Source organism: Mustelus asterias, chromosome 5, assembly GCF_964213995.1.
Source record: "Mustelus asterias chromosome 5, sMusAst1.hap1.1, whole genome shotgun sequence".
NCBI lineage: Eukaryota > Metazoa > Chordata > Chondrichthyes > Carcharhiniformes > Triakidae > Mustelus > Mustelus asterias.
In genome coordinates this window covers 116271905-116560262 of record NC_135805.1, presented here as the reverse complement: position 1 = coordinate 116560262, position 288358 = coordinate 116271905, and the positions used below count along the sequence as shown (strand labels likewise).

Sequence of the window (288358 nt, the reverse complement as noted above, 5' to 3'; positions counted from 1 at the left end):
TTTTTTTCATTTGGGCTAAGAATAAGACGGGAGTATTTTGTTTTGTGGTTTAAAGTATAAATTGCATACAGGGATAATGTCTAGTGTCTAGTCAATCTTTTTTTTTAGTCATTACCAATGATAAATTTTATAAAACATGAAGTTTTGATGTATCATTCTTTGAGCTATTAATGGGGAGTTTGAATTTCTTTTTTAAAGTTATCGGTCTCTGCAGCGATCATAACAACACCATTACATGTCAGTGAGGAGGAGTAGGAATGTTTTCTGCACATGCACGAAATGCAACAATCTTGCCAGACAAACAGACAGATAAAAAAATTAGAAGAATTCCTGCAGGACACACCAACATATGAATTAGAAGCATGAGTAGGCCATTCGGCCACTCAAGCCTGTTCCGCCATTTAACAAGATGGTGGCTGATCTATTGTAACTTTAATCCACGTTCCTGCCTATTCCCAATAACCTTTCACTCCCTTGTTAAACAGGAATCTATCTGGCCCTGCCTTAAAAATATTCAAAGACTCTGCATTCACTTCCTTTTGAAGTAGAGAGTTCTAAATACTCATAGCCTTCTGAGAGAAAGAATTTCTCTTAATCTTCATTTTAAATGAGCAACCCCTTATTTTTAAAAAGTGACCGCTAGTTCGAGATTATCTGACAAGGGGAAACACTCTCTCCACATCCACCTTGTCAATATCCCTCAGGATCTTAAATGTGTTGATCAAATCACCTCTTCTAAACTCTAGTGGATACAAAATTAATCTCTCCAAACTTTTCTCGTAAGACAATTCACTTGTTCCTGGTTTTAGTCTTGCAATCCTTCTCGGAACTGTTTCTAACACATTTACATCTTTCCTGAAAAAGGAGACCAACACTGTTCCGAATACTCGAGACGTTAACTCATCAATTCCATATACATAACCTTCCTACTTTTGTAATCAATTCGCCTCACAATAAACAATAACAATCTATTAGCTTTCCTAATTACTTTCTGTGATTCATGCACTAGGACACCCAGATCCTTTTGCAGCTCTGAGCTTGGCAATCTCTCACCATTTAGATAATAAGCTTCGTTTTTACTCTTCCTGCCAAATGACAAATTTCATATTTGCCCTCATTATATTACATTTAACAGATTTTTGCCCACTCCACTTACCTATGTTCCTTTATAGCCTCCTTATGTCCTCTTCACAATTTATTTCCTACCTATCTTTATAAAATAGCTGGGGCCAATATGGCCAAAACTAATGTCTCCTACATTACAACAATGTCCATAACTCAAAAGTACTTTATTGGTTGTCCTGAGTTGTGGAAAACGTTATATGCATAGATTTTTTGTCTTTACTGCCCATCTTTGCTACCGTATAAAATAATCAGTTCCATCATGGTTTATGGTGAGAAAAATTAACACATTGAAAACATATTGGTCTAGAAATTCAATTGTGCAGTGCCTGTTTTTTTGTGGTGAGATACAGATGCTGAATTGTTCTACATCATTGTGTGCAGTGTGTGTGTGTGTGTGCATTCCATAATGGTTAGGGTTCCTGGAGTCCTCTGGAGCACCCATTTGGAGCTTGTGTTAATCCCATTACCTGTACAAATTGCGGGGGGGGGGGTAGCCCTTGTTTCATGCCCCTTTCCCAAATGTGATTGTGACAGAGAGAAGTACGCACTGTGCAAGCCGTGATCGATTTTCTCAAATTGGCCATCCTTAAAGGGGTCGGGAAGGTTGCCAGCAAAAAGGTAAGAACAAAATGCCCCACTCACTGAATGTGAAGCCAGGAAGAGTAGCAGACTGCCACCAATCCACACTTGCCCCTTTTCCCAATTCCCACAGAGCACTATTCCCTGACTTACTTACTTTCCTTGGCTGATATCCCAGCCAGCAATATTGTTATCCCACTCTCCCTTGCCACTGGTGAGTTGTCTCTGGGGCCATGATTTGTAATGTTCAAATGTAGCCAATATACCAATTTTCTATGGTCCCGTCACCAGGCTCTTTAGGTGAGGACACAATCCAATTTCTAGGCCTATACTTTGTTATTATTCACCCAGCAATGTGCAACATCCCCAGACCCATAAAACCCTAAGACCATAAGGAATAGGAGCAGAATTAGGCCACTCAGCCTTGCTCCACCATTCAATCATGGCTGATATTTTTCTCATCCCCATTCTCCTGCTTTTTCCCCATAACCCTGGATCCCCTTATTAATCAAGAACCTATCTATCTCTGTCTTAAAGATACTCAATGACCTGGCCTCCACAGCCTTCTGCAGCAAAGAGTTCCACAGATTCACCACTCTCTGGCTGAAGAAATTCCTCCTCATCTCTGTTTTAAAGGATCATCCTTTAGCCTAAGGTTGTGCCCTCTGGTTCTAGTTTCTCCTACTAGTGGAAACATCCTTTACATGTCCATTCTATCCAAGCCTTGCAGTATCCTGTAAGTTTCAATAAGATCCCCCCTCATCCTTCTAAACTTAATGAGTACAGACCCAGAGTCCTCAACCGTTCCTCATACGACAAGCTCTTCATTCCAGGGATCATTCTTGTGAACCTTCTCTGGACCTTTTCCAAGGCCAGCACATCTTTCCTTAGATATGGGGCCCAAAACTGCTCACAATATTCCAAATGGGGTCTGACCATATACAGCCTCAGAAGCACAGCAATATTGTTATCCCATCTTGTATTCTAGTCCTCTCGACATGAATGCCAACATTGCATTTGCCTTCCTAACTGCCGACTGAACCTGCACGTTAACCTTAAGAGAATCTTGAACAATGACTCCCAAGTCCCTTTGTGTTACTGATTTCCTAAGAAGGCAGAAAATTAATGGGATGATCTCCAAACTGATCATGTTATGTGTGTGCAATGAGGCAAATGAGCCCATTGTGCAGGTGAACAGTGAGGATGACAACCAGATGCATATTTTCTTCAGCTGTTTCATCGAGCATTTTATTCCCCGTTGAGGTGAATTCAAAGCTGCCTTTTCAGTGGATCTGAAATGGTGCAATTCATTGATTGCTCATCCATGCTAATTAGTATGGTCGACAAGCAGTTTTTATTGACTTGGAAATATAACTTGAAGTGAGGGGAAAAAGTTAAAGCTTTAACACATATTGCATTTAGTTCTATTTTTACCTTTAAAAATGCTTTAATTAACAAAATGGCTTAATCAAGAAACACATTCTCTGCTCTTGCCATTCTTTCTATATTGCAAAGTTTTCTTTGTGGGAACAGTCTGAAGGAAATAGACTGAAACTGTACTTATCTTAATTCAGTAGCAGAGAGATTTGGATGGTGCAAATACAGGAATCTCCAGATTAATTCAAATTCGCTCTTTTGCAACTTGTCTGTAGCCAGAGAACATTAATATTGAAAAATAGAACGCTTGTGACATACTGACATCTTTTAGTGCCCTAATCTGGTTGAGAGACTTTCATGTATAGCTCTGTGCATTTAGGTTAAATCATCAGATGCAGCCTCCATATGTTTGCTGATATCCAGTATATTGTATGGAGACTCTGTTTGAATGTATACACGGATGGTTTGATCATGTAACCTCTTACCTTCCTCCAACTGCCTTACCTCCCCCTCAGACACCCACAGTTGACCATCCAGGATAGAGGAAGAATGAAAGATTTGCATTTATATAGCATCTTTCATCTTAGAATCTTAGAATCCCTACAGCACAGAGAGAGGCCATTCGGCCCATCGAGTCTGCACTGACCACAATCCCACCCAGGCCCTACATATCCCTACATATTTACCCACTAATCCCTCTAACCTACGCATCCCAGGACACTAAGGGCAATTTTAGCGTGGCCAATCAACCTAACCCGCACATCTTTGGACTGTGGGAGGAAACCGGAGCACCCGAAGGAAACCCACGCAGATACGAAGAGAATGTGCAAACTCCACACAGACAGTGACCCAAGCCGGGAATCGAACCCAGGTCCCTGGAGCTGTGAAGCAGCAGTGCTAACCACTGTGCTACCGTTCATGACTTCACATCATCACAAAGTGCTTTACAACCAGTAAACTAATTTTGAAATGTAGCCATTGTTGATCAATAGAAAACAAAGCAGCCAATTTGCATGCAGCAAGTTTCAACAAACCAACCATTTCATAATGGCATGATATTGTGTTGTGGTGATGTTGATTGAAGGGTGAGCATTGGCCAGGATACCAGGGATAACTCCCTTACTCTTCTTTGAAAAGGTGGAATTTTTTACATCCACCTGAGAGGGCAAACAGGGCTGTCATTTATCATCATGTCTAAAAGACATGACCTCCAACAGTGCGGTATTCCCCCAATACTGCTTTGATTTTTTGCACTCAAGGTGGGCAGAACTGGATGGTCCCTTGTGAATGGGCAAGCAGGTAGAGGGCCCCTAAGATTCATTGGGTACTTTTCCCATTGCCTACCAAAGACCTGGCCATGATTCAGTGATCAATGGGAAAAACCTCATAATGCCCATCTGCCCTTGTGCCAAGTAAGATCCTTAAATGGATAGTTATTGGCCATTTAATGGCCATTTGCTGTCCTGCCACAATTTTCCAGCTGGTGAGAAGAGGTCGACAATGAACAGGGTCCAGCATGTCAGCCTGCTTTGGCGACAGATGGTAAAGGTAGCTAGGGGGTCTCCTTCATGGTCTCTTTTCCAATCGGAGGACCGCTACAAGGTTTGCCCCCACCTCTTGAATGCCCCCTTCTGGATGCAGTTGCAGCAATGGCCACCACTCCCAGTGACACTGCTGGACCAGAGAGCTATCAGCCAATCAGATTGGTCACCAGCTCTCAGAGGTGATCTCAGATTCACCTCCCCCACGCCCCCCCCCCCCCCCCCCCCCCCCGCCACCCACCCCCCCCCCCACTCCCCCCCGCCCCCCGCCACCACCAGACCTCCTCAGTTAGAGTTAACCAGTTGTGGGGCAGCCTACTGGAGCCAGGGGAGGGGGTTGGGGGGGAGGGGGGGCAGGTTTCACGGCAGCTTTTTCAAGTGGTGGGGTGGTAGACCCCCCGCTTCGTGTAAAATCCTGAAGCCCAGTAATCTGGATTGGAACATAAAGGCCCCAACTTCTGACTCAGAGGTGAGAATGCTATCAACTGAACCACAGCTGAGGGCAAGTTTCCACACAAAATGTAAACAAACTCTTTGCTATTTAATTGGATGAATCCTGACCATCAGTCAAACAGCCATGTTTTGCTCGCCATTACTTTTACAACTAATAAGGAAATAACACTTAAGTCATTTAGACTTTGGAGTTCAGCAGGTGGAGGAAGAATCTGCCATCAGCTCCAGTACTGTGGATATCTTGATTATGGAGCATGTATGCACATTAAGGGTTCAACTTCTGTAAGAGGAAATCCCCCTTCTTTAGGCCAAAATTTCCTCTCCAGACCTGGGGATAACCCACACAGGAACGGCTTTAGAATTGGTGGAGAGGGCCCAGTTCTGCATTTTTTCCCTTAAACTGTTGCTGGTGTTTTGATTGGTGCAGGGTAAGGGTGTGGGACGCAAGCCAGCATCCAGCTGTCCTGACCTTGCTGGCCCCATTGTGGAAGTGGGTATTTCAGATTCCTCATGATTTGGATGGAAGTTGACTTTTGAAGGCAACTTGGTTCACACCAAGTCAGAGGAGCAGTGAACCATGTGGGAACATTAGTTTGAAGTTAGGTATGTTCAAGAACTTCACATATCATAACAAAATGCAGTATGGTAAGTTATCTATGCTTTTAATACAGCAATTGATGATGGGGCTATATTCTTCAAAGATAAATGATCATTAAATTGATGAGCATTTTGAAAGTGGAAAAGTCTTCAGTTGCATTAGATACAATGTCCACTGGACAAAATACTTTTTTGCATTGAAATTCAGATTTAACTGTGTTAATTGTCCTCGTGCTTTAATCATTTCATTGAATATTAGCTCAGCCATTTGGTTCACTGCTTCAAAGGTTGCATAGATGGCTGAGTTCTTTGAATGACATAAAAATAATGTATTGAGCTCTGATAGTTTTATTGACACGATTGTGCAATGGAATGTCATTATATACGTTTGGCTGAACTCCAAACCCACTAATGGATTCAGCTCAGTAGGGATTGCTGATACAGCTATCAAGGGGACTATGGGCTTGGTTATTTTGACAGTTTCATAATCTCTTAATAGAATAATGGATTTCTGAAGCAAACTTTGAATGATAGTTTATCTTGACAGTTTTATGAAGTTCTAATAGGATTCTGTTTTCAAGTGCATTTTGAAGTACTGTTTGCTTATTTTGAGTTTTGTGAGCATCCCAAACATTTCCCAATGTTATTATAGGGCTTAGGAGTTTCCTACATAGTGGATACTAAGTGAGTGGGTACGGGGTGGATATGGATGGTTTGGGGGGCTGAAGGTTCGGGGGCCGATGTATCAGGTAGGCCTTTTAACCTGGCCAACCCCAGCATCTGCCCAGCTCCTCTTCTGCCTTGATCCTGTTTCCAGAGGTGGCGGCCTTGATATCTGCCATCTAACTACGATGATAGTGGGAGCAGGCACTACCTCGCAGGAGGTGGGTTCACATCAGAAAATAGTCTCACATCCGATCCCCCCCTCCAAGATGAAAATCTGGTCCTTTGACTCTTTTGCTAAGTGTAATGACATCTGCTGCTGTGGTGTAACTTGCCTTGCTATCCCCTTTGCCAATCAATGCAGGTACAAAGCTGTGTTGTCAAAACAAATGGCATGATCCCTTTGTATTTAATTGAAGCTTTAAAAGGAGAAAACTGCACTTGATCGCACCCTTTACTTTAAATTCCATCCACTGCTTGGCTGGTCATGGTTAATTAAATCTCTAGTGAGCAGAGAAATATCTATCTGTGTAGGTAAACCCTCTGGCATTGAAGAATTAATTCAGCATATCAGTCAAAGAGTTCAACCTAATCTCTTCTGTAAAAGCTAAATCAGTATAATGATAGGAAGCACGACTTAATATGTAAAATAACAGAACTTAAGATTCTCACATCAGGGTATATATATATCTGTTTCTTCTTCCAGGTCTCTGCTAACAATTTTTCTTTATAAAGAAAATAGCACGAATAAAGGAATTAATTTTACTTAATCCTCCCAATCTAGACCATACATCAAAAGGTCGCCAATGTCAGTGATTGGAGAGAAATAAGCAAATATAATGATGAACTGACAGATCATGAATTAAGGTGCTAACCAAAAATACCCTGAATGAGAGAGGATGGATTGTCATAAACAAGAAGAATCAAAGAGCAGCTTGGAGCAGAAGGTTAGTCGGAGGTTTGAAAAATCAATCAAGACCATGAGGGATATAAACAAAGACCGGTTGCTACTCCTATGAGGCAATTCACAGCGGTCTGCTTTAACACAGGGATTAGTTTTTGAGAAATGGTGATGGGGAATAAAACTTAAGGATGAATAAATAAATTTTTGCCCAAGGGCATTGCAGTGATTTGTGAACGGGTGGAAAAATGGAAATTCACTGTGAAACCTCAAGAAAATTGAAGAGGTTCTTCGAATAGTCGAAGCGTTTGATCACTTTATAAAATACTAAGCATTGAAAAGGCTCTCACACAAGTTGTCAAATTCAAAGGCAGGCAGAATTGGAGGACAGACCACAAGTGGCGGCAACCTATTTGTAATGCATTAGCAGGTCATGCATACACATTAGAGAATGTTACTTTTTTTTGCATTTGTCTGCAAAGAGGAAATGAGTGCCTTCAGATTAATGATTAGTTCAAGTTGGCACAAAGCAGGAAGAAGTGATCTTTGTTGTGGATTTGGAGTGAGCAGGAGCAGCTTTTTGTTTAGGGGGAGCTTTGTTGGGGAGAGAAGATTGAGATATTGCATTGAACCCAGGTGTCAGGTGTCCAGGCAGTCGGGGCAGAGCTGACTGAGGGAAGGAAGGAAGGTCTAATAAGAGTCTTGGGGGACAGAGGGAGAGATGTGAACAACACACGGAAAGTTCATCATTACTGAAACATTAGAGAAGAGAAAGCAAGCGTGATTAATGGTAGGTCACTGGTGTGGTTGAGCAAGTCGAGGTGAAAGCAATTATTTTAGATTTCTCTTAGCTTAGACAGAATATAGACACTGACAGAGCTAACAGTAGGAAGAAGAATGATAACTTACCCACATGTGAATGCAGTAAGAGGATTAAAACAAGTAACTATGATTTTAAGACATATAACTTGGTATTTTAAATGCATTTCAAAGTATTTTACCGTGATTATACTTTTAGCCAATGCAAGGTACTGAAAGGCATATTGGGAAAATTGAATAGTTTAGAGCCAAAGGCCTGGGAACCCATTAGTTAGTAAACTCATATCTGGGAGACTATTATGAGGGAATATATTTTGCACCTTTATGAATAGGTTGATTCACAGCCCAGACATAGTTTAGGCATGACCCTGGATGCAGGAACACATGTCTATTCAGCTTGGCAGTGAGCCGGGGGAACCTCTACTTTGACCCTTACTGTATTGTCTACTGGATCCAGGCAATGAGGACATAACTTTAGTCAAGGTGGGAGTAACATCCGGTTTGTAACGGACAAATGAGAAACCATTATGCTGGAAAGTACTAAGTGATTGGCTGAAGTATCTGACAAATGACATATTGACATGTGGACAGTAAATGAAATTGCTAATGTAAGGCAGAGAATCAGATTAAGAAAATGTATAACTGTCCTGTTTTTTACTGACAACATCAGAACTTATTTGAGCATGCTTTGGACGTAAGACTAGGAAACCAGAGGGGTGCGAGAGTTTCAGTCTAGGCGTCTGTGGTAGAGTTTTAAGTTTTATTTTTTAAGGAGATGGAAGTATCACTGGGAAATCTTAGCGTGGGAGTTAAGGGGTTAATTTTTGTTAGTATTTACCTGGTAGTTATTTTCAGCAGGGGCCGGAGATTTTAATTTAGGAGATCCTGGGAAAAATCTTTAAAAACGGTTGAAATTGGGTTGATTTTCAAAATTGGGAGCTAAACAGTTAATTGCAATCGGATAGAGTGAAGAAATTGACCGCGGGAGAAATTGTATAGACTATAGCGTCATCTGGTGGGAAACAATAAGTATGGCAGCAGAATCAAATACCTTAACATCGGGGCGAGACAGTTCTCTTATTCTCTTATTATCTAAATGGAAAAAAATTACAACATGCTACTGTGCAAAGGGACCTGGGGGTCCTTGTGCATGAGACGCAAAAACCCAGTCTGCAGGTGCAACAGGTGATCAAGAAGGCAAATGGGATGTTGGCCTATATCGCAAGGGGGATAGAATATAAAAGCAGAGATGTCTTGCTGCATCTGTACAGGGCACTGGTGAGGCCGCAGCTGGAATACTGTGTGCAGTGTTGGTCCCCTTATTTGCGGAGGGATATATTGGCCTTGGAGGGAGTGCAGAGAAGGTTCACCAGGTTGATACCAGAGATGAGGGGTGTTGATTATGAGGAGAGACTGAGCAGATTGGGTTTGTACTCGTTGGAATTTAGAAGGCTGAGGGGTGATCTTATAGAGACCTATAAGATAATGAAAGGGCTAGATAGGGTAGAGGTGGAGAGATTCTTTCCACTTAGAAAGGAAGCTAGAACTAGAGGGCACAGCCTCAAAATATAGGGGGGTCAGTTTAGAACAGAGTTGAGGAGGAACTTCTTCTCTCAGAGGGTGGTGAATCTCTGGAATTCTCTGCCCACTGAAGTGGTGGAGGCTACCTCGTTGAATATGTTTAAATCACGGATAGATGGATTCCTGATCGGTAAGGGAATTAGGGGTTATAGGGATCAGGCGGGTAAGTGGAACTGATCCACTTCAGATCAGCCATGATCTTATTGAATGGCGGGGCAGGCTCGAGGGGCTAGATGGCCTACTCCTGCTCCTATTTCTTATGTTCTTATGTTCAAGCGATATTCACAGAAAATGGCAAATTAATTAAAAAGATGGTAGAAAAAGGATACAATCCAGAAGCTTCAGATTGGGTGAAGGAAAAAAGACAACCTACAATCAAATCCCTGGAGTGAGTTTGGGCACAAGTAAGTGTCAACACTCAGTACATGTAACCAGTCATATTTGTCTGAATCCACCCAGTAATGATTGATCTTGCAACATTCCGTGTTGCTTCAGGGGGATAAACACTTACCCGACCCTTAATGGTACTTATTGGATTTGAGGGAATAAGGCATACCCATGATTGCCTTTCAGAGGGAAAGGGTCATGTTACTTTGGGTATGTGGTCCCATATATTTATCATTCCAACCAGCTTTGAACATCCCTGATTGTCAAGCGTCAAGACTTTGGATCAAGAATTGGTGTGGAAATTGTATACGAACTTTTATCTTCTTGATATTCACCAATGACGGGGCGATACTGATGCGCGATTGATTCACACGGGGGGCTAGGACGTACCCGGGAATAAAGGCTTTTATTCACACCAAGAATAGAGCACACTGTTTAACAATACTATCCCAGACTAAGGGCTACTAGGAAGTAGCAGTGACCTTTATACTCCTGTAAGAAGGCGGAGCCAAACGGAGTGTACCACAGAACAATGCTAACAGGTGGAACACCCCAACCCTAACCCCAACAGTAACAAGACTAACATATGTACAAGTACCCATAGTGGTATCCATCTATGGTTCACCACAGATACAAGGGGAGATATTGAAATCATCAATTAAGAACTCTCAAAAGGATTGTAAATTATTCTGCTCTTCTGTTTACTATGTTTAATACAGACAGTCCATCGAGGACTGCATACTAATACTGATCTGTACATGGCATATACTTGCACTAAAGTTTTTAATATACTTAAATGTTGGGTATGTTCACACATTCCTATACATGCTGAGGGAGGAATACCTTTACGCCCAATACCTTTATAGTGGGCAGATTTGATTGTATGGAATCAGTTTACTCAGTCCTTTAGGGATCATAGGGCAAGATCAGTAGGGTTTCCTAGGGAGTGTGATAGAGCAGACTTTTTTAGAAATAGATCCTGTACAGGTGGATCAGGTCACATGAATAGGTACACACCCATCTTTAACACATCCAGTCCAGCGCCCAGTTTTATTCTGAATGAAGTGGAATCGGAGCCGCAGCAAATACTATGTGTCAAGAATCAAGAAGGACCTGGAGAGAATTTGGGCACAACTAAGGTCAACACTCAGTATATGTAACCAGTTATATTTGTCTGAATCCATCCAGTAATGATTGGTCTTGCGACATGCCATATTGCTTCAGGGGGATAAACACTTACCCGACCCTTAATGGTACTTATTGGATTTGTGGGAACAAGACATACCCATGATTGCCTTTCAGAGGGAAAGGGTCATGTTACTTTGGGTATGTGGTCCCATATATTTATCATTCCAACCAGCTTTGAATGGAGAGAAAACAACTTGCTGTTTTGGGTATAATGATGCCCCCATCATTATACCCAAGATTGAAGCCATAACCTCGATTTTAGAACAAGTTGCTAATGATACGGCTACAGCCCTTACAGAGATCAATGACGAGATGGTAGCAATGCGCGCTGTTGTATTACAGAATCGGATGGCATTAGACTTCATCTTGGCAGCTGGAGGTGGAAGATGTGCTTTAGTTGGATCAAAGTGATGCACATACATACCAGGCCTGTGAGTGGAAGAGCAGCTCTATTTTCCCCAGGCTTCTCCTCCTCTAATTACCGAATCTAGGTTTGGTGTGTTGTGGATGTGTTTGAAGGAATTGCCAGGTCTGTCAGAGCTTCTCATGTATACACAGCGCTTGAACATGTTGGAAATGTTGAATGAAGGGAGGGAGGTGGGAGGTTTGTTGTTACATGTTAGCAACTTGGAGGAAGAATAAGACAGAGCCAGAGGGACAAAAGAACCTTTCTAAGGGAAAAACCTCTACTCTGGTGCCTAATAGATGTGGAGATGCCGGCGTTGGACTGGGGTGAACACAGTAAGAAGTCTCACAACACCAGGTTAAAGTCCAACAGGTTTATTTGGTAGCAAATACCATAAGCTTTCAGAGCACTGCTCCTTTGTCAGATGGAGTGGAAATGTGCTCTCAAACAGTGCACAGAGACACAAAAAATCAAGTTACAGAATACTGATTAGAAGGTGAATCCCTACAACCAGCCAGGTCTTAAAGGTACAGATAATGTGGGTGGAGGGAGCATTAAACACAGGTTAAAGAGATGTGTATTGTCTCCAGACAGAACAGTCCACTCCATCTGACGAAGGAGCAGCGCTCCGAAAGCTTATGGTATTTGCTACCAAATAAACCTGTTGCCTAATAAATAGATCAACAGCGATTAGCATACCACACCAGGGAAGTTAGAAAAAGTAGAAGAGGGAATATCAGTTTCTGACAGAACCACAAGCAAAAAAGGACCCTTGACAAGAGTGAGAGACAGACAGACTGACAGACACATAACATACATACAAAGAGAGAAACACAGAGCAAACAGATAGAATGACACGCAAGAGAGACACCCAAAGGGAGAGGCAGAGGGAAAGAGCCACAGAAATAGGGACAGAGACAGGGGGTGGGATTTTCTGGTCGCAACCACCTCAAGTCTGGAAATTCCTACCTGAAATCAATGAATCTTTAAATGATCAGCCAAAAGTTCTGAGCCGTCCGCTACAATTCCCACGATGGGTGGGACTGGAAAATAAACCCCAGAGAGTAAATGAGAGATAGAGGGAAGGAAAGATATAGGAAACCTCCAGAAGAGGAGAACAAGAAATCCCCATGTAAAACAAGGATTTCTGTAAAGGCAGCAGTATTCCTCCATTTATGGATTCTTTTGGAAAGAAAGTTATTGGCCAGAATTTTTCGGCAGTTTGCACCAGCAGGATGCTCCTCCCACAGTCCAAAGATGTGCAGGTTATGTTGATTGGTGATGATAACATTGCCCCTTAGTGTACCAAGATGTGTAGTTTGGGGGAATTAGTGGGATTAATACGTGGGGTTATGGGGATAAGGCCTGGGTAAGAGGCTCTGTCAGACAGTCGGGAAACAGGACCTCCAGCTATTTCTGGTTGGCCTGGAGGAGGAACAGCAGAGTGGCATCACGATACCATGGATCCACTTGTTTTCTGCACTGAGACATTGATTCATTTTGTTTCGGGTGTCTGCAGAGGATCAGTAGGTGGGGAAGGAGAGGTGTGCCAGCAGCCCCAGGGATCAAAGGCTGGCAGGTGGTACAGTGGTTAGCACTGCTGTCCCATAGCGCCAGGGACCTGGGTTCAATTCCGGCCTTGGGTGACTGTCTGTGTGGAGTTTTGGACGTTCTCCCCATGTCTGCATGGCTTTGAAGTGTTAATGTAAGCCTACTTCTGACACTAATAAATAAACTTTAAATAAACTTTCCCCTGGGTGCTCTGGTTTCCTCCCACACTCCAAAGATGTGCGGTTAGATTGACTGGCCATGCTAAATTGTCCCTCAATGTCAGGGGGATTAGTGGGATAAATACATGGGGTTACGGGGATAGGGCCTGGGTGGGATTGTTGTCGGCGCCAGCTCGATGGGCCAAATAGCCTCCTTCTGCACTGTAGGGATTCCATGATTCCATGGTCCCAGGTGGAGAGGGGATGGTTATAGTTGGGGTAGACAAACATCCTCTCAGACATCCACAATAAGTTGCTGTCTTGCAGGGAGTGGGCCTGTCTGGGTGCCATTTAAATATGGTGCCCAGACTTTGGACACCATGAGGGGATGACAAGATTGGTGATTTCCTGTCGACCCTCGCTGCACAATTGGCTATGTCCCTGGATATCTAATTAGCTGCTATTGTGGCTTCTTGCGTTGATAGCCATCCTGTCTCTGAGCATAGATCCTGTGCACTTCCTGTCCCATTGGCAGGACACCCGATGCTCCCACAACATTTTCCCCTAGTTTCTGAATATTTTTGATCTGGTTCTGAAGTCTGGATCTAACTGATTCACTTTGCACTGGTTGATGATGATTCAGAAAAACAGCCTCCGGTTCAAATTTTCATTATTTAGCTGAACCACTGCCTGGAAGAAACTTTTTTCTTTTTTTTTCAAAAGTATACTCTATTCATAAAATTTGTGAAAGTAACAGTTCAAACAGGACATTACATAAAGTGCAATACTGTTCAATTTCATTCCATACAGTACGTGGCACTCTGAGGTGCCTCATTGCAATTAATTATATTGACAATATACTTTACATTTTGCATTAAACATTTCTCGTGCGTACGCCTGAGAGGCTGACCACAGGTACCTATCTCACAGTGAGGTGTGGCAGGAGGACCTTAGACTGCGACCCTTCCCTATTGAGCCTTTGTGGTGGCCACCTGAAGGTGCACGGTGTTACGGGTAATGTATTAGCATGGATACGGGATTGGTTAACTAACAGAAAGCAAAGAGTGGAGGTAAATGGATGTTTTTCTGGTTGGCGATCAGTGACTAATGATGTGCCTCAGGGATCAATGTTGGGACCGCAATTGTTTACAATTTACATAGATGATTTGGAGTTGGGGACCAAGTGTGGTGTGTCTAAATTCGCAGATAACACTAAGATGAGTGGCAGAGCAAAGTGCTCAGAGGATGCTGAAAGTCTGCAAAGGGATATAGATAGTCTAAGTGAGTGGGCAGATCTGGCAGATGGAGTACAATGTTGGTAAATGTGAGGTCATCCATTTTGGTAGGAATAATAGCTAAATGGACTATTATTTAAATGGTAAAAAATTGCAGCATGCTGCTGTGCAAAGGGAGCTGGGCATCCTTGTGCAAGAATCACAAGGAATTGGTTTGCAGGTGCAGCAGGTAATTAAGAAGGCAAATGGAATTTTGTCCTTCATTGCTCGAGGGATGGAGTTTAAAAACAGTGAAGTTATGTTGCAGCTGTATCAGGTGCTGGTGAGACCACACCTGGAGTACTGTGTACAGTTTTCGTCTCCTTACTTGGGAAAGGATATACTGGCACTGGAGGGGGCGCAGAGGAGATTCATTAGGTTGATTCCGGAGTTGAGAGCGTTGGCTTATGAGGAGAGACTGAGTAGACTGGGGCTATACTCCTTGGAATTCAGAAGAATGAGGGGAGATCTTATAGAAACATATAAGATTATGAAGTGAATAGATAAATAGGAGCAGGGAAGTTGTTTCACTGGCAGGTGAAACTAGAACTAGGGGGCATGGCCTCAAAATAAGGGGAAACAGATTTAGGACAGAGTTGAGGAGGAACTTCTTCACACAAAGGGTTGTGAATCTGTGGAATTCCCTGCCCAGTGAAGCAGTTGAGGTTACCTCATTGAATGTTTTTAAGGCAAGGATAGATAAATCTTTGAGCAGTAAAGGAATTAAGGGTTATGGTGAGCGGGTGGGTAAGTGGAGCTGAGTCCACAAAAAGATCAGCCATGATCTTATTGAGTGGTGAAGCGGGTTCGAGGGGCCAGATGGCCTGCTCCTACTCCTAGTTCTTATGTTCTTTCGTGTATCATTCAGTACATAGCCCCAGATCTTGGAATGTGTCAATTTGCAACACTCAGTCATGGACAACTCTTTGCATTGGAAGGGCTTGGCTGGTGGTGAGAAGGGCATAACCCCTCAGATCCTTCATGTACATCCAGAGTCTCAGTACCATTGTAATCTGCCCATGAGACAACTGTGGGGATGGGTGAAGGGGGCGGGGAAGAGACCAGTTTCCACCCCAACCCTGTTTGAAAAGACGGATTGGAAAGATGGTAACCATGATGTGGAAATGCCAGCGTTGGAATGGGGCGGGCACAGTGGTGTTGTGAGACTTCTTACTGGAGCGATGGTAATTAGCGATCGCTCATTGTGGACCATAGGCAGCTCTATCTGTTCAAGAGAGACAGGTGGTTATACAGCTTTAGGGGCACCACTCTGTATCAAGCATGGATTAATGCAAGGAGGAAGCCCACTATGACCTACTATAGCTAGTAAGGGGATTGAACCTGAGCCATTGGCATTATTCTGCATCATCATCTAGCCATCCACCCAACTGAGCTAACTGACCTCACAGGACTGGAGAGAGGTGCAATGGTTTTTGTTGAGGTTAATTCGGAGCAGTTCCACAATGCAGGACTCTGCTCAGAGATGGACCCTGAGACAAATGGGAGGAGCATCGAATCAGTAAAAAATGCTCAATGGTCTGCCTAAAGGAAACAATAAAATTAATCATGCATGAATAAGCTTTGGAACAATTCCATCCATATTTTGTGGCTCCATTCTACTTCAATAATCCCAAAACCTGCATCAAAGTAAGTGGGCCTGCGAATATAGCAGGGATCATAGGGCGGCTGGTGGTGCAGTGGTTAGCACTGCTGTCTCACAACGTCAGGGACCTAGGTTCAATTCCGGCCTTGGGTGACTGGAAGTGTGCATTGTAAAATTACACAGTCAGAAAGCCTATTAAAATTAAATAAATATGAATCATGGTGCAGCGATACACATTGAGGAAAGATTAGATAAACTGGCTTTGTGTTCCCTGGAATGTAGAAGATTAAATGATGATTTGATTCAGGTTTTTATGACTTTGGAAGGAATTAATACGGTAGATTGTGTGAAAGCTTTTTCAATGGTGGGGGCAAGGGAACATACCCTTAAAATCAGAGTTAGGTCCTTCAAGAGAGAAGTTAGAATACATTTCTTCACAGAAAAGGTGGTGGCAGCTTTTTTGCAAAAATGCCACTTCACCTAATAATTTGAAAATCTGACATTGATAGATTTTTGTTAGTTATTCAGCCATCATGACCCCACCCAATGCTCAGCGACTTTCTTTACTGGAGGTTGACTGAGTTCACTTTCCCATTCCTCAGACCTTAATCCAGTGAGCTACAGAGAGAATCATTATGCTCCTATTATTTATTCAGAACGGAGACCAGTGTTATGTTTTTAAAAAAACCTCTATCAAGAGACTAACAAAGGGTCCCAATTTCAATAATGAATTTGCAAAGGACTTGTTCTAATTATTGAAGAAATTTTTCTGATGTTCTGGAACCATCTTCTATCTTTGCACATAGAAGCCAGTAGTCCTACAGGCACCGGGCCGAGGATAAATACTATAACCAAGATAAACAAAAAAAATGGTGACATTTGCAAAGAGTTCCTTGGTATTGTTGCTTTAATTTTCACTCACTTTGATTACCACAAGAGTATTTAATGGTGCATTGTTGAGGCTTTTTTGAAAATTCAGAAGGATAATTAGCAGTAGAAATAATAGCACTCTGACTTTGGTATCAAACATTTAATCCAGTAGAAAAATATTGCTGGTTTATCGTGGGAGTCAGATAAATGTGACAAACATTGCCTGAGAACTGAGGAAAAGGCAAACAACTTTTGAATTCTAAGCAGCATGATGGCTATTTATCAAGGTATGGATACAAAACTATGGATCACATTGTCACTACTCAGAGTCCACAGCAGACATAATTCATCCCAATAAAAATGAATACATGAATTTTCATTATTTAAATATTTAAGGTCAAAGGGCATACACAAAGGGATTCTGGTATGTCAATAATGCAGAGTACTGATTGGACCAAGATGAAAAATCACCTCGATGATATTGGGATAGACGACATGAAGAACTGATTTCGGTGGAGGGGGGAGGTCAATGGAGAGGCGAAGAAGAGTTTTGCAGCTGAAGGCGCCCTGGCCACTGGGAGGGCACTCCATGGGCGACAAGATGCACAATCACAAATGCCACCTCCCTCCCACACCACTTCATTGAGCCTGCTGGCAATCTATCAGAGTACATCTGGTGGCCTCACCACTTGGGGTGTGCCCACCTCCCTCCTACTCATGGCAGGTAAAATACTAGCTATGGTGGGATGTCTTTAGCTATGGAATTATTGGCCACTTAAAGGCTTCCATTGGCCCAAGGACAAACAGGCTGCCTGTTACCTACCCCGCTGCTGGTAAAATGGTGGGAAGGGTGGGGTGATGACACCCACAGCACATTCTGCCATCCCACCTCAATAACACCCAATGTGCCCCCCCCCCCCCCCCCCCCCCCCGCCCACCCCCACCCTAACAATCACCTCACCATCACCTCCCACGCTTCGTCTGGTGTAGGGGATGTAATATTCTGGCCCAAGTGTGGTAGAGGTTAGGAACTCTCTCCTCAATTGTTAGTAGATTGATGGGAGCATAGTGGTAATGTCACTGGACTAGTAACCCAGAGGTCCAAGCCCTAGAGACAATGGTTCAAATCCTCACCATTGCTGACAGGATTAAAATTCAATTAATAGTCTGGAATATAAAGTTAGTCTCAGTAATGGCGACCATGAAACCATTGCCAATTGCTGTAAAAACCCATCTGGTTCACTGATGTCCTTTAGGGAAGGAAATTTGTTGTTGTTGCCTTGGCCTACATATGACTCCTGACAGCAACGTGGTTGACTCTTAACTGCTCTCTGAAATAGTGTGGCATGGACAATTAGGGATTCACAAAAAAATACTGGCCTTGCCAGAAACACCCACATCCCATGAAAGGCTATAAAAGAAAATGATGTTAGGTCAATTGTTAAATTTAGAACTGAGACTGGCAGATTTTCAGTAACTAAAGTTATGAAGCATTATGGGGAAAAGATAGATACATGGAGTTGGGTCACACATCAGGTATCATCCCACTGAATGACAGAACAGGCTCAAGGGGTTAAATAGTCTATTATTAGTTCCTATGCTCTCCTTGGTTTGGACATGAAACAGAATAAATCAGGACAACAAAGCTACCATGAGGGGATGCAAAAATAGTTGTAAAGTCTATCGCACAACTTTCCTATTGGCCATTCTGGAGTGCCATCCATGATTGTCATATAACAAGGAGATATAGACAGGCAAGATCATCTTGCACCATTTTTTGAAACTGGGCATAATAATACTGAAAAGCAACATACTGCATTTTAAAAACAATGGAAAGCTATTTTTTGACAATCAATATCCGTTTTCATAAGGAAAAATGTACATGCAACTTGTTTTTTTCTTTGAACCTTCGGAAATGTAACATTGCAATAGGAGTTTGCATGTCCCACTTCTGCTGTGTAAATGTTGAATTTTACGTGGGCGCTGTGCTTGCCAAAGGGGACATCTGTCACATCTCTGATTCAGCAGTGTTAAGACAGCTGATTGATGCTCGGGGAATCTCTAGAGTGTGACTGAAAGTACCACTGGAAAATCACAAGTATTACAGCTTTCGTAGCCACTGTGATTTTTGATTTATTTATTCACGGGATGTGGACATTGCTGGCAGGGCCAACATTTATTGCCCATCCTTGAGAGCATTTTAAGAATTGACCACATTGCTGTGGATCTGGAGTCACATGTATGCAAGACCAGGTAAGGATGGCAGATTTCATTCTCTAAAGGGCCTTAGTGAACCAGATGAGTTTTTATAACAATCGACAATGATTTCATGGTCATCAATAGACTCTTAATTCAAGATTTCTATTGAACGCAAATTTCACCATCTATTGCGATGAGATTCAAACCCAGATCCCCAGAGCATTACCCCGGGTCTCTGGGTTACTAGTCCAGTGACAACACCACTACATCATTGCCTCCCCCCTGCAAACTGGATGTGAGAATGTATCCCCAGATTTGATTGCAGTGGACGACATGGATCTGGTAGTACCCTATGACTGAGGGGATGACTTCTGAGGCTTGCTGTTCTGTGAGGTCTATGCAACTTTTTCACAAGACCACAGGGAGATCTGCTTCCTTTGACCTCTTATGTCTTGCACTGTCCTCTCCAGCTTCTTTGGATTTATCCCCCTCCCATTTATCCATTAGATGCATTATTTAAAAAAACTGTATGGATGATGCTGACGACAGAAAAAATATAAACACCTCCAACTGTGCTGCCAAACAATGTTCTGTGTATTTGTTTTATGCTTATTTTAAGTGGGTTTGGCAAATGCGACAAACATGTATTATAAAATAAATGGATTTTGCATAAATGGTAACATCAAAATTGTGTGCTACTAATAATAGCTTTGCCTGTAATAAGGGAGACACTTCACATCATGCTGTCAGGTTACATTTAATGCACACATTTGGAATTCTTGTCCAGGACTTCTCATTTTGTCCAAGTTCAAGCTAAGGAATTTCTAGGTATATTTCACTTAAACACCACGGTTATTAAGGAAATACAATTAATTGTGCAAGTATAAGCTCAAGTTCCTGATGGAAGTTGAAATGTTAAAAATCTGAATTGTAACCTGGTTTTAATGGAGTGGGATAGGAGGATGGGTGTTCAGTTCACTCTTGGGAGGTGGGTTGGTTGTTCAGACATTTTAAGGAGGCTGTGTACCTTGATTTTAATAGAGTTTTTATTTTTCACCCCAATCACCAACCCTCCCCATCTTGATCACTGACATCCCCCAATCACTGATTCCTCATGACCATTGAATCCCCCAATCGCTGACCCACTCCCCTGCAACCACTTGTCCAAGGAATATAAATATATTAACGTTTCCTTCATTTCTCCCCTTAAAGCTCATAATTTTTTATCATCTATTTGACTTTCTGCACCTGATTTGATGTCATATTCATTCATCCAATTTATACATCCTGATTCAGATTCAATAATGCGTACTGCGATCATCAACGATCCTTTAATTTGACTTTGTAAATTCCTTTGTGGGATGTGGCTACCACTGGCAAGGTCAGCACTTGCTGCCAATCCTTAACTGAGCGGTTTGCTATCCCATTTGAATTTAAGTGGTCAGGGTTTGGTTTAGCTCAGTTGGCTGGTTCATGATGCAGAGTGACACCAACAACGCAGGTTCAATTCTGATACCAACTGAGGTTATTAATGAAGGTCCCGCCTTCCCAATCTTGCCCCTTGCCTGAGGTGTGGTGATCCTCAGATTAAATCATCACCAGTCAGCACCCCCCCTCAAAGGGGGGAGCAGCCTATGGTCATCTGGGACTTTAAGAGTCAACTATGTTGCTATGGATGCAAAGTCACATGTAGGTCAGACCAGGTAAGAAGATGGCAGATTTCCTTTTAGTGGACCAGATAGGTTTTTATGATTATCAATGATAATTCTATCATTGCCAACACTAAGACTGGCTTTATAATTGCAGCTGAATTTAAATTCTACCAGCAGCCATGGTGGGATTTGAACCCATTATTACTAGTTCAGTGACTTACCACGATACCACCATATTCATACATTTACTTGCTCTGTTCAAACAGAATTACTGTGTTGTTTGGCTGTCCTTCTGGCAGCAGATTACCATTCAAAACCCCATAGAAGGTCTATGGTTAAGTTCAAATATAATGAACCACAGTCACGCTCACAACAAAATCAGACCTGTTAACTTAGGGCTTGTTGAGGATAGTGGAAACCTGGTTTGGTCACAGGAATGATAAAGCAGGAGACAACAATGTAATTTCAAAGTTAAATATAGTCACCAGAGGGCACAAAGCAATCACATAAAAGAAAGCAATATTTTCATTTCGTCAAATGCAGGGACAATAACATCAAAATGCATGCAAAACCTGATGCAAAAGATGCTCTCATCATAAAATCCCTGCATAAAAGCGACCTAATTTCAGTGCAGCACTGAGGGGATGTTGCATTAACATTCAGATCAATGTTTAAACAAAGGTTGGCTCCATCGGGTAGACAGATGGGTGGGACAGAAGGTAGGATGGAAAGTGGCTGGGTGAGGCAGCATCATGGAAAGCGTATGGATGAGAGGGTAGTGTGGGTTGGAGGGTCAAAGGGGTAGTCAGAGATCACTGGGGATGTTGGCTGGTAGGGAGTAGTAAGGTCTTGGGGATAATTAGGGGCTCAGGGCGGTAGTCAGGTTGTCGGGTGGGTAGTTGGGTGGTTGGAGGGGTGGGGGTGAGTAATGGTCAGTCAGTAGACACAAAGGCCCAGAACTTCTGATCTCAAGATGGTCGTACCTCAGAATTAACCCACCCCCCTTATGCCCCCCCTCCCCCCCAACAAGAGGACCTCTTGAAACTTCTCATGCACTGACTCCCCGGGAATTGCCCAGGAAGTTTGGATTTGTGATGGAAACTTCCCTGCATTTGGAACCCTCCGAAACTCTCAGTTAAAGTCAGAGACTTGTGATGGTTCCAGCTCATTGGGTAGAATAGTCACCCAGGAAATATTAGAAGAATTAAAAACAGTTCCACAGCCGATACCACAAGTTTGGATGACACTTCATCAAAGTTAAAGAGAACTGGAAATAGGATGAGAATTATACAGTTGCAGGGTGTGCGGGGGGGGGGGGGGGGGGGGGGGGGGTGATGGGGTTGGGGGGTGGTGGAGCAGTAGAGCAGTAGCGACTGGATTGAGGACAGCGATAGGTGGAGGCTAGGGAAGGAGTAACAAAGATATCATGGTCAAAAAGACAAAGGGAATGTAAATGGTGGTGATCATGGCTAAGAAGAGGGCTGATAGTAGTCTGGATAGCGAGGCAGTGATAAATGGAGCATTTAAGTGGATGCTAGATAAGCACATGAGGGAGAAGGAATTGGAGGATGTGGTGGAGGGGCAAGTTGAAGTAGCAAGAGGGGAGGCTTGTGTGGAGAATAAAACACTAGTTAGCCTGTCTCTGTGCTGCACATTCTAAGCAATTCCATGTCATCCTCATATGCCTCTTGTGTGTTGCCTGTAAATTATGAATGAGGTATTTACTTTACAGGGCAACCCAACTCATATCTTAAAACATGCTGAACCGTGTTGTTGATGAGGCAGCTATTATTTAATTCTAACATCTCGGATGAAAAATGGTGTGTGGAAAATAATTGTAGCTTCCATCTGATTATTTGTATTCTTTTGTCATTCAATGGAAGGTGTCACTAGGTGCAATAACAATGAGAATCAGTGTCTTGATTGACAGTATTCTGATGGGCGCTTGTCTACACATAAAAGACTTGCTGCGGGGGGGGCGGGGGGGTGGTAAATATGGATTGTCAAGAGGCAACTCAGAGATTGTCCACAATCTAATAAGTGCTCTGGCAACATCAACCAGCAATGATGATGAACTACATTTATATTGTTAAGCTGCAGTAGCAGACTATGAAACAGAAGCCAATGTCTGGGGAGAGCTGCAGAGGCAGAAAAATACTGTGGGGGGTTTTGCTGCTTGCACATCTTTGCATTGATAGAGAATGTCAGGCTTAAACTCTAGCAGCTCCTGTAGTCCTTGCTATTGTAAATTGATTGCTGTGTTTGCATACAAAAAACTTGAAGTTAGTTTTATTGCATCTGAAGCGCTTTGAGACATTGTAAGAGACTTAAATGCAAGACTTCCTTTTCTATTCACTAGGAACTCCATTTATTGGTGGGGTCCGAGAAACCCTGATATGAACTTTGGACTTCATTCACATTAGAGTCAGTGCTGATTAGTGATGGAAATTCATTTAAGTACTGGAAGTATGTAATGGAAACAGCCCACAGGCATGTGACTGCTAAGGAGCGATTGTGCATTGGCACCTGGAGGTCAGAGATCTCGGAAATGAGGGAGAACGTGGGGAGAGGGAAGTTGGAGGTTGAGAGTCAGAACTTGGGGAAAGTGAAACTGGAAGAGGAGGGGGGAGGAATGGATGGTGTGCGGCGGTGGTTGGAGGTCAATGATTGGAGGCTGGGAGCCAGTACCTGGAGGCCAGTACCTGAAGATTGAGTGTTGGAGGTCTGGAAGGGCCTGGAAACAGCGGTGAGGATACCTAGCTTTTTCATTCACGTGAATTTTGGGGTTTACATCCCTGAATGTAGCCGGCAATGACCTGAACATCAGGCTCATTATTTGCATAAGCAAATAGGTTCCAAAGGTTGCATTAAGCATGGATAGAGAACAACTCTTGTTTGTCTGCACCCAAAATGACAGTTGGTGGATTTCTGATCAGCAGGATGGATGTGTTTCCTGCCCATCTTGTAGGTAAATATGAAAAATGCAAAGTGTCAGAGAAACAGAAACAATGAAACTCAACTTCATCACAAACAATAGTAATGAACAATTGAAAAGAAAATCACATCTTAACAATTTGAAACATCCCTATCTGTTCTCTTCAAATATTTTACTTTGTTTTTCCTCTGCGAACCCTCTAAGTGCAGTATGAATTGTTAAAGGGCATATTCAAGGTTTCTTATGCATAATAACTGTGATCTATAAAAAGTTGTCATTTAAGCTTGGTTGGTTTTACTTTGAAGTTGTCTTTGTGTATTAAAAATTAATGAACGTTGAAGAACAAATACCACAGGATTCATAGTGATTAGGAGATAATTGCTGCATAGGATGTGAGTAAATATATGATGCATTGAATTTATATTTTTGCCTTACACCGAAAAAATTTGTTTAGTTTATTTATAGTGTCATTAATACTGCAATGAAGTTACTGTGAAAATCCCCTTGTTGCCACACTTTGGCACTTGTTTGGGTACACTGAGCGAGAATTTAGCATGGCCAATGCACTTAACCAGCATATCTTTCGGACTGTGGGAGGAAACCGGAGCACCCAGAGGAATCCCACACAGACAGAGGGAGAAGGTAAGACTCCACACAGACAGTGACCCAAGCCAGGAATCGAACCTGGGTCTCTGGCACTGTGAGGCAGCAGTGCTAACCACTGTGCCACCGTGCCACCCTATACTCATGTAATCTCCTCCAACTCCACAAACCTCCACGACATCTGCATTCATCTAAATCTGGTCTCCTGAGCTTCCCTTTAAGTTGTTCTCAATGGAAGCTGTGCCTTCATTTGCCTAGCGACTAAGCTCTGGAATTGCCTCCCAAAGCTTATTCACTTCTCAAACTTGCTTTCCTCCTTTAAGACATTCCTTAAAACCTGTCTCTTTGCTCAAACTTTCAGTCATCTGACTTAGTGGGCAGAATTTTATGTGACCAAAGTGGGACTGCCATAGTCTCACAGAAGCATTAGATCTGGCACTTTGATGTAGGTAGTCTCCAAAACAGCCTGCCATTTTGAAATTAATATTTAAACCCGATTATGGCACTTTGCAGACCAATTCACTGCCAAAAACCTTTCCCACACTATAATAATGTGGGTGCATGGGGAAATACAGCTGGTGGAAATCACATTTTTTTCAGGGGCTGAAGGAAGGGTTGAATTAGAGGCAGGAGGTGGGTCTATGTCTGACTTTAGCAGAGAGTCATAGAGGTTTGCAGCATGGAAACAAGCCCTTCGGCCCAACTTCTCCATGCAGCCCAGTTTTTTTACCACTAAGTCCCAATTGCCTGCATTTGGCCCATATCCCTCTATATTCATCTTACCCATGTAACTGTCTAAATATTTTTTAAAAGACAAAATTGTACCCGTCTCTACTACTGCCTCTGGCAGCTCATTCCAGACACTCACCACCCTCTGGGGCTCGATTTTAACATCAAGTTGCGCCCGTTTTCCAGCATGAAAATTTGGTAAAGTCAGGCATGAGGCGGGTAGCGCAATCCATGCTTGCCTCCGTGCCTGTTGTCCCTTTACCAAGGCCCAAAAATGGACGCGACCGGGACCATGCCTGAAATTTGCATGCACTTATGTTGACTTAATGGGCTGCACGCTCAACTTTATCAGCACTTCCCCATTTACCACCGCGTTCGCCAATCCAGAATCGGCGCAAAACAGACATGCTCTATTAAAGTACAATTCGAGCGCTCCATCAGTGAGGCTTAGTGAGGAGGTAAGTGCATAGTGTCCGAGCAGTCTTTGCTGCTCATGAGTGTCCTTTCGTTGTGGTCATTTTGTTTCTTGGGTTGGTGGGGGCTCTGTGAGTGTATGGGGGTTGGGGGGGCTGTTGCTCTGCAGGGTCTCCGATATCCAACTTGCAGCACGGACCCGGGTCTCATCACTGACCTTGGGTCTTGTGGTGTTGCTGGGTCATAGTGCACTCAGCACACTACCAGCTGAAGGATGTGCACGAAACCCTTGCAAATTGCACTGCTGCAGTCTCTCAACTGTGCAAGGAGCTGTGATTGTGGGGGGCATGTGGCTGGGGGAATTGGGGGGTATGGACAGTGACTGTTGATGTGCTAGGGGCAAGCAACATGCCTTAACCTTTGCATGTGTTCCTCTCCATCTCCTCCCCACCCCCCACCCCCTTCAGAGTGATGAGATGGTTTTTGCGATGCAACCAATTGATCTTGCTGTTCAGGGAGCTGAGGAGGTGGAGCTGGAGGAAGAATTGTGGGCACAGGAGGTTCAATCAGTGTGTGACCATAACATGAACATTATGCATGTCTGCGCAAGACATCCAGGTAGTGTGCACAACAGCTTCATTGTCAGGAGCTCGGACATCCCGGAAGCATTTGAGGAGAAGCCCAGGCTGCGGGGGTGGCTTGTGGGTGGAATGAGTTACCTGCTTCGGACATGGCTGATGACGCCTGTGCGGAGGCCTGTGTCTGAGACGGAGACCTGCTATAATGAGGCCCATGTAGCCACCTGCGCGATAGTGGAGAGGTGCATTGGACTCCTCAAAATGCGATTCCGGTGCCTGGACCGATCTGACAGGCCCTCCAATACAGCCTGTGATCTCTTCCTGCATTGTCATCGTGTGCTGTGCCTTGCACAACCTGGCTCTACAGAGAGATGGCTTATTGGAGGAGGAGGAGAAGGAGGAGGAGGCTGACCAGCCGGGTGTCGCTGGGGAGGATGACCAGCAGGAGGAAGAGGAAGAGGAGGACGAGGAAGAAGAGGAAGAGTACTCCTTCGAACACCGCCCAGAAGCTGGAGGGCTAGCAGCTCAAATGAGGCATGTGAAGGTGGCTAGGGAGGCCCTGATCACCAGGCGGTTCAGTCGCTAGGGGCTTGTGTCTGTGGGTTCCACCTCCCCACCCCCCCAATTCCTTCTATATCCTGCACATTGTCACACCAGAGTGGTGGGCCTGGGTACTCTGTGTTAGTGAGCTTTTTGGCAGGCGGCAGGAGGGTGATGACGACTCGCTAAGCACCATTATGATGATGCCCTGGTGCAAACTAGTCTGGCTCCCATCTGAGCTCCGCATGCACGCTGGCATGTGGGCCCACGTCTGTGTAGTGGGTAAGGGATCTGGAACCCACATACAGGGCCCTGGGGCGGGTGGGGTGGGGGATGGGAGGAATTTTTCGTGGGACCTGGGGAACCAATGGTTTTCTTTTCTCAGTGACACAGCATGAGGGGCCTCCCCAACTGACATCAACATGAAGCATTCCTCAGGCGATCACCAATGAAGAGGATTCCTATTCAACACAAATCTGAGACAAATTAGTCACAGGTGGATGATGAAAAAAACATTTAATGATTGCAATGAAAATGTTTAAATAATAGGTTCTAACATAAAAACTTGTGAACAGAAAACACTAAGATGCTTAAATATCTTTCTAACTAGTGCAGCCCTTCACCCGTGCCATCTCAGTGCAACTACAACTTCCTAACCTTACACGGCCTACCACTATGTCTCAGTGACTCCCCAGAATGTACATCAGAAGTGGAGGGGGCCAGCTGCTTACCATGCCCCCTGGCTTGTAATGCGCGTGGCGGGCGTCCCCTGGAGGCCCTGGACCTTGAGGGCCCTGACCGACTTCCAGGTGTCTGGGATGTTTCCATGACACCCTCTTTATCCTGCTGCCCCTGAGATGCCCCTGTGCCAGGAGGGAGGGAGTCAGAACGTGTACCCTCAGTCTCCTGGCTGGAAGGCCCCGGCATGGGCTCGAACCCTTCCTCCTCCCTTGGGTTTCCTGTGGGCCCCTGGGTCATTCCATGGGATGGTGGTGCCTCTGCAGTGAGCTCCAGAAGCTCTGGCGTCACCTGGCACTGCCAGTCCTGGAGGACCACCTGCATCCTATCCATGATGGTCGAGCCCTCTGTGATGACCACCTCTCTATGGCCAAAGCAAGTGCACTCTGAGACTGGGCCACGCTCTGTAGCCCCTCAGCCATGACCCTCTGAGATTGGGCTGTGCTCTGCAAGCCCTCAGCCATGACTCTCTGAGACTGGGCCACGTTCTCAAGGGCTGTTGCTCTAGCCCGCTGTGTCTCAGCGCTGTCCCGCTGGGTCTCCTTTAAGCTCTCAAGGCTCTCAGTCATGGGCCGCAGAATCTCGAAAATCCTGTTCAGTCCCTCAGCTGTGGCCTGCTGTGTCTCGGCCATCGCTTGGAGCCTACCACTCATAGTGAGGATCCCCTGCCCCAGGCTTTCTGCTGCAGATGCCACCCTTGCAGTGTTGGCCTGGGAAACACGCAAGACAGTCAATAGCTGGTCCACCTGAAAGCTTTGGGACTCCTCCCAACAGTCTCGTTGGTCCAGTGTGGCCATCAGCCCCTCCTGTATTCTCTGGCTCTGTTGCTGCATCTCCAGCAGCTGAGGGAGAAGTGATCTCAGAGGCCCAGCGTGTAGCCTGGGGCCAGCTGAGTTCTTGCCTCTGGCAGGCCCCACATGCCAGAGGCCTCGGAAGTTCCCTCTTCCACCCGATGTACATCAGTAGATGTGTCGTGCTCACCAGACAGTGACCCAGAAGCCTCACCACTAACTGGGCCCACCGACGTGTCAGTATCTGGGATGGTGAGTTGTGAGGTGGAAGCTGACGCCAAAACGGTGCCACCCTTGGAAGTCCCTTCACCCATATCCCCCGAGGACTCGTCCAAGCTGTCTGGACCAGGATGGGCAGGAGCTGCAGAATGGGCCTGGAGTCCAGGGCATCCGGATTTGTCCCTGCAACACAGGATAGAAGGTTAATTGCAAGGGAGGGAGAGGAATCCAGGATGCAAAACACATGATTCACATTTCTCCATTGAACATAGAACATAGCACCAAGAAAATTACATCACAGGAACACGCCCTTAAGCCCTCCAAGCCTGTAATGACCAGGCTGCCCATCTGATTTGTAACCCTTCCGGGGACAATTTGCCTCTATTCCCATCCCATTCACATAGTTGTAAAGGTGCCCCTTGAAGGTCAGTATCATATCTGTCTCCACAACCTCCTCCGACAGCGAGTTCCAGGCATCCGCTACCTACTCTGTGCAAATAAACATGCCTTATACATCTCCTTTAAACCTTGACCCTCGCATCCAAAATGCATGCCCGCGAGAAGTTGCCTCAAAGTGAGTGAAGAAATGACAGGTGCTGACGTCTTGACGGCAGCCCGACCATGCTGTCGCTGACAGCCCGCATCTCCCCTTCCCTTGAGAGCTCCAACGCCCGCTTCTCAAAAGGGGGTGAGGACCCGGAAGTCTGGCTCACCACCACGTGTCTTCGCCCTCTCACGGGTGTTGTGGTCAGTCTTCTCCTGTGGAGACAGAAGGAGCCATGAAAGAAATGATGATATGACTCCTGCAGAGTATCAAGAGGTAGCCCTGAGAGGGCAAGCGCATGGGGCTCATCGGGGGGGGGGGGGGGGGGGGGGGGGGGGGGGTAGGAAGGAGGTGCTTGGGGGTCAGGAGCTCGAAACATGCAGGATGCTGGGGATGGGATGATCTGGAGAAAATTTGGAGGAAGATGCAAGATGGGGTTCAGCACTCACTCTTGCTGCCCGATTGAGGTCATTGACTTTTTTTCAAGACTGCTTCCCGGTTCAGGGGGCCAGTGCCCTGGCACTGACCAAGGCGGCCTCCCAGGCCGCATTTCCATCAACCCCCCGGGGTTTGCATTCTCCTGGGGGGATGAGGGTGTCCCGCCTCGCCTCTGCTGCATCCAGTAGCCTGCCCAGATCACCCTCAGAAAAAACAGGGGGCTGGTCATGCGTGCATTGTCCTGTACTGCCTGCCTGTCCATTCTTGAGGTTTTAATGGAGCTGCCCCTCATTAGGGCAGATCAACTGTAGGCAGTCTTGGAGGTTTAGCCTAGCAGGGGAGTGTAGCTACATCATATACCACAGACCAGCGGAGCGGTCCTCTTCCAGGGAGTCATCCTCTGTGATCAAGCGCTGAGCGTTGGGAGGGACGCACATGGAGCTGTAAGTTTAAGTTTAAGTATTAGTCACAAGTAAGGCTTACATTAACGTTGCAATGAAGTTACTGTGAAATTCCCCTAGTCGCCACAGTCCGGCACCTGTTCGGGTCAATCCACCTAACCAGCACATCTTTCAGAATGTGGGAGGAAACCGGAGCACCCGGAGGAAACCAACACTTAGTCAAAGAGAAAAAGGAAGTATTTGTCAAAACTAGGAGCTGGGAACACACGAAGCAAGTGTGGAATACAAGGAAAGTCAAAAGAAACTTAAGCAAGGAGTAAGAAGGGCTAAAAGGGGTCATGAAAAAGCATTGGCCAGCAGGATTAAGGAAAATCCCAAGGCTTTTTATACATATATAAAGAGCAAGAGAATAGCCAGGGAGAGGGTTGGCCCACTCAAGGACAAGGGAGGGAATCTACGCGTGGAGCCAGAGGAAATGGGCGAGGTATTAAATGAGTACTTTGCGTCAGTATTCACCAAAGAGAAGGACACCAAAGTGGAGCTTGTTCAAGGAACAAATACTGCGTGTCCTTGATAGGCATGTCCCTGTCAGGCAGGGAGGAAATGGCCGAGTAAGGGAACCATGGTTCACAAAAGAGGCTGAATGTCTTGTCAAGAGGAAAAAGGAAGCGTATCTAAGGATGAGAAAACAAGGTTCAGTTGGGTCGCTTGAGGGTTACAAGGTAGCAAGGAATAAGCCTTAAAAAGGGCTTAGGAGAGCTAGAAGGGGGCATGAGAAGTCCGTGGGGGGTCGGATCAAGGAAAACCCCAAGGCTTTTTACTCTTATGTGAGAAATAAAAGAATGACCAGGGTGAGGTTAGGGCTGGTCAAGGATAGTAGTGGGAACTTGTGCATGGAGTCAGAAGAGATAGGAGAGGCGATGAATGAATACTTTTCTTCAGTGTTCACCAAGGAGAGGGGCCATGTTTTTGAGGATGAGAGTGGGATACAGGCTGATAGGCTGGAGGAGGTAGATGTTCTGAGCGAAGGTGTATTAGCAATTTTGAAAAACCTGAGGGTCGATAAGTCCCCTGGGCCAGATGGGATATATCCTAGGGTTCTTTGGGAGGCAAGGGATGAGATTGCAGAGCCTTTAGCTTTGATCTTTGGGTCTTCACTTTCCACGGGGATTGTGTCAGAGGACTGGAGAGTGGCGAATGTTGTTCCTCTGTTCAAGAAAGGAAATACGAATGACCCTGGTAATTATAGGCCAGTTAGTCTTACTTCGGTGGTCGGTAAGTTAATGGAAAAGGTCCTGAGGGATAGGATTTATGACCATTTGGAAAGATGCAGCTTAATCCGTGATAGTCAGCACGGATTCGTGAAGGGTAGGTCTTGCCTCACAAATTTGATTGAATTCTTTGAGGAGGTAACTAAGTGTGCAGATGAAGGTAGAGCAGTTGATGTCGTATACATGGATTTTAGTAAGGCGTTTGATAAGGTTCCCCATGGTAGGCTCATGAAGAAAGTAAGGAGGTGTGGGATAGAGGGAAATTTGGCCGATTGGATAAGTAACTGGCTATCTCATAGAAGGCAGAGGGTGGTGGTGGATGGAAAATTTTCAGACTGGAGACCAGTTACCAGCGGTGTACCACAGGGATCAGTGCTGGGTCCTCTGCTATTTGTGATTTTTAATCAATGACTTGGCGGAGGGGACTGAAGGGTGGGTCAGTAAATTTGCTGATGACACCAATATTGGTGGAGTAGTGGATGAGGTGGAGGGCTGTTGTAGGCTGCAAGGGGACACTGATAGGATGCAGAGCTGGGCCGAAAAATGGCAGATGGAGTTTAACCCTGATAAGTGCAAGGTGATTCATTTTGGTAGGACAAATTTGAATGCGAATTACAGGGTCAACGGCAGGGTTCTGAGGAATGTGGAGGAACAGAGAGATCTTGGGGTTCATATCCACAGATCTCTGAAGGTTGCCACTCCAGTGGATAGAGCAATGAAGAAGGCCTATAGTGTATTAGCATTCATTAACATGGGGTTTGATTTTAAGAGCCGTGGGGTTATGCTGCAACTGTACAGGACCTTGGTGAGACCACATTTGGAATATTGTGTGCAGTTCTGGTCACCTCACTATAAGAAGGATGTGGAAGCATTGGAGAGAGTGCAGAGGAGATTTACCAGGATGCTGCCTGGTTTGGAGGGTAGGTCTTATGAGGAAAGGTTGAGGGAGCTGGGGCTTTTCTCTTTAGAGTGGAGGAGGATGAGAGGTGACTTAATAGAGCTTTATAAGATGATGAGGGGATAGATAGAGTGGACGTTCAGAGGCTATTTCCTCGGGCGAATGTAGCTGTTACTAGGGGGCATAACTACAAGGTTCATGGTGGGAGATATAGGAGGGATGTCCGAGGCAGGTTCTTTACTCAGAGAGTGGTTGGGGTCTGGAATGGACTGCCTGCTGTGATAGTGGAGTCAGACACTTTAGGAACTTTCAAGCGGTTATTAGATAGGCACATGGAGCACACCAGAATGATAGGGAGTGGGATAGCTTGATCTTGGTTTCGGACAAAGCTTGGCACAACATCGAGGGCCGAAGGGCCTGTACTGTGCTGTACTGTTCTATGTTCTATGTTTATGTTCTAATAATCCAGGTAATTACAGGCTGGTGAGCCTTACATCAGTGGTAGGGAAATTATTGGAGAGGATTCTTTGAGACAGGATTTATTCCCACTTGGAAATAAGTGGAAGTATTAGTGAGAGGCAACATGGTTTTGTGAAGGGGACGTCGCTTCTCACGAACCTGATCGAGTTTTTCGAGGAAGTGACGAAGGTAATTGATGAGGCTAGGGCAGTGGATGTTGTCTACATGGACTTCAATAAGGCCTTTGACAAAGTACCTCATGGTAGACTGGTGCAGAAGGTGAAGTTGCATGGGATCAGAGGTGAGTTGGCAAGGTGGATACAAAACTGGCTCGGTCAAAGAAGACAGAGGGTAGCAGTGGAAAGGTGCATTTCTGAATGGAGGGCTATGACAAGTGGTGTTCCTCAGGGATCAGTGCTGGGACCTTTGCTGTTTGTAATATATATAGATGATTTGGAGGAAAATGTAACTGGATTGATTAGTAAGTTTGCGGACGACACAAAGGTTGGTGGATTTGTGGATAGCGATGAGGACCATCAGAGGATACAGCAGGATATAGATCAGTTGAACACTCGGGCGGAGAGATGGCAGATGGAGTTTAATCCGGGCAAATGTGAGGTAATGCATTTTGGAAGATCTAATACAGATAGGAAATATACTGTAAATGGAAGAACCCTTCAGAATATTGATAGGCAAAGGGATCTGGGTGTACAGGTACCCAGGTCACTGAAAATGGCAATGCAGGTGGAGAAGGTAGTCAAGAAGGCATATGGCATGCTTGCCTTCATCGGCCGAGGTATTGAGTTTAAAAATTGGCAAGTCATGTTGCAGCTTTATAGAACCTTAGTTAGGTCGCACTTGGAATATAGTGTTCAATTCTGGTGCCACACTACCAGAAGGATGTGGAAGCTTTGGAGAGGGTACAGAAAAGATTTACCAGATGTTGCCTGGTATGGAGGGCATTAGCTATGAGGAGAGGTTGGAGAAACTTGGTTTGTTCTCACTGGAGCGGCGGAGGTTGAGGGGAGACCTGATAGAAGTCTACAAGATTATGAGAGGCATGGACAGAGTGGATAGTCAGAAGCTTTTTCCCAGGGTGGAAGAGTCAATTACTAGGGGGCATAGGTTTAAGGTGAGAGGGGCAAGGTTTAAAGGAGATGTACGAGGCAGATTTTTTACACAGAGAGTAGTGGGTGCCTGGAACTCGTTGCCGGGGGAGATAGTGGAAGCGGATACGGTAGTGACTTCCAAAATGCATTACCTCACATTTGCCCGGATTAAACTCCATCTGCCATCTCTCCGCCCAAGTGTTCAACTGATCTATATCCTGCTGTATCCTTTTAAGGGGCGTCTTTTCAAATACATGAATAGGATGGGTATAGAGGGATATTGTCCCCGGAAGGGTAGGGGGTTTTAGTTAAGTCGGGCAGCATGGTCGGTGCAGGCTTGGAGGGCCGAAGGGCCTGTTCCTGTGCTGTAATTTTCTTTGTTCTTTGTTCACACAGACACGGGGGGAACGTGCAAACTCCACACAGACAGTGACCCAAGCTGGGAATCGAACCCGGGTCCCTGGTGCTGTGAAGCAGCAGTGCTAACCACTATGCTACCGTGCCGCCCACACGTGAGGGGAGGGGGACACCTGCTTAGCCAGCCAGATGAACCGAATCAACTCTAGCGATCAATGGGGTGACAGATGTCACAGTCAGATCACCCTCACACCCTGCAGAGAGGCTCCAGAAAGTTTGTTAGTTGGGAAATCTTTGTTGTTCATATACCTCTGATCAGGTTTAGGACTGTTCCTCAGAGGAGGGTTGAAGAGGTTGGTGCTGCGGTCATCTTTGAGCACTGCACCATTTGTTGTGTGAATGTTGTCCCCTATGGGCTTTGTCCATTCTGTGGGAGGCACCTCCAGCAGTAAGGAGGAGAGGAGAAGGAGGAGGTCAGCTGCTGGGGGATGGTGGTAATATGGGGAATCCAATACTTGTCTTTAACACACTGAGGTAAGAAGTCCTCTGGTCACTGCTATGTAGTGCCATCATAAATGTATTTGAAGTGATTGCACTGAATTACAGACGTTTTCTCAAAGATGTTGCTGGGAATGTTGAACAGTGAATGTGACTGCAATAGGGGTGAGCACAGCACTTTTGTGCCCATGGCGAGAGATTGAAGTCTGTGGAATGAAACTCTTCCCAATTTAGGAACCCTGTCGTGAAATCAGTCATCGGTAGAACATTGGTGATCGATAATCGACAGCCTGGGTTATGCCCCAGCTGATTTTGTTTGTCATTAACATGAAGATTCACAATTACCCATTTCACACTACAGTTGAAGACTGATTTTGAGGAGAAAAACTGATGAAGACAGCTTCTGTCCCATTTTCCTATCACAAAGTTCACTTCCCCTGATTAGGCATCAAAGTGTGAAAAGCTGCAAGCTCCTTTTTTTTTAACTCCACAACAGGAATGAGGCATCATCAATGCTCTATTTGCATATTTAAAGTGGACCCCAGCAACTTGAGGTGAGTGTCCTTGTTGCCTGCAATTTAAAATTGCAACTGCCCATTGGTGTGATTAACATCCCCACCATTCACCTGACTTTCAATGGATTGCAGGAGTTAAAATGTAGACATTTTCCCTCCCCAACCCCTCAAATAACCAGTGCCCCCGGCCCCATCATTGGTATTTTTGACTTTATTACAAGCATTTGGAACACTGAAAGGAAGTTCTACAACCTGGGGTGGCCCATTTAGTTCTCCGATGTCCTCATTTGTGTTCAGTGGGAGAACAGTGGTGGAAATGACATACAAGAGCATAAACAGTTATCTCAGCCCATGAATATTGCATTGCGCATTGCAGATGCAATTGGTGTGAATAAAACACACTGCTGTTTTTTTGTTGAAGTTATTGAGTGTGAATATGGTCTGTTCAGCTCCTTGGCAAATGGATTGGAAACCAGGCAGAAATATTCATTTTGCAAACACATCATGCAGCCAAACATAATTTGCATGAGAAAGCCAACACAGTGTTGTTGCAGACACCCAGCAGACATTTAGAAATATAAAACGGGTTGTCACTACCAGAAAATCAGGTGTCAGTATTTGTTACATTGAGGTAATCCCTTATCTTGTCAGCAAATGTGCAGCTGTTCTTTAATTAACATCTCACCAGTCAACAGAATTAAGAATACAGGCACGATTAGAGCAACTACTGAATGATTTGCTTCATCAACACTAAATAGAGTGTCACTGTTCTCCTCATGCAAAGGGAGAGCATCAATCTCCTCTGAGAATCTAATGTCTCATATCTAACATGAAACAGTCCCCTCACCCGTATGCAACAACTCCAACATTGGGCTGATGCTGAACCAGTTGTCATTGTAACCCAACAGGAGTGGAATTGGTCCTGCCACGAGTGCAAATTGGGTGATAACAAGTCTGCAATCCATTGACTTCAATGCAAAAGAATCTCAGGTTGCTGACTCTTGTAGTGAACAGTTTTCGTTAAATTCCTTTGTGCGAGAGCTGGACCTGTTTCTGGTTGGGCAGAGATCGTCTTCAGGAAAAGGTGGGCACAGCATGACACTGGTCATGGTCGCTGTTTTTTTTCCAATACCAATTATGAAGTATGTGTTGTTAATGAAAATAAAATAAATTTATTAAAAGGGGAATGGAGCTAACTTTCTTGCCTTTCCTGAGTGAAAAGCACGTGCTAGTGAAATGCTTACACAGTCAGTATCTTTAAGACCAGGTGAACCTTACACACCCTAAGAGCTTGTACTAGCTGCACTCATTGCCAAACGAACTTTGTAAGCACTCAAGGACTTATATCAGCAGAACTCTGCAGTAAGGCTCAGTTTACTATTGGAAGAACAGGAGTTAAGACAAAGCAGATTAAATATAGTCTCCGGGTAGGATAAGAAGACAAATTGTACCTGGCTAGGAGGAGATAACAAGCTCTGTTCGGTGAAGTATGTACTTGGAACTGGAGACATCTGCTGATATAAAGCTACATGTAGACATGACTGGAATCTATCAACAGCCTGACATAGTTATACTATATTTTATCATACAGTTATACAATACTGTATTCGAAAAGGGTCTGAAAATGGCCACAAGAATATAACCCAGTTGAAATAATCTTTGTTGCCAAAATAAGCTAAAAGAGCTGGACTGTACATTTTAGAGAAGTGTGGACTTTGGAGTGATTTGTTTGAAGTTTAGAAGATAATGAAGGAAGTAAATTGTCTTTGTGTAGAGAGTTGTTGCAACTTAGTAGTTTAGCGTGAACTAGGGGCCACAACTATAAATTATATAAGGCCAGAACTAGGCTAGATTTGAGGAGTCAGTTCTTTCTCCGGAGAATTAAGGCCCAGTGGAACACGTTACAGACTCTTGCAGCGGACAGTTTTCGTTAAATTCCTTTGTGCAAGAGCTGGATCTGTCTCTGGCTGGGCAGAGATCACCCTCAGGAAAAGGTGGGCACAGCATGACATTGGTCATGGTCAGAATAGTCTTCTAGACAAGCTCTGATTGCCTAAAGTGCATCAGAGAGGAATTTCTAGATGCTTTTCCCCGAATTGGTCTGGGGTTTTAACTGTATTCTTGTCTCGTCCAGGTAATGACATGGTCATCAGGTGGGGTAGGAAATGTACAAAATGTGATACAGAAGGCATGACTGTGTGGATGGGGGAAGACCCCAGATGCTTCTGTGGTTAGGGGGAGGAGACCCCAGATATCTCCATAGTGGTGGGGAGGGGGAGTGGGTGCAAATTTATTCTTATTTTGATTGGGGCACCCTTTAAAAATGGCCCCTCAATCTTTGTGGAATCAGTTCTTGGCTTTAAGATTCCCTGCTCTGCCAGAGTGATGGTGCAAACTCTGTCCATCCTTTATTTAAAATGTTCAAGTGTCAAGGTCTGGAGAGAAAACTTTTCTCACTGTAACTGACTCTTTCTAAATTCTAGTAAGGTCACCCCCAGTATATAAAGGTAGTTTGTTGCTGTTATTGTTAGTGTCTTGGCCAATATTGATTCTCCAACCAGCACCACTGAAACAGGTTATCTGATCATTGAACGTTTCTGTGCACTGCTTGGCTCTCTCACTTGCCTATATTACAATGGTGCAATTAAAAAGTATTTCATTGAATGTAAAGCAGTTGGGGCGACTTGAGCTTGTGTAAGGTGCTTTTTAACTGCAACACGTTTTATTCCTTCTTTATATCTGTCCTAAAGGAGCACTGAGAACTGCCACAGGAAAAGCTTTTAATCTTTGCTTGATTTATGATTTGAAGCAGGTTTTGTTGTCTCAGGAGGTGTGTGTGCAGGGTTTTTGGAGATGCACAGAGAATATCATTTTCATTCGGAGGACAGGGCGCAAATTGCTGGAACTATGTTTCATTTTGTTATTTCAGTATGAAGTAATACTGCAACTACATAAACACAAGTGTATAGCTCACAATGTGACACAATGTTTTTAAGTTTATTTATTAATGTCACAAGTAGGCTTACATTAACGCAGCAATGAAGTTACTGTGAAAATCCCCTACTCGCCACACTCCGGCACTTGTTTGGGTGCACTGAGGGAGAATTTAGCATGGCCAATGCACCTCACTGGCACGTTTTTCAGACTGTGAGAGGAAAACGGAGCACCCGCGGAAACCCATACAGACATGGGGATAACATGTAAACTCCACACAGATAGTGACCCAAGGTTGGAATCGAACCCGGGTCCCTGGCATTGTGAGGTAGCAGTGCTAACCACTGTGCCACCGATGGGATAGGTTTGTAACTTTACTCAACTTCTTGTGCATTTATATAACATCCCTACAAAAACATCCCAAGGTGCTTCACAGGTGTGTAATGAGACAAAACAAACCAAAGAAAGAGACACTGGGACAAGGGACCCAAAGTTTGTTCAAGGAACTACATTTTAGATAAATAAATGCAAAATAATGCAGATGCTGGTGGAAATCTGAAATAAAAACAGAAAATGCTGAATAATGCTTGGGCGGCACGGTGGCATAGTGGTTAGCACTGCTGCCTCACAGCGCCAGGGACCCGGGTTCGATTCCAAGCTTGGGTGACTGTCTGTGTGGAGTTTGCACATTCTCCCTCTGTCTGTGTCATCATTGAGGATGGGGATATTTCTGGAGTCTCCTCCTCCAATCAATTATTTAATGATGCACCTTCACTTGCAACTGAATGAGGCAAGACTGCAGATCTTCGATCTGATCCATTGATTGTGGAATCATTCAGCTCTGCCTATCCTTGCTGTGTATGCTGTTAGGCACACAATTAGTCCTGGGCATGTTGCTCCACCATTATTAGTTATGCTGCTGCTGCTCCTGGCATGCCCTCCTGCACTCTTCATTGAACTAGGGCTGATCCCCTGACTTGGTCATAAATGGTAGAGTGGGGAATGTCCAGACATCCCCCTCTCTACCAACCCCCATGATTAAAGATTTATTTTAAAAAATTAATTAGAAAAATTAAAGAGTTTGCTTTTTAGGGCATTCAGCTGCGGTAAAATTGATTTTTTTTGCCAACGTTGAAATTTTCTTATCTTGCACTTTTGGGTTTCACTGGATATTTCTAGATATCACTCAATAAATATAAGAATATTAAAAAAACATGTAGCCCTATTTCCTTTTAAATCAGATATGTAATTGTATATTCTCATTTTTTTTAAAAATCAGTTTCTCCAATTAAAGTTAAATGATTTGGATTAGATGACTTGAAATAATAGTTTATAATAGCCATAGCTCTTAAAAGTGATACTAGTAAATAACACAAACAAATAAATAATGAAACAAAGGTAGCATTTTATTGCGTTCAAAACAGAACTCCCAGTGATAGTTTTAATCTCAGAGAAGAGAACATTTATTTACTTTAGCTAAAGCAGATGTGGGTTTGAACATCAGTTTCATGTCTTGGTGATAGATGGAATGTATGTTTGAAGCTCCGTTTGCTAAGAACAAATTTCTTCAGCCAGAAGGAACAAATCCTATAAAAGAGATAAAAACATTCACGGGAAAGCACTGAAAAAAAACCTGTCAAATTTGATGTAGCTTGAAATCATAGAAGTAAATAATGTAGAGTTCGGGATGGAAGGAAAAACACTTGCGATTTGCTAATGTTTTTCTCTGCCGCTCGATAAAAGCACAAAGTCACTTGTCACTGGCTAATTACCAAGTTGAATATTCTTGAGAGACGATGAAAGCTTAAAGACTGACTGCTAGTTTCAGGATCTCATTAGTTATAGCTGAGAAGTTCTGTCAAGCTTTATAAACTTTTAGAGAAACAACTTTTTCTTCGGAAAAGCCTAGTAGGGAATGTTAAGTTTTTGAAGTTCTCCCTCCTGTTTTTGTTTTCGATATTTTTTAAGAATTCAGAATCTAAAACCACTCTGGTAGGTGAGCCCTACGTCACAAGAAAGTGCTTTCACAAGGCTGGAATTTTGGACAGAGCCTGGATCTACCAGTCATCAGTTAAACCATCCTACCGATTCTGCAAGGAGATGCACCTGCTCTTATAAGAGTACAGCTATGCAAATGATGACTTTTAGGATCAGCTAACATTACCCATCCCAAATTCTGTCATGTCATCATAGATTGGCTGCTGTTAGCAGCAGCTGGAGAAAGCTAATGCTGCATTCATAAAGGTGAATTATTGTGTTCATTGGGGGATTATTTGACAATCATTATTTACAGTGGAGTTTTGTTTTCATGTTTGCAGCTGCTTGCTTCAGCTCCATTCTCCATTCATTTTTACTTATCCATTCAGAGGATGTGGACATCATTGTCAAGGCCAGTGTTTATTGCCCATTCCTTAGTGTCATTGAAAGGTAATGATGACCATCCTTGTCAAACATTGCAGTCCATGTGGTGTAGGTACACTCAGGGTGCTGTTAGGGACAGATTTTCACCACTTCTTTGGTTTTCTCATGCTTTGTGTAGTACTCAGTTTCCATTTGTCAGTTAAACTATCCAAATCATCTCCAAGCGACTCTATGTATTGAATGCAAATGAAAGGGTGAATTACTGAGCAAATAAATTTCTGCAGACAGTCCCAAATGTTAAATGTTGTGTCAAATGGCCTTATTTCTCCCTTTCTACAGGCTATTTCTTGCTTAACATCTGTCATAGGGAAAATGTTCGAAGCTGTTATTAAAGATGTTATAATAGGGCACTTAATTAAATTCAAGATAATCAGGCAGAGTCAACATGGTTTTGTGAAAGGGAAATCATGTTTAACCAACTTATTGGAGTTCTTTGAAGAAGCAGTAGGTGCTCCGAATAAAGGGGAAACTGGTGGATGTTCTGTGCTTAGATTTCCTGAAGGCATTTGATAAAGTGCCACATCAAAAGTTATTATGGAAAACAAAAGCTCATGATGTAGGGGGTAACATATTAGTTGGCATAAATGGCTCATTTTGTGGTTAGCAGGGTGTGATGAGTGCTGTATCACAGTGGTGTGTGAGGGCCACAGCTCTGCAATTTATATAAGTGATTTGAATGAAGGGAGCATGGTTGCTAAATTTGCGATGACACAAAGATAGGTAGGGAAGTAAATTGTGAGGATGACATAAGGAGCCTACAAGAGGGTAAAGATACGTTAGTTGAGTGGCAAAGATCCAGCAAATGGAGTACAATGTGGGAAAATGTGAGGTTGACCATTTCAACAGGACAAGTGAAAAAGAAGCATATTATGTAAATAGTGAGAGATTGCAGAGCTCTGAGGTACAGAGGGATCTGGGTGACCTATTGCATGAATTACAAGAAGTTAGTATGCAGATGCAGCAAGTATTTAGCAAAACTAATTGAATGCTATCATTAATTGCAAGGAGAATTGAATACAAGAGTGGGAAAGTCATATAGAGCATTGGTGAGACCACATCTGAGATATTGTACGCAGTATCGGTCTCCTTATTTAAGAAAAGATGTAAATGCATTCGAAGCAGTTCCGAGAAGGCTTACCAGATTAATACTTGGAATGGGTATGAGGAAAGGCTGGACAGGCTAGGCTTGCAACTGTGGGAGTTTAGAAGAGAAAGAAACAACTTGATTGAAACTTATACAACCCTGAGGGGATTTGACAGGATGGATGTGGAGAAGATGTTTCCTCTTGCAGGAGAATCTCAAACTTGGGGTCACTGTTCAAAAATAAGAAGTTAACTGTTCAAAAATTTAGGACAAAGCTGAGGATATTTTTTGCTTTGAGGGTTGTGAGACTTTAGAATTCTCTCCCCCAAAAGGTGGTTGAATATCCTTGATTATCGTTAAGGCAGAGGGAGAAAGATTCATGAAATGTAGTGGGGTGAAAGGTTATTAGGTTAGGCAGGAATGTGGAGTTGAGGTTAAAGTCAAATCAGCCATGATCTTATTGAATGGCAGGCGGGGCAGGCTTGAGAACTATGCATGCTCCTAATATCCTAATTCATATGTTCATATGTTCCAGCTCCTGCAGAGACAAAAAGAATGAGAAGTGCAATAAGTTTCCTCCTAACCACCGTTGCCTTCCTTTTCTGCTTATACCAGGATCGCTTCAAGAGTATGAGTGTCAGGTTCCAGTGATGTAATTGGGATCCAACTATAATTTTAATTTGTCCTCCAATTAAACATTGAGAAGATCAAAACCATTGGCCGGAATGTTACCATTATTCACAGCGATGGGATTTTCCCATCCTGCTGCAGTGAGTGGAGGTTTGGCTGGGTGGCAAATTCTTCGATTTAAAGGCCAGTAAGATTGCACCCATTATGTTTGTTTCCGGCCACAAACTCTTGTTTCACTGTCACAAATTCTATTCCTCTCCCATCACTGTCCCAAGCTGAACCAGAGTGTGAACAAGCCCAGCATCCTATCTGACCCTAAGGTGAGCTTCTGACACCGTGGCAGGATTTTACGCCCTCGCTCATCCCGAAGCTGTAAAATCCCGCCCGAGGTCAACGGACCGTTTCATGATCTGCCCCTCATCTGCTCCGATTCTCGTGGCGGGCGGGTCTGTTTTCTATATCCTGACTTGCACTAAGGAGCTGCCCTAACATCCCAGAGCTTGCTGACCCATGTTGGCTCCCAATGTGCCAAGCTGTTGCTTTTAAATTTTTCTTGTTGAGTTCAAATCTCTCTATGGCCTCAACTTTCTCTAATTCTCTAACCTCCTCCAGGTCTACAACTCTTCAAGAACTTTGTGTTCTCTTTTGTGCACCCCCATTGCCATCACCCCAATATTGGTGTCCGTGGTTTTAGCCATCTAGAATTCCCTCCCTAAATCTCTCTGGCCAGCCATCTCCTTCCCCTCCTTTGAGTCACCCTAAAGACTGTTTCTGTGACTAATTTGTTCCCTTTGATGTAGTGTCTATTTATGTTTCATAAAGTGTCTTTGGATATTTTACTTTATTAGAGGCACTATGTCAATGCGTCAATGCAACGTTGTTGCTGTCATTGATGTTGTAATTCCAGCTGGAACAGGGCAGTCACTGTGATGTTCCCATCAGTCCAACCTGGGACACTCAAGGATTAAAAATCCCAGAAGAAGGCTGAGAAAGGTAAACATATTTTATTTCTTTTATTCAGTCAAGAGGAACAAAAAGAGAGGAATGTGAAGCCGGTTCAATGGGAGAACGTTCATTATTTTGGTTTGAATTATTCATTTTTATGCTTATAATCATTTATATCATTATGCTCTGAATATTATTTATATGGAGCAAAATTGAGCTATCCAATAAATGAAAATGATGGTGGGGCTCTCAGCTGGTGATAAGTAGCCATCTCCTGCATCTTTAACAAATAGAAATGGTGTTGAGTTTATTTTGTCATTCTTGCCACTTGCTGATTGAAGAGAAAGTTGAATTCACCCGGCCGGCATTGTTCGATTTATAGATTGTTTAGCCATTTACCAGTTTGATACTTAATCAGAAACCTATGATGCTTGTGTCAAATGTTCCACCCTTTTAAAGTAAAACTACCTACAGACACGCGGTGTGTGCAAGTCCTTTTTAACACAGGTAAAATACAGATTGTTGTTCTGGAGATCTGAATTTGGAGTGTTCAACCAGGGTGTGATCTATGAAACCAAAATAGAGAGTTGAAATCAATAAATAAGCTAGAAGAGCTAAAACAAAAATGGAAAACATAAGGCATGTCTAATGGTGTTAAGGAAAAGGACAGATCATTATATATAATGGGAGGATTACATGCAAAATGTTAGTCTGTCTTTTTTCGTTACAAACACGAGTTTGAAGATTTGAAGATTTTTCTATTTTAGCTTTGGATTTCCAGGAATATGCTATGACTTTTCTTCCTATTTCCATGCAGTAAAGTCCAATTTAAAGGTAACCAAATGTTTTTTTTCCACTTGTCACCAAATTAGATTACTTTGCTTCTTATATTGTATTTCTCGGACAGAACTGAGTTAAATAGACGAGATAATAACAAAACTATGAACTCAATAGCCAGGATGGTGGTAATCATTCATCCTGTTTGGACATTTGCAACTGGTTCATTTAGTGGAGGTGATCAGAGTGTTAAAAATTTATCACTCAAGTAGGCTGCTTCTATTTCATTGGGAAACATACCAAAGCTGTAAACTCATTCTATTTGCTGTACTGCTAGAAGCCATCAGAAAAGATATAGGGAAAAGAGCTTAAAGTTCCCTTAAATAGCATTTCTGCCTTATCATCTATCTGTTTTGACAGGACAAAAATGCCCACTATGTGGTGCTGCTAGTGAGAAAACCTTATGCCATAAAATGGAGCTGTGACAGCTGCATGAGAAGTACTCATGATCATGGCCATAATGCCCTCCTGGGCTCTTTTGAGTTCTTCATGAAAGTGTAGTTGTGAGATAATAAGAACAGAAAAAGTGTACCCCTCTATTGCTCAAAACAGCTACCCCTCCAGCAATGTATGTATTATATACATAACAAAAATGTACTTCTTAGTTTTCTTCATCACGACAATAAGGTCATCCCCTTCCAACCATGATGAGCAGTCCAGCTTTTTTTGCACAGCTTCCACTTTGTGTGATTCATGTTGTCATTTTATTGAATTACTGTGAGCCATTTTTTCTACAAATAGCCAAATAGAAGAAATGATTTCTTTCCATGAAAGCACATGCTAAGAATTTATGCATGAGTATTTCCCAAATTTGCTTGGAGGAATAAAAAGTGAGAATCAGTATATTTTTAAGACTGTAATGAATTTGCACTCTGTAAGCTTTTGAAAATGTGACTCTCTCTTGATATTATGCTATTTTTAGATGGGGATTGAGGGTGAGTTCACGGAGAAATAGCATTCTCTGAGGGAAGGCGGGCTGTTTATTGGTATAAACGCTATCATCACACTTCAGAAAGTAATTAATTGTGTAAAATGTTGTGATATTTCAATGTGTTATGTAAATGCAAGTATTGTGTGGTATTATTTAAAAATGTTTTGCAAAGGAGCATCTTATATTAAGGGATGGTGGTTTAAAATAACAATACAACAAATTATGCACTGAGAATAGGGACCAAATTCATGGAATCATTGATTAATACTTTATATGTAGCCCACGAGGCTTCATGATATACAACTCAGTGACCAAAGAAGACAAAGAGTTTGGTTGTAAGCCATGGAAATGGGTTTGACTTTCGCATTGATATTGAGTGAAAAAAACAGTTGTCCTATCCTCTTAGGATCAATTTTATAATATCTATTCTTATAACTTTGCCACAGGATGCCTCATATAGGTATTCTGTCTCACAATGCCAGGGTTTGATCCCCAGCTTGGGTCACTGTGTGGAGTTTGCACGTTCTCCCCATGTCTGCATGGGTTTCCTCTGGGTGCTCCGGTTCCTTCCACAGTCTAAAGATGTGCGGGTTAGGTGGATTGGCCATGTTAAATTGCCCCTTAGTTTCAGGGGCAATATCTAGGGAAAATGCATGGGGTTATGGGGATAGGGTCAGGGTGGGATTGTGACTCGATGAGCCAAATGTTTTCCTTTTGCACTGTAGGATTCTATGATTCTATGTTAAAATAACCCTGCCATCCTGTGCAATATAACTGAAATATGTGTGTATTAAAATCAGCATCTCAATCAAAACTTTCGTGGTAATTTGCTCTATCAGCAAAGTCCATTGTAACTTCATTGCAGTGTCAATGTAAGCCTACTTGTGATGTTAATAAATAAACTTTAAACTTAAAAAAACAACAAAATTGGCCCTAAAGTCAATAACTAAAAAATATTCTTTGTGGAGATAGGGGAGAGAAGAAGTGATTTGTATCTTATATAAATCTTCAAGTTATAGGTGTATTACAGTACAGGCACATGCATGCTTGAGCCTTTAAGTATCAGATTTAGATGTTCGTCCACTGTTTTGGTTCAATTTGCCGTTGTGCATGAGTTTCTTATTCCGTCATGGTATTCCAAATCTGCAACAAATCTTTGTGGGGTCGAGTTTTGTTGTATATAGAGTTGCAGCTACTTTGTTCCAGTATTCATTGTATTTCTGATTTCATGATTAGATATGGAGATCTTAATCCAATTGTTGTGTTGGTTTTGAGGAATTTGCTTTTGTTCAACATTCAGGGTGATTTTTCTGTTTGATTTGTAATTTATTATAAAGATTTGCTTTTGTTTTCCAATTGGTAGCGCCTGTTAATAAAATTTTAATTAGATGCTCACGTTGAGAGTTTTATTTCAGAAATTTATTTGTCTTGGTATGATGTATAAAATTAAGTTATTAAACATTTTTAATGTGTGACCTTGAAATGGTAACTGAACTAAGTTTGCATGCTGTGGTATAATTATCCCTTGCTTTACCTGATGATTACACTAGGTTGTAACTCTGAGGCCTGTTTTAAATGCCCCTATCTGGTGTGGTAGCATTTGGGAAATTGCATTGAGTCACTGGTAACTTGGGAGCTCCAGTTAGTGCCATCTTAGGTAAGCTCCCAAGATGGACAGGCCATTGGCCTGTCTGTTTCAGGAGGGATGCCACTTGTAATTATAAATCAAAGTCCTATGAAAATGTGCACCATACTCTGCTTATTAATATTCTGACTGAAATTGTGAGGTACAAATGGTAAAACTGGAACTGAGTGGCCTAAAGGTAAACCTTAAAAAAAATACCGGAAGCCACTTAGAGGCCAACTAGGAGGAGAAGGAGAGCTCATACTGGAACAAGAAGAAAACATTGGCCAAATGTTTGCCCTTATGAGTTTGAGTTTATTTATTAGTCACCTCTTGCTGAAATTGATCCCTGGCTATGCAGCGCCACATAGGTGGACTAATAGTAATGAATGGCATTTTTCATATTTTGACAACTTTTACCAAGAACATGGACCTCTAGCTTGTAGAACCATTCATATCAGCTTGCTGAACTACAAATTTGGTTTACCATCCACCATGCACTTCACAAAAAAGGAGCTCTGCCCTGTTTGAATACCTGACCCCATCTACACTGTTTCCACTGGAACTTCTGTATTATCGCCTACAAGACTAATTCGCATCTGCATGCTTATCTCATTGTGTGAAGTCAACTCCACCAGAAAAGTGTATTATCCAGCACTGGTTTTCAATCAACCCAGCTCTGTGAAGGGAAAACTCAGTGGACTTTTATTCTAGACTCTAAAATCCTCACGAAACACTTATTTCTTTTCTCTGCAGTATCTGCACTATAAATCTTTCTTTTCTCACTCTTTGAATGCAAAGGAGGCAACATTATGATCCGCCTCCTACATTTTGAGTATGCGGATAAACTAATAGTCTGAGTTCATCCTATCTCAAGTTTGTTGTGAAGTTATTAATAGAAATTGGATTGCACCAGAAGTGAGAGGTAGGGAAATATGCCACACTTTATAAAGGGGAAAGCAAATACAAATCTCTCTCTCTCTGTGCCAGTTAAATTCATGTATCCATATAGAAATGCTGATTAACTACCTTCTAAACCTAAAACTCCATTCTATCTTAAATAGTCATTTTATAAAGCCTGACATTTCTAACATCTTGTAAGGCTTGGAGACAAACAGTCTATCTACGGACAGCACAGTGCTTCTGGTCATCGTTTACACTTGCGAAAATCTTGCACCTTCTTCCCAGTAACTCAATCTGGGCCTCACTTTCCCCATAGCAACCAAACCCACCCAAGGTTTGCTGTGAAGCAGAATTCAGAGCAGGTCACATGACCCTCTCCATTTTAATTTGAATTAAAGAGACAGTACCAAAACATAATTATCTTATAAAATTTTATAACAATTCATTGCAGCCAATCAAGACATGGCAGTTTAGAGCAAGAAAGAGCAATAGAGTAAGGGATAAAAGACCAAGGTGTGAGAGTGAAAGTAGCATAGTCTGAACTTTAGAAGAATGAGGGTGAAAATATAGATTATGTAATTAAATACAATGTATGGAATAGTGCCAAGAGAGGCAGTGGGACTGATGTGTCAGCATATTTAAGAGTGAGGTGGGTAGGGAGTATGTGAAACATTTGATAATGGGAGCTGAGAAAAATTTTGGAATATGATATTTCAAAGGCAGTGAGACAGACTCAATGGACCAAAATTGACTTTTCCAGTGCTGTATGTTCTTATATTCCGTGTGGGAGAAAATGAGGAAACCAAGGAGCGTGAAGTAAAGAAGTAACACCCATTAAAACCTTACACTTCAGTAAATTCTTCCCTTGGCCTCCTTTTCTTCAGTGTGAAATAATAGGTAGCTACTTTGAGTTCCTGCTGGAACTGATTTTTCTTTCTGCAACTTTATGGATGAGATGTTGGGCCTCTGTGCATCTCAGGTGTGAAAGCTCTTTCTCATTGGGCACTTTCACTGTAACCACTTGTTTTTGTACCCGATACAAAACTGTTTCTGAGTTATAATCTTCATTGTGCCAGCTAATCTGAAACTTGGAATCAGCCTTTGCTAGTTTTCTAGAGTGGTTTGTATGTAACTTTTAGTGGTTATTACTCCCAGGTTCCTTGTCAGTACTCTCAGCTCCTCATGGAGTATTCCAGAATTGACATTTCCCATCAGTGCTTTCAAAGTTTTTGAAGTGTATTTATTAGTGTCACAAGTTGGCTTACATCAACACTGCAATGAAAATCCCCTAGTCTCCACACTCCGGCGCCTGTTTGGGTACACCGAGGGAGAATTTAGCATGGTCAATGGACCTAACCAGCACATCCTTGGACTGTGGGAGGAAACCGGAACACCCGGATAAAACCCACGCAGAGGGACACGGGGAGAATTTACAGATTCCACACAGAGAGTGACCCAAGCCGGGAATTGAACCCGGGTCCCTGGTGCTGTGAGGCAGCAGTGCTAACCACTGTGCCACCGTTCAAATCCTCCCTCAGTGATTCCAGCTCTTACCTTCCCTTACTGTGCTTCCTGATTGCCCCTCCCCCACGTCAGCATTTCCAAGCCCAATGTTCTTCCAGTGCACTGTCTCCAGTACTTCCAGACCACGCCCAGTTTACCCCAGTTCATGACCCACTGGCCCGCTTTTTCCAACTACTATCTCCAGGCCCTCTTTTATTTCCCCACAAAGCCCTCCGTGCCAGGGAAAATATGACAGTTTTCCCCCAATTTTTTGCTGTCAGTTGTCAGGGAAAAAGTCGGACCTCTCAGGGACAAAGGAAGGGAATTATGCTTAGAACCCAAGGGAATAGGGGAGATCCTAAATGAATACTTTGCATCGGTATTCACAAAGGAGAGGGACTTGTTGACTGGGAGTGTCTCAGAGGGAGGTGTTGACCCGTTAGAGAGAATCTCCATTACAAGGGAGGACGTGTTAGGTAACATTAAAACTGACAAATCCCCAAGGCCTGATGGCATCTATCCTAGACTGCTCAGGGAGACACAAGAGATGTAATTGCTGGGCCTCTGACGGAAATCTTTGTCTCTTCATTGGACACAGATGAGGTTCCTGAGGATTGGAGGATAGCGAATGTGGTACCGTTATTTAAGAAGGGTAGCAGGGATAACCCGGGTAATTATAGGCCAATTAGCTTGACGTCCGTGGTAGGGAAGTTCTTGGAGAGAATTCTTAGAGACAGGATGTATGCGCATTTAGAACGGAACAATCTCATTAGTGACAGACAGCATGGTTTTGTAAGAGGGAGGTCGTGCCTTACAAATTTGGTGGGGTTTTTTGAGGAAGTGACAAAAACGGTTGACGAAGGAAGGGCCATGGATGTCGTCTATATGGATTTCAGTAAGGCATTTGACAAAGTCCCTCATGGCAGGTTGGTTAAGAAGGTTAAGGCTCATGGGATACAAGGAGAGGTGGCTCGATGGGTAAAATACTGGCTTGGCCACAGGAGACAGAGGGTAGCAGTCGAAGGGTCTTTTTCCAGCTGGAGGTCTGTGACCAGTGGTGTTCCGCAGGGCTCTGTACTGGGACCTCTACTATTTGTGATATATATAAATGATTTGGAAGAAGGTGTAACTGGTGTAATCAGCAAGTTTGCGGATGACACGAAGATGGCTGGACTTGCGGATAGCGATGAACATTGTCGGACAATACAGCAGGATATAGATAGGCTGGAAAATTGGGCAGAGAAATGGCAGATGGAATTTAATCCAGATAAATGTGAAGTGATGCATTTTGGAAGAGCTAATGTAGGGGGGAGTTATACAATAAATGGCAAAGCCATCAAGAGTATAGAAACACAGAGGGACCTAGGTGTGCAAGTCCACAAATCCTTGAAGGTGCAGCACAGGTGGAGAAGGTGGTGAAGAAGGCATATGGTATGCTTGCCTTTATAGGACGGGGTATAGAGTATAAAAGCTGGAGTCTGATGTTGCAGCTGTATAGAACGCTGGTTAGGCCACATTTGGAGTACTGCGTCCAGTTCTGGTCGCCGCACTACCAGAAGGACGTGGAGGCTTTAGAGAGAGTGCTGAGAAGGTTTACCAGGATGTTGCCTGGTATGGAGGGTCTTAGCTATGAGGAGAGATTGGGTAAACTGGGCTTGTTCTCCCTGGAGAGATGGAGAATGAAGGGAGACCTAATAGAGGTGTACAAAATTATGAAGGGTATAGATAGGGTGAACAGTGGGAAGCTTTTTCCCAGGTCGGAGGTGACGATCACGAGGGGTCACGGGCTCAAAGTGAGAGGGGCGAGGTATAACTCAGATATCAGAGGGACGTTTTTTACACAGAGAGTGGTGGGGACCTGGAATGCACTGCCAAGTAGGGTGGTGGAGGCAGACACACTGGCATCATTTAAGACTTACCTGGATAGTCACATGAGCAGTCTGGGAATGGAGGGATACAAACGAATGATCTAGTTGGACCAATGAGCGGCACAGGCTTGGAGGGCTGAAGGGCCTGTTTCCTGTGCTGTACTGTTCTTTGTTCTTTGAATGTCTTCTCTCACTCATCATGAATTTTGCCACAGGAGAACCATTAGCAAGTATATTGAGACCAGTCTTGTGGCTGCCTTCAGTGCTGAACACTAGATGCAAATCTTGCAGAAAAATATTGAAAAGCATCATTGACCCGAAGCCTTAAACAAATAATTTAACTACAATAGCTTTGAGAAATGGGTTTGGAAATGCACTGAGAAAGCCAAGTGAATTGATAGGGGAGGTGTTAGCAATTTGTAAGGAAAACATAGTTTGATCATCGTCATCAAATGAAGGGAAATGAATTGGATTTGGAATCCGCTGGGAGTAAATTGAATGTTAAAAAGGCACTGGAAGAATGGGAGGAAGGAAAAAGACCAAGAGGGAGGAAAAGAAGAATGCATTTGAGCCATCTGAAGAAAGGGAGATTGTACAGAGGATTTAAGAGGGAAGTACAAGACCCAGGACCGGATTCTCTAACCCCTGGTTTGCAGCCGGCATTCTCCTGTCTCGCTGCAGTGAACGGAGATTTGGCTGAGTGCCCTCACTGGCAGCGGTGGCAAGGTGTGAACGGCCGGAGAACTCCAGCCACAGTGAATTAAAGGAGGGAAAATTTAGCCCAAATCTGCCTTAGGGAGATCACTGTAGCTATTGATGAATTTAGCATGTAATACGGCAGTGGACAGAGTTGAGAAGGGGCGTTTCCCTGCTGTGTGTTTCATTTCCTCTCAGTCGGAATTATTGCAGGTCACATGCACAATGTTTCCCAGAAGGCATCACAATGAAACCAGAAGCAGAGGCAGGGTTGGCCTTTCCCCTATCCCCGTAAACCTACACAATAAGTGTGTGGTGTTACAAGGATAGGGGTAGGCCAATCCCTCAAAGGATTATTTGTTCATTAACTTCAAAGGGATAGTGTAATGCAGCAACTGAACTTCTTAATAACTTACTATCTATTAGCAATATCATAGATCTGCTAGTATAAATAAATACAACCATGAATTTCAGCACATCAGTATTGTGAACATAGTCTTGCTGGAGGGGTATATTCCTTCCATTGTTTCGATCAAATATAAATAAAACAGGTTTGAAGTATATTCATTATGTTTGTGATACTTTAATTATTTATCCATGTGTTCCCTTGAATTGAAAGATAGAGTCCATGTAGTAACTAAAACAAGTTAAGCCCCACTTCCAATGATATTGCTGAATAATTGACGGGTTGCTATTTGGATGTTATTTTATCTATTATTTGGACTTGGAATTCCTCTTTTTGCAAAACATTTCTGCAGAGTGCAGGACATATTTTATAGATACTTGACTTAATGCACTTGACAAGCTGAATGATTTTTGAAAAAGAGTTTGGAAGACAGGCCAAGGTGTGCTATTGGTGAAATGTGCCCAGTATAAGTTAGACAGTGTGTCAGTTTTACCCAGGTGTTCTGCTAACGTTTCTGTGCAAACTTGTTAATATAAACATGAATGGAAAATCTCCCGTGCATCACACAATCGAGCAGCATGGTAAAGATGAGCCATTCTTCAAATTTGGTTGCTACAGCAGGGCATGGTCTCTGACTTCACTTCCCTGCTAGCCCCGTGCCTTATGAACCAGGACACATCAATTGACTGAAGTTAAGCTGCTTTAATAGAATCATAGAATCCCTACAGTGCAGAAGGAGGCCATTCGGTCCATTGAGTCTGCACCGACAGGGCATCTTACTCAGGCCCACCCCCGCCCTACCCATTTGTTCCTTTATTTAATTGCTGCAACAGATGATATTGACCTTAGTCAGGTGACTGCTGGTCACCACAGACACAGGTGATCAATGTAACCAATGTAACCATGGGTACCTGTTTGCCCAAGCATCTCGGTACAATGTAATAAACACGTTTCCTGCCCACACCCTCAGTAGGCACAGGCTGTGAAAACATTTTTTATGAAATGAGTATGAGCCACTTTTATGATTGGGTAACTGCTTCAGACAAAGGAACTTTTGAACCCGTGTGAAAGATCTGAGATAGTCCAGAGAAAAGTGAGCGCAACTCACTTATGCTTAAAGTTCCACAATCTGACTCTGCCCAGGTTAAACTTATTAAGGCAGAAACCATACGGAAACTTCAAAGCGTGATGCATTTTTACAATATTTCTCAGTGGGCATGGCTTACATTGTGGAGAATGTTTCTTCAATATTTTTTGGAAACTCATTCAAAAGCACATGTTAATAATGAAGTCTGCTACATTGGTTATACGATTTATGCCTTTCAAGTTCGGTTCTCGGTTCTCCATAATTTTGTCTGACTGAAGTTCCATACACTCACTGGACCCTATTTTACCATTTTGATTCTAAGTGCTGGGCGGCCTTTAATCTGGGAGTGTTTTAGATCTGACCTTTAGACCCGTTCTCCAGCGCCCCCATACGCACTCTGCCTGCAAAAATACCAGTGACTCCGAATCATGCTGCACAAGCTTGTAGGCGGGGCTAAACCTGCCCGAAACCCTGCAGTTCCAATCGCTGCCTCAACTGCACACGCTCACAAAAGAAGTGATAGAATGCTGCTCCGCAACCACTTCGCGTCCGGGCCAGATACTGCCTCTCCCTGGCCCCCCCCCCCACAGACATTGCCCCACCCCCACAACATTACTGACCCCCCCCTTATCCCCCCACCAACCTGCCACACAGACCGATCATGGCCCCCTTCCCCCTCACTCATCACGGGCAGAGTGGCAGCAGAACCCCCTTCCTGTTCACTCATCACAGGCAGAGAGATCCACCCTCCCCCCTCCACCCTACAGATATCAGGCAGGGTGATCCCCCTCACCCCCACCCCGGACCCTCCCACACAAGGCCCCCATCTCCTCCGGACTCCGATGGCTGTGTGACACCTCCCTCTCTCTCCCCTGTCCCCATTCATTGAGGCACTGATCCACCTGCGCCCCCCCCCCCTCCCCATCAGCACACCTGCAAGTGCTCACTTACCTTCCCCTCAATGCTAACAAGCAAACTGCATGGAACTTGCTGGAATGCTCTGCCAAACTGCCTGCAGCTGATCTGCCCTAACGAGGGGCAGCTCCATTAAAATCTCAAGAATGGACAGGCAGGCAGGCATTCCTGCACAAAATGTGCGCACAACCAGCCCCCCGATTCTCTGAGGGCGACCTGGGGAGGCTGCTGGATGCAGCAGAGGTGAGGCGGGACACCCTCTTCCCCCCAGGAGGACACAAACCAAGGGGGGACTGATGGAAATGTGGCCTGGGAGGAAGTCGCCGCCTCGGTCAGTGCCAGGATGCTGGCCCCCCGAACCGGGAAGCAGTGCCGGAAAAAAGTCAATGACCTCATCCGTGCAGCAAGGGTGAGTGCTGAACCCCATCTTGCATCTTCCCCCAAATCTCCCCCAGACCCTCCCATCCCCATCACCCTGCATGTTTCCAGCCCTGATCCCTAAGCACTTTCTTCCTTTCCCCCAAATGTGCCCCACTGCACTTGCCCACGAAGGGCCACCACCTGATACTCTGCAGGAGTCACACCACCATTTCTTTCATGGCTCCTTCTGTCTCGATGTGGAGATGCCGGCGTTGGACTGGGGTAAACACAGTAAGAAGTTTAACAACACCAGGTTAAAGTCCAACAGGTTTATTTGGTAGCAAAAGCCACACAAGCTTTCAGAGCCTTAAGCCCCTTCTTCAGGTGAGTGGGAATTCTGTTCACAAACAGAGATTATAAAGACACAAACTCAATTTACATGAATAATGGTTGGAATGCGAATACTTACAGCTAATCAAGTCTTTAAGTTACAAACAATGTGAGTGGAGAGAGCATCAAGACAGGCTAAAGAGATGTGTATTGTCTCCAGACAGGACAGCCAGTGAGACTCTGCAGGTCCAGGCAAGCTGTGGGGGTTACAAATAGTGTGACATGAACCCAATAGCCTGGTTTAGACCGTGCTCATGTGTGCGGAACTTGGCTATCAGTTTCTGCTCAGCGACTCTGCGCCGTCATGTGTCATGAAGGCCGCCTTGGAGAACGCTTACCCGAATATCAGAGGCCGAATGCCCGTGACTGCTGAAGTGCTCCCCAACAGGAAGAGAACAGTCTTGCCTGGTGATTGTCGACAATCACTGTTCTTCTGTCTCCACAGGAGAAGACCAACCACACCACCCGTGAGAGGGCGAAGACGGGGTGGTGAGCCAGTTCTCCGCGTCCTCACCCCCTTTGAGGAGCGGGCGCTGGAGTTCTCAAGGGAAGGGAGGATGCGGCCTGTCAGTGACAGCATGGTCGGGCTGCCATCAAGGTGTGAGCACCTGTCATTCCTTCACTCACTTTGAGGCAACTTCTCGGGGCACAAGTTTCAGGTGTGAGGGGTAAGGTTTAAAGGAGATGTATGAGGCATGTTTATTTGCACAGAGAGAGTAGTGGGTGTCTGGAACTCGCTGCTGGGGAGAGGTCGCGAATGCAGGTACGATAGTGACCTTTAAGGGGCATCTCTGCAGCTATGTGAATGGGATCAGAATAGAGGCATATGGTCCCCGGAAGGCTTGGGGGTTACAAATCAGATGGGCAGCCTAGTTGCTAGAGGCTTGGAGGGCCAAAGGACCTGTTCCTGTGATGTAATTTGTTAGGCGCTTTGTTTTATGTTCAATGGAGAAACGTGAATCACGTGCTTGGCATCCCAGATTCCTCCCCCTCCCTTGCACTTAACCTTGTGTCCTGTGTTGCAGGGACAAATCCGGACGCCCCGGGGCCTTCTGGACTACAGGCCCCTGCTGCAGCTCCTGCCCATCCTGTTCCAGAAAGCTCAGACGAGTCCTTAGAGGATGTGGGTGAAGGGACCTCCGAGGGTCCCTTTTTGGCGTCAGCTTCCACCTCATAATTCACCATCTCAGATACTGACACGTTGGTGGGTCCAGTTAGTGGTGAGGCTTCTGGGTCACTCTCTGGTGAGCATGACACGTCTGCTGATATATATCGGGCGGAGGAGGGAATGTCCGAGGCCTCTGGCATGCTGGGGCTGGCCGGAGGCAAGGATTCAGCTGGCCCCAGGCTACATGCTGGGCCTCTGAGATCACTTCTCCCTCAGCTGCTGGAGATGCAGCAACAGAGACAGGGAATGTAGGAGAGGCTGACGGCCACACTGGACCGACTGTTAGGCTGTTGGGAGGAGTCCCAAAGCTTTCAGGCGGACCAGCTATTGCCTGTCTTGGTGCTTCCCAGGCCAACACTGCAAGGGTGGCGTCTGCAGTGGGAAGCCTATGGCAGGGGATCCTCACCATGAGTGGTAGGCTCCAAGCGATGGCCGAGTCACAGCAGGCCACAGCTGAGTCTCAGAGGGCCACAGCTGAGTCTCAGAGGGCCACTGCTGAGTCCAAGAGGACCACGGCTGAGTCACAGCGAGCCACAGCTGAGGGACTGAACAGGCGTCTCGAGATTCTGCAGCCCATGGCTGAGAAGCCCGGGAGCTTACAGTGGACCCAGGAGTACACAACAGGCTACAGCAGCAGTCCTTGAGAATTTGGCCAAGTTGCAGAAGGTCATGACTGAGGGGTTGCAGAGCGTGGCCCAGTCTCAGAGGGCCATGGCTGCAGGGTTGCAGAGCGTGGCCCAGTCTCTGAAATCACTTGCTGCGGCCATTGAGAGGTGGCCCCTGACTCAAATGGCCATCACAGAGGGCTGAATCATCATGGGTAGGACACAGGTGTTCCTCCAGGACTGGCAGTGCCAGGTGACACAGTAAGAAGTCTTACAACACCAGGTTAAAGTCCAACAGGTTTATTTGGTAGCAAAAGCCACTAGCTTTCGGAACAGGCTGTTCCTTCATCAGGTGGGTGGGAGTTCTGATCACAAACAGGGCACAAAGACACAAACTCAATTTACATGAATAATGATTGGAATATGATTCTTTACAGTTAATCAAGTCTTAAAGGTACAGACAATGTGAGTGGAGAGAGCATTAAGCACAGGTTAAAGAGATGTGTATTGTCTCCAGACAGGACAGCTAGTGAGATTGTGCACATCCAGGCAGGTTGTGGGGGGTGACAGATAGTGTGACATGAACCCAATATCCTGGTTGAGGCCGTCCTCATGTGCGGAACCTGGCTACCAGTCTCTGCTCAGCGACTCTGCGCTGTCGTGTGGTGTGAAGGCCACCTTGGAGAACGCTTACCCGGAGATCAGAGGCTGAATGCCCGTGACCGCTGAAGTGCTCCCCAACAGGAACAGTCTTGCCTGGTGATTGTCGAGCAGTGTTCATTCATCCATTGTCGTAGCGTCTGCATGGTTTCCCCAACCATGTTTCCGGGTAAGCGTTCTCCAAGGCGGCCTTCACGACACACGACAGTGCAGAGTCGCTGAGCAGAGACTGATAGCCAGGTTCCGCACATATTAGTGTCACAAGTAAGCTTACATTAACACTGCAATGAAGTTACTGTGAAAATCCCTTAGTCGCCGCATCCCGGCACTTGTTCATTGTGAAGTTGTGAACTGCACAGGTAACTGAACATGAAACATGCGGGCTGGAGATGCCTGCCTTAGCCTTGTATGACATGTTTAAACACAGCCCTGTTGACACATCTTATCCACCTGTCAGTCAGATGTCACGATCTTAGTTACGGAAGATGTGGGTGGCAGGGGGAGTCAGTGGAAGGGGGGATGTTGGTATAGTGGAGGGCAGAGGCATTTCTTAAAGGGCGAATCACTGACTGAAGGAATCCAAGTCGTAATTGTGATGATTCTTCTGCTTGAGGTCAATAAAATGTGCAAAACATACTATGATATCTCCGCTTTTAGGATAATAGGATCTTACTGCACAGAAGGAGGTCATTTGGTCTATCATGCCAGTGCCAGCTCTTTGGAGGATCTATCCAATTAAACCCACTCCCCCGCAGTTTTCCAAGTGCCCTGCAAATATTTCCTTTTCAAGCATATCAATATAATCAATTCCCTTTTCAAACTCAACGTGAAACTGTTTCCACCATTTTTTCAGGCAATACATTCTAGGCCATAACTCACTGCATAAAGGAAAATATTGATTCTCATTACTCACCTGTTTCTTTTTCTGAACTATTTTGGCATAGCACCCCAGGATGATTCATTTCGGGTGCGAATCTTTCACATTCCTGTTTACTGTAGCAGTTGTGCTTTCATGCCTTGATCTGCAGAATGACATATAAATACAATACCAGTTCCAAGCTTCTTTGAACTGCTGAAGGACCGTGGAAATTGCAGAAGGCATCTAATGTAGGAGGTGATTCTTGATTATCCTTTTCTGGGCAAATCTTGATTTTCAACGGAGTAAGAGATGCCATTCTGTGTGGGGATGGGCAGGGGTGGGGGGCAGTGGTGGGGTGGTTGGGTCGGGGGAGGGGTGGGAGGGGGGGTGGAATACAAGGAATATTCCTGATTTTTCAAAGCCTAATTGAGCATCCCTAAGTTAGATTAAATTTGTTGCAAGTTATGAGAAATTGCGACATTGCCTCTTTTCCACTTGGAATTAGTCTCATGCACTGGGGTGTTTTATAGGACTTCAATTGAACAGTTTGGGCTGAATTTGTTCGGGCATAAAAGGTGGAATAACAGCTTTCATTCATTAACTTCAGGATACATGTTTAAATGTTTTTTTTAAAACAAATTCTTTTGTTATTTACTCGCTCCTTTATTTTGTAAGGGGCTAGCTTTTGAATAGATTGCACTCTTTGTGTGTTGGAAATGTGATTTAAAAGGAGAGTTACAGATTGATTTAAGCAAAGCTGATGTTAACAACCAAAAGTCTAACCTGGCCCAGCTGCCCAAGCTGATGAGTAATCTTCATGCATTTTCTACTTTACAACAAAATGTTTAGAAAACCATGTCCTTGTATCAATAACCTGCCATTCTCAGTGCTCATTCAATCAACACATGGCATGTAAAAGATCTTACTGGGTGTGTGTAGAAAATAATGCACCGGCTGTTTTTGCTGTTAGACTTTGTTCACTGTTTCATCATAGAATACATCAATTCCATTGAATTAAAGCTGAATAGGGAAACTAATAACAAAGCCCCACAAACTGTACACTTTAACTTTATCCGATATAACAAATATTATCTTTTTACTCTTATGTGAGAAATAAAAGAATGACCAGGGTGAGGTTTGGGCCGGTCAAGGACAGTAGTGGGAACTTGTGCATGGAGTCAGAAGAGATAGGAGAGACGATGAATTAATACTTTTCTTCAGTGTTCACCTGCGAGACAGAGGAGGGGCCAAAAGAGGTGGGGGAGTAGCGGTATTGGTTGGAGAGCATATTACAGCAGTGCAGAGGGAGGACAATTCGGAGGAGTCGTGTAGCGAGTCACTCTGGGTGGAGCTTAGAAACAGGAAAGGCGCAGTCACTATGTTGGGGGTCTACTACAGGCCCCCCAACAGCCCAAGGGAAGTGGAAGAATGGATATGTCAGGAGATACTGGATAGGTGCAGGAAATATAGGGTTGTTGTAGTGGGAGACTTCAATTTCCCTGGTATAGACTGGAAATCGCTGAGGGCAGGGACTCTGGATGGGGAGGAATTTGTAAAATGTGTACAGGAGGGTTCGTTGGAACAATATGTGGACAGCCCAACTAGAGAGGGGGCTATACTGGACCTGGTACTGGGGAATGAGCCCGGTCAGGTCTTCAAAGTTTTGGTTGGGGAACATGTGGCAAATAGTGACCACAATTCTGTTAGCTTTAGGATAGTGATGGAAAAGGATGAGTGGTGTCCCAAGGGTAAGGTGTTGGATTGGGGGAAGGCTAACTTTATTGGGATCAGGCAGAAATTGGCAGCTCTTGATTGGGAGAGGTTGTTTGAGGGTAAATCCACATCTGGTATGTGGCAGTCTTTTAAGGAACGGTTGTTAGGGCTACAGGACAAGCATGTGCCTGTAAAAAAGGATAGGAAGGGTAGGATTAGAGAACCGTGGATAACCAGGGAAATTGAGGGACTGGTCAAAAGGAAAAGAGAGGCGTATGTTAGGTCCAAGCAGCTAAAAACGGAGGGAGCTCTGGAGGAGTACAATGAAAGTAGGAAAATACTCAAACGGGGAATTAGAAGAGCAAAAAGGGGTCACGAAATGTTCTTGGCAGACAGGATTAAGGAGAATCCCAAGGCATTTTATTCATACGTTAGGAACAAAAGGGTTGTTAGGGAAAAAATTGGACCTCTCAGGGACAAAAGTGGGGACTTATGCTTGGAGCCCAAAGAAGTAGGTGAGATCCTAAATGAATACTTTGCGTCGGTATTCACAAAGGAGAGGGATGTGTTGACTGGGAGTGTCTCGGAGGGGAGTGTTGAACCGTTGGAGAAAATCTCCATTACAAAGGAGGAAGTGTTAGGTTTGTTAGAGAATATAAAGACTGACAAATCCCCAGGGCCTGATGGAATCTATCCAAGGCTGCTCAGGGAGACGAGAGGTGAAATCGTTGGGCCTCTGACGCAAATCTTTGTCTCGTCACTGGACGCAGGTGAGGTCCCAGAGGATTGGAGGATAGCCAATGTGGTCCCGTTATTTAAGAAGGGTAGGAAGGATAACCCGGGTAATTATAGGCCGGTGAGCTTGACGTCCGTGGTGGGGAAGTTGTTGGAGAAGGTTCTTAGAGATAGGATGTATGCGCATTTAGAAAGGAATAAACTCATTAACGATAGTCAGCATGGTTTTGTGAGAGGGAGGTCATGCCTCACTAACCTGGTGGTGTTTTTTGAAGAAGTGACCAAAATGGTTGACGAAGGAAGGGCCGTGGATGTTGTCTATATGGACTTTAGTAAAGCGTTTGACAAAGTCCCTCATGGTAGGCTAGTGAAAAAGGTTGGATCCCATGGGATAAAGGGGGAGGTGGCTAGATGGGTGGAGAACTGGCTTGGTCATAGAAGACAGAGGGTGGTAGTGGAAGGGTCTTTTTCCGGCTGGAGGCCTGTGACTAGTGGTATACCGCAGGGCTCTGTATTGGGACCTCTGCTGTTTGTGATTTATATAAATGATCTGGAAGAAGGAGTAACTGGGGTGATCAGTAAGTTTGCGGACGACACAAAACTGGCAGGACTTGCAGATAGTGAGGAACATTGTCAGAGGCTACAGAAGGATATAGATAGGCTGGAAATTTGGGCAAGGAAATGGCAGATGGAGTTCAATCCTGATAAATGCGAAGTGATGCATTTTGGTGGGAATAATGTAGGGAGGAGCTACACGATAAATGGAAGAACCATAAAGGGTGTAGAGACGCAGAGGGACCTGGGTGTGCAAGTCCACAGATCTTTGAAGGTGACGTCACAGGTGGAGAAGGTGGTGAAGAAGGCATATGGCATGCTTGCCTTTATAGGACGGGGCATAGAGTATAAGAGTTGGGGTCTGATGTTGCAGATGTATAGAACGTTGGTTCGGCCGCATTTGGAATACTGCGTCCAGTTCTGGTCGCCACACTACCAGAAAGACGTGGAGGCTTTGGAGAGAGTACAGAGGAGGTTTACCAGGATGTTGCCTGGTATGGAGGGGCTTGGTTATGAGGAGAGATTGGGGAAACTGGGGTTGTTCTCCTTGGAAAGACGGAGGATGAGGGGAGACTTAATAGAGGTGTATAAAATTATGAAAGGCATAGATAGGGTGAACGGTGGGAAGCTTTTCCCCGGGTCGGTGGTGACGTTCACGAGGGGTCATAGGTTCAAGGTGAAGGGGGGGAGGTTTAACACAGATATCAGAAGGACATATTTCACACAGAGGGTCGTGGGGGCCTGGAATGTGTTGCCGGGCAAGGTGGTGGAGGCGGACACACTGGGAACGTTTAAGACTTATCTAGACAGCTATATGAACGGAGTGGGAATGGAGGGATACAAAAGAGTGGTCTAGTCTGGACCAGGGAGCGGCGCGGGCTAATTGTTCCTTGTTTCTCGTTTCAAGGCTTCATTCTATGATCATCTTGCTGGTGCCAGTACAGAGCGAGACTGCGGATAGTTGGGAACCTGTCTCGGGGGCAGGGAATTCATATGGTGTTCGTGGAAGTGGAAATGACTAGGGTTGGGAAGCATTTCCCGATCAGGGCCATTGTGATCTCCTGGACTCGTTTCGATGGCCTCAGGGGGTCGGAGAGGAATTTCCCAGATTTTTTTCCCCATATTGGCCCTGGGGTTTTTCACTCTGGGTTTTCGCCTCTCCCTGGAGATCACATGGTCTGGAATGGGGGGGTGGGGGTGAGTTAATAGGTGTAATGAACAAAGCATCGTAGCTGTGAGGGACAGCTTGGTGGATAGGATTTTGGTATGTAGATAGGCTGGAAAATTGGGCGGGGATCCTGGATTCAGGATTCAATCCTGGACCGGGGAGCGGCGCGGGCTTGGAGGGCCGAAGGGCCTGTTCCTGTGCTGTATTGTTCTTTGTTCTTTGTTGTTCTTGTAGAGGGGCCATGTTTTTGAGATGAGAGTGTGATACAGGCTGATAGGCTAAAGGAGGTAGATGTTCTGAGGGAAGATGTATTAGCGATTTTGAAAAACCTGAGGGTCGATAAGTCCCCTGGGCCAGACGAGAAATATCCTAGGATTCTTTGGGAGGCAAGGGATGAGATTGCAGAGACTTTGGCTTTGATCTTTGGGTCCTCATTGTACACGGGGATAGTGCCAGAGGACTGGAGCGTGGCGAATGTTGTTCCTCTGTTCAAGAAAGGAAATAGGAATGACCCTGATAATTATAGGCCAGTTAGTCTTACTTCGGTGGTCGGTAAGTTAATGGAAAAGGTCCTGAGGGATAGGATTTATGACCATTTAGAAAGATGCAGCTTAATCCGGGATAGTCAACACGGATTTGTGAAGGGCAAGTCTTGCCTCACAAATTTGATTGAATTCTTTGAGGAGGTAACTAAGTGTGTAGATGAAGGTAGAGCAGTTGATGTCATATACATGGATTTTAGTAAGGCATTTGATAAGGTCCCCCATGGTCGGCTCATGAAGAAAGTAAGGAGGTGTGGGATAGAGGGAAAGTTGGCCGATTGGATAAGTAACTGGCTATCTCATAGAAAACAGAGAGTGGTGGTGAATGGAAAATTTTCAGACTGGAGATCAGTTACCAGCGGTGTACCACAGGAATCAGTGCTGGGTCCTCTACTATTTGTGATTTTTATCAATGACTTGGAGGAAGGGGCTGAAGGGTGGATCAGTAAATTTGCTGATGACACCAATATTGGTGGAGTAGTGGATGAGGTGGAGGGCTGTTGTAGGCTGCAATGAGACATTGATAGGATGCAGAGCTGGGCCGAAAAATGGCAGATGGAATGTGGAATGGACTGCCTGCAGTGATAGTGGAGTCAGACACTTTAGAAACATTTAAGCGGTTATTGGATAGGCACATGGAGCACACCAGGATGATAGGGAGTGGGATAGCTTGATCTTGGTTTCAGATAAAGCTCGGCACAACATCGTGGGCCGAAGGGCCTGTTCTGTGCTGTACTGTTCTCTGTTCTATGTTCTATGTTCTATGGAGTTTAACCCTGATAAGTGCGAGGTGATTCATTTTGGTAGGACAAATTTGAATGCAGATTACAGGGTCAACGGTAGGGTTCTGAGGAATGTGGAGGAACAGAGAGATCTTGGGGTTCATATCCACAGATCTCTGAAGGTTGCCACTCAAGTGGATAGAGCCGTGAAAAAGGCCTATAGTGTGTTAGCATTTATTAACAGGGGGTTTGAGTTTAAGAGCCATGGGGTTATGCTGCAACTGTACAGGACCTTGGTGAGACCACATTTGGAATATTGTGTGCAGTTCTGGTCACCTCACTATAAGAAGGATGTGAAAGCATTGGAGAGAGTGCAGAGGAGATTTACCAGGATGCTGCCTGGTTTGGAGGGTAGGTCTTATGAGGAAAGGTTGAGGGAGCTACGGCTTTTCTCTTTAGAGCGGAGGAGGTTGAGGGGAGACTTAATAGAGGTTTATAAGATGAGGGAGAGAGTGCAGTTAAATATGTGGTTGCAGGGATGGTGTAGGAGGGAGGGTTTCAGATACGTGGATAATTGGAACACGTTCTGGGGAAGGTGGGACCTGTACAAACAGGACGGGGTGCACCTGAACCAGAGGGGCACCAATATCCTCGGAGGGAAATTTGTTACGGCTCTTCAGGTGGGTTTAAACTAATTTGTCAGGGGAGTGGGAAAGGGAGTTGTAGTCCAGAAGTCAGTGAGGGTGGTGAGGTATTGGGGAAGGTATCAGGGTCAAGGGTGGGTACTGGTAGACAGGAAGGTGGGTTGAAGTGTGTCTACTTCAATGCAAGGAGCATCCGGAACAAGGTAGATGAACTTGGGGCGTGGATTGGTACTTGGGGCTACGATGTTGTGGCCATTACGGAGACGTGGGTAGAACAAGGACAGGAATGGTTGTTGGACGTTCCGGGGTATAGATGTTTCACTAAGTGTAGGGAAGCTGGTAAAAGAGGTGGAGGAGTGGCATTGTTAATCAAGGATAGTTTAACGGCTGCGGAAAGGCACTTCGTGGGGGATCTGCACACTGAGGTAATATGGGCTGAAGTTAGAAATAGGAAAGGAGCGGTCACGTTGCTAGGAGTTTACTATAGGCCCCCAAATAGTAATAGAGATGTGGAGGAAGAAATTGCTAAGCAGATTATGGATATGTGTGGGGGTCACAGGGTAGTTGTCATGGGGGACTTTAACTTTCCAAATATTGATTGGAACCTTTGTAGGTCAAATAGTTTGGATGGGGCAGTTTTTGTGCAGTGTGTGCGGGAGGGTTTCCTGACACAATATGTGGATGGGCCGACTAGAGGTGAGGCCACATTGGATTTGGTACTGGGAAATGAACCGGGCCAAGTGTTAGATTTGGTTGTGGGAGAGCAATTTGGAGATAGTGACCACAATTCGGTGTCTTTTGTTATTGCAATGGAGAGGGATAGGGCAAGGGCAGGGCAAGGTTTACAATTGGGGGAGGGGTAATTATGATGCGATTAGGCAAGAATTAGGGGGCATAAGTTGGGAACAGAAACTGTCAGAGAAAGGAACTAATGAAAAGTGGAATTTTTTCAAGGAACAAATACTGGATGTCCTTGATAGGTATGTTCCTGTCAGGCAGGGAGGAAATGGCCGAGTGAGGGAACCATGGTTCACAAAAGAGGTGGAATGTCTTGTGAAAAGGAAGAGGGAAGCTTATGTAGGGATGAGGAAACAAGGTTCAGATGGCTTGATTGAGGGTTACAAGTTAGCAAGGAATGAGCTGAAAAAGGGGCTTAGGAGAGCTAGGAGGGGGACATGAGAAGTCCTTGGCGGGTCGGATCAAGGAAAACCCCAAGGCTTTTTACTCTTATGTGAGGAATAAAAGAATGACCAGGGTGAGGTTAGGGCCGGTCAAGGACAGTAGTGGGAACTTGTGTATGGAGTCAGTAGAGATAGGCGAGGTGATGAATGAATACTTTTCTTCAGTGTTCACCAAGGAGAGGGGCCATGTTTTTGAGGAAGAGAAGGTGTTACAGGCTAATAGGCTGGAGGAAATAGATGTTCGGAGGGAGGATGTCTTGGCAGTTTTGAATAAACTGAAGGTCGATAAGTCCCCTGGGCCTGATGAAATGTATCCTAGGATTCTTTGGGAGGCAAGGGATGAGATTGCAGAGCCTTTGGCGTTGATCTTTGGGTCCTCGCTGTCCACGGGGATGGTGCCAGAGGACTGGAGAATGGCGAATGTTGTTCCTCTGTTTAAGAAAGGGAATAGAAATGACCCTGGTAATTATAGACCGGTTAGTCTTACTTCGGTGGTTGGTAAATTGATGGAAAGGGTCCTTAGGGATGGGATTTACGACCATTTAGAAAGATGCGGATTAATCCGAGATAGTCAGCACGGATTCGTGAAGGGCAAGTCGTGCCTCACAAATTTGATAGAATTTTTTGAGGAGGTAACTAAGTGTGTTGATGAAGGTAGGGCAGTTGATGTCATATACATGGATTTTAGTAAGGCGTTTGATAAGGTCCCCCATGGTCGGCTTATGATGAAAGTGAGGAGGTGTGGGATAGAGGGAAAGTTGGCCGATTGGATAGGTAACTGGCTGTCTGACCGAAGACAGAGGGTGGTGGTGGATGGAAAATTTTCGGATTGGAGGCAGGTTGCTAGCGGTGTGCCGCAGGGATCAGTGCTTGGTCCTCTGCTCTTTGTGATTTTTATTAATGACTTAGAGGAGGGGGCTGAAGGGTGGATCAGTAAATTTGCTGATGACACCAAGATTGGTGGAGTAGTGGATGAGGTGGAGGGCTGTTGTAGGCTGCAAAGAGACATAGATAGGATGCAAAGCTGGGCTGAAAAATGGCAAATGGAGTTTAACCCTGATAAATGTGAGGTGATTCATTTTGGTAGGACAAATTTAAATGTGGATTACAGGGTCAAAGGTAGGGTTCTGAAGACTGTGGAGGAACAGAGAGATCTTGGGGTCCATATCCACAGATCTCTAAAGGTTGCCAGTCAAGTGGATAGAGCTGTGAAGAAGGCCTATAGTGTGTTAGCTTTTATTAACAGGGGGTTGGAGTTTAAGAGCCGTGGGGTTATGCTGCAACTGTACAGGACCTTGGTGAGACCACATTTGGAATATTGTGTGCAGTTCTGGTCACCTCACTATAGGAAGGATGTGGAAGCGCTGGAAGGAGTGCAGAGGAGATTTACCAGGATGCTGCCTGGTTTGGAGGGTAGGTCATATGAGGAAAGGTTGAGGGAGCTAGGGCTGTTCTCTCTGGAGCGGAGGAGGCTGAGGGGAGACTTAATAGAGGTGTATAAAATGATGAAGGGGATAGATAGAGTGAACGTTCAAAGACTATTTCCTCGGGTGGATGGAGCTATTACAAGGGGGCATAACTATAGGGTTCATGGTGGGAGATATAGGACGGATATCAGAGGTAGGTTCTTTACGCAGAGAGTGGTTGGGGTGTGGAATGGACTGCCTGCAGTGATAGTGGAGTCAGACACTTTAGAAACATTTAAGCGGTTATTGGATAGGCACATGGAGCACACCAGGATGATAGGGAGTGGGATAGCTTGATCTTGGTTTCAGATAAAGCTCGGCACAACATCGTGGGCGGAAGGGCCTGTTCTGTGCTGTACTGTTCTATGTTCTATGTTCTATGATGAAGGGGATAGATAGAGTGGACGTTCAGAGACTATTTCCTCGGCTGGATGTGGCTGTTACTAGGGGGCACAACTATAAGGTTCATTGTGGGAGATATAATAAGAACCTAAGAACATAAGAAATAGGAGCAGGAGTAGGCCATCTAGCCCCTTGAGCCTGCCCCGCCATTCAATAAGATCATGGCTGATCTGATAGTGGTTTAGTTCCACTTACCCGCCCGCTCCCCATAACCCTTAATTCCCTTATTGATCAGAAATCTATCTATCTGTGACTTAAACATATTTAACGAGGTAGCCTCCACTGCTTCAATGGGCAGAGAATTCCAGAGATTCACTACCCTCTGAGAGAAGAAGTTCCTCCTCAACTCTGTCCTAAACTGACTCCCCCTTATTTTGAGGCTGTGTCCTCTCGTTCTTGTTTCCTTTCTAAGTGGAAAGAATCTCTCCGCCTCTACCCTGTCTAGCCCCTTCATTATCTTATATGTCTCTATAAGATCTCCCCTCAGTCTTCTAAACTCCAACGAGTACAGGCCCAATCTACTCAATCTCTCCTCATAAGCTAACCCCCTCATCTCCGGTATCAACCTGGTGAACATTCTCTGTACTCCCTCCAAGGCCAATACATCCTTCCGCAAATAATGGGACCAAAATTGCACACAGTACTCTAGTTGCGGCCTCACCAGTACCTTGCACAATTGCAGCAAGACCTCCCTGCTTTTATACTCCATCCCCTTTGCGATAAAGGCCAACATTCCATTTGCCTTCTTGATCACCTGCTGCACCTGCAAACTGAGTTTTTGCGATTCATGCACAAGGACCCCCAGGTCCCTCTGCACAGTAGCATGTTGTAATTTTTCACCATTTAAATAATAGTCCATTTTACTATTATTCCTTCCAAAGTGGATAACCTCACACTTGTCAACGTTATACTCCATCTGCCAGATCCTCGCCCACTCACTTAGCCTATCCAAATCCCTCTGCAGACTTTCCGCATCCTCCACGCAATTCGCTTTCCCACTCATCTTTGTATCATCCGCAAACTTTGTTACCCTACACTCGGTCCCCTCCTCCAGATCGTCTATGTATATGGCAAACAGTTGAGGCCCCAGCACCGATCCCTGCGGCACGCCACTAGTCACCAACTGTCAACCAGAAAAGCACCTATTTATTCCAACTTTCTGCTTCCTGTTAGATTGCCAATCCTCAATCCACGCAAACACTTTACCACCAACTCCATGTACCCTAATCTTCTGCAGCAACCTTTTGTGAGGCACCTTATCGAACGCCTTCTGGAAATCCAAAAACACCACATCCACCGGTTCCCCTCTGTCAACCACACTCGTTACATCTTCATAAAAATCCAGTAAATTCGTCAAACACCACTTTCCCTTCATGAATCCATGCTGCGTCTGCTTGATCAAACCATTTTTTTCCAGGTGTCCTGCTATTTCTTCTTTAATGATGGATTCCAGCAATTTCCCAACTACGGACGTTAAGCTAACTGGCCTGTATTTACCTGCCTTTTGTCTACCTCCTTTTTTAAACAGTGGCGTCACATTAGCTGTTTTCCAATCGGCCGGCACTTCCCCAGAGTCCAGCGAATTTTGATAAATTACAACCAACGCATCTGCTATTATTTCTGCCATTTCTTTCCATACCCTGGGATGCATTTCATCCGGGCCCGGGGACTTGTCTACCTTTAGTCCCATTAACCTACCAAGCACTACCTCTTTAGTAATAGTCATCGTTTTAAGGACCTCACCCCCTACAGTCCCACGACCATCAATTTTCGGTAAGCTATTTGTGTCCTCTACCGTGAAGACCGACACAAAAAACTTGTTTAAGGCCTCGGCCATTTCCTCGTTTCCCATGATTAAATCCCCCTTCTCGTCTTCTAAGGGTCCAACATTTACTTTAGCTACTCTTTTCCTTTTTATATATTTGTAAAAACTTTTACTATCAGTTTTTATATTTTGTGCTAGTTTAGTTTCATAATCTATCTTTCCTTTCTTTATCGCTTTCTTAGTAATTCTTTGTTGTTTTTTAAAGCTTACCCAATCTTCTAATTCCCCACTAGTTTTGGCCACTCTGTACGCATTGGTTTTTACTTTAATACTTTCCTTTATTTCCTTAGTTATCCATGGCTGGTTATCTCTTTTCTTACATTCCTTCTTTATCACAGGAATATATTTTTGCTGAGTACTGAGAAAAATCTCCTTAAAAATCCACCACTGTTGCTCAGCTGTCCTACCAACTAGTCTGCGCTCCCAGTCTACATTAGCCAATTCTGCCCTCATCCTATTGTACTCCCCTCTGATCAAGCAGAGGACACTGGTTTTGGGACCCTACTTTCTCTATAGGAGGTCCGAGGTAGGTTCTTTACTCAGAGAGTGTTTGGGGTGTGGAATGGACTGCCTGCTGTGATAGTGGAGTCGGACACTTTAGGAACTTTCAAGCGGTTATTGGATAGGCACATGGAGCCAACCAGAATGATAGGGAGTGGGATAGCTTGATCTTGGTTTCGGACAAAGCTCGGCACAACATCGATGGCCGAAGGGCCTGTACTGTGCTGTACTGTTCTATGTTCTATGTTCTATAACCTTTTTTCTAAAGCAGATTGACAATCATTCACCTGAGCCAGAAGGTAATCAGGTTCCATCTTGTATCCTGAGCATTCTGAGTTCACAAAGGTAGTAAATGTGAGTAAAAATGAGAGATGTCATTCAACTCGGTCCCTCCATCATTTCATCTAACTGTTGGGTTCTTGGAGAGTTTCAGCCTTCACTAGCTATTAATTTTTGTGAAAAGAAATGTTTCCTGACAATTTTGCCAATTGCTCCATTATCCCTAAAGTTTAACTTCCAGGTCTTCAGGTGACCACTCTCCTATCCACGCAATATCTTTTTTACCCGTATAATTCACTGCTATTATTTAGTGCTTTTCACGGATGAAGAATCTGAGACCCAGTAATTGGTTGTGTCCCAAGAGGGACACCTGAGACTGTCCCAAGGGCCCCATTTACTTACAACATTTGGCTCAACTGTCTGCTGTGTCTGCATGGACAACTTATCTGACTTACAGAGTTAATATTGAGTTGCGTGCCTGGCTGGCAGCAGTCTGAAGTTCAGTCTCACTGAGGAAAGGGGTGGTTTGGGGTGTGAACAAGAGTGGGGGGTGGGGGGGCGATTGTGATTACAGCTTCTGAACAGCACGGTGGCGCAGTGGTTAGACTGCTGTCTCATGGTGCCAGGGACCTGGGTTCAATTTCTGTCTTGGGTCACTGTTTGTGTGGAGTCTGCACGTTCTCCTTGTGTCTGCATGGGTTTCCTTCGGAAGCTCCTGTTTCCTCCCATAGTCCAAAAGATGTGTTGGTTAGGTGCATTGGCCATGCTAAATTCTCCCTCAGCATATCTGGACAGGCGCCGGGGTGTGGCAACTAGGGGATTTTCACAGTAACTTCATTGCAGAGTTAATGTAAGCTAACTTGTGACACTAATAAATAAAGGAAGTGTTAAATAAAAGCTGTTCTTTTGATTGCAGCCATGAAGAACCCGCAGGAAAGCAGGGCCCGCTGACTGCTCTGCTTCTCATAGCCTCAGTTGGAAGATGGGTCCTAGGAGAAGTGTGCGGGCCCTCATTTATATAAAGGGCCTAAAGCCTGTTTTAAGAAGCCACCAGGGATCCGTGAAAATGAGCTGACCTGATTTTGGTATTGCTCAGCTTCCAGCCCTCCCTTCGGAACAAGATGTTCTGAAATTGGCTCCCATCGCAAGCTCAAAGAATGTGTGCAACTAGGTCCAAATTTCCACCTCTGAGTTTTCCCAACATTTGCTCAAATCTCTGGCTCCTGACACTAGAGAAAAGTCTCATGTCCTTTTCTATTCCTTCAACATAAAGCCCTGTTCAACCACAGACACTGCCCAATGAGCATTTCTCTTTCAAGCAAGTGACCTGATGCATCAATTAAGATCCAATCTGTGTTTGGGATGTCTCTTTACCTCAGAGATTATTCTGCTGGCTTCAGTCTGTGAAGAAACACAAAGCTCCGCGTCTGTTTAATTTCCAAATCTTTCGACTTTGTGAAGGTTGGATGCGGCACTGAATCAACATATTAGGGGCGATTCTCCCACAAAATTTGAAGTGTCAAATTTGCTTAAAACTGGAGTAAATCACGCTGTTTTTATCAGCGGGAATTTCAAAATGAATCTCCCACATTCTGTGCACTGCAGAGTGCACGAGAGTGAATCCTTTGAACATCAGTGGGTGGGGCCTATTCCCACGGGAGAGGCTGACAGCACACCGCTGAGCGGGCCACAGGGCATGCGCTGATCTGTCAGCGCTGAGATCAGCACATGCGCAGTAGCTCCTGTCTGCCAGCCTCCTGATTGCTGGCCAACACAGCAACGCCCCATTGCTGGCCATGCGACCTCCATGGCCCAATCACTGGCCTCCCGAACATGCCCCCAGCTCACCTCGATGTTTCCCCCCTACCACCCCAGTACTGACGATCCCCCCAGCAGTCCAGACTGCAGCAGGCTGACACCTGCCGCTACACAGCCCTGATCCGCCCCACGCAATCCCGACCTCCCTCCCCTTCCCCCCCCCCCCCTTCCCCCCTCCAGTAGATCCAACTCCCCAGCAGGCTGACCACCTCCCCACTTCTCCCTCCTCCCCCCACCCCGATGGCTAGCCCCAATCACTGGTGTCCCTCCCTCTGTCACTCAGCTCAACTGCAGTGTGGTAGTGGGACCCCACCCTCACCGATCTCCCCCTAGAGGCCCCCCCACATTAGGCCCTGCCCCCATTGGGTTCCATCCCCTTGGCACTGCCTGCTGGCCAATGGGCAGTACCAAGATGCCCCCTGGACATTGGCACTTTGCCCATTGGGCAGTGCCACAGGGCCCGACCCTCTCGGGGCCTCAGCGGCCTGCTCTTTGCTCCAGCGAGGTCGGGCCGACAGTTCCCCGCAAGTGGGGAGCTATATTAAACCACGCTGGAGTGAATCAATCACTCCTGGCGGGGAGGGTGGCAGGGAGGGCGGCGGGGGAGATGCTAGAGGACCCTGAGATTTCAGTCCTGGGCCCGATAATTAGATTCAAATGATATTAAAATTAGGATTAGCATGCATTCCAGTGCGGAGCTGACAGTGCTGGAAATCTGGTGCATGGAGATTTGCGGAGGTCGTGGCGCCCAGCGGGCAGCCTGTGAAATTGTCTGCACTCAAGTCTACCGGCCCACTGCGCTACAAAAGCAACACAGCAGGATGGGAGAATCGCTCCCCATTGTTGTTTTAAACGAAGACTTGTGATCACAGCCACACTATATAGGAAGAGAACACACTCTCACCTGGAAGTATAAATTAATCTAGCCAGCTTCTTTGTGGTTCCTCTATAGCTTTGGTCCCTAGTACCAGCTTATCAGTTATTTATTATCAATTTTCACATGAAATTGTCAACCCAATTAGAAAATGCACAAAAATTGATAATGACAGCAAAATTGCATTTGAGGCTCTCCTAAAAGTGATGTTATATTGTCAGAAAAATACTGACAATTGTTTTTCCATCTGCAGCATTCCTGCAGCTGGGATCTCACAAAAATCAAAGGTAATCAAAGACAGATATTTATTTTGGGATCATATTAGCAGACGTTGATATTTGGAAATGTTTTCAATGCAATGACAGCATATTGAAGACAAGATTAAACCTAGCCTTCAAAATGCACACTAGCCCAGCCTCAGAAAACCATCACCAGCAGCTTCTCCTCCTGCCCTCACTGAGCTCAATGTGACTTTTTCAAAATCACATTCATGCTTGTGACCTCTGGGTAACACTGCCTGTTTAAGCCTAATTATTTCTGAAAATGCTGGAAAACCTCAGCAGGTCTGACAGCATCTGTGGCGATAGAATAAAGCCAATGTTTTGAGTTAGGATGACCCTTCGTCAGAGCATCCACAGTATTTTGCCGTTATCTAATTATTTCTGAATCATGAACAATTTTTAAGATTAAGCTGAGGAGGGAACAAAAGGTTGAGTTGGATCTAAAGGGTTGAGTTGGATCTAAAGGGTTGAGTTGGATCTAAAGGGTTGAGTTGGATCTCAACCTCTGCTGCAAAGTAATAGGATTAAACGCACCACATAATTTCCCTTCACCCTCACACAGGGAGAATTGCCTTTGAATCAGGGTGAGCTCTGTACATCTACATTCTCTATCACTGATTATTGGAGACTCTCGATCCTCGCACCATGTTTAAGGCAAATATGTACCAAACATTCCCTTTTAAATAGTGAGATGTTGTAATTATTAATTGAAACTAATAGAATATCACATTGTTTCATTTTTGTTTCTCAAAATGGTACTGCTGTAAAGTGGACATTTTTTTAAAATATCAGAATTCGGAGATTATGTTTGTTTTAATTTTGCACGTTTGATGTCAGCCGTGCAATGTCGATGGCTCTTGAAGAGGTAATTTAATATTCCTGGCAATGAGCTTTGCCCGCTGAAAGCACCTAGCAAGAAATTGTGTGCAGGCCCTTGGGAGTTTTCTTTCTCTAAAACTGATGGATGGAAAACTATGGGGATTACAAATTTGTAAAGCCACCGCTTTAATGCCACAAATCCAGACAGCACTGAAGTGCCCTCTCACCTTTCCAACGTAGTTATTGTCACACAAAAACAGAAAAAAGACACCTGGAAAAACTGCATCAACATCTGGAACAAGCGAAGGCAGGTTAACATTTCAGTCTTGTGTTTGAAACATTTCCAGCAGTTTCTGGCTTTTAGTTCAGATTTCCAACACCTGTGATTTCTATTCCCCTTTTATTTTGTATTTTAAGTAGGCGGACATACAGATAAGTACATTTTTATTTTTTATATGTTTTTTTCGAGCACTCTCATCCATTCTCTTTCATTTTATTCTGAAACTAGTTCCATTCATATATCACTTCCAACATCTCAGTATTACATACAGCATTGTATTCATTTTTGTCATGATGTTAAACAGGTTTGCAATCCTCAAAGCGATGGTGAACAGATAAAGTCAGAATCTTAGATGTTTTGTTAAATTTCTTGCTAAATACAAATATATTTTCTTGAAGGTGAGCTTGTTATTTAATGTGAACATTACAATTACTCTTGCAGTCAATGCAATGATTGAAAAACTTTGCTAGTTAAAAACTGCTGTGCCAAAAAAACATATGTAATTATCTTCATCATCTCCATGTACTAATCTCCATATAGCAATCACCAAAAAGAGAGCAGGGTATTGCTTAAAAGTTCTCTTCACATTTGCTTTCACTTCATTCGTTCCCTCAGCATGCTTTGTCAGCATGTTAAATATTGAAGAAACACTGCGGGAGAAAAGATAATTATTATCTTTCTGACAGCCAGGTATTACTTCACTGGGATGCTGTGGTAAACATCACAGGCTTAAACGGGTTTGCTAATGACACTTAGAGTATCTCTAAAGTTAATGGGAATTGTTACAGCAAAGCAAAAAAAAAGTATCCATGTTGGGTGTGGGTGAGAAAGGAAAAGGGCACTTACATAACACTACCCACTACCCCAGGAAGTGCTAAAATGCTTCCCAGCTAACTGAGAGCTTTTGAAATGGCGTGAATTTTCACACAGTTGAACAGGCTCTCCACCTTTAGCAAAATTTGCAGAGATCCGGATCTGGAAGTCCTGCCTCCCAGACCCAGATTCCATCATTTCCAAAGGGGGTGGGGAATAGAGTTGCGTTCTAATTTCCCCGTTCATTGTTCATAGAGGCAACTGCACATGTTAAAGTGCTGTCTGTTAAGGCTGAAGACTAACATTACAGATTTAGTGCTGCATGACTGATTTTATAACCTTTTATTATTGCAGTGGGGTACCTATCAATTCACAGTTTGATTGACAGCTCCAATTGGTTATAAGCTCTTTGAAATGAGACTATGAATACAAATGTTTGTTTTTATAAGGGATTAAAGGAATTTAAATGCAAGTGTTTTTTTGAAATAGTAAATTTACCGTTAGACATTCCAGAACTTCTCTGCAGAAGTGCTGACGTCTGCCCATGGTGGATATTGGATGAGTTGGCATGGTAGTTGTATGGGTAAAGGTGATGGGTGGGGGCATAGGTTGTCATGAGTTGGCACAAGTTGGCATAGGGGCCAAAAAGGGTTGTGGGGGTTGGGTGGTTGACATAGATTGGCATGGAGAGTATGAGGGTCAATGAGGGGTGGGTCGGGGCATAAGGTGGCATGGATAAGGCATTGGGAGCATGTAATATGGTGAGTGATGTGAGGGGTAAGGACTGGAGGGCTGTTTTTTGTGGAATTGTTTATTTTCATAGCCTCAACAACATATGAGTGCATCGGAGCTGGCCTTTCGTCCAGATTGTCTCCGCACTTGCAGCCTCTGTCTTCTTCTCAGGGTCAGCTGTCATGGCTTCCGTTTTCACTTGGACCCCATGGACTGAAAATTCAATCGTTCAGGGCAATGTTTCCTGGGTTGTGTTTGTGGAATTATCCTGGCTCTACGCTCCGAACACTAGTGGAAAAATCAGGCCTTTCCATGAAGTAAAGTTACACAAACAGCAATGTGTTCATGACCAGACAATCCGTTTTAGTGATGGAAACCAAGCACAACTCTCCTGCTCTTTTTTGAAATAGTGCCATGGGATCATATGTCCAGCGGAAAGGACGGTTGCGGTCTCGGTTAAAGACAGAAGGGAGAACACATGGGGGGGTGAATTTTCCCTTTCCGCCCACCACGGAAATTATTGCAGGCAAAGGGCGGACCATGTAAAGTTTCTTTGACCATGGGTGGGATTTTCTGGTTTTGGGGTGAGCACATCTGGAAAATCTCGCCTGTATTGTCACAATCATTTCATGAGGTAAGGTAACAGTAAAATTCACATTCTTATCAGTCAGGGACTAATGGATTTATTTGTATCTTGTAGATCTTTAACTTTCTTTTGGCTTAAACACAATTAAAGAAAATATTTTAAGAAGTTAGAATTTTTCATCAGATGTTTCCATTTTTAGCAAAAGTATGTTTTCATAATTTAAAATGATGATCAACAAACCATGGCAAAAAATTATATTAGGATTACAACAATTGGTTAATGGTGAATTTTATGCATAGTTGTTGCATCCATTCTGGTCGACAGTTGTTATTGAAGTTTGAAGTGTTAATTGAGCCTAACCACACCATAGGTTTGCACTGTTGACACATTTGATGCAACATATAATTTAGTATTAAGTTACACATTGCGGAAAGACAAATATGTCCAGTTTCCATAGTGCATTCACCAAAATATCATTGAAGAGGTGGTTATTTTAGTTCTTTTTCAAACAAGAAAAGGGAGTACCCTTTGAACAATGCATGGCTGTTTGCACTGGGGAAAAAATTGAAAGAGAGATTGCTTTGTAATGCCTGAATGGAGCCTTCCTCCTCCCCCTTAATAAGACAACCCTGTAAATGGTACTCTGAGCATCATTTAGTGTGGTCTGCCTCATTGGCATTCATTTTGCATAGTCAATCAATGGTTCAACACCGAGTCTCACACTAAACAATTTTAGTGCAAACAAGATTGAAGTTGTATTTTATTACAACTGGAATGGTAGATTAAACACCAAAATTAAAAATAAAAATAGGGAATGCTGAATATACTGAGTCTAGCTTAGTCAGCACCTGAAGGAGAAAGATAGGTTAATTCTTCAGGTGGAACCTTGTTTCACTTCTGCTACTCCATTGTGGATCTCCAACATTTATAATTTCATTTCAGATTTCATGGGCTATTTTTCCTACAGTTAAAAGTTTTAACAAGGGGAACTCCATCAGTGCATTGATCTGCCCAGCGTTCTATCTACAATGCTGTTGACTAACTTTCTAGAGTAACCATTGCTCATCTGAAGCAGAGAGGATCTCCATCCTGGTCCTCATTTGTTTCATGAGGACCTCCATGATACGATCTCCCCTGGCCACATCATTCAGTCTTTGGCCTGAGTGATGTTCCATTTGTTCGCCACCACTGAATATACCACCACCGCCTCCCCCCCCCACCCCCTTTAAGAGTGGCAGGTTGGCTTTAAGAGATGACAGACCCACAAGATTTACCACCCACTAATATGGTGAGCTGCCCATAAGCAGTATGATTGGCCCAGTCCCTGCTCTTCCCCAGAAAGAAAAGCTGCCTCCCACCATATCAATTGACATTTTGTCATGTAAAGGCTGTTTTGATTTGTGGAAGGTGATTGTGAGCTCTGTTTTGTCCCTTTTTAACTATGTCCCTTGTATTATCACCAAGGAAGAAATTTGGAACATTACACTGAATTGTGTTACCATTGCTTAAACCCTCAGCAGCAACATTCTGGGAGTTACCATTGGCTGGAAACTCAGCTGAACTAGACACACGTGTCGGAATTTTATCAGCTCGCCTGCCTGAGGCTCGTAAGATCCTGCCCAAGGCCAACGGAGAATGCCAATTCTGGGGTGGGCGAGGAAGTAAAATTCCGGCAACAGATTTTGTGGCTACGAGCGTAGGTTAGAAACTGGGAATTCTGTGCCCACTAACTGTCTCCCCAAAGATTCTCCACCATTTATGTGGCACAAGTCAGGGGTGTGCTGGGATACCCTTAACTTGCCTGGATGAGTGCAGCTCTAACAATATTCTAGGAGCTTGATAACATTCAGCAAAAAAGTAGCAATTGATTGGCTTCCCATCCACTGCCATCATTAATGTTCACTCACTCCAGCCCAGATGCTCAGTGGTGGCAGAGTGTACCATCCACAATATGCACTGCAGCAACTTACCAAGGCTCCTTTGACAGCACCTGCCAAATCCAGAAACTCAACTACTAAGAAGGGCAAGGCCAGCAGATACATCACCCCCAAGTCACACACCATCACGATTTGTAAATGTATTTGCTTTCATTCACTGTCTCTGGGTCAGCACCCTGAAACTCCCTCTCTATTGTGGGAATACCTCCACCGCAAAGATTGCAGCAGGTCAAGGTGCTTCATTGTCATCTTCTCAAGGGCAACTATGTGCACAGCAAAATGCTGGCCTTGCGAGTGATGCCTATATCCTCAGAATAACTATAAAAGAATCACATAAACTTGCATTGAAAAAAATACTACATAGATAAAATAAAGTGCATTAAATCTACATTTTCCTTGGAGCTATGGATAGACATGTTTAATATTGTATAACATTGAGATCATATTGTAAGTGATGCCACATTCTGGAACTGAAATTGTGCTGTACCACATATCATCAGCATGTCAACATTATTTAAATGGCAACATTATAGACGAAACCCATTGAAATATGTTAATAGCACATAGTTTAAGTTTACGATCTTTGACAGTTTCACATTCCCACAGATTGTATACACGTAAACCATCCAATATTGACTTTTTTAAAAAAACTATTAAGAATCAGACGTTTTCCATCTTCTTTTAATGGGACAAAATCCAGTGAAAATTGCGACATTTGAGAATAAATTGAAGGGTATACGGTTCATAGCTGAGCTAGAATGCACTGGAAAGAAAATGAAAAATTCAAATCTGTTTCCATTTTCAGACAAAATCAAGAAGCACTGCTAGTGGCTGCAGCAAAAAATGTTGAATCAAACGTTCATAAGTGATTTAAGACCATCATGCCATTGTACTATGAGCCAGCCTGACCTCATGACTCTCAAACAATGCCATCTCAAAAATGTAATTCAGATATGCATCATTAGATTAAAAGCTGTATACTGGCCCTGCATAATGTTGCTCAGGGTAGTTGGAAGTTACAATTTTAAAAAATATTCATTCAAGCGACATTGGCTTCACTGGTTAGGTCAACATTCATCATTGCCCTTGAGAAGGAGTTGGTGAACTGCCTTCTTGAATGGCTGAAGTCCATGTGGTGTAGGCACATCTATGGTGCAGTTAGGGAGGGAGTTTGTAGAAAAGGAAATTGTAGATTGGGGAAAGAAGCACGTGACAACATTAAATATAGACAAATTCATGAATGTAGGTAGTTGTAGCCACATTTCATAATCATAGAACTCTTGCTGTGCAGAAGGAGGCCATTCAGCCCATCGAGTCTGCACCAACCCTCCTACAGATCATCTCACCCAGGCCCTATCCCTGTAACCCCACATATTTACCCTGCTAAACTACACATCTTGGGACACCAAAGGTCATTTTAGCATGGCCAATCCACCTAACATGCACATCTTTGGACAGTGGGAGGAAGCTGGAGCACCTGCAAGAAATACATGTAGTCACAGGGAAAACATGCAAACTCCACACAGACATTCAAGCAAGGGTGGAATTGAACTCAGGTCCCTGGCGTTGCAGGGACTGATCACTGTGCTGCCATGCCACCCATTTCCTGCGAAAAGTATCTTAGGGAAAGATTAATACAGTAAAATCTGGCTTCAGAGCTCCAATAATTTTGGTGCTGTGGGGACTGGTGTAGGAGAAAAATGGCCCACCTACATGCATGTAAGCAAAATCCAGCAATGATTTGATTATTTTGGGTGCTCTTGGAGGTGCTGATCAAAAGATAAATGTTAGACAGTGCATTCTCCTACTTCTCTTCAAAAACTGTAGAACATTGGAATCTTTCAGAACCAGCTGAACACGCAGACAAAGAATACTTTGATTTAACATTTCATCTGCTGGGTAGCACATCTGACAAATCCAGCAAGGGAGGTACTCCCACAAGCTGTCAGCATGGATTTTGTGATCGAGTTCTGGAATACAGCTTGATTCCACCAAGTGGGAGAAAACAAGGAAACTGTAGGAAAATAAAACTCAGCAAAAGTCCAGCACAATAATTGAAGTTCCATGCAGGCAAATGCTTCAACTGAAGCAAAGCCTATGGACCCGTCTGCTGCAAGTAAACTTTCTCTGGGGATTTAGAAACAGTTGCATAAGCAACTTTAGTGAGCTGGCTCTGTGCTTCCATGGAAAGTGGCACTCCCTGAGAATACATTGTATAAAATTGTAGATGCAGCTCATGGCCTCTGCCTATTAAATTGAACAAGCAGGAAGTTAAGGGCTGTGCACCAACATTTTGCTGCAATGGATTCCTTGATGAGCATTGCCCTCACTTGAAGCATGGGTTCCACTCTAATGCATAAGTATTTTACTCTGAATTGTTCAATTTAGTTTTCAAGATTGATACAGTGCAGAAGGTGATCATTCGGCCCATTGTGTCATTGCTGGCTCTTTGATAGGACTATCCAATTAGAACCACTCCCTTGCTCTTTCTATATCGCCGTGCATATTTCTCCTTTCCAAGTATTTATCCAATTCCCCTTTTGAAAATTATTATTGAACCCACTTGCTTCATGCTTTCAAACATCATAACTCGCTGCATAAAAAATGGTAAGTAGCTTCCTTGATATCAACACTCAGAATTGTCAATTCTGCTGGCCACTTGTGTTGTATGATGATCAAATCTAACAAGATGTCAATTGCTCTGGAAGTGCCCAATGATTCTTTTCTCAATGCAGATGCAACATGCAGAAATAAGTTTAATGACTATTCAGTTTTCTTTCAGGAAAGCTCATTAACATTCCCAGCCACCTATTGTCCAGTAATGATAAACTTTTAAATGTTAAAAAGGAAAAGTTCAACCTTGGGAATTAGCCTTAATCAATTGACTCTAACGTCCTATTAATATCATAACAGGAATGAGAATGAAATCCATTTGCTAAAGTGCCACACAACAGATTGTTGGAGCTCATGGAATAAAAGGGACAGTAGCAACACGGATATGAAATCAGCTGATGACAGGAAACAGCGAGCAATGGTGAAAGTTTGTTTTTTGATCTGGAGGGAGGTTTCGAGCGGAGTTTGCCAGGGATCGGTGTTAGGATGCCTTCTCTTCCCGATATATGTTAAGGATCCAGACCTTGGGTGCACAGGACGCAATTTCAAAATTTGCAGATGATATAAAACTTGGAAGTATGGTGGAACATGTGGAGGGCAGTGTAGACCCAAAGGACATAGACAGGTTGGTGTAAAGGGCAGGCACGTGGCAGATAAAATTTAATGCAGAAGGGGGCAGCGTGGTGGCACAGTGATTAGCACTGCTGCCTCACAGCACTAGGGATCTGGCCTCAGGTCATTGTCTGTGTGGAATTTGCACATTCTCCCCATGTCTGCGTGGGAAGTTCTGGTTTCCTCCCATAGTCCAAAGATGTGTGGGTTAGGTTTATTGGCCATGCTAAATTGACCCTAGTGTCAGCGGATTAGCAGGATAAATATGTGGGGTTACAGGAATAGGGCCTAGGTGGGATTGTGGTCAGTGCAGACTCGATGGGCTGAATGGCCTCCTTCTGCACTGTAGGGATCCTATTCTATTCTATTCTAAGTATGAAGTGGTTCATTTTGGTCAGAACACAGAGAGAAAATGTAAACTAGAAGGTTTAATTCTAAAGGGTTTTGCAGGAGCAGAGGGTCCTGGGTACTTATGTGCAGAAATCAATGAAGGTGGCAGTTAAGTTGAGAACACAGTAAATAAAACATATGGGGGTTTTATCAATAGGGGCATGGAATTATAAAGCAAGGAAGCAATGCTTAATCTGTATAACACAACAGATTAATCTGTACAACACAACAGATCCAACGCCGGCATCTCCACATCATGACTTTCCAACGCCGGCATCTCCACATCAAAATCTGTATAAACAGTAGATTGGCCTCAACTCGAGTATTGTGCCCAGTTCTGGGCACCACATTTTGGGAAAGTGTCAGAGAGGATGCAAAAAAGATTCATGAGAATGGTTCCAGGGATGCAGAACTTCGGTTATGTAGAAAGATTGGAGAAGCTGGAACTGTTCTCCTTTGGAGAAGAGAAAATTGAAAGGAGACTTGATGGAAGTGCTCGAGATCATGAGAGGCCTACACAGAGTGAATATGGAAGACATTGGTGGAAGGATTGAGAATCAGAGGGGACAGATTTAAGATAATTGGGACAAACAACAATGGCAACCAGAGGGAAAACCTTTTCACACACTGAGTGGTTAAGCTCTGGAATGAACTGCTTGAGTGTGTGGTGGAGGCAAGTTCAATTGAGGCTTTCAAAAAGGGAATAAGATCGTTATCTGTATAAGCAAAACATAAAGGACCAAGAAGACAAAGCAGAGATACTATGTAAATTGATTCAACGATTCAATGGAAACCGCTGCAGTACAATTCACATTGAAGAGACGATTCGGCAACCAGGTCAAAGACTCCATTGTTAAATTGTATGTAGCTGAGTGGATAAGGTGATTCTAATTTGATGATTTCTATTTCATCCTGTGGAAGACCAAGTTAATCTCTAAAAGATTAACTTGATTTTCCACAAGATGAAATAGAAAACCTCATTTAAAAGACTTTATTAAGCCTTAGCAGGTAAAAACTACTTTCTAACCATACCAATTTTAACCCTCTTTGGCAAAGAGGATCATGCAATTTACGTTTAATAATCTGGGTTGTACCCTCCACTGACAGAACCAGAAGGTGCAATTTTGAAGTGATTAAATAGTGAGTATGATGTCAGGTTCTCCCCTTGAATCTAGGCACACCCTAGACTTTGCAACTTCTTTCGGGACACTGTCATAAAACATTTGTTTAAATTCCAGTTTTGATCATCGGGGTCCGAGGCCATGATCCCACATCTGCCATGGCAAACGCCGTGACCACCTCTTTCCCCGAGTGCTCCCCTACTAAAGACACATATTCCCTTTGAAAAGTAACTGCCTTCTGAAGCTTCTGGGAGGTCCCCGCCCCCAAAACCTGTATCCTTTACCTCAAAGAGGATTAGGAAAAGGCTTACCCTCATAAGGCCATCCAGATGATACAGTGCAGGTCCGGTCCAGAAGTCAGTGTATCAAGTTTTCAGCCCCATTTCCTTCCTTTCCACGATGGGCACTCCGGAGTCACAGATTTTCAACCCCATTGTCTTTACCTGCCATTTAACCCTAACGAAAATATAATTGCCAATTGCAAGATCCTGAGCTCCCTCCATAAGCTATGCATTCAAGCAGTGTCTCATCTCCATTTGTGATTGAGGAATTAGCCCTAATGCTTTTGGAACACTCACTCTATTCGTCAGGAATAAACAGTATTGACAACATAAAATCATCACTTTATAAATGGCTTTTATATAACAGGAAGTACTGGTTTCCAGTTGGGAAATCTTGAACCACGAAAGCTGCAAATAATTAGCAGCTGCTGTTAGAAAAAAATAATCCAACCTAAATGAGAGGAAACTGGTGTAAAGCCTTTACCAACTGTGCCCTGTAGCCCCATGTTTTTCTGTTTGATCATTGAATTGAAATTGATTGGTTATAGGTCCTTGACTTCCTAATGTATTCACTCCTGTCGGGGGAGGCTGCACACTGGGAACATGCAAGTGGTCCATCTTTCCATATATCTTGGTTGTTTGAATGGACATGTTTTGTTGTTTGATTTACTATTCAATAAAACTTTTGAGGCTTTGCATTTATAAATTTAGACTAAACGAAAGAGGTGGCATCTTGGCACAATCATTAGCACTGCTGTTTCACCGCAGCAGGCACCCCAGTTCAATTCAGGCCTTGGGTGACTGTCCATGTGGAGTTTGCACCTTCTCCCCATGTCTGTATGGGTTTGCTCCGGTTTCTTCCCACAGTCCAAAAATGTGCAGGTTAGGTAAATTGGGCATGCTAAATTGCCCCTTAGTGTCCAAAGATTTGTAGGTTAAATGGATTAGCCATGGTAAATGCATGGGATTACGGGGATATGGTGGAGGGGAGGGCCTAGGGTGCTCTTTTGAAAAGTCGGTGCAAACTCAATGGGCCGGATGGCCTCTTTCTGCACTGCGGGGATTCTTTGGTATGTTCTATTGCAGATTATGGCTATTGTGAGCTTTGGGTATTAAAAAGTAATAAACCATCGATTTTTGTGAATAAACAATGAAAACCTGCTGACACTAAAGCATCGATACCAAGTGCCCTGGTATTTAAGGCTATCATATTTTGCAATGTGTTCAGCATCATGGCAGTTCTTGCACCATGGAAAATGCTCAGAAGATGAAATATTGCAATATATCACAATTCTGTAGATTGCTATTCATTAAGACAAATTAAAGCTGGCAAGCAGCTGCCAGGAAGGATTGAGTATGGGGTTGTAAAGTGTGACTGTGACTACAGTACACTCCCTGCAATATTTTTGGGGGGAGTTCTTAACCCATCTATTATGAGAAGTCCCAACTGGGTCTAAGTATTTCCCAATGGTGAGTTTTTCTTGAGGACCTCCAAAGAGACAAATGGCGCACAGCACTGACATTAGTTAATGCCTGTGAGTTAAAATCCTGAGCACAAATGCATTTGTGTCATAGAATCCATAGAATACGTACAGTATAGAAAGAGGTCATTCAGCCCATCAAGTCTGTACCGACTACAATCCCACCCAGGCCCTACTCCTGTAACCCCATGCGTTTACCCTGCTAATCCCGCTGACACTAGGGTCAATTTAGCATGGCCAATTAACCTAACTCACACATCTTTGGACTGTGGGAGGAAACTGGAGCACCCGGAAGAAATCCACGCAGACATGCGGAGAAAGTGCAAATTCCACACAGACAGTGACCTGAGGCCAGAATTGAACATGGGACCCTGACACTGTGAGGCAGCAGTGCTAACCACTGTGCCACCGTGCCGCCCAAATGTCAAATCCTTTTGTTCACAAAAAGCTAAATGAGGATTTTATTTTAATGGGTGAATGACTTTGTTAAAGTAGCAGGAACTAGGGTTTTACTTAAATTCATTAACACCTTCATAACTAATATTGCACTGTAATTCCTAATTACAATCCCAGAGTACGCTGAACATTTATCGTAAAGATAATATTTGTTCAAGTGTGTCTGCAGTGCAATACTCAGATTTTAAGGACTTACCTCCTAACAGAAGTCTTTTGTCTGTGCTGTTGTGCTGTCTGTGGCCCTTAGTATTTCTAAGTCAGCAGTTGAAGCAATCTTATGCACAGTAACGCAAAATTTGGCAAGTTTTCTTGTAACGATAACCTGTTAACAAAAAATAAAATTACCGAAAGTACTGTCTGGTATATTCTGTACTGCGGTGAAAAGATTGAAAAATTATTTCAAACAGTTCAATCTGATTAACCTAAAAGAGGGGAAAAATAAAGAATTACCCTGGACAGTATGAGTGTGACCCTGTAGTATTATTGGTTTCTGTGCTAGCCCCGGAAAAGACTTTGCAGTGGAGTGGAGATTTCAAATTGAGCCTGTGTACATCTCGCCGGTGTCCTGTAAACTATCCTTGTCTATATTTAACTCCAGATTTCAGGGTATTTAGGTTTTAAGATGTGCATGCTGTGTACTGCATATGGACCCTGACATATTTGAGGCATGCTGAATAATTGAAAAAGGTAGGTTAAGCACAATATCACATAAATATGATATTGCTTTAAAAAAAGCCTGAACAAGCTAAGTAACTCAATGCCACCATTTTCACATTATAACATCCAAGCGTTTTTCTGGTAAGTTTTGATTGAACATGATTTCTATGGTCAGTGTTCGGTTTCCACAGTGATGCATTAAAAAAACACTGAATAAACTATTGAGTCTGACCATTCAGAATCTATTTAGTGGACCAACAAAAGATTCTCTGAACAGGCACAGTTCTACTTTTACCTTTGGCAGCAGCTATTCTGCAACGACTTATAAATGCATTCTTTTCATAATATATTATAAATGTATGTAAATTTGATCCTCGAAACCAAGGAGCCCACCACCCCCCTCCTCCACCCACTGAATGTACACTCCGTGAACAGTTTCGTGGAAGACACCAGTGCCACATAGAGTCATGAATAATATTCATGGCTGTAAATTGACAGTTTCATGGTTTAATTCCTCATGCATGGAAAAATTGGAAAGCCCTGTTTACATTACAGCTTTAGATTTGCATTTATTTGCAGCTTATCTATAGGAACATGTCATGTGGAAACATGGCCAATTCTGAGGTGAGGCAAGTGAGGCCAAACAGCAGTGAAATTGTACCCAGCATAAGTCAGGATCCTTCCAGAAGGAACAGTCAATGAGAAAAAGATCTTTTTTAAAAAATCTAAGACGAGAATGTTATTAATATTTGATCCACATTGAAAAAAATGATTTTTTTTTTGTCCAAATGTACACCCAAATACAGCTGGCAGCTTTTTTCTTAATTTGACAAGAGAAGATGTTTCTTTTCCACAGAGATTTTTAATAAACTGCTCAGGGTTTAATGTACTCGTTACGTAGTTGTTGTCTTTATTTAGCAATTAAACATTCTTTTAATAAAAAGCCACAGCTGTAAGTTGTTAGCTACATCCTTTAGTTGAAAAGAATAAGCTTTACATATGTGTGACTTGAGTTAGAAAATCAATAAAGAACTCCACAGTTCTGCCAGCAGAGAGTCACTGGTCTGATATGGAAGGGATACAAAAGGATTGAATTGTATTAGAACCATGATCTAAAGGAGATAGAAAAATAGAGAGCACTGGAATAGTACTTGTTTGTATGTCAGAAAAACACTAACAATGTAAGTAACTATTCATTGTGATTGTAATAATGGAAATGTGTGGCTGTAATGTGTAATAAGCAAGTTGGGGTTGAATTAGATTGTGTACTCCTTGTAGCACCTTCCAATGGGAGGTGTGCAGGTAGCCATCTTGGTAAAGGAGTTTGCTTGTTTGCCCAAACCTAACTTGCAGAGCAGACAGATTATGATTACAATCCCAGAGTATGCTGAACATTATGATGCCAGAGCTATCTTTTTTAAAATGCACATCCCAGATAACCCGCTGTCTTAGCCTCACACTGCTAATGTTAAATGGAATGATGGACACCCCCTATAATGACCTCAACAAGGCCCATGAAGTTGGCCTTTTGGAGTATGAGCTCCCTGATTGAGGTAATGATTGCCTGCCCGGTCAGGGAGTCTCAACTGCATATATATTGAGGTCTACTGGCACTCTGGAGTCTGACTTTGTACATTAAGCACCCTTAAGGGTGGAGATAAGTTTGTAAGTAAAGGGAATCAGGTGAAGGGACACCAGCCTCTGAGGAGTTATTTCACCCCCATCAGTGGACACATGCTAAATGGAATGACGGACACATTATCAGTGTGATTAAAAGGATTATGGACAACTTCAAATTTGTTGCTGGATTATTTCTTCCGGCTGTTGGTGTACTTTTACATGCTTTTGGTGTTTTCCTATACTTATCTAAAGTTTGAATAGTCTATAAGGAGTATTCTGGCTGGTGCTGGAGTACTATTCATTTAAAAGTTTATACTGAAAGAAGTTTCTTGAGACATGATAGCCAGATAAGACTTCCAGTGAGAACTGAACATGACTGGGAAAATTAAGAGAGATCATGCAGAGCACGAACTCATTGACACAACTAAGATTTTGAGAATAAATGCTGCAAAACTGGCACCGTTTCAGGATAAGGATTGAGCCATTTAGGAATGGGATGAGGAGAAATTTCTTCACTCCAAATGTTGTGAATCTTTGGAATGTTCTATGACAGAGGACAGAGGATACTTTGTTATTGATTATATTTAAGGCTGAGATCGATAGATTTTTGGACTCTAAGAGAATCAAGGCCGATGGGGGATCAGGTGGGAAAGTGAAGTTGAGGTCAAAAATCAACATATAGGCCAAAATTTTATCTTCCCACCCGCCATGGGAATCGGATCAGGCGAGGGGCGAACCATAGAAAGGCCCGTTGACCTCGGGTGGGATTTTACGGTTTCAGGACCAGCAAGGCCGTAAAATCTCCTCAATGATCTTAGTGAATGGTGGTGCAAGCTTGACAGGCCACACGGCTACTTCTGCTCCTAGTTCTTGTGCTCACATCTTAATCTATTGTAGTGATATTTGTTGGGGAGAGCATATTGGCCAAGGCACCAGGCACCTGCTGCTCTTTGACATTGTGTTATGGGAATTTTTATGTTCACTGAGAGGCCAGATGGGGTCTCAGTGTGATATTGCTGAAAGATGGCACCTCTGACAGTGCAGCATTCCTTCAGTGCTCGCATTCCAACAGCCTGGATTATGGTCTCAAGTCATTGGAGTGAGTGGAGTGAGACTTGAACCCCAAACTTCTGACTCGGAGGTGAGAGTGCCGCCACCAACTGATGGCTTGTAACTCAGGAACAAGAAAGTCTCAAAGCATTGAAATTGCCTCCAGAATGATGATCTCTAACATCAGATCATATATTATGATGTTTGCTGGAGGCAAACGTCCGATAGCAGAATAAAATTAGTATCTTTCCCACTTTTTTAGCTCAGAAAGAATACTTTGAAAATATCTGTGGGAATATATTATTTCTTTCCAGTTCACTCAGAAATCTTGGCCGCAATTCTCCCAAAAGCACTGAAATGGCAGGAAAACTGTTCTAGATCCCGACTGTTTTGTCAGTTCAGCTTCTCACCTGAATCTCCACACTCTGTGCACTGCAGAGGTCCCAATCGTGAATCTCATTAAAAGCCCAGGAGGGTGGAACCTATTCGGCCTGAGTTTGACAGTTCTGGAACTCTGCGCATGCACAGTGGTCTCGATCTGTCAGTCTCTCCATTTGCTGGCCAGCCCGATCACTGGCCAGTCCAGGACCCCTGCAGTGCTGCACCTCCAGCATCCCCCCCACAGTCCTATCATGACCCCCACAACAATTCCTGGGCCAGCCCACCCCCCCCCGCTGACACCCCCCCCCCCCAAACCGGGGTCAGACCCACCCCCGGCAGACCATCCCCCCAGCCCGCCCCAATCGCTGCCCTCCCTCCATCCCAGACCAATTGCCATGCAGTGTGACAGTGGGACCCCCTCATCCCCACCGATCACCCCTAGGCCCTGCCCACAATAGGCCCTAGGCTCTTGGCACTGCCTGATGCCTGGTGGGCAATGCCAAGGTTCTCCCTGGACATGGGCACTTTGCCCCTTGGGCAGTGCCAGGGGCACAGGCTGGCACTGCCAGGGTGCCCATGCCCAGGGAGCACCACCGACCCATCGCCTGGCCCCCTGGGGGGCCCCAATTTCCTCCCTTTCATTTAGAGTGGGGAGCTACTCTAAACCCTGCCGGAATGAAGCACTCCTGGCGGGGTGGGAGATTCAATCGGGACCGGTAAGTTCTCGATAATGAAATGTAAAAGTCTTTTAAAACAGATTCAAATTATTCACCTGCCTTCCCGCCGGTTTCCAGCGTGGTCTGGCCTGCGACTGTTGGCCGGCACTGGGAGATGCACATGCATTCCCAGTGCATGCGCAAATCCCGGAACAAGGCCGGCGACGCGCATCTCCCACCCTGACCTGCCAGAAAAGCTGTGGGTCGCGATGGGAGAATCGCGGCCCTTATTGTAAATCAAATACGTGTTTTCATTTACTGAAATGTTCTATTTCAAACACTCACCTAATTTCTTTTAATGCAAATTAAGTATTTTTTGTTGCATTCATATCCAACACACAAATTGATGCCATACTTGCTGCCAGAAGCAATGTAATATTGATCACTGCTGGTGTTTTCCCACACAGATGCAATATAAAAGGTGGGACAAATGACTAACTGCTGGAGATCTTCTCCAGAGACTGGGAATGAACATGTATGAAGTTACCAACAGGGATTGCATCATTGCAACACTGTTTAAAGTTTAAGTTTAAAGTTTATTTATTAGTGTCACAAGTAAGCTTACATTAACACTGCGATGAGGTTACTGTGAAAATCCCCCAACGCCTGTTCAGGTATCCTGAGGGAGAATTTAGCATGGCCAATGCACCAAACCAGCACATCTTTCAGACTGTGAGAGGAAAGTGGAGCACCCGGAGGAAACCCACACAGACATGGGGAGAACATGCAATCTTCACACAGACAGTGACCCAAGCCTCACAGGGACTCATCCAGGCAAGTGGAAAGTATTCCATCACTCTTCTGACTTGAGCCTTATCGTTGGTGGACAGGCTTTGGAGAGTCAGGAGGTGAGTTAAATCGTGAGTTGAATTGAACCTGGGAGCCTGGCACTGTGAGGCAACAGTGCAAACCATTGTGCCGCTGTATCGCCAGAGTAAATGAGGAACATTTGACAAAACAATTAAGATAATGAGCTGCAGTGATTTCTTCCATGGCAGGGTGTTTTAGTCTTGCTGGGATGGAGAAACTGTCAGTTGCTGATCTAAACTGGGGAAGTTTTCATATAATGTCCAGCCTCCCAAATATTAGCTTTTAATACCCATCTCAAACATCACCTGAAAACTTATTGTTCAAGACATTGAAAATGGATTCTATCTGATTACTCATTAACTGTGAGTTTTTTTATTTATTAGTGTCACAAGTAGGCTTACATTAACACTGCAATGAAGTTACTGTGAAAATCCCCTAGTCGCCACACTCCAGCGCCTGTTCAGGTACACTGAGGAAGAATTTAGCCTGGCCAATGCACCTAATCAACACGTCTTTAGGACTGTGGGAGGAAACCGGAGCACCCTGGGGAAATCCACATAGACACGGGGAGAACATGCAGACTCTGCACAGAGTGACCCAAGCTGGGAATTGAACCCGGGTTCCTGGCACTGTGAGGCAGTAATACTAACCACTGCGCCACCGTGCTGCCCCATTTTCTCTGGTGATTCCTGCTCTTTGCTGCTTTGGGTTGGAACAGACTGTGTCATAATCAATATTATTCTATTGTATAAAGGATATAACTGAAGATGCAACATTATAAATGTACTGCTGACTCATTTACATAACATTTTTGTCTGGCTAAAAAATTGTGTATTTGACAAAATAGTCTCTAAGTCTTGCCCTCCATGATTAATTCATGGTATTAGAAGATTTGATGTGTTTGTGAATTTATTTCTGGTATTTGCTGCATTGCATTATGATGATGAAATATCAGGAACAATACAACAGGTACAAATAGTGCACATATGCAGCTAGACCTGGACAATATTCAGGCTTGGGCTGCTAAGTGACACGTAACATTCACACCACACAAACGCCAGGCAATGACCATCTCCAACAAGACTAGATATAATCAGCTCCCCTTGACATTCAATGGTATTACCATTGCTGAATCCCTCATTATCAACATCCTGGGATACCATTGACCACATAGTGAGCTGGACTAACCATATAAATACGGTGGCTACAAGAGCAGATCAGAGGCTGGGAATTCTGAGGTGAGTAACTCACCTCCTGACTCCCCAAAGCCTGTCCACCAACCATAAGGCTCAAGTCAGGAGAGTGATGGAATACTCTCCATTTGCCTGGATGAGTGCAGCTCCAACACCTTCTCCAGAAGCTTGACACCATCCAGGACAAAGTAGTCCATTTGACTGCCCCGCGCCTCCCCATCCATCACCTTCAGCATTTATTCCCTCCACCATTGACGAACAATGGCAGCAAGGTGTACCATCTACAAGATACATTGCAGCAACTCACTGGAGCTCTGTTGCCAGCACCTTCCAAACCCACAACCTCTAACAGCTCGACTGACGAGGACAGCAAATACCTGCGAAAACCATAGTCTACAAGTTCCCCTCCAAACCACACACCATCCTGACTTGGAACTATATCATTGTTCCTTCACCATTGCTGGGTCAAAGTCTGGAAAATCCCTTCCTAACAGCTCTGTGGGTGTACCTACACCACATACAGTGGTTCAAGAAGGCGGCTCACCAGCATTTTTCCAACACAATTAGAGATTGGCAACAAATGGTGGCCGAGCCAACAACACCCACATCCTGTGAAAGAATTAAATAAAAATAGGCTCCATTCCATTGTCTCTCTTGTTCTGTATAAAATGTTCCTCAGTTCCTGTTGTATTCTTCTTCCAGTGCTTTTCTTCTCCTTATCTGAAGGTGTTACCATGCTATGGAATGGCACAAACATCAGCCTGGCATTTCCCTAAATGACTATTTTTCATGTATGAAGCTAGCCACTGAATATTGGGCCGCTCCTTGACTCCCATGTGTTACTTTCAGCAGAGATTACTGGATATTGATGAGGGGGATGAAGCTGGTCTTATCTTTCTCCTTCTTGGTTCATGAATACTGAGAGTGTCACCACTCAACTGCTGCCCTTGTCTGAATTCAGATAACTCAGCGTGGACTAGACCAAACACTGGGTGGGCCAGCTTCTCACTGCTTTTAACAATTCAGGCTTCAGAAGACATAAAATGTCTGTACCAAAACTTGACAATTAATTAGAGCCTCCTACAAAATATTTAGCCTCGATGTTCTGTTTTCAGATTGGAATAACTGTTGCGACAGGCCCAACCGGAACCAGGCCCAGCCTTTCATAGTCAGTTCATCAGCATAACGTCAAGTACAGATTGGGACAGCACAAGGGAGCACAGTGGTAGAGGGAATGGAAATTCTATTCCCTTGGTGACAGATCATTGTCAGCGCTGGGATTCCAGTTGTGCTTCTGTCCATAGCCTAATTCCTACCTCTGGGGTTACTTAAATAATTAGGAGATATGTTGGGGCCTGTTAGTAGTCAAAGTGGTCCCTTGTCAACTGCTTTACAATGAGGAAATGCACAATTATTGACAATCAATTGGCTGGTTCATGGGCATAACTGAAGAGGAAAATCTAACCACACATCTTTTAAAATAGTAATAAATTCCACTCTCTTACTGAACAGATCAGATCAAGTAAGTCTAAAAGACCATAAGACATAGGAGCAGAATTAGGCCATTTGGCCCATCAAGTCTGCTCCGCCATTCAATCATGGCTATTGTTTTTCTCATCCACATTCTCCTGCCTTTTCCCCATAACCTCTGATCCCCTTATTAATCAAGAACCTATCTATCTCTGTCTTAAAGACACTCAACGACCTGGCCTCCACAGCCTTCAGCGGCAAAGAGTTCCACAGATTCACCACTCTCTGGCTGAAGAAATTCCTCCTCATCTCTGTTTTAAAGGATCATCCCTTTAGCCTGAGGTTGTGCCCTCTGGTTCTAGTTTTTCCTACTAGTGGAAACATCCTCTCCACGTCCACTCTATCCAGGCCTCGCAGTATCCTGTAAGTTTCAATAAGATCCCCCCCTCACCCTTCTAAATTCCAGACCCAGAGTCCTCAACCGTTCCTCATACGACAAGCTCTTCATTCCAGGGATCATTCTTGTGAACCTCCTCTAGACCCTTTCCAAGGCCAGCATATCCTTCTTTAGATATGGGGCCCAAAACTGCTCACAATACTCCAAATGGGGTCTGACCAGAGCCTTATACAGCCTCAGAAGTACATCCCTGCTCTTGTATTCTAGCCCTCTAGACACGAACGCTAACATTGAATTTGCCTTCCTAATTGCCGACTGAACATGCACGTTAACCTTAAGAAAATCTTGAACGCGTACTCCCAAGTCCCTTTGTGTTTCTGATTTCCTAAGTGTTTTCCCATTTAGAAAATAGTCTATGCCTCCATTCCTCCTTCCAAAGTGCATAACCTCACACTTTTCCACATTGTATTCCATCTGCCACTTCTTTGCCCACTCTCCTAATCTGTCCAAGTCCTTCAGCAGCTCCCCTGCTTCTTCAATACTACCTGTCTCTCTACGTATCTTAGCTGGATATCTACATCAGTGGCAAATAGACTCAGTGATCATTGATTGACATGGAATGGAATGAATAGGTCTCCAAAGTGCAGCACAGTTCCAATGTGTTAATCTACACTGCCACCTATACACACTGAAGGAGTACATCAGTGCTGCAGCACATTTATTAATATTTGCTGAACTGCGTGGTTCAAAGCACAATATAACTGGCATGCGTGTGCCAACATAATGTGTCAGCTATACACAGTGGGTAGTTGAAACGTCAGAATGAATGGAATAAATGAATGTAGTGTGAACAGCTGTTTGAAGCTACCCGAGGTCTCCACTGTCCCATGGCACGGTTAATAACTATGGGAGCCATTGGAAAGTGAAGAGTTTGGACAGCTCCAATCAGGTATGTACTGAAATCCACAAGATAGTCGCATGTGGAACTTTTGTAATTGACGACAAAGATGATGTTGAATGGTCAGTGCGGGTTGTCCAATGCCGCTGACAAGAATAAGCTCAGATGGTGTGAGTGCTTGGATAAAATAATGTAGCAGGAAGTAGATAATTTGTTCGAGACACAAGCTTAGATTTTGCACCAAACATATCTACAATGAGTAATAAATGACAATATAACTGTAAAGTTGAACAAAAGATGCTGCTTCAAACTTGGTTGCTGAATCTCCAATAATCACCTTGGTTTCTGCTGGGCAATAAGGCCATCTAAACATGCACAGAAACTTGGAAATGCCCGGTGAAGTGTTCCAAGAGAGAGAATCTTTACAATTCAATGGAAGTTTAAATAAGGATATAATTAGTTTCATTCAGTGCCTTTGCTCACAGAAAAATGTACTTTAAAAAATCACTCCAGCCAATAATGGCTCTGAGGATCGCACTGTACTGGGGAGCACTGTGCATCAAAGAATGCTGTGTACCGGGATCACGGCTTCGACACTACAACAGTGACTATTTTTGAGAGTACTCGATTGACTGTAAAACATGCTGGGACATCATTGTGCACTTGGATTGTAATATATTGGGACTCACTGAACACTGGAATTGCAGAGCATTGAGGATCACTGTGCTCTCGGACTGTAGTGTGTTGAGGATCACTGTGCCCTCGGACTGTAGTGTATTGAGGATCACTGTGCTTTCAGACTGTAGTGTATTGAGGATCACTGTCCCTCGGACTGTAGTGTATTGCGGCTCAATGTGCTCTCGGACTGTAGTGTATTGAGAATCACTGTGCTCTCGGACTGTAGTGTACTGAGGATCACTGTGCTCTCGGACTGTAGTGCAGTGAAAATCACTGTGCTTTCAGACTGTAGTGTACTAAGGATCACTGTACTCTCAGACTGTAGTGTATTGAGGATCACTGTGCTCTCGGACTGCAGTGTATTGAGGATCACTATGGTCTGAGACTGTAGTGTATTGAGGATCACTGTACTCTCAGACTGTAGCGTATTGAGGATCACTGTGCTCTCGGACTGCAGTGTATTGAGGATCACTGTGCTCTCAGACTGTAGTGTATTGAGAATCAATGTGCCCTCGGACAGCCATGTCTTGAAAATCACTGTGCTCTCGGATTGTAGTGTATTCAGGATCACTGTGCTCTCAGACAGTAGTGTATTGATGATCACTATGCTTTTGGACTGTAGTGTATTGACAATCACTGTGCTCTCGGACTGTAGTGTATTGAGGATCACTGTGCTCTCGGACTGTAGCGTATTCAGGATCACTGTGCTCTCGGACTGTAGTGTATTGAGGATCACTGTGTTCTCGGACTGTAGTGTATTGAGGATCACTGTGCTCTCGGACTGTAGTGTATTGAGGATCACTGTGCTCAATGACTGTAGTGTATTGAGAATCACTGTGCTTTCAGACTGTAGTGTATTGAGGATCACTGTGCTCTCGGACTGCAGTGTATTGAGAATCACTGTGCTTTCAGACTGTAGTGTATTGAGGATCACTGTGCTTTTGGACTGTAGTGTATTGAGAATAACTGTGCTTTCAGACTGTAGTGTATTGAGAATCACTGTGCGTTCAGACTGTAGTGTATTGAGGATCACTGTGCTTTCGGACTGTAGTGTATTGAGAATCACTGTGCTTTCAGACTGTAGTGTATTGAGGATCACTGTGCTCTCGGACTGTAGTGTATTGAGGATCACTGAGCTCTCAGACTGTAGTGTATTGAGGATCACTGTGCTCTCGGACTGTAGTGTATTGATGATCACTGTGGTCTCGGACCGTAGTGTATTGAGGATCACTGTGCGCTCGGACTGTAGTGTATTGAGGATCACTGTGCTCTCGGACTGTAGTTTATTGAAGATCACTGTGCTCTCGGACTGTAGTGTATTGAGGATCACTGTGCTCTCGGACTGTAGTGTGTTGAGGATCACTGTGCTTTCTGACTGTAGTGTATTGAGGATCACTGTGCTCAATGACTGTAGTGTATTGAGAATCACTGTGCTTTCAGACTGTAGTGTATTGAGGATCACTGTGCTCTCGGACTGCAGTGTATTGAGAATCACTGTGCTTTCAGACTGTAGTGTATTGAGGATCACTGTGCTTTTGGACTGTAGTGTATTGAGAATAACTGTGCTTTCAGACTGTAGTGTATTGAGAATCACTGTGCGTTCAGACTGTAGTGTATTGAGGATCACTGTGCTTTCGGACTGTAGTGTATTGAGAATCACTGTGCTTTCAGACTGTAGTGTATTGAGGATCACTGTGCTCTCGGACTGTAGTGTATTGAGGATCACTGAGCTCTCAGACTGTAGTGTATTGAGGATCACTGTGCTCTCGGACTGTAGTGTATTGATGATCACTGTGGTCTCGGACCGTAGTGTATTGAGGATCACTGTGCGCTCGGACTGTAGTGTATTGAGGATCACTGTGCTCTCGGACTGTAGTTTATTGAAGATCACTGTGCTCTCGGACTGTAGTGTATTGAGGATCACTGTGCTCTCGGACTGTAGTGTGTTGAGGATCACTGTGCTTTCTGACTGTAGTGTATTGAAGATCACTGTGCTTTCTGACTAGTGTATTGAAAATCACTGTGCTCTCAGACTGTAGTGTATTGAGGATCACTGTGCTTTCTGACTGTAGTGTATTGAAGATCACTGTGCTTTCTGACTAGTGTATTGAAAATCACTGTGCTCTCAGACTATAGTGTATTGAGGATCACTGTGCTCTCGGACTGTAGTGTATTGAGGATCACTGTGCTCTCGGACTGTAGTGTATTGAGGATCACTGTGCTTTTGGACTGTAATGTATTGAGGATCACTATGCTCTCAGACTGTAGTGTATTGAGGATCACTGTGCTCTCGGACTGTAGTGTGTTGAGGATCACTGTGCTTTCTGACTGTAGTGTATTGAGGATCACTGAGAGTGAGGACTGTAGTGTATTGAGGATCACTGTGCTTTTGGACTGTTGTATATTGAGGATGACTGTGCTCTCGGACTGTAGTTTGTTGAGGATCGCTGTGCTTTCTGACTGTAGTGTATTGAGGATCACTGTGCTTTCTGACTGTAGTGTATTGAAGATCACTGTGCTTTCTGACTAGTGTATTGAAAATCACTGTGCTCTCGGACTGTAGTGTATTGAGGATCACTGAGCTCTCAGACTGTAGTGTATTGAGGATCACTGTGCTCTCGGACTGTAGTGTATTGATGATCACTGTGGTCTCGGACCGTAGTGTATTGAGGATCACTGTGCTCTCGGACTGTAGTGTATTGAGTATCACTGTGCTCTGGGACTACAGTGTATTGAGGATCACTGTGCTCTCGGACTGTTGTATATTGAGTATCACTGCTCTCAGACTGTAGTGTATTGAGGATCACTGTGCTCTCGGACTGCAGTGTATTGAGTATCACTGTGCTCTGGGACTACAGTGTATTGAGGATCACTGTGCTCTCGGACTGTAGTGTATTGAGGATCACTGTGCTCTGGGACTACAGTGTATTGAGGATCACTGTGCTCTTGGACTGCAGTGTATTGAGGATCACTGTGCTCTCAGACTGTAGTGTATTGAGCATCACTGTGCTCTCGGACTGTTGTGTATTGAGGAACCCTGTGCTCGTGGACTTTCGTGTATTGCGGATCATGTGCTCTCGGACTGTGGCGTATCGTGGATCACTGTGCTTTCGGACAGCAGTGTATTGAAAATGACTGTGCTCTCGGACTGTAGTGTATTGAGGGTCAGAATGCTTTTGGACTGTGTTATATTGAGGATCACTGTGCTCTCGGACTGTAGTGTATTGAGGGTCACAGTGCTTTTGGACTGTGGTATATTGAGGATCACTGTGCTCTCGGACTGTAGTGTATTAAGGATCACTGTGCTATCGAACAGTAGTGTATTGAGGATCACTGTGCTTTTGGACTGTGGTATAAAGAGGATCACTGTCATCTCGGACTGTAGTGTCTTGAGGATCACTGTGCTTTTGGACTGTAGTATATTCAGGATCACTGTGCTCTCGGACTGTAGTGTGTTGAGGATCACTGTGCTTTCTGACTGTAGTGTATTGAAAATCACTGTGGTCTCGGACTGTAGTGTATTGAGGATCACTGTGCTCTCAGACCGTAGTGTATTGAGGATCACTGTGCTCTCAGACTGTAGTGTATTGAAAATCACTGTGCTCTCGGACAGTAGTGTATTGAGGATCACTGTGCTTTTGGACTGTAGTATATTGAGGGCCACTGTGCTCTTGGACTGTAGTGTGTTGAGGATCACTGTGCTTTCTGACTGTAGTGTATTGAAAATCACAGTCCTCTCGGTCTGTAGTGTATTGAGGATCACTGTGCTCTCAGACCGCAGTGTATTGAGGATCACTGTGCTCTCGTACTGTAGTGTATTGAGGATCACTGTGCTCTCGGACTGTAGTGTATTGAGGATCACTGTGCTCTCAGACTGTAGTGTATTGAGGATCACTGTGCTCTCGGACAGTAGTGTATTGAGGATCACTGTGCTTTTGGACTGTAGTATATTGAGGGCCACTGTGCTCTTGGACTGTAGTGTGTTGAGGATCACTGTGCTTTCTGACTGTAGTGTATTGAAAATCACTGTGCTCTCGGAATGTAGTGTATTGAGGATCACTGTGCTCTCAGACTGCAGTGTATTGAGGATCACTGTGCTCTCACACTGTTGTGTATTGAGTATCACTGTGCTCTCGGACTGTAGTGTATTGAGGACCACTGTGCTCTCGGACTGTAGTGTATTGAGGATCACTGTGCTCTCGGACTGTAGTGTATTGAGTATATCTGTCCTTTCTGACTGTAGTGTCTTGAGGATCACTCTGCTTTCTGACTGTAGTTTATTGAAAATCACTGTTCTCTCAGATTGTAGTGTATTGAGGATCACTGTGCTCTCGGACTGTAGTGTATTGAGGATCACTGTGCTCTCAGACTGTAGTGTATTGAGGATCACTGTGCTTTTGGACTGTAGTATATTGAGGATCACTGTGCTCTCAGACTGTAGTGTATTGAGGATCACTGTGCTCTCGGACTGTAGTATATTGAGGATCACTGTGCCCTCGGACTGTAGTGTATTGAGGATCACTGTGCCCAGACTGTAGTTTATTGAGGATCACTGTGCTCTCGGACTGTAGTGTATTGAGTATCACTGTGCTCTCGGACTGTAGAGTATTGAGGATCACTGTGCTCTCGGACTGTTGTATATTGAGGATCACTGCTCTCAGACTGTAGTGTGTTGAGATTCATTGTGCTCTCGAACTGTAGTGTATTGAGGATCACTGTGCTCTCGGACGGTAGTTTATTGTGGATCACTGTGGTCTAGGATTGCAGTGTATTGAGGATCACTGTGCTGTCGGACAGTAGTGTATTGAGGATCACTGTGCTGTCAGACCGTAGTGTATTGAGGATCACTGTGCTTTCTGACAGTAGTGTATTGAGGACCACTGTGCTCTCGGACTGTAGTGTATTGAGGATCACTGTGCTTTTGGACTGTAGTATATTGAGGATCACTGTGCTCTTGGACTGTAGTGTATTGAGGATCACTGTGCTTTCTGACTGTAGCGTATTGAGGATCACTGTGCTCTCGGACTGTAGTGTGTTAAGGATCACTGAGCGCGAGGACTGCAGTGTATTGAGGATCACTGTGCTTTTGGACTGTAGTATATTGAGGGCCACTGTGCTCTTGGACTGTAGTGTGTTGAGGATCACTGTGCTTTCTGACTGTAGTGTATTGAAAATCACAGTCCTCTCGGTCTGTAGTGTATTGAGGATCACTGTGCTCTCAGACCGTAGTGTATTGAGGATCACTGTGCTCTCGTACTGTAGTGTATTGAGGATCACTGTGCTCTCAGACTGCAGTGTATTGAGGATCACTGTGCTCTCAGACTGTAGTGTATTGAGGATCACTGTGCTCTCGGACTGTAGTGTATTGAGGATCACTGTGCTCTCGGACAGTAGTGTATTGAGGATCACTGTGCTTTTGGACTGTAGTATATTGAGGGCCACTGTGCTCTTGGACTGTAGTGTGTTGAGGATCACTGTGCTTTCTGACTGTAGTGTATTGAAAATCACTGTGCTCTCGGAATGTAGTGTATTGAGGATCACTGTGCTCTCAGACTGCAGTGTATTGAGGATCACTGTGCTCTCACACTTGTGTATTGAGTATCACTGTGCTCTCGTACTGTAGTGTATTGAGGATCACTGTGCTCTCAGACTGTAGTGTATTGAGGATCACTGTGCTCTCGGACTGTAGTGTATTGAGGATCACTGTGCTCTCAGACTGTAGTGTATTGAGGATCACTGTGCTCTCGGACTGTAGTGTATTGAGGATCACTGTGCTCTCGGACTGTAATGTATTGAGGATCACTGTGCTCTCAGACTGTAGTGTATTGAGGATCACTGTGCTCTCAGACTGTAGTGTATTGAGGATCACTGTGCTTTCTGACTAGTGTATTGAAAATCACTGTGCTCTCAGACTATAGTGTATTGAGGATCACTGAGCACGAGGACTGCAGTATATTGAGGATCACTGTGCTCTCAGACAGTTGTGTATTGAGGATAACTGTGCTCTAGGACTGTTGTGTATTGAGGATTACTGTGCTCTCGGACTGTTGTGTATTGAGTATCACTGTGCTCCTGGACTGTAGTGTATTGAGGACCACTGTGCTCTCGGACTGTAGTGTATTGAGGATCACTGTGCTTTCTGACTGTAGTGTATTGAGTATCCCTGTCTTTTCTGACTGTAGTGTATTGAGGATCACTGTGCTTCCTGACTGTAGTGTATTGAAAATCACTGTGCTCTCGGACTGTAGTGTATTGAGGATCACAATGGTCTGAGTCTGCAGTTTATTGAGGATCACTGTGCTCTCGGACTGTTGTGTATCTGGATCACTGTGGTCTCGGACTGTAGTGTATTGAGGATCACTGTGCTCTCGGACTGTAGTGTATTGAGGATCACTGTGCTCTCGGACTGTAGTGTATTGAGGATCACTGTGCTTTTGGACTGGAGTGAATTGAGGATCACTATGCTCTCAGAAATAGTGTATTGAGGATCACTGTGCTCTCGGACTGTAGTGTGTTGAGGATCACTGTGCTTTCTGACTGTAGTGTATTTAGGATCACTGAGCGTGAGGACTGTAGTGTATTGAGGATCACTGTGCTTTTGGACTGTTGTATATTGAGGATGACTGTGCTCTCGGACTGTAGTGTATTGAGGATCACTGTGCTTTCTGACTGTAGTGTATTGAGTATCCCTGTCCTTTCTGACTGTAGTGTATTGAGGATCACTGTGCTTTCTGAATGTAGTGTATTGAAAATCACTATTCTCTCGGACTGTAGTGTATTGAAAATCACTGTGCTCTCGGACTGTAGTGTATTGAGAATCACAAAGGTCTGAGTCTGCAGTTTATTGAGGATCACTGTGCTCTCGGACTCTAGTGTATTGAGGATCACTGTGCTTTCTGACTGTAGTGTATTGAGGATCACTGAGCGTGAGGACTGTAGTGTATTGAGGATCACTGTGCTTTTGGACTGTAGTAAATTGAGGATCACTGTGCTCTCGGACTGTAGTTTGTTGAGGATCACTGTGCTTTCTGACTGTAGTGTATTGAGGATCACTGTGCTTTCTGACTGTCGTGTATTGAAGATCACTGTGCTTTCTGACTAGTGTATTGAAAATCACTGTGCTCTCAGACTGTAGTGTATTGAGGATCACTGTGCTTTCTGAACGTAGTGTATTGAAAATCTCTATTCTCTCGGACTGTAGTGTATTGAAAATCGCTGTGCTCTCGGACTGTAGTGTATTGAGGATCACTGTGCTCTCGGACTGTAGTGTATTAAGGATCACTGTGCTATCGAACAGTAGTGTATTGAGGATCACTGTGCTTTTGGACTGTGGTATAAAGAGGATCACTGTCATCTCGGACTGTAGTGTCTTGAGGATCACTGTGCTTTTGGACTGTAGTATATTCAGGATCACTGTGCTCTCGGACTGTAGTGTGTTGAGGATCACTGTGCTTTCTGACTGTAGTGTATTGAAAATCACTGTGGTCTCGGACTGTAGTGTATTGAGGATCACTGTGCTCTCAGACCGTAGTGTATTGAGGATCACTGTGCTCTCAGACTGTAGTGTATTGAAAATCACTGTGCTCTCGGACAGTAGTGTATTGAGGATCACTGTGCTTTTGGACTGTAGTATATTGAGGGCCACTGTGCTCTTGGACTGTAGTGTGTTGAGGATCACTGTGCTTTCTGACTGTAGTGTATTGAAAATCACAGTCCTCTCGGTCTGTAGTGTATTGAGGATCACTGTGCTCTCAGACCGCAGTGTATTGAGGATCACTGTGCTCTCGTACTGTAGTGTATTGAGGATCACTGTGCTCTCGGACTGTAGTGTATTGAGGATCACTGTGCTCTCAGACTGTAGTGTATTGAGGATCACTGTGCTCTCGGACAGTAGTGTATTGAGGATCACTGTGCTTTTGGACTGTAGTATATTGAGGGCCACTGTGCTCTTGGACTGTAGTGTGTTGAGGATCACTGTGCTTTCTGACTGTAGTGTATTGAAAATCACTGTGCTCTCGGAATGTAGTGTATTGAGGATCACTGTGCTCTCAGACTGCAGTGTATTGAGGATCACTGTGCTCTCACACTGTTGTGTATTGAGTATCACTGTGCTCTCGGACTGTAGTGTATTGAGGACCACTGTGCTCTCGGACTGTAGTGTATTGAGGATCACTGTGCTCTCGGACTGTAGTGTATTGAGTATATCTGTCCTTTCTGACTGTAGTGTCTTGAGGATCACTCTGCTTTCTGACTGTAGTTTATTGAAAATCACTGTTCTCTCAGATTGTAGTGTATTGAGGATCACTGTGCTCTCGGACTGTAGTGTATTGAGGATCACTGTGCTCTCAGACTGTAGTGTATTGAGGATCACTGTGCTTTTGGACTGTAGTATATTGAGGATCACTGTGCTCTCAGACTGTAGTGTATTGAGGATCACTGTGCTCTCGGACTGTAGTATATTGAGGATCACTGTGCCCTCGGACTGTAGTGTATTGAGGATCACTGTGCCCAGACTGTAGTTTATTGAGGATCACTGTGCTCTAGGACTGTAGTGTATTGAGTATCACTGTGCTCTCGGACTGTAGAGTATTGAGGATCACTGTGCTCTCGGACTGTTGTATATTGAGGATCACTGCTCTCAGACTGTAGTGTGTTGAGATTCATTGTGCTCTCGAACTGTAGTGTATTGAGGATCACTGTGCTCTCGGACGGTAGTTTATTGTGGATCACTGTGGTCTAGGATTGCAGTGTATTGAGGATCACTGTGCTGTCGGACAGTAGTGTATTGAGGATCACTGTGCTGTCAGACCGTAGTGTATTGAGGATCACTGTGCTTTCTGACAGTAGTGTATTGAGGACCACTGTGCTCTCGGACTGTAGTGTATTGAGGATCACTGTGCTTTTGGACTGTAGTATATTGAGGATCACTGTGCTCTTGGACTGTAGTGTATTGAGGATCACTGTGCTTTCTGACTGTAGCGTATTGAGGATCACTGTGCTCTCGGACTGTAGTGTGTTAAGGATCACTGAGCGCGAGGACTGCAGTGTATTGAGGATCACTGTGCTTTTGGACTGTAGTATATTGAGGGCCACTGTGCTCTTGGACTGTAGTGTGTTGAGGATCACTGTGCTTTCTGACTGTAGTGTATTGAAAATCACAGTCCTCTCGGTCTGTAGTGTATTGAGGATCACTGTGCTCTCAGACCGTAGTGTATTGAGGATCACTGTGCTCTCGTACTGTAGTGTATTGAGGATCACTGTGCTCTCAGACTGCAGTGTATTGAGGATCACTGTGCTCTCAGACTGTAGTGTATTGAGGATCACTGTGCTCTCGGACTGTAGTGTATTGAGGATCACTGTGCTCTCGGACAGTAGTGTATTGAGGATCACTGTGCTTTTGGACTGTAGTATATTGAGGGCCACTGTGCTCTTGGACTGTAGTGTGTTGAGGATCACTGTGCTTTCTGACTGTAGTGTATTGAAAATCACTGTGCTCTCGGAATGTAGTGTATTGAGGATCACTGTGCTCTCAGACTGCAGTGTATTGAGGATCACTGTGCTCTCACACTTGTGTATTGAGTATCACTGTGCTCTCGTACTGTAGTGTATTGAGGATCACTGTGCTCTCAGACTGTAGTGTATTGAGGATCACTGTGCTCTCGGACTGTAGTGTATTGAGGATCACTGTGCTCTCAGACTGTAGTGTATTGAGGATCACTGTGCTCTCGGACTGTAGTGTATTGAGGATCACTGTGCTTTCTGACTAGTGTATTGACAATCACTGTACTCTCTGACTGTAGTGTATTGAGTATCCCTGTCCTTTCTGACTGTAGTGTATTGAGGATCACTGTTCTCTCGGACTGTAGTGTATTGAAAATCACTGTGCTCTCGGACTGTAGTCTATTGAAAATCACTGTGCTCTCGGACTGTAGTGCATTGAAAATCACTGTGCTCTCGGACTGTAGTGTATTGAGGATCACTGTGCTCTCGGAGTGTAGTGTATTGAGGATCACTTTGCTCTCGGACTGTAGTGTATTGAGGATCACTGTTCTCTCGGACTGTAGTGTATTGAAAATCACTGTGCTCTCGGACTGTAGTGTATTGAGGATAACTGTGCTCTCGGACTGTTGTGTATTGAAAATCACTGTGGTCTCGGACTGTAGTGTATTGAGGATCACTGTGCTCTCGGACTGTAGTGTATTGAGGATCACTGTGCTCTCGGACTGTAGTGTATTGAGGATCACTGTGCTCTCGGACTGTAGTATATTGAGGATCACTGTGCCCTCGTACTGTCGTGTATTGAGGATCACTGTGCCCTCGGACTGTAGTACATTGAGGATCACTGTGCTCTCAGACTGTAGTGTATTGAGGATCACTGTGCTCTCGGACTGTAGTGTATTGAGGATCACTATGGGCCCAGACTGCAGTGTATTGAGGATCACTGTGCTCTTGGACTGTATTGTATTGAGGACCACTGTGCTCTCGGACTGTTGTATATTGAGTATCACTGCTCTCAGACTGTAGTGTATTGAGGATCACTGTGCTCTCGGACTGTAGTGTATTGAGGATCACTGTGCTCTGGGACTACAGTGTATTGAGGATCACTGTGCTCTTGGACTGTAGTGTATTGAGGATCACTGTGCTCTCAGACTGTAGTGTATGGAGCATCACTGTGCTCTCGGACTGTTGTGTATTGAGGAACCCTGTGCTCGCGGACTTTCGTGTATTGCGGATCATGTGCTCTCGGACTGTGGTGTATCGTGGATCACTGTGCTTTCGGACAGCAGTGTATTGAAAATGACTGTGCTCTCGGACTGTAGTGTATTGATGGTCAGAATGCTTTTGGACTGTGGTATATTGAGGATCACTGTGCTCTCGGACTGTAGTGTATTGAGGGTCACAGTGCTTTTGGACTGTGGTATATTGAGGATCACTGTGCTCTCGGACTGTAGTGTATTAAGGATCACTGTGCTATCGGACAGTAGTGTATTGAGGATCACTGTGCTTTTGGACTGTGGTATAAAGAGGATCACTGTGATCTCGGACTGTAGTGTCTTGAGGATCACTCTGCTTTTGGACTGTAGTATATTCAGGATCTCTGTGCTCTCGGACTGTAGTGTGTTGAGGATCACTGTGCTTTCTGACTGTAGTGTATTGAAAATCACTGTGGTCTCGGACTGTAGTGTATTGAGGATCACTGTGCTCTCAGACCGTAGTGTATTGAGGATCACTGTGCTCTCAGACTGTAGTGTATTGAAAATCACTGTGCTCTCGGACAGTAGTGTATTGAGGATCACTGTGCTTTTGGACTGTAGTATATTGAGGGCCACTGTGCTCTTGGACTGTAGTGTGTTGAGGATCACTGTGCTTTCTGACTGTAGTGTATTGAAAATCACAGTCCTCTCGGTCTGTAGTGTATTGAGGATCACTGTGCTCTCAGACCGCAGTGTATTGAGGATCACTGTGCTCTCGTACTGTAGTGTATTGAGGATCACTGTGCTCTCGGACTGTAGTGTATTGAGGATCACTGTGCTCTCAGACTGTAGTGTATTGAGGATCACTGTGCTCTCGGACAGTAGTGTATTGAGGATCACTGTGCTTTTGGACTGTAGTATATTGAGGGCCACTGTGCTCTTGGACTGTAGTGTGTTGAGGATCACTGTGCTTTCTGACTGTAGTGTATTGAAAATCACTGTGCTCTCGGAATGTAGTGTATTGAGGATCACTGTGCTCTCAGACTGCAGTGTATTGAGGATCACTGTGCTCTCACACTGTTGTGTATTGAGTATCACTGTGCTCTCGGACTGTAGTGTATTGAGGACCACTGTGCTCTCGGACTGTAGTGTATTGAGGATCACTGTGCTCTCGGACTGTAGTGTATTGAGTATATCTGTCCTTTCTGACTGTAGTGTCTTGAGGATCACTCTGCTTTCTGACTGTAGTTTATTGAAAATCACTGTTCTCTCAGATTGTAGTGTATTGAGGATCACTGTGCTCTCGGACTGTAGTGTATTGAGGATCACTGTGCTCTCAGACTGTAGTGTATTGAGGATCACTGTGCTTTTGGACTGTAGTATATTGAGGATCACTGTGCTCTCAGACTGTAGTGTATTGAGGATCACTGTGCTCTCGGACTGTAGTATATTGAGGATCACTGTGCCCTCGGACTGTAGTGTATTGAGGATCACTGTGCCCAGACTGTAGTTTATTGAGGATCACTGTGCTCTAGGACTGTAGTGTATTGAGTATCACTGTGCTCTCGGACTGTAGAGTATTGAGGATCACTGTGCTCTCGGACTGTTGTATATTGAGGATCACTGCTCTCAGACTGTAGTGTGTTGAGATTCATTGTGCTCTCGAACTGTAGTGTATTGAGGATCACTGTGCTCTCGGACGGTAGTTTATTGTGGATCACTGTGGTCTAGGATTGCAGTGTATTGAGGATCACTGTGCTGTCGGACAGTAGTGTATTGAGGATCACTGTGCTGTCAGACCGTAGTGTATTGAGGATCACTGTGCTTTCTGACAGTAGTGTATTGAGGACCACTGTGCTCTCGGACTGTAGTGTATTGAGGATCACTGTGCTTTTGGACTGTAGTATATTGAGGATCACTGTGCTCTTGGACTGTAGTGTATTGAGGATCACTGTGCTTTCTGACTGTAGCGTATTGAGGATCACTGTGCTCTCGGACTGTAGTGTGTTAAGGATCACTGAGCGCGAGGACTGCAGTGTATTGAGGATCACTGTGCTTTTGGACTGTAGTATATTGAGGGCCACTGTGCTCTTGGACTGTAGTGTGTTGAGGATCACTGTGCTTTCTGACTGTAGTGTATTGAAAATCACAGTCCTCTCGGTCTGTAGTGTATTGAGGATCACTGTGCTCTCAGACCGTAGTGTATTGAGGATCACTGTGCTCTCGTACTGTAGTGTATTGAGGATCACTGTGCTCTCAGACTGCAGTGTATTGAGGATCACTGTGCTCTCAGACTGTAGTGTATTGAGGATCACTGTGCTCTCGGACTGTAGTGTATTGAGGATCACTGTGCTCTCGGACAGTAGTGTATTGAGGATCACTGTGCTTTTGGACTGTAGTATATTGAGGGCCACTGTGCTCTTGGACTGTAGTGTGTTGAGGATCACTGTGCTTTCTGACTGTAGTGTATTGAAAATCACTGTGCTCTCGGAATGTAGTGTATTGAGGATCACTGTGCTCTCAGACTGCAGTGTATTGAGGATCACTGTGCTCTCACACTTGTGTATTGAGTATCACTGTGCTCTCGTACTGTAGTGTATTGAGGATCACTGTGCTCTCAGACTGTAGTGTATTGAGGATCACTGTGCTCTCGGACTGTAGTGTATTGAGGATCACTGTGCTCTCAGACTGTAGTGTATTGAGGATCACTGTGCTCTCGGACTGTAGTGTATTGAGGATCACTGTGCTCTCGGACTGTAATGTATTGAGGATCACTGTGCTCTCAGACTGTAGTGTATTGAGGATCACTGTGCTCTCAGACTGTAGTGTATTGAGGATCACTGTGCTTTCTGACTAGTGTATTGAAAATCACTGTGCTCTCAGACTATAGTGTATTGAGGATCACTGAGCACGAGGACTGCAGTATATTGAGGATCACTGTGCTCTCAGACAGTTGTGTATTGAGGATAACTGTGCTCTAGGACTGTTGTGTATTGAGGATTACTGTGCTCTCGGACTGTTGTGTATTGAGTATCACTGTGCTCCTGGACTGTAGTGTATTGAGGACCACTGTGCTCTCGGACTGTAGTGTATTGAGGATCACTGTGCTTTCTGACTGTAGTGTATTGAGTATCCCTGTCTTTTCTGACTGTAGTGTATTGAGGATCACTGTGCTTCCTGACTGTAGTGTATTGAAAATCACTGTGCTCTCGGACTGTAGTGTATTGAGGATCACAATGGTCTGAGTCTGCAGTTTATTGAGGATCACTGTGCTCTCGGACTGTTGTGTATCTGGATCACTGTGGTCTCGGACTGTAGTGTATTGAGGATCACTGTGCTCTCGGACTGTAGTGTATTGAGGATCACTGTGCTCTCGGACTGTAGTGTATTGAGGATCACTGTGCTTTTGGACTGGAGTGAATTGAGGATCACTATGCTCTCAGAAATAGTGTATTGAGGATCACTGTGCTCTCGGACTGTAGTGTGTTGAGGATCACTGTGCTTTCTGACTGTAGTGTATTTAGGATCACTGAGCGTGAGGACTGTAGTGTATTGAGGATCACTGTGCTTTTGGACTGTTGTATATTGAGGATGACTGTGCTCTCGGACTGTAGTGTATTGAGGATCACTGTGCTTTCTGACTGTAGTGTATTGAGTATCCCTGTCCTTTCTGACTGTAGTGTATTGAGGATCACTGTGCTTTCTGAATGTAGTGTATTGAAAATCACTATTCTCTCGGACTGTAGTGTATTGAAAATCACTGTGCTCTCGGACTGTAGTGTATTGAGAATCACAAAGGTCTGAGTCTGCAGTTTATTGAGGATCACTGTGCTCTCGGACTCTAGTGTATTGAGGATCACTGTGCTTTCTGACTGTAGTGTATTGAGGATCACTGAGCGTGAGGACTGTAGTGTATTGAGGATCACTGTGCTTTTGGACTGTAGTAAATTGAGGATCACTGTGCTCTCGGACTGTAGTTTGTTGAGGATCACTGTGCTTTCTGACTGTAGTGTATTGAGGATCACTGTGCTTTCTGACTGTCGTGTATTGAAGATCACTGTGCTTTCTGACTAGTGTATTGAAAATCACTGTGCTCTCAGACTGTAGTGTATTGAGGATCACTGTGCTTTCTGAACGTAGTGTATTGAAAATCTCTATTCTCTCGGACTGTAGTGTATTGAAAATCGCTGTGCTCTCGGACTGTAGTGTATTGAGGATCACTGTGCTCTCGGACTGTAGTGTATTGAGGATCACTGTGCTCTCGGACTGTAGTGTATTGAGGATCACTGTGCTCTCGGACTGTAGTGTATTGAGGATCACTGTGCTCTCCTACTGTAGTGTATTGAGGATCACTGTGCTCTCGGACTGTAGTGTATTGAGGATTACTGTGCTCTTGGACCTTCGTGTATTGAGGATCACTGTGCTCTCAGACTGTAGTGTATTGAGGATCACTGTGCCCTCGGACAGTAGTGTATTGAGGATCACTGTGCCCTCGGACAGTAGTGTATTGAGGATCACTGTGGTCTCGGACTGTAGTACATTGAGGATCACTGTGCTCTCGGACTGTAGTGTATTGAGGTTCACTGTGCTTTCTGACTGTAGTGTATTGAGTATCCCTGTCCTTTCTGACTGTAGTGTATTGAGGATCACTGTGCTTTCTGACTGTAGTGTATTGAAGATCACTGTGCTTTTGGACTGTAGTATATTGATGATCACTGTGCTCTCAGACTGTAGCTTCTTGTGGATCACTGTGCTTTCTGACTGTAGTGTATTGAGCATCACTGTGCTTTCTGACTGTAGTGTATTGAAGATCACTGTGCTTTCTGACTAGTATATTGAAAATCACTGTGCTCTCAGACTGTAGTGTATTGAAAATCACTGTGCTCTCAGACTGTAGTGTATTGAAGATCACTGTGCTTTCTGACTAGTGTATTGACAATCACTGTACTCTCTGACTGTAGTGTATTGAGTATCCCTGTCCTTTCTGACTGTAGTGTATTGAGGATCACTGTGCTCTCAGACCGTAGTGTATTGAGGATCACTGTGCTCTCGTACTGTAGTGTATTGAGGATCACTGTGCTCTCGGACTGTAGTGTATTGAGGATCACTGTGCTCTCGGACTGTAGTGTATTGAGGATCACTGTGCTCTCGGACTGTAGTGTATTGAGGATCACTGTGCTCTCGGACAGTAGTGTATCGAGGATCACTGTGCTTTTGGACTGTAGTATATTGAGGGCCACTGTGCTCTTGGACTGTAGTGTGTTGAGGATCACTGTGCTTTCTGACTGTAGTGTATTGAAAATCACTGTGCTCTCGGAATGTAGTGTATTGAGGATCACTGTGCTCTCAGACTGCAGTGTATTGAGGATCACTGTGCTCTCACACTGTTGTGTATTGAGTATCACTGTGCTCTTGGACTGTAGTGTATTGAGGACCACTGTGCTCTCGGACTGTAGTGTATTGAGGATCACTGTGCTTTCTGACTGTAGTGTATTGAGTATCCCTGTCCTTTCTGACTGTAGTGTCTTGAGGATCACTCTGCTTTCTGACTGTAGTTTATTGAAAATCACTGTTCTCTCAGATTGTAGTGTATTGAGGATCACTGTGCTCTCGGACTGTAGTGTATTGAGGATCACTGTGCTCTCAGACTGTAGTGTATTGAGGATCACTGTGCTTTTGGACTGTAGTATATTGAGGATCACTGTGCTCTCAGACTGTAGTGTATTGAGGATCACTGTGCTCTCGGACTGTAGTATATTGAGGATCACTGTGCTCTTGGACTGTAGTGTATTGAGGATCACTGTGCCCAGACTGTAGTTTATTGTGGATCACTGTGCCCAAACTGTAGTGTATTGAGGATCACTGTGCTCTCGGACTGTAGTATATTGAGGATCACTGTGCCCTCGGACTGTAGTGTATTGAGGATCACTGTGCCCAGACTGTAGTTTATTGAGGATCACTGTGCTCTAGGACTGTAGTGTGTTGAGTATCACTGTGCTCTCGGACTGTAGAGTATTGAGGATCACTGTGCTCTCGGACTGTTGTATATTGAGGATCACTGCTCTCAGACTGTAGTGTGTTGAGATTCATTGTGCTCTCGAACTGTAGTGTATTGAGGATCACTGTGCTCTCGGACGGTAGTTTATTGTGGATCACTGTGGTCTAGGAATGCAGTGTATTGAGGATCACTGTGCTGTCGGACAGTAGTGTATTGAGGATCACTGTGCTGTCAGACCGTAGTGTATTGAGGATCACTGTGCTTTCTGACAGTAGTGTATTGAGGACCACTGTGCTCTCAGACTGTAGTGTATTGAGGATCACTGTGCTTTTGGACTGTAGTATATTGAGGATCACTGTGCTCTTGGACTGTAGTGTATTGAGGATCACTGTGCTTTCCGACTGTAGCGTATTGAGGATCACTGTGCTCTCGGACTGTAGTGTGTTAAGGATCACTGAGCGCGAGGACTGCAGTGTATTGAGGATCACTGTGCTTTTGGACTGTAGTATATTGAGGGCCACTGTGCTCTTGGACTGTAGTGTGTTGAGGATCACTGTGCTTTCTGACTGTAGTGTATTGAAAATCACAGTCCTCTCGGTCTGTAGTGTATTGAGGATCACTGTGCTCTCAGACCGTAGTGTATTGAGGATCACTGTGCTCTCGTACTGTAGTGTATTGAGGATCACTGTGCTCTCAGACTGTAGTGTATTGAGGATCACTGTGCTCTCAGACTGTAGTGTATTGAGGATCACTGTGCTCTCGGACTGTAGTGTATTGAGGATCACTGTGCTCTCGGACAGTAGTGTATTGAGGATCACTGTGCTTTTGGACTGTAGTATATTGAGGGCCACTGTGCTCTTGGACTGTAGTGTGTTGAGGATCACTGTGCCCAGACTGTAGTTTATTGTGGATCACTGTGCCCAAACTGTAGTGTATTGAGGATCACTGTGCTCTCGGACTGTAGTATATTGAGGATCACTGTGCCCTCGGACTGTAGTGTATTGAGGATCACTGTGCCCAGACTGTAGTTTATTGAGGATCACTGTGCTCTAGGACTGTAGTGTGTTGAGTATCACTGTGCTCTCGGACTGTAGAGTATTGAGGATCACTGTGCTCTCGGACTGTTGTATATTGAGGATCACTGCTCTCAGACTGTAGTGTGTTGAGATTCATTGTGCTCTCGAACTGTAGTGTATTGAGGATCACTGTGCTCTCGGACGGTAGTTTATTGTGGATCACTGTGGTCTAGGAATGCAGTGTATTGAGGATCACTGTGCTGTCGGACAGTAGTGTATTGAGGATCACTGTGCTGTCAGACCGTAGTGTATTGAGGATCACTGTGCTTTCTGACAGTAGTGTATTGAGGACCACTGTGCTCTCAGACTGTAGTGTATTGAGGATCACTGTGCTTTTGGACTGTAGTATATTGAGGATCACTGTGCTCTTGGACTGTAGTGTATTGAGGATCACTGTGCTTTCTGACTGTAGCGTATTGAGGATCACTGTGCTCTCGGACTGTAGTGTGTTAAGGATCACTGAGCGCGAGGACTGCAGTGTATTGAGGATCACTGTGCTTTTGGACTGTAGTATATTGAGGGCCACTGTGCTCTTGGACTGTAGTGTGTTGAGGATCACTGTGCTTTCTGACTGTAGTGTATTGAAAATCACAGTCCTCTCGGTCTGTAGTGTATTGAGGATCACTGTGCTCTCAGACCGTAGTGTATTGAGGATCACTGTGCTCTCGTACTGTAGTGTATTGAGGATCACTGTGCTCTCAGACTGTAGTGTATTGAGGATCACTGTGCTCTCAGACTGTAGTGTATTGAGGATCACTGTGCTCTCGGACTGTAGTGTATTGAGGATCACTGTGCTCTCGGACAGTAGTGTATTGAGGATCACTGTGCTTTTGGACTGTAGTATATTGAGGGCCACTGTGCTCTTGGACTGTAGTGTGTTGAGGATCACTGTGCTTTCTGACTGTAGTGTATTGAAAATCACTGTGCTCTCGGAATGTAGTGTATTGAGGATCACTGTGCTCTCAGACTGCAGTGTATTGAGGATCACTGTGCTCTCACACTTGTGTATTGAGTATCACTGTGCTCTCGTACTGTAGTGTATTGAGGATCACTGTGCTCTCAGACTGTAGTGTATTGAGGATCACTGTGCTCTCGGACTGTAGTGTATTGAGGATCACTGTGCTCTCAGACTGTAGTGTATTGAGGATCACTGTGCTCTCGGACTGTAGTGTATTGAGGATCACTGTGCTCTCGGACTGTAATGTATTGAGGATCACTGTGCTCTCAGACTGTAGTGTATTGAGGATCACTGTGCTCTCGGACTGTAGTGTATTGAGGATCACTGTGCTCTCAGACTGTAGTGTATTGAGGATCACTGTGCTTTCTGACTAGTGTATTGAAAATCACTGTGCTCTCAGACTATAGTGTATTGAGGATCACTGAGCGCGAGGACTGCAGTATATTGAGGATCACTGTGCTCTCAGACTGTTGTGTATTGAGGATCACTGTGCTCTAGGACTGTTGTGTATTGAGGATTACTGTGCTCTCGGACTGTTGTGTATTGAGTATCACTGTGCTCCTGGACTGTAGTGTATTGAGGACCACTGTGCTCTCGGACTGTAGTGTATTGAGGATCACAGTGCTTTCTGACTGTAGTGTATTGAGTATCCCTGTCTTTTCTGACTGTAGTGTATTGAGGATCACTGTGCTTCCTGACTGTAGTGTATTGAAAATCACTGTGCTCTCGGACTGTAGTGTATTGAGGATCACAATGGTCTGAGTCTGCAGTTTATTGAGGATCACTGTGCTCTCGGACTGTTGTGTATCTGGATCACTGTGGTCTCGGACTGTAGTGTATTGAGGATCACTGTGCTCTCGGACTGTAGTGTATTGAGGATCACTGTGCTCTCGGACTGTAGTGTATTGAGGATCACTGTGCTTTTGGACTGTAGTGTATTGAGGATCACTATGCTCTCAGAAATAGTGTATTGAGGATCACTGTGCTCTCGGACTGTAGTGTGTTGAGGATCACTGTGCTTTCTGACTGTAGTGTATTTAGGATCACTGAGCGTGAGGACTGTAGTGTATTGAGGATCACTGTGCTTTTGGACTGTTGTATATTGAGGAACATAGAACATAGAACATAGAACATAGAGCATTACAGCGCAGAACAGGCCCTTCGGCCCACGATGTTGCACCGACCAGTTAAAAAAAAAAACTGTGACCCTCCAACCTAAACCAATTTCTTTTCGTCCATGAACCTATCTACGGATCTCTTAAACGCCCCCAAACTAGGCGCATTTACTACTGATGCTGGCAGGGCATTCCAATCCCTCACCACCCTCTGGGTAAAGAACCTACCCCTGACATCGGTTCTATAACTACCCCCCCTCAATTTAAAGCCATGCCCCCTCGTGCTGGATTTCTCCATCAGAGGAAAAAGGCTATCACTATCCACCCTATCTAAACCTCTAATCATCTTATATGTTTCAATAAGATCCCCTCTTAGCCGCCGCCTTTCCAGCGAAAACAATCCCAAATCCCTCAGCCTCTCCTCATAGGATCTCCCCTCCATACCAGGCAACATCCTGGTAAACCTCCTCTGCACCCTCTCCAAAGCCTCCACATCCTTCCTGTAATGTGGGGACCAGAACTGCACACAGTACTCCAAGTGCGGCCGCACCAGAGTTGTGTACAGTTGCAACATAACGCTACGACTCCTAAATTCAATCCCCCTACCAATAAACGCCAAGACACCATATGCCTTCTTAACAACCTTATCTACTTGATTCCCAACTTTCAGGGATCTATGCACACATACACCTAGATCCCTCTGCTCCTCCACACTATTCAAAGTCCTCCCGTTAGCCCTATACTCAACACATCTGTTATTCCTACCAAAGTGAATTACCTCACACTTCTCCGCATTAAACTCCATCCGCCACCTCTCGGCCCAACTTTGCAACCTGTCTAAGTCTTCCTGCAAACTACGACACCCTTCCTCACTGTCTACCACACCACCGACTTTGGTGTCATCAGCAAATTTGCTAATCCACCCAACTATATGAGGATGACTGTGCTCTCGGACTGTAGTGTATTGAGGATCACTGTGCTTTCTGACTGTAGTGTATTGAGTATCCCTGTCCTTTCTGACTGTAGTGTATTGAGGATCACTGTGCTTTCTGAATGTAGTGTATTGAAAATCACTATTCTCTCGGACTGTAGTGTATTGAAAATCACTGTGCTCTCGGACTGTAGTGTATTGAGAATCACAAAGGTCTGAGTCTGCAGTTTATTGAGGATCACTGTGCTCTCGGACTCTAGTGTATTGAGGATCACTGTGCTTTCTGACTGTAGTGTATTGAGGATCACTGAGCGTGAGGACTGTAGTGTATTGAGGATCACTGTGCTTTTGGACTGTAGTATATTGAGGATCACTGTGCTCTCGGACTGTAGTTTGTTGAGGATCACTGTGCTTTCTGACTGTAGTGTATTGAGGATCACTGTGCTTTCTGACTGTCGTGTATTGAAGACCACTGTGCTTTCTGACTAGTGTATTGAAAATCACTGTGCTCTCAGACTGTAGTGTATTGAGGATCACTGTGCTTTCTGAACGTAGTGTATTGAAAATCTCTATTCTCTCGGACTGTAGTGTATTGAAAATCGCTGTGCTCTCGGACTGTAGTGTATTGAGGATCACTGTGCTCTCGGACTGTAGTGTATTGAGGATCACTGTGCTCTCGGACTGTAGTGTATTGAGGATCACTGTGCTCTCGGACTGTAGTGTATTGAGGATCACTGTGCTCTCCTACTGTAGTGTATTGAGGATCACTGTGCTCTCGGACTGTAGTGTATTGAGGATTACTGTGCTCTTGGACCTTCGTGTATTGAGGATCACTGTGCTCTCAGACTGTAGTGTATTGAGGATCACTGTGCCCTCGGACAGTAGTGTATTGAGGATCACTGTGCCCTCGGACAGTAGTGTATTGAGGATCACTGTGGTCTCGGACTGTAGTACATTGAGGATCACTGTGCTCTCGGACTGTAGTGTATTGAGGATCACTGTGCTTTCTGACTGTAGTGTATTGAGTATCCCTGTCCTTTCTGACTGTAGTGTATTGAGGATCACTGTGCTTTCTGACTGTAGTGTATTGAAGATCACTGTGCTTTTGGACTGTAGTATATTGATGATCACTGTGCTCTCAGACTGTAGCTTCTTGTGGATCACTGTGCTTTCTGACTGTAGTGTATTGAGCATCACTGTGCTTTCTGACTGTAGTGTATTGAAGATCACTGTGCTTTCTGACTAGTGTATTGAAAATCACTGTGCTCTCAGACTGTAGTGTATTGAAAATCACTGTGCTCTCAGACTGTAGTGTATTGAAGATCACTGTGCTTTCTGACTAGTGTATTGACAATCACTGTACTCTCTGACTGTAGTGTATTGAGTATCCCTGTCCTTTCTGACTGTAGTGTATTGAGGATCACTGTTCTCTCGGACTGTAGTGTATTGAAAATCACTGTGCTCTCGGACTGTAGTCTATTGAAAATCACTGTGCTCTCGGACTGTAGTGCATTGAAAATCACTGTGCTCTCGGACTGTAGTGTATTGAGGATCACTGTGCTCTCGGAGTGTAGTGTATTGAGGATCACTTTGCTCTCGGACTGTAGTGTATTGAGGATCACTGTTCTCTCGGACTGTAGTGTATTGAAAATCACTGTGCTCTCGGACTGTAGTGTATTGAGGATAACTGTGCTCTCGGACTGTTGTGTATTGAAAATCACTGTGGTCTCGGACTGTAGTGTATTGAGGATCACTGTGCTCTCGGACTGTAGTGTATTGAGGATCACTGTGCTCTCGGACTGTAGTGTATTGAGGATCACTGTGCTCTCGGACTGTAGTATATTGAGGATCACTGTGCCCTCGTACTGTCGTGTATTGAGGATCACTGTGCCCTCGGACTGTAGTACATTGAGGATCACTGTGCTCTCAGACTGTAGTGTATTGAGGATCACTGTGCTCTCGGACTGTAGTGTATTGAGGATCACTATGGGCCCAGACTGCAGTGTATTGAGGATCACTGTGCTCTTGGACTGTATTGTATTGAGGACCACTGTGCTCTCGGACTGTTGTATATTGAGTATCACTGCTCTCAGACTGTAGTGTATTGAGGATCACTGTGCTCTCGGACTGTAGTGTATTGAGGATCACTGTGCTCTGGGACTACAGTGTATTGAGGATCACTGTGCTCTTGGACTGTAGTGTATTGAGGATCACTGTGCTCTCAGACTGTAGTGTATGGAGCATCACTGTGCTCTCGGACTGTTGTGTATTGAGGAACCCTGTGCTCGCGGACTTTCGTGTATTGCGGATCATGTGCTCTCGGACTGTGGTGTATCGTGGATCACTGTGCTTTCGGACAGCAGTGTATTGAAAATGACTGTGCTCTCGGACTGTAGTGTATTGATGGTCAGAATGCTTTTGGACTGTGGTATATTGAGGATCACTGTGCTCTCGGACTGTAGTGTATTGAGGGTCACAGTGCTTTTGGACTGTGGTATATTGAGGATCACTGTGCTCTCGGACTGTAGTGTATTAAGGATCACTGTGCTATCGGACAGTAGTGTATTGAGGATCACTGTGCTTTTGGACTGTGGTATAAAGAGGATCACTGTGATCTCGGACTGTAGTGTCTTGAGGATCACTCTGCTTTTGGACTGTAGTATATTCAGGATCTCTGTGCTCTCGGACTGTAGTGTGTTGAGGATCACTGTGCTTTCTGACTGTAGTGTATTGAAAATCACTGTGGTCTCGGACTGTAGTGTATTGAGGATCACTGTGCTCTCAGACCGTAGTGTATTGAGGATCACTGTGCTCTCGGACAGTAGTGTATTGAGGATCACTGTGCTTTTGGACTGTAGTATATTGAGGGCCACTGTGCTCTTGGACTGTAGTGTGTTGAGGATCACTGTGCTTTCTGACTGTAGTGTATTGAAAATCACTGTGCTCTCGGAATGTAGTGTACTGAGGATCACTATGCTCTCAGACTGTTGTGTATTGAGTATCACTGTGCTCTTGGACTGTAGTGTATTGAGGACTACTGTGCTCTCGGACTGTAGTGTATTGAGGACCACTGTGCTCTCGGACTGTAGTGTATTGAGGATCACTGTGCTTTCTGACTGTAGTGTATTGAGTATCCCTGTCCTTTCTGACTGTAGTGTCTTGAGGATCACTCTGCTTTCTGACTGTAGTTTATTGAAAATCACTGTTCTCTCAGACTGTAGTGTATTGAGGATCACTGTGCTCTCGGACTGTAGTGTATTGAGGATCACTGTGCTCTCAGACTGTAGTGTATTGAGGATCACTGTGCTTTTGGACTGTAGTATATTGAGGATCACTGTGCTCTCAGACTGTAGTGTATTGAGGATCACTGTGCTCTCGGACTGTAGTATATTGAGGATCACTGTGCTCTTGGACTGTAGTGTATTGAGGATCACTGTGCCCAGACTGTAGTTTATTGAGGATCACTGTGCCCAAACTGTAGTGTATTGAGGATCACTGTGCTCTCGGACTGTAGTATATTGAGGATCACTGTGCTCTCGGACTGTAGTGTATTGAGGATCACTGTGCCCAGACTGTAGTTTATTGAGGATCACTGTGCTCTTGGACTGTAGTGTATTGAGGATCACTGTGCTCTCGGACTGTAGAGTATTGAGGATCACTGTGCTCTCGGACTGTAGTGTATTGAGGATCACTGTGCTTTTGGACTGTGGTATATTGAAAATCACTGTGCTCTCGGACTGTCGTGTATTGAGGATCACTGTGCTTTCTGACTGTAGTGTTTTGAAATTCACTGTCCTCTCGGACTGTAGTGTATTGAGGATCACTGTGCTCTCGGTCTGTAGTACATTGAGGATAACTTGTGCTCTCAGACTGTAGTGTATTGAGGATCACTGTGCTCTTAGACTGCAGTGTATTGAGGATCACTGTGCTCTCGGACTGTTTTATATTGATGATCACTGTGCTCTCGGACTGTAATGTATTGATGATCACTGTGCTTTCTGACTGTAGTGCATTGAGCATTACTGCTCACTGGGATTATAGTGTACTGATGATCACTGCACACTGGGATTGTAGTCCATTGAACATCACTGCACTGGGATTATGGTGCATCGAGGATCATTTGCACACTGGGATTATAGTGTATTGAGAATCATTTGCACACTGGAATTATAGTGTATGGACGATCATTTGCACGTTGCTTTTATAGCTACATCAAAATGCTGAACATGTCACCCATTAAACGTGACAAGTAGCAAACACTAGGTACAAGATTAGTAATGCTTCATATTCACAATCTCAACACAGCTAATGTCCTGGTGTTTAAAGTGGCACATTGTCTTGCTTCCAATGTATGCCCCTTTAATGTATCTGCTTGCTGGAGAAGGTTGCAGGCAACAAGATGGGTTCACAAAATCCTTAAATGTTCCTCTCCTTGTAAGGAAGAGTGAACAGGGTAAATAGAGCATAAGTAAAGATGAACATAGTAGATGGAATTGCAGGAGACAGAACCTGCTGGGTGGAGGACAAGCTCAAGGACTCCTTCGCTGCTGAGTCAAGAGATTTGGATCTTTCAGCAGTTACTGCAATAGTTGAACATTACCAATTTACTGTATTACTTGAGTGTAATACACAGATTGGAATTTCACTGGAGAAGTCCACAGTTTGCATCTGTGCAATGCTGCATAATCACCTGGTCCAGCTGTGCACCATTACTTTGAATGCAATCTGATCAAAGCTCTTTGCATCAGATCTGGTTTAGATCCTAGGATCTGCTGCCCCTATTGCTATCATCCAAATCCTGTTCACCCATTACCCCTGTGCTCACTGACCTACATTGGGTCCTGGTCTGGCAACGCCTCAATTTTAAAACTCTCAGCGATGTTTTCAAATCCTGTCTTGCTTTCCCCTATCTTTGCCTCCAGCTCCACAAGCCACAATCTTCTGATATCTTGGCTCCTCCAATTCTGGCTGTTGCACAGACTCAGCTTTAATCACTCCACCATTGGTGGTCGTGCGTTCAGCTGCCTCAACCCTATGCTCCAGAATTCCCTGCCTAAATCTTTCTGCCTCTCTAACCCGAACTTCTTTCAAAATGCTGCTTAAAACCTACTTCTTTGTCTAAGATTTTCATCGTCTATTCTAACATTGTCTCATGTGGCTCAGTGTCAAATTCTGTTTCACTCCTCTGATGTCCCTGGGACATTTTACTACGTTAAAAAATACGACATAAATATTGCTGTTCAATGCATTGACATTGAAAGCTAGTTTCTCTATATGTAAGCTGTCAAATCCTATTTTAAACACTTCCATCAGGTCACTCCCTTAATCTCTTACACTCAAAAAGGATCAGGAATGAGAGGGCACAGAATTAAAGTGATTTGTGAAATAATTAAATGTGATGTGAGAAAAAAGGAGTAATTCGGGTCTGGAATGCACTGCCTGGAAGTGTGATGGAAGTAAATTCAATCCAAGCATTCAAGAGGGCATTAGGCAATTACTTGACTAGCAACAAAATATAGGGAAAATGCAGGAGAATGGCACTAAGTCAGAGAGACAATACAGACACAATGGGCCAAATGGCCTCCTCCTGCAACATAACAAATCAATGATTCTGCGATTCAAGAGAATACAAGCCATGTCTGCACAAGATCAACCCACCAGCAGCTCATAGATTCACAACATGGATGGGTATGTGGAAACAAGACCTTGGAAACTTTACTAGAAATATTCGTATTGCTGGTAAGACCTTTCAGGATGTGGAGATGCCGGCGTTGGACTGGGGTAAACACAGTAAGAAGTTTAACAACACCAGGTTAAAGTCCAACAGGTTTATTTGGTAGCAAAAGCCACACAAGCTTTCGGAGCTCTAAGCCCCTTCTTCAGGTGAGTGGGAATTCTGTTCACAAACAGAGCTTATAAAGACACAGACTCAATTTACATGAATAATGGTTGGAATGCGAATACTTACAACTAATCAAGTCTTTAAGAAACAAAACAATGTGAGTGGAGAGAGCATCAAGACTTTTCAGGCCATACAATAAACTGATATTATGTTGAAAGCCAAAAGAAAGCATCAAGGCTGGATCTACATTCTCCCTCACACTTACCTTTCATCCAGCAGCTCTCTTTGCTCTCTATGTGTGAGCACTCACTGCCACCAAGCCGAAGTTGCCTTCCTGAAGAGAGATGTCCACAACATCAGCTGGGAGAATCGGAATGAAACATCAGAAGACAATGCAGTGAGGGGAGGGAGATGGAATATTCAAGGAAAATCACTTTGCAGCAGAGAGATGGCTAAGACAAGGGCATTGTAGTAAAGTGAGTTACTATGTTTCTACAGCTCTTGGAGCTAAAGGGATCAAGGGATATGGGGGAAGGGGGGAATCAGGATATTGAAGTTGATGATCAGCCACGATCATAATGGATGGCGGAGCAGGCTCGAAGGGCCGAATGGCCTATTCCCGCTTTTAGTTTCTATATTTCAATGTTTTTATGAATGCCATTTTTATGCATTCATGTAGTGAATAGATTGAAAGATTAATCCACAATACCAAGGTTTTCAGATTCCAGCTGAGAAAACCATGCAACTTAAAGTCCAAAGTTTAACAGGAGCTCAATATTAAAATTATGCTGGTTAAATACTCACCAAGTTTGTCTACATACCCAAAATGTTATTGCTGCTGTATAATTTTTAAACTCAAGCAGGGATTGCCCAATTGTGGTCTGCCCCCTGCCCACCCCCCTCACCCCATCCCAACTTCTTGACTTTCTGCTATAGTTTATCTAATGGAAACAGACTTCAATATTTGTATGTCAGCCCTGTACTTGGGTTGCCCTCATGTGCCCTTCTGCACAAGGACCACCCTAGCACCCACCAGCTATATCCAGAGTCAGTGCCCCTGAGCTCTGAGCCTGCCCCAGTCTCTGAGATGCCATCCATTCCCCCCACCCCTCCCCCTCTCTACTTTCCCTATGCAAGGGGACTTATATTCAAATTGCCCTCATGCACACAGGCCATTTTCCTAATGGGGTTTACCTCCACTCTGTGAAAGGCTGGTACACCTCACCTCCTTCACCAGCCCCACCTCCTGTCTTACAGTCATGGATTGAGAGAGCAGAATTTCATAGCAAGTGGGTGTTCCTACTCCCTCTGACTTGGCCGACCATCAATGGCCTCCTGTGCCCTAACAATTCAGTCATTCTGAGATTAAAGAGAGTACAAGCCAGGTCTGCAAAAGACCACCCCATCAACAGCTCATAGATTCACAACATGGATGGGTATGTGGAAACAAGACCTTGGAAATATTACTAGAAATATTCGTATTGCTGGTAAGGCCTTTCATTTGCCACCAAACATTTGCTACCAAATAAACCTGTTGGACTTTAACCTGGTGTTGTGAGACTTCTTACTGTGTTCACCCCAGTCCAACGCCGGCATCTCCACATCATGAAGGCCTTTCAGACCATACAATAAACTGATATTGTGTTGAAAGCCAAAATTAAGCCTCAAGGCTGGATCTACATTCTCCTTCACACTCACCTTTCATCCAGCAGTTCCCTTTGCTCCTTTTGCTCTCTATGTGTGAGCACTCACTGCCACCAAGCCTAAGCTGCCTGTTTGAAGAGAGATGTCCACAACATCAGCTGGGGGAGGGGTCAGGGGGTTGGACACTCCATTCCTTACAAAGCCAGACTTCCAACTGTGAATGGTCTACATTTGGACCTCGTCCCTTTTTTTCAAGCTGCTGTACTTTTCCAGTTAAGCCAACCATCCCTGTGGTCTCTTTGCATCAGTTTTAAAAGAGAAATATCATATCTACACAAGCCTATTTACAACGTCACTTTACATAGAGAGTGAAAACCCCTGCTGTTCTTTTCTGTGAGGAATGAATAGCAATTCAGCAGCAGCAGTCCATCAACCAGAGGCTTTAAAGAAAAGAGCAGCCTCAATGACAGTCGGACACTGGGAGAGACAGCATGAGAATTTAGAGGCAGACAATAATCTCTCCTCACCTTTTAGCAAAATAAACACTGCAGCCACATTTCCTTTAGAAACTGCACCATCGTGGTAGCCAAGAGATATGCAGCTTTTTTTGCTATCTTTCCAAGTCCCTTAAATAGAAGTCATTTTAATATTCAGGTTCCGATTTTTGAGAGACATTATAGTCTTACATTCAGCTGTATTGAAATTTTCAGACTGTTAAAATGCCGCTTTAAAGTGGTTTTTATTATGTTCCATGTCTCTTAAGATCAGCAGGCGCTTTCTTCGTACAATGGAAATGGTATATAAATGAGATGCATGTTGCACTTCAGTCATAGATCCATGCTTAGATTTTAACAGCATGAAAGACTAAATTCTATCTCTCAGCTGATGCTATTTTTGAATCTAATACTTGTTTCATAAAATAAATTTAAATTTTCTTGCAGTTTAGAATAATATGTTACGGTGTAGAGGTTCATGAGACTATGGTCTTACACTGCCATCTACTGGTATCGGTGCTATAAAGCATGCTACAGCAAATGTGTGATGGCAGCTGTGGGTTTAAATCTTCATGCCCAAAAATGGGTAGTTTGGGTAGGTTAAAATGTAAACTATCTGGACCAGGAATCAAACCTGCCAATTTCTGGGTTTCATGGAGGTGTTATGAGGAGAGGTTGACTAAGCTGCTGGAGGAGACGAGCACTTTAGAACATGGATCATTTCCTTCAGACCCATCAAATTAACCCAGTAAACCACCCCACTACTTCTTCCACCTCTGCGACCTGTCTGCTTCATTCTCCACTATCAGCACCTCATCACATCCAAGAAGCATTTAGGAGCACTTGAAGCACCATAGCACACAAGGCTTCAGACCAAGTGCTGGAAAATGGAATCAGAATAGATAGATGCTTGATGGCCGATGCAGATACAATGGGCTGAAGTGCCTCTTGCTGTGCTGTAAAACTCTATGACCCCAAGACTCATCAGACCCTCCCAGATCACCATGGGGGTGGAGGTGACTCAGGGAGTGGAGGTGACTGACAAATATCTCTGTTCTGTTACACAAAACAGAATAAAGGGGGGTCGGTTTAAGACAGAGTTGAGGAGGAACTTCTTCTCCCAGAAGGTGGTGAATCTCTGGAATTCTCTGCCCACTGAGGTGGTGGAGGCTACCTCGCTGAATATGTTTAAAGTGCGGATGGATGGATTCCTGATCGGTAAGGGAATTAAGGGTTATGGGGATCAGGCGGGTAAGTGGTACTGATCCACGTCAGATCAGCCATGATTTTATTGAATGGCGGGGCAGGTTCGAGGGGCTAGATGGCCTACTCCTGCTCCTATTTCTTATGTTCTTATGTTCTTATGTGTGGTTGCACCCTCTATTGTCAACTGCCGGCTTTCTGGCAAGTTTAGGCCCCACCCCTTCCCCGACTGGCAAGAAACAGATTTAGAATTTTTGAACAGCGTGGCATAGGATTAGACTTGTGACCAAAAAAAAATGGATCTGAAACTCTCCTGCTTTCATGCTTGTTCGGGAGAGTCTTAATGCTATAAGATGGTGGGCACTCCAAAACCAACTCTTCCAACAATATGAATTAGATATTAGATCAGCAAAGCTTTGTGGCTGAGTTTTGGCACAAGGAGATCTCTCCTGGTTGTTTGTATCCCAACGCCCTGCTCTGCATGTTACGGCAGTATCACACTCAGTACATAGGCAACCTAAAAGTGAAATAAGTTACTTTCTGTTAACTTTAGTTCATGGTGTCATGTTTCAGGATCTTGTTACTCTTTTTTCATAACAACAATTTAGGAATATAATTAGTTTAATGGTGGATTTTTTTTAAAGAGAAATTGTATTCACACAGATCATGTAGCTTATCTCAATGTTCAATATAGAGTTCACTTGGGATGTAATGTCTTTGGAGTGCAAATTCAGCTTTCACTGCATGATGCAATGTGACTCCGCACCCAAAGATATTGGGCATGAAAGGTTCTCGTCTGAAATGTGTTCCCCCGCAACCACCTCCCCCCCCCACCCCCCGCCCACCTCCCCCAGAAACCTAAATTATTCATATAAAATTGACGAAACACTTGAATTAATCCCCACTTAATGTCCGTCTCTCTATAAACAGGGGGAGATAAAACAACAGATGAAGACCTAAATAATCAGTCAAGTTGTACAAGAAAAGGTGACAATGTCAGTTAGGATTTGAAAGAGAAAAATGAGGAGGCTTTCATCGGGATTAAGAGATAATAAAGACTGAAGGATGGTTCGAAGTTATCTTATTTCAAGTAAGAGCATCCACTGATGTGAAAAAAATGTGTAGAGCTCTTAATTTATTATTACATGAAGATAAATTACGCTGATTGTATTAAGTGGGTCTGATCATGCATATATCATGGTGAAGTAGAGCAACTTACAGAATGGCATCTTCTCTTGACTTATCTAATGTTTTCTCGGACACCTTGGGAAAAGATGAGGGAGGCACATGTGGATTTGTGAAAAGTCATCACCCAACTGAAGCAAAAGGAAGGTATAACTGTTATGACCTTGGGTTACACTAATATAAAAGCGGATATATCAGAGTGAGTCAACTCCCTGTAAGATGCACTGACCATTGAGGGGAATATGTATATCATACTCATGTGCTCAAATGGGCTTTTTGGTCTATAGTAATGATCTCAACATTAATGTTTCACAACTAACTCTTCATATCTGTTCGATTAATTATTTCAAGCCGCCTCAATTTTTTATTTTCTGATTAAATTGAATAAATCTCTTAGCCTATCTCAGTCACTTGAAATTTGGAATCATTGTGACTGTGATTTCTAAAATGTTGGCTGTCTTTTCTGTACCTTTTCTTGAATCACTTCATAGCTTGGTCTTCATGTTCCCAGGGAAGCATAAAGCACTTGCAAATGGAGTTGAGCATGTTGGCCGGAATTCTCTGTGGCTGGAATGTTCCAGTCACGCTGCAGTGAATGGGGTTTTGGCTGAGCGCCAAATTCTCCATTCTCTGTTCTCACTGGTAGCAGTAGTGATTCAATGACACCAAAGAATTCCAGCCACTGATGGCAAGAAAAACCATAAGACCAGAAGATATATGGGGGCAGAATTAGGCCATTCAGCCCATCGAGTCTGCTCCACCATTCAATCATGTCTGGTATGATTCTCACTCCCATTCTCCTGCCTTCTCCCCATAACCTTTGATCCCTTTATTGATCAAGAACCTATCTATCTCTGTCTTAAAGACGCTCAATGACCTGACCTCCACAGCCCGCTGTGGCAATGAGTTCCACAGATTCACCACTCTCTGGCTGAAGAAATTCCTTCTCATCTCAGGTTTAAAGAAGTGTCCCTTCACTCTGAGGTTGTGCCCTCGGGTTTTAGTCTCTCCCACTAGTGGAAACATCCTCTCCACATCCACTCTATCTAAGCCTCTCGGTTTTCTGTAAGTTTCAATTTTAAACTCATCCTTCTAAACTCCATTGAGTATAAACCCAGACTCCTCAATCTCTCCTCATATGACAAAACCTTCATTCCTGTGGATTTCCCTCTATAATTCTGCTTAAAATCTGAAAGATTAGCCACAGAAAATGTAGAACTTAGGCTCCATAGCTGATGATTACCACCTCCTCCCTCCCAGACACTACCTAACCCATTTCTGAGAATTGGAACTCTTGCAGGAAAGCCACATTACGTAGAGGTCACTGGTATCTGCGACTAGAGCCATTGTAATAAGGGAGGTTTTACCATATTATCTAGCAATTGGGAATTGGTGCTCGAGCCCCAGTGTTTTGAATCGATTGGCTTTAGTTAGCAAGGTTGATTGGTTCACTACTATGAATATCTTTATTCCAGTCCTTGAAATCTCCATTGCCTCCTGCACTTCATTGCAAAGGAGGTGTGGCTTATGGCTTGGTGCTGAGAGAGATGTTCCATTTCCCGATGAGGTGGATCAGGTCACAGACCTGAGATATTAACAACTCTGTTTCTCTCCCCACAGATAATTCAGACCAGCTGAATATTTCCAGCATTTTCTGTTTTTAATCCCATTTCCTTTCCTGGCCTAGAGCGGTGGTATACATCAATCCCCTGACTGTCAAGAGGCAATTTATAATTCATTAGCTTTTATTGTGATGTCTGCTCAAAATTCCACATGTTCAATATGAGATCAAGTGTAATTCAGGCTATGATCAATGAGGCTTTCTCTGACCCTAGTGTGTATTAACTTGCAGAAGGCTATGACCTTGCTACACAGTGTGAATCATTAATTTAGTTTGTTCTCTGGGTACAAGTTCTGCTGACAGGTCTTGTAAGTTAGCCACCCCCCGCCCCCCCTCCCCCCCCCCCCCCCCGCCCCCGCCTTCCACCCCACACCATCGATTTGAGAAGTTGGTGATGAGCATTTTTATTCCCCCGCTGCTGCAGTTGTGCTAATGCTGCTCGCACAATGCTGTTAGATAGCAGGTTCCAGATGTCTTTCAAAGAACAAAAAGAACAAAGAAAAGTACAGCACAGGAACAGGCCCTTCGGCCCTCCAAGCCCGTGCCAATCATAATGCCTGACCTAAACAAAAAAAGAAACCTTCTGCCCTTACTCAGTTCGTATCCCTCTATTCCTCCCTTTCCATCCAGATGCCTCTTAAATGTTGCTAATTTGCCTGCTTCCACCACCTCCTCTGACAGCGTGTTCCAGGCACCCACCACTCTCTGCGTGAAAAACTTCCCCCGCATGTGTCCCTTAAACTTTCCCCCTCTCACCTTGAACCTGTGCCCCCTTCTACTTGATACTACTTCCACCCTGGGGAAAAAGCCTCTGATTATCCACCCTGTCTTTGCCTCTCATAATTTTGTACACCACTATCAGGTCTCCCCTCAGCCTCTGCCTTTCCAATGAAAACAATCCCATTTTATTCAACCTCTCAAAGTTCTCTCCGATTGCAACGGGATCTTGATCAATTGGGCCAGTGGGCTGACAAATGGCAGATGGTGTTTAATTGAGACAAATGCGAGGTGATACATTTTGGTAGATTGAATCAGGGCAGGACTTACTCAGTTAATGGCAGGGCGTTGGGGAGAGTTACAGAACAAAAAGATCTAGGGGTACATGTTCATAGCTCCTTGAAAGTGGAGACACAGGTGGACAGAGTGGTGAAGAAGGCATTCAGCATGTTTGGTTTCATTGGTCAGAACATTGAATACAGGAGTTGGTACGTCTTGTTGAAGTTGTACAAGACATTGGTAAGGCCACACTTGGAGTACTGTGTACAGTTCTGGTCACCCTATTATAGAAAGGATATTATTAAACTAGAAAGAGTGCAGAAAAGATTTACCAGGATGCTACCAGGACTTGATGGTTTGAGTTATAAGGAAAGGCTGGATAGATTGAGACTTTTTTCTCTGGAACGTAGAAGACTGAGGGGTGATCTTATAGAGGTCTATAAAATAATGAGGGACATAGATCAGCTAGATAGTCAATATCTTTTCCCAAAGGTAGGGGAGTCTAAAACTAGAGGGAAAAGGTTTAAGGTGAGAGGGGAGAGACACAAAAACGTCCAGAGGGGCAATTTTTTCACGCAGAGGGTAGTGAGTGTCTGGAGCAAGCTTCCAGAGGTAGTAGTAGAGGTGGGTACAATTTTGTCTTTTAAAAAGCGTTTAGACAGTTACATGGGTAAGATGGGTATAGAGGGCTATGGGCCAAATGCGGGCAATTGGGATTAGCCTAGTGGTTTAAAACGTTGGGGCTAAGGGCCTGTTTCCATGTTGTAAACCTCTATGACTCTCCTCATAGTCAACACCCTTGAGACCAGGCAACATCCTGGTGAACCTTCTTTGGACTTTCTTCAAAGCTTCCAAGTCCTTCTAGTAGAATGGTGACCAGAACTGCATGCAGTACTCCAAATGCGGACTAACCAAGATTTTATATAGCTGCAACATGATTTCCCAACTCTTTTACTCAATGCTCTGGCTGTTCTAATATCTAACATCAATGAAGGAATGGCTATTATGCCCAGAATTCCACAGGTTTTCTCCAGTTATCCTGATCAGGAGACTAGCAGGAGATTGGAGGGATTTTCCTCACCAAAGTTAAAGCAGATAATCGTGACAACCATCTATCCGGGATTGCTATGCCCAGTCAGTGGGCACATTATTTGTAGAAGGTGTTCCTGCGATATACTTTCTTGTGTTGTTTGCCATGGTAGAGATCGCAGGGATAGAAGAGTGGTGCTGTCTATGTCAAGTTGGCAAGTTGCAACACTGCCTCCTACAAGTTGAATTGAGCCAGAGTACATAGTGGTGGGCATGGAGCCCAGGACACTGATCAATCGAACTTTTGTATCATGTATGCTGTTGAGGCTTTTTGAGTGGAATTGTGGCTGGATCTATCCAAGCAAGTAATCAACATTCCATCATACTCCTCACGAGCCTTGTAGATGGTTAAGAGGATTGAGAGGTCAGAAGGTAAACCACTCAGCACCAAGTACCCAGCAAATGCCCTGTTCTTGTTAATCTGGCTGCTTTCAATGAAGCTTGTTGTGTGAGTGGTGGCTTCAAGATGTAGATGGAGGGGGACTCAGCAATGACGGTGCTATTGAAGGTCAGAAGATAGGAATGGGATTAAGCTATTCAGCTCCTTGATACCATTGGATCCAATCATAATTAATCAAATTAATTCCATTTTGATCAGTATCCTTAGTTGCAGCTGATCCATCACCCATTTGCGAAGGGGAATTTTACAATTTACACTACACTTTGTGTAAAAATGTGCTTTCTGATTTCACCCTTAAACAAAACCTAGCTCTAATTTCAAGCTTGTGACTCCTTGTTCTCACTTGTTCCACCAGCAGAAATAGCTCTTACGTGTATCATTTTAATGTCTAAATTAAATCATCCCGCAATCTGTCATAATTTAATCCTTTAAACTAAGATTGGGATGGGGGTTGGAATTTTGCTTGTTGGAGGCGATCAGCTGCAAGTGCTTGTGAGGTGAAAATGTTACCTTGCACCTATCAGCCCATCCTGAGTGTTGTTCAAGTCCTGCTGGCTGCCCTAAGCACCTTCATTCTAAGCACTGCAGATGAAACTGATTGGTGTAGAATCATCCTCAGTCTCATTCATGTCCTGATGACTGAATGTAAATCATTGATGGTTGGACTGAGCACCAGTCATCCTGTGTTTGTTTGAGTAAAGCAGTTGGCTTGATGAACAGTTCTGTGTTCTGGGTCCCCTAGGAGCTCAGCTGAGTTCACAAAGAACCTTTAGGGTGAATGGCTGGAAGAGATGTTGTGCCTTTTCGTTTGCACTAATTTCTCTCTGATTCCTATGCAAAAATGAAGGTGCACGAAACCACTTCACCATCCAGTCCCTTTTGACTGGGAAACCTTTTATTTACAAATTTGCTTCCACGTGCATGTGATGTTATTGCTGGTGAAAATCATACATCAAATAAAACAAGTGCTGAACCGACACGTCACACATTGAATCAAGAGTGGAAATGTTAACGGCATCTCATAACCGGTCAGTTTTTAAACCATATGACTTTAGATGGGAGAGTTAAGAGAGATGTGACGAGATCAGTGTGAGACAGGAATACGAGTATGCATCAGACATTGCCAATGAGAGGCCAGTTTATTGGTGCAAAGCATGACAAACAAAGCACAGCAACTTAATTGGACATGGTAGATATTAGTCATGTGACACGGTTACAGTAGGAGTGAATTCTAGCCAAGGGTTGATATTAATTTGCTATATTAAAACCCCTGGAAGTAACAAAGTGACAATTAATTCAGAATGGTGTGAGATTCTAGCCGCTGTACATTCCACATGGTGAATCAGGAGAGCCTTTAAATACATATAGGGCACGCTCTTACTGGCCATTCACGGCATTCTCCCGCTGCAGCGAGGTCAGAGAACTTGGCGGCCAGCCAAATCTCGGTTCACTGCGGCAGGATGGGAAAATCCCGCCGGCGCGAACGGTGGTAAGATTCTGGCCATAATGTTACTACTGCAACTAGTTAAAAAGATGCGTTTTGCAAAACCTTCACCGATTTGTCTTCACGCTCACGCAGTTACAACGATGAACTACATTCCTCTGTAAACATCTGGACCTTTTGTGTCCTTTACAAAAAAACTAAAGAAGAGATTCCGTGCTTCAATGTTCCTGTCCCATTGCAGGTGAGAAAGTAATTCACATTACCATAAAATCATGGTCTGGGGATGCGGAGTTTGCTGACAGTTATAATCAGCTTTTACTCGGAGCAGTAAGCAGATTAATCTCCCCTTAAGTGATTTTGAGCGTTAAGATCTTTTCCGGCCCTTCCAGCCGATGGAATTTTCCAGTCACAACGATGAGAACCTCCCACAGAGGGTTCCCCGGTGTCGGGACGGCAAGCCACACAAGAGGCTGTAGACATCAACGAGACTGGAAGATCCCGCTGATGGCTGATGGCGATCAGTGTCCACTGCTGGAAAACACACTGTGGGAGGGCTGGAAAATCCCACCTCTCATCTAATGAATAAATGTTGTACTGAGGAACAGACTAAGATTGACTTCCCCCCACCCCCAACTCAAAATACTATTTACTACATGAAGCTTTGACTTGTAATTTAATTGTTCACTGCAGTTCAACCTAAGTTTACAACAAGTTGCTATCTTGAATCATCTTTGCATTACTTTCTTCTGCCAATCTTTGAACTCTTAGGTGGCTCTGCTGGTTTAGAGGCTTCTGCATGTGGGGAAGTCTTTTGCACTGGGGGTGGCTGAACTCCCCTTTTAATCACTGGTATCTCCTCGCCATGTTTATAGACACTTACAGTGACATCAATTGTCTCGCCGCCATATTTGTTCCTGACATTAATGCCGTATTTTCCTGAATCCTCTGTGGTGACCCCTTTAATAGTCAGGGAAGCATATTTTCCCTGCTCGAGAGTTGCAATGTGGTGGTCATTCAACTCGAGGTCTTTGTCATTCTTGAGCCAGGTCACCTCAGGAGTCGGATCCCCGAACACAGTGGAAGTGAGGCTCAGTGTCTGGAACACAAAGCAAAAAGCAAGTTAACCCTTTCAAAAACGTAATGCTTTTTAAGGTCACATTGGGGGAAAGGCTGAGGCCCTGCTTTCCAAGGGATGAGAGTGAGTCAAAAATAAACTTATCATTGACAACCTACCCTGGCCTCATCTTCTGAAATTAAAGCAGCTCGTGTTTGTGCTGGAATCAAACTGCATGCATTTCAAGGTCCTGTTATGTTGACATTACGACAGGGTCTTTTTGGTTGTCATTAATGTGGCAACCAGTACACAAAGCTGGCAATAATAAGAAAGGACTAGGGCGTGCATCAGTTAAAGAGATTGATGGAAGGTTGTCTAGCAATTTAATGAATAGTTTTGGAAAGTAAGTGCGTTCAGCATCACTCCTCTTGGGCCGTATTCGAAGTCCTCAGGCCCTTTATTACTGCATCATAGAATGATAAGCACAGCAGGTGGCCATTCAACTCAACATTCCTGTACCAGCTCTTTACAAGGACTATTCAATTATTCACATGCACCTAAAAATTATTCCCTCTCAAATATTCATTCAATTTCCTTCTGGAAGATATTATTGACTCTGCATTAACCATCCTGTTAGATCATGCATTTCAGATCCTTATAACTGACTGCATAGAAAGAAAATATGCTATGTTACATTTCGTTTTTGTCAATTACCTTATATGGGTGTGCACTAGTTTTTGAACTTTCTGTCAAACTCTATCAACAGCCTCTATTGTTTTAACATCTCTTTAAATCTCCACTTAACTCCTCTCTGCTCTAAACAGAACTATCCCAGCTCCTCTAGTTGCTCTGTGTAACCAAAATCTTCCATCTCTTGTACCAATCTTGTAAATCTTTTCTGCCCCTTCTCTAAGGCTTTCCTAAACTGTGGCACACAGAACAGGACGTAATGCTTCATTTGATGCCTAACAGTCTTGTTTAAATGTTTAACATAACTTCCTTGTTTGTTTTTATTTATCCCATGTGCTTTTTTAACCAACCATTTCAACTTATCCTTCAACCTTCAAAGATTGATGTACACAGTCTAAGGTCTTTCTGTTCTTATACCCCTTTTACAATTGTGCCATTTAGTATATGTTTCCTCTCCTTATTCTACCTTCCAAAATACGTCATTTGAAATTTTTCTGCATCAAATTGCATCTGCCATGTGTCTTCTCATTTCACCTGTCTATGTCCCCCTGAACACTGTTATGTTCTTCCTCACTGTATTATATTTCCAAGTTTTGTATCATCTGCAAGCTTTGTAATGTTTACCTGTATAGACAAGTGATGAATATATGTCAAAATGACATGTGGTCCTGATATCAATCTCAGAAGAGTACCACAGTATACTGCCCTATAGACTGGAAAACAGCCATTCACCAGTACTTTTGGCATTCCATCCCTCGGAACACTGCCATTGTCCCTTCAGGGTAGCGGTAGAAGTCTGACATTTGGAACCTGCCGGCTGTTTAAGTCTGTTTGAGATCTGAAGGAAGTGTGACTTCCGGAGTGCACAGTAGCATTTTTTAGCAATAACAACTTGCATTTATGTAACATCTTCAACATTTTTGGGAGTGTGATCAGACAAATGTTGACTTCAGCCAAAAAAGAAGTCAGGGCAGGTTACCAGAGGCTTGGCAACAAAGAGAGGTTTTAAGGAGCATCACCGAGAGAGAGAGCTGATGAAGTGAAAAGGCTTACGGAGGGCAATCCTGGCCTTAGCTCCCAGACAGCTGAATGCATGGCCGCCAGTGGTGGAGTGATGGAAACAGTGAGTGCACAAGAGCCCAGAAGTGAAGGAATGCAAAATTTTTAGATTTAAGAGGAGGAGAGATGCCATGGAGGCATGAAGTGTCAAGCAGCTTTTTCAATGACCCTTTGAGTGAAAATAATACTTAATGCTGAAGCAGTGAAAATGGATTTAGATTATGATTTGGTCTTACCTTGCCTTCCATTATAGTTACCACATCCGGCAATCCTCCTAATACTTTGCCACGATCTATAATGGGAAAATCAATGCTAACTTAAGCAAGTCAAATGAATCATAGAAATCAAAATCATTGAAATCCTACAGTGCAGAAGGAGGCCATTCGGCTCATCAAGACCGCACTGACAACAATCCCACCTAGGCCTTATCCCCGTAACCCCACATATTTACCCCCTCTAATCCCTCGAACCTATGCATCCCGGGACACTAAGGGGCAATTTAACATGGCCAATACACCTAACCCGCACATCTTTGGACTCTGGGAGGAAACTGGAGCACCAGGGCAAACCCCCACAGATATGGGGAGAACGTGCAAACTCCATACAGACAGTGACGCAAGCCAGGAATCGAACATCTATCTTTTTAAAAAATGATTTAATGAGAAGCTTGGCACCAATTTGAAATAACGTTTTTGATAAATAGGAAAATCAGACTCAGTACTTACTCTTCTCTGCAAAAGCTGCCGCTCTGAAAATAAGAATTAAAACATTTAATAAAGTTGAATTGTTAAAACTCAAGGACTTATGTAATATTTCTGCCAGAGTACTTTCAGCTAACAAAGACAAATGTTAATGAACAGATTCCATTTGAAAGCATTCCGAAATTGCACGATCTGAAATTGAAATTTACATGCACCACACAGAAACTTACTTCAGTCTTTGGAATTCAGTGTATGCTTCAGCATAAACTGCAGATTAAACCAGAAAGAGGTTTCAAATTAACATACAATAGTGTCTCTGCAAACTCATATCAAAGTTTACACAGGTACATATCTGATATACATTTAGGTGCACTTCTTAACTTTACAAAAAAGTAAACCACTTGAAGCAAATTGCCCTGGATTATGCTGCAATGTGACATGGATCAAGTTACTGTGAAATTTAACCAAACTGGACCAGTTATTGATTTATTTCCGTTTGTTTCACATACAACTATGAATTCTCTGTTATGGCACTGTTCCCCTCACCACAAAAAAAACAACTTTTGACCCCCACCCCCCCATCCTTGCACGTGACCAGGTTGTCTCCATCTTCCCTTTCCTCTCCAAAGTCCCAGAACAGCCTCTTAAATCTGTGCCCATCTTTCCAGGAACTCCCTTCCACTCCATCCCTGCCACAATACTCAAAGCCCACTCTTATTAAAATCTCAAATGTCACCCTGTGTGAATAAGCAATGGAGGTGATTCTCCCCAAAAAAATTAGAAGTGTTGGATTTTGCATAAATTCTGGAGTAAATCCTCTTGTTTTTTCAGTGGGAGTTTCAAAATGAATCTTCCACACTCACGTGAATCACGTTAAAATTCAGTAGGTGGGGCCTATTTCCTGGCAGAGAGGCTGGGCAGCATCACGCTGATTGGGCCACTGTGCATGCGCTGATCTGTCAGCGCCGAGATTGGCGCATGCGTAGTAACCCCGCACTGCTGGCCTCCTGATCCCTGGCCAGCCCCGCAACCCTGCATTACTGCCTCACCGAAACCCCCCCGCCCCACCCACCCCATGGCCCAGTTGCTGGCCCCCGGATAGCTTTCTGTTTTTGTTTCAGATTCCAGCATTCATAATATTTTGCTTTTATCTAAATGAAATTGTAGCTTTGAAAGAGGAATGGAAACATTTTCCAAGGCAGTTAATATCTCACTGATAGGAAATATAAATAGTGCACCACCGTTAATCCATATCTTAAATAACCTTTAATTAAGAAGAATCCATTTATTTGATGTTCATTTTTATTATTTGTGTGACTTTAGCATCACATTCTGAATGAGCAACTTACCCTCTCCAGAAAGGTCAAGGTATCGTTTGTGAGAGGTTTTGCCATCAAATATCTCCATCGTGTATTTGCCTTTATCTTTGTCACTTGGCTCACAGATCTGCATCCAAACTTGCTCACTGCTTCCTCCAATTCTCATCTTTTCAGATGATGCAATCTTTGATTCTCTAAACCGGAACAGAGCACAATATTTCTAAGGCATTCGCACAATGCAAACAGGTAACAGATCATAGCAAGCCTCCGTGTGTAGACAGAAATTGACGTTGTACGCTTAACCATTCATTCAGATTCTACAAAGTAGCATTTCCAGAGAGAATTAGACAGGAAAGGATGGCATTTGTTGCAGCACCAATTAGACATGCTCAATAATATGGCACTTAACTATCCTGTTGAAACAAAATAATCAATGTGCTCATTTAAAAAAAAGTTTACACTTTTATTAATATTATTGATAAATGAGTTACTGTGGAGCTACACATTTATGACAATCTATGGTAATCTGTGGAAAACTGTGGTGCAACTGGATCAACCTACAGTGAGTGTACTAGAGTTGCGGGACCTTTTCTAAAAATCTCTGCCCCAGTTAGACATCAACTCTGCAAAAATCAATCCCATGGACTGTGCAATCTTGAATTCTTGTTTTTCTGTGAAGCAGCTCCTGTGAATTGGAAAGACAGCAGCGACAGAAACCAGGTTCATTGCACAAGTGTCTTCTGGCAGCTCAGACTATTTAGTTTCCTCTAAGCTGTTTGTGACTTTTTTTATTTATTCATGGAATATAGGTGTCGCTGGCTCACCAGCATTTTTGCCCATCCCTAGTTGAGAGTCAATCACATTGCTGTGGCTCTGGAGTCACAGTTAGGCCAGACCGGGTAAGGTCAGCAGATTTCCTTCCCTAAAGGACATTAGTTCCAGATATTTTTTATTGAATTCAAAGTTTCACCATCTGCTGTGGCGGGATTCGAATTTGGGTCCCCAGAACATTAACGGAGTTTCTGGATTAATAGTCTAGCAATAATACCACTAGGCAATCGTCTCCCACTGCTGCAATGCTGGCAGAACTATGGCTTCTCTGATGTCTCCCAGATAGCGTTCTAGTAAATGACCTATGCACCCTCTTCAAAGCATTGAGATCCTTCCAATTGTGCGGTGTCTTGGAATTGGACAACTATTCCAGTTGTAGCCTAACCAATGACTTATAAAGGTTTATACTCACATCTCTGTTGTAAAGCCAAATCTTCTGTGTTCCTTTTAAACAGCCTTACCACCTTCAAAGCTTTGTACATGCCAAGTCTGTCTTTTTCTGCAGTCCATTTAAGATTATACCAAGTATACAAGCAGTCGTTTCATAATACAGAACATGAGCATTGCTGAAAAAACTGACATGTCGAAGCTCTTCTTCATGCACTCATCAGGACATTCATAAGAATACCAAACGTAAAGGGAACAATAATTTATCCTTCATGAGAAGAGAGTGCTGATTGGTTTGGCAAGCGGATGCAGATTGGTAGAGGTGTTGCTATGGAGAATGCACCAGTTAACTGATGATTGACAGTTGACTGCCAAGCTTTGTTTAAATTCAAACCAGGCAGGTTGACTCTGGATGGTCAAGGCATTGCCCTGGGGAATTCACCAGAGAATGACTGTCACCTATTTTGTTAAGTACAAATTGTTGTTCCCTTTATATTTGATATTCTTGTGAATGTCCAAAGATTAGTGGCAAGCTGGAGGATTGGGAAAGTTTTAGAAACAAACAAAAGATGACCAGAAAAATAAAACGGAGGGAGAAGATAAACCATGAGGGTAAACTAGCAAGTAATATTAACATGGACAGTAAGAGCTTCTTTAAATATATCAAAAGGAAGAGAGAGGTCAAAGTGAACATAGGCCCCTTAGAGAACGAGACTAGGGAAATGATAATTGGGAACCTGGAAATGGCAAAGGAGTTAAATAAATACCTTTTGTCAGTTTTCACGGCAGAAGACACTAATAACATTCAAAAAATACTAAATAATCAAGGGGCAAAAGGTGGGGAGGAAATAAATACAATAACTATTACTAGAGAAAAAGTACTAGGAAAACTAATGGGGCTAAAGGTTGATAAATCTCCTGGACCTGATGGGTTGCATCCTAGGATAGTAAAGGAAGTAGCTACAGAGATAATGGATACACTGGTAGTAATCTTCCAAGAATCCTGGAAAAGTCCCAGAGGATTGGAAAACTGCCACTTTAACATCCTTATTCAAAAAGGGAGGAGAAAAAAAACTGTAGGCCAGTTAGCTTAACATCTATCATTGGGAAAATGTTAAAGTCCATTATAATGGATGTAATAGCAGAGCATTTAGAAATACATCATATAATCAAGCAAAGCCACGGCTTCATGAAAGGGAAATCATGCCTGACAAACTTATTAGAATTCTTTGAGGTGGTAACGAGCAGGATAGATAAAGGGGAATCAATAAATGTAATATACTTAGATTTCCAAAAAACATTTAATAAGGTACCACACCAAACACTACTTAATAAGATAAGAGTCTATGGTATTGGGGTAGTATTTCAGCATGGGTAGAAGATTAGCTAACTGACAGAAGACAGAGTGTTTGGATAAGAGAAGCATTTTCAGGATGGCAATCTGTAACTATTGGAGTGCCACAGGGATCATTGCTGAGGCAAATTAATGTATTATTTCCAAGTTTGCAATAGGTAGAAAGGCAAGTCATGTGCATGACATAAAGAGTCTACAGAGGGATATAGACAGGTTAAGTGAATGGGCAAAAACTTGGCAGATGGAATATAATGTAGGAAAATGTGAAGTTATACACTTTGGAAGGAAGGAGCTGAATATTGTTTAAATGGAGAAAGACTGCAGAAAGCTGATGCACAGAGGTGTCCTTATGCATAAAAGACACCCCTTGCCGCTGGGAAACCTGTGCCAGGGATGTGCCATCGGCAGGACCACAAGAACCCACTAGTGTAAAAGCCAGCAAGATATTGGCATGAGTTTTAGTATAATCCATATCTTTATCGACAACTTGGTCTTGTACATTAGGCTACATATAAAAAATCTATAGAAAAGGACGTTTTTTTGTCAAGAAATTCATTTTGGGTTTTCAAATGATTCAACTGATCAAGTGGTTGAGTTGAGGTAAGCACAATAAGTCTACACAGTTACAATATCGTGTTAAGCACTTACTTCCTAAGCACTCCATTAATCTACTTATTCCAATGTAATTACAGTTTTACCTACTTGTGATACCAGAAAACTTTCATATCCTCCATGTAGTACTTCAAGAAGGACTGAAGCCTGATTCCTTCTGGAGTGCATTTTATCTTCAGTTCGGAAGCAGATTGCCCTGAAAGGTAACACAGCTTAAAACTAGTGCATATATCTGGGTTGGTTGTGAAGATTTCTTTGGCTCATGTGAAATACTATACAAAGTAAAATACTATACTAAAATAAACTGGGGCAGTTTTTGTGCAGTGTGTGCAGGAGGGGTTCCTGACACAATATGTGGATAAGCCGACAAGAGGTGGGGCCACATTGGATTTGGTAATGGGAAATGAGCCGGGCCAAGTGTTGGATTTGGTTGTGGGAGAGCACTTTGGAGATAGTGACCACAATTCGGTGTCTTTTGTTATTGCAATGGAGAGGGAGAGGGCCATAAGGCAGGGCATAGTTTACAATTGGGGGAGAGGTAATTACGATGCAATCAGGCGGGAATTAGGAAGCATAGGATGGGAACAAAAATTGTCAGGCAAAGGCACTAATGATAAGTGGAACTTTTTCAAGGAACAAATACTGCGTGTCCTTGATAGGTATGTCCCTGCCAGGCAGAGAGGAAATGGCCAAGTGAGGGAACCATGGTTCACCAAAGAGGTGGAATGTCTCGTCAAGAGGAAGAAGGAAGCGTATGTTAGGTTGAGAAAACAAGATTCAGTTGGCTCGATGGAGGGTTACAAGTTAGCAAAACATGAGCTGAAAAAGGGGCTTAGGAGAGCTAGGAGGGGGCATGAGAAGTCCTTGGCGGGTCGGATCAAGGAAAGCCCCAAGGCTTTTTACTCTTATGTGAGGAATAAAAGAATGACCAGGGTGAGGCTGGGGCCGGTCAAGGACGGCAGTGGGAATTTGTGCATGGAGTCAGAAGAGATAGGAGAGGTGATGAATGAATACTTTTCTTCGGTGTTCACCAAGGAGAGGGGCCATGTTTTTGAGGAAGAGATGGTGTCACAGGCTGATAGGCTGGAGGAAGTAGATGTTCGGAGGGAAGATGTACTAGCAATTTTGAATAAACTGAAAGTTGATAAGTCCCCTGGGCCTGATGAAATATATCCTAGGATTCTTTGGGAGGCAAGGGATGAGATAGCAGAGCCTTTGGCATTGATCTTTGCGTCCTCATTGTCCACGGGGGTGGTGCCAGAGGACTGGAGAGTGGCGAATGTGGTTCCTCTGTTTAAGAAAGGGAATAGAAATGACCCTGGTAATTATAGGCCGGTTAGTCTTACTTCGGTGGTCAGTAAGTTGATGGAAAAGGTCCTTAGGGATAGGATTTACGACCATTTAGAAAGATGCAGCTTAATCCGGGTTAGTCAGCACGGATTTGTGAAGGGCAAGTCTTGCCTCACAAATTTGATAGAATTTTTTGAGGAGGTAACTAAGTGTGTAGATGAAGGTAGTGCAGTTGATGTCATATACATGGATTTTAGTAAGGCGTTTGATAAAGTCCCCCACGGTCGGCTTATGAAGAAAGTAAGGATGTGTGGGATAGAGGGAAGTTTGGCCGATTGGATAGGTAACTGGCTATCTAACAGAAGACAGAGAGTGGTGGTGGATGGAAAATTTTCAGACTGGAAACCGGTTACCAGCGGAGTGCCACAGGGATCAGTGCTTGGTCCTCTGCTATTTGTAATTTTTATAAATGACTTGGAGGAGGGGGCTGAAGGGTGGATCAGTAAATTTGCTGATGACACCAAGATTGGTGGAGTAGTGGATGAGGTGGAGGGCTGTTGTAGGCTGCAAAGAGATATAGATAGGATGCAGAGCTGGGCTGAAAAATGGCAAATGGAGTTTAACCCTGACAAATGCGAGGTGATTCATTTTGGTAGGACAAATTTAAATGTGGATTACAGGGTCAAAGGTAGGGTTCTGAAGAATGTGGAGGAACAGAGAGATCTTGGGGTTCATATCTATAGATCTCTGAAGGTTGCCACTCAAGTGGATAGAGCCGTGAAGAAGGCCTATAGTGTGTTGGCGTTCATTAACAGGGGGTTTGAGTTTAAGAGCCGTGGGGTTATGCTGCAACTGTACAGGACCTTGGTGAGACCACATTTGGAATATTGTGTGCAGTTCTGGTCACCTCACTACAAGAAGGATGTGGAGACACGGGAAAGAGTGCAAAGGAGATTTACCAGGATGCTGCCTGGTTTGGAGGGTAGGTCTTATGAGGAAAGGTTGAGGGAACTTGGGCTTTTCTCTTTGGAGCGGAGGAGGTTGAGAGGAGACTTGATAGAGGTTTATAAGATGATGAGGGGGATAGATAGATAGAGTGAACGTTCAAAGACTATTTCCTCGGGTGAATGGAGCGGTAACTAGGGGGCATAACTATAGGGTTCATGGTGGGAGATATAGGGCGGCACGGTAGCACAGTGGTTAGCACTGCTGCTTCACAGCTCCAGGGACCTGGGTTCGATTCCCGGCATGGGTCACTGTCTGTGTGGAGTTTGCACATTCTCCTCGTGTCTGCGTGGGTTTCCTCCGGGTGCTCCGGTTTCCTCCCACAGTCCAAAGATGTGCGGGTTAGGTTGATTGGCCATGCTAAAATTGTCCTTAGTGTCCTGAGATGCGTAGGTTAGAGGGATTAGTGGGTAAATGTGTAGGGATATGGGGGTAGGGCCTGGGTGGGATTGTGGTCGGTGCAGACTCGATGGGCCGAATGGCCTCTTTCTGTACTGTAGGGATTCTATGATTCTATGATTCCATGATAGGAAGGATGTCCGAGGTAGGTTTTTTACTCAGAGAGTGGTTGGGGTGTGGAATGGACTGCCTGCAGGGATAGTGGAGTCAGAAACTTTAGGAACATTTAAGAAGCTATTGGATAGGCACATGGAGTACTTCGGGGTGATAGGGAGGAAATAGCTTGATCTGGGTTTCAGACAAAGCTCGGCGCAACATCGTGGGCCGAAGGGCCTGTTCTGTGCTGTACTGTTCTATGTTCTATGTAAGTATCAAAAACTTATGATTTACCCGGGGGATTGTCACGATTTGAAATGTTTGGGAACCTGGGATAATATTTCTCTGTTCATAATCAACGTTTAGATTTGTAAATAAATACTGCGATACGCCACACAGTATTCATAAAATGCAATAGCTACCTCTGGTGGCAATAAAAGCAAGCCCACGCAGGCATTTCCATTGACACATAACGGATGTACAACAGGTCAGGGCATATAAATCACTAAAATGGAGTGTCATAAGTCTAACTTGGAAATATAATCACTTACCACTGATTTTGCTCATTTCCTGAACGATTTCTTCATACACTGAAATAGAGAACACATTCCATTTTCTTAGTTTATTATACATCTTGTGAATGCTTAGTACAAATATATGAAATTGATTTCATGTTTACCGAGGCAGTAACCCATTTAATTAATATGTTAACTGTTCATTTGCAAACATTCACTTAGGCATAACTTCCAAGGTCAATGTCCTTACATGATTGAAAAGGAATGTACAGCACATAAAATCATTGAATCATCACCACACTGAAGGATCGCCATGTCAGTGCTGACTCTCTACAAGAGCAATTCACCAATTGCTACTGCCCCACCTTTTCCCTATAGTCCTACAAATCTTTCCACTTCAGATAAAGATCCAATTCTCTTTTGAAAGCCACAATTGAATCCGTCTGCACCAAACCCAAGTGATGCGGTCCAGTTTCTCACCACTTAATACATAAAAAAAGGTTTTCCTTGTTTCTTTTGCCAGTCACCTTAAATCAGTGCCCTCTGGCTCTCGGTCCATCCACCCAAGGGAACAGTTTCTCCCTATCTATTCTGTCCAGACTCATTGGTTTTGAATACCCTAATCAAATTTCCTCTCATTCTTCTCTTCTCCAAGGAAAACAGTCCCAGTTTGTCCAATCTATCTACATAAATGAAGCTCCTCATCCTTGGAACCATTCTTGTGAAACTTTGTTGCACCCTTTTACCTTTGTATCTGTGGTAGCATGGCCCCTTTAAGGGACGAACCTGCCAGGCCAGGTGACTGGGCTGGAGCCAACAGAGCGTGAGCATGCAAACCTGGGCCAATCTGGGTGAGGATGTGCAGTCCCAGGGCTGAAGAAGTTATGTCTGGCGGCCTGGCATTGACTGAAAATTTGAGTGCAAAAGTTGTCAGACTCAGCAAGTGTTTTCTCCACCAGTGAACAAGCACCTTTGGGAATGGCCAGGGTTGTGGCTTCATCTGGATATTGCTAGACATTTTTTGGGGCACGTGTTCCTGATCTTAGTAAATGCTGTTCCAAGTGGCTAGACATCCAGCTTATGAGATCCACCGCAGCCATATCTACTATTGAGAAACTGAGGCTGGTCTTTGCAATCCATGGTCTTCTCAAAGCGATGGTATCGGACAATGGAACAGTATTCACAGCTGACGAATTCCAGATTTTCATTTAGTCGAATGGTATTCATTATGTTAGGTTAGCCTCCTACCAAGCTCCCTCAAATAGGCTGATGAGGCGAACCACTACTGGGGTTACACCTGAAGAGTTGCAAATGGGTTGGCGCCTCTGAGCCCGTTCGGACTTGGTGATCCCAAATTTGTCAGGGAGGGTGGAGATTAGGCAAGACTCTCCGAAAGAGTATCATGACTCTCAGGAAGGGGACTGATGATTTACTCTGGATGACCTCGTGTTGGCGTGGAAGATTGGTGGCAGACCTGCCTAGGTGTCAGGGAGAGTCATAGAGAAGGCAGGCCCAGTCTCATATGTAGTGGAGGCACAGGGCCATCGGGTTAAGAAGCATGTTCACCACTTACGCAGTAAAGTGGAGACACCTCCAAGTGTGACCTGCATCAGGTTCGTATGTACCAGCCTATGAACAAGGTGGAGACAAAGCAGCCTTTAGTTTCAGTGGCTGAGGCAGATGATGGAGCCAGCAGGGCTTAAATTCAAAGGTGGCTATGGATCTTGTGTCATCGGCTGCTAACGAACTCCTGACGGAGTTGTAGCATTCCGCAAGGGTCCGGAAGTCTCCGGGCTGGCTGACATTACAAACTATTTCCCCCCTGGTGTCCCTTCTGTAATATTGTCGTTTTTCTGCCTATGTGTTAATTTTTTTCTTTTTGTTTTATCATAGGTAGTCTAAAAGTTAGGAAGGAGTGTGGTATTGTGACCTCTTTAAGGGTCAATCCTTCACGGGCCACATGACTGGACCGAAGCACACATCCTGGGCCAATCAGAAGCAAGGGGATGAATCTGGGGCTGGAGAGCCTCAGCTGGAGTTCAGGTGATGTTCGGTGTAGATTTGTATTAGTTGTGCTGTTGAACCCTTCATATATATCTCATCGATAAATCTTTTAGTTATTTATTTGCCACATTAAGTTGCCTTGATTTATTACAGTATCCTTCTTAAAGTGTTACCCAAAACTACAACTCCAGTCAAACTTGAACCAGTGCTTTCTACAGGTTCATCACAACTTCCTTGTTTTTGCATTTGGCTTAGATCAAGTGTAGTATGGTCGGCAGCCCATGGTCGGCCGCGCTTGGTTGAGGTCATTGGGTTACACTGAAGCTTCATATGTTTCATATGAAGCAATTTTTTAAAGCGGCATCTCGGCCTTTTGGCTAAGATGCAAATGAGCTCAAGTCTTGGAGGAGGAACCTCCCCCTTCTCCAATCAGCTTGGCTCATGTAGATCAGGCCCAGGACAGGGTGGTTTGGTCGCTCGCCCTGTCTTGTCAGCCTGGATCTGAAATGTCTCAACTTGTTGAGACTCAGAATTGGATTTGATTTGATTGAATTGGAAAAGTATTTTTTTTTAAAATTCCTATTAAAAACCATTCTCTCCACCTGCCACTTTCAATGATTTGTACACATATACACTCACTCCCTTTGCTCCTGCACCCATTTTAGAATTGTACCCTTTATTTTATACTGCCTCTTCCCATTTTTCCTAGCAAATTGAATCAGTTCACACTTTCCTGAATTAAATTTCATCTACCACTGATCCACTCCATCCCACCAGCCTCTCTATGTCTTCTTGAAGTTTAAAACTCTGCTCCTCACAATTCACAGTACCTTGAAGTTTTGTGCCAAGTTTAAAGACTAAAGAGGTTATTTTCTGAGGTTGTACCACTTGGGCCTATTGTAGAATCATAAGCAAAACCTCACTGATTGACATCTTAAGTAAAGTAAATATAGTTATGGTTTATTTTACTTGCTGTTTGAAAATATTTAAATAATAGAGCAGATGTCTGTTCTGTTATATGCAGATAACGGTTCTAAATTGGATGCAGGTCAACTGGAGAAATGGAAGGAGATGCAATTACTCCTATAATAACTCAGGAAGCCAACTGGAAATGATCAGTGTTTTACTTGATAAAGCAAAAGTTGAACTGCAAGCTTGTTGTACATTTACACAAGTCCCATCCGGGATGATAGAATACTGGACCCGCTGAGGAAGCTGTTTTATAAAGCACTCGGGATAGGAGTTCCATCTGTTTAGGTAATTATCTCTTACCACGGGAACTCATATTCTGTGTGTCCTACTGGGAGGTTAATCAGGGATTTCCCATGTAAGTCCGGGGGGGGGGGGGGGGGGGGGGGGGGAAGGCGGGGGCGGTATCACATCTCCCCACCTCCTTGCACTCCTGCTCCAGCATGCTTTTAACATGGGGAGGGAACTATGCAAATGAAGTTTTCCATACAGAATGAAAGGATTCAGTTCACTGATAATTAGACAGCTGTGAATAATACAGCTGCGAATAAGGCTGGGCCAGAATCCCAAAACATCTGCTTGATGAAGATAAGCAAACTGATACATATGTACCTTTGCCAGTCACCTCTAATACTGTGATATCCTGCCCTTTGTCATCTTTCAGTGTCATCTTGTACTCGCCCGTATCCTTTTTAGAGAACTAAATATAAACGAGATTATTTTGTTAGAAACAGCAAACAACTTTACACAATACTGCAGTGTCACTGGGCATTGTAGTTGTAACACATGATACCACACAATTAACAAATAAAACTCCAATCCTCACTCCATCGTTCTCCATAGGAGAGAGAGGCATCACTCTATAAAGGATGTAGGAAAGTGGAGAAGTCATTCTGGAGCACTCTAAGTGCATGAGTGGCATTTCTTGGAATCAGTTCATTTGACCAGTTGATGCCAGGCCTGTGAGATCAGGGCAAACACGTTATGGCCAAGTCTCCTAGTATCCATAATCATCAACCTCTGGACATAAGTTGGGAAATGTGTTTCAAGACCTCACACACATGCATATATACGCTGTATTTGCCTAAGAAATTTAAACTTCTGATGGGCTGATTTCTACTGTCCTGGAATGACACTGAGCTCAGTGTCAAGGACTTGGCCCGAATATGCAGGAATTACCTGGATACTTACCCAGGAAATGTTACACTGGTTAACACCTAGTCTAACTCAGAGTTTCGAGTCCATGGACCTTTCTATTGTTCTGTAGGAGAGTCGAATGACTGGAAACATTAACTGTGTTTCTCTCTCCACAGACGCTGCCAGACCTGCTGAATTTATCCAGCAATTTCTGTTTTATTTCAGATTTCCAGCATCCACAGTGTTTTGTTTTTATCCTCTTTGACCGACTTCTCCTATGTTTTCCTGTCTTCTGCAGTGATGGTGATGCTGATCCATCACAGCTGCAGAGGGGTCCATCTGCTTGGTCCTGGACCTAATTTTGTTTTTTACTTACCTCCATTTTGAAGCACGCTTTCAATTCCCGACCTGGCTTAGCAGTGTCCACCTCACCTGATTGGGTCATCCCATTTGCTTCTTTAAATTGGATGTTAAGCCAATCATTACTGAGCCTATCCTGCTTCCAGTAAGTGCTGGGTCAGGACCTCCATTGGGGCTCCCGATATCAGGGTTCTGAAGCTCACAGGTTAAATCCTGCTCATGGTGTTATGGAAATGCATGGAGACTTTTTTTTTCCACCCAAGCTGCAGTCAATTACACTTTTACTTGGGACGGCATGGTGGCACAGTGATTACCACTGCTGCCTCACAGCACCAGGGACCCGGGTTCAATTCCAGCCTCGGCTGACTGTCTGTGTGGAGTTTGCACATTCACCCCTTCTCTGCGTGGGTTTCCTCCGGGTGATCCAGTTTCCTCCCACAGCCCAAAGATTTGGTTGATTGGCCATGCTAAATTGCCCTTAGTGTCAGGGGGACTAACAGGGTAAATATGTGGGTTACAGCGATAGGGCCTGGGTAGGATTGTGGTTGGTGCAGGCTCGATGGGCCAAATGTCCTCCTTCTGCACTATAGGGATTCTATGATTCTACTTTTATGGAAACTATGACTACAGAGGAAAAATACCTCTGCCAAGTTTTTTTTTGATGGGTAAATGTTTTTTAATGTTATTTTTAGCTGTGGAAAATTGTTTCAGCAATTACAGGTGTTTTTATAACACAAAAAGATATACTTACTATAGGTATGCATGATGTGGAGATGCCAGCGTTGGACTGGGGTAAACACAGTAAGAAGGTCTCACAACACCAGGTTAAAGTCCAACAGGTTTATTTGGTAGCACGAGCTTTCGGAACGCTGCCCCTTCATCAGGTGAGTCCATCACTCACTTAATGAAGGGGCAGCGCTCCGAAAGCTTGCGCTACCAAATAGACATGTTGGACTTTAACCTGGTGTCATGAGATTTCCTACTGTGTACTATAGGTATGGGGCAGAATATTATGGAGGTGGGATGGTCCATTTCCCTCACCCACCCCTGTGGAGCCTGCCGCTCCACACCGGCTCACCTCACAGTCATGAAGCACTATGGGCCGGCTAAACATGGGCAGAATGGAAAGCCCAAACCTCACTGGAGAGGAAGTCCTGCCCTCAGAACCTGCAGCACCAACAGCACATTAGTGGGCACTGCCAGCACAGCAATGGGGAATGGGAAGCAGGTCTGATGGATCCTAGAAACAGGTTAAGTTGGGGGTTTTGGGTCGGGAGAATTTGGACAAAGTAGGGAGGGGGGCAGGGGTTGGAGGTGATGGGTTTAAAGCAGCAGGTGGGTAGGCGATCCACAAATGGCAGCCCTCGAAGATAGAAACGTACCTCCCATTCCATCCCATTCCCTCCCACGTCGTGAAGATTTTTGTTTCAAAGGGCTGCCCACTCCGGCCAACCATTTTGGGCAGTGTATTATTGAAGTCAACTGGCTCGACAGCAAGTCTAATTTACCTTTGATTATCTATCTAAATATGGCAGGCGGGCTGCCGATATCGGTGCTAACCCCACCCCCTCTGTATTATGGGGTTGGTTTGGACACCCGTCATGTTTTACCTATCCACCTCTTCCCCTGCCAAAAACATACATGTGGAGGCACATAAAATGCAGCTCATAATCTTTGCTTTTGAAGGTTTCTATGAATCCTCTCTTTAAGCACACAGGCCTGTAATTGATTTGAATAAAATACATTCGCATAAAACCATTTTCTGTCTGGTAACACATTATTGGCAAAATTACACAGACTTTACACAGCATGCTTTTTTTGCCACACTGACACACTGACTGTACACTTTACCTCAGGAATACGCAGCTTGCAGTCCCCTGTCTGGGGGTTAGGTGGTTCCTCAGGGACAATCGTTACTAAATCTTTATACCAATTGAACACAGTTTCCTTCTTTGTGTTTGCAATCTGTAGCACACAATTGAAATAAAACAGGTGGGACTGTTAGTCAACAAAACTGCAATTGTGGTAAGATAGAACTTTCAAGCTATTTTTCTACATTAGACACTCAACCAACAATGACATGGCCATCAATAAATTTCATGCATTTTGTGTATTGATGTTTCAGTGTGGGTGAGAGGGAAAAGAGTTGGAACATTTCCCAAAAAATGCAATTTTTGGTTCAGTGCTCAGTGTTTCTTTCAGTTAAATTCCATTTCTTTCATACTTTAAAAAAACGATTTTTAAGGAACGTCATCCCTGTTACATCATCCCTGTTCTTCTATATTTATTGATGCCCAGATGAAAAGCTGGCAGAAATCCCCAAAAATCTGTCGAAACCAAAGCAGTTGGTCGCTGTAACCATTAAGACTACCAAAACAACTTGGGTTAATATAGCACGGGGTCGGCAAAATGGTTCACATGCCTAATATGGCTCAGTACAGAACCAAATATGGCTCTTTTGTCATTCCCAAAATACACGAAACATTTTAACTTAAAAACAGGGTTACAGGGGAGAGGTTGGAAGTTCAGAAACTGAGCGAGAGAGGAGAGAGTCAAGAGTTCAAAAACAGAGGAAGAGACGAGAGATCGGAAAGTTCAAATATGGTGAGAAAGGTGACAGTTGAAAGATTACATATGTTTGTGATTCATATTTAGAGAGAGAATCCGAGTAACAGCCTTGAATTGCAGCAGCTTGCCGGGTTTGTATCTGAACTATTGATAGTGTTCAAGTCTCGCAGAAGTCCCATTAAATACAGCCTGTGAGTATAATGTTTGATTGATGCTACTATTAATCATCATGTCCATTGTCAATAATATTAAAATAAAATAAAACTTTAGCTCGGAGGAAGAGTCATATGGACTCGAAACATTAACTCTGTCCCTCTCTCCAAAGATGCTGCCAGGCTGACTGGATTTTTTCATCCTTTTCTGATTTTGTTATCAATAATATTTAGTTATGTATTTTCAGTCATGCAAATGAGCATTCTTATACTGGCACTTTGTTGACCACTTGCTCTGAATTTTGAAGTAGTTTGGCTCTTTGGTTTGAAAAAATTGCCGATACATGCATCATAGTAGTAAGTCATGAGGCACTCCATAGGATTGTATTTAAAGTTTGATACTGAACCACAAAGTGCTATTAGCTAAACTTGGTCAAAGAGGTAAGTTTTAGGAGCATCATAAAGGAGGATAGAGAAGAGAGGTGTACGGTGGAAATTTTAAAGCTGACAGCTTAGGCAGCCAAAGGAATGTTCAACAATAATGGGTTATTGGAAATTGACGATGCATAAGAGACCAAAATTGGAGGAACGAAAATATTTTGGAGGGTTATAGACTGGAGGAGATTACAGAGGTAGGAAACAATGAGGCCATGGAGGGATTATATGTTAGGATGAGAATTGTGAATTGATGGCTTTGCTGGTACAGGAACCAATGTAAAAGTCATAGCTGAATGGTATTTGGCGCAAGTTTGGATACAGGTAGCAGAGTTTGGATGGACTGACGTTTATTGAGGGAGAAGGTAAAACACTGAGAGGGTAATATTTACGAAGTTTAAGAGAGGTGCTTCTGTCAACCTTTGTCAAGCTGTTTAGTTCGGTTTCTCATGAAAGTTTCAGGGAAATCCAAGAAATTGGAATATATTCTTCTGGTAATGTTCTGATTATAAATTCTAAACTGTGGAAATACGTAAGAGTAGATGCAACTGGAGCAGTTGATATGTTAATAAGCCTAGCAACACTGCAAACAGATGTTTATCTGAGGCCATTAATAACAATGGGGACCGAACATGAATAGATTTGAATTAGGTTGTTAAGGATTGAAAAGAAGAGATATGAGGTGTAAGGGAAAGGTGTATTAATTAAGTGTTGTTTTTCTATTTCTCAGTATACATTTACTTTATTAAATTCATCACAAAGTGTCAGGGACATTATTCTCTAGATTTCAAACCTCTCCTCATGCTATACAAATTGCAAAATACAGTTGAGGGTAGTTGTTTCAAATTTCCCTTCTGGGATTGTAACATTTTTTTCTTTTAAAACAATTTGTTTTAAAAATTTTCCTAAGTATAATTAAGGGTAGTAATTTAGTGATGTTTGATTAATAATGAGCTTATCCCAAAAATTGAGCATTGTCATTCCACCCCTTCTGAGTAACATAATTTTTAATTCCTGAAATTACTTTAAAAAAACATCTCCTGCCAACAAGATGGCCATGCAAGATGGCTGCCAATACCCATCTATGCTTGCACACAGGTCCAAGCATGCACGGAAATCCAATTATGTCACTCCATTGTGCCCAACCTGCCATATGGCAATGACGTCGCCACACACGTACATTTCTCTCCATTAAATTTAATCTGTCATGTGTCTACCAATTTCACCAGTATATGTCCTCCTGAAGTCTATTCCTTTCCTTCTTAGATTACTTCATTTCCAAGCTTTATGTCATCTGAAAACTTCAAATTTATGCCCCCTCTACCCAAGGCTTGGAGACACCAACGTATATTTTCCTCCTGTCTGACATACAACTGTTCACAACTCATCTCTGCTCTCTGGTCCTCAGCCAATTTGGTATGCTTGTGGCCATTGATCCTTTAGTTCCATAGACTTCAGTCTTACCAACAAGTCCATTTTCTGATACTTTATTGAATGCCTTCTTCGAGTCCACATGTTCAGCCTCAACCACACCACCTTTATCAACCCTCTCTACATTATTTAATTGAAGAACATGATCAAGCTCATTAGGCACAATTTTCTTTTAACATATCTCTGTTGACTGACATTTATAATTTTTTTCTAAGTGGTATATAATGTTGTCTCTGGATGCTTCCCCTTACCAACATGAGACTGACTTGCCTCTACTTATCAGGTTTATCCCTTTCTCCTTTTCTGAACAGGGATTTAGAAGTTGCAACCCTCCAGTATTCTGACACCACTCTCATATCTAAAGATGATTCGGTGGTTGCAGCCAGAGTTTCTACTTTTTCCCCCTGACTTCCCTCAGTAAATTAGGATGCCAGGAACTCCAGGGATGTTGATACTGGGCAGGACCCAGAACAAATGCAAAACATTTGCACTGCACTGTGAATAATACTAACACAGCTTTAATGGCAGGCTATCTTATTCATTTGGTCACTGCTATCTTGCTCTGTTAGATCTTAGGTAGTTGAGTAAAAGTGTCAGGTGTGTGAAATGTTGTGAAACCTCGCAGTCCTCTGATGATAGCAATGTATAGATTTCTTTTTGACAACATTTTGCCGATCTTGTGCCCAGCCCATACAACCCATTTTGGTCACAACAGTACAGTTCACCCAACATTTGGTGACATTTTCTACCTTGCATATCAGCTCAACTTCGCAATCCTCTGTCACATGCCAGTGCATAAACTCTGCAAAATGAGGCCCTAGAGAGGAAACACAATTGGTTCAGTTAAATGAAAGGGAAACTGTACAACACTGTACAACAACTCAACAGTCTTGGGGTAGTGGTGATGTAGGGGTTGGGGGGTGGGGGCAGTGCATGGCGCAGGGAAGAGGATAGAACAGAGAGACTGAGGAAATGCAAGCAAGAAAAGAAACATTAACATTTAGTGCAGAGTGAGGCAAAGATAAAAACATCTAAATAGAACTGGAAAATGCACTGAGGTGGCCTTCTGCAACATTACAACCAGTTTAATGCATTCACATGAAATTCTTCCTTTTTCTACAGTAACGATATAATAATCTACAATTTCTTGAAAATAGCAGATGGAAGTCTTCTTTGTTGAAATCCAATATTGAAACTCATTAGCATGCAACAGGTGCCAGCCCAGAAGATTTCAAATTAATTTTAAAAACTCTAAAGAGGGATAATCTCACAGAAGCTTCGCCCAAGATAAAGGCCACTTGTATCTTACCTTGCTTTCTCAGGAACTCTTTTCTCTGGAACTCTGCTTCTGCCAGGACAGCCTTAAATGCTACAAAGGACAATCAGAAAAACATTTTCAGCCAATGAAACCTGTCTATCTAGATTGATGTTAGGTGTAAACAAGTTGAATGTATTACTGAGGTGAAAGCACACTTACCATCGCCAATCAGAACCATTGATGACTGGTTTTTGGCCCTACCATCCTCTATTTGGACTGTGTAAGTTCCTTCACTCTTACTTGTGAACTGCTCCATCACCATCTCAATCATACCAGTAGACTTATCAAATGTAATCTTGTGATCCTGTGAGGAAAATCAAGTGAGATTTCTCATAGTATGGTGTCCACTTGAAGTCAAATGTATTATGGACAATTAATTTTTTTTAGCAGCTGAGAAATCTAGCTCCTTCAAGGGCCCAGATATTTACAGAATCATGGAGAGTCCACACCTCAATCAAAATGACAGTGGGATCTGTCCCTACTTCTGACAGGGGTGGGGAAGAGAAGGACGTGGGAGGTGATTCATGCATGGGAGAAACACAAACCCCAGCAGAGCCATTTGAATTCAGTGCTAAGTTTCCATTGGAGCAAGGTTCAAATCTCACAATGTGTGACTTACAAATTTAATAGATGTGAATTAAAATTGGATAAGGTCTCTGGAACTTGTTAAACAGTCAAGTTATTTGAATCCCTTGCTCTTTAAATTTTATAAAAAAGAGTCTGCTGTGTATCTGAGTTGAAAAAAACAATGGTGTTTGCAATTCTAATAGCAGCTTGCTGACATAAATCTGGGGATTATCGTTGTAGCATTATTACTGCTTGACATTGGCAAAACAAATAGACAAATTAAAGCTGCTTATAAAATAGTGCCAGAAATTTGAGAGAATTCACTTAGCTGTCATTGATGTGAGGCTATGAATACAAATATTTGTTTTGTTATTAGGGATTACGTACTTGATGGGATTTAAATGGCTTTTATCAATGAGAGTGTTGTTACATAATGAAGTCTGGAATATACACTTAGAATTTTATTTTGTTTCAGCTCAGCATAGCTCCTGAAGTCTACCTATGCCAGATAGTGGGTATACTGGCACGGAGAGTATAAGGGCAAAGAGTGATTGTTGGAGAGCCAGGGGTTGGCATGGATGGTATGAAAGGTAATAATTGCCATGTAGAATATGTGGGTCCATGGGGTGGGTAGAGAGTTATAGGTTGCATGGGAGTATGAAGGGCCATGGGGAGGTGGATGGGGGCATGGGTTCGCATGGATGGATCATGGGGAGTAGGTGTGAGTGCCAGTCCCAGTGCACTGAGGTGGATCTATAAACAGCCTGTCTCGACATTCGGCAACGCTGCACTGTTTCAGGGGTCAGCAGGCACGCCTTCAGCAAACACCTCCCGCCTCCCCCGTCAGAACAAAAACCTGGTCATTCAACACTGTTTCTCTAGAAGTGGATGCATCAAGCTGGAAAATTTCCAGACTCTGTGCACCCACCTTGTGCAGAGTCATAGATTGTTTTTAGACAAAATTGTCAAGGGATATGTAAATCAGTAAATGAAGTTGAGGTATAGATCATCCCTGAATGGTGGAGCAAGCTCGAGGGTTTGAATGGCCCACTTATATTGTTATGTGCAGGCGCTCTGCTCAACTGGTTGAGACCGCGACTATGAAGTTGATCCTTACACTCCACTCATTGATCCACACGAGGTGAGCCAATGACCTGATACGCTAGAGTATCAATGTGTTGTGGGGTAGTCGGTTGCCTACGCATGATTTTCAGGTTGTAAGGTTTATAAGGTAGGATTAGTAAGTTTGCGGATGACACAAAGATTGAACGGGTGGCTAACAGTGAGGTGGAGGGTCTTGGGCTACAAGAAGATATAGACGGAATGGTAAAATGGGCAGATAAGTGGTAGATGAACTTAACTCTGTAAAGTATGAGGTGATACACTTTGGAAAGAGTAATTTGACAAGAAAGTACTCAGTGAATGGTAGGACATGAGGAAGTTCTGCAGAACAAAGGAACCTTGGCGTGTTTGTCCACAGATATCTGAAGGCGGAAGGGCATGTTAGTAGGGTGGTGAAAAAGGCACTTGCCTTTATCAATTGAGGCATCGATTACAAAAGCAGGGAAGTCATGTTGGAGTTGTATAGAACTCCACAACTGGAGTACTGTGTACAGTTCTGGTTGCCACATTATTGGAAGGATACGATTGCATTGGAGGGGGTGTAGAGGAGATTCACCAGGATGCTGTCTGGGATGGAACATTTAAGTTATGAAGAGAGGTTGGGTAGTTTTTATTGGGGCAGAGAAGACTGAGGGGCGACCTGATCAAGGTATACAAGAATATGAGAGAAATGGACAGAGTGGATAAGGAGCAGCTGTTCCCCTAAGTTGAAGGGTCAGTCACAAGGGGACATAGGTTCAAGGTGAGGGGCAGGAGGTTCAGGAGGGATATGAGGAAAAGCTTTTTTACCCAGATGGTGGTGACCATCTGGAATGCGCTGCCTGGGAGAGTGATGGAGGCTCACATCCTTTGAAAAGTATGTGGATGAGCACATGGCACATCATAATTCAGGGCTATAGGCCAAGTGCTGGCAGATGGGATTACATGGGAGTTCAGGTATTTCTAATGTGTTGGTGCAGACTCGATGGGCCGAAGAGTCTTTCCTGCACTGTTTGGTTCTATGATTCTGAGCTGGGTTTACTGAGAATACAATATATTGAAATGCAAATAGTCAATGCTTTGCTGTGGAACACACTGACGTTCTTTGGAGCTTTCTGCAATAGCCACTTTTCATTCCATCCCTTTTAGATACTTTGTGTTGAAGAGTAATTACCTTGCTGTCTGCCAGTTCTAAGTCATTGACAACGAATCTGCAAGTAGCGTTGGGTGACACACCCTCAACCTGAAGCCAAAAACGAACTTCGCCTTTGTCGAAAACCTCATAGGATAACTCGCTTTTCAATGGGATTGCTAAGAGCGAAGAGAAGTAAGATTTGCTTTGAATTGCACAGTCACTATAATCAACAAAAAAAACAGTGAAATTTAAGAACCTCCACAAGGGTTCTCCAGTTAGCTTGAGATTTCAGTGGAAAATTTGTACAAAATCCAAGGGAATGGTGTAACTAATGATAAATGCACAATGTACAACACTAGCCGACATTCAATACAATCATTCCTGGGAAGGAGCAATTATTCTATGTAAAGCACAATACATTATTCTCCTGATGAAATGGAGTTGTTTATAACCTGTTCTTTTAAGGCATTTGCTGTGAATAGACCCACCCTGAACTTTCATAATATTTGGGTCCTGTCACCGGGTCCTTTTCTTTCGTCCAATGATATAGGGGACCTAATAGTCTCGGGACTACCATCCCTATCCCAGCATTCTTAGGGGTTGAGAGAGGCAGGAAAATGAAGCAGCTTGCCTTGATCCACTGGTTAAAATGTGGTGGTAGGCCTCCCATTCTGAATTTTTCCTACTTGGCACTCTTATCCTACCCAATGCCCCAGGAGGAAATCTGGCACAATGAATGTGTGCTCCACTTTCAAGAGTAAGAGATGGTACTAGGCATATGTTTTTTTATATACACATGCTGGCGAATACTAAGCTGGCTAAATGACTTGCCCTTTCCCCACATACTGATTTCCAGTATATTTTAATGTAGCCACATGGGGGAGGTGATGGCCTAGTATTATCGCTAGACTATTAATCCAGAAACTCGGCTAATGTTCTGTGGAACACGGGTTCGAATCCTCCCACAGCAGGTGGTGGAATTTTCATTCAATAAAAAATATCTGAAATTAAGAATCTACTGGTGACCATGAATCGATTGTCAGAAAAAAACATTTGGTTCACTAATGTCCTTTAGGGAAGGAAATCTACCCTCCTTTCCTGGTCTGGCCTACATGTGACTTCAGAGCCACAGCAATGTGGTTGACTCTCAACTGCCCTCGGACAACTAGGGATGGGCAATAAATACTGACCAGCCAGCAACGCCCATGTCCCACGAATGAATAAAAAAACATCCAGTTTGTGATATTTATGATGCCCCTCATTAATCAATCCAAGACTTTCATTTAGGAAAGCAAATTTATGGTGCACTAAACCCACAGTCTTAAAGAATGAATACTGAACGTAGACATCAAGACACTGTCTTGAGAAAATCTGATGGATAATTGAGAGATTAAATAAAGAAAGCAACGCTGTATCATGTTTCACAGTAAATATGCCAGTGAAAGTTCAGCGATACTCACTCGGATGTCTGATCTCGTGGCTCAAAGCCATCAAGCGTTCCAATTCTGTAAAATAGAAAGCAAATGGTGTTCATTTTGTGACATTTTTGTGAAATTTAATAATAAACTGTTTACATTCTGTAGGATAGATTTCTCAATTTTTTCCATCTGGGCATGAAGTATTGTGTGGATAATAAAGAAACTCTGGTCGGAAGGATTCTGCTAACTGACATGCAAGCTTCCCAACCAGAATTTCCTTTATGAATTCTGACCTGACTTTACTGATTGCCCAGGCGACCAGGACAAAATGGTACTCTAATTATTCAATTCAGTGGTGCAGAAATTCCAGTCAACCTGCTTTACCAGAAAAAGGGAGACAGTAGGCGTTGAGTGTGTCCACGCAGTGTTCAAGATCTCTTTCCTTAAGTTGAGGACCAGGTCATCTGCATCGTCAAGGTAAGCTAGAAGGTGCTAGAAGGTGCTGACCACCCCCTCATGCAACCCCCTCACGCAACCCTCCTCTCCCAACCCCCTCATCCTTCCCACAACCTCTCCTCCCCCTTTATCAGTACACAACTGTTAGAATTCCCAGCAAGTTCAGGAAATCTCTCTCGACACACTGCCTTGAGGTAAGAAAGTTGGGAATGATTGGTCCACTGACATTTCTGCTGGGTATATGGACTATTTGGCTATTTAGAGAAAGACCCTGTGAAACTGAATTTTTTCTCAGCCTGTTGATTGAGAGGCCCAGTAATGAGTCTAACAACACCTGGTTAAAGTCCAACAGGTTTATTTTGTAGCAAACGCCACTAGCTTTCGGAGCGCTGCTCCTTCATCAGGTGAGTGGGAGAGCTCGACAATCACCAGGCAAGACTTCCTGTTGGGGAGCACTTCAGCAGTCAGGGGCATTCGGCCTCTGATATTCGGGTAAGTGTTCTCCAAGGCGGCCTTCACGACACACAACAGCACAGAGTCGCTGAGCAGAGACTGATAGCCAGGTTCCGCACACGTGAGGACGGCCTCAACCGGGATCTTGGGTTCATGTCACACTATCTGTAACCCCCCCACAACTTGCCTGGACTTGCAAAATCTCACTGGCTGTCCTGTCTGGAGACAATACACATCTCTTTAACCTGTGCTTAATGCTCTCTCCACTCACATTGTCTGTACCTTTAAGACTCGATTAGCTGTAAAGACTCGCATTCCAATCATTGTTCATTATTCTTTATATGCCCTGTTTGCTGCTGGTTAGCAGATCTCCCACTCGCCTGACGAAGGAGCAGTGCTCCGAAAGCTAGTGGCTTTTGCTACCAAATAAACCTGTTGGACTTTAACCTGGTGTTGTTAGACTCCTTACTATGTTTACCCCAGTCCAACGCCGGCATCTCCACATCATGTGTGAAAGGATGCATACCTTCTTTTTCTAAAACATAGCTGGAAGAGATGCCGTCAGTATCCGATACTGCCACAGAGTATGTTCCCAAATCTGATATGTCAGGATGCTTAAAGATCAGTTTGGACCTAGGAGAGAAAAAAAAGATTGGATTGTTTTCTGAAAGGGCAGGTTACAGATTAGCCTTTTTCCCCCCAGTACCCTTTTTTGATGTCTGCTTCCATAAGCAGACTGCCCCTCTTACAAGCTGATTCCATTGCCACAGTGAGATCGCATAGCCCAGCTCCAACAACTGATATCAGAACATAAGAGCTAGGAGCAGGACTAGGCCATCTGGCCCCTTGAGCCTGCTTCGCAATTCAATAAGATCATGGCTGATCTTTTCATGGACTCAGCTTCACTTACCCGCCCACTCACCATAACCCTTAATTCCTTTGCTGTTCAAACATCTTTCTATTTTTGCCTTAAAGACATTCAATGAGGTAGCCTAAACTGCTTCACTGGGCAAGGAATTCCACAGATTCACAACTCTTTGGCGAAGAAGCTCCACAAAGAAACTTCACAAAGGAGTTTACCAGGATGTTGCCTGGTATGGTGGGAAGATCGTATGGGGAAAGGCTGAGGGACTTGAGGTTGTTTTCGTTAGAGAGAAAAGAATGTTAAGAGGTGACTTAATAGAGGCATACAAGATGATCAGAGGATTAGATAGGGTGGATAGTGAGAGCCTTTTTCCTCGGATGGTGATGGCTAACACGAGGGGACATAGCTTTAAATTGAGGGGTGAGAGATAAAGGACAGATGTTAGAGGTAGGTTCTTAACTCAGAGAGTAGTAAGGGCGTGGAATGCCCTGCCTGCAGCAGTAGTGGACTCGTCAACATTAAGAGCATTCAAATGGTTATTGGATAAACATATGGATGATATTGGAATAGTGTAGATGAGAGGGGCTTTAGATTGGTTTCACTGGTCGGTGCAACATCGAGGGCCGAAGGGCCTGTACTGCGCTGTAATGTTCTATGTTCTAAGCTGCTCCTCAGATCAGTCCTAAATCTTCTTCCCCTTATGACCTCTTGTCATTGTAAATTGATCTTGGATGCCCAATATGTATTCTTTCAATCCAGATGGTAATAAGGATTACAACATTTTTCTATATGTTAAACCACTGTTGGATTCATTCATAATTTATAATTCATCAAAGCTATAGTTCAGCCAGGTTCTATACAACAGAGCTGCATATTTATAATTCATGTTGTTTGTTTTCCCATTCCTATACCCAGAGCTCCTTGTCTTCCCTGGGCACATCAAAGTGAGTCAGGTGCTGATGACCAAGGGACTAGACCTGATATTCTGTCCATAGATTTAAATTGAATGGAAAATGATGCAATCTGTCATTCTGAAGTGCAATCGTTCTTGACTGATTTTCACCTATGTGCTCCCAGGTAACAATGCATCCAGATACATGAATAGGAAAAACCTATTGGTAAACATGTGAGCACTTCACAAAGAACTCTGTAATCCAGGGCTTAGATAGTCCCCACTTCTTTCTTCCCGCCATTGGTGACTGTGTCTTCAGTCATCTAGACACCATATTCTGGAATTCCCTCATTAAGCCTCTCCTCACTGGTCCTTGAGGATACTCCTTTAACACTTAGCTCTTTGATTAAATTGCCATGTAAATTTTCATGGCAAGCACACTCATTGTTGGCAGCACAAGGGGGGAAGGGATTCCACCACAATCATTTGCCAATATAATGCCCACTGTCTTGTATGGCTCAGAGAGGGAGAGAACTAAAAACTTGAGTTCTTGCTTCCGTCTGTTTCAGCAATGTTGAAAGAGTCAAAAGCAATCTGAGAAGGTTCAAGAACAACCCCAACTCACAGTCCTAATAACACTGGCTGTCCAAGATTCAGAGACAGCCCTGACATCCAATATTACTAACAGCCCAAGCATATTCCTCATGCATATTATTATGGTGTCAATATGTGTCCAATTGCATGCCAATCAATTGCTTTAGTACATCTTACCACAGGAAAGACACTGTATAAATGTCAGCTGGTGTTGAAGTATGAACTAGCAGCCAGCCCCAAGTATTTTATCCAAGTGATTTCTCTTGATATCACCAGTTATTTTTGAAGAAGTCAAGCAACTAAACTGTGAAAAGCCTTCATATCTTGATAAACATTGGCTTGCAATACATTATATTCATGTTTCTTTCCCCAGTATTCACTAGGTTATCTTAAGGTAACAACAAAGAATGATTACCTACTCGTCTGACCCATTGCTATGGCTTAAACACGATTAACAGAAGTCTATAATTTGATATTTGATAGAGGGGTCTCAAAATGTTTGGTGCTAGGGAGAGAATTAATGTGGTCCCTTCTGGTCCATCGCAAATCACAGCATTTTCAGAGGAGTATCCACAATACACTCGGTTGACAATGGGTGGATACGTTATAATAATATGCATGAGGAATATGCTTGGGCTGTTAGTAATATTGGATGTCAGGGCTGTCTCTGAATCTTGGACAGCCAGTGTTGTTAGGACTGTAAGATGGGGTTGTTCTTGAACCTTCTCAGGTTGCTTTTGACTCTTTCAACATTGCTGAAACAGGCGGAAGCAAGAACTCAACTTTTCAGTTCTCTCCCTCTCTGAGCCATACAAGACAGTGGGCCCGATTTTACCAAAAGTTCGCGCCCGAATCGCAGTAAAGTTGGGTGTCGGGCCTAAAACACGATCTGCACCTGACTCATGGCAGATCACATCTTTACCGAGCCCCGATCCGGGCACGGGTCTGGCGTGCGCCCGAATCGGCCGGTGCGACGATTTAAATGCATTTGCATGCATTTAAATCGACTTAATGAAGCTCGCGCCCAACTTTACCGACTAATCCGACTTTACCAGGTTGCGGCCCATTTCGCGTCCGCGCATTGAACGACCTGCTAAATAAAAGTCCGAATGGGACTCCAATTCAGCAGGGGAACCGCCGAAGACAATCCCCCCCCCGAAAACCACCCTGGCAGCCCACCACCACTGCCCCCCCCCCCCCCGATTGGACCCCCTGGGAGGCAGGCCCCGCTGGCAGATCCCCCCCCAGGATCAGACCCCCCTGAGAGGCACACCCCCGACCTAGTTTGATCGCTGGTCTCCCTCGACCATCCTTCCGATCTGCAGTCCGTTGACAGCCTCCTGCACGTTCCTGGCCTTGCTCTGCCTTTCCCTGGGGGGGGGGGGGGGGGGGTGGAGAAGGGGAGTGACGTTCTGCCCCTGGGGGTGGGGGGGGGGGGGGTTGCGCTGCCAGTCTGTGGCCGATCCCTCCTCCCCACCGGAGGAGGGATCCCGCCCCCCCCCCCCCCAGGAGCAGACACGTCACTCCCCTTTTCCATCCCCCCCCCCCCCCCCCCCTGGGGGAGCCACGTCACTCCCCTTCTCCATCGCCCCCCCCCCCACTCCCAGGGAAAGACAAAGCAGCACAGACAGCAGAGAGGATGAAAGGAATTCCCTTTGGAGGGTAATGTCCAAATCACAGGAACTAAAAACCTGACAATCCAAAATCTGGGATAATATTTCAAAATGTATATCCCCCCATCCCTGTCCTGTAATATTATCCCAGATTTTGGACTGTCGGGTTTTTAGTTCCTGTGATTATAACGTGGACATTATCCTCCAAAGAGAATTCCTTTCATCCTCTCTGCTGTCTGTGCTGCTTTGCCTTTCGCGCCCGGGCGCGTTGCCTGCGGTCTGTTCCGAACTGCGCATGCGCAGTTGGAGCTCCAGCCATTCCAACAGCGCGAAGCCCCGCCCAATAGACCAGCGCCAAAAAAAGACGTATGGGCGCGCTGGAGCGTGGCTGCCGGGCGCGGATCCGTTTGACGACCGGACCCGGCATTTAGTCCCGATTTGGTAAAATCGGCCCCAGTGCGTATTATATTGGCAAATGATTGTGGTGGAATCCCTTCTCCCCTTGTGCTGCCAACGATGAGTGTGCTTGCCATGAAAATTTCCATTTGCTTGACCTGAGGACTTCCAACACTGTGTAGGTAGGCGAGGGGTTGCTCCATTCCATCCCACTTCTATCCGCTCCTCCCTAACCTCCCTAGGAAGTATCACATTGAAACAAAAACAGAAAATGCTGAAAACCTCAGCAGATCTGACAGCATCTGTGGAGTGAGAATAGAACCAATGTTTCAAGTCTGGCTCACGCTTCTTCAGAGCTGTTTTCAGATTGAAGTGTCCATGCTCAATCCACTTGTAACAAAAATCTCTTCCATTACAAATAACTATCATAAAGGGAATGCTTAGAGAGTTCAGAGATTCACACCAAGCTAACAAAATATCTAAGATTTAAGCCGATTCAGCCGTTTAAAACTATTTAAAATCAATGATTAAAAAATTGGAGATCCTCTACAATGTAGCAATATCTGCATTATGAGTTTGTTACTCTTAGCTCTTCTCCAAAGAAAGAAGGCCGATTGTTCTGACTTCTGCCCTGGGAACTCCCATTAAACAAAAGCACACACAAAGCAGAACAGAAGCACATTATACCACATCCCCATCTCTTTTCTAATGAGCCAGGGTTCCTGAGCTTTCCTGGGATGTGGACTAAGTCTTGGGCTGCAATAGACATGGACCCATTGATAGGATGGATCGAATTTGCAGCTTTTCTACTCTGTATAGTTTAAGATTGCAACATGTAGGTGCATCATAAGCCCCGAGCAAGCTGAACCCATATCAGGCTCACTCTAGAATAAAATAGAACTGCAATACAATACGAAAACCATTAGTGCTCAGAGTTTATGGAAAACACCCTGGACTTAATGTAACTAAAAATATGCAAAACTACCTACTTGTCACCCTCTGCTTCAATATGGACCTTTGAGAAGTCAGTTATTTCTTCATAGGACTTGCCCCAGGCAAACTGGGAGACATCCGTCATTTCATGGCACTCAAAGTTCAAGTAAATATTTCCTTCCGCATCGACACCAGTAGTGATTTCCTTGGTTCCTTAAAGGTTAAGTCAAGAGTAGGAAACAGATGCGATATTAAGAGCTTTTAAGAACATGTAATTAAAAATTGCTCAGGGGGAGTATTTTATGTTCAAAATGCAATCCCATTTTCTAAAAGACAACGTGTCATGAGACATTTGAATAGGTTCTTCCCCCATTATACAAACACTTTGGGTGATGTCAATAGTCACAATTGTCTCACAACACATGCACTGTAAAGTGAGGGGCATGGCTTCAAACAGATCAGTGCTGTTCTACCTCACAAAGCCATGTTTCAGGCCTGCAGATTTCCCAGTTCGTAGCATAGCTTCCTAGTGTTGGGCAACTCAAGAGCAGACCTTGATTGTTTGCAAAGACCCCTTTCCACTTCCACCACCCTCCCCCCTCCCCCCATCCCCTCCATCCTCCACTCTCCACCCTCATTTACAACAGATCCTCTTTTGCAATAGCATTGAATCAATTTCTGGCAAGACTCTAAACATGGAGAGTATTTTGAACCAAGAACATGCTCTCTAGTTTCTTTCCTTCTTAAAGGAAGACAAACGATTAATTCAATAACACATTTCCTGTAATGTCGCGCTGTGATACCATGATACAAATGACCTTTTACCCAGCCCTTTCAGTTACAAGTAATAGCTCATTGTTTACCTGGCCTAGCTTGAATGAGGACAGGTTCAGAAGGTTCAGAGGGCCTGCCCTGACCAGCTGCATTCACTGCATGGACTCTAAAAATGTAGCTGCGTCCTTCTTCTAATTTAGTAACCTGTAAAGATAATGAAATAAAACCAAGCAATCAAACAGAATGAACAAAACATTTGTTGGTTACTTCTATTAAATGCAGTTAATTCCGTTGGAGTTAATTCCTTCAAGAAATGGATGTGTGTATATGAGTCTTGCAGAGGAGTTTGGTCTCCACTATTAGCTGATCCCAGTTGCAATGCTTAATTTTTAACAAAGAGCAAATCATGCTTGTATTCATGCTTGATGGAAATGTGCTTTTTTTTATTCATTCGTGGGACATGGGTGTCACTGGCTGGCCAGCATTTATTGCCCATCCCTAATTGCCCTTGTTCAGAGGGCAATTGAGAATCAACCACATTGCTGCGGCTCGAGAGTCACATGTAGTCCAGACCAGGTAAGGACGGCAGATTTCCTTCCCTAAAGGACATTAGTAAACCAGATGGGTTTTTCTGACAATTGACAATGATTTCATGGTCATCAGTAGATTCTTAATTCCAGATTTTTAAAAATTGAATTCAAATTCCACCATCTGCTGTGGTGTGATTCGAACCCAGGTCCCCAGAACATTAGCTGAGTTTCTGGATTAATAGTCTAGCGATAATACCACAAAGCCATCGCCTCCCACCTCTGGCAACGTGAATAAAGTATTAATTTTAAAAATAAAAATGAATATTAGATGAAGAGTGCATTTCAAAATTATGAAGAGAGGCTTGTTTATATTGATTTAATCCCTCCAATTTTTTCCCTTTCCTCTCTGAATCTGATTCGTACTAACATACAGTTCCCACGCTGGCAGCCACTGTGATACCCCACCCAAGTGACCATTCTTCAGGTATGAACATGGAGAACACATTTTGCTCACTATATAAATATGCTAACCATCATGGCCAAACCTGATCCAGTTGACATATGACAGTCACACATGGATCAACTGACTAAGGATCAAGAGCAGAAACACTGGCTATTTTGAGTCAGTGGCGCTAAGGTTAATTCTAATATTCCAGATGAAATCTAAATATTTTAACATCAAAGTAAATTGATTTATTTAACATTATAGCACAAATGATTCATCCTAACCTTCAGGTACCGGGTGGATACCGCTTTTTCTGTCACAGTTCTCCATTCCTCGGAACTTGTTTCACAGAGATCCACAGTATAGCCAGTGACAGGACTACTGCCAGTGTAAATTGGCGCCTTCCACAGGATCACCAGAGAGTTGCTTCTTATTTCACAGAATGTCAAGTCATAAGTGGGACCTGGAAAGTTTTAAATTTAGAAGTTTATTTATTAGTGTCACAAGTAGGCTTACATTAACACTGCAATGAATTTACTGTGAAAATCCCCTAGTCGCCACACTCCGACGCCTGTTCAGGTACACTGAGGGAGAATTTAGCATGGTCAATGCACCTAACCAGCACGTCTTTCGGATTGTGGGAGGAAATCCATGCAGACACGGTGGGAATGTGCAGACTCCGCACAGACAGTTACCCAAGCCGGGAATCAAACCTGGGTGCCTGGCACTGTGAGGCACCAGTGCTAACCACTGTGCCAAAATGCTGCTCTGAAAAAACATAGAAAACATAGAAAGTAAGAAAAACATCTTAGTGCTACCCCATGTCGCAAATTCTGGAATTATTCAGAGTTAAAAGAGGTATAGGTTAGAGACAGCTTGACAGTGATATCGATGTTTCTTGCTACAAAAATATCTCAGCTGCTAAATAACTGAGTTTTTAAAAATCACTTTCAATGTCAGTTATCCATTCCTCGGAATTTTTATTTTAAGTGTTTATTTTTTTGCCATAAATTTTGGAAGTGGAAACAAACATTTAAAAAAATTCAGTGGCTGGAACCTATCCTTTTATCGGCCAATTAAAAATATGCAAATCAAGGTTTTGGTTTCAGCACATTGTAAATGTAGCCAGACTGTTCTTTAATGTGTGAAAGCTCATCAAAGTGCCTCTAAATGTGTCTATAAGGCTGGAATGGTTAACAGCAGTCTGTAAAAAATAGTAGCTGCCACCCCTGTTTCAAAACTATACAAATTGGGTATTCATGCAGAATTCCAATGGCTCGATAATTCCAGGAGAATCACCCCACCAATGTAATTGCTGGAGAGTGAAAGCTCCACCCACTCTAGCCCCAAGCCAATACCGTATTCTCAGTCCCCAAGATCATTCGCAATGTGGAGCAAACCACCACTTCCAAGGGCACATCATCAGCCCCAATCCTTGCTTGTAAGGCTAAACAACCCACAGCCATTTTGTCCGAGATCCTCCAAGGGCCCAAGAAAATATTCAACATTGTTTGAAGTGTCAAGTTCCATCTTACGTCCAGGCAAGATAATCAATCTTCTCCAGAATCAATTGTCTCAACCTAGATAAGGTTTTGGGCCTTCAGGAGGCCTAAATCTCAGCTCACATTTATTTCACTGAGACTTCTCAAATGGGTAAAGGCAGAAATCCAAAATTAGCTGAAGCACACATTCCCAACATGCCCTCTTAAACATTAGCCCTTGGCCCTCTACCATTGGAATAAACAAATGATCTGATTGGGGCAAACCCCAGCCTAACTAGCTTTCATCGCCAACTTCCTGCCTTCCCTGTCCCAGATTGAAATTAGGCTTTCCACCTGTCCAAGCCCAGACATCTTGAGGCCTAGGTCATTAAAGATGACACAATCATCTTGCAAAACTGGTTACAAATGGATAGGTACTCCTCCTCTCAGCTCGTCTATGTTATGAGTGAGTTGTGTTAATAATGATATACTGTTGGTAATTCTATTACCTGGTTCTGACATAGTCCATGCTTCGCATTTGAAAGCCCGACTGGATTCTGAAGGGATGCCAACACCACCCAAATTCACAGCACTGACTTTAAACTCATAGAAAGAGCCTTCTTTCAGATTTTCCACCTTTCAAGGGACAGCAAAAGAAAGAATCTATCAACATTGCTATCATCATAGATCGTAGCAGAAAACTTCGAACAATTCAAAAATAAATTTATGCTATCGTGTAAGTATTGAGTTTTTCAAACAAATCAATGATCAATTTTGACAGGGATTTTTGAAACTGTCCGCCATAAAAAGTCAACCCAAGACAACGCTTGAGGGCACATGTCAAGAGCTGGCAAAGGCAAATTTAGAGCAGACATTGCTAAGTTTTTCTTTACACAGAGGGTGTCCAATAATTGCAATGTGTAATTATCAGGAAGAATAATGATTCCAGAATATTGGACTTGGTTGGGTGCTGTAATGAGATAATGCTGTTTGTAATCTGGAAGGATGAGATGAAATCGTCTAAAGGGCCTTCATCAGAATGTGTGCCATAATAGGAACATCCTGCTCTCAGAAAGATTAAACGTACCAATGAAAGCTGTGAGGAATTGACGGGAATGCAAGCTCAAATACCCTCAACTTCAGAGGCTACAGAACACCAATCTGCAAATGGCTCAACTACATGGAGATGGTGGGGCTAAGCTTCCTGGGTGCAAAGGAAAGGAGGAAGGAGTAGATCTCTGCCTCACTCACATTGCCCGGGGTCTCTGAGGCCTCTCTCTATAGTAAAGCAGGACCTGAATTTGACTATCAATGTCTGACTCTCAATTTTTTCTTCTTCTCAGCGGTGAGGTGACATTGGCCATTTTGCCAATACTCCCATGAACATTTTATTCGGGGCTCTGCTGGAGCCAGAATGTAGTGGCTTGTATTTTCTTCAGGCTGTTTTGAAATTTTAGGCCTTTGACTGTAGTTCTCCAAATAACAGGCTGTAACCTGCAGCAGTGCTTTGGTTCTGGTTCCCAAGGCCTGCAGATCTCAGATAAAACTATGATAATCATCTGGCTCATTAATTCAGGTGAACCTGGACTTAGGTAGATGGAGAATGTGCTTGTCCAGTGTCCGGACAGAGAAAGGCCAGGAAAATGCACCCCACTGTGTTGCTTCAAAATGCACTGTATGACATATTTACCCATCTACAGCTTTGAATGATTTGAGTCAGATTAATGACTGACTTTAACCTTTCCCAATGTTTACAGTGTGGGACATTAGCACCACATATAGGAAGGTCAAAATGAGTCATTTGCTTTATCACAAGTGAAGGAGGGTAAAATTCAATTGCGAGGCAGAGGCACAAATCTGGCAGTAATGGATTGGCGTTATGTTATCAAACTCATCCAATATCCTTTCCAAATACTTCAATAAAAGGTAAAAATCAGATTGAGTGAGTATATCCAGTAAATTCACTACTGTCCATTTTGGTCTTTACAAAAGTTGAATTTTAGCCTGGTTGGCTATAAATGGGCACGTAGTTATGTTGATCCTGTCAGGCACAACACTCGAGGAAGTGCGTAATAATAATGTACCTATAAGATGGATAAGATTTCACCTTCACTCCCTTTACATCACCTGGGAGGAATACAGAAACAAGATCATACATCTGCATTGGAGCTGGTCAGTTTTCATACCATTCATTTAAAATGACAGGAAAGCCAGATATTCTCCATTGTGTGTGTATAATGGCTTACTACACAGTTTTTAATCCCTGTACTCCACCCAGGGAAACATGCTGCTGATAAGACAGTTTTAGCATGTTTTAAATACCAGAGTGGCAGACTCTAACAGGAAGGAATAACATAGATCCTTAACTCCAACATGTACATTTCAAAAGTTCCATTTTGTGTGATTTACTACCAGGTTTGCGATCTTTTACATTTGGTGACTGGTTAGTGGAAACAAAGGGAAGCTCTTCTTTGTAAGGATATTGTTTGTCTTTGTATAAATATTAAGCATAACACTCACTTTGTGAACTCTTCCAGAGATTTGTTTGACGTTGCTTTCATGCCAGTGTAGGTCAGTGACTTCACGATGATCCATGTAGTATCCAGTGATATCTGAGCCACCAGTGAATCGTGGTATCTTCCAACCCACTGTCATGGAGTCTTTTGTGCAGTCAAGGAGAGTTATCCCATAGGGTGATGATGGGGCAGCTATGGGAAGATAAAGAATGCAGAAGGTAATTCCTGAGTCCAGAATTGGAGGTACCACCTTGTAAGTCCAAAAGACTTTAAGAAAATAGTCAGTCCTTTCTTGGCTAAAATTGTGATATAATTGGCCAATTAAAGTACAAGAGAATTAATACACCTTGAATATGCCAAACATACTAGATATGTAATCTTGTATAATTCATATTAGACTTTCAGAATATCCTCACATAACTGGGAGGCTCAAGTTATACTGTTGGCTGTACATTACCATCCTGTTAAGAGAACCAAGTACTTATCTACCCACAAGTGCCTGTGTATCCTTTAAATGTCAGGCGAATGAAACATTGCGTCCCTGTTAGCTTTAAGGAAGATTAATGAGTACTTCTAAAAAGTCGCTTTTAAATTACACTTTGCAGTCTAAGAAGTGTGAGGGCTCCACCTTCTGGGATAATCTTTCAACTGCTTCCTAAAACATAACAGCTACACATCTGAGTACACCAATCAGTGTAGATTATACAGATAATTGACATTTATGAAGCATTAAATAACTGTAATTAATAACTATGTCACCACAAAACGTTGGATCTGAGTTCAATCATCACATTGCCTTTGAGAATTCAAAATGAGTTGTTCTGTGATTAGAGCACAGGTGCTTTAGGCTTAATAGGGAGTGAGTATTAAATTGTGTTCATATACTGGTGCCATATTGGGAATATTAATAAGTTGATTCATTAAAGAAAAAAATTGCTTTTAAGGTGTTGTTAGCCAAAAATAAATGTGATTGATTGTTTCACACATGCTCTAATACCTACCATGAGGAATACCTCCTCCTAGAATGGTTACATAAAGAAAGTCATTTAGATACAGCAATGAATAAATATCCATTATATTAAAAAAGAAGATTCAATGGCAGCTAATCATGTTTCTGGCCAAAATAGCAGACATTTGCTTAATGTTTTCACACCATATTCCCATCCGCTACCTTACTGAAGGTGTTAATCCACTTAAGTTAATACCTCCATTAAAGTAAATGACTGTAGAAAGATATATGAATAATCCAAGCTTTCAGCCATTAACAGCCAAGATAAATTGTACACTATACCATTGATATTTTGAATACCCTTCAGCTATAATTCACAAAAGTTGACAAGATCATTTCTCTGATTTATGTCAGGAAATCATTCATAATGTGGAAGAGGAGACATTAATACTTCTATAAAATTAAAATAAGGACTTGACTTCTAATTTGATGGACATCAAGACTGGGAATGCAAAAAATGTCAGAATAATCCTGATGGACTCTATTTTCTAAAATTACATTAGAAAAAATATGACAAAAATTGACATTTCCATCTCCTAGACCAACATTTTCTGAGCACTCAGTGTTGCTACCTGTCTCTTCAGGATTTTTATTATTCTCCATAGAATTTTACTGATACCCTCCTCAATATGGAAACTACCCTTCAAGGATAGCTGAGGATCACTTCCCAATGCCGAGAACACTATTTTCCCGGCCCGTTGCACTGCTCGAGAGGCGCATTGGGCACGGAAATATCAGCAGGGGGGGTCTGTAGTGGGAATAGCTGATCATGACTTTCCCAGGCCATTTTTTTAAGTGTAATCAGCCTCATGCCGGATAGCAGCGCGAGCTGATTACAATATGGAAATCATCATAACCATATCATTAGCCAGCCCAGGACGGTATTGTCCAAGCTCGCTAATGTTTCCCACCCAGCTGGGAGAGGTTCCCACCAGCGGGGATTAAAGCTGGTTCCCATCAACGGGGACCAGGCATGATCACCCCTGGTGGGGACAGAGGCCATTGAGGCCCCCTGGGAAGTCAGAGGCAGGTGGGTGCCTCTTGAGCAGTCTCAACCTGGAACTGCCAACCTAGCACCCTGGTCACTCTCTCAATGCCCACCAGGCACCCCGGCACTACGCACCAGGCAGTGCCAAGGCGTGGGGGGCTGATGGGGCTGTGCCAATCGGTGGTTGGGGGAACTTGCTGTGCATTCTGCCTTAGGATTGGTGGGGTTGGGAGGGAGGAGGGCAATTGGGGCTGGCCATGGGAGAGGAAATCGGGCTGGCCATGGGGAGGGAGGTTAGGCTGGACATGGTGGGGGATGTCAGGGTTGGCCATGGGGGTTGGTCGGGGCTGGCCATGAGGGGCTGGCGATCCGCTTTAGCCTGGGGGAGGGTAACGGGGTGGTGAGGGGTCGGGGAGGTCGGCAACCGGAGGTGTCACAGAGTCTGCCAACCAGGGTGGGGTGGGGTAAGAGAAGCAATTGGGTGGCTGGCCATCAGGAGACCGGCCAGTGCACATGCGCCAGTCTCCCCACTGACAGATCGGCGCATGTGCAGTGTCCCACTCAGAGAGGCTGATACTAGCCTCTCGGGCAGGATTAGGCCCCACCTCTCTTACCAGCGTGAATCCCCCAGCGGGCACTGGGGGGCAAAGAATGCCGCAAATCCATCCTACTAAGTACGCCCAAAAAATGGGCGGGAACATCTCCCATTTTCCCACCCGTTGGGCACTTAGAATGTTTTGGGGGAAAATCACCCCCCATAAGTCTCAACCTACAGGGATACAGATCCTGAGAGTTGAAGAGAAATCCCCCAAAATCAAAGAATAGATTGTGGATATAGAATTTATTGGGAAATTCTACTGTGATTTCTGGGCATTATTATGTTTTCCACAATACAAATTATGGAAACATGGGTTCATATGAGATAAAGCTTCACACGTAGACTGTGTACAAGGCTATTAATAATATCTCTAACTGAGAAGTGCAAGATAACATAAACTTAGGCCAGAAATCTCCAATGATGTACTCCGCATCACCACTGCCAATGAGAACAGAGAATGTGGCACTCAACCAAATCTCCATTCACTGCAGCGGGACCGGAGAATCCCAGCCACGGGCAAGGTTGAAGAATTCCAGCCTTAGACTAGCAGTGCTTTACCTAACCCTCTTCCCAAGGGTGCTATTTCACTTTCCTTTCTGTCCTAAGGGTAGCTGTGTCATTGCAAACAAACTTTATCTTCATGTTATTGATATTTTAAAAATCTTGTTTTTCAGGCACCCATACAACCAGAAATGATAGGTAGCTTTGCCTGCATTTTCAAACATTTTGAAATCAGAAAATGCAAAAGAACAAAGAACAAAGAACAATACAGCACAGGAACAGGCCCTTCGGCCCTCCAAGCCCGCGCCGCTCCCCGGTCCAGGATTGAATCCTGAATCCAGGATCCCCGCCCAATTTTCCAGCCTATCTACATACCAATATCCTATCCACCGAGCTGTCCCTCACAGCTACGATGCTTTGTTCATTACAACCTATTAACTCACCCCCACCCCCCCATTCCAGACCATGTGATCTCCAGGGAGAGGCGAAAACCCAGAGTGAAAAACCCCAGGGCCAATATGGGGAAAAAAAAATCTGGGAAATTCCTCTCCGACCCTCTGAGGCGATCGAATCGAGTCCAGGAGATCACAATGGCCCTGATCGGAAAATGCTTCCCAACCCTAGTCATTTCCACTTCCACGAACACCATATGAATTCCCTGCCCCCGAGACAGGTTCCCAACTATCCGCAGTCTCGCTCTGTACTGGCACCAGCAAGATGATCATAGAATGAAGCCTTGAAACGAGAAACAAGGAACAATTAGCCCGCGCCGCTCCCTGGTCCAAACTAGACCACTCTTTTGTATCCCTCCATTCCCACTCCGTTCATATAGCTGTCTAGATAAGTCTTAAACGTTCCCAGTGTGTCCGCCTCCACCACCTTGCCCGGCAACACATTTCAGGCCCCCACGACCCTCTGTGTGAAATATGTCCTTCTGATATCTGTGTTAAACCTCCCCCCCTTCACCTTGAACCTATGACCCCTCGTGAACGTCACCACCGACCCGGGGAAAAGCTTCCCACCGTTCACCCTATCCATGCCTTTCATAATTTTATACACCTCTATTAAGTCTCCCCTCATCCTCCGTCTTTCCAAGGAGAACAACCCCAGTTTCCCCAATCTCTCCTCATAACCAAGCCCCTCCATACCAGGCAACATCCTGGTAAACCTCCTCTGTACTCTCTCCAAAGCCTCCACGTCCTTCTGGTAGTGTGGCGACCAGAACTGGACGCAGTATTCCAAATGCGGCCGAACCAACGTTCTATACATCTGCAACATCAGACCCCAACTTTTATACTCTATGCCCCGTCCTATAAAGGCAAGCATGCCATATGCCTTCTTCACCACCTTCTCCACCTGTGACGTCACCTTCAAAGATCTGTGGACTTGCACACCCAGGTCCCTCTGCGTCTCTACACCCTTTATGGTTCTTCCATTTATCGTGTAGCTCCTCCCTACATTATTCCCACCAAAATGCATCACTTCGCATTTATCAGGATTGAACTCCATCTGCCATTTCCTTGCCCAAATTTCCAGCCTATCTATATCCTTCTGTAGCCTCTGACTATGTTCCTCACTGTCTGCAAGTCCTGCCAGTTTTGTGTCGTCTGCAAACTTACTGATCACCCCAGTTACTCCTTCTTCCAGATCATTTATATAAATCACAAACAGCAGAGGTCCCAATACAGAGCCCTGCGGTACACCACTAGTCACAGGCCTCCAGCCGCAAAAAGACCCTTCCACTACCACCCTCTGTCTTCTATGACCAAGCCAGTTCTCCACCCATCTAGCCACCTCCCCCTTTATCCCATGGGATCCAACCTTTTTCACTAGCCTACCATGAGGGACTTTGTCAAACGCTTTACTAAAGTCCATATAGACAACATCCACGGCCCTTCCTTCGTCAACCATTTTGGTCACTTCTTCAAAAAACACCACCAGGTTAGTGAGGCATGACCTCCCTCTCACAAAACCATGTTGACTATCGTTAATGAGTTTATTCCTTTCTAAATGCGCATACATCCTATCTTTAAGAATCTTCTCCAACAACTTCCCCACCACGGACGTCAAGCTCACCGGCCTATAATTACCCGGGTTATCCTTCCTACCCTTCTTAAATAACGGGACCACATTGGCTATCCTCCAATCCTCTGGGACCTCACCTGTGTCCAGTGACGAGACAAAGATTTGCGTCAGAGGCCCAACGATTTCACCTCTCGTCTCCCTGAGCAGCCTTGGATAGATTCCATCAGGCCCTGGGGATTTGTCAGTCTTTATATTCTCTAACAAACCTAACACTTCCTCCTTTGTAATGGAGATTTTCTCCAACGGTTTAACACTCCCCTCCGAGACACTCCCAGTCAACACATCCCTCTCCTTTGTGAATACCGACGCAAAGTATTCATTTAGGATCTCCCCTACCTCTTTGGGCTCCAAGCATAAGTCCCCACTTTTGTCCCTGAGAGGTCCGATTTTTTCCCTCACAACCCTTTTGTTCCTAACGTATGAATAAAATGCCTTGGGATTCTCCTTAATCCTGTCTGCCAAGAACATTTCGTGACCCCTTTTTGCTCTTCTAATTCCCCGTTTGAGTATTTTCCTACTTTCATTGTACTCCTCCAGAGCTCCCTCCGTTTTTAGCTGCTTGGACCTAACATACGCCTCTCTTTTCCTTTTGACCAGTCCCTCAATTTCCCTGGTTATCCACGGTTCTCTAATCCTACCCTTCCTATCCTTCTTTTTTACAGGCACATGCTTGTCCTGTAGCCCTAACAACCGTTCCTTAAAAGACTGCCACATACCAGATGTGGATTTACCCTCAAACAGCCTCTCCCAATCAAGAGCTGCCAATTTCTGCCTGATCCCAATAAAGTTAGCCTTCCCCCAATCCAACACCTTACCCTTGGGACACCACTCATCCTTTTCCATCACTATCCTAAAGCTAACAGAATTGTGGTCACTATTTGCCACATGTTCCCCAACCAAAACTTTGAAGACCTGACCGGGCTCATTCCCCAGTACCAGGTCCAGTATAGCCCCCTCTCTAGTCGGGCTGTCCACATATTGTTCCAACGAACCCTCCTGTACACATTTTACAAATTCCTCCCCATCCAGAGTCCCTGCCCTCAGCGATTTCCAGTCTATACCAGGGAAATTGAAGTCTCCCACTACAACAACCCTATATTTCCTGCACCTATCCAGTATCTCCTGACATATCCATTCTTCCACTTCCCTTGGAATTGCATTGGAAACTTTTATTCCAATCGTAAAATTGTAGAATTCAACAGCACAGAAGAAGTATATTCTGTCTGTGCTGGTCCTTCCAACAGCAATCTAGTTTTGTCCCATTCCTTCCCCATATCCTTGCAAATGTTTCTCCTTCAAGTGTTAATCCTATTCCTTTTTAAAAGGTCCTAACGCATTCTATATACACAACTCTATTAGACAGGGCACACCAAATAATTAACCTCCCCTCTTTATTTGCTTTAGTGATGAGTTCAAGCATTGTGCTTCGTATTCCACCTACCCCGCTCACCCCCCCCCCCCCCCCCCCCCCCCCCCGAAAGTCAATGAATACTCACTAAGAGCTGCTTGGACAATAATTGGCTCTGATTCTTGGGACTCTTCACTTAGTCCCAAAGCGTTGGCTGTCTTCACACGGAAGATATATTTACGTCCATTCTTTAAACCATGAACAACAAACCTATTCGAGGGAAAATACAATGGCTGTTGAAATATTCCTCCAGTTAAGATAAAAAAACTCACAAGTTTGTCACTATGAATATAATTTTGGAGGTGATGTATTCTGTTATGGTCTAGGAAATATCTAAACTAAAAAATATTTGATGGATGTTAAATCTCCCCTCTTCCTTCATTTGTTACTAATTAACCTTTTCTGTTTGTTTAAATTTAGTGAACTTCTAACTAATGCTTTAGAAAAAGCACTCTGAAGCAAAAGGGCCAAAAACCCATGGGCCAGGTGCCACAGCCTCAGCGATGACACCACTCTGGGGGTACCACTCTGTCAGAGATTGCAGAATCAGCAGGAGGGTAAACCATGGAGTGGCCCTTTCAGAACTTACAGAAATAAATTTTCACCTCATCTTTATGGGTCTGTGCTGCCTCTCTGACATACATCCCCTGCTGGGACCTACTTGTAACCTGCTGGAAGTTGATAAGTCTCACTGATCTCGATGTTGACTTACGATGTTAATTCAGGTTTGATAATGTGGAAGGCTAAGTAAAGAGGGTCCCTAACCCCAATTCTTCCTCTGTGTCCATGGTTTTATGAAGGACAGAGAGGTTCCAGAGTCAGCAGAGGTCTAGTATAAACCCACTGAGCCATTCAGCTGAATGATTTAACGCTTTTTAAGAGGACATCTTATGTACTATAACACGCAATAAAGGTTGTAGATTTTAACAAAATGTACGGACTTCTACCTTAAAACTGTTATCTTTAATTCATACAAATTGAAGACAGGAATTGCGAGAATGACCTTGTGTATTTGACAGGCCTATGATTGCATGGCTGCCAGTCTTGAGACCTCACCAGGCAAGAATCGACATAGTAACCAATCAATTCTTTGGCAGTTTTTGAAGCTATCCAATGCACAACAACTGAATGCTTTGTGTTTCTTGCAGCTCGAACATCAGAAGGCGGAGATGGAATCTCTAAAAAGATAAGAATAATCATAGTTTTTTTAAAATCACAATATGATGGTGCAATTTAAATAGTTCCAGGATGGACAGGAAGGAATATTTTACATCAGTGTCAGCATCATTTATAACTTTCCTGATAATCAAGCAGTCCACACCAGACTACAGCAGGAATCAGACAGCACTTACGTTTGGCCTGCCAAAAGGCAGGTAATATTCGCACCATTTAGAAGACATACAATGACTATCTTGAACAAGAGAAAGCCCAGCTATTTCCCTCCAATGGCATCCCCTCATCAAGTCATCCATATCTCATGGTCACCACTGACCAGAAGCTTAAATTAGACCTGTCATATCAACACCAAGGGCCCTATTTTATCATTGCGTCGCACCTGTTTTCGGGCATGAAAACGTGGGAAAGTTGGGTGTGAGGCCATTAACGCGATCTGCGCCCGCATCCGTGCAGATAGCCACTTTACTGAGACCCGGGAATGGCTGCGATCCGATTCGCACCCGAAACAGGTGCAACGGCGATTTAAATGCATTTGCATGCATTTAAATTGAATTAATGAACTGCCCGCCCAACTTTATCAGCATTTCCCCCTTTACCACCGCGTTTGCCGATCCGGAATCGCGCCGAAATGAACCTGCTGAATAAAAGTCTGAATCCAGCTGCTGAAGAGGTGAGTTCAGAGCTTCCAACGGCTCTCTGACTCAGGAGGGTGGTGGGGAGGAGGGGGGCGGGGGGGTCAGATCATTCTCTGGTTGGGGGGGAGGGAGTGAGGCCAGATCGGTGTCTGGTGGTGGGGGGAGGGCCAATCATTGTCTGGTGGGGGGGAGGGCCGATCGTTGTCTGGTTGGGGGTGGGGGGAGGGGGTGGAAGCAGGCCGGATCATTCTCTGGTGAGGGAGCGGGGAGGGAGGATGAGGCGGGTCAGATGTTCCTCAGTGAGGAGGGGGGAGTGAGGGCAGATCATTCTCCTGGGGGGGTTGGGGGGGAAGGGAGGCCAGATCATTCTCTGGGGCGGGGGGGGTGGGGTGGAGTGAGGCCAGATCATTCTCGGGGTGGGGGGGGCGTGAGGCCAGATCATTCTCTTGGCGGGGGGGGGGGGGGGGGAGTGAAGCCAGATCGTTCTCTGGGTGGGGGGGGAGGGGGTAAGATGTATCTCTGGTGGGGGAAGGTGGAGGCCCGATCGCTCACTGGTGGTGGGGGGAGGAGGGTCTGCTGCCACTCTGAGGGCGATCGGTGGGGGGAAGGGGGGGCATGGGGTTGCGATCGGTCTGGGTAGCGGGGCGGTTGGATAAGGGGGACAATTATGTTGTGGGGGTGGGGGTAATGTCTGTGGGGGGCCATCGCTCCCACTTTTTGCTTCCGGGCCGCTTTATCCGCTTTTTGCGGCCCGGGAGCGATGTGACACGGGCGTGCTTTTTCACATTTTTTTCTAATTGCGCATACGCAGTTCAGAACTCCGATCATTTCAGGCGTGATAAGCCCCGCCCACAGCACGAATGGGACCCACAATTTTTTTTTTTAAGGCGGAGTGCGTATGGGGGCGCCTGAAAGCAGATTTCCAAGTCGGATGTGAATTGCGCCCAGATTCAGGACTTCAAAAAGAACAAAGAACAAAGAACAATACAGCACAGGAACAGGCCCTTCGGCCCTCCAAGCCCACGCCGCTCCCTGGTCCAAACTAGACCATTCTTTTGTATCCCTCCATTCCCACTCCGTTCATATGGCTATCTAGCTAAGTCTTAAACGTTCCCAGTCTGTCCGCCTCCACCACCTTGCCTGGCAGCGCATTCCTGGCCTCCACCACCCTCTGTGTAAAATATGTCCTTCTGATATCCGTGTTAAACCTCCCCCCCTTCACCTTGAACCTATGACCCCTCGTGAACGTCACCACCGACCTGGGGAAAAGCTTCCCACCGTTCACCCTATCTATGCCTTTCATAATTTTATACACCTCTATTAAGTCTCCCCTCATCCTCCGTCTTTCCAGGGAGAACAACCCCAGTTTACCCAATCTCTCCTCATAACTAAGCCCCTCCATACCAGGCAATATTCTGGTAAACCTCCTCTGTACTCTCTCCAAAGCCTCCACGTCCTTCTGGTAGTGTGGCGACCAGAACTGGACGCAGTATTCCAAATGCGGCCGAACCAACGTCTATACATCTGCAACATCAGACCCCAACTTTTATACTCTGTGCCCCGTCCTATAAAGGCAAGCATGCCATATGCCTTCTTCACCACCTTCTCCACCTGTGACGTCACCTTCAAGGATCTGTGGACTTGCACACCCAGGTCCCTCTGCGTATCTACACCCTTTATGGTTCTGCCATTTATCGTATAGCTCCTCCCTACATTATTTCTACCAAAATGCATCACTTTGCATTTATCAGGATTGAACTCCATCTGCCATTTCTTTGCCCAAATTTCCAGCCTATCTATATCCTTCTGTAGCTTCTGACAATGCTCCTCACTATCTGCAAGTCCTGCCAATTTTGTGTCGTCCACAAACTTACTGATCACCCCAGTTACACCTTCTTCCAGATCATTTATATAAATCACAAACAGCAGAGGTCCCTTAGAATGAAAATGGTAAAATCAGGCCCCAAGGTTCCTAAAAGCAGGAATGAGGTTGAATATTCTTGTGATGAGTGGTTCACCAACTTAACTGTGGAGGCCGAGACGTTGAGCGTCTTCAAGACAGAAATTGATAAATTCTTGATTTCTCGAGGAATTAAGGGCTATGGGGAGAGAGCGGGTAAATGGAGTTGAAATCAACCATGATTGAATGGTGGAGTGGACTCGATGGGCCGAATGGCCTTACTTCCGCTCCTATGTCTTATGGTCTTATGGTCTTAACACGCTAAAGCTTCCCCTCCATCTATATGATCCAGGTCAGGAATGTGACAGAATACTCTCCACTCCGTTGGAGGGCTGCACTTGCTCAGTAATATCCAAGCCGGAGTAGATCTCTTGATCAGTGTCCATGACATTGGGAATTGTACAGCAAGGTTTCACAATGCGGAAGCCTCAGGTCACAACAATGATTTATTGAAGGATAGATAAACTATGTACGGCCAAACTCAATACAGATACATGTCCAGTTCCATGACTCCTGGGCTCACACTGTAGTTTCCCTCCTACCAGGACCCATGATAAGTAATGGTTCATGTGCTTCCTCTTGAGAGGCCCCAAGAGGCTCATGTGAGCCATGAACACTCACCCCTTAAAGAGGTCAAGGAGCCATGCTACCACACTAGACTCAAAACTGAACCTTGTATCATTGATGTGTGAGCAACAGTGTGCACAATTTACAGAATTCATTGCAGCAACTTTGTGAGGACACTCCATTCCTTTCAAATCCCTACTACCTAGGGCAAGAGTATTAACGTGAGGACACCATAATTCATCATCTTGACTTGGAGATATGATGCCACTCCTTCACCATCACCAGATTAATATCCCAAAATTTAGAATGTTGCAGTATTTCAAAGAAAAATCGCATCATTATCATTGGCTCAGGACAGGATTATAGTTCACTTGATCACTGGGGTTGTGTTGCGTCGGGATGGGGTGTTGAGTCGGACTGGGAGAGAGGTGGGTCAGGGGGTGATGTGGGGGATCCACTGGGGGATCGCGGTTGGGTCTGGGTGTTTAAATAGTTACTTTGGAGTTGGAAGTGATTTTTTCTTTCTAACCCTTTCAGAGTAACTATCAGGGTAAAACTGGCAGAACCATCTGAAGTTAACAATTTAAATTGCTTTGTCCGATGGTTCCCAGCCAGCGCAATTACCCAGAGGAAGTTAGTACTTCTGAGCAATTGCTGGGTAAACCCTTAACATGGGAATCTCTGAGAAGGATTCCCCAGCATATCTTTGGGGCTATGCCCCAAATGCAAAGCTGAGAAACCAGGAACTTATGGGTCAATAGGTCACTTAGTTATTAGACTAAATCCCAAGTCTGATCTCAGTTGGCGTGAGAGATTGGACTTTTCAATTATGGGCCGCGCCCCTGAGTGACGGAAGATAAATGTATCAGCCAAATTTCTCATTTCTAATCGCTTTGCATGATTCAACCTGGAAAGTGCAATGGGTATGAATAAAGCAAGAAGAAGACTCTGTCATCATCATTGTGGATCTTCGATGAAGTTGTACTTGGAGTGGATTGATGAAAATTGCTGGAGGCAAAGCTTCCTCAAGTCTCTAAGCCTGTTAAATACAATATTTACATCATCCTAGATCTCCTCACTGAAGTCTTTGCCTGCATCCCTGGTTTATAAAGATAAGCTTTGTAATAGGCATTAGCAATCTCCCCGACCTTGTTCTCAGCTCTCTTGGAGGATGTGTAGGTTTCAAGCTCTCCATGTTCTCTCTCAAGCTCAATAGAGTAATATGTGAACCATCAGAGATGACCTACTTTCGTCTTGGTGGTTGGTCAGTTCCACCAATTCTTGGCTTGATTCGGGTCTTCCACATCACGAAGCAGTCTGATAAAGGTAAGGTTTACCCAATAGGTTTTCTTCACTCTTTCTTTGAGTTTGGTTGACAATTTTTCCATGCTGCCCGTGTCCCGTAGTCTTGCTGCTTTTTCTAGGTGCTGGGCTCATGGTGATCTTTTCTTCATTTTATCCACTTTCAACATCTCTAATCATTGTTGTGGGTCTCAGACGAGGCTGTCCTTGGTCAGAATTGATAGAGACTGCTGGAGGTAAGGCTGTTAGTAAATTACCTCCTATTGAACATTTTGCTAACTATGTACAGTGCAAGGCTTATCCTGAGGCTTAACATCGAACTATCAGCATACTCCACTGTCCTGTGATCGTACATGATGTGACTGTCAATATACATATACAACATTAACCCTTTACACCTCATGATAAGCTGATTGCTGTCTACATGCAAACAGTGTAATTCTTAAACCTTATATATAAAGAATAGCCACATCTCAGTATCTCTGAATGCTCTTACAGAATTGGATTTCAAAACAGTTTTAACTGATTTTCCTGGATCAAACAGGTATAACAACAAACGTTGGAATTCATTCACTTTTTCCATTGAAAACATGCTATCAGTGATGAAGAGGTTGAGCAATTTTGTAACTTTACCGTTCATGATTACATTGCCTGTTGGCAATGAATCTTTGCAATGATCTAGCAGAATGCAGTGGCCAGGTTGCACATATTCTTCAAGATATGTGTGGACAGAAAAGCATGTGTTTAGGAACATAGGACTTAGGACAAGAGACCGTTCAGCCCTTTGAGACTACTCCACCGTTCAATAAGATCATGACTAATCTGGTTGTGGTCACAACTCTATTTTGTCATCTAACCTTCATGACCCTCGACTCTCCTTTCCATCAAAAATATATCTAACTCAGCCTTGAATAAATTCAGTAACTCAGCCTCCATTGTTTTCTGCAGAAGACAATTCCACATACTAACAACCCTCTGAGAGAAAATAATTCTCCTCGTCTCCATCTTGAACAGTAGACCTCTTATTCTTAAACTGTGTCCCTGGTTCTCATCTCTTTCTCATAAATGGAAAGCTCCTCCCAGTACCTACCCTTTCAAATCCCCTCAGGAACTTACATGTTACAATAAGACCACTTCTCATTATTTCCAGACTCCAATGGAAATGGGCCTAACCTGTTCAACCTTTCTTCATCAAATAAGTCCTAATCCCAGGAATGTGTCAAATGAATATTCTCTGAACTGCTTCTAACACAATTATATCTTTTTTTTCAAATATGTTAAGCAAACTGTACACAGTATTCCAAACGTGATACCACCAAGGCTACAGCTACAGTAAAATGTTCCAAATTTTATATTCCATTCCTTTTGCATTAATAAATATCAACATTCCATTTGCCTCCCTAATCGCTTGCTGTACCTGCATACCAAGTTTTTGTGATTCATGTACCAGGACACATAAATCACTCTATGCAACAGGTTCTGTAATCTCTCTCCAATTAAAAAGCATACTATTTTGTAATACTCAGGGTGAGATTTTCCAGACCCTCTGCAGCGTGATTTCTGGCAGCAGAGGCAGCTCTCCATTGGCTGCTGGCAGGATCTTCCAGTCCCGCCAATGTGTACGCCATTCTGCATGGCTCATCCATCTGGCTGCCAGGAAACCTGTCACAGGGCAGAGCGGAAGATTCCATTGGCAGGAAGGGCTCGGAAATCCCACCTGTGAGTATACAATAAAATTTACACGACATTGAACAAAAATATTACCGATGCGTTCCTGGACTACAACTGGGCCGGTGGACTCTGATGGTTGGCTCAAGCCGAACTTGTTAGCAGCATAAACACGGAATTCATAGGATTTTCCTTCCGCCAAGTCAAATATAGCAAAACGTGGGGATCTTGCTGCAATCTCTTGATTGACCCTTTGCCAAGAAGCGCTGCCAGCCATGGTCTGAAAGAGGAAGCAGAACTTTATTGCAGAAAGTCTCTGGTTAATCACTGACAGTAATACATTACTGACAAGAGTTTTTGACTTGCTGTTTCTGCCAGTTTTGTATTGGTGGCAGTTCAGAGAAGATTCACCAGGTGAGTTTCTGGGTTGAAGAAATTGATTTATAGGGAATGTTGAGCATCTTGGGCCTGTGTACATTGATGGTTGAAAGAATGAGAGGTGATCTTATTGAAACATATATAATTTTGAAGGAGCTTGACAGGGTAGGTGCTGATAATTCTAGATTCAACAACTAAGGGAACACAGTTTAAGAATAAGGGCGCCCTCATTTAAGAAGGAGATGAGGGAGAATTTCTTCTCTCAGAGGATCTTGAATTTTTGGAATTCTCTACTCCAGAGAGCTGTGGAGAATCAGTCAGTGAACCTATTCAAGGTTAGGTTAGACAGATTTTTGATGTACAAAGGAGTCAAGGGTTATGGGAAACCAACAGACAAATGGAACTGGGTCATAATCAAATCAGCCATGATCTTACTTTTTTAAAATGTTATTTCTTTCTTAGAGTTACAAAGTGTAATTACTTCAATCAGGCCATTGAGGTTGGCCTATTGGAATATGAAGTCCTGATTAAGGAGTTGTTAATTTGATTTCATTTATTTGGTTGGGCACAAAAAGCGCTCCCTGATTAAGGAGTCAATTGATGGGCCAATCAGGGAGTGGTTTCCTTATATTTAACCAGGAGTGTCAGTTCCTCAGAGGACTCCTGAAGGTAGACTGCTGACTGATAGCATGTTGTTGGAATGGTAACTAAAGGGATTTTGGTGAAGGGATTTCTGCCTCCGAAGACTTATTACACAAAACCAATGCACAGATGGATGGGGCAAGTCCCTTATCTATCCCCATGATCTTATTGAATGATGGGGCACTTTTGTAGGGCCAAGTGGCCTATTCCTGCTCCTATTTCTTATTTTGCTATGTTCCTGCTTGCCCCAGCTCCTCATTAGGGTAAGTTAGAAAGAAATCAGCTGCTTCACAGCTCCAGGGTCCCGGGTTCGATTCCCGGCTCGGGTCACTGTCTGTGTGGAGTTTGCACGTTCTCCTCGTGTCTGCGTGGGTTTCCTCCGGGTGCTCTGGTTTCCTCCCACAGTCCAAAGATGTGCGGGTTAGGTTGATTGGCCAGGTTAAAAATTGCCCCTTAGAATCCTAAAATGCGTAGGTTAGAGGGATTAGCGGGTAAAAAATATGTGGGGGTAGGGCCTGGGTGGGATTGTGGTCGGTGCAGACTCGATGGGCCGAATGGCCTCCTTCTGCACTGTAGGGTTTCTATTTCTATGATTTCATATGGTAGCCTCTAGCGATCCCTTTTAAGGATGTAAAAACCTAAGTGGCTTATGTCCAATACATCTCTGCTCAGGGCTAATGAGCCGCAGGGAGAGGTCCGAAAACAAGTGTTAGGCCTTTTAACATATAAAGGCAACAATAACCTGTATTTATGTTGCACCTTTAATGAAGGCCAACGTAATGAAGGTGCTTCACAGGAGTGCTATCAAACCAATTTGATATTGAGCCACATAAGAAGATATTAAGACAAATGACCATAAACTTTGATTAGAAGTAGATTTTAAGGAGTGTCTAGAGAGAGAGAGGTAAAGAGGTAAAGAAGTTTAGGGAGAGAATTACAGATCTTGGGCCATGAACAGCTGAAGGTATGGTTACCAAAGGTGGAGCGATTAATATTGTGGATGCTGAAGAGACCACAATTAGAAAGGTGTGGATGTCTCAGAGGGTTTTAGGGTTGGAGGAGATTACAGAGATAAGGAGGATTGAGACAATTAAGAAATTTGAAGCTGAGCATGAGAAGTTTAAAATTGAGGTTGACTGGGAGCCAATGTAAGCTAGTGAGCCCAGGAGTGATGGGGTTTGTGTATGAACAGCAAAGCTTTGGATGAGCTCAAGTTTACAGAGGATAGAATGTGGGAGGCCAATAAAGAGTGCATTGGAATCCTCAAGTCTGGAGGCAATAAAGGTACGAATGACTGTTTACTAGTTGATGAGCTGAGGTGGAACACATTCAAGTGATGCAATGGAGGAGAACCTAAGCAATTTTTGTAATGACATGGATATGTAATCGAAAATCCATCTTGGGGTCAAATTTGACAGTAAGAAGTCTCACAACACCAGGTTAAAGTCCAACAGATTTATTTGGTAGCAAATACCATAAGCTTTCGGAGTGCTGCCCCTTCGTCAGATGGAGTGAAAATCTGTTCTCCAACAGTGCACAGAGACACAGAAATCAAGTTACAGAATACTAATTAGAATGCAAATCTCTAGAGCCAGCCAGGTCTTAAAGGTACAGATAATGTGGGTGGAGGGAACATTAAACACAGGTTAAAGAGATGTGTATTGTCTCCAGACAGAACAGCTAGTAAGATTCTGCAAGATCAGGGGGAATTGGCTCCACATCAAATTTGACACCAGGGTTGCAAACAATTTGGTTCACTGTCAGATAACTGCCTGTTTTAAGTAGCTGGGGATTTCTGAATATCGCCCAGTGTCACCGAACCTGCTTCAGGCACCCTTGGAGCATGGGAAACAACACTAGGTTTGGTTTGGCAGCATCCATGGAGAAGGAACAGATTTAAAGTTTGAGGTTAGTAACCTTTCATCTGTTACTCCTGCCATAGACGCAGCCATCTTATTTCCAACATTTTCTTATTTAATTTATATTTCCCCCTATTCTTTGAACATAGAACATTACAGCGCAGTACAGGCCCTTCGGCCCTCGATGTTGCGCCGACCAGTGAAAACAATCTAAAGCCCCTCTAATCTACACTATTCCAATATCATCCATATGTTTATCCAATGACCATTTAAATCCCCTTAATGTTGGCAAGTCCACTACTGCTGCAGGCAGGGCATTCCACGCCCTTACCACTCTGAGTGAAGAACCTACCTCTGCCATCTGTCCTATATCTATCACCCCTCAATTTAAAGCTATGTCCCCTCGTGCTAGCTATCACCATCCGAGGAAAAAGGCTCTCACTATCCACCCTATCTAATCCTCTGAACATCTTGTATGCCTCTATTAAGTCACCTCTTAACCTTCTTCTTCTCTCACGAAAACAACCTCAAGTCCCTCAGCCTTTCCTCATAAGACCTTCCCACCATACCAGGCAACATCCTAGTAAATCTCCTCTGCACCCTTTCCAATGCATCCACATCCTTCCTATAATGCGGCGACCAGAACTGTACGCAATACTCCAAGTGCGGCCACACCAGTGTTTTGTGCAGCTGCAACATGACCTCCTGGCTCCGAAATTCAATCCCTCTACCAATAAAAGCGAACACTCCGTACGCCTTCTTAACAACCCTATCAACCTGGGTGCCAACTTTCAGGGATCTATGCACATGGACACCGAGATCTCTCTGTTCATCCACACTACCAAGTACCTTACCATTAGCCCAGTACTCTGTATTCCTGTTACTCCTTCCAAATTGAATCACCTCACACTTTTCCGCATTGAGCTCCATTTGCCACCTCCCAGCCCAGCACTGAAGCTTATCTATGTCCCTTGTAACCTGCAACAACCTTCCGCACTGTCCACAACTCCACCGACTTTAGTGTCATCCGCAAATTTACTAACCCATCCTTCTACGCCCTCATCCAGGTCATTTATAAAAATGACAAACAGCAGTGGCCCCAAAACAGATCCTTGCGGTACACCACTAGTAACTCCAGGATGAACATTTCCCATCAACCACCACCCTCTGTCTTCTTACAGCTAGCCAATTCCTGATCCAAACTGCTAAATCACCCTCAATCCCATGCCTCCGTATCTTCTGCAATAGCTTACCGTGGGGAACCTTATCAAACGCTTTACTGAAATCCATATACACCACATCAACTGCTTTACCCTCATCCACCTCTTTGGTCAGCTTCTCAAAGAAATCAATAAGGTTTGTGAGGCACGACCTACCCTTCACAAAACCGTATTGACTATCCCTAATCAAATTGTTCCTTTCTAGATGATTATAAATCCTATCTCTTATAATCCTTTCCAAAACTTTGCCCACAACAGAAGTAAGGCTCACTGGTCTATAATTATGGTTGTCTCTACTTCCCTTCTTGAACAAGGGAACAACATTTGCTATCCTCCAGTCTTCTGGCACTATTCCTGTAGACAATGACGACCTAAAGATCAAAGCCAAAGGCAATCTCCTCCCTAGCCTCCCAGAGAATCCTGGGATAAATCCCATCCGGCCCAGGGGACTTATCTATTTTCACACTTTCCAGAATTGCTAACACCTCCTCCTTATTAACCTCAATCCCGTCTCGTCCAATAGCCTGTATCTCAGTATTCTCCTCGACAACATTGTCTTTTTCCTGCGTGAATACTGATGAAAAATATTCATTTAGCACCTCTCCTATCTCTCCAGGCTCCATGCACAACTTCCCACTACTGTCCTTGACTGGCCCTAATCTTACCCTAGTCATTCTTTTATTCCTGACATACCTATAGAAAGCTTTAGGGTTTTCCTTGATCCTACCTGCCAAAGACTTCTCATGTCCCCTCCTGGCTCTTCTTAACTCTCTCTTTAGGTCCTTCCTGGCTAACTTGTAACTCTCAAGCGCCCTAACTGAGCCTTCACATCTCATCTTTACAAGAGATTCAACTTCTTTAGTAAATCACGGTTCCCTCACTCGACCATTTCCTCCCTGCCTGACAGGTACATACTTATCAAGGACACCCAGTAGCTGTTCCTTGAACAGCTCCACATTTCAATTGTGTCCATCCCCTGCAGTTTCCTTCCCCAACCTATGCATCCTAAATCTCTCCTAATTGCATCATAATTTCCTTTCCCCCATCTATAACTCTTGCCCTTTGGTATATACCTATTCCTTTCCATCGCTAAAGTAAACGTAACCGAATTGTAGTCACTATCACCAAAGTGCTCCCCTACCTCCAAATCTAACACCTGGTCTGGTTCATTACCCAGTACCAAATCCAATGTGGCCTCGCCTCTTGTTGACCCATCTACATACTGTGTCAGGAAATCCTCCTGCACACATTGGACAAAAACTGACCCATCTAAAGTACTCGAACTATAGCTTTTCCAGTCAATATTTGCAAAGTTAAAGTCCCCCATAACAACTACCCTGTTACTTTCACTCCTATCCAGAATCATCTTTGCAATCCTTTCCTCTACATCTCTGGAACTTTTTGGAGGCCTATAAAAAACTCCCAACAGGGTGACCTCTCCTTTCCTGCTTCTAACCTCAGCCCATACTTCCTCAGTAGACGAGACCTCATCAAACGTCCTTTCCCAGGCATTCCCAGGGCAGTATCACCAACACAGACTGATTGAGTCGAGTGGCCTGTTTCTGTCTTATATATTCTATGGAATTCTATATCAAATTGAGGACAGGGGCTGCAGTCATTACAAAGCAGTAGTGACAGGAAAATAGTTACACTAAGGCAAAAATTGAACCATTCTGTGTTTATTCTTTGGACACAGAATAAGGGGAAAGCTCCAATTATCCAGCGCCCACAGTAAATTGCCTTTGCGCTGGATAATTGGAGCTTTCCCCTTATTCTGTGTCCAAAGAATAAACACAGAATGGTTCAATTTTTGCCTTAGTATAACTATTTTCCTGTCACTACTGCTTTGTAATGACTGCAGCCCCTGTCCTCAATTTGATATAGAATTCCATAGAATAGAAAAGACAGAAACAGGCCACTCGACTCAATCAGTCTGTGTTGGTGATACTGCCCTTGAGCTTTCATCCAACTTTCCTCATTGAACCATCAAGCTAATCTACAAAACTCACTTTGGATAAATATTCTACACTCAAATTATACATTAACAAGTTGGATGTTATTTTAATTGACTGTGATATTTAAATTTGGCAAAGCAGGAGCGATATTATGACAAAGTTTAAAAAAATAAATTGGTACAAAATCTTTAGACTAGGCACAATCAAATACTTTATACCTTTTCAATGTAATACGTCAATGGTGCTCTGCCACGTGGCTCAGGTGGATCCCAGCTGAGTACAATGTAATTCTTGCTGGTCTCAGCTACATGCACATTTGTGGGTATCCCTGGAGGTTTCACATCCCCTATGGAATAGAAATAAAAAGCAAATGGATTCCTGCTACTTGAGTTTTGATCCCTATACTAAATGTAGGTCACATATAGGTCATAACACTATCTGAAAAGCAGCACAAAAGCATACGCATCATGCAGGTCCCAGACTCAATCTGTGGTTGTTGTTACTGGCCTAGCAGTAGACTTGAACAATTAAACTACAAAGGAAAATATCCACCGTATGCCCCCAATTCTTGATTGCTATTTAATGACGAGGGCTGGATATGTATGCCTGGGAAGTGCAGTTGAGGGCAGAATCTTTCTTTCTCTTTACCATTGTTTACCCTCTCTCGTGTGAAGGGGGAGATAGTGGTGTAGTGGTTTTGTCACTGGATTAGTAATCCTGAGGCCCTGGCTAATGCTCTAGGGATATGGGTTCAAATCCCACCACAGCAGCTCAAATTTAATTCGTAAATCTGGAATTGAGAGCTAGCCTCAGTAATAGTGACCATCAATTGTTAGTCATGGAGTTTTAGACACAGGAAGGGGCCCTTCAGTCCATCATGTCTGCAGCATCCATCAAGCACCTATCTATTCTAATCCCATTTTTCCAGCACTTGGTCTCTGGTCTTGTACGCTATGTAAAAATCCATCTGGTTCCCCTTTAGGGAAGGCAATCTGCCATCCTTACCTGCTCTGGCCTTTGTGTGACTCCAGACCCAGAGCAATGTAGTTGACTCTTAATTGCTCTCCAATATAAATATATATTTGCTTCATAACTTTTAACAAAACCAAGGCAGAATGCTTGATGATAAAATTGTTGTCGGATACAGTGTAGCGATATGAGCAAAGAAATTAGCCGAAGAGCGCAGTATGTGTTTATGCATGTAACTCTTCCGAAGCTCTTAACTCCGGATTAAACATCTTGAGCAAATCATACAGGAAGCAGATGTTTGGCATTTTAAACAGCTTGCTATAAGAGCTACACAGGAAGCTATTCCGGCAAAGGTATTTGTAATGGAAGATAGTTGACTGTCTAAAGCAATAATATCCTTAGACAATGGAACAGGACCTAATAAGATTACATCCCTTTTGTTGTGCCTGTCCACCGACTCAATGAGCCAAAAATCAGAGATCTAAAAATCACAAGCTAAAATTTGATGACTTAAATGAATCGCTTACATCTGCTTTCCACAGCTAGTTTTCCCTGAAACAGGTTCTGAGCCTGAAGCCAGTGACTACAGTTTTAGGGGCACCAGTCAGCATCATGCATGGCTGACCAGAAGTCTCTCCCACTCCGACTTGACATAAGAGTACTGGAAGGATTTGCAGGTTGATAATCAACCTGTTTGGCCATGTTATTAATGCACTCTCTCATGGCCATCATATACTAGAGTAGGACTCAGGCCTGGAGCTTCTGGCTCAGAGGTAGGGATGCCACCCAATGTACCACAAGGCATCCATCCATTTACCTTTAACCTAGGGTTAAGCTCACTGGTGATACATTGAATAAACCTTGGACTTACATTGGAGTTCCAATGTATTGTATAAAGAAAGTTGACAGACTGACTTCTTCCTATGCCAAATATTATTAGCCTGAAAATGACCGTGAATTATATAAATGTATAAACAAATGTTGGGGTAAATTTTGACTTTGCACGAATGTTAGTGAGTTGACAACCCATTTTACATCTCCAACCTTTTCTTTCTCTTCACTTCAATGCAAGTAAAAATTGTTATATACAAAACCTATTCCAATGTGCTCCCATTAAGTTCCCCCTTCCACATCACTTTCACTGAGACTTTGATTCATTTAGAATGAAAAGATTAACATCCCTTACTTTGGTAAACACACGTTTATCTGACAATAATACAATAGTATTTTCTGTAATCTCCAGGTTCTAATAGCTGCAGTAAATAATGTATAGAATTGAATCTACCTTCCAAGTCATCTTGGCTTACAACGATGTGTCTGCTTTCATCAAAATAGAAAGCTGAAGAAAGAAGTAACACAAATACGTTATACAGTTTAGAATTTTTTTAAACTCTGAAAATCACGGTAATAAGTGACATATAAACCAAAATATTTCAACGCAATGCTAATCATTTTCTTGGTGTTCTCTTCTTAAAAAGGTATCGAAGTATTTTGGGTGTCCCAGTCAGGTGGATGTGCTGAGAGAATGCATTCTGAGACAGGACATTTCAACTCAGGTTGAGCTGACACTCCCTGATCACAGTCAGGCATCAAAATCAACACCGCATACTGATGAGCGGGATTGACGGGGGCAACCCAGACTGAAGCAATAAGATCACTGAGAATATGAGAACACAGATGGAAAGGTAAAGCACAATTCAGAACCACTAAATTCAACCAGAGTCATTATAAGAACATTTGAAATAAAAATGAAGTAATCCAAGCCGTAAATTAAACTGTTTGTTAAAGGGTACAGTATTCAGTTTTTTAATGTGATGAAACTGTGCAGCTTCCGCACGTATCATGCCATTCTAATAGGGAGACATAGGGTTGTACTTCCCTCCATTAAACTGTCCAAAAATAAAAGTAGTACAGCAGGGAAGAAGGCCTGGTGTCCATTTTCCATCTCTCAGGGCATCCTAATAAATTCTCGTTCCTCCCTCACCACTTTCCCTCCCTGATGCTCCCCAAGTTGGGGGCTCAGCTGCTCGATTGCCCCACCATGTTAGAATGACAGAGGAAGCTGGGCCAAAAGAAAACTGGCCAATTTTCCTCTGCCAGCATTAGAATAGGGGCAGAGGTGCATAATGGGGCCAAGGTAGGAAGCCTGTCGATAGCTCTGTTCAAGGATTGAACAGAAGCTACCTACTCCCATTCTACCTATCCCCCCCCCCCCCCCCCCCCCCCCCCGCCCCCCCACAACCTCTCTTCTGGTCCCACACATGGGCCAGGATTTTCCAGATTAACAATCGTGGGTCCCACCACAGGGGATGTGGTGGGCCAGTCAAAAGTCTATTCACTTTCAGCAGGAGTGAACAAACCTGGCAGCGGGCAGGGCCAGAAAATCCTGCCCAAGGTGTGGAAGAGACATTGAAAATTTTTAGTTCACTTTAAAGAGAAACATTTCAGCTCCCTTTAATGCAGATGTCTCCTCTTTCTCTGGGGATACAGCAGGTATCCCATTGCACGGAATCTTCTGCTCTTGCTCATAGCAAGCTTGGAGGTGGGAAGCACATATACTTGGCATACCCAAACCCTGCTGTCTTCCCGACTCTACCTGAATTAAGTTCTGGGTGGAAAGGCCCATGGTCAACTTTCCTGCCCTGCCATCAATTGAAGCCCTTAAGTAGCAGATTAAGAACTTCTTCATTACAAATGAATTTTGATAATTGTCACTGTTTCACCATTAGCCTTTATTAAATGTACAACATTCTCAGGTAATATCTCCATGCGGCTTAATAAATTAACAATTTCAGCCCTCGTATAATGGGAGCACCGGAACAGCATTCTAACTGTGTACAGTCAGTGGTCAATAAAGACATTCTTTCGCACTGTGGTACTGCTTGTTGCAGACCTGACTACCAAACACAGTGTGTTTTTTAAGAAACGAGTAAGATGGCTCCATTTCCCAATAGATAAAGGACTCTTTCTATTAGTCTGTAACATTCTTCATTTATAGCTGCAAATCACGAGAAGTGATTTGCCAAGAAATTGTGAAAATGGCAATAAAAGTCTTGATTTCTTTGCAGGGGATGTTCAGTCACGTCAGTGCAAGAGTCGCTAGCATCATGTTTTACTGCCTTCCTTTACATTCATACATTCCGATAATGGGGTCAGAAACAAAATATTGCAAATACTTCTCTCTGCTGTAATCATCACCATGCCAACCTGGAATCTTACTGCCAACAAATAAAGAACAAACAAAGAACAATACAGCACAGGAACAGGCCCTTTGGCCCTCCAAGCCCGTGCCGCTCCCTGGTCCAAACTAGACCATTCTTTTGTATCCTTCCATTCCCACTCCGTTCATGTGGCTATCTAGATAAGTCTTAAACGTTCCCAGTCTGTCCGCCTCCACCACCTTGCCTGGCAGCGCATTCCAGGCCCCCACCACCCTCTGTGTAAAATACGTCCTTCTGATATCCGTGTTAAACCTCCCCCCCCCCTCACCTTTAACCTATGACCCCTCGTGAACGTCACCACCGACCTGGGAAAAAGCTTCCCACCGTTCACCCTACCTATGCCTTTCATAATTTTATACACCTCTATTAGGTCACCCCTCATCCTCCGTCTTTCCAGTGAGAACAACCCCAGTTTACCCAATCTCTCCTCATAACTAAGCGCTTCCATATCAGGCAACATCCTGGTAAACCTCCTCTGCACTCTCTCCAAAGCCTCCACGTCCTTCTGGTAGTATGGCGACCAGAACTGGGCGCAGTATTCCAAATGCGGCCGAACCAACGTTCTATACAACTGCAACAACAGACCCCAACTTTTTATACTCTATGCCCCGTCCTATAAATGCAAGCATACCATATGCCTTATTCACTACCTTCTTCACCTGTGACGTCACCTTCAAGGATCTGTGGACTTGCACACCCAGGTCCCTCTGCGTATCTACACCCTTTATGGTTCTGCCATTTATCGTATAGCTCCCCCTATGTTAGTTCTACCAAAATGCATCACTTCGTATTTATCTGGATTGAACTCCATCTGCCATTTATTTGCCCAAATTTCCAGCCTATCTATATCCTTCTGTAGCCTCTGACAATGTTCCTCACTATCTGCAAGTCCAGCCATTTTCGTGTCGTCCGCAAACTTACTGATCACCCCAGTTATACCACCTTCCAGATCGTTTATATAAATCACAAACAGCAGAGGTCCCAATACAGAACTCTGCAGAACACCACTAGTCACAGGCATCCAGCCGGAAAAAGACCCTTCCACGACCACCCTCTGTCTTCTGTAACCAAGTCAGTTCTCCACCCATCTAGCCACCTCCCCCTTTATCCCATGAGATCCAACCTTTTGCACCAACCTACCATGAGGGACTTTGTCAAACGCTTTACTAAAGTCCATATAGACGACATCCACGGCCCTTCCCTCGTCAACCATTCTAGTCACTTCTTCAAAAAACTCCACCAGGTTAGTGAGGCATGACCTCCCTCTCACAAAAACATGCTGACTATCGTTAATGAGTTTATTCCTTTCTAAATGCGCATATATCCTATCTCTAAAAATCCTCTCCAACAACTTCCCCACCACGGACGTCAAGCTCACCGGCCTATAATTTCCCGGGTTATCTTTCCTACCCTTCTTAAATAACGGGACCACATTAGCTATCCTCCAATCCTCTGGGACCTCACCTGTGTCCAGTGACGAGACAAAGATTTGCGTCAGAGGCCCAGCGATTTCATCTCTCGTCTCCCTGAGCAGCCTTGGATAGATTCCATCAGGCCCTGGGGATTTGTCAGTCTTTATATTCCCTAAAAAACCTAACACTTCCTCCCTTGTAATGGAGATTTTCTCTAACGGGTCAACACTTGTCAACACATTTATAAAGTTTTATAAATGCAATTTTCTTCAAACTAGTACTCATTGAAGTACCCCCATTTTCTACACTTTAAAAATGAATGTAGCTTGGAATGATTCGAATGACAAGTTATTTGCATGTGTATGGCAATAACTTTATTTTTAATAATTGGTTGGGTTTTCCTCCCTTTTTAATCTCACAAATGAAACTCAAACGGGAAGAGATATTGTGCCATGTTTGGCAGTTGCCCTCTGCTGCCTCACCCATACATCCTAACCCAGGAAACTAACCCAGAAGACTACCAGTAGTTGAACAACCCTTCAGAAGAGCTGATAATCCAACAAACAGCCCTGAATATAGACCAACAAAGCACTGAAAGTGAAGTAGGGCATGGAATTATCCTAATTTAGACTGTGGGTATATCCAATGTTGCATCATTTGTCTTGATAGACAAAAGTGAACAATATTTCTTCCTGGGAACAAATTATGTAAGCAATTACCTGGCGGCACGGTAGCACAGTGGTTAGCACTGCTGCTTCACAGCTCCAGGGTCCCGGGTTCGATTCCCGGCTCGGGTCACTGTCTGTGTGGAGTTTGCACATTCTCCTCGTGTCTGCGTGGGTTTCCTCCGGGTGCTCCGGTTTCCTCCCACAGTCCAAAGATGTGCGGGTTAGGTTGATTGGCCAGGTTAAAAATTGCCCCTTAGACTTCTGAGATGCGTAGGTTAGAGGGATTAGCGGGTAAATATGTGGGGGTAGGGCCTGGGTGGGATTGTGGTCGGTGCAGACTCGATGGGCCAAATGGCCTCCTTCTGCACTGTAGGGTTTCTATGATTCTATAGTGCCTATGAATGTAAGATACTCACTTTGCAGCCTAGCCAAGTCAGCAGGGTCAAGGGCTGTCGCCGCATCTGTGGCTCTGGAAGGTCTGCTGATACCACACTTGTTCACTGCTCGCACACGGAAAATATAGGAACGTCCTTCAAACAAGCCAGTCACGGGATACTTGCAAATTTTAACTGGGGTGTCATTGCACTGGGCCCAATTGTCAGTTCCAGCTTCACACCTTCAAAAAGAATGGTAACGCTCATACAATTCTGTGTGGAGCACAGACTTGACAGTAAACCGCTGAGGCAAATCCAGAATGCTAGGATGCAATTTCTTCTTAAGCTGACTAAATACTAAATGTGCCTATATTTTCTTGTGCTGCCATCTTAATTTTAAAAACTATTTACGAGCACAAAAACTGCAGAACTGTTGAATTTCTTTGGCTGGTGACCAGCGAAGTTGTACTAATTTGTCGACATTACCTGACTGACCATCCCTTACTCCCACTCTTCCCCCTCCCGTACAACATACATTCAACTTTGCCAATGTGTGGTGGTATTGAACACAGGAGAAGCAACGCTCAGCACTAAGGAACTCCTAATCTGGGACACATGCAATTGGAAGGGGCTGAGTTGCCATTTCTGTGGAGGGGGATTTGGATGGAGGACTCACTCTTGGTTTGGATTATGTGTCTCCTAACACCATTGAAAACTAGAGCATTATGGGTGGTTTCAGAACAGGCCATACTCTCATCCAAATAGTTATAGGATGCAAGGAAAACTTATAAAGAATTGAGGAAACTGAGGGCGCATATAGAGAGTGATTCTCCCAGTGCTCTAGCAGTGCAGCGGGCCAGGAGACATAAGCAGAGGAAATTGGCGTGGAGGTGCTTTAAATATTTAAATTCAAATTTCAATGTCATTAGAGGGCCTGGGACTGAAGTCTCCGCTAGCCTCTCCCCACTGCCCGGAATTTTCACTCCAGCGGGTTTTACAACAGCTCCCCACTAATGGGTGCCAATGCCCAGGGGGCACTGGCCCCCGCCACCTGACCCTTTGGAGGGCCCCGATTGCACCCCCCCCCCCCCCCTTCACTTCAGCGGGGTCAGGCCGCTCATTCCCCGAAAGTGGGGAGCTACTGTAATCCTCGCTGGAGTGAACCACTCTGGCGGGGAGAGGGGGGGGGTAGAGATGCTAGCGGGCCTGGAGATTTCAGTCCTGAGCCTGCTAATCTCATTTAAATGAAATTCAAATGAATATGGAAATGATTTCCGCGCCTCCCCACCGATTTCCAGAGCAGAGCTGATGCTGTCGGAAATCCGGCGCTGGGAGATGCTATCGTAGCGGGAACGCATGCACGAACCCCACGAATCGGCGGGAATCTCCCAGCCCGTTGCACTAACAGGGAACCATTAATATCACAGATATTTAAAATGTTGCTTATTATTCACTGCCTGTATAAATCTATAAGAAGCTTTCCAACTGCAGAAATGGAGGCTAGCACAGTGTGAACTTCATTGGGAAATTACCAGACTGCTTGAACAGGATTATATTTAATAGATGGACTTTTCTCCAGTTCCTGCTGAAGCACGCATGAATATATTTGTGTCATCGGTTATATCTTCAATATACAGAAAAAAAACGAAAGGTTGAGAGACGACCTGCATCCAAATCTCCAGCAATGTCATTTTTTCCTTCCAGCCAACTTTATTAAGCTGAATCTATTCATAAAAGCCTATTTTCCCACCCTCTCTGTGACAAAAGGCTGAGGTTAGATGAGTTTAATTCATTAGCTCAGGTAAGGGAGTATCCCAAATGGAAAAAGTGATCATGAGCTCATGAGGTGAATCTCCTGTGGAATTAATGAATGCTAACTAAATCACACTGTGCTTGACAACTTTGACATGACAGCATTAACTGGACGTCATCCTACTGCCAACATAACTGACATTTACTATGGAAATCATACCGGTCAACAAAATATCCAATCACAGGACTTTCTTTGATTACATTTGGAGGTTTCCAGGTTAGGATGACATAATCCTTGTTAGCATCATGAAATGTGACATCCATTGGGGCTCCTGGAGCTCCTACAACTGGAGCATCTGCATCTACAAGGAGAAAGAGGACATAGAATAAGGAAAGGAAATGAGCCCATCAACTTGCACACTTTTTCTTTGTGAAGCCAGGATGAATTGCAACAAAAATAGCTCGCAAGCAAGTCTGGAAAATATCCCTTCAGAGAATGGACAATTGACACTGTAATGCAGTCTGCAGAAAGAGGGTGCTCTTCTGGGCCTGGGCTTGGGATCTATTGTTGGATTGGAGCAGAAGAAGCAAAGTCACATATGCCTGACCTGTGCTGGGCTGATCCAGGGCCCGTGAAAATGTGCTCCATTCCGCAGCACTGATCACTTGATAAGCAGAACAATTTTCCAAACAATCATTTAAAACAGAAAAGAACATTCATTTTAAACACTAAAAGTTAGTTTGCTCACTTGAGGAGTAGAATTTCTCTCAGGGGGATCTTCTAATATGGGAGGAAATTTGCAGAAACTTTGTAAAAATACACAAATATGCCATTTTGACAGGGATTCTGCAGAGCTTACACAGAAAATCATGATCAGGAGCAGGCGGAGGCCCCTTGATCCTGCTCTGCCATTCATGGCTGATCTGATTTGTGACCTGAACTCCACATTCCTGGACAATGGCACCAAAGTTACAGCAAATGATTTGGAGAACCCATGCAGAAATGAATGGTGTCAATCTAAAGCAACTACTTTTGACACAGCACCCAACTACAACAGAAGGTGCCCTTTCAATTCACTCAGTTTGATCCATCTTTAAAACCTGGTACCTCTTGAAATGGACACTTTAGAAACTTTCAAGCGGTTATTGGATAGGCGCATAGAGCACACCAGAATGATAGGGAGTGGGATAGCTTGATCTTGGTTTCGGACAAAGCTCGGCACAACATCGAGGGCTGAAGGGCCTGTACTGTGCTGTACTGTTCTATGTTCTATGTATCATGAATTAAGCCAAGCTGTTGCCATTTCCAAGAAGTAACCTGGTTGTAATATATGTACTTCCTGTGGCAAAATATCCTTTGTAACCTCAGGTGTTGCCCATGTAAGACTTAAACTTTAAGAACACTTCAAGCATCTGCCTGCGTGCTGAACTAAATCTTGGCATATGGACACAGGACTGCAAGCTTTATCCTTAGAACTGTGGCATTTGCCTTCGTAGCATTGGCAAATCAATGGAGGTCAGTACACCAGGTGAGTGGACAGATGGTGGTTTCCAGGAGGAGCAGAGGTGTGGGTCCCACCAGTGAGTCTCAGGTTAGGCTTGGGGCCTGGACTTCCAAAGTCACGCAACATGTTTTGTTTTTACATGTGCATATCACCCTTCTTGCTCAAAGGCTGAAAAGAACAAACCTGCTTTTCGGCTGGGTGGAGTATCCTGTATAAACCCATCTCCCCTACTGATGAATGGCTGTGGGGCAGGCAGGTGGGTGTCCCCTAAATGTTTCTGGTGCCCATCTACACTCTGTAAATAATGTGCTCTCTCACCAATACCACAAACTCTAACGCGCATGATTCCTAACCCAACCAAGAATTATAGCCGACTGTCTCTAACTATTCAACAAGTACTTTGAGGGGAATGTGGACATTAAAGCTTGAAAGAAAGAACTGAATAATATCTACTAACTTAATGAAATGTCAAAGCGAAATCAATGCAGTTTGCACACATTGTGCAAATCCAGCAAGCATGTTAGTGGCCTTCAATCCATTAGTAAAGTAGATAACTGTCTCATGCAATTCAAACAGGTATATTGAAATCAGGGAACTTTGAACTGGGTTGGGTAATACTACTTCCTGGGGGAAATGGCGGTATGGGGGTGTTGGGCGGGTGTGTGTGGAGAAACAGCAGTTGCGTGATATCATCAAGCTCAGCATCTGCCTTCCATTTTGACGAAAGTTAATACATAATCAGGGACTACAAAGTGAGGAGAAGAGAAAATTATCTACTATTTGTAGGCAACCAATAAAACACTCTGTGCAGAGGAGGTTGAGCAAAAGACTGAATTCTGTACCTCTGACAAATACATATGCACTGTGCTGTGAAATTCCACCTCTTGTTATCAAGCGTAATGTATACAGGCCTTCATCGTCTTTATTCAGATGAGGTAGTGTCAAAGTAGCAGTGCAGTCATTGTAGAGCATTGCAGCCCACTTGGACTTCTTTATCTCAACATCTGGAGAAACAAAATGTTTCATGAATCAGGCATGTTACAGAGTTTTGACAATTACAAGGAAAACATCCTAGATAATTAAGTTCTAGCACTTATGATGTCATTAATACAGCTCAGAACAAAAACCCTGTACTTTGTAAACAAACTGGTTCATTTCATCTGATTACACAATGCTCCTTAATGATCGCAAAGTAAGTTTTCCTCTCTGTATAGGTAAGTGTTCAGGATGCTGGCCATGCTCTCCTGTGCCCCATTTATCCAGACGGCACAGTGGTTAGCACTGCTGCCTCACAGCATCAAGGACCCAGCCTTGGGTCACTATCTGTGTGGAGCCTGCATGTTCTCCCTGTGTTTGCGTGGGTTTCCTCCCACACACCAAAGATGTGCAGGTTAGGTGAATTAGCCATGCTAAATTGTCCCTTAGTGTCTCAAGGTGTGTAAGTTAGGGGGATTAGTGGAGTAAATACATTGGGTTATGGGGATAGGCCCTGGGTAAGATGCTCTTTCGGAGAGTCGGTACAGACTCGATGGGCCAAATGGCCTCCTTCTGCACCATAGGGATTCTATGATACTCCCCATTTTTCAGCAAAGATTATTTCAGAATGCATGTTGTGTTTGGATTTGATTTTCAAGTTGCCACTTGGACAGAAGACTGGTGTTGCAGTTGGTGATCTGTTCTAGCTGAGCTGAAATTCAGACACTTTGATAACTGTTTTCTGGCTGATTGGAAAACACAGTAAGAAGTCTAACAACACCAGGTTAAAGTCCAACAGGTTTATTTGGTAGCAAAAGCCACTAGCTTTCGGAACAGGCTGTCCCTTCGTCAGGTGGGTGGGAAAGGGACAGCCTGTTCCGAAAGCTAGTGGCTTGTGCTACCAAATAAACCTGTTGGACTTTAACCTGGTGTTGGTAGACATCTTACTGTGTTTACCCCAGTCCAACGCCGGCATCTCCACATCATGATTGGAAAACACCAGTTTTGCCGCCGGACATGCAGAGGTTGAAAATCCACCCCTGCTGTTCCTGGCAATCATGGCGTGAGTCCACAGGGCAAAGGGCAGAGGTCAACGGGCTGAGCACGTGCATTCCTCTTCATAATGTATGGTGCTGGAAGAAAATATTTCAATGAATCATCGTCTTCGCAGCTGCTTGTGAATCTTCTGACAGAAGAAAACACTTTCAAACATGGATTTCTCCTCATCTCTGCTGTGCTGTTAAGAGACGCAGCCCTCAGTAAATTCACCACAGGGTCTTTCCTCAGAGAAGGGAAGGCAACAAGCTCACAACTCTCATGCACTCCCACGCACTAGTGACAAGTGACACTAGAACTGAAACATCTGATTATAAAGAAAATGGATAAAGTAAAATATTGCAATCACCCCTCAGATCTGGACTATGGACAGGTTTCATCTGGGAATTAGCCCTTCCAAGTGCCAGTAATGTAAAGGTTTAGGAGCTAAGGAGGATGTCCTATGTTTGCCATTTTCAGCTAGATCAAAAGCATGATCTTTAAGTCTGGTTTGTGATTATCCTGCAGGCAGCGGCTCAACACAGAAATCAAAAAGAAATAATCTGATCATCAGTATTATTTTTCAAACATTCCCAGAAGAAACTTTACGTTAAAAAATACTTGTCACCTCAGCTGTAAAACACAATTGAATCCTGAGCTCCATGCAAGCAACCGAAAGGATGCAGCAATTCAGCATCTAACCAGCAGAGGTCAGGGCCCGGACACAAAGGACACCCACTTATTCTGTTCTATTAAGGCAGTATAAATGAAGATTTCTGCCACCAGAATTTATGCCTGGTTGGTTTAATGTACAAGTCCCCACCAAGTATTTCTATCCCATACTTCAACTTGGAAAGAATGTACTGTCTCAGTTCACCTCGCTGTAACATTTTGAGTCTGTGAAGGAATGTTAATATAGTTACACGTCAGGATGATGTGTGAGTTGGAGGTGATGAAGTTCCCATGCATCAGCTGCGTTTGTCCTTACAGGTGGTAAAGTTCAGAGGCTTTGAAGGTGCTTTCAAAGGAGCCTTGGTGAATGGATGGCACACACTGTTGCCACTATGCACCAGTGGGTCGAGGAGGTGAATGTTTAAAGTGGTTGATAGCGTGCCAATCAAGCAGCCTGTTTTCTCTAGCTTGGTGTCGAGCTTCGTGTGTGCGGTTAGAACTGCACTCATCCAATCGTATGAACATACAAACATGCAAATTAGGTACAGAAGTGGGCCACTCGGCCCCTTGAGCCTGCGCCACCATTCAATAAGGTCATGGTTGACTTAATTGTAATTTGGGGACATAGGTTTAAGTTGTGAGGGGCAAGTTTTAAATGAGATGTACGAGGCAATGTTTTTTACACAGAAGGTGGTGAATTCCTGGAACTCTCATTCGGGAGAAGTAATGGAAGCAGATACAATAGTAACTTTTAAGAGGCGTCTTGACAAATACTTGAATAGGATCGGAATAAAGGGATGTGGTCCCCGGAAGAGTAGGGGGTTTTAGTTCAGTTGGGCCGCATGGAGGGCCAAAGGGCCTGTTCCAATGCTGTAATTTTCTTTGTTCTTTGTTCTTAATCTCAACTCCACATTCCTGGCTACCCCTGATCACCTTTAAGCCCATTGCTTCCCAAGAATCTGTCTACCTCTGCCTTAAAGATATTCAGAGACTCGACATCAACCAGCTTTTGAAGAAGAGCATTCCAAAGTCTCACAACCCTCTGAGAGAAAACCTTTTTCCTCATTTCTGTCTTAAATGTGTGATCCCTAGTTTTAGATTCCCCCACAAGAGGAAACATCCTTCCTACATCCACCCTGTCAAGACGTCAGGATCTTATCTGTTACAATCAAGACACCTTTCACTCTTCTAAATTAGATACAAGCCTAGTCTGTCCAGCCTTTCCTCATAAAACAACCTGCCCATTCAGTCTGGTAAACCTTTGGTTCCAACATATTTACATCTTTCCTTAAGTAAGATCAGAACTGTACATAGTAGTCTAGATGTGGTCTCACTAATGTTCTGCATAACCTCCTGTTGGAATTTTTTTTCTTGTTGGGATATATCAATTCTGTATATTCTGAAATATCCCCTTAAATGTCTGCCACTGCATCTCTATAAACCTATCCCATCATCTAATTTTCCTGTTCACTTTTGCTAGCCCTGCTTTTATACCCTCATAATTGTCCTTATTTAAGTTCAAAATACTAGTTTTAGACACACTCTTCTCTCCCTCAAACTGAATGTAAAATTCAGTCAAATTATGATCACTGCTACCTGGGGTCGCCTTCACTATGAGGTTATTTATTAATCCTATCTTGTTGCACAATACGGGGTTTAGTACAGCCTGAATGACCCAAGTATGTGCTGATCTAAAAGATTATCCTGAAAACATTCTATGAATATGTCATCTGCACTACCTTTAACCCTGTGGTTTTTCCAGTCTATATGTAGATCAAAATCGTTCATGATAACTGCTGTAATTGAAGAGTGTTCCATCATGTTTCTAACTTGTGCCTTTTAGATGGTGGGCAGGCTTTAGGAAGTCAGACTTACTTGCAGCAGAATTCCCAGCCTTTTGTTTGTCTCTTGTAGCCACAGTATTTACAGGACTCATCCAGTTAACCTTTTGGTCAATGTTAACCCCTGAAAATGTTGATTGTGGGGGATTTGGCAATGGTAATTACATTGAATATGAAGGGGAGATGGTTAGATTCCCTCTTCGTGTACACAGAATACTTCAGTGGGAGTACTATTTGTATCTGGTCCATGATATCGGTTGACATCCGCAAGCTGGAAACTGAGATTGGATGTTCACATGGAGCTCATGATACAACTATGGCTTTTAGTTTAAGTGGCATGTATTGTTTGGGGGTGGCCTTTAAAAAGGGTGCTCTGATCTCAAATTTAAGGCCACCCCCAAACAGACATCAGGACCACACCCCCCCCAACCACGGTCATCAGTATACACCACCCCCAGCAGACAAGGGGATACACCCCAACCCCCACTCACAGAAGGAGAAGCCCACCAACGAAGGAGGGTAACTGACCCTCCCCCCCTTGGACGTGCCCCTTGCATGTGCATCCTTGGCAGTGCCCCCTAGGACACTACCTGAGGAAATCCTGCAGCACTGTGCTGGGACAGCAATGACTGAATTCCAACAACCACAAACACCTTGACACAATGAGCCGAATAGATTTAGAATGCCATATCATTCAATCATTCTATGATTACAGTGAAGGCTTTATAAATGAAGAGACTTTTTTGTAAGAACAATGAAAGGCTTCAACTTCATATTTCTTTATATAGTACCTTTCACAACCTCAGAATGTCCCAAAGCCAATGGAACACTTGTGAAGTCCAGTCACTGCTCTAATGCTGGACATGCGGCAGTCAATTTAGTGTCCTTAAAAGTACTTACAACCTCATGACACAAGGCATTAAATTTCCTCAGGCTGGCTCTGACCTGGCTGGAAACCTAGAAGCAGGAAGCTTGGAATGTAAAGCTCTGCGGGGACAAGAATCTGCAACCACAGAGATACAAGAACAGCCTCTCCTTTAGTACCACTAGCTTACTTTAACAGATGCAGAGTTCCACAAATATCACAAGTGAAAACAGATAGAAAATTTGGACACAATTACTGACCATCTCTGTACCACACAGCTTCTGGCTGGAGACGGCCGAGGTTTGGTGTAAGGATCATCCGGCAAGACAGTATCATTGTCTCTCCCTCAGTGCCAAAACTCACACCAAATTTCTCACTATATTGAATATCTATATGTGTGAAAATAGGAGGTGACAACAGAGGTACTGTGGGGGGAAAAAACACAAGACATGTTAGCACATAGAAACAGTTCCTATCCATATCTAATGAGATTTGCACTTTAAAAGATTCTCTAGCCAGTACAGTATTGGACAACTATATTTATTCAGCAGCCTTTCTGCATACATTACTTTTCAATGTCAGAATCAAGTTACATATTTATATTTCTGCAACATTTTCTCTCGCATGAGTAACATTACTTTTCTTGAGGGTCAAAGGGCTGTAGTTACAAGTTAGAAAATGTCGGAGAGAAGATAGAATCGAGAACAAGGGAGTAGAAAATGCCAAATTTGAGGTTCAGTGGGCACGAGGGTGGGGGAACCCCAGTCCTGGTGTTCCCAGTTATACTCCATGTGCCTGTCGGAAACAGTCAAATGATTTAACCATTAGATGAAGATAGCCAGGCAGGGAAATATCCCATTCTGCTCTCGGGAACTAAAATGCAAAACTCAAGTCCCTACATTCCCCAAGTGTGAGAGTGCTCATTTAACATGCACATTTAAAACTACAGAATTTCTAAAAGCAGCCTGTATTTCTACTGAAGTTAACTTGTCTCTTTCAAACCAGTTTCTTCCTTGATTGCTGACAGTTGAAACATTCATTTACTAATTGAAGTAACAGAAATAAATGGAAGAAAATTCAGCAGTCATTATTCTTTCTGATTGTTTTTTAAAGGAGGGACCAATGGTAAAACTCAAAATTACTAAATGTTAGAAAAATATGCAATGGTAATTCTCATGCCCTCAACCAAGAATTATAACATTAATGATTACAATGATATATGGAATTTCAGTCTTTTTCCTATTTACTATGGCTTCACAAAATTACTTCAGAGGACAGGACAATGAAAAAGACCCATCAATGTTGACTTATGTCAATGATGTTTGTCTTTAGTGAGAGATGGTCCTGCCTGAGGCATAACTCAGTGCTGTTGAAGTTGTAGAACAGACTAAAACAAAGAGAAGAGAGGAGCCTCTTTACTTATTGTTCACCCTTCCCCCCTTTGTTTTGCTCCATCCGATAAACATTGTCTTCCATTTCTCAGTTCTGGTGCAGTGTCTTTTACCTAATGCATTGACATTTCTTCTTTTCTCAGTACTGAAATATTTCCTGTGCACCTTTGGTTGTCACTATCCCTTAAATTGTTTCCTCCCTCAGACTGCGATTGAAATTCTTTCTCCCCCCTTTCTATGCTTACTGTGCTATATCCATAGCTCTAGTCTAATGACATTCATAAAGAATGACAAGAGATGTGGCAAGTCCAAATGGGCCTCAGTAACAAGTAACAGGCACCAAATTGTAGTAAGTTCAATGTGCCCAGAATCAGAGATAAAGGCTGTGCTTTGACAGATTAGTGAATATAAACAGCGACCATATGAATCTGGACCAATAGGTCAGAAGGATCTCAAGTTCCATCCCTATTTGTACTAGATTAGCTCATCTCAGTTGGGGCAGTGATAGACACTGTACCATCAGCTTCAGTTTTTCTACAGTAGAAATCTCACTCCTGAATTCTATCCATTAACACCAAGGTGTTGGGTGAGTCCAGGATCAAACTCCACATGTTGCCTTATTCCTCTGGATCTTTATTTTGTCAATAGGTACATGGACCATATTTTGAAATACAGTGGCGCTCCACCATTTAGGCCTCAATGGAGTAGGAGTATTTGGACAAGTACTGGAGGATGACTAGTTCCTATAGAATCATATCTTTGCATGGATCATGTCTTCAGGAAACACAGAAATAAGGAGCAGGAGTAGGCCTTTCAGCACTTTGAGCCTGCTATCCCTTTCAATATGATCATGGCTGATCCTCTATCTCAACACCATATTCCTGTGCTCTCCCCGTACCTCTAGAAATCTAACTATTTCCTTCTTAAACATATTCAGTGACTTGGTCTCCACGGCCTTCTGTGGTAGGGAATTCCACAGGTTCAGCCCCTCTGAGTGAAGCGGTTTCTCTTCATCTTAGTTCGAAGTAGCCTACCCCGCATCCTGAGACTGTGACCCCTTGTTCGAGATCCCCACACCAGCCAGAGGAATCAACATCCCTGCATCCAGTCTGACCAGCACTGTCAGAATTTTATACATTTCATTAGGTCTCCTCCCGTTCTTCTAAATTCCAGTGAACACAGGCCTAGTTGACCCAATCTCTCTTTATACAACAATCCTGCCATCCCAGTCTGGTGAACCTTTGCTGTGTTCCCTTTATGGCAAATATATCCTTAGATAAGGATAACAAAACTATACAGATGAAAGAAGACTGTACAAAAAATATAGTGCTGAAGATTTCACGCTGCGTAGTTCTCAGTGCGAGTGATTATTCTAACAACAGATGATACTTAATCACAGTGGATGTAATTGAAAACTTTTACCGGTATTTACTTACAGTTAAGAGGAAGCAAGACGGAGTGGTAAGGCTCGTCATCTCCCCGGAATCCTAAAAAGAGATGGTAATTTGAGTGATTTATTGGTTAAATCATGCACCCTCCTTTATAATATATATCCCACAAATTGAAAATTGATCAAAAATACATTTATTCTGAGACTCACGTTTGACAATGACAGTGGCATTGCTTGCTGCCTCTCCATGAATGTTAAAAGCCAAGGCGGTGTACTGAGCAGTGTCACTGGTGGTGCATCTGAGAACAAAAAAAGTGGATCTTAATAGCATCACACCAACTGCAACATCCTCATTAACAACAATTTGTATAGCGCATGTTTTAATATGATAAAATGTCCTCCAATGGAGCATTTTAAAATAAATTATCACATTAAGTCATACATGGGAATATTAGGTCAGATAAGCAAAATCTTGGCCAGGAGTAGTTTTTAAGGAAGTGGGGGAGAGAGGAGGAGGGGTTTATGCAGAGAATTCCCAAGAATTCCTGGACAAACATGAGCAGCAATGGTGGGGTAATTAAAATTGGGGTGCTGAAAACCAGAATCAGGCAAACACAGATATGCCAGAAATTTTTGGGGCTACAGGATATTACAGAGATAAGGAAAGGATGATAGGAATTTTAAAAACAATCATTGCTTGACTGGGATCAAATGTAGGTCAGTGAGCACAGGGGCGATAGAGGAATAGGACTTGGTGTGAGTTAAGGCATGGGTAGCAGAGTTTTAGATTACTTCAAGTTTGCAACCCAAGCTTTATACATTTTCTATTAAAAGATTTAGGGGAAAAGAGGGCAAGAAAAAATGGCCAGATTGTAACTATTTACTCAGAAAGCAGGCCAGCAGAGGGTCAGTTCAAATAGGAGAATTCACTTATTCCACTGACCCTATAATCTTCCTTCTATGTTTGATCCTAATCTGCTCTTATGAGCTGGAAAGCAGAACACATGCAAGAAAGAATTTGCGTCCTAGATTAAATGTGCAGATCTGATCTGATGATGTCATCAGGATCCTGAGCTGCAATTTTAACCAGAGCCCTGAGCAGAGGGGAAGGATGGGGGTTGGGGTAGAGGGTGGGGCACTCAAAGTGCAGCATCAGCCCTTTCACCATCATGCCGAGAGGACCAGAAGGACACTTCCATGCCTTACAAAGTTAGGCCTCCCATGAACCAGGCTTCCCTGCTTCCCCCAGTGTTCCTTGGCCCTCAGACACTCCTCATCAATCATAGAGTCATAGAGATATACAGCACAGAAACAGGCTCTTCAGCCCACTTGACCATGCCAACCAGGTTTCCTAAACTGAACTAGTCCTTTTTGCCTAAGTTTGGCCCATATCCCTCTCAACCTTTCCTGTCCACATACCTGTCTAAATGTTGTGATTGTACCTGCCTCTAGCACCTCCTCTGGCAGCACATTCCATATTCACACCACCCTCTGTGTGAAAAAGTTGCCCCTTGGGTCCCTTTTAGGTTTTTCCCCTCTCACCTTAAATCAATGCCCTCTAAGTTTGGACTCCCCCACCCTGAGGAAAAATCCTTGGCTATTCACCTTATCTATGCCCCTCATGATTTTATAAACTTCTATAAGGTCATCCCTCATCCTCCTACACACCAGGGAAAAAAGTCCCAGCCTATCCAGTCTCTCCTTATAATTCAAACCTTCCAGTCCTGGTAACATCCTTGTAAATCTTTTTTTGTAAATCATGGCCAGAACCCCCATTAACTGGCAAGGGCCATTCCCATGGGGCACCTCCCACTGCAGCTTTCAGGCTGGTTGCTAGTTGGGATTCTGAATACTCCCATTTTACCATTAAGATTGGCAAATTCATCCTTGACCTCGTCAGCTTTTTACCTGTGACTGTACTGTTCTGATTATTATTGGGGCCTTCTTGTCAATTCAGGTAACTCTAACATCAAGGTTCTGCTCCACAAATCAGTGTAGTCTTTCCATTTAAACTGCCTTGCAAGGATCCCAGGGGTAAGTAAGATTGTGGTTTTTCTGTCCGTCAGTCATTAGGTTTCTGTAATTTTGTTGGCTTGGGAGTGCATTATCTCCAGTTACTTCAGGCAGCTTTTGGAAGTGTCTTCATTTGCAGGGATTCTCCACATTGATGTCAATATTCACCAGGATTCCCTGGGAACTATCCAGTTTGAATAGGAAAATGACCAATGTCATCCTATTATTCTGGAAAGGTGGGAGAGAAAACTGTTGATCCTTTTAAAACCCAAAGACAATTTGTCTATTGCAACAGTTTTAAAACTATTTAGTAGTTGAATTTTAGAATGATTTTAACTGTTTACTGAATTCCATGTTGAGGATAATGAGGGATGATAATAACACTGAGCCCCTCCCTCTTTATCCATTTAGCAGGCTAATTACTTTTAATGCTCTGGCTGTGTCTCTCAAAGTTCCATTGATATTTGTCTTAGGAGACTGTGCTCAGATCAATTGGCCTCAATCAGGAAGACATATGGCCTGCTACAATGGTTTCTTTTATGCCTGAACAAAGGAGAGAATTGTCAAATAGGGATAGGGAAATTACTATGGCCAGAAAGCCAACATGATGTGGGAGCGTGCTTACAATCTAACCCCAAAGGAAGGCTCACTGGAAATGAGATGTACATGAATACAGCTACAGACACTGATGGGACAATCCCAGTTAAAAGTCTAGGCCAGCTGACCTGCAGGTAAGTCCTAGAAAGGGATCCAAGCTGGTGGGTACAAGCACAGCCAAGCAACTGTCCTCAGTGAAGCCAGATACGGCACACAGCAATTTGTCACTCAAGCTTCCTGCTCACTGCAGTGTACATGGTTATCAGAATTGGGCTGTGCTTACAGTGGCTTTCACAGTCAAAATCCTACTGCTACTCAGTTTTAGGTTCATACATGCTCATTCAGTCCAAGAACCCATGGAGGTATAAGCTACCAAGAACCAGGGTCTTCAGGAGTGAAAAGGAAAAAAAAATGTAATCTAACATACACGGTGCTACCACCTTTTATCGAAATCAAGTCATTGTCCAGAATCAGTCAAAGAAAATAGCAATATTATCTTTTTTCAATAAGTGTTAACATGTGTTCAGTGAATAACTCATCATTTATTTACTAATACATCAGATTATTTAAATGACATTAGTTGAGTGTGGCTTCAACACAATTAAAAATTATTCATGGCTTTTCCAGCCCTCTACCACCACAGACATTAATTCACATTATTCATTTTCATTAAGCCACTGCTCCTTTAAAACCAGTATCAAAATAATTTATCAGAAAATCCTGAGAAGTGATAATTATTTAAAGTGGCATTTAGAGAAGAGGATTACAGCCTGGAATCCCACCCTGCAATCCAGTTTCCAGTGAAAACAAAAGACCGATCTCAGGGTGAGAAAAGGGAATATAACATATGACTAAAATTGTATTTGAGCTATAACACAACAGAAAGACTTTCACAGCAATAGACACTGAAGCGCAAGTTACTAATAGGTACTTCACAACTCCAATAAATATAAATGTACCAACAAATAAAATGTCAAAAAAGCACTATATATACCCAACGGAGATTGACATGGATACAGGTTCAGATAATCCATGGAGGAGTGCAATTCTGGCAGTTCCACCATGTAAGTGTTTCACTGTCTACACTTAAGTTCCCCTATTCAGGGGGAACCTCCAGTAATGGGCCGTTGGTGGTTTGCGAGCATTTCTGTGATACTTGCCTTTCAAAGACCCTGTAAACGGTGGGAGAATGTGGCTGAGGGACAGATTTAGGGTACGTACCTAGTGCGACCAAACTTACATATGCTGACGCTATAGAGTTCGAGTTAGGACAATGGGGAGCACATGACCTACGAAGACCCCTCCTGGATCTGCCCCTCACTCCTCATCAATGGCTTCTCAGGGATGGGTAGAGGTTCAACCTCCACAAGGTTATCCAAGAAACATACCTTAAGGCCAGAACCCTGTTGAGTTTGTGACAATTCCACCAAACCTACAATGGGAGGTCACCAGAAAAACTGGGCAATTTTGACCCCCTTAATTCTACAGTCAATTAATGAAGTACAAACTTGTGCTGTATAATCAGTGAAATTCCAAGCTTAAGAATTCTAAGGGAGTATTAGTAAAACCTTAATGACTAGTCTACTGCACAGTAATTTGAATAGGATCATGTTACTGTGCAATATGTACTCAGAATCATCCATATCATTCAACATATGTGATTTAAAGATGAATTACTTTCTTGGCCAGGCAAGTGTCTGAGTTGATCCCAGTGTTCACCACCAGGTGGTGGAACAGCAGCCTGAGCCTTTGTTGACCAAATGTTCTCAGTTGGATGACTGGAATTTACATAATGGTCCAGAATTTGCTGGATTGAGTATTTCACAGTCTACATTGAGAGCTGGATCATTTTCCTCGCTCTTCAACTCTGGCTATTGTGCTCGAAATGCGAATTTATATCCTGCAAGTTGAGGGCAAATGGGTATCTGGGATTTCAGTCAACAATGGAACCAATCATCAATCTCCTAAACTAATAATATTTCAGGATAAGAACTGAATCCAAACAAAAGAAATATTGTGAATTAGAGTCAAATTAGATACAGATAGAGAAATAAATAGAGAAGGAAAAGAGCGGATTGCGAAAGAGAGAAAAAAACAACAGACAGAAAGAAAAAGCAAGAAAATGTTAAAATGGAAAGTTTATTAAACCTCAAGCAACAATTTAATAGCAGCAAAAATGAGACACCACAGTTTCATTGTTCGCCTTCCAGACTGGAGGTGCTGCCAGAAACATTACTTACCCATTAACAAGGCCTTGGTATCAAGAAATAATCCCCCTAACTTTTTGTGGCAAATCTAATTCATTTTTATGTCATAAGTCCAGCAATTGTTTAACATTTGTGGGGTGGTTAATGGTAGGCTGGTTTTGCAGTTTTATATTCGAGTAGTGCAAATCACTCAGCTAATCAAAACTTACATGGGTAGCTCTTGCCTGCCTCAAATTACTGGATTTATCAGGTTGCACAATAAACTTGCCATTGTTTTCCTAGCAAATTCTAGATAATAAACAATCATTGGCAAGTTGCTTTGTTTGGTTATTCTTCAGCTCCTTCCCTTCGACTTTCTACTCATTATACATGAGGGGTTCCAGTTTAAAAGCATAAATCACCCCAATGGTCATTCTTGATGGGTATCTTTGGACAATTCTGTTATGAATCTGACCTCAGCACTGGAGGGAGGTAAATAGACTGACCATGTTCTATAAAATGTGGAATAGACTTGTGGAAATTGACAAAAACAAGTACCTGATGCCCTCTGGCAATGAAAAAACATGAGGTAGTCATCCACGCACAAACTACAAAAACCATTGTTTCCAAGACAGTGTATCAACAATCTTTCCTCATAGGGACAACCTTTTATGCTTAACAATTGGTAATAGTTAAGCCTTAAACTAAGGAAGACCACTTCTGCTGTGGAAGCTGTATTTTGCTTGTGGTGCTGCCTAGTTTCCAATCTTCTGTATTTATGATTTTAGCTAGTTATAGGCTGGACTGAAGTGTGATGTCCAAAATCTTAGATGACAAGTTGAAATCCAACATAACTTTCAGTGTTCATCCTTACTGCAATATACTGTCATTGTTCACGGAAGGTATTCCAGATGATGGAGGCATGATTTATTCACAGGATATCTAGTGCAACAGTTGGAGGGGATAAAGATATTATTGAGCTTAAACAATGACACACCCACTTGCCCTTTAACATTCAAAGTTGAGTGGCAATCTGCTATTCTGCGCTTCGTCTTTTTACCCTGAAATCCAGCCGAGCCTTTGTCACCAACCTTCTGACTCAAACCAGGTGAAGATTGGTTCGGCTGGTTGGGGAGGTTTGGTTAGTTGGGGCAGTCAGGTGGTCAGTGAGGGGGTGAAGGTCAGGTGATCAGTGGGGGGGGGGGGTGTTGGGATCAGGTGATCATTGGGGGGTGAGATGGTCAGGAGATTTCAAGGGAGAGTGAAATATAGGGGGACAGTGACAGGAGAGTCCTGTGTGGGGTGAGGGGGGGTAGGTTAGTCCAGTGGGGCATTAGTGGGTAGTCACGAGGAGTGGGGGGGGTTAGACAGAGGGCCCTGTGGGGGCTCAGGAATAAGTTGGAAGAGGCGGGGAGGTTAGTGGGGTAGTTGGGGGGAATCCAGGGGTGGGCTGTCAGCAATCCAGTTATGATGTGGAGATGCCGGCGTTGGACTGGGGTAAACACAGTAAGAAGTTTAACAACACCAGGTTAAAGTCCAACAGGTTTATTTGGTAGCAAAAGCCACACAAGCTTTCGGAGCTTAGAGGGGCTTAGAGCTCCGAAAGCTTGTGTGGCTTTTGCTACCAAATAAACCTGTTGGACTTTAACCTGGTGTTGTTAAACTTCTTACAGTAATCCAGTTACCCATAGATTGGAAGTGCTTTTAATTCTTCTAACATTTTCTGGGTCCTGTAAGGCAGTAGAAACATTATTCCGTACTTGGTTCCCATCACAGGGCAATGGTCCAGTGGCAGTCTGAACTTCCTGGACAGTCACTGTGTAATTCATAACTGGGGACTTCAAGGGAGGGATTCCCCAGCACAGCTTTGGGGTACCTCCCGGGGTATCTGTCCTGGAGTTCAGATGGGCCCACATATTTAACATTTTAAAGCAAATCATACCACATGAAAATATTGATTCAGGTTTTGCTGGTGGAGGCCATCTCATGTTGTGACCGTTCAACTCAAGACTTTTAAAATCTCATCATTAAAAGTGTCCTGACATCATTAAGTAGCAGAACTAACATTTTGCAGGGAGTGTGATTTATATTAATGACACCAACAGGGAGCTTGAGGGTGAACTTTCATCCATGTAACTTATCCAGCAACCTGAGTGAATCACAACCTATGCGGTATCCCTTCCTTGTCACAAACTACTGGGCTATTCAAGTTTGAATAGTGGTGCGCGCATTAAACTTGCCATTATTTTTCCAGCTAACTTTGGCCATATCAGCAATGCAAAAACTAAATGCCTATTTTTCTTTTTGTGTTGCATATGGCAGATCATAGAATCACTAAATTTATTTTTACGTAGGCAAGTATTAAGATCTTATGTATCAGATATTTTTGAACACCATAAACCAGGAGCAGAAAAAACAGAATTAGAAAGGTTTCAAATCACTGACTTAACTTGGCCTTAGTAACAAGGTGATAGCCAAAAGAATCTAATCTGCTATGAGGGAGCGGGGATCCAATGGCAAACAGCTCAGCACTTTGGTGAGGACAGCTGTGATTGACCAGAGCCACAGCACAAATGAGGAAAGCAGATGACCTCATTCATCTATATCAGGTGGAAGAGAACATTGTGCCGAAACCTCAGAGAGACACACTGCCAATCAAAATAACACTTCCAAAAATGATAGAAAATGTCCTCCTGTCAACCTGAACTGCACGTGACTTTACAATCTTTAAAATGATGTAAAGCTTCAGTCACTCGCTCTGATAGTCATTAACATTATCGCTTCTCTTTGCTTTGCTGGTTGGATTATTGAATCTTACAGCTGGAGGTCAGAACAAATCAGTCAGACATCCAATCCATAAACCATTAGAACACGAAGGGTCATTGCCAGGATTTGGCTTTCATTGCAGCAAAAAGAAAGAACAAAATCTCTTTCAGTTACTGCATGAAGTCAGAAAAAAGGAGGAAGGATAAACTGAAAGTAATAAAGAAAGAGCATGTATATCCAAGGTTAGATCAGCATGTGTCTGGTGTACACATGAACATTAAACATACTCCAAACAAGTGGGAATTCACACAGATGCAAAACATGTGCTTTTATGTTAGTAACGGAAGGTTCCCAGCTGATATACAAATGCTGATTCAACCAAAGTCAATCTCGGCTGCATTTTACACAGAGGCAGTGGCCCAAATCATCAGCTGTAAAGTTGGGACAGAGCCCATTCCTGCTAGCCCGGGAAGCCACAACAGAATTTACTGTTATCAGGCAATTAGTTGCTTGAGGTCATGGTTTTCATCCCCCTGAGGGAAGATGTCCCACTTCTCCAGATCTGGCACCACCACCAGAAGCGGTATCCATGGTTGGTGCTGCAGTCAGTCCGCGACAAGTGATGGAAGGTAAGTGAGACAACCTGTCCAGGGACAGTCAGGAAGGCTCCATCAGTGTGGGAAGGTGCTACGATTGGGAGACTGTACAGGATGCGAAGAAGGTGTGGGCATTCAGGTGGGGGAGGGCGCAGGGTAGATGGCTCTTTCTGCTGAGGGGGGGTGGGGGGAACCCTCCGCTAGGAAGAGTGCCCAAACAGGTGGGACCACTCCCCTCCCCCACCAAGCCCATAGCCAGTCCGCTATGTAGTGTGGGCAATCCCCGTCCCGTTGCTGGTAAAATACCATCAGCATCCACACAACACCCCTCACACCCACCCTCATTGCTGGTAAAATACCATCAGCACCTATGCAACACCCCTCACCCTCACTGCTGGTAAAATACCATCAGCACCCACGCAATACCCCTCATCCTCATTGCTAGTAAAATACCAATGGGGGAGAGGGGTGGGTGATGGGCACGAGTCTCACCCAATTTTATGCCCCCCTTTCTGCCAGTCCCCTCCCGCAGGGGTGGATGATCCTGGCCTCTTGTGTTCTTCTCTATTGAATCCCCAAACCAGCCTTTATCCCATCCTCTTCTCAGAGGAACAAGGCATGTTGGGCAACCAGCCACAGGCCAATCCCCATTCACTCACTCTCATTTACAGGTAGGGAGAGGTAGGGAGAGGAAAGTGTTGGTGGATAATTTAAAGAGTGGAGATTTTGCAAGAGGCTCCCCCTCCCCTACCTTTCCTCTGAACAATCTTTGAAAACCTTCCCAAAACAGACAGATTCCAAGAGGATATCCAACGGCAAATGTCAGCAGACTAGTGAAGCACTGGAATGTAGGAGAGGAACCAGACCAAACCCCATCCTGTCCTCAACAATGGGAACACTGGGGGTGATCTTACTGGCTTGTCCCACCAGATGATTGGCGTGCCGAGCCGGTAAGAACGCGAGAGAGGCGAAAAACCGGCTTTATGCCCAGTTTCCTGCCTTTCGCGAAACTACCAGCACTGTAAAGCTGGTGTAATCAGCCTCGCACCCTGGAAGGTTATATAATATTTATAAGCTGATTTGAATATCATTAGTGAGTTCTGGATGCAATTGTTCGGGCTCACTCGCCTTAATGGCCTCGCTGGTGGAGATCCTCACTGGTGAGGATCACATATGGTCCCCATCAATGGAGACCAGATATGATGGCCTTGCCGGTGGGATCGGAGGCCATTGAGGCTCCACCAGTGGTTGAGGGCAGGAGGGTCAGTGCCCCTTTGGCAGTCCTGGCCTGACATTGCCAGCATGGCAGTGCTCAATGGGCACCCTGGCACTGCCCACCAGGCACTAGGCAGTGTCATGGGGCAGAGCCGAAGGGGAGAGGGCAGAGCCTGATGGGGTGGGGCCTAAGGAAAGGCAGATGTGGGGGAGCTGCGCACTCTGCAATCGAGGATTCTTAGGGGCGACGATCGGCTGGTTAGGCTTTGGGGTGGCAGTTTGCGAGAGGGAAGTGATATCTGGGTAGCAATTAGCCGGGGGAGGGGGGATAAGGATAGCGATTGGCTGGAGAGCCCAGCAATTGGAGGGATGGGGGGGGGAGTGATCTATCTCTCTGTCCTCTGTACATTTGTACACAGAACACTGAGAGATCGACACATGCACAGTGGTGCCCTCTAGCTGTGAGCAGCTGGTTTTCTGGCGAGAATAGACTCTGTCCACTCCCCCTACTGGCGTGAATCACACTTTGCCTCTTCTTTCACACTAAGTGGCATAAAATATCATCTGAAAGCTCGCCTAAAAATGGGCATGATTCTCTCCCGTTTTCATACACATTTGGCACTTGGGATTTTTTTGGTAAGATCGCCCTCACAGTGTTTTCAAAATGGTGTCCGTTCCAGGCAGTCAGCAGAGAAGTGATGAGATTAACTTGTTCCCTTCCTAGCCCAGGGCTGCTGAGGCTATCTCTAGTTATTGCAATGTGGATCAGCTTACTAAGCAAAAGGAAAAATGACCAGGATGTCATCTGGATGCTCCAACAACATGTCATGTGATGATTTTCCCACTAAGTCATTGGAATGATTGTTCATTGGCAAAGTTTTCAATGAGAATTATAGAAACTGATTATGATGATTGACTTAATGAATCAAACATGGAACCATGCAAACAATCTATTTTTTAAAAAGTAAATGAAAGGTGTAAATGGGAAAGAATATAACGGATACAGAATAATAGACTTGCTAACAAAATTAAAGCCTAAGGCAGGTTTGTCCAACCTTTTCAATCGGGGGGGCTACGTTTGAATATTATGCTCACTCATAATGACAAAATTTCAGAAAGATAAGATTTTGGAGATCAATAAACTGAATTTCAAACAAAAAGTTGGGCTATTAAGGAAAGAAACAAGTTCTGAGCAAAAGTAAGACAATGCACCAGCAATAAATTGTTAAGCTGAAAATAAAGTAAGTGATAAAAAATAAACAGCATGTGACGGGGTCAGTGTATGTGAGCAGTACATCAACCCTTTCCATCCTCCAACATCATTAGGGGTTTTGCCTTCACCTGAAAACTGATGCGGAACCAATCTGACAATTCAGTAGGCCCAGCCACCTATTTTCCTGCCGCGATGGGTTGCATTAAATTCAGCCCATCACGTAAAAAGAATAAGGAGGCAATTTAAGCAAAACAGTACAATTTGAAATGGGGCAATGAGTACACACATCCTTGAATCTAGCAGGACAAGTTGGGGAGGCTGTTAATTATACAGGATTCTTGCCTTTATTGATGGAGAAATAGAATACAAAAGTAAGTCATGCTAAACCTCTATTCAACAATAGTTAGGCCTCACCTAGACTATTATGTTCAGTTCTGAGAACTGCATTTCAGGAAGAGTGTTAAAGTCTTGGAAAGGGTTAAGAAGAGATTTATTAGACTGACTGCAGGAATGGCGGTCTTCAGTTATGTGGAGAGACTGAAGACACTGTCGTTATTCTTAGAGCAATGAAGGTTAAGTGGAAATTTGATATTCAAGGTCATAAACAATTTTGATAGGATAAAAAGGCAAAACTATTTTCCAGAGGAAGAAGGGTCAGTAACCAAAGGACACGTTTAAGATAATTGGCAAAAAAAAAGATGACAAGAGGAAATTATTTTTTCCACATGGCATGTTCTTGTGACTGGAATGCATTGCTTGAAAGTTGATAGAAGCAGATTCAATGGTAACTTCCAAAGCTCTGCCAAAAGCCAGCACAAGGCACAATGAGCTGAATGGTCTCCTTTTATGCAGTAGTTTTCTATGATTCGACGGAAACACAATAAAAAAACCACAATCATGATTACCATGACCTCTTGAAGCTTCTTTTATATTTCTGTGTAAACTCACCGGTTAATCTCCAAAGAGTGAACTCCGTAGTAGCTATCCATCCTATATTTGGCTGGTTCACTTGTTTGATCAATGTAGACGTCATCTTTATACCTTCCAGTAAAAGACAAATAAGTCAGATAATCTACTTCTGGATAAAGACAGGGGATTAACACCAATGTTAATTCATTTTAGTCAGGATGAACAAGGAGATGCTTCACCTCAATGAGATTTATGACCCCACCCAATCTCATTTATTAATCTATGATTGGAATAATAGATTTCCTACACTGTAACAGCAACTACACTTGAGAAATACTTTGTTGGCTAAAAAACACGTTGGGACATCTTGAAATCATGAAAGGTGATATATATACAAGTTTTTGGGTGGGATTTTTTTCCACCCCTTCCTGCCAACAGGATCTTCCAGTCCACCAGTGAGTTTCCCAGCGGTGCAATGCAAATGGTCATTAACTTCAGCAGGACCACAAGATCCCACCAGCGGCAAATGGTGAACTGCCTCTGCCATGAGAAAACACTCCAGTAGGCCCCTCGGGCCTGCTCTGCCATTCAATAAAATAATGGCTAATCCGTATGTGTTTCGAGTTCTACATTCCACCTACCCCGATAACCTTCGATTCCCTTGCCTAACAAGAATCTGTCTACCTCTGCCTTAAAAATATTCAGTGACCCCACCTCCACTGCTTTCTGAGGCAGAGAGTTGCAAAGTTGCACAACCCACTGAAAGAAAAGGATTCTCCTAATCTTTGTTCTATAAGGGCAACCCCTAATTTTAAAGGAATATGCCCTCTTCCTGAACTCAGCCACAAGTGGAAACATCCTTTCCATATCCACCTTGTCAAAATTATTCAGGATCTTATATACTTTAATGAGTTATCCGGCTCCTTTCTAAACTCTAGTGGAATCAAGGCCAGCCTGTCCATTCTATCTTCACAAGACAACCCTTTCATTCCTGGTGTCAATCTAGTAAAACTCCTCTGAACCACCTCCAGCGCATTTACATCCTTCCCTAAATAAGGAGACCAAAACTGCACATAGTACTTGAGATGCGGGGCGGAATTTTCTGGCCGCGCTCACCCCAAAACCGGAAAATCCCTTCCGAAGTTGGCCCCCTTCCCACTATGATTCCTGTGGCTGGTGGGACAAGAAAATTCCCCTTACTTATTATCCTTACTTTTATGTTCAATTCCTCTCGTAATAAAGGAACGCATTCCATCAGCGTATGGACGTCATGGTGGCACAATGGTTAGCACTGCTGCCTCACAGCGCAAGGGACCCGGGTTCAATTCCGGCCTCAGGTAACTCTCTTTGTGGAGTTTGCACGTTCTCCCCGTGTCTGCACGGGTTTCCTCCGGCTGCTCCGGTTTCCTCCCACAGTCTAAAGATGTGCAGGCTAGATTGATTGGCCATGCTAAATTCACCCTAGTGTCAGGAGGAATTAGAAGGTTAAATATGTGGGGTTACAGGAATAGGGCCTGGGTGGGATTGTGGTCGGTGCAGACTCGATGAACCAAATGACCTCCTTCTGCACTGTAGGGATTCTATGATTCTTCTATGATTCCCATTGTATTTCCATACTAGCTTTTTATGACTCATGCACAAGAACACATAAAGCTCTCTACAATTTGGAATTCTGTAGTCATTCCCCCTTTAAGTAATACTCTGCTGTTTTATTCTCCCTGCCAAAGTGAACAACTTCACATTTTGCCACATTATACTCCATCCACTAGATTTTTGCATCTCATTCAACCTATCTATATCTGTCTGCAAACTACTTATGTCTTCTTCACAATATATTTTTCTACCTATCTTTGTGTCATCGGAAAATTTAGCTACCATGCCTTCTCTCCCCTCATCTAAGTCATTGAATTTGTAAAAAGTGGAAGCCTCAGCACAGACCTCTGTGGGACTGCACTCCTCACATCCTGCCAATCAGACAAAGACTCATTTATGTACACTGTGCTTTCTGCCACATATCAGATATCGTCAGACTAATTGTTTACAAGCATTATCATCAAGTCGACCTTCATCTACCCTTCCTATAATATTTGGTCTCATGAAAAAAGACATGTGCTTGTACCGGTGACACTCCAGCTGGGATTTTCCGCTCCCGTTCACATTGGGTGGGTTCAACAATGGGAGTGGAAAATGTCATGGGAAATCTAAGGTCATGTTTCACGGTGACGGGAAAATATGACACAGTTGTTCACCATCCCCCTCCGCCCCCCACCCCCGCCCCCCCCCCCCCCACACCCCACACACACACCCCCACCCCCCATCAGTGAAGGGCCACCTTTCCCAACATTAGACATCGGGAACATTATTATAAAAAAATTACATCATTATCAGGTCCAGAATTAGCCCCTACGTCAAAATATCCATCCATGGCAGCATGATAGCAAGATGGCATGAAGCATGACTCGTTTCTGAAGGCACCTGGCAAGCTGTACCCCCAGGGGAGCTCAGCTGAGTGTAGCGCTCAGGGAGGAGGTGATGATGCCCAGGTAGTGACTGGATAGTGCCATGGGTGCCAGGGCAGTCAGTGGTGCCAGGGTAGTACCAGGGGGATGCACCTGGGTGAAATTTTTTTTTGTTGTGCACTGGGGCGGACTTTAAAAAATGGCGCCTCAGAGTATCAAGTGTCTGAGGTGCTGGCAGGCTAGGTGAATCAGTGGGACTTTAAAGTTTTTCTTTCAAAGTTCCAGAGAAAGCCGACATTGCTGTCAGGAGCTTCAGTGCTACTTTTCCCACCCAACATCAGCCTTTGCCAATACTGAGGAGAATCTTGGCCTTCGTTTCAAGCTTAGCATGACTAGTTTTAACTGGTAATGTACAAGAAAGATTACCTTGAGATTTCAACTCATTTGTTTTGAACTTGAATATCTTATGGAGATGTGTGACATTCTCAATGAAATAATCCTTAATCACCCCTTCTTTGTATTTCCCAAATCCATGGTAATTAAAATACCTCTTATTTCAATCTGAATCAAGCACCCATCTTAAAACATTGCATGCGGTATAACAGGTATTGCACTACAAGGCTAATGCTTAATTGATAGTCATTGCAACCTTTGCTTTCAAATGGAAAACATGCCTATTAATTGCATGAGGAGCAATGGTGGGGGGGGGGGGGGGGGGGGTATGGTTGCTGATGTCAAAAATGGACCACTCCTAATTCTGCATCATTTTAACCCAAATCTTGAAACAACAGGTATGGGGGCATGGATCATCAATCTGCCTTTTTATCCCATGTTAATGTGGCGTGTTTGGAAAATGTACAGCCTTTTCTGGGACATCCCTTCCTAAATGATGCCTATCCAGAGGCTCCATGGACTCTTCAGAAAGACCCAAACCTTTACTATATTAAGGTAATGGGGGTCACCTTCTCTGGTCAGTGCAGCTTCAATGGGAGTTGAAAATTTTCAGTTTAATTTTTCTTTAGCCCATTTGGACCAGTGAAGGACTGTGTTCTTCCTTGCAGGTGCCAGCTGGCTTTGGTCAGGATACACCCTGGCAGCTGCCAGCAGCCCATTCCAGCTAGGCCACACACCCCATGTCCAGAATGTTGGACAGTGTCTCTGGCATTAGACAAGGGGCCCACATGCCATATATGGCAGCAGAGCAGGGCACCAGATATTTCCAGGCTTATACACTCAAGGTTTGCAGTGAAACTTGAACTCACAACTTTCTAATCTGAATCAGTATTCCTCCAAACGGACTAAAGCTGACACTTAAAAATGTGGAACATCCGTAATTCACATAATTTCCAGATGTTGATTAATGAGGATGCTCAAACTTTATTCCAATTCCTCATGCAGACTAGTGAAAACTGATACAATGAAGCAAATTCCATTCTGTAGTTCAACAGGGATGCAATGAATAAGTGGACTTTAGGCGCTCAGCCACAAGAGTTAAATTCCAGTAAAGGATGCAAACCATGTCATAAAACTATCAATGGAGGATTTAATTACTTTGCTAGGAAACCCAGCCCCATGTGGCATCAGGGGTCAATGTACCCTGTAAATACTTCCCTTGACAAACTAAATTTGAACAAGACCCAATGACATACTTATGATCTATTGAGCCTCAGATAATAGTTGAAGAATGGTGTAAATTGGTCAGAAGGTAGAGCCTGCAGATAGAGATGAGCTGTTGTTTTCCAGTAATCAGAAATAACCAATAATCAGTAATCAAAGGTAAAGCCATGAAGTCATTGCTTTGCACCTTTCCCTCAGTATTTTATTTGATGTAAATTGTAAGAGTTAAATTCTGATCAGCAAAGTTCACAGTGGAGCTGAATGACTTCATACCACATTTCTGTTTGAGCTATTTTAGGCAGGTGTTAACTTGATTATCTTAAGTGATGCCCGATGCCTGCATAAAAATAGCACGCATAGCAATGTAGCACAAGCACATTAAGCATTCAAACATGAACTTTACCAACTGGAATGTAGCCTTGTATGTCTCAGCTCAATGCTTTATTAAATATGAATACTTATTCGCATTATTACTAACACTGTCTGCGAGGGAGATTGCAGGCTTTACGGGCGCCAGCTGTGATCACTGTGTATTAGAGATACAGATGGTTTGTCTTATTGGAACAAGTCAATTTAAGAAAGCTGTAAGACTTGAATGTGATATTTTTAATCGTTATAACCAATTTCTTCCGTTTAGAAACGTTGTTATTATCAGGAATGTGACTGCAGTTTGCAATTATACTGACTTGTGAGTCGCTGACAATATTATATCTGAAGCACCAAACAACAAGTTAGATTTATACAGAGATTTTAAGTTTAGGTTTTAAGTTTATTTAATAGCATCACTAGTAGGTTTACATTAACACTGCAATGAAGTTACTGTGAAAATCCCCTAGTCACAACATTTCGGCACCTGTTCGGGTACGCTGAGGGAGAATTTAGCATGGCCAATGCACCTAACCAGCACCTATTTCAGACTGCGGGAGGAAACCGGAGCACTCGGAGGAAACCCATGCAGACACGGGGAGAACATGCAGAATCCACACAAACAGTGAGCCAAGCCGGAAATTGAACCCAGGTCCCTGGCGCTGTGAGACACCAGTGCTAACCGCTGTGCCATCATGCCACCCTTTTGATGTAGTGACATGTCCCAGGAGAGCAGTCAGGCAGACATTAACATTGAGCCAAAGAAGCTAACATTAGGAGAGCAAATGCTTGGTCAACGTGATAGGTTTGTAAGGGGAAAAATACAAGGGAGCACACTTTAAAATGGCTGCCTGGCACATAAAGGGTTAACTGGGAAAGAAGCCAAAAAAGCAGACACAGGCTCCTGCTGTTCAGAAATCACTTTAAATCAAAACCTAACAGACAAGCCATTTCCAAATCACAGACAGTGACTCATAGCAAACAAACACCTCAGGAAGCCAAGCCAAGGGTCAAGACATCTTTTAAGATAAGGAAAACCCGAAACAAAGAGCTTAGCTTAACCTTAGGAAGCGGGAAAATATGAATGCGAGGAAACCAATTAACACCTGAATGAGCCAAAACTAACCATTGATAGATACAGACATGAGGAAATGTACCCATTCATATTATGTTAAATGTCTATACCTGTTTGTACTTGCTTAAACGATGTGATAATGTTCGAATCACCGGTTTACCCATTGTGTAAAGGGTATAAAAATGAACCGCTCCTGACATTCGAGTGAGAGATGGTTTGCTACAGACATGTGCCTTGTCTCCACGGAGCTCCGTTTAATAAATCGTATTTTCTGAATCTCGAAGTCTGACTACCAGTGGATTTTTCCCACAACAGGTTTATTGAAGCATCTTAAAGAAAGAGAAAGCTAGAGAGGAGGAAATATTAATGAAGGGAATTTTCATGGCTTTAGGGTCTAAAAGGCTGAAAGCATCATTGCTAAAGATGCAGCATTGGAATTGGAAGATACACAAGAGGAGCACCACAGAGATAGAGAGAGTCACAGCCCAAGGAGAGATGTAAGCATGAGGTTGAGAATTTTACAATCTAAGCATTGTCAGCCTGGGAGCCAATATAGATCAGTGAGTATGGGTGATAGATAAATGAAACTTAGTGCAAGCTAAGATTCGGATAGAAGAATATTGCTGAGTATTTGCAGTGGGGATTCAGACCTTGTGATGAATATCTGCTGTAGGGTTTCAAGGTTAATCAGTAACATCTACTTTGATGGTTCCAATCTAACCCAGGCTCTGCAGCTAACAGGATTACTTACAGACATATGGAGAGGCAGTGGCCAAGATCTGGAATTCAGCTATTTTTATTGGAGGTTGTGTGTTTTATACATCATCTTCAGAGCTGATCACAACTTTTCTATTTAAAATAGTCTGTGATTTGGTTTTTGATATGGTTTATATCTAGCCAGCCAGTTAGAGCATGCATGTGCCATACAGTATATATGTGCCTTCATTTTAAAAGTTGCTTCTGGCATGGTCTTCGTGCATGAATTCAGCACTTCTCAACACTAAAACAACTGCACCCCAATTACAAATTCAAATAGTGAGCAAAGCAAGCAAGTGATTTCTTTAACCTGTGTCCGTGAGCACACACTTTCAGTGCACAGTGTCAACGTGACTTACCATCTGACTAATGGAGTGGGAAATCCTTGAACAGTGCAGAACAATTTTACAAAAGAGTTCTCCCAAACTGTGTGGGACCTTAACCGGACAAGAAACTCAGGAGCACGGCACATCGTATCCTCACGGACATGTCTCTGCACAGCTGTTCTTTCCTCTTCCTGTTTTAACAGATTCCATTAAAAGCAGTTGATTACACCATCTCAAGCAAACTGCTCAAAGCTGTCAACTGAGGCTGCCATTGGGACTTGTCAAACTTACCATCCTCCTGAGAGCCATCATGTCTACCCGCTCATGGGTAGACCTTCTGAGTTTAGCAATCTCAGTCTCCATCTCCCGTAGTTTGGTGCCATAAAGAAATGCTCTTGCCTTAGTCTTGACTTGTCCCTCTTCACCTTCACTGTTAATCACAAAACAAACAGAAACTTTTCAAAAGTTCTCATGTTCTATCCATGTTTCATTCTGAACACAGCCTTTCCATGATTACATTGGTTTATAAACAAAACATCAACCTGGTATTTCTCTGCTAACATATACGGTCATTGCTCTACAGGTTCCAATCTGGGGCTGCTAAGATGTTGCCACTGCTTCTTGTACTGCCAGCTCCCATGTGAGCTATGTGTTTCTCAGCGATATCCAAATGTTGATTGGTTTTATAATTGGCACATACTTAAAACAATACAGCACAGGAACCACTTGACCACTTGGGAACTTTTTATAGCTCACTGATTGCAATTATAATGCAACCAGTGCAAAGCTTGATGAGCACAAGATTATCACTGGGCATTGTCTGATACTCATGCCTAAACTGCACTTGAAAATCACAGAGAAACCAAATTTGCCGCAAATAATGTACCATTTCAGAATTTGTGGATGCTGGAAACCCATCTCCTCCTCCTTCTCAATCTGTGCATAAGAAACTTTCCGTATCTATGTGGGAATTCTACACATGTAAATAACTGAAATAACTAATCCAGTAAATCAAGATCTATTAGAATTTTCTTTGCAAACCAGTCTGCAAAATCATATTTGCCATTAAATAATTTTATAGTTTTAAAATGAACAGAATTATCCATTTTCAGACAGCATGTGCCTCCAAATTCTCGCCCTCTTTGTTGCCTCCCGGGTGCCAAGGTCAGGGATGTCTCTGATCGCGTGCACAGCATTCTAAAGTGGGAAGGTGATCAGCCAGATGTCGTGGTACACATCGGTACAAATGACGTAGGTAGGAAGAGTGAGGAGGTCCTAAAGAGTGAGTACAAAGAGCTTGGAAGGAAGTTAAAAAGCAGGACCCCGAGGGTAGTAATCTCAGGATTGCTACCTGTACCACATGCCAGTGAGGGTAGGAGTAGGATGCTTGGGCGGATGAACACGTGGCTGAGGAACTGGTGTAGGGGGCAGGGTTTCCGATTCTTGGATCATTGGGACCTCTTCTGGGGCAGGTGGGACCTGTACAAGAGAGACGGGTTACACCTAAACTACAAGGGGACCAATATACTTGCAGGGAGGTTTGCTAGTGTTATTGGGGAGCATTTAAACTAGATTTGCAGGGGGATGGGAACCAGAGTGCCAGAGCAGATAGTGGATCAGGGGTAAAAAGACAGGTTAGTCCAAGCAAAATCACAAATGGAAGGGTTGAGTGTGATGGAAATAACCTTTTGAGGTGTGTCTATTTCAATGCCAGGAATATTGTGGGGAAGGCAGATGAGCTGAAGGCGTGGATAGATACATGGAAATATGACATTATAGCCATTAGTGAAACTTGGCTACAGGAGGGGCAGGACTGGCAGCTCAATGTTCCGGGGTTCCAATGTTTCAGGCGGGATAGAGGCAGAGGGATAAAAGGTGGGGGGGGGTGGCATTGTTGGTCAGGGAAAATGTTACAGTGGTACTCAGGCAGGATAGATTAGGGAGCTTGTCTACAGAGGCCCTATGGGTGGAGCTGAGAAACAGGAAAGGTATGACCACATTAATGGGGTTGTATTATAGACCACCCAATAGTCAGCGAGAATTGGAGGAGCAAATCAGCAGAGAGATAGCTGACAACTGCAAGAAACACAAAGTTGTGATAGTAGGGGATTTTAATTTTCCACATATAGATTGGGACTCGCATAATGTTAAAGGTTTAGACGGGGTAGAGTTTGTAAAATGTGTTCAGGAAAATTTTCTACGTCAGTATATAGAGGTGCCAACAAGAGAGGGTGCGATATTGGGTCTCCTATTGGGAAATGAGTTAGGGCAGGTGATGGATGTGACTGTGAGGGAACACTTTGGATCCAGTGATCATAATGCCATTAGTTTCAACCTGATCATGGATAAGGATAGATCTGGTCCTCGGGTTGAAGTTCTGAACTGGAAAAAGGCCAAATTTGATGAAATGAGAAGGGATCTGGCTCCACATCGTGTGGATTGGCACAGGCTGTTCTCTGGTAAGGATGTAAATGGAAAGTGGGAGGCCTTCAAAGGAGAAATTTTGAGAGTGCAGAGTTTGTATGTTCCTGTCAGGATTAAAGGCAAAGTAAATAGGCATAAGGAACCTTGGCTCTCTAGGGAGATTGTAACACTGATTAAGAGGAAGAGAGAGTTGTATGAAATGTACAGGCAGCAAGGAACACATCAGATGCTCGAGGAGTATAAAAAGTGCAAGAAGCTACTTCAGAGGGAAATCAGGAGGGCTAAAAGAAGACATGAGGTTGCTTTGGCAGACAGAGTGAAGGAAAATCCAAAGAGCTTCTATAGGTATGTGTTAGGAGCAAAAGGATAGTGAGGGATAAAATTGGTCCTCTTGAAGACCAGAGTGGTAGACTGTGTATGGAACCAAAAGAGATGGGAGAGATACTAAATGGTTTTTTTGCATCCGTATTTACTGAGGAAACGGGCATGGAGTCTACGGAAACAGGGCAAACAGGTAGGGAGGTCATGGAACCTTTACAGATTAAAGGGGAGGAGGTGTTTGCTGTCTTAAGGCAAATCAGAGTGGATAAATCCCCAGGACCGGACAGGGTATTCCCACGGACCTTGAGAGAAGCTAGTGTTGAACTTGCAGAGGCCCTGGCAGACATATTTAAAATGTCAGTATTCACGGGGGAGGTGCCGGATGATTGGAGGGTGGCTCATGTTGTTCCGTTGTTTAAAAAAGGTTCCAAAAGAAATCCGGGAAATTATAGGCCAGTAAGTTTGACGTCGGTGGTGGGCAAGTTATTGGAAGGTGTGATAAGGGATAGGATCTACAAATATTTGGATAGACAGGGACTCATTAGGGAGAGTCAACATGGCTTTGTGCGTGGTAGGTCATGTTTGACCAATCTATTAGAGTTTTTCGAGGAGGTTACCAGGTAAGTGGATGAAGGGAAGGCAGTGGATGTTGTCTACCTAGATTTCAGCAAGGCCTTTGACAAGGTCCCTCATGGGAGGTTAGTTAGGAAAGTTCAGTCACTGGGTATACATGGGGAGGTAGTAAATTGGATTAGACAGTGGCTCAATGGAAGAAGCCAGAGAGTGGTTGTGGAGGATTGCTTCTCTGAGTGAAGGCCTGTGACTAGTGGTGTGCCGCTGGGATCGGTGTTGGGTCCATTGTTTTTTTGTCATCTATATCAATGATCTGGATGATAATGTGGTAAATTGGATCAGCAAATTTGCTGATGATACAAAGATTGGAGGTGTAGTGGACAGTGAGGAAGGTTTTCAAAGCTTGCAGAGGGATTTGGGCCAACTAGAAAAATGGGCTGAAAAATGGCAAATGGAATTTAACGCAGACAAGTGTGAGATATTGCACTTTGGAAGGACAAACCAAAGTAGAACATACAGGGTAAATGGTAGGACTCTGAAGAGTGTAGTTGAACAGAGGGATCTGGGAATACAGGTACAGAATTCCCTAAAAGTGACGTCACAGGTGGATAAGGTCATAAAGAGTGCCTTTGGTACATTGGCCTTTATAAATCGGAGTATCGAGTAAAGAAGTTGGAGTGTTATGGTAAGGTTATATAAGGCATTGGTGAGGCCGAATTTAGAGTATTGTGTACAATTTTGGTCACCTTGTTAGAGGAAGGATGTAAATAAGGTTGAAAGAGTGCAGAGAAGGTTCACAAGGATGTTGCCGGGACTTGAGAAGCTGAGTTACAGAGAGAGATTGAATAGGTTGGGACTTTATTCCCTGGAGCGTAGAAGAAGAGGTGTATAAGATTTTGAGTGAATGCAAGCAGGCTTTTTCCACTGAGGCTAGGGGAGAAAAAAACCCAGAGGGCATGGGTTAAGGGTGAAAGGAGAAAAGTTTAAATGGAATATTAGGGGGGGCTTCTTCACGCAGAGAGTGTGGGAGTGTGGAATGAGCTGCCGGATAAAGTGGCAAATGCCACTTTTAACATTTAAGAAAAACTTGGACGGGTTCATGGATGAGAGGGGTGTGGAGGGATATGGTCCAAGTGCAGGTCAGTGGGACTAGGCAAAAAATGGTTCGGCACAGACAAGAAGGGCCAAAAGGCCTGTTCTGAGCTGTAATTTTCTATGGTTTCTATGGTTTCTGTAGGTGCTGGGATGCAGTCCTTTTCCCTCTTCTGTAGGTGCTGGGATGCAATCTTTTGAGTGCTCTACACTCTCTGAACCAAGTAACCATCAGCTGTACTTAAGCCTAAACAATAAAGCCCGCTGATTGTGGGACACTGCTCCTTGCATAAGGTCTCTGCCAAGAGAGAATCAGGTCAATTTTCAGACCCTACAATTTTACCATCTGCTCTTCTGTTAAACAGCGATCCAGGAGTGTAGCCCCTCATGGCCATTTCCACTCTGCAACAAGGGACAAGAGCCCTATCGGGAAATCAGCCATGTCATGTGAAGATGGTATCCGCAAAATGTTAATGATAACATGTTAACATAACATTATTGACAGACCTGCTACTAAATGGAGGCACCGTGTATTCGGGAACTTCTTCTTCGAAACAATGACAGACCCTCTTGGCACAAGGACTGAATTTGCCAGCGTGAAACATACTTGAAGAACTTGCAAGTGATGAACTAGATCTGAAAAGGTGAAGAGAAAGCAAACATTGTTTTAAAAAGTAAAGCAGCAAATCCTGAATGCGAATTATTACACTTTTTAAACTCCTCTTACTGATATAAAGGGACCCTTTCTTCTGTGCTGAGATGTTACAGAACTGTATGCTCATTTTCAATATAAACTCTGCCAGTGCAGAGTAAGTGTCTCGCCTTAGAGTTAAATTCCCTTCAATTTTGTAATATGTTCAATTACCTCAATATCTGTCAGTCAGATTGAATGACCAAAATCCCAGGATACTAGCACACTGCACCCTGTGGTTTTAATTACAGCAATTAACTAAATCCTTTATAATAACACTCAAGACACAAAGAACAAGAGGATCCAGGGTTTAATTCCAGTTGTATATGTGGCTCCAAGTTCATTTAGCATTGGCACCATGTCATTTCAAAAGTGCACATTCAAACCCTAAAAGCTTGAGGACACAGCAATACAGTAAATTATTTTAATTGTTTGAATATATTTAAAATGCAAACTATAATGCAATTATTCTCAGTAAGCAAATACAACACCAACATTATATAAATAAAAGTCTTACGTCCAGCAACTGCCCGGCAGATTTTAAAAGTATTTAAATATGCCAAAATATTTTCTTTTTAAAAAAAGAGAAAGCAAGGCAGCCATTTCATGCCATAAGACCATAGGACCAAAAGATGTAGGAGCAGAAGTAAGCCATTCAGCCCATCGCATCTGCTCTGCCATTCAGTGAGATCGTCAGATCATGATCTCACTGATGTGATAATCCTCAACTCCACTTTCCCATTTTATCCCCATAACCTTGATTCCCTTACTGATTAAAAATCTGTCTATCTCAGCCTTGAACATACTTAATGATCCAACCTCTACAGCCCTCTACAGTAAAGAAATCTACAGATTCACTACTCTTGGAGAGAAGAAATTCCTCCTCATCTCTGTCTTAAATGGGCTACCCCTTACTCTGAGGTAATGCCCTCTGGTCCTAGTATCTCAGACAAGGGGAAACAATCTCTCAGTATCTACCCTGTTAAGTCCCCTGAGAATCCTATATCTCTAAATGAGGTCTCCTCTCATTCTTCTAAATTTAAATAAATACAGGCCCAACCTACTCAACCTCTCCCCATAAGAAAATCCCTCTATATCTGGATTAGCCTAATGAACCTTCTCTGGACTGCCTCCAATGTCAGTATATCTTTCCTTAGATAAGGGGACCAAAACTTTCACAGTATTCCAGGTGCTAACTAGTGATCTAACTAGTGCTTTGTTTAGTTTTAGCAAGACTTCCCTATTTCCATACTCCATTCCCCTTTGAAACAAAGGCCAACATTCCATTTGCCTTCCATATTGCCTTTTGCATGCTAGCTCTTCGTGATTTATGCACGAGGACACACAAATCCCTCTGTGCTGTAGCTTTCTGCAGTCTTTCTCCATTTAAATAATATTCAGCTCCTTTATTTTACATACCAAAGTGCATAGCTTCAAATTTTCCTACATTAAATTTCATCTGTCAAGTTTTTGCCCACTCATTTAATCTGTCTACATTCCTTTGTAGACTCTTCTGGACTGGAGCTAAAAAAACTGACAAGTCTGAAGGCTTCTCTCATCTTCCACAATTAACTACATGTTGTAATCACCCATGGATGTGCCTATGTGATTTTAAAGGAATAGGTTAAGTTACACTTGGTTGCATTTTGGAACATATGGAATCATATGCAGTGCATTGTATGAAGAATAAGATCTAGATGAAGAACATGTTGATGATCAAGAACATTGGCTTTCCAACAGTATATTGGGGAGAATAAATAAGAATTTAGGAAGGAAGAATCTACTTATCCCATTAAATCAGCTGCTTCGATGTACCATCCTATTACGGAATCTACCAAAAGGTATTTAGTTCAATAATTTAATCCCTCATTTCATGCAAATCTCAAGGATATTCATCCACCTACCCCATATCACCACTATTTGAATAAAGCTGTGGTCTCCCAGAACTTTGGATTATACTCCAGCAACACTGTGGCCACCATGTCTCATGGAATGTCTGATTACCTTATCCTATTATTCAATGATAAACTATCCAGCTTCCTTCGGAAATAAGAGATCAATGCAACATTAATCATATTTTGCAGGACATATAATCCAATGTGCTGAATACAAGTATGAGACAGAGTGGGAATTTGCAATTTTGATGTCCAGCCTCTGCTCACAGTCCAAGACAAATAGCCCCCAAGTTACATCTACATCATTTATGATCTCAGTATCACGCTCCACATTTTTTCTCAGTCATGGATTTACCATCAGAAATGCACTAGAACTGTCCATGAATTTGTCTGTGTTATACCTGGATGTAGCCACTCACTTTTCCTCAGGGCACCTTTGTTATACATTCAAGATGGCCTCTGGGCATTCATATGCCCTCTATAGACATCTCACCTCTGGAAAGGTGAACATTCCAGTGCTGGTGCAATAGCTGGAAGGGTCAAGACTGCCATTTTTTGTTTGTAACCAATAAAGCAATGTCTGATGCTGGTGTTCCTTCAAGGCACCAAACCCATATGTTTTAAGACAATTATGTTGAGGTAAATTCCAGCAAAGGTTTCAGGATCTGAGGGAAGGAGCCTGTGAAAGGTATGATTCAGGTGTGTGCAGAAGTTGGCACCTCACTCTCATTAAGGGGTACCTTCCACAACTTGGATGGCATTTCATATGATGATATGATGAATGCCATTACAGACAGCACATTTTTTTCTTAAGATAAACGTCCCACAGCCAAGGAAAGGAAGTGCCACCTCAAAAGCCAAGGCTGCTGCTGCAAATTACCAACTAATTCAGAACTAAGATATATGACAGTAGATGAAAATAGAACTAAGGTGTACACCCAAGGCAGCAATGCTGTCTTTAAGCAGCAGAGAACTTCTCACATTTTATTCACAATGAGTTGCTTTGGTCATTGATGGAATAAGAGTGGAATGACTTCAGTGAAGGTAGGTGGCAGGCAGTGGAATATATCTGTGAAGCAACAGCAGAATGACCTTCTTTTGGAACCTTGGAAACTGTGGAGGACGGATTTACATCAGCCAGTGGCTGAACTGAATTTGTTGCCAGTAAGCAAGACTCATTTGGCGGTGGCTTCAGATCTTACTCCTCTGAAGGTCTCCCTTATGAGCTACACCTGCAGCTGTCCCTGCTCAAATATTTCTTCATGAGGGAAACACAGCCTTGCCAAGCTCACAGTGAAATAGCTTGTTGTGTGTTGGTTTTGACCGGCTAAAGAAGGTTGCAGAGACACTAATATTCCTAAGCAATAAAACTGCATGAACATAATTATTTACCAATAAACAAGACTTGATGTCACTCAGTCTAAGTCACAAGCTTTCTCTTTCTAGTCACGTGATTCTCTCTTACATTGTCATGTGGGTGGTAGTTTCTCCAGTTCCACACGTTAATTGTTTCAACTCTGAACATATTAATACTCCATCTCACCACCTGCCCCCACCCCTAAGTCTTTGTCCACATATATTTCACATTTATATTTACATACTACCCCTTCTCCCCCTTAAGTCTCTGACTTCATAGGTTTTATCAGTCTCGAGGATTCATGACTCTGGCTGCTTGTGTCCTTGTAAGGCTTATAAAATTGGTAGTCTGCCTTTGGACTGCTTTGCTTCAACTTGATTGATCTTCAATAAGAGTTAAGGTATCCGGTATCAGTCTGACTCCCCACATCTGGTTCTTCCAAAGGTATCATGGAAGATTCTCTTATCTGGATTTAGACTTGATCTTATTCCTCTCCTTGCTATTGTTCTACTATATTTCCTACTTGTGGTGAGTTGACCTTGGTTCCTTATGACGGTTTCATCTGCATTTCTTTACCTCTGGAGTGATGATTCCTTGTAGCCTCTGGTTTGTGAAGCCTTGGGGAATCTTGGATTGCTGCATCTGGAACTAATTGTTTAGGCAGGACAGTAAACTGTGAGGAAGGCACTTGATCAATATGTTGCTGTCCCTCAAATTCCAGTAACCCGCTGTAGCAGAAAGGTAGGTGTCCTCCCATATGGAACAGGAGAACATTGCCTGGCTCAGTTCTATATCTAGGTCTGGACTTATCTGATTGCTTGCACCCTGGACTACTACATTTGATAGATGGATAGGTGTGGATGCACTTACCAAGAGATCACCACTGCCAGATGAATGTGGTATTGTACAAGTATGTTCTGTCGCCTTAGTTTCACCTTCCACCTTCTCGGCTGAGTGATGAAGGATCATGGTCAGGTATTCGTTGGGCCAATTGGTTTGTTACCACTTCAGTAAGAACATGTTTACTCTCTGTGTCCAGGACATCTTCTTGAAAAAAGGCTGGATTATTGGCCTCGATGATGAGTGTCGGAAAATCAGTACCGACGTCCCAATCAAGGTCATCAGATAATTTGAATGATTTGAGGGGCTCTAATTTGGCAGAATCGACAACTATCAGTTCATTTACATCCTCTGTTATCTTGATAACATTCAGGTTGGCTCAGAAGAGAAAATTCATGACTGCGAATAACATACAATGTTTCCAACATTTATTTGTTCTTGTATTGGAACATTGTTTGCAACATGCCTATAACTGGTTATTTGATCCCTCCTGGACCATACAACAGGGTTTCAACTGACGTCAGCCATAGGTTTGCTAGGCAGCATTCTTTATTGGACAGCATTGTGGCACTTTGTTCTGTATCCAATGTGAAATTAGCGATGTTTCCATTGACACAAATGTCCACATTCCAAAAAGTATATCTTGCATTTCTGATCTCATCTAGGAAGAATTGTTGATCCTCTTTTTGGTAAGACTCCTCTATGTCATTGATGGCTTGTGTGCGAAGATTCATTCGTGATCCTCGGTGTGTCTCGAAGTTTTAGCTATGCACATATTTCCAAAGTGACCCAACATTTTAAAGCGTTCTGCAGTACTTGCAGGGCACTGCTTGTAAATGTGAGGCATTTTGGCACTGGCAGCTTTTGTTCCAAAGTCAAACTGAATCTTTTTAACATTTTACAAGATTTCCTCACTCTTCCTTGATTACTGCCAGGTTCTTTGACTCTGCTGCTGGATTGGGAATTTTCAAGGACTACCACGTGCTCTGGTTCAGTCCTTAATAACTGAACATTTGATTTGCTTCTCTGCCTCTTAGCCTTCACATCTTCAATGGAGCCATTTTCGGGATTTTCAACTGTCTTATCGACATCTTTTTTCAAGTCAAGCTTGCAAAATTTCTTGAAAGGTGATTTTTTTTCAGAGATTTTGAGGTCCTTCACTGCTACCACCATGTTGTATGTTGATTTTGACTGGCTAAGGACTGGCAGAGACATTGATATGTTTGAACAATAATTGTTTATTGGATGAAATTATTTACAGGTATACAAGACAAGATATTACTCAGTTCAAGCTGTGAGCTTTCTCCTTCAAGACTCTTAATCATGTGATTCTCTTCTATCATCATATGGATGGTGCTGTTGCTCCAGTGCCACACATTAAAATTTTCACTCTAATACTACACAGCTCATCTACATACGAGTTGGCATGGGTTGCTGAGGTTAGAGCTTGCTAATGGTGCCTGTTCAGTTCAGCATCACTGCAGTGGGCTTCCTGTTAGACCATAAGACCATAAGACGTAGGAGCAGTATTAGGCCATTTGGCCCATCAAATCTATTCCACCATTTAATGAGACCATGACTGATCTGTAATGATAATGTTTAGCTCCAATTTCCCGTCTTATCCCCATAACCATTTGATTTCCTTACTGATTAAAAATCTGTCTATCTCAACTTTCAACGAACGCAATGACCCCTCTCTACAGCTCTCTGCGGTAAAGAATTCCACAGATTCACTACTCTCTGAGAGAAAAAATTCCTCCTCATCTCTGCCTTAAATGGGTGACCCCTTACTCTGAGATTGTGCCCTCTGGTTCTAGATTCTCCCACAAGGGGAAACAACCCCTCAACATCAATCCTGTCAAACCCCCTAAGAATCCTAAATGTCTCAATAAGGTTGGCTTTCATTCTTCTGAACTCCACTGACTATAGGTCCAATATACTCAACCTCTCTTCATAAGAAAATCTTTCTATATCTGGGATCAACCTCGTGAACCTTCTCTGGACAACCTCTAATGCCAATATATCTTTCCTTAGATAAGGGGACCAAAACTTCTCCATTCCCTTTGAAATGAAGGCCAACATTAAATTTGCTTTTCCTATTATCTGCTGAACTTGCATGCTGGCTTTTTGTGAGTTATGTATGAGGACCCCAAAATCCCTTCATGCTTCAGTCTTCTGCAGTCTTCCACAATTTAAATAACATTCAGCTTCTTTATTTTTCCTACCAAATTGCATAACTTCATAATTTCCTTCTTTATGTTCTATCTACCAAGTTTTTACCATTCACTTAAGCTATATCCCTCTGTGTCATCCTCACCACTTTCCTTCCTACATATCTTTGTGTCATCTGTAAACTTGGCAATATTACATTCACTTCCTTTGTCCAAGTCATTAGTATACATTGTAAATAATTGTGGCCTCAGACACAATTCCTGTGACACTCCACTAGTTACAGATTGCCATTGTGAAAATGCTCCTCTTATCCCATCTCTCGGTCTTCCATCAGTTAGCCAATCCTCTATCCATGCTAATATGTAACCCTCAAAACCATGGGCTCTTATTTCATTAAGTAGCCTTCTATCCTATATATAAGTATCGAATGCCTTTTGATTCCTCATCGACAATCTTAAGGCTTGGAAATAATTTAGAAGCCCTTGGACGTACTTCAAGAAACTTGAAAGAAATTTAAAGGATTGCTTACAAATCTTTATTGAAATTTCAACTTTTACAAAAATTGAAATCAGCTAATAACAAAAAACTCTATTATTCGGTCTCTATGACCTTCGGGTAGGGAATACCTCTGGTCCCCCTCAATGTCTCTACCCTAAAACATTCTGTACTACAGGGTGGTATGAAAAGAAAATAAGGTACCGCACAAAAGGCGCTGTAGAAAGCTTGCCTGCTTACTGTCATTTAAATGCCATAGACAGGAGTGCAGTGACCCAAGATGTTCACCCCTGCAGGACGCAAAGAAAAGCCAAGAAAACTTCCTTCCCTTCCTTTCATCTCCCATTCCTGAACCACAGTTTTCCTCCATTGATCACATGAATACAGCAAGAAAGTAGGCAAAGCAACACAGAACAAAAAATCAAATTGGACTCCAATGAAACCAAGTTTGACTCTGTGAATCTCCAAATAATTCAAACCCCTGGTTTCCAAAAACATCTCTATCACTTTTCTCCATCTCCTCTAAGACAATGTCCTATTAGAAATTGCACATCCAACATTAGACAAGTAAAATAATTACTGAACAATCTGTATGTTGTTTAAAGGAACATCTAGCTCATTCATGAAGTGCTGAGCCATTTATAATTCATACAGGTGCTATTTACAGCACAAAATCAGATTATTCCACAGCTCTATACTCCACACAAACCACCTCCCACCTTACTTCATCTTACCTTATAAACATAGCCTTCTATTCCATTCTCTGATATGTACTTCCCCAGCTTTCCCTTAAATGAATCTATAATTTAACGTTCATATTACTTCATTGGACTTGGATCTTATGCTGACAATATATGATAGAAGCAGTGAAATTCCAAGTCATGTAGCTGTTTATGAACACCGTTGTGAAGTATCTCAAGCTATTTGTTTACCACACGAATCCTGGAATTAAGAGAGTGCAAAAGACACTTACAAAAAAAAGTAGGAAACATGAGAACAGATACGTGAGAGAAAAGTACAAAATTAAGGAGATCATTGATCTGGTAAATTATGAAAGAGAAGTTTGAGTACTACATGAAGGTCAGTGAAAACCCCCATATCAGATGACAGCGTATAAATATATATAAATACATATAAATTATTCAGAATTAAACATTACTCAATTTGTAAAAGATGGAGATGTATCACCATTGTCTAATTTCCCAATTCAGACGTTAAAATCTAGTACACAAAGTTGTCTGTTTACATGTTCTACTGATTCTTATGATTTTTTTTCTGGCTTATATCAGTCTTGCACTACCAGAAAAATTCAATTCAATTCACGTTTGTACTGTACTTTATTCCTGTGCCTCAAGTATTATTGTACCAATTGATGCGGTAAGAAGCCTCAAAGCATCAGATGCAAACTGGAAGTTTTTTTTAAGTTAGAGAGACCATTAGCTTTGAAATGGCATTCATTTTTGACGTAAATCAGAGGTCACTGCAATTAATAGATCTTGAAGAGCTGCGCTGTTATGGAATGAAGCTTCAAGTTGAAGATGGGTGTCAAGAACAGCTGAGAAAGTCTACAGCACATGTAGCAGTTCAAGGACCCTCCCCAGGACAGCTGCACAACCAACTGCAATTCCAGCAGCGCAGTTGCTAATAGAATCCTGTCTCCAAGAACATCCGATACCTTTTACCGGACTAGATCACTTTAATAGATGCAAGTAAGGCTACTTTCAGAAGCATTGGACATTCCTCAGGATAAAAAGAAAGAATGTGCACCTGATTGGAATACCGTATGAACACGTGGATAATAAAAGACAGGAAAAGAGCCTCTGGTCCATCCAGCCTGCCCCACACAATTTGTGGCACCTTGCATACACAATTTGTACTCTCTCTACTCTTACCAAAATCCCCTGGGCAAGATGAGAAACCAGATTTTAGACAAGCATGCAAATTAGGGAGAGAAATTCTTCCACAATTCTGAATCGTAAAGGAACTACAAAGCATCTTTTTACAAGTTCCATTTTTAAGGAAAGAATGGCAGAGGGTGATGATATCTAAGGGCCTTAATCAAGTGTAAAGTGGCATCTTGACAAGTTACAATCACCGAAGAGGTTCTCCCTGGAGATAACGTAGCTCTGAGTGGGGATGGGAGGAGTAATTATTTGGGATGCACAAGGCATTGCCGATGTGTGGAACCAAATGGGTGAACAAATGGATCTTTTCCTGCCCATCCTTGTGCTTGTGCTCTATCTGCTCACAGTTTAAAAGGCCTTCTGTTCCAAAATTGTATTTACTAAGAACAAGTTGGGAACCATGCTGAGACTTAATACAATAAATACAAATTGCAGCTTTAGAACATGGGCCCACCATTCTTAAAGATGTACGTAATCCATTGCTCTGAAATGCCCACATCAGATCATTCAGATAATATGGGGATGATTTTTATCTTCAACTCCTGGATGATGGTTTGGTGGAACACATCTCATCTCATTTTCTTCCCATGGATTTCAATGGCTTCTGACAAAAGCACTGCAGGGTCTCTAAGAGTCGTGTCCATAGGTTTTTCCTCCCCTTGAAGAAAAGTTGATTTCTGAACAGAGATTGGTCATTTATGTGGAGAAGGATGAGTAGGAACCTATGCCCTGGTACTCTGTGTTATTGCACACTGGTAAATCAATAAATGGGATTACGAGGGCGTTCCATGGGATGTTGTATGGTACAATGGGTAATCTCCCTGCCTCTGAACTGGAAGCTCTGGGTCAAGTCCCACTTTGGGAGCTGATAGTCAAGGAAGGTGATTTCATATCATGGCCAAACAGGTTGAGTATCAACTTGTAAATCCTTCCAACTAATACCAATGGCAGGTGATAAGAGTTGGAGAGATTCTGATCAGCCATATGATGAAAAGAAAATTGGAGTCTCTACCATCACCATTCATGGCTGTGGAATGCAACATGCATGCAAAAGTGTATGTTGCCAGAGCAACACAGACTCCTGGAGGGGTGGGGGTTATTTTTCTGTATGGTAGATGTGGGTCTTTCGTTATGTGCTCTTTTGTGAAACAAAAAAAACAAATATCAGCTACTAAACTAACTGAAAGCCCTTAAAAGAGGTACTGTAACAAAAAAAAACATTCAAAGGAAAGTTAGCAAATTAAATTAAAACTTTATTTCTGGGCCTGGTGATGCACTCCAGTCCTTTGCAACACCCACTGATCATGTAGTTTTCCTTTATGCATTCATTTTGAAAACCAATAAATCAAAGAAACTAACTGATGAAAGGAGCGACAGACTCTAATGAGGCTCTGTAACAAAAATACAACCGTAAAAGGAAATTTAGCTAATTAAATTAAAATGATGTTCCTAGGAAAAGTCTTTCTTTATATGTGCTCAATATAATTTATCAATGTTTCCCACCTATAAATACTTAACCTTGATATTACAATTAACATGTATGAACAGAAGAACAACTGGAGGCCACTCAGCCTTCAAATCTGTACCATTTCTTTCCAATTAAATCATGGCTGATCTGTTTCTTAACTCTATTTAAACTTTCTTTGTTCCATATCCATCAAAATCCTTGTTTAGCAAAAAAATCAAATAGTTCTGATTTTTCTTGAATTGACATTGCCTTTAAAGCTCTTTGGGAGAGCTTTTAACAGATTGCTCTTTGTTGAGAAATTATTTCTGACATCATCCAGTCTAGCTGCAATTTTAAGGTTAAATCCCCTGCTTCTGGACTACCTGATGGAAGAAATAGTTTCTCTCCATCTACTCTGTTAAATCCTTTCATCACCTTGAAGACCTCAATTAGATTACCTCTTAACCTTCTATACCCCAAGGAATACAAACCTAGTCTTGCGACCTGCCCACGTAATTGAATCCTTTTTGCCACAGTATCCTTCTGGTGAATCTGTACTCCATCCATTCCAAGGTTAATATATCTTTACCAAGGTGTCGTGCAGAGAACTGAACACAATATTTAATATGGGATCTAACTAGTGCTTAATATAACACTAAACCAATTTATTCTCCTTTATATTCAAGCTTCTTGAGATAAAGACCTGTCAGTTAGCTTTCAGTGATTTCTGTACATGCACTTTTAAATCTCTTTGCTCCTCCAGTTTCTAAATTCGCACCATTTAGAAAGTGCTCTGATGTACCTTCCGGAGGACCAAAATGGCAGAATGTTATCTGTCACATTTTTGTCTACTAATATAATCAGAATCCTTTTCCAAATTTCTGCTCTCATCTACACTGTTTACTGTGCCACCTAACTCAGTGTCCTCAGGAAACTACATTATACAGTTCTCTATTCTTTCATCTAAGCCATTTAGAAACACAGCAAAAAGCCAAGATTCCAATATAGATTCCAGGGGGACGCCACCAGTCACATCCTACCCAACTGCAATACATACCCATTATCCCTGCATCCCACCCCCTACTTCCTAACCAGTTCCCTACTGATGCCAATAGGTTGCCTCCAATTCAATGTGGTCTCATTTGTGTGAACGTTCTTTTGTTGTAAAAATTTGTCAAATGCCTTCTTGAAGACCAGGGGAAATAATACCCCTATGTATTATGTTAATGACGCCCTCAAAAATATCCAAGCAATACTCAAGGTTTTTAATATCTCATACACTCTTATACTGTGACACAGTCTAATGCTCTGCCATTATCCTTCTATTCTTATACAATTGTTGGCTGACTGACATACAATACATATAATGTGCTGTGATAAACTGGGAACAAAATGTACAATTAGGTGATTATTGACAATAATGGCATTGTGATACCTAATCAAATGTGTCTGTAAATCATTTTCTTTACTTGAAAAAAAGTTAAAATACAAAAGTGAAAACTGCAGCTTCCTCGTGCTGTGAAAGGGATGTGTAATTATTGGAGAATGAGCAGGGAAATACTGATCAATACATGATTCCATGTGTAGGGACTTTGAGTTCTGAGGAAATGGTAACAATCTCAAATTCCTGAAGGAGAAGAGGCAGAATCATCACAGTATATAATGTATTGGGTGACTAAGTTAGGATAATAGGGACAGAAGTCAATTGTTAAAAAAAATGTCAGAAGTAAATTTAAATCAGATACATGAATGAATTCATTTGTATTGAGGTGTGTTTTCCCAGTGACTGGCAGCTCACAAAATAATTCTACAAGTTAATCGACAGCCCAACAGCTTTGCGACTGCCCAACTCATTTTCCATTACTTTGTATAGTGCAGGTGAGAAGATGGAAGCGTGTTCCTCACCTTTTGGTGGAGCTGCTTTTGCTGGTGTACTTCTTGACAAGTGATCGACTGTCAAGGCTGCGGTAATCATAGCCATAGTGCTTATGTTTCTTTTGGTAAAATGGCAGTATCTTAGTTGCCATGGTGACCAACTGCCTTTAACAAACCTAGAGATAAAAATTTAAACAAATTATTTCAATTAGCATACTGAAAATGGCAAGTTGCATTCAAGTACAAACAATTTCAAAAGCAGAACATAAGTTAGAAAAGCTGGATGCTTCTCTTTTCGTGTCACTTAATTTCTGTTGATATTGTTATTGAAACAAAACATTAGATTGAATTAGTCAATGCTTTAAGCACAAAGACGCATCCACGTCCGTCTGTATGTGCAAAGAAAGGATAGGTATCATAGCTAGTATGCTTCCATCTCTATAATAAGCAGCACCCATGTAAATGATCTCCATGATACTCCATACTTGACATATCAGTGGTGATGTGTTGAATGAAATTTACCACAGCAGGAGAAAGAAGGAGCAAAACCCCAAGAAGAAAGTGAACCAACAAAGGATCAATATCAAAAAAGGAAAGGAACATGACAGTAAATAATAATTTACTAACTGTACGTTCTTTCATTTAAACTAAAACTCTTCGGTACTCATGACAAGCCGTCAAGGAAAGTATGAATGTAGCCCCATTATTTCTTTACTTTGCACTGGGAAGTATGCAGGAGAAATTGTAAAAGTGGAAGGAAATGTAATAAAGAAATCCTGACACACATGAAAAAAGTCTGTTGAGGCTTCTTGAACATTTCATGTCTGATATTTTATTCTCCCCATTTTCTGTGTGGAATTTGCACATTCTCCCCGTGTCTCCATGGCTTTTCTTCCACAGTCCAAAGATGTGCAGGTTAAGCAGATTTTCTATGCTAAATTGCCTCTTGGTATCCAAAGGTGAGTAGGTTAGGTCGATTAGCCATGGGAAATTTGCAGGGTTATGGGCATGGTGGGAGGGCGGGGGCGGGGGGGGGGGGGGGGGGGTGGGGGGGGGGGGGTTGCGTGGTGGTAGAGGGACTGGGTAAGATGCTGTTTTGGTGAGTTGGTGCAGAAAGATAGGCCAAATGGCCTCCTTCTGCACTGTATCATGCTCTGCTGGTGAACTTATTTAAGTCAAGTTATTTTTAATTATATTTTATATTGTGAAATTATTTCTAGTGGAATTACAATAGTAGCAACTTTAGCAACAAAACATCTGTTTCTTCTATCCCTTGCTGATTCAGAGTCAGTAACTCCCTCTTCTCTACATACCCATATTGTTCTTCTTGAAAGCAACAAATGGGTAACAAATGTCTCCTTTCTACATTGTTACAAACCTTCATCATCAAAGTTGATAGTATTTCGTGGTTTCATACAATCATTGCTTTGCTGAAGGCTATGACATTAGCGTTTCATCTGTTGAAATCTAAGAGACTCCCAACAATCTTTTCTATAGCCTGCTCAGAAATACTCTGCTGTATATTGTACTAAAACCCTGTAATCCTTTTACTGGGATTTACTGGCCTCAGTCACAGCCAGTTGGCTTGGTTTGGTCTGATGCGATGTGACAACATCAGAAGTAAAAGTCACTCCAAATGTCTGGCCCTAATATTGAATATAAATGTTATTGGAATTGTTATCTCTACAAGCATGTGTCAGACACAAGGCAGTTTGTGCCCAAGATGAGAATGACTGACACCAATCAGTACAATTGCAAATGTCAATCAGAACTTTAAATATAAGAAAATTCTGATTATTACAAAATAATGGCAGCAAATTCTTAATACTTTAAAGCAAAATTTTAGCTGTGTTATTTTCCAAATTTAATTGGAAATTGTTAATTGTATCATGATTTAATGCAAAGTTGTATAAATGCATATCAGCAAATATATACAAGAAAATACACCTGAAGTTTGCAATTTCTGTGGTCTGTGAAATATATTCAGGCCAATAACAAAAATTATGCTTCTTCAACCCAAGAAAAATGTATTTAATGAGGGTTAATGATAAAAAATAAATGGCGAAGAGAAAATGGTTAAAATGTACAGCAACAGTTAAATCTGAGGGTATACTGTGCTATCAGTAGAAGATCATGCACTCCAAAACCGAGCAGTGACCCCAAATTTAACCCGCCTAGCTGGACTCATGTTATGGTAGCCAATTGAGGTTCCATTACTGGCCCAGAAATGTTGATGTTTTAACAGTATGAAGGGGCATTTTCTTTCTCAAAACATTTATACTAAGTTTATGAAGTGCCCAGAGGATTCAGTGTATTGCTGAGTTCTTTTGAGATCTGGTTTGGCACTACAGTAGAACCAAAAACTATGAGGTGTCAAGCCTAAGAGCTGTTGGACAGCCTCCTCAAGGGATGTTTCAGAACAGCTTCACAGCAATGCAAAAGTGTCAGAATAACTAGACTGTAAGGGGCTCAGAGGCTTCAGCTTTGGTATTTATATATTATCTACAAAAGTCTCACATCAAAATGCCAAATGCTCACACACACACACACACACACACGCGCGCGCGCGAGAGAATGAAATTGAACTTCCTGTTGATTTTTCTAGCCTTGAAATTCTGACCCCTGCCTAAGGACTAACAACTACTGTGTACTGTGTGCTTCTGGTCACCACATGATAGGAAAGATGTGATTGCACTCGAGAAGGTGCAGAGGAGATTCACCAGGATGTTGCCTGTGCTGGAGTGTTTCAGCTATCAAGAGAGACTGGAAAGGCTGGGGTTGATTTCCATGGAGAACGCTGAGGTGTATAGAATTATGAGGGGCATAGATAGGGTGTGCAATAGGAAGGAACTTTTCCTCTCAGCAGAAGGATTAATAACCAGGGGGCATAGTTTTAAGTTAAGGGGCAGGAGGTTTACAGGACAGGTAAGGAAAGTTTTTTTCACCCAGAGGGTAGTAGAAATCTGGCACTCACTAGCTGAATGCTCACAACATTTAAGAATCATTCCGATGAGCACTTGAAATACTATAGCATACAAGACTACAGACCAAGTGCTGGGAAATGGGATTAGAATAGATAAGTGCTTGATAACTGGTGTGGACATGATGGGCCTCTTTCCATGCTGTAAAACTCTATGATGCTATGGGTGCAATCTTACAACCTCATCCCGCCCGACTTTCATGATGGCCTTGTCAGGAGGATTGAAGCCTGCTGGCTGGTCTGGGGCAAAGCTGGACAGTGCCCATGGGCAGTGCCAACCTTGCTGACACCCTAGCAGTGCCCACTAGGAACCATAATTATGCCAGGGCAGTGCCAACGGGATGGAGCCAGAGTGCAGTGGAGCCAGAGTGGGGCAGAGACAAAGTGGGGTGGAGCCTTGACTGGGGGTGGGGACAAGTGGGGAGCTCTGCAGGGGTGAGAGGGAGTGAATTCTGCCAGGGTAGGAGGGAAGGGGGAACACTGCCAGCGGTCAATCCACAGGGGTGGAGCAAGAGGAACTCTGCCACCGGGCTGATCTGCAAGGGGGGAAGGGGAACTCTGCAGGGAGTGATTGGTGGGGGGAAGGGGATTATTCTGCCAGGGGGAATCCACAGGGGGAAAGGGGGAACTCAGCTGGAGGGAGGGGGCGATTACCAGGGGGGAAGGGGGAACTCTGCTGGGGGGGATCCATGGGGGGAGGGGAGGAGGAAACTTTGCCAGAGGGGCTGGCGATGTCCATGGGGGAGAGCGAGGTGGGGGTTGTCCTGATGCCGTAGAGGGGGTCCTGACATCCTGATTCATGTCGGGGGGTTTTGAGATCCATGGGTGGAGATGGGGGTGGTGGCGGGAGGAGATCTCCCAGTACACTGGGTGATCGGGGCATCTGTGCAATGGTGCCCCTAGAGCTCAGCAGCCGGCTTCACCAGCAAACTGAGGCTCCACCCCATCTCCCATGATCAGCTTTCAGTAATAACAGCAGTCTTTAAAACCTGCCCACCTGTAAAGAATTATACAGATTAATCCATCATTATCTTATTCTAAATATTATCATATTTCACTCCAAGTGGCATCTATAATCATTAGATTGGATAACTCTATCTCGTCTTCTTTCTCCTTTTCCTATAAATTTTCACTCCCTCCCTCCTCTCCAGCACGGGCCTTCTTAAGGAGACACTGAGTTGCCTCTGTGTGACCACACAAAAAATATCTAACAATATCGTCCTTTTTACAGGACCCATCTAATATTACCCGAATTATACAAACTAAGAAAGAAATTTATCGAAGTAAATAGCCCATGTTATTTCCAGTATTGAACAATGGCTCCAATCCCTGCAATGCCCACTGACCACAGAAGATATCAAGCGAACTGACGGACACCATCTCCCCAATGGGTCACTCAGCCTTGTGTTTCTCACCCAAGCAGCTAATCCTCACACATGAAGCCTAGATGGTGAGCATTGCAGTTTAATCACAACGCTGGGGGATATAATACCCCTGATCCCAGCAGATGTTCACCAGATTCCAGCAATGGTTAGTGCTCGATGATAGGGAACATTTGCCAAATTGCCTTTTTTTTTCATGGTGGGGAGAAGGGCAGAGTGTAGAATCATAGAATCCTTACAGTGCAGAAGGAAACCATTCAGCCCATCGAGCCTGCACCAACAAAGTCCCACCCAGGCCCTATCCCCATAGCCCCACATATTTACCCTGATGGTCCCCTGACACTAAGGGCAATTTAGCAAGATCAACCAACCTAATCCGCATATCTTTGGAGTGTGGAAAGAAACTGGAGTACCCGAAGGAAACCCATGCAGACATGAGGAGAATGTGCAAATTCCACACATTCACCCAAGGCCAGAATAGAACCCGGGTCCCTGGTGCTGTGAGGCAGCAGTGCTAACCACTGTGTCACCGTGCTGCCCCAGATTGTTATTGTAACACTCTTCCAGCACCCTGGCTGAGATCAGCTAAGTCAGCATGGACCAAGGCACTTTGTGCATGCAGCTGCGTTCTGATGAAAGGTCATTGATCTGAAACACTCTGCTCTCTCTCTCACACACAAATTTGCTGCCTGACCTGCTGAGTATGCTGCGTGCGTTTTGTGTTTCTGGCTCCACTGGACCAATTTGCAAAACTGTTATACACTGCCCCATTGCCTACAACCCAGGGGGTGGGTGCAGTTTTCACTGTGGCGACAATGTATTATTCATTTTAATAAATCACATTTCAATGCAATAATTGCCAGTCTAAATCTTGGTGAAGAAATCAGTGACAGTTAAATTAAAATGTGAACTCCAGATGCGTGCCTGATATTATTGTATGGAAGTATTGATTGCTGCTGCCAGGTTTAAACCAGTAAGAGTTTTAACAACACCAGGTTAAAGTCCAACAGGTTTATTTGGTAGCAAATGCCATTAGCTTTCGGAGCGCTGCTCCTTCGTCAGATGGAATGGATGTCCATTCCAGATATCCATTCCATCTGACGAAGGAGGAGCGCTCCGAAAGCTAATGACATTTGCTACCAAATAAACCTGTTGGACTTTAACCTAGTGTTGTTAAAACTCTTACTGTGTTTACCCCAGTCCAACGCCAGCATCTCCACATCAGGTTTAAACCATCCATCTAAGAAAGCCGACTAAAGAATGCAGAGGAAATCTGGAATTGAGAACAGAAAATGCTGGAAAACTGTCACCAGGGTCTGTAGAGGGAGAATGGTTCAAATCTATTTATCATAACTGGGGGAAAATGTGAGAGGAATAACGTTTGAACAAATTCAGAGCCTTGGTAAGAGCAGGGTAAGGAGAGGATAGGTTGGAGGATAAAGCAAAATACTGCGAATGCTGGAATCTGAAACAAAAACAGAAAATGATGGAAAATCTCAGCAAGTCTGGCAGCATCTGTGGAGAGAGAATAGAGCTAAGAGCCTGGATGACACTGAGAGCAGAGCTAGGTTTGAGGATATTGTAGTGTATCACATTGAAGAGATTGAATACACAAAAGATAATGGCTGTAAATCGAAAAGTATTCCCCGGGATTAACACCCGCACTTTTTTTTACATCTGATATGTAAATGTCAACCATTGTCCCAGATTAAAAGTGTCAAAATGTATCAGAAGTGAGAGCCAACCAGCTGGTGTGAAATGTGTCTGTCCCGAATAAACTAAACCCAGAATTCAGCCCTGAATCATTCTTTTAAAAAATCAGCAAAACATCCAATCCGACCCATTGTAACCGGGGTTGTGAAAACCAAATCCCAGGAACCTTCTCTAAGAGCAAACTTCATTTTCAAACGAAAAGTCAGGAACTACACAGTGATTGGGCGAATGATGATGAGGGACCCTTCAGCAATTGTGCCCCCTTTTTATCCCTTTAAAACACTTTCGACTATTAACGAACGAAATCTCCTTCCAAATAAAAAAATCATCGTGCCAAAATCGGCATCGGCGGATTGACTGAGCGCACTAATCAGGTGGTGGCAGGAGTTCTGTATACCCTGTGCAGACTAACATTAACCCTTGTGTGTCCAGCCAGCCGAAATGAGTGGCCCCCCCAATCCACTCTAGCCGGCTTTGCTAACTAACCCAGCGCAGTATTCACTAGTTGGCTGGAGTTAGGAGCCTCCACCCATTTTATTGGGGGGTGGGGGCTAGAGGGGTGTATTTCAAATGCTCCATCCTTAATGGACACAGATGAAGGGATGGATATGTCTGGAAAATTATTATAAGTGAACGGCAACATCTTCCAGGAATTCGTAGGAGCTTTATAAACACTACTTGACTAAATTTCAGAGTGGGGGGGATTACATATTGCTAATATTTCAAGTCAAATATGAATAAAAAGTCGCCATTGTATGTGGCAAACTTCGAAATGAAATTTGTTCCAGCGTATCCCAGAATGTCAAATAACACTTTAAATAGAAACAAAAAGCGAACAGCAAATGAAGGGGAATATCCAGGGGGATCCAGAATAAGAAAAAGCTGTAAAGTGAGGTATTCTGACACAGACACACACACACAGGCAAAACACAAATGCTGGAAGGATAGGGTTGTACACACTTTGTACTTGTCTACTTTGTTAACAGCTGGTCTTAACGCGGAATTAAAGGGGGAAATACTCACCGAAATGTAGGGAGACTCGAAAGGTGAAGGCGGAGAAGAAGAAGAGCCTTTCTCAGCCTTGGGGGTCTGGCTGATAAAAACAAACAAACAGAAGACTCTGGATGAAGGAATGACTCGGTCACCCAACGCCCCTTTTATGGTTAGACATGTCGTTATATATAGAATCGCCGTGCCACACTGTTACAATATCTGATTCGGACAGAACATTAAGCTGCAATATATACATATATATATATATATATTTAAAATACATTATTCTGTGCCCACATCCTAATATTCATGCACTTTAACTTGGCTCTCCCAACTGTGCTTTAACTGTAAATTGATCCCTCCCCAGTCAGTGATAAAGCGTTGTGAACATGGTCCAGTTACTTGTTAAGAGCTTGTAATGTTCTGTGATCGGCAAGTGATCTGACTATTTGTACTGGCCCCGTGTGAGAAAGTCTCTGTAATGTTCATTGACATGTCCAGAAGCTGCTGCGGCTTTCCTGAAACCATTTAAAGGGCTTCACAGACTACTTCGCACATTCTTTAACCTAGAACTATCCGTCAGGCTGTGAGGGGGGGGGGGGGGGGGGATCTCGATTTAAAACCCGGGATATGAGTAGCTTCATTTCTTTATATTACTTAAAATACAAGTAATGGTTGGGGAACGTTCTTTTTGCTCCGCCTGCCCGTTCAAAGTCCTCTTTAGGATGCTGAAGAAAGTTGAAGTGGGGAAACATACTGCTGACTGGGCTGATGTTAAATAAAGTAACTGGTCAGGAACGGGCCTGATCGTCTTACACAAACTATCCGGTGTCAGAAGGAACCCGAACACCACATGGTGGGGAGTGGCGGGGGGGGGGGGGGGGGGGAGACTTGGGCGGTGTTAAGGTTTTAAAATCTCCTCCAGCAGATGAGAGACGAGACGCGATCAACATCCACTTGAGGCTGGGAGCACTGCTGGCGACCTCTGTTGTTCCAGATACTGAGCTACAGCTAGCCTTCCACACGACCAAACCTTCAAAACAAGCTTCTCTGGCAATCTTATTTCAAGTTTTACAGATGCATCCAAAGATGTGCAGGTTAGGTGGATTAGTCATGGTAAATAGCCCCTTAGTGTCCAAACGTATTGATTTGGTGGATTAGCAATGATAAATGCGCGGGGTTACGGGAATAGGGAGGAGGCTAGGTTTGGGTTAGATGCTCTTTCGGAGAGTCAATGCACACTCAATGGGCTGAATGGCCTTCTTTCTGCAGGGATTCTATAGTTCTATCACTATTCTGTACAGTTGAACTGAGTTTTGCACATTTTGACCTTTGATTATATAATGCAGCATTTCACATGGATTTCCATAACTATAACACATTGCGGATTTTCAATAAATATCAACTGTAGAACAGGCAGAAATTTATAAGTTTTTTTTGCTACATGTAATTATTCTCACAGGAGAACATGCCAGCCTGGGTAAGATATTCCATGATGTGGAGATGCCGGCGTTGGACTGGGGTAAACACAGTAAGAAGTCTAACAACACCAGGTTAAAGTCCAACAGGTTTATTTGGCAGCAAAGCCACTAGCTATTCCACACAGCCCAGTATCACACCATGTGATTTGGTTACTGACTGAGAAATCACTGGACCAAATGATTGCCATCTACAAGCTATCATTTCTAAATGATATGGCTCTAATTTGAAATGAATGGCTATAATAATGGCAGTAAGAAGTTTAACAACACCAGGTTAAAGTCCAACAGGTTTATTTGGTAGCAAAAGCCACACAAGCTTTCGAAGCTCTAAGCCCCTTCTTCAGGTGAGTGGGAATTCTGTTCACAAACAGAGTTTATAAAGACACAGACTCAATTTACATGAATAATGGTTGGAATGCGAATACTTACAACTAATCAAGTCTTTAAGAAACAAAACAATGGGAGTGGAGAGAGCATCAAGACAGGCTAAAAAGATGTGTATTGTCTCCAGACAAGACAGCCAGTGAAACTCTGCAGGTCTACACAACTGTGGGCATTACAAATAGTGTGACATGAACCCAATATCCCGGTTGAGGCCGTCCGCGTGTGTGCGGAACTTGGCTATCAGTTTCTGCTCAGCGACTCTGCGCTGTCGTGTGTCGCGAAGGCCGCCTTGGAGAACGCTTACCCGAATATCAGAGGCCGAATGCCCGTGACCGCTGAAGTGCTCCCCAACAGGAAGAGAACAGTCTTGCCTGGTGATTGTCGAGCGCTCGACAATCACCAGGCAAGACTGTTCTCTTCCTGTTGGGGAGCACTTCAGCGGTCACGGGCATTCGGCCTCTGATATTCGGGTAAGCGTTCTCCAAGGCGGCCTTCGCGACACACGACAGCGCAGAGTCGCTGAGCAGAAACTGATAGCCAAGTTCCGCACACACAAGGACGGCCTCAACCGGGATATTGGGTTCATGTCACACTATTTGTAACGCCCACAGTTGTGTGGACCTGCAGAGTTTCACTGGCTGTCTTGTCTGGAGACAATACACATCTTTTTAGCCTGTCTTGATGCTCTCTCCACTCCCATTGTTTTGTTTCTTAAAGACTTGATTAGTTGTAAGTATTCGCACTCCAACCATTATTCATGTAAATTGAGTCTGTGTCTTTATAAACTCTGTTTGTGAACAGAATTCCCACTCACCTGAAGAAGGGGCTCAGAGCTTCGAAAGCTTGTGTAGCTTTTGCTACCAAATAAACCTGTTGGACTTTAACCTGGTGTTGTTAAACTTCTTACTGTGTTTACCCCAGTCCAACGCCGGCATCTCCACATTATAATAATGGCAACAGGACCATTTCAAACAAGTAACGCCATACAGACCCCAGGACAGTCAAGAAAACATGGTGAACTGTCTAATTGAAAATAGATGGCACATATTGACAGTGGGTTGGAAGGAATACTGAAGGAGACAGAAGGAGAACTGTTGGGCGTAGGCTACAGTTTGGTAGGTCTGAAGAAGTTTTCATTGTAATAAGTCTCACAACACCAGGTTAAAGTCCAACAGGTTTATTTGGTAGCAAATACCATAAGTTTTCGCAGCGCTGCTCCTTCGTCAGATGGAGTGGAAATGTGCTCTCAAACAGTGCACAGAGACACAAAATCAAGTTACAGAATACTAATTAGAAGTTTTCATTGTCATACATAGATTAACTGTAAGTCTTTATTGATTGTTAGAACTATTTACAAATATACAGTAAAGAGTACAAGCTAGAAGTTATCTTTATGCTTGCTGATACACACAGTTCTGTCCAACACTGGGCTGACCCTGGGTGCAAGTCATGTGCTGTGTGACATCACTGTGTGGGTAGTAGGAGAACTAATAGGGGGCTTTTAGAGTCTAATATATTTTTTCTCCTTCTGTCATTTTCCCCTTATATACAATATTACGTATCAGCCCAATCCATCATGCAAACCAGCCTCCCATCCATTGACTCTGTCTACACCTCCCGCTGCCTCAGCAAAGCACCCCGGATATTCTCTCTTCCACCTTCTTCCTTCAAGAAAAAGATACAAAAGTCTGAGGTCACGTACCAACCAACTCAGGAACAGCTTCTTCCCTGCTGCTGTTAGATTTTTGAATGGACTTACCTTGCATTAAGTTGATCTTTCTCTACACCCTAGCTATGATTGTAACACTATATTCTGCACGTTCTCCTACCCTTCTCTATGAATGGCATGCTTTGGCTGTATAGCGCACAAGAAACAATGCTTTTCACTGTATGTTAATACATGTGACAATAATAAATCAAATCAAATCAAATGAAAGCTGTGGTTCAGTTGGCAGCACTCCTGCCTCCAGGAGAAGGTTATGGATTCCAGCCCAATTCCTGAGTACTGCTTATTACTGAGGAAGTGCTGTACAGTTGGAGATCCTTCAGATAATGAGCAATGTCTCCATCTTTTCTCTTGGGTGGATATAAAATGGCATTTTTTTCCCAAGAAGAGCAATGAGTTATCCTTAACCAACATCATTTAAATAGATTGTCTGCTCATTGTCTCGTTGCTGTTAAGTGGAAACTTGTAGTGTGCACAATGCAATTCCTACTTTAGAAGAAAGATGCTTGTTGGTTGCTGTGAAGTACTTGGGAAGAAGCAGTAAGCATCACAAAGAAATATTCAGGAACACAACTGCAGGTGCTGTACCGATTCCTTTATTCTCCTCCTAGACTTCCTCTGCTGGTACGGTAGCCTTATGGGGACAAAATGCACGCTGCAATTTTCAATACAATACTGCTGTGAAATGTTTTGGTTCACGTTGCGATCACAAAAAAATGCTATGTAGGTGCAAGTCTGAAGTTCATGTCAGCTGGAATGACAGGGAGAAATAATATAGAGAACTTAGAAACCACACATATGAGAAACAGTTCAAACTGAAAAATAGAAGATTTAAAGTAATGCTTTCTGTTGTACTCCCAGCATTTAACATTTACCAAAAGAATTGAAAAAGTGGATGAGTAGCTGGCAGTTTGGTGCAAGAACAGCAATGCCAACATCATAAAATAATCTGCAATCCTTTGACAATAAAAAAGAGATGAGCTATATTTAAACCAAATTGGACTTACTAAGAACATTCCGACAGTAATAGAAACTTTGAACCAGACAAGGGCAGGGGTGGGGGCATGGGTAGGGCGGAAACAGGATCCCAAATGAAAAAGATCTTAGGGTAAAAGTCAATCAACAGCTGGGTATGGACATAGATGCCCAAAAAGGCACAGCGGAGCCAGAGATTAGGGACAGGCAGACCAAGGGAATGTGAGGGTGAAATCTATAATGTTAGGAGCTTTTGATATAAGTTTCCAGAGCTGGAGGCTGCAGAGAACCACACTGTGATGAGATTCTTAGAACCATAGCTAAAATTAATATTCTATTTAGGAGTATAGATTGTATAGAAAAGACAGCAGAAACAAAATAAAAATAGGCATATGTTACATATAACTGAAAGGAAAAATAAGCGTTTCCTGTGGGAATTAGAAAACTGCAAAATGCATTACCCTGCTTAGAAAGTTCTAGTGCAAAAATCTCCAAATGAACCCTAGGGGTATTCTGTTGAGCCCCATGTCAGCACAAGAAGTTTAGTTTGCCCTTTGAAGTGATAAGAAAGATCTATGAGAACGGAAAATTATTTTAGATTTTCTTCAACCAAGATAAACTAGAAAGACTTGAGTGGGTTAGAATTGGAGCTGGTAAATATAGTGCAGGAGTGTTTCTTGACCCAGTCTATCAAGGATGCCATGACAGCTAATTCTCATGGTTGATCTTGTATTCATTAGTGGCTCAGAAGTTATGTCATCTCTGGGGTGCAGGGACTAAAGAATGATAAAGTTTAACATGATGTGGAGATGCCGGCGTTGGACAGGCGTGGGCACAGTAAGAAGTCTCACAACACCAGCTTAAAGTCCAACAGGTTTATTTGGAATCACGAGCTTTCAGGCCACTGCTCCTTCATCAGATAGAGATGTGGTGCATTGAGCAGTGTGAGGGAGTGTGTGGTACGGTGGATGGGAGATGCAGGCCCTGATTTTTGGGGTGGGTGAAGCTCGCAGAACGGCATTCTCCGTTGGCTTCAGGCGCGATCTCACGAGCTTCGGGTGGGCGTGCTGGTAAAATTCCGGCCATAATGTGCAGATGCATTCAATAACCTCAAACACCTGAGTGAGGTCATTAAACCTTTTACCAGGTTCATTGCAAATGCAATGCATAGGAATTGGAAGAGTGGACTCTGAAAGTGCATGATGATTTGCTCCAGCTGTATATGTGGGCAGGTAATAATATTTAATGATATTTGATGCAGACAAGATGACCCAGATATTCCATGAATGATGTTGGAGTAGCTAAGGACGAAGCTGAAAGGGAGCAATCAGCCTGAGTTGACTCGATGTGAAACACATCCAAACGGATCAGCAATATATGAAAAAAACCATACAAGCCAGAAATTATTTTAGCATTAAAATGAGCTGTCCAGTGAAGTGATCTTATTGAGGCATAGAACATAAACTTAAATTGGTAAAGCACCTGAACATTGTAAAATGTTCCAAGCTGCTTCACAGGAGTATGGTTTATGATTGTTAAATCTAGATAAACTGCTAAACCTAAATATTACGTCAGATTAAATTTATGGCAGCAGAACGAGAGGACGTGCGTTCAAGCTTAACAGGTCTTTTTAAGACAGATATCCTGAAATTTTTCTTCATAGAGTAATTGATAAATTGAACAGACTTCCAGGTAGAACAGCAGAAGCAAAAGCCTCTGCTACGATGAGAGAGCTCGGATGTTTCTGCATTAATCAATTAAAATGGATTGAATGATTATCCTCATCTGTAATTATCCTGTGATCTTGCAGTGTAAAGGCAACCTAAAATCGAAGTGTCTTCAATAACAGAAACATGACCACCTCACCACCTAGTGGCAGCAGTTGTGATCACCATCTATCTGTTCAGTCCAATTTCTGCTTCCTACAAATTAGATCAATGTTCAAAGGAACTTTAGGTGTCTTAAAACAAATATTACTGAGTTATGGTCTTCAATAAGAGTTTTAACAACACCAGGTTAAATTCCAACAGGTTTATTTGGTAGCAAATACCATTAGCTTTCGGAGCGCTGCTCCTTCGTCAGATGGAGTGGAAATGTCCACTCCATCTGACGAAGGAGCAGCGCTCCGAAAGCTAATGGTATTTGCTACCAAACAAACCTGTTGGACTTTAACCTGGTGTTGTTAAAACTCTTACTGTGTTCACCCCAGTCCAACGCCAGCATCTCCACATTATGGTCTTCAAGCCATAGCACCCCTTTGAAGTGGCTTACATTTTGAAGTGACATGAAAGTTGCAGCAAAAATCTTGAGTCAGGATTCAACCTTACTACGGATGTTTCTGAATGAAATCTGTTTATTTATTAGTCACAAGTAAGGCTTACATTAACAGTGCAATGAAGTTACTATGAAAATCCCCTAGTCGCCACACTCCGGCGCCTGTTCGGGTACACTGAGGAAGAATTTAGCATGGCCAATGCACTTAACCAGCATGCCTTTCGGAATGTGGGAGGAAACCGTAGCACCCGGAGGAAACCCACACAGACACGTGGAGAACGTGCAGACTCCGCACAGACAGTGACTCAAGCCGGGAATCGAACTCGGGTCCTTCACACTGTGAGACAGCAGTGCTAACCACTGTGCCACTAATATGATTTACTGAGACGCTTTTCCATGCACTGTAGGATTGTCCATCTACATGGAGCTCCAGTCGTCAAAGTGTTAGCGACAGATCAGAAATAATACATTGATGTCTTTATACTTCTGATCAGATTGAAAGCAAATATCCACTGAATTCAATGTGTTGTGCATATTCTTCTTTAGGTAATAAGATAACCAGTATCGTAACAGCTCTTGATTTTCTATTAAATATGTAATGGTTTATCTGTTGAAAAATTATGAAGTGCCTGTTGACATCATGTATCAGTCAATGAGTTGGCAGCACAGTGGGACTTACAGCAATCTATTTCACAGCAAACAAAGTCTGCCGATAGAGTGTGTTTACATTGAATATTTCCCCCTTGCAGCAAACAGAATTCTCCAATAACAGATTCCTACAGAAAAATGCAGCGAGTGGAGGATAATGATATTATACAAATGATGTTTCTAAAAATCAATCCCAGTCACTGACAGCAGTGTAGACTCCAGATGTGATTGGCAGGTGAATAATCCATTCATTTCTATTAAGTGCAGGAAAAGTGGTTTGGAATATTTGCAAGAACTTGGGCTGTGACTTTTAATGATTTATTTAAACATACGGCTGGATTCTAGTGCTGACTTAATGGATGATGCCTTGGTTTTGCCAACACAGAACTGCTGACTCAGGAGTGATTGATGGGGGAAGATTTCCCAATTTAAAAAAAATTCTGGTCAAGAATAGTAGTATTACTATGTGCAGAAAAAAATTAGAACAAGTGTCAAACTTTAATTTGCTTTGCAACAAAAGCATTCAAATCAGTCCATGATGAGGTGCAGCTTCTGAATGGAATTGTTTGGCTATGCAAAAGGTAGGTTTCTGCCTCATAACACTCTTCATATTGGGTGAGAGAGTGAGTGTCAGCAGAGTGTTTGTCTGCAGTGGAGGTCACAGCTGAGCCTGTCTGCACTCAGTGCCCTTCCTCATGTACTTTCCAGCAGGGCTCACATGATTGTATACAGCAGTGGGAGCACTCAGCTGGGGGCATAGGTGGGCACCGATGGCTTGAGTTAAAGCTTGAGATCTGCATGGTCTGTATCGTTTTTAAAGTTATTAGTCTATATGGAGATTATAACTACTTTGAGATATGTGGGGGTGCTATGAGCCGCTTTTTGAACACAAATTTGATTTTAATATGAGGGATTTCACGAATTATGAAATGTGTGTTCTTTTCTGCTAAGAAAACTCCCACAACTGTTCTTTCTTATAACAGAATAAAATATTCCGATCAAATTAGAATAATTAATTAACTCTCTGTCAATGATAAATACATGTCCACACAACCTTAAAAAAGTGTATCTTGGCAGAGGCAATGACTTGTTTACAGGTAGTTTGCAGTTTACAAAGAACAAAGAAAATTACAGGAACAGGCCCTTCGGCCCTCTAAGCCTGCACCAATCATGCTGCCCGACTGAACTAAAGTCCCCTACCCTTCCGGGGATCATATCCCTCTATTCCCAAACTATTCATGTATTTGTCACGATGCCCCTTAAAAGTCGACAGAAATTTTGTGTGTGTAGCCACCCGAGTATAATATATTATATATAATATTATAAGACTGGAATGTAATATTCAGTCATTGTCCTGTCACTAAATTCTGCTTTACATGTGTGAAAACTGCAGGCTTGGAATAGAATTATCCCAACTTATCAACTTCAACTGATTACTACAGTATTAGACTGTAAAGATTCTAAGTGCTGTAATTTTCAAATAATTCAATGTTAATCATACAAGTTAAACATATAAAGCAAAAAAATCCTTCAGTACTCAGCAGTTCTGACATTATCCAAAACATATCCAGGATGTATATCAAACTCCAAACAGTTTTTGAAGCATAATAATAAGAGATGGCTAATTCAAGAGTTTGCAAGAAGATGCTGAGAGAACAATGAACTATTTTAAACAGTTTTCCTGTCTGTACTTTCAATGGCCAATTGTCCTCTTTGGTTATTTGTCAATGTCCTACTATCTGTGAATCAACCTATGATAAATGCGTCTGATCATTTATTTTAGCCTTTATAAAGTAATCTACTGGGCTATGTTTAGCCTTCCAGAGTCCCTGTTGGAATCGTAAAATGGATACAGCTCTGGAGGCAATTCCATTATTTGGCCAGCTTCCTGCAAGGGCAACTCAGCTAGACCCACTCCCCTGCCTTTGTCCCATAGCGCTACATCAATTTTTTTCTCATCATGTGTTTATCCAATTCTGTGAAAGCCACAATTAAATCCGTCTCTACCACACCCTCAATACAGATTCTAACCAAAAAGAAATCTTCATGTCACCTTTTGTTCTTTTGCCATTTGCCTTAAATCACCTCATGTGAATTCCAGTAATCAATTTAGCCTGTAGCTGGGCAAAGTGACTTTCAAAGGCTAAGCTGTCTCTGCATGTGTGGGGGCACCCTAAATTTGGAGAACATTACAAAGCAAGGTAAGCAAAGTGGGGATTGGTTGTTGTGACATTCCAATGCTGCTTCACTTGTGTGCCTGCAATGTTATTTTTGTAATAGTAATATTGTTCACCTATTACTGTTTGATAGTTTCATCCTTATGTGATAAACATTGGAATGTGACTGAGGCAAAACATCCATAGTCAATCTATAAAAACATAATGCACCATGAGAGGTGGGAATGTGGAGAGATTTCATCCCCATTCTATCTCCTGGACTCACATACGCTAAGAGGTAAAATATGAATGGATTCCAATTGACTTTGATCCCATGCATTGGACACAAACCTTGTTAATTCAGCTAGATATGGATCCTGCCAGAAGTAGGCTACTGTGCATGCATCTGTATACTATACGACATCTTCTCCGGAGCCTTCAACATGTCATTGATGAAGACAAACATCTTGCCAAGGCCATCACCACACCCCCACTTCTTGCCTTCAAACAACTGCACAACCTCAAACAGACCATTGTCCGCAGCAAACTACCCAGCCTTCAGGAGAACAGTGACCACGACACCACACAACCCTGCCACAGCAACCTCTGCAAGACATGCTGGATCATTGACACGGATGCCATCATCTCACGTGAGAGCACCATCCACCTGGTACACGGTACATACTCTTGCAACTTGGCCAATGTTGTCTACCTGATACGCTGCAGGAAACGATGTCCCGAGGCATGGTACATGGGGAGACCATGCAGACGCTATGACAACGGATGAATGAACACTGTTCGACAATCACCAGGCAAGAGTGTTCTCTTCCTGTTAGGGAACACCTCAGTGCTCACAGGCATTTGGCCTCTGATCTTCAGGTAAGCACTCTCCAAAGCGGCCTTCACGACACATGACAACGCAGAGTTGCTGAGCAGAAACTGATAGCCAAGTTCCGCACACATGACGACGGCCTCAACCGGGATCTTGGGTTCATATCACACTATCTCTAACCCCCACGACTTGCCCGGGCTTGCAAAATCTCACTAACTGTCCTGTCTGGAGACAATACACATCTCTTTAATCTGTGCTTAAACCCCTCTCCACTCACATTGTCTGTACCTTTAAGACTTGATTGCCTGTAAAGACTCGCATTCCAACCATTATTTTGTAAATTGAGTTTGTGTCTTTATATGCCCTGTCTGTGAACAGAACTCCCATTTATCTGATGAAGGAGCAACGCTCCGAAAGCTAGTGGATTTTGCGACCAAATAAACCTGTTGGACTTTAACCTGGTGTTGTGAGACTTCTTACTCTGTATACTATAGCCAGACGTACTATTTAGTTGAAGAATCAGGTGATTGGAACTTGTCAAATAGGCTGTATAATGATGATTCAAGGGTGGCTTAGAAATGATAAACCTTTTCCAGTTGGATCACGGGAATTTTGTGCTCATGGGCTTTCTTTGTTTTAGTAAGAATGGAACAGGTAAGTGAATACTGGTGGTTCTGTCCAGATGTAAGCTCATGGCAATGTAGTTTTTCTGATTCCCTGCAGTGAGCAATTTGGTTCCAACTCTACAAATAACCTGACTTCAATTTGTGTGTGGGGTTTTTAACCTGTAGATACCATTTCGCTATCAGTCAAGCCACCTCTTCTTATGGATTCTGCTTCTCACACTAATTGTCTCCCTATCAATCTAAAGGAGTTTGCTACTTTCTGTTGTATGGTTATGTTGGAACACCATGGCCAGTATTCACTTACCAGCTTTGACAGCAATGATCAGCTATTTAATTGTGAGAGCATTGCAGCTGAGTCTGAATCTATCCTTTCCCGAACATCCATAAACATGCACTTCCATCTATTTATGTCAGACTCCTATTTATTTTTAATTATTTTTTAAAGCTCAGCATTCAACACCAAACCTCATCTCCAAACTCCATGGCCTAGGACTCTGCTCCTCCCTCTGTGACTGGATCCTCGACTTGCTAACCCATAGACAGTAATCAGCAAGGATAGGTAATAACACCTCCTCCACGATTATCCTCAACATCAGTGCCCTGCAACGCTGTGTCCTCAGCCCCTTACTATACTCCTTATACATTTATGACTGAGTGGCCAAATTTCACTCCAACTCCATTTTCAAGTTTGCTGATGACACCACTGTAATGGGTCAGATCTCAAACAACAATGAGGAAAGAGATGAAGAATCTGATTAGATGGTGTGATGATAATAATCTCCCTCATCAGTAAAATGAAGGAGCTAGTTATCGATTTCAGGAAATCTAGAGGAGGACATGCCTGTCTACATCAATGGTAATGAAGTGGAGAGGGTTGAGAGCTTCAAATTTCTAGGTGTTCAGATCACCAATAATCTGCCCTGGTCCCTCCACTCCAACGCTATAGTTAAGAAAGCCCACCAACACCTCTACTTTCTCAGAAGGTTAAGGAAATTTGGCATATCCACTATGATTCTCCCCAATCTTTACAGATGCACCATAGAAAGCATCCTATCCAGATGTATCACAGCTTGGTATGTCTCCTGCTCTGACCAAGACCGCAAGAAACTACAAAGGGTTGTAAACATAGCCCAGTCCATAGCAAGCCAACCTCCTATTCATTTACTCCATCAATAATTCCTACTGCCTCAGAAAAGCAGCCAGCATAATCAAGGACCTCACACACCCCAGACATACTCTCTTCCTTCTTCTCCCATCAAGAAAAAGATACAAAAGTCTGAAAGCACGTACCAACTGACTCAAGAACAGTTTCTTCCCTGCTGCCATCAGACTTTTGAATGATTCCATCATATATTAAGCTGATCTTTCTTCAACCTATCTGTAACTGCAACACTGTGTTTTACACCCTGTCCTTTCCTTCTCCTCAATGTAGAACATAGAACATAGAACAGTACAGCACAGAACAGGCCCTTCGGTCCATGATGTTGTGCCGAGCTTTATCTGAAACCAAGATCAAGCTATCCCATTCCCTATCATCCTGGTGTGCTCCATGTGCCTATCCAATAACCGCTTAAATGTTCCTAAAGTGTCTGACTCCACTATCACTGCAGGCAGTCCATTCCACACCCCAACCACTCTCTGCGTAAAGAACCTACCTCTGATAGCCTTCCTATATCTCCCACCATGAACCCTATAGTTATGCCCCCTTGTAATAGCTCCATCCACCCGATGAAATAGTCTTTGAATGTTCACTCTATCTATCCCCTTCATCATTTTATAAACCTCTATTAAGTCTCCCCTCAGCCTCCTCCGCTCCAGAGAGAACAGCCCTAGCTCCCTCAACCTTTCCTCATAAGACCTACCCTCCAAACCAGGCAGCATCCTGGTAAATCTCCTCTGCACTCTTTCCAGCGCTTCCACATCCTTCTTATAGTGAGGTGACCAGAACTGCACACAATATTCCAAATGTGGTCTCACCAAGGTCCTGTACAGTTGCAGCATAACCCCACGGCTCTTAAACTCCAACCCCCTGTTAATAAAAGCTAACACACTATAGGCCTTCTTCACAGCTCTATCCACTTGAGTGGCAACCTTCAGAGATCTGTGGATATGGACCCCAAGATCTCTCTGTTCCTCCACAGTCTTCAGAACCCTACCTTTGACCCTGTAATCCACATTTAAATTTGCCCTACCAAAATGAATCACCTCACATTTATCAGGGTTAAACTCCATCTGCCATTTTTCAGCCCAGCTTTGCATCCTATGTCTCTTTGCAACCTACAACAACCCTCCACCTCATCCACTACTCCACCAATCTTGGTGTCATCGACAAATTTACTGATCCACCCTTCAGCCCCCTCCTCTAAGTCATTAATAAAAATCACAAAGAGCAGAGGACCAAGCACTGATCCCTGTGGCACTCCGCTAGCAACCTGCCTCCAGTCCAAAAATTTTCCATCCACCACCACCCTCTGTCTTCGATCAGATAGCCAGTTACCTACCCAATTGGCCAACTTTCTCTCTATCCCACACCTCCTTACTTTCATCATAAGCCGACCATGGAGGACCTTATCAAACGCCTTACTAAAATCCATGTATATGACATCAACTGCCCTACCTTCATCAACACACTTAGTTACCTCCTCAAAAATTCTATCAAATTTGTGAGGCACGACTTGTCCTTCACGAATCCGTGCTGACTATCCTGGATTAATCCGCACCTTTCTAAATGGTCATAAATCCCATCCCTAAGGACCTTTTCCATCAATTTACCAACCACCGAAGTAAGACTAACCGGTCTATAATTACCAGGGTCATTTCTATTCCCTTTCTTAAACAGAGGAACAACATTTGCCACTCTCCAGTCCTCTGGCACCATCCCCGTGGACCCAAAGATCAAAGCCAAAGGCTCTGCAATCTCATCCCTTGCCTCCCAAAGAATCCTAGGATATATTTCATCAGGCCCAGGGGACTTATCGACCTTTGGTTTATTCAAAACTGCCAGTACATCCTCCCTCCGAACATCTATTTCCTCCAGCCTATTAGCCTGTAACACCTTCTCTTCCTCAAAAACATGGCCCCTCTCCTTGGTGAACACTGAAGAAAAGTATTCATTCATCACCTCGCATATCTCTACTGACTCCATACACAAGTTTCCACTACTGTCCTTGACCGGCCCCAACCTCACCCTGGTCATTCTTTTATTCCTCACGAGTAAAAAGCCTTGGGGTTTTCCTTGATCCGACCCGCCAAGGACTTCTCATGTCCCCTCCTAGCTCTCCTAAGCCCCTTTTTCAGCTCATTCCTTGCTAACTTGTAACCCTCAATCGAGCCATCTGAACCTTATTTCCTCATCCTTTTCACAAGACATTCCACCTCTTTCATGAACCATGGTTCCCTCACTCAGCCATTTTCTCCCTGCCTGACAGGGACATACCTATCAAGGACACCCAGTATTTGTTCCTTGAATGGTATGAATGTACTCTATGAATGGTATGTTTTGTCTGTATAGCGTGTAAGAAACAATACTTCTCACTGTATCCCAATGCATGTGACAATAATAAATTAAATCAAATAGATGGTGCCATTTTGTCCAATTCCCAAATGGCTCATTTGGTAGAAACATGGCAAGGGGGAGGTTGGGGCTGCACAGGAAGGTTTAGCGAAGACCAACAACTAATGCTTTCCTACCAATACATTGGATAAAATCAGCACAGTTCAGGAATGTTCCTAGTCTTACTGGCTCTGCTACTCACTTGATAAACTTGCTGAGCGATAAGAAAAATGTTCAATGCATTCTTCTGGCTTGTTGTCAAAACCTTGTAAAATTTAACCTCATGTCAATTGTGCCAATATAAATAGAGCTTGATCTTGGTGCTGTGAAAATTCAAAGTTCTAAGTTAATTTATTGAAATGTGAAAATGGTGTCAAGAAACTGATTCCATGAGAATGGAAAATTGTGAAATGTGGGAAAAAATTGACTATAATCCGGTGTTGTGTTGGTAAAGTAAATCATTAAATTGTATTACATGTGTCACACAAGACTGTTTATTATGAAAATTCATCGTGACCAATTTGGCCACGTTGAAAGACCTGCTAACCTTAGCCAAGTTATGCAATGGAAGAGCTGGTGAGAAGGAGTGAGATATCAGTCAGTCATCCAGAATCACTTACACACCTCCAAGCGACTGGTGACATGGTGGCCTTGGCAGAAGTTTGTAGTCAGATCACTGTTCACAATTACCATTGAGAAATGCCACACGATGCTAGGAAGCCAAAGTAAAACCAAAAAAAAAATTGAATTTCAATAAATTGAGGTTTATCGGAGGTGCTTCTTGACCTCTGCTAGGCATCTAAACTGCACTAACCCTATAAGTAGATTCAATGACCATGGGGTGAGGCGAGTGCCAAGGCAGCCTGGTTAGAAGGCCCACTTTGCTAGTCTAGGGCTTTGTCCCAGTTGTAATAGAATAAGTTAGACCCTCTAGCCCTCACAACCATTTCCCCTTGGTTCCTCTTCCCATCCATTCCAACTAAATTCTCCCAGCCACTCAACCTATTATAACTACTTAATCAAGCAAGGGACCAGAGGAAGTGGCTGGTGGGAGTTTGAGTTGACATGGAGTATATGAGGAATGGGCAAGGCCGTTTAAGATCCATGAACCACAATTCATAGCAAATCTGGCTCAGCTTCATGAAACTCCTCTTGAATGAGATGCCTATCCCTACTTCAGAACCAACCAGGGCAGGAGTGCAGGGTACAGGCTTATTACCATACACATCAAACACTGGCAGAAATTGCTAATATTGAAGTGGGGTCAAAAATCCCAGAATTGAGACCCGCCTACTTTAAAATAGCTCCAAAAGTTAATTACAGATACTGAGACTTCAAATAGAATACAGGGACCTCTTCTCTCTATTCAGGTGCATGTTAAAGATATGACAACATTGCTTCGAAAGCAAGGAGTTCTCTTATGCTATGCTGGTCAACAATACCATTTAAAAATAAAGTAACTGGTTATTTGTTGTTGTGTGTGGGAGTGCAGTGCTTATTTAGGAGAGACAGTTCTTTTCAAAAATAAGTCACTATTTGTGGAGCATTAGGGGAGGCAATGGCCTATCACATGACTATTAGTCCAGAAACTCAGCTAATGTTCTGGGGACCTGGGTTCGAATCCCGCCATAGCAGATGGTGGAATTTGAATTCAATAAAAAAAATCTGGAATTAAGAATCTACTGTAGACCATTGTCGATTGTCAGAAAAATCCATCTGGTTCACTAATGTTCTTTGGGAAGGAAATCTGCTGACCTTACCTGGTCTGGCTACATATGACTGCAGAGCCATGGCAATGTGGTTGACTCTCAACTGCCCTCCAAAGTGGTCTAGCAAACAACACAATTCAAGGGCAATTAGGGATGGGCAATAAATGCTGGCCCAGCCAGCGATACCCAAATCCCATGAACGAATAAAAATATGGAGCTATCCCCATGACATTAAATATAGGAGGTTTAAACAACTGTTCAAACCTAACTCCATAGAATACATTCATCAAACCTGCTGAAAAATTGCCACAAGCATTTAAGTTCTTTATTACAACATCACTGCTGTTAAATTGCATTGGGCTGTATTAAAGTTTTACATTTTCACTCAAAAAAGTTTACAATGTCAAAAATGAAATGTTAATAAATACATCAATAAACAATTAAGAAAAATGCTTTAAGCTGCACAGTGCATATTAAGACTTTAATGTTAGCTCTTCTCACAAGGTGATAAAGTCATGTCATGGATTATTTACAAGTGACGCAAGCACAGTCTATCAAAATGCCACATGGTCCTTTGGATGCAAATGGAAAGAATGGCAGCAATTCAAGGAGTTACCTGTGTAAACATCTGTAATTGTGTTCGATACACAGAATGGATTAATTTTCCCTTATTTAATGATTTTACAGCTTGGTAGGAACACTGGAAAGAGAATTTTGCTGTGCTTACAAAATCATGGAATGATTAATCATCACGAATAATTCTTGATTGAAAGTGTCCGTTATTATTCAATCATGTTTTGTAGTGCCTTTATCGGACTGCACTGGATGCCTTAGTTCGGAAGAGTCAAGTACTTGCAAAATTGAGGTGGGATGAATCAGAAAACTTGTTTTCGTTCACATAGTTGCTCATTCCAGTGCTTTACAATGATCGTTGTGGCTGTGCCATTAATCGTAAAGCAGGTTCTTGAAGTTTCTATCTTCACAAGATCATCTTCCTCTTGCAGTTCAAGTGGCTTTATCACATAATGAATAATAGTTTGATCATCAAAAATATTTGAAATGTTTCCAATTTGTCATTTAAAAAAAGTCTGAAAGTAACTGAAAATATTTCAGTTATTTTTAAATGTTTGGTCAGAACCCACACCACAATGCAATTGAACAACGTGAACATTTACTGCTAACGTCTTGCATTCACCTCTTTATTTACATGCTGAGGTTTTAGATTGACACCTGAATCACATGGCACTACATGCATTGGTTGCACTGACAGCGCAATAGGCAAACATTTGTATTTCCACATATATTATACGAGCTGGAAGAGTCACAAATATCTTAACAGTCCAACACAAGTGTTTGGTTTCCATTATTATTATAGATTCTGAGCACCACTTGGCATTGAGTTCTCTCTATTTTAGGGTTCAACAGCTTGTATGCATAACATCTACAAATTACATAATGCACAGTGCTGCTTATAACCTGGCATTACTGTATTGTTCCCGTGATGCTATGCCATCCAAATATCGCTTTTACATCTTGCATTCAACACATCAGATTTGACTGTGTTCAACATGTCTCCCACATTGCAGTGAAAATGTTACGATTTTTTGAAAAACAAACCAACTATGCATTATGAGAATAACAAAGGATGGATAGAGACATTGAGGGAATAATTCAATTTCAGACATCGCTGAATTTTGCTCCAGTTGTCCACAATGTCATTCATGGGGTATCCACATGCCAGCTTTAAGCACCAACACATTAGTGCTTTGCTGCGCTGTATGAAGGTTGTACATGTGCAGTGATTGACAGACCACATCAAACTAGAGGGGCAATTCTCCAGTCACTAGTAGCTGATGGTTTGACATCCAAACTGCAAATTACACTATAAATGTGGTCTACTGCAATCAAGAGTCAAGGAAAAGGCAGCAAGTGAATGGCTGCAATATGACATCCTATGATGGAATCATCACATGATGCCATATATTTGGTCAAGCTCCTCCTACCTGCTGCAAAAAGCAAAATTTTGTCCATAAGAATGTTCTGTTCAAGTAACTACTCTGATTACCGATGACTTTTAACTATGGTGTTCTGTTTTCATGGGAATGTACTAATTGTCATGACATCACTACAATGTCACGGCATTACAATCATTAAATTAAATAGAAGCAGACAAAAGTTTGGACGTGTAATATCAATTAAAATCTCCAAACCTTGGGAGGATTTCACTCAGCTCACTTATTACATTGTGAATAATTACCTAAATAAGTTCGTTGAATTTTGTGTTGCACTACCAAGTATTTTTACTGCCCTATAGAGGACATTAGTAATGATAAGGGTCTCACCTACTAACTACAGCAACATGCATCAGCATTTTCAACCCTCCCTCTCACAAACTCAAAGATTAGCATGGATATGGAATCATTGAATGGTTACAGCACAGAAGGTGGTCATTCAGCCCATGGTGTCTATGCCATGTCAAACCAAAATTACCTTTTCTGTCTAATTAAGGCAATGCCATTGTTAAACTGTATCAACAGCACACTGACTGATTATTCAAGTGATGCATTAGAAGCAGAGCCTGGTAATGACTAAGAATTGAGTTCATCAAACCAGATTTAAATTGAAACTATACATAAAATACAGTCTAAAACATATTCAGGTATCTAAGTGTGAGAACAGGATAAACAAGCTGGAAAGCAACAGAATCTGCATATGCAATACTGTGGAACAGACAAAAGTTTTCCTTTGAATCAGACCATTTATAACCAGAGTGGGCATATCTGCACTAAACAAATGAGGTAACATGGGTATTGGTAAGGCCATTTAAAAAAAAATTACATGTGGCATAACAAAAAGCAGACAGTTACAATGGGAACAGATACCTTGTAAATCTGACCTTGGTAGTTGATGGGCAACACAGTAAGCCTTTGTGTAATTGTACTGATTTAACAGACATCTCACAGCTCAAACTCAAACTCCAACAGCCGTAGTTCAGCAGTTGATAATTCTGTACTTCAACATCAGCACACAAGGGCAGAATTCTAATTTATAACATTGTTTGGGTTTAAATAAGGAATCACTTAGACTGGAAGTGCACGCTATTTTTAAAATATTCATACCATGATTTAGCAGCATTAAGTTTTCTGTTCAAGTCACCAGACTTGACAAAAAAGGATATTCAATTGATTTACATGGATCCCACATGCATGCTGGTGACATCCCCCGGGCCACTGATTCTGTATTAAATGCCATTGTGGTTAACAATGGGCACTGTATTGTGCAGAAAAAAAGCAGCGCAAGTTGTTTCATGTGTGTTTGGCAATGCAATGATGCAAATCAAGAATACATTAATGGAATATACTGTCAAGACATTTTGACCCCAAGTTGAAAACATTTATTGTTTCATGATGAATTGATCAAATTAAAACGCTGCAATGTCATGGGCAAATAGTTTTGTGCATTATGGAATTTAAAGTGGCAGAACGATAGATTTTGATTTTTATCTCGTTTCAATTGTGAAAATAAGTCTAAAAATATAAAAATTTTATGCTCAAGAAATTTAATTTTAAGTTTCTATTGTAAAAGATTCTGCATCATAATTTTGTCACTATATTTAGTTTGTAAACTGGTATTTCAGCAACGAGATTTCATAATTGGACAAAGAATTGTAACAAGAGGCCACCACAAATTAATCGTAAATCTCACCGGAAACAAGTGCTTCAATGAAAGTGATAGTTGTTAGACTGCTGCTGGTCATGCCACTGATGTTATGTTATGATAACTCCTATCATCACAAAGCAATTAAACATTTGACCAAACTTGAACAATGTTTCAATCATGTGTAATGTTCATGAAAGAATAATCCTCCCCACTCAACTTTCAGCAGTACAGCCTTCATCATTTTTGTCTCCTAAATCCCTCCACTTTGGAATCTCACTATCATCTGGCAAAAGTCTAATCAAAATCCATCTCTTCGATCACGTGTTCAGTCAGCAACCCTAATCCTTCTTATTAACTGTCCGATTTTGTGTGCATTTTGCCTCAGTGAAGCACTGGGAAGTTCTTTTACAAAAGTGCCAGTTGTCATTGACTGTGGGGAACTCAACCAATAGTCTTATACACAGGATGGGACTGTAACAAATGATGAGCAGCTCTTCAGCAATCAACATTAAACACAGGAGCAAAATTTCAAAATGCGATCTGGTGAATTCCTAAAAACAACTTTCTGCAAGTCCCTTTAGATGCCAGCACATTCCATGGACAGCAGTGCTGGAACTGATTAAAGCTCACTAACCCCGATGTATGCCAAGTCCCCACTCTCAGTCATGCTACTTTGAAGTGCTTATTTAATGGGGCATTAGGAGGTCTTGAGGTGCAGTGGGTAGCATCACTGCCTCTGAGCCAGAAGCCCCATGTTCGAGTCCAACCCCAGAACTTGATGGCCAAGGAATGTGCGATCATAGCACGGTCAAACATGCAAATCCCTCCAAACACACCAATGGCTGGCACTGAGGGGGAGACTCCTGGTCAGCCTCGCTTGATGTGGTGTGGCACCACTCAAGCTAAAAGCCCCTGAGCGACACACTAGTGACCTGTTCCAGGAATTACTAGCGATGGAAACAGATGAATGTTTGTTTTTGTGCACCACTAGGTGCAGTAAGAAAATTAGAAATGGAATTTAGTGGGGAGCAGCAAGTGCCTCGTGGGTCAGAGCCTGCTTCATTCTCAAGTACCTAGCTTAACAGCGTTCAAGAACCAGGCTAGCGATCTATTCCCTTGGTCACATGGTTACAGCAATCTATGAAAGCAAGAAATAGGGTTTTTGAAAGACATTACGCATGAAAAGGGAAATCTTCATCCAATAATCTAAAGCTGCTGAACACCTACAAAACATAGATCAGTTTTCATGAATCTTTTAACGAACAGAACTATCAATACATCAGGGATATTGTGAATGTTTAGGGTATTTGTCAGGTGATCAGGCTATGGTTTTAACAGTTTACAATAGCATCTCTCTGGTCTGTCTAGTTCCAGAGCTGCTTTTATGCATGACATCTTCATTTTATCAATACAGAACTAAGTCGTAAAAGGAGACTTGAAGCTTTCCATCTTGCACTTAGGACATTTTGCAATACTGATCTAAAAAGGGGAAAAAGCAATTCGTACGACACAAGAAGATAGTGCTGACTGGTTGGCAAGTGGCCTCCAGAAATCTTTGACAGATGATTTCTCTTTCCAGGATTTTCTGAGAGGAAAACATCCTCCGCCATGATACTAAAAGCCAGATTCATATAAAACTATCACTGCAATAGAAACCTAACAAAGAACACCCACACTGCAGGAATAGGCCATTCGGCCCATCAAGTCCACACCAAGTCTCACTGCAAGAACATCCCATCCAGGCCCTCTACTCCTCTCTATCTCTGTAAACCCGCACATTTACTATGCCTAATCTACCTAACCTACATCTTTGAACACTAAGGGGCAATTTAGTGTAACCAATCCATGATTGGCCATGCTAAATTGCCCCCGTCAGGGTACATTAGCAGTGTAAATACATGGGTTATGGGGATAGGGCCTGGATTGGGATTGTTGCTGGTGCAGGCTCGATGGGCCGAATGGTCTCCTTCAGCACTGTAGCGATTCTACAATTCTATCATCTTTGCATTGTGGGAGGAAACAGGAGCACCCAGAGCAAATCCATGCAGACTCAGGGAAAACTTATCTTTCCAAATAAATAGTAAGGACATGTGAAAAAGAACTAGTGTGGAAAAACGTAGTTAAATTTTAAAAGCCTGGAACAGATAGTGTTCTCATAAACTAAGTTCTCATTTGAGTTTATTATAGTCTAGTGAAAACTTAACGATCGCTATTCTGGAGACAACTTCAGCAAATTCATGATCAGACTGCATATTTGTGCAACGATTCCAGTAATTATTCATCCCAGTAAAATCTGAGGGGTTTTTTAATTAGTGTTTTCTAAGACTTTTGAGTATGTTTGTGAATCTTGGCTTTGGAGATTATTTCATTCCAAGGTTCAGGACAACAGCTATATTTTTCAGGCTAGATTTTATTAGAATGGCAGCCTAGGGTTGGTAATTGTGGGGTGCAAAGTACAGTTGGCACAGCCAAGGAGTGCAAACTGCACCTTTTCCCAAAATAGCGGAGGTCTGTCAATTATGTGCAGAAGCAGGGTAATTTCAGGATGGGGATTATGCAGAGCAGGAATGCCCACTTTCTCAAAACTTCACACATGGCCAGGGGACCCAATGGAATATTAAGAAAACTTACCAAACCCTACTTCACATTCGATTGGACTTGTACTCAATATGATCTCAAGCAATGGGAGGCAACTTCCCACGGGAGTTCTATAATGTTTGATCAGTTTGGGCTCGCATTATTTCCATGTTGCTTTACAATTCAATTAATTACACTTATTTTAAATGCAGCCAATTGTTCATATTTTCTATTACAATTTTCTTCTGCAATTTTGCTCATTGCATGGTGTGCAAAATCTCACATTAACGAGATTTATCCCTTTTACAGCATGAGGCTTTCACCCTTTAATCTAAAGGAATTCTGTGTAGCTCAATGTGCCCAAGTAGTGATTTTCAGCTGTCTGTTAGTGTTGTGTGGTGGAATGAACTAAGCTAATGGATGTTTTATGTCTGAAGGAATTGAGGATTCAAAAGTAACATCACACAGAACATGGATTTTGAATCTTTAGTTTATAGGGTTATGTAAAGAAAAGTAGACATCTTCAAAGACTAGGAAAGGAATGAGAACCAAGATAGTAAGCAGAAGCATGAAGGAATATGGCTGGTGTTGATGAAGCACTAGTGGTTTAATTACAAAATGAGCTCCAAAAATTCCTTTGCAATGTTGCTTGCAAACTAAAGCTAATGGGAATATCAAAGAGCTCAGCGTGACTGATGCACAAATAATGGTCCAGAATTTGCTGGGAAAATACCAATAAGTTTCCTGTGCTTACCATCATTGTGTAAACAATCCAGCAATTTGTGATTAAGAGATAAACTGAATTGTCCAGCAATCTGTGACAATTTACAAGTTCTATCATTCCACCATTAGCCTAGTGAAAATGGAGATCGTCAAGAAATTGTTCCATTTGTGCTGTTAAAATAAATCAACTTTGCTGCAGAGTCAAGGTTGGTACTAAATGACAAAGACAACTTTCATAATGTGATTTACATTTGTATACACTGACGTTCAACCTCTCTGACCCAAAAATTAAAACAATCGAAACTGTAGTCACATTCCTGCAGGTAGTAAGTTGTTCTTGAATGTTTCTAAAATTAATTTATCTTAGTTTCCATTTCAGTTTTTCTTAATCCAATCTCTCACTATTTCGCCTTCTGTAGATGCCTTGACTCTAATTCACACCATTTCCTACTCCTCTATTCTCTTCTATGCCTAGATCTCAACAGATACACCATTGACCCTATTGTTTACCAAAGGCCCAGATATCCTGACCAGTTATCAGCTCATACTTCCAACAATTTGGGAAATAGATCTAACAAATGGGGCATGGTGTAAAATGCCTTTCTCCAACAAACCGTGGGCCAACGTATTCTCCAAAAGAAACAAAAATACAGGACAAGAATGAAGATGTGCCAGAGCAGTAAATTACCAAAGTTACAGATTTTGCATCAATTTACCAAGTCAATTGTGCATGAACTTTATGCACTGGAAGGGGAAGTACAGAGTTTTGGGATTCTTATTCCATATGTAATAGCTATTATACAACAGATTGACCTAATTTTTGCTCCTTCCCGCTTTATAGAAATTCAGGTTCAATTGCAATTTGCAAGGTTATCCTAAACAGTTGCAACTAAGTAGGTTCCATATTTTCTTAATAATGCGATGAGACAAAGCTAATCTGTGAAACACTGGCAAATTGCATGGAATGTATAGGTGATGTAGAATCTACACTAATTACCTAGTTTCTCGCTCAAGGACTCAGGAGGGATGGTATTAAATCAGTCCTTGTGTGCTGATGTTGTACATCGAGGGCACAGCAAACACTGGTAATCTCTGTTAACAATGAAACTGTGTGCTGGCATAAAAACTTAATAAGAATCCCACATAAGAGTGTAAATATAAACAAATACTGGACAATGAAAGTTTAGGCTCTAATTCAAACTTGGTTGATGAGGATTCCACTCATAACTACATGATTCAGGTTTTGTTTTTGTGGTTTAAATCCAAGCGAATCAGTTATACTGCTATATAATCAATACAAGAAATTTGCTATGCTCTCAGTCCCGGAATATGCCATGGGACATGAAGCACTAATCACTCCTTTCATCACCATTTTTCCAAAGCAGTTAACAAAGCCCTTAGTGCATCGGCTGAAATAACAGAGAAAGGGATTTCATGCAAACACAGCAAGCACTTGAATACTAGTATTGAGCAATTTCAGAGACTGTGTAATAACATGTTATGAATGCTGGTAGATGACAGTACATTACAATTGAGCTATTTTTACATATTGTAAAATTGCCCTTGTGAAAATTAATTTGAACTAATCCCCGCTTTAGTATTAGGCATATATTTGATAGTGATTTCAAGATAATAATCCCAAAAGGATTCAAAAGAGATAACCATTCAAAGTAGAGTTAGAATGTTATTTGTACATCCACTACATGTGCGCACAAAATAAACTGAGTAATTCACAATAACTTAGTTATTTCACAAGGGAAATGTTGAATGTTATTTCCAGTTTAATCTTCACCCTACCAAGTTTAGAGTTTGCCTTCACTTGCATTGCCCAGTCTATTTAAACAGTTCTGTACTTTGGTTTATGACCGTGTGCTCTGTATCATTAATCTGATGGGATCCACAGTGCAGCAAGTATTGTCACATTATCCCTGCCAATTTTATCAAGCAGTAATAAACACTATCACAGGGATATAATAGTCAGTAAAAATTCCTGACGTTGTAAGTCATACTCATCTAATCAGGCATTAGAAAAAAAAAAGAAATTCAACATGTAAACTCCAACTGGTTTTGATGTTGGCATGCTAATAATCCAAAATGTTCTTTCGACATCTCAAGTTCATATATTAATACTTCAATCTGGAATGGCCATGTTTACTGCAAATTCCAGGGAACCCACAACTTCTCAAATATACTTAATAGAAAATGTTGGAAATACAGAGAAGGTCCATTAGTATCTGAGGAATTCAGGCTAGCATTTGTAGTGTGGGACACCAATGAAAAGCAATTTCTTTGGGAAGGTTCTCTCAAATCGACCCCCGTTAATTTCTTGTCACTGCCAATCTACCAACAAAATTATGGCGTGCGCTTGGGAAAATTCAGTGTTAACGTTTGCAGAGTGGAAACTTAACTTGCACCATCCTTCCCACTGCCCTCACCGCTAACTGATCTCCTTTGTATCCAATGTACCACAACCTTCCGAAAGGGCATTTCACATCCAGAGAGGTCATTCTGACTTTGGGTGATAGCTATCTGACCAGCCACCCATTATGCATCACATCTGATTTTTGAAAATAAAGGAGATGTATAGCAGGCAGCTTATTTAATATGAGCTCATTTTACACTATCACCCAGAGTTGATCAATATCCCGCCTCGCCCCACATTTCAGTGCACGTGGTGGTAGTCTCCAGAATTGCAGGCTTCCCACCTGGTGCGTGCCTAAAAAACGCTGGGCATCAATTCAAGGAGGTAGCAGTGGAAATGCAAACCGTCCACCACCACACGGCCCCTTTTTGAGGGAAACTGTGGTGTTTTATTGTACTTACAATCCTGATTGATTGAAGTAAATAATAAAAAGGTGGCATGGTCTGAGGGGGTAATGCCAGAGTGGCTGGGGGAAGGGGGGGGGGGGGGTGATGTTAAACCTCTAGCTTGTAGCCCGATGTTAGTAAGACAGTTTAGTTTATTTATTAGTGTCACATGTAGGCTTTCATTAACACTGCAATGAAGTTACTGTGAAAATGCCCTAGTCGCTGTACTCTGGCACCTGTTGGGGTACACTTGAGAATTTAGTATGGTCAAATGCACCTAACCAGCACGTCGTTTGGACAGTGGGAGGAAACCGGAGCACCCGGGGAGAACATGCAGACTCCACAGACAGGGAACCAAGCTGAGAATTGAACCCTGATCCCTGGCACTGTGAAGCAGCAGTGCTAACCACTGTGCCACCGTGTAAAAGAGGAACAGCGAGGCTCTCCTCTCTCTTTCCCTGTCTCTGCCTGGCCTCAGGGCACCTTGCTGTGGAGGGTCGCCGGGCTCCTGTCGGGGAAGGTGAGGACGACGGGGAAGAGCAGCCCCTTGCCCTCCAGGCAGGGCTGGAGCTCCTGGAGAGCGCCGGGCGCGGCGGGGCCAGGCTGATCCTCGTCCTCCTCGGCCAGGGTGAAGCGCAGGACGCAGGCCCGGTTGACGCAGTAGATGTCGCGGCCCATGAGGGCGCAGCGGAAAGGCTGGGGGGCCGAGGGGGAGGCCGAGGCGGGCAGCAGCGAGCCGCACTCGCTCCAGCGGCGGCCCACCGTGTTGTACTTGGAGAGGGCGATGGCGCGGCTGTCCCGCTCCAGGTCGAAGCGGTACAGGCAGCGGCCCAGCGCCACCATGTCGGCGGAGCGGCGGCGGCTGCTGCTGCACGGGCACTCCTGCCACTCGTCCCGCCGCGGGTCGTAGCGCAGCAGGCGGTAGAAGAGGGAGCCGCCCGACACGAAGATGTAGCCGGAGCAGGCGGCCGCCTGGTGGGCCACGGCGAAGCCGCCGCGGGGCAGCGGCGCGGCGGCGCTCCAGCGGTCCGCCCGCGGGTCGTAGCGCTCCACGCTGAACAGGCACTCGCCGCCGATGGCGTACAGATGGCCGTCCAGCGCCACCAGCTTGAGCTGCGAGCGGGCCTGCCGCATGGGCCGCAGCTCGGCCCACTGGCCGGTGGCCGGGTTGTAGCTGAAGACGCGGTCGGAGGGCCGGGCCCGCGAGCCCGAGCCCCGCAGGCCGCCCGCCACGAACAGGTAGTTGTGGAGGGTGCACAGGCCGCAGCCGCGGGTGTCGGCCGCCGCCGCCGGGATCGGGCTCAGGCGCCGCCAGCGGTCGGCGGCCGGGTCGTGGCGGTAGAGCCAGCGGACGGGAGGCTCGCACAGCTCGGGGGAGCTGCCCCCCGCCTCGGGGCTCTGCGAGCGGCTGCCCTCCCGGCTCACCGAGCGGCTGTGGCCGGGCGAAGGCCGCTCGAACACCTCGTTGACGTCGGCCAGCACCAGGCAACGCTCGCCGGCGGCGGGCGGGCTGGAGGCCGAGGCTGCGCCGCGGGCCTGCGGGGGCCCGGCCTGCGCTGTCCGCAGCCGCAGGATGAGCTCCCGCTCGGCGCCGCTCAGCCGCCCGTACACGGTGGGCTCCCGCAGCACCCGCAGGTAGTGGTCGCTCATGAAGCGGTAGGCCGCCTCCCGGAGCTCGGGTAGCCGCTGCCGCTTGGCCAGGCCTAGCAGCTCCAGGCAGTTGCCGAGCTCCAGCTGCCCCTTCAGCGAGTCGACGGCCGAGTGCAGGGCGCACGGCATCTGCAGGTACTGGGCGGCGGCGATCAGCTCGGCCGCGTTGTCGGCCCGGGCCGCCATGCCCGCCCCGTACGAGTAGTCGAGCAGCAGCCGCAGCGCCTCGAAGTTCAGGCCGCGGAGGCTGAGGAACTGGCGCGACAGCCGCGCCCGGAAGAAGTCGCTGCGCTCGGCCAACACCGCCTTGTGGGCGCGGATCCTCCGACCCGACACCTCGATCACCAGGTCGGGCTCGGGCGCACTCGAGGCCGGGGCCGCGCCGCCCTCCTCCAGGCTCCAGTAGGCCGGCGGAGCCGCTCCGCCCTCCCCTTGCTCCCGGGGCCCGATGCCGCCGTTGTTGATGAGCTGCCGCTGGCTCTTCACCACCCGCTCCGCCGCCGCCCACACAGCCCCCGGGCCCGGCTCCCTCTCATCGCCCGACGGCGCCGAGAAGCAGAGGGACGAGCCGAAGCTGCAGGACGAGCTGTCGCCGGGGCTCAGCTCCTCCTCCTCCGCCTCTCCAGCGCCTTCCATGGCCGGCGATGAGCCGCTCCGGCTCCCCTTCAGCCTCTCCCCCTCCGTCCCGGCCCCCAGCCCCTGGCCGTTCCGCTGTTGCAGCCCCGGCTCCGCTTCACCTGCGGCATCGCCCACCGCTTGTCCCCCTGTGCCCTGCAGCAGGCGGGCTGCTCTGCCCGCACTCACACCCTCAGCATCTTCCTCCTGGATTCCAGCCTCCGCCCCACCGCTGCATTCCTCACCCACCTCTCTGCTGCTGGCAGTGCAGCCTGAACTCTCCCTGCACAGCAGAGCCCCCTCAGCACCGGCACCGTCCACTGCCGCCTGCAACCTCCCTGCACAAAGTTTCTGCTGCAAATCATTTCCTGGCGAACACCAGCTCTTCTCGCCGCTTTGTGGTAAACGAGCCGCGCTCTCTGTTTCTGCTCCACCGACATCGCCGGCCCGATCCCCTGTGAGAGTCTGTCCGTTCCTGTGGTTTTCTGCATTTACCCCATTGTTCTGTCCTGGGAAAGGACTCCCGACAGTGCCTCTCAGCAAAGACTCAAGATCCAAGTTCTCCTTTTGCAAAGGAGAAGCACCGGTGACAATTAATAGATCCTGGCCAGGCTGATCCATCGATTAGATAAGATTGTTGTATCCGCTGGCTCACAGTGCAACAGTCCGTCGTGCTGTTGGCATAACTCCCAACAAATGCCTGGGTCGGGCACCTCATTCAGATACCTTTTCCTTCACACTCTACCCCGATTTGGGTTTTCAGAAACTGCAGGTTAACCAGCGATGCTTCTTGAACCAAGTATGGCTTTACACTGCACTGAAGCAATCTCCCAAGAGACGAGGCTGGGGAAGCTGAGGTTGTTATCGCCAAAGTCCCAAGGTCGTGCACTTCTGTTCAGTTAGGTTGGAAGCATCTCTTACAAGGCCAAGCTTCTCGGTTGTACTGGGTGTAGTACGCATCCTTCTGTATAGAAAAGAAAATAGTTTGTTAGCTGCTCCATACAGCAAAAAAATGATCATTCTATAAATAGTTGTTAGATATTTTGTAGTTCGGTCAACATCTGGTGAAAGGCAACCTCTTAAAAATGTCAACGTTTGAAGTGAGATGCAGCTCTGACGAGATGGTCAGCTGATTTGGTTGATCAATATTTTCCTGCTGTTGGAATTTCATTGTCCAATAATAAAAGAATTATGATTCCTTAATTGAATTCCTTTAAAGTATTTGACAGTTTTGTTCATTTACAAATATACAAGTTCATGGTGTAAATCATCACAAAGTACCTAAACAAGTTGCCAATCTGAAGGTCAATGGAAGTGAAAGTGGCTCTTCAAGGAATATTTGCAAATAACTTTTTTGTATCTGAAGACAACGCCCCTTTGAAAAGTTACTAAACAATACTTTGGCATCAACTTTCTCAGCTTTTTTTTCTTACAGTGCTATGTTCAAATTAAGTGGGTGTTGCTTCTCAGGCAGTGACAGGTACGTAGGGTGTGTTGTACATGTCCCAGATGTATAAACTACCCAGTTTATCTTCAGTCTGCATCATAATTCGTTAAATTGCCCTGAAATTTGCAACAATAAGCTGCATTCATCAACATAAAAATAGGTTCACTAACAATAGGAGACTATTTTAACTATTAAAAAAGACTTGTATTTACACAATGCTTTTTCACAACTACCAGACAACTCAGTACTTTACAGCCAATTAATTTTGAAGTGTTGTAATAAAGGAAACACTGCAGCCAATTTGTGCACAGGAACTTCCCACATGCAATGTGACAATCATAGAATCCCTACAGTGCAGAAGGCGGCATTTGGCCCATCAAGTTTGCACTGACAGAGCATCCCACCCAGGCCTTTTCCCCATAACCCCACACATTTACCCTGCTAATCCCCCTAATCTACACATCTTGGGACACTAAGAGGCAATTTAGCATGGTAGTCCACCTAACCTGGACATCTTTGGACTGTAGGAGGCAACTGGAGGAAGACTACGAAGACCAGATAATCTGTCCTTGTGATGTTGATTGAGGGATAAATATTGGCAAGGATAACAGGGATAAAGTTTATTTATTAGTGTCACAATTAGGCTTACATTAATACTGCAATCATATTACTGTGAAAATCCCCTAGTCGCCACACTCTGGCACCTGTTCGGGTACATAGAGTCATAGAGGTTTACAGCATGGAAACAGGCCCTTCGGCCCAACCCCTAAGATAATCCCAATTGCTTGCATTTGGCCCATATCCCTCTATACCCATCATACCCATGTAACTATCTAAATGCTTTTTAAAAGATAAAATTGTACCCCCCTCTACCTCTGGCAGCTTGTTCCAGACACTCACCACCTCTGAAAAAATTGCCCCTCTGGACACTTTTGTATCTCTCCCCTCTCACCTTAAACCTATGCCCTCTAGTTTTAGACTTCCCGACCTTTGGGAAAAGATATTGACTATCTACCTTGTCTATGCCCCTCATTATTTTATAGACCTCTATAAGGTCACCCCTCAGCCTCCTACGCTCCAGAGAAAAAAGTCCCAGTCTATTCAGCCTCTCCTTATAACTCAATCCATCAAGTCCCGGTAGCATCCTAGTAAATCTTTTCTGCACTCCTAGTTTAATAATACCCTTTCTATAATAGGGTGACCAGAATTGCACACAGTATTCCAAATGTGGCCTTACCAATGTCTTGTACAACTTCAACAAGACGTCCCAACTCCTATATTCAATGTTCTGACCGATGAAACCAAGCATGCCGAATGCCTTCTTCACCACTCTGTCCACCTGTGACGCCACTTATAAGGAGCTATGAACATGTACCCCTAGATCTCTTTGCTCTGTAACTCTCCCCAATGCCCTACCATTAACTGAGTAAGTCTTGCCCTGTCAATCTACCAAAATGCATCACCTCGCATTTGTCTAAATTAAACTCCATCTGCCATTCGTCAGCCCACTGGCCCAATTGATCAAGATCCCGTTGCAATTGGAGATAACTTTCTTCACTGTCCACTATGCCACCAATCTTGGTGTCATCTGCAGACTTACTAACCATGATCCCTATATTCTCATCCAATCATTAAATATAAATGACAAATAACTGTGGACCCAGCACTGATCCCTGAGGCACACCGCTGGTCACAGGCTTCTAGTTTGAAAAACAACCCTCTACAACCACCAGAAGCCAATTTTGTATCCATTTAGATACCTCACCCTGGATCCCGTGAGATTTAACTTTATGCAACAACCTACCATGCGCTATATTGTCAAAGGGAGAATTTAGCATGGCCAATCCACCTAACCAGCACATTTTTCAGACCGTGGGAGGAAACTGGATCAACCCCACGCAGACACGGGGATAAACGTGCAGACTCCGCAGACAATGACCCAATAAGAAGTTTAACAACACCAGGTTAAAGTCCAACGGGTTTATTTGGTAGCAAATGCCACTAGCTGGTCCAACGCCGGCATCTCCACATCATGACAATGACCTAAGCCAGGAATTAAACTTTAATTATGTTCAAGCTTTGGAACCGTGTAGCTTTTGATTCACAGACAAGAGAGCGGCCAATCGAGCACTACCACAACTAACATGTGAGGATATAATTGTGTAGAAAACTGTTTTGCAAACAATAGAGACTTTAAAACTTTTGACCATTTTTCTGTCCATTCAAGGGACATGCAAGGATCAAGCAATCCAAAATCATCCTGTTTATACTATTACCTAGAGGATATATTTATCTCAGCAAAATTTCAAGTAATGAAGTGTTACACACACACAAAATAATAAAAGTAAGATGCTGGAAATCTGAAATAACAGAAAATGCTGGAAAAACTCAGCAGGTTTGACAGCATCTGTGGACAGAAAAACGGGAGTAAACTTCGAGGCCATATGACTTAAGAGCGAAGAGGTGGATTTTATACTGTTTCAGAGGGGGTGGAGCAAAATAGGTCAGGGATAGGTGGGAGCTAGGAGAGATTCCAATGTCATGGGCTCTGACGAAATCAACACAACAGGAACTCCGCGAGTAGAATTTAGGATAATACACAATCAAGCCATCAGCGAAACGCAAAGCATTTTGTACTTTGCATCATAGCTTCAGATTTGATTATCCCTCTTCGGTATTAGACAGTTTGGTGTCATTACAGACTAGTGGATCATTGTCAATAGCGCCACTCAATTGACACCTATTATCTGTTTCATTACATCTAATAGGTTGAATTTTAAAATCATTAAAGGCTTCATGCCGCACCATGTGAAGAACACACGCCTTGCCTCCCATGTTTTCAGTCAACGAGCAAATTGAAGTTCAACATGATTCTGGAAATTGGGAGCCTACATATATAGGGACGGTAATACCACCCCCCTCCTTCCCGAGAAATAGATGGGTGGGGCCAGGGATCCGCGGAACATTTCAGTTGTCTTACCGGAGAACAGTTTTTGCCAGAACCTCAGCAAGGGTTGCAGGACGGTATGGGTACTCTGTTCAGCCCTCCTGCTGGGAGGGGCTGAGGGAATTTGGACTCCCCTGGCTGTTCCACTTTATTTCTGTAATCATGCCAGACCCCTTGGGGCTTCCATAATTTTTTATGGGCCTTTGCTGGAACTAGTTTGATTGGATAAATTCCAAATCATCTCAAGTCGTCGCTGCAATTGCTACACTGTAGCTAAGCACAGACGCCTAGAATTAAAAGCTGGTTAGATCCAAGGCAATGCCGCCTTTCATTGGGGAAGTATAAACCTGAGACTGTTAATAGCAACTTTGTTATGAAACTCAGATCCATCATGTATCATCCGCAACATGTTCGTTTAGTGAGGTTCATGCGGGCAGGAGGGAGTGAACAGAGATGGAATGGCAACCCTGAGCTTAATTCAAACAGAAAGGTCCTTAGGCAGCTGTATAAAAATAGAAATCATTGGCTTTTTTCCCTCGACGCAGAAGTTTTATTCCGTAAGGTGCAGTTAAAATCACTGATTTGTCTCAGTCAATATTAAGAACAAACGACATATTCCAGTTCTTTAAGCAAACAGCAATGTGTGCATGACAGCATACTGGGGGCCTGTTTGAATCTTTCAGCTCCTCGGCTGAATTGAATGTTACTAACTTCGTCCACGACGGCATGAAAATGACATACTGACAGGCATAAAATTATTAAAAGGCACGTTGCGTGTGGTTTTTTAAAAAAATCATGGGGAGGTGGGAGGGTGAATACTGGGAAGTACGGCTCAGTGGACATCGAAGGTTGATTCTAGCCTTACGAGACAGACTCGGATACAGACAACGAATAAGATGCACATACAGCTCAGCCGCAGGGGTTGAGAAAGCCTGTTGCTGCACTCTGCCTCAAGGCGGAGGGAGCTGAAGATTCGCAAGGCAAGAAAAAAAAAGGGGCGTAGGAGTGACATTCGCAACCTACATAATGAAATTAGTGACTAAAACTAGACCATCTGATCAGCCATATTGCACTGAGTGCAGTAGTAGTACTGAATACTACTGTACTGTAATCCATACAGCACCAGGCGAAGGTTGCAATAGCACTTTGCCCGCTGCAATTTAAAAAAAAATTCGAATCAATTTAGCCTCAAATTTAAACCACACTTCGCAAATACCCAATTATACAAATAATGAACAGTCTGGTTTCGCTCAGTCTGCATTGCCCGAATTAACTGCCACTGCTTGTGTAAAGAATATAGCAATACTCGACACCGAGTCTGCACATTTGAAAGAGATTGTGCAAAGCGCCAGGTTTCTTTCTGCAGCAATAGTTCAGCTCGTGGCTTGTCACGGTGGATGGTGGCCGATTTGCTCTTTTGGAGTTTTAACACTGTAATGTCCTGCAGGGAGAGAAGGAAGCAGGCACATACATTCTAATCGGAAGCGACCAGGCATGTGGATTGATGTTTTTTGTTTGAAGATTGCAGCAGTGCAAGAATCGAATGCACTCTCTCCAATGGAACCATGCTTGGTTTGCGGGGGGCGGGGGTTAATGTTATTGGGAAATACCAAGTACATTTGATGGCCACATTGGTATTGTGATTTTGCATATCAGAATAATAAGTTTCATTTTCAAAGGGCTAAATAATCGAATCAGTATACAACACAAACTGACCTGAAATGTATTGCTGTAAATGTCTTTTTTTAAACAAAGCTCTATTCGATCTCTACGTCTATTCTGCCATTTTAAAGAAAAAAATTATCGTGACACGCAAGGTTTTAACAGGAGCTTTTCAAATACTGCAATCATAAAAAAAAGCTGCGAACCTTGCTGGAAACTGAATATATACACAATGCAGTCATTGTCAGTCCTCCTGGGTATTTTTTAAAAATTGTAAAAGCGACTTAATGAAAACAGGATTTGTGTTAGTGACGACTGCCTGCCACTAACCTAAATAGATCTGGTGCAATTCAAATAGTTGGAAGCTAATCCCGCCGCTGCCATTCCCCTAATTCGATGCTACCAGACCGCCCTACACACAGAAAAGAATGAAAGAAAATTAGACCACTTACCAAGAACTCAAGTGCAAACTGCCATTGATCATGTCAGCAAAGGAACCTGTCTCTCCAGACCTGTAGAGTTTCTTTTTGAAACTGTGAACACCGCTCAGTAATGGCTAGCAAAGGGTTTCGATTAGAAATGACTGCAAAGCCGGCAAGAGAGAGGGAAAAATAGATGCCAGATGAGCAGGGGCGCCTGTGACCGAGTCTGCTGTTAATCCCCAGTTAGCAAGAACAGCTTCTTCAGCGGCGGTTGTGCTTCCCAAATGCAGAAGTCTCAGTCACCGATTCCACTATTCCCGGTTTTATTCACGAGTTAACCCGAATGACAGGGCCCTCAGCACCACTCCCCTCACATCTTTTGTGCAGCGCTTAGTATTTACTGGCAGATGTTGTTAAATAATAGAGGTATGGTTCAATGCGCCCAGGTTTATTTAAAACAAGCCGGATCAGTACTTCTCACGGCTTCCCTTCTGCTGAATGAATAAATCTTCTAAATAAACGTAAAGCTGCTCGCCTACATATATTTATTAATAAACTAATGCCTTGATCATTCTTTTACCAAACAACTTCCTGCGTCACTACTTTCTTGATGCTTTCAGTGAATGCTTTGGTGAAAAGTATTCTCTTCGGTGCATGCAATCAGTCCCACCTACTTCCTCAGTACGCAGCTGCCAGGACTACTGATCCCAGCTCGGATTATGTACAGGGAGGGAGACATTTCTGAACCTTATGCTGGGATCACCCCGACCTGTTCGGAAGGGGTCGTTGCAAACAAAGCGGATTGGTTGCCGATCAATAGGCATTAACTTGCAGGCAGCATGATGGGCCCATGAGCAAGATTAAAGCAAGAAGGAGGTATCAGTCCAGGTGGCACCTCATATTGCAATGCAGGGACCAATCCTGTATCCATGGTGCATCCACCTGTAAATCATTACAATGTTTCTGCAGTTGTTTAATGGTAGGTTAATGGTCAGTGCCGCAGAATCCAAAAAAAGAACATAGCTGGAAATAATGAGAAGGTCAGGCAGCATCTGTGGAGGGTCAGCATTAAGTCAGCCCAAGATTAGAGACCTTACGGCTTCCACCATACTTCTTTGAGTGGTATGGTGGGACCTTCAATCTAGGTGACTACAGGCAGTTTAAGGTCCTGTCTGAACTAATAACTTTGATTCTTGGCACTCCAAGGCATCAGTTTCGATGATGTATTTAAAAAACGCAATGGAACTTGAATTGGTAATATTCCGAATCAAGGAGGAGCACAGCCACCATCAGCAGCAAGTCGAACTTTAGGACAAGTTATTGTAAAACAGGAACAAATGTGGTTAAGGCAGTAGAACTCTTGTCTCTGGGCCAGAAGTTCAAGCCTCACTCCAGGCAACTTGTGCACAAAATCTAGGATGACACTCCAGTGCAGTACTGAGGGATGCTGCACGGTCAGAGGTGCTGCCTTGCGAATTAAATGTTCAACCACGGCTCCCTCAAGTGAATGTGAAAAATCTGATGGCATTATTTGGAAGAGCAGGAGAGTTCTCCACAGCATCCTGACAAATATGCAACAGAACAAAAACAAATGATCTGGTCATTATCAGAATGATGTTTGTGGGAGCTTGCTGTGCACAAAGCAACTGCAGCATCCCATGCACCAGGGACTGTATTTCAAAAATAATTAATTAGAAAGTGCTTTGAGAATGCAAATCTTTTAATCAAGTGTTTGCTCTTTGTCAAAGATTGCTGGTCCACATTTTTTTCACAGGAACTCCCTTAACCATTTCCATGCCAAATGTTATCATCCACTTGTGACATCCACCTCCCTCTGAAAAAAAATCAGATCCTCCTGTGAGGCATGTGCATGTTCTTTTTGAGGCTCAAATGTAAACTTGTTTGTGCTGAGTTTTTACAGTTATAAACAAAGTTTTGATTGCCACTTGTGTAAGGATCATTATTTTCAGTTTTTATTTGCTCGTTTGAAGATATGGCAGCATCGTGGCTAGAGACCAACAGACCCCATGCTGAATATCAGAACCCCTATGCTTATTATTGCAGTTCAGAAATGGGGGCTTGAGATTAATTAGATATCTATTTCAAAGAGCTGGCACAGGAACTGTGGGCCAGATGGTCTTTTTCTGTGCTGTAAGATTTAGGAATCCAAATAGATGTTTGGTAGAACAGAACTTGAGTATTGCTGAAAAAAAAACATTCTGTCAAAGCTTTTCATCTTGCACTCATCAGGACAATTGCAAAAATACCAATGTCACAGGAAAAAACAACTTTATCCAGTAAAAAGTTGTGTTATCTCTGACATTGGTATTCTTGCAATAGTCCTGATGATTGCAAGATGAAATGCTTTGACAAAATGTCCCTTTTCTGCAATATTCAAAGTTATGATTCCCCATTTATCAGCCATGACAATAGCTGGATGACAAAAAACATTGATGATTATATATTTCAGAACAAATGTGAATTTGTTTTTAGTAATGAATATGTCATCCAAATTAGCTTTTGATAGATAACCCAAGTCTTCCAGGGACCATAAGCAAGGTAACTGTGTCAGTGCATCGCTGTCTTTACACCCTAGAATTGAAATATAAAGTTTGATGCTGTTTAAAGATTAACCTCTTAAGAGTAGTATTTAAAATGGATCCAGGTTCCCATGGGAAAAAATCCAGGTGGTACAGTCTTTATATCTGCTACATGCATAATGAGAACAATGCCAACCTGCCAAGTGCAGCATTGATGTGGTGTGCATGCATCTCTGGTCGCAATAATTTTTAAAGAATACAAGTGTGTAAACAATATAACACAATGTTGTGTGTGTGCGTCTCGAGGGAGTTGCAGGGTAGGGTATCTCAAATTTTTAATAACCAATTCATCAACTGAACCACAATTCTGGACAATTGCAGGGGAAATTAATTGAAAAAACAATTTTAATTATGCCTATATTTAAGCATGGCAGAAGTTCATTCATCAGTTATATCCAACTGTACCACCCCCCTGATACACAGTCATGTTAAAAGAACAGTCATGTCCCTGGCTTCTCCCCACCAATATAACTTAATTACAGAAGCTATATATTGGTTCAATTTTTTCAGCTCAATCTTTGAGTTGTGTGCAGAAACTTATACTATTGACAAATTAACAAATATATTCCCTTCTCAGCTTTCAACTTCAGGAACACTAGACCTTGTGTTGAGTGAGCTCACCCAAAGTGACCAGTAAACCTCAGACCAGAGGTGTAATACACCTTCAAAATAACCACTTTGAATCAGTTGCTGACTGGTTAATCCTAAAATCAGTGCTTATGCGACAAACATGTAAAACTGAAAAGGAGGATAAAGAAAATGTTCTAATTTTTATGTAACAAAATATAGAACAACTGGGACAATAGATCCATGGTTTTATTTTAACATGTGAACATTAGTGTTTTTCTCTTCCTGCACCTGGTGGTGTGCAAGGCAGACTTTCATTTGTTCTCATAGCGAACTTTCCTCAAACAGTTCACTAACCTGTCACCAGAGGCTTCTAACTTGAGGGGTGCCACTCTGCGTCAAGCATGACTGGCCAGGAGTCTCTCCCATTCTTACCTCCTGCCATTGGCACGTTGAAAGGACTTTGCAGCTTGACATTCAACCTGTTGGCCCTGCTATGAACACACCTTCCTTGGTCAAGTCCTGAGGTCGAACCCGAAGGTGGAATTTCTGCCTCAGAGGTCGGAACGGTGCCCATTGCTCCACATTGTACGTTGTAAATAATAGTAACTATGCCATATTTATGGAAGCATGTTCTGTTTAATTTTGGGCAGATAAATAATTGTGAATAAAATATTAGTAACAGTTTTATTTGAGGTTTTTCAAATTTATGCAATACGTTATCAAGTAATTTACAATGTGCGTGAAGACAGGTTCAGGAAGGTAAATCAGCGTGCTTTATTTATCTTTAAAATAACACAAAGCAGGCTACATACAGACCAAAATTATAATTTAACTGTGACTCTATAGATTTTAGTTTAAAACGGAAACTAATTAAACCCAGAGCACAAAAAAATCAACAACTTGTAGTAATATAGTGCTTCAACAGGGTTAAACAGTAACAACAAATAACATTGAGCCAAAAAAGCAACATTAAAACAAATGGCTAAATGCTTGGCCAACGAGGTAACTTCTAAAC

The 288358-nt window shown here is 43.4% G+C and overlaps 2 protein-coding genes across 2 annotated transcripts; both read right to left on the bottom strand.

Annotated features, from left to right (window-relative positions):
• Positions 1–130839: 130839 nt before the first annotated feature.
• On the bottom strand, positions 130840–249923 carry myom2b (myomesin 2b). The gene is made up of 38 exons (XM_078213233.1): positions 249701–249923; positions 249329–249398; positions 242261–242406; positions 230062–230190; positions 225436–225574; positions 225178–225335; positions 218585–218677; positions 207261–207349; positions 207097–207147; positions 204530–204694; positions 199724–199885; positions 197597–197738; positions 195667–195866; positions 191235–191288; positions 189199–189326; positions 183023–183206; positions 176622–176796; positions 175707–175828; positions 169034–169221; positions 167023–167149; positions 165317–165495; positions 164147–164261; positions 163340–163496; positions 158517–158623; positions 157124–157168; positions 155703–155839; positions 153020–153164; positions 152852–152911; positions 152292–152359; positions 148808–148921; positions 146072–146159; positions 142523–142561; positions 139272–139377; positions 136028–136191; positions 134909–134945; positions 134703–134725; positions 134214–134269; positions 130840–132270 (listed from the first exon to the last, which is right to left on the bottom strand). The coding sequence occupies exons 3-38, from the start codon at positions 242380–242382 to the stop codon at positions 131911–131913; spliced, it is 4428 nt and encodes a 1475-aa protein (XP_078069359.1). The 5' UTR covers positions 242383–242406; positions 249329–249398; positions 249701–249923; the 3' UTR covers positions 130840–131910.
• Positions 249924–275727: 25804 nt separating this feature from the next.
• kbtbd11 (kelch repeat and BTB (POZ) domain containing 11) lies at positions 275728–278895 on the bottom strand. Its single transcript, XM_078213232.1, has one exon. The coding sequence runs from the start codon at positions 278314–278316 to the stop codon at positions 275905–275907; it is 2412 nt and encodes an 803-aa protein (XP_078069358.1). The 5' UTR covers positions 278317–278895; the 3' UTR covers positions 275728–275904.
• Positions 278896–288358: the final 9463 nt, after the last annotated feature.

Bases quoted from the DNA above. Each gene is read 5' to 3' on its own strand.
- myom2b (XM_078213233.1), bottom strand. From the start codon at position 242,382: ATGGCAACTAAGATACTGCCATTTTACCAAAAGAAACATAAGCACTAT. The intron at 204,695-207,096 runs GTAAGTAAATAC...TTCCCCCCACAG, and splicing joins CGTCTTGCTTCCTCTTAACT to TACCTCTGTTGTCACCTCCT. The intron at 153,165-155,702 runs GTAATTACTCTT...TTTTCCTCACAG, and splicing joins TAGAACTGGCAGACAGCAAG to GATCACAAGATTACATTTGA.
- kbtbd11 (XM_078213232.1), bottom strand. From the start codon at position 278,316: ATGGATCAGCCTGGCCAGGATCTATTAATTGTCACCGGTGCTTCTCCT.